The sequence below is a fragment of the Hirundo rustica genome, chromosome 2 (genome assembly GCF_015227805.2).
Source record: "Hirundo rustica isolate bHirRus1 chromosome 2, bHirRus1.pri.v3, whole genome shotgun sequence".
In the NCBI taxonomy this organism is placed as follows: domain Eukaryota; kingdom Metazoa; phylum Chordata; class Aves; order Passeriformes; family Hirundinidae; genus Hirundo; species Hirundo rustica.
Window position 1 is genome coordinate 44,985,664 of NC_053451.1, and position 253,486 is coordinate 45,239,149.

The 253,486-nt window shown below is 40.1% G+C and overlaps 5 protein-coding genes and 1 long non-coding RNA gene across 10 annotated transcripts; 2 read left to right on the forward strand and 4 right to left on the reverse strand.

Moving 5' to 3' along the window:
* Positions 1–21,170: 21,170 nt before the first annotated feature.
* On the reverse strand, positions 21,171–70,719 carry CRYL1 (crystallin lambda 1). The gene is made up of 8 exons (XM_040056808.1): positions 70,618–70,719; positions 67,908–68,015; positions 60,832–60,958; positions 48,740–48,901; positions 44,556–44,750; positions 35,808–35,913; positions 25,121–25,227; positions 21,171–23,380 (listed from the first exon to the last, which is right to left on the reverse strand). The coding sequence occupies exons 1-8, from the start codon at positions 70,647–70,649 to the stop codon at positions 23,267–23,269; spliced, it is 951 nt and encodes a 316-aa protein (XP_039912742.1). The 5' UTR covers positions 70,650–70,719; the 3' UTR covers positions 21,171–23,266.
* A 6,054-nt stretch (positions 70,720–76,773) lies between these two features.
* On the forward strand, positions 76,774–119,012 carry IFT88 (intraflagellar transport 88). 3 transcript variants are annotated; one of them, XM_040056458.1, is made up of 26 exons: positions 76,774–76,930; positions 77,539–77,632; positions 78,602–78,664; positions 78,790–78,846; positions 79,688–79,735; positions 80,116–80,179; positions 80,256–80,325; positions 81,301–81,391; positions 82,448–82,552; positions 83,360–83,462; positions 84,122–84,236; positions 84,335–84,566; positions 86,080–86,150; positions 86,856–86,942; positions 89,502–89,601; positions 93,817–93,903; positions 94,537–94,723; positions 95,318–95,426; positions 96,915–97,065; positions 98,207–98,322; positions 101,172–101,224; positions 101,752–101,817; positions 103,574–103,680; positions 109,464–109,518; positions 117,926–118,021; positions 118,699–119,012. In XM_040056458.1, the coding sequence occupies exons 1-26, from the start codon at positions 76,896–76,898 to the stop codon at positions 118,818–118,820; spliced, it is 2,484 nt and encodes an 827-aa protein (XP_039912392.1). In that variant the 5' UTR covers positions 76,774–76,895; the 3' UTR covers positions 118,821–119,012. The 3 variants fall into 3 exon arrangements, with proteins under 3 accessions (XP_039912392.1, XP_039912393.1, XP_039912394.1); XM_040056459.1 differs by having other exon boundaries at positions 76,793–77,004; XM_040056460.1 differs by lacking the exons at positions 76,774–76,930; positions 77,539–77,632 and having other exon boundaries at positions 78,620–78,664; positions 78,790–78,850.
* A 1,666-nt stretch (positions 119,013–120,678) lies between these two features.
* LOC120749171 (uncharacterized) lies at positions 120,679–126,514 on the reverse strand. The gene is made up of 2 exons (XR_005699565.2): positions 126,083–126,514; positions 120,679–122,233 (listed from the first exon to the last, which is right to left on the reverse strand). It is a non-coding gene; the product is annotated as an uncharacterized LOC120749171 (long non-coding RNA).
* Positions 126,515–126,905: 391 nt separating this feature from the next.
* IL17D (interleukin 17D) lies at positions 126,906–137,277 on the forward strand. The gene is made up of 3 exons (XM_040055230.1): positions 126,906–126,920; positions 127,003–127,313; positions 135,314–137,277. The coding sequence occupies exons 1-3, from the start codon at positions 126,906–126,908 to the stop codon at positions 135,627–135,629; spliced, it is 642 nt and encodes a 213-aa protein (XP_039911164.1). The 3' UTR covers positions 135,630–137,277.
* A 2,126-nt stretch (positions 137,278–139,403) lies between these two features.
* EEF1AKMT1 (EEF1A lysine methyltransferase 1) lies at positions 139,404–149,902 on the reverse strand. Of its 2 annotated transcripts, XM_040056211.2 has the most exons (6): positions 149,854–149,902; positions 145,577–145,617; positions 144,982–145,131; positions 144,017–144,099; positions 143,079–143,359; positions 139,404–141,913 (listed from the first exon to the last, which is right to left on the reverse strand). In XM_040056211.2, the coding sequence occupies exons 3-6, from the start codon at positions 145,126–145,128 to the stop codon at positions 141,786–141,788; spliced, it is 639 nt and encodes a 212-aa protein (XP_039912145.1). In that variant the 5' UTR covers positions 145,129–145,131; positions 145,577–145,617; positions 149,854–149,902; the 3' UTR covers positions 139,404–141,785. The 2 variants fall into 2 exon arrangements, with proteins under 2 accessions (XP_039912145.1, XP_039912144.1); XM_040056210.2 differs by lacking the exon at positions 145,577–145,617 and having other exon boundaries at positions 149,854–149,897.
* Positions 149,903–161,161: 11,259 nt separating this feature from the next.
* XPO4 (exportin 4) lies at positions 161,162–235,258 on the reverse strand. Of its 2 annotated transcripts, XM_040054927.1 has the most exons (24): positions 235,051–235,160; positions 214,063–214,168; positions 210,430–210,571; positions 210,049–210,187; positions 198,252–198,368; positions 197,320–197,473; positions 187,966–188,078; positions 185,405–185,562; positions 184,966–185,140; positions 180,689–180,865; positions 178,653–178,795; positions 178,391–178,536; positions 176,882–177,059; positions 175,275–175,434; positions 173,496–173,665; positions 172,342–172,516; positions 170,949–171,242; positions 169,852–170,032; positions 168,243–168,361; positions 167,849–167,890; positions 167,208–167,338; positions 166,307–166,424; positions 164,882–164,974; positions 161,162–161,834 (listed from the first exon to the last, which is right to left on the reverse strand). In XM_040054927.1, exons 1-24 carry the CDS (start codon positions 235,129–235,131, stop codon positions 161,637–161,639), a joined length of 3,510 nt encoding a protein of 1,169 aa, XP_039910861.1. In that variant the 5' UTR covers positions 235,132–235,160; the 3' UTR covers positions 161,162–161,636. The 2 variants fall into 2 exon arrangements, with proteins under 2 accessions (XP_039910861.1, XP_039910862.1); XM_040054928.2 differs by lacking the exon at positions 167,849–167,890 and having other exon boundaries at positions 235,051–235,258.
* Positions 235,259–253,486: the final 18,228 nt, after the last annotated feature.

Here is a 253,486-nt window from a genome sequence, read left to right on the forward strand (position 1 = left end):
CTTTCTGTGTTTCACTGTCTCCATTCAGCAGAAACATGAGATATAGGTACATCTTATCCTCTTTTCTCTGCTGTTCTGCTCCACATTCCATCTGATGTCAGTCTGGGAGTAGGCACACGCTTGTTCAAGCAGAGAATTACTGTTCTCCAAAGTAATTGTGTCAAGGTGTAAGTCTGAATTTTTATTAATGAGCAGCATGAGCCCAGAGTTCTCCATGGCCAGTTCAGTGCATACAGGTGAGGTCAGCTGTGCCCATGCTGTCAGTCCAGTATGCACAACATCTTGTGTGTGCAGATATCCCACCTGGCTTTGCATTGTCCAGGCCTTGATGGTCATGACATACTTCCTGTTCATTTTCACTCTCTCTATCAATTTTTCATTCTCATGTATTGGAAGACAGTCCAGGAATGAGTGCTTGTCTCTCCAGTGTAAGCACCATCATTCAGTTGCCAGCTGACATCTGGTTTCTGTATTCTGGGAACACATACAGGGTGTGTTTCCCCTCCTTCTTCTGGCTCTCTCTTGTTCAATGGTGTGTTGACGTTTTCTTCAATGAAGAGAATTTCATTGTCTACAAAGACAACCCTCTCCCCCCTCAAGTCTTTAAGGAACCTTCATTCATAGAATCACAGAATCATTTAGGTTGGAAAAGACCTCCAAGGCTGAGTCCAACCTTTGACTGAACACCACTTTGTCAACTAAACCATAGCACTATGTGCCATGTCCTGCTGTTTCTTGAGCACTTCCAGGGATGGCAACTCCACCACCTCCTTGGGCAGCCTGTTCTAGTGCCTGACCACCCTTTCGGTGAAGAAACCCTGCATGGCTGAGGGTCTCCCATGTCACTTGCAGTGAGTTAATCTGTCTCTGCTTTTTTTCATGCATGTAAATGCCACTGTATTCTAGGGCATTTTTGTTCAGACCCTTCTGGGTTTCATATGGCAGATTCCATTGATTTCAAATACCTAAAATCCTTGGAAGATGCATGAGGAGAGCTCAGTCTTTGGGTTTTGTGCCTTGTTTTTTTGTGGGTGTGTTATAGGTTCTTTCTTGGTATTTTTTGTTTAATTCAGTCACATTTCAGTTTATTTCTTTTTCTTACAGTCTCCTAAAACTGAGTCCAGTTCTCTTAAGTTTCTCCCAGCATGGTGTGCAGAATAATCAGCTTTTTGTAGCCTAGTTAATGCAACGCAGCCATATTTCTGCTGCTCTCACATCCATTCTCTCCCCTCTATAGGCAATTCCCTTTGGATTCATCTTTGCAGTTCCTTTCCTGTTGTTGGCTTCTGCACATTTGCTAATTTAGAGAGGCCATCAGATTTTGCAGATGATGCTGATACTGTCAATCCCTCTCATATTACTAGGATATGTAGGTATGACGCCCAGTCCTGTTCCCATGAAAGCTGGTGCCAAACCTCCCATAAAATGTTATGAGAACAGGACTGGGCCTCAGAATCTTCATTCCATTCTCTGTGATGGCAATTAAAATAACCTTAAAATTAGAAACAGAATTAGCAGGTGCCAGACTCTTCTTGTTATCTTCCATCTTCTGCTTGGTAAGACATTTTTCTGATAGCGATTGCATCCATGGAGCTGATATATACAAAATATGGATGCTCCAGGCTTTTCGTAGTACAATGTACAGTCTGCCTTTCCATTTGTAATTGCAAAGCACTCCCGTGGCAAAACCAGTGCTGCATAGACGGTTAAACACTATCTGTGTCCTTTTACCTTTGTTTGGTGTGAAGCATTTTGTCTTTTTCTAAAATGTTAATGACTGTCTGAAGTTGTTCCCTTTTTCAGCCCCACCCTGCACTTCAGATAATACTGCCCTTTGGGAAAACACTGATATCAAGCACACTTCCTTCAGAAATGAAGTTGAATCTGTGCACGTTGTTTCATCAGAACTTTCAATTGGTATCATTGCAGTGATATAATCATCAATATTGTGGTGTCAGTATGCTCTAATAAATACAAGAGATAAAAACCCCAGAAGTTTTACAAGATTATTTATGCAAGTGACTTTATCTCAAACTGAGAAATAAAGACAAAATCATATGTGTCGCCATTTTGATGCACTTGCACACAGGGAAGAATTGCAGTGCATCGTGAGATGCTCGTCATGATGCAGTCATGAAAGGCAGAACTGGTTAGGCAATGGGAGGTAGCTGAGGTGTCTTTACCCACATTTGGAAATCTGAGGAATTTTCTGTCTTCCTCCATTTTAATCCTGTAGTTCTGCTTCCTCTGCATTTCAAATTACAGAGTTGTGGTGAAGGATAAGACGTTCCTCTGGATTGTCCTGATGGGAGTCAGGATCACTGGGTCAGCGTGTGGCTTCACCCCATATCTCCAGAGCTGTGGGGGCTCCCCTCACGCTAAGCAGTGTCAGCAACAACAGTTTTAGCCAAGAACTTCCTTTTCTGCTACAGCATCCTTCTGGCTTTCCTTCCTAGTGTCTTTGCCATATGATTTTTATAAACACAGGACTACTTCTAACATGCCAACCCATAGCTAACATTAGTACAGGGAGCTGAAAAGTCCATATCCTACACACATAACCTTAGAGATACATGTTAAGAAAAAGCCTTGTCCCTCCCATGCATGCTAAGAATACCATCAGCAAATGTCACCAAAGTATGTTTAAGAGCTGAAAATTCTCCAGATAAATCATGTTGGTAATTATGTTCTGTGACTCTGGGCAGGGGTGGCTGAATAGCCCTAATTTGGAAAGTATTTGTTAGACTCTTCTGAAAGAAGGTCAACTTCCAAGAAGCAAGAGGGGCCTCATGAGGGGCATCTTGTAGAGGCCACATTTCAGGGGCTAGGTCAGGGGGTTCTGTGCAGGTCATAGAAAATTAATGAATATAGATAACAGCAGAATTTGGACAAAGGTGTTTAACCATTTGTACCTGCTTCTGTTTCACAGCCGGTAAGAGACATGAATTTGGGAAAGAATATATGTAAAAGCTGTGTAAATACACAAGTTGTCCATTTTCCTTACTGGCTCAGTCAGGCAGAGTAAATACATATAGCTCTCTAGTTCAGCTACTTCACTGTCACAGGATCCAGACTCATCACTAAAAAAATAGTCTTCCTCTAAGATTTGCCTTTTATTTTCTACTCCAACATTTTTTGCTAAAAAGCATTTACGTTTTATGCACCTGTGCAAAGAACAATGAACCATGTTCTGCAGGACAGAGGCTCTGTAAATTAACTCTTAAGTGGGAGCTTGATAAGGGCCTACAGGATTTAGCCTTAAAAACACAATGTGTGTGGGAACTTAATAAATGCAGCACGAGTCAAAATGAATTAGCTCCCAAGTTCTCAAATAACTTGTCTCCTTCAAAAGTTTTGCTCTCTTCTTCCATGATTGTTCAGAACCTGCATAATTCCACAGTGTCACAGTTTTCATATATTCTTTATGCTTTTTTATACACTTCAGCTGTGCAAGGCCATGGTTTCTCTTAGCAAAAAGATGATTATGGTTAAAGTGTATTTATGGGCCATTGACTTTACCCCATCACTTGGTAACTGCAGCTGCATATTCACTTTCAGAGGTACAATTAGTCATGAAAAAATACCTTCAAGTATTATTGGTTACATTGGCATTTTCACTTAGTAAATGATCATGTCTGAGAAATGCTGCCATTTACCTTCCTATTGGAAGTGTCACAACTAATGTCCAGGTGTACATTTTCCTTGCTGTCTCTGAGGCTGTGAGGGTCTGACATGGTTGTTTCCATAAATCCACAAAATCATTCACAGGTGCCATTGAATAAGCAGGTACCTTACCTATATGTTTGCAGAAACAAGCCTTAATGGGTAAATGGCATCAACCTCAAGCCTGTGTGATAGAAATACATAGTGTCAGTGCTGTCCTCATGTGCCAAATACCCCTTAACATCTTTGGCCAGAGTGGAGAAATGGCTTCCTGCTAGTACAGAATAGCCACCTCAGCAGTAATTCACATTTTCCCTCATGACTTAAAGGAAACATTCTCCATTGATTTGCTGCTCACACCCAGAGTTCCAAGTTGAAAAAGGAGCAAGTTCTCCCAGAGCTTCCCACGTTTCCCCAGACAACTGGGCCAAGTATCCTGTATTGTCTCTAACTTAGGGAATGCTGGGCTTCCAAAACATGGCAAGTGCTTTTCCCTTACTGGCTGCTTAAAAGAACTAATTCACATTACCTTCCTCCTTACCCCCCTTGCACCTTAGCAATGAAATGAGAGAGCCTGCCTTGAAGGCATTATGTGATGATGTCCACACAACTCTAGGGGGTCTCATGGCTCATGCCCTCACGAGTCCTCTTTCTCTGCTCCCACACATCCTGCTGCTTCTCACTTGGGGTGTGTCACTGCTCCTTGCACCTTCTAGGCCAAGAGCGGGATTTTTTTCCCTGTTCTCACAAGCATTTTGATTATCTAAGCAGTTCAGCAAGCAGTGGCAAAATAATAATGAGTTTCCATGAGTTACTCCAAATGGATTGTGACTTTGATTTAATGATTTGCAACAATGGAGTGCAAGATTTTGCTGTGTAAGCTGCTGGATTAGAACAGGAGTCATTCCCAGCACGTGCCCACAGGAGCATCTCAAATGTGAAATGCTTTAATCACTCCTCGTGCAAGCTGAGTAAACTGGACTCTGCAACATGAGCAGAAAGCTGGCAGCATTTTCCTGCTCAAGCACCATTGTCCCAGCCCCAGCACTTCCCCAGCTTTTGAAAGAATTAAGTTATAGAGACAGAGTGACTAAAGAAAGTCTTGACAAACCTCCCCTCTTCCTTTCAGGAGAGAATCACTAAATTAGGCTGCCAGTCCCTGCAGAAAGAGAAAGGAGGAAGGCATCTTTCCAGCTTTCATCCCTCCTGTGATAACTCTCAGTTCCCATCAGTTGAAGCCACTGAGATAATCTTTCCTCTAGGGCCAGGATCCCCAGATGGGTAGGTGAAGGTAGTCAAGCCAGTTTTGTGAGAATAGTTCCAGTTCAAATCGCAGCCTTTCCTTAATTTGGTCCAGTACAACTGAAACCTCATGGCCTGTATGGGATCCTGCCTGAAGGAGTAAGAAATATATCCTTTGCTCCACAGGACATCATTACAGTAATCCCATGGGGTATCCTCTATCCCCTGAAGCATGTGAGAGACATGGCGCTGAGATCACACAGCGACTATTTGCACCCTTCTGGGCTGTCTGCTGAGCCCAATAGGATTACCTAAGAGCTTTCATTCAGCCAACACTATTGGCTTTCAGTGGCCAGTGAGTGCCTCTCATCTAACTCCTGCTCAGCAGAATGGGATGGCCTCTGCTTAGCCAGCATCTACCATCAGACACTGCAGTTAGGATTACACCCAGGGACAGCCTATCCCATCAAAAACCACCCCAGGCCACAGTTGTTCCTAGGTAACCATGGGTTAATATACCCACCCGCTCCCCCTGTCCAGGTGCCCATCCAGTGTCTCCTCTCTTCTTCAACAGCGTCAGCTGAGGAGATGGCCAGGGAGACCTCAGCTGAGTGGGCAGAGGTTGGGCAATGCAGGGCAGTCCCACCCTCTGCTTTGCCTGGTTTGGCATGATGATGTTATTTTCTGGGGCAGCAGGAAGGTCTGGGGAGCACCTGTGGTTCATGAGGGACGCAATCTCCACTTTTTTCTGCTGCTTTGGATACATGTCTGTGTCGTAATCTGCAGTGAGGGGATTACCAAACTGACTCAGGTCGTGGGAGGCCTTGTCCCATGACCCTTAAAGGTCCCTACTGAGTCTGTGCTAGACACGTTTAGGTTACAGAACCTCTTTCTTCACTATCCAGCAAACCAGTTTTTCTCCTAAGGAAGGACTCTTCCCATTTATCCCAACCTTCTGCCAAGTGATGAATGGACTCCTGCTTACTTTGTCCTGACAGTCATCCCCTTTGTCGTGTGCACTGGCTAACATCTCTGAAATTCTGATGCTCAGCAGTTTGGATGTTTTGGATTGCTTTTTTGGATGAGATAACACAGCCTGGCTATGATCTCTTATGGCTGCAAACCTCCAGCCTCACGTGTGTCCTCCCACTGTGGGATCTTCCTGCCTTGCTGTGTAGAGCAAAGAAGGGAGGTCACCCTTTGGAAACTACCTTCTGTTCTTCCTTCCCTCACCACACAGAGCAAAATTGTTGTCCTTCCACCATGGCCAAGATGTCCTGTGGCTGCAGGGGGGGAAAGATTTGCCTCTTAGCCATGAAACCAGATTTGCTTTGGTTGCAGATTATTCTCCACCTAGTGAAAACAGCCAGAAAAATTGTTTTGGACTATGAAGTTCAGCTTCTCTGTACAACATTTTCAGCCACTTATCGTGGCTGGGACTGGAGAGATAGGAGAGAGGGGAATCAACTGAATGGAATCACAAAGTGCTCCTGACATAAAACATGAGACAAAATCCAAATGAAAGCCAAGTGAAAGGCAGACACAAAAATACGTTATACTGTGCTCTGGTTATCTATGTGGTCTTCTGCCGGCAGGATAGGAAGACTAGATAAAAGGGACAGGCAGGTATGAAATTGAATTGGCAACCATCAACAGCATAACCAAAATGGACACTTAATAATGTGTAGAAGAGCTGACTCAGAATTTGATGCTCGCTTTTAATTTAGGATCGATGCCTGTGTAGATTACGTGGCACATTTGCAGGGGTTCTCACAAAATAGAGATGTTAATAGAGCAGGATAATTATTTCTATTTTCTGCCAAGCCAAAAGCCGCACTATGGAAAGGTTTTAAATGCAAGCTTAACAAAATTATTCAAATGTAGAAATGAGAACAGGAAGATTGATTGGTGTGTAAAGGATGATTCACATCTAACTCAGACTGCTTCCTTTTTTATGTGAATTGCCTTAAATTTAACAAAGAAAATTCTCTAACAGTAGTTTTCAACCTGGGCAGCTGAAGGCTTCAGCTGTTGAAAAACCAGTGGTCTCCTGCACAGAAAGAATATGTAAATAGTCCCCACTGGGAATTTTGGAGGGCAAGATGTGCTGACACTTAGCCACATCCCTGTTCTGGTGTTTCCTTAGTCTCCCTGCAGGAGATGGGGCTGCTGAAAGAAAGCTCTTTTTTGGGCTGTTTCCCTGTGCCACAGGGCTGATGCATTGCCCTGAGGTGCTCAGGATATGAGGGGGAAGCAGGGTGCCTATGAAACCTTTTAACTCTTCACAAGCATAAACATTTCTGTTTAATTTCCAGAATCCCTCTTCCCTCAGGGGAAACTGCTGCTTGTTTCTCTTTTTCCAGTGGATGTGAGAGCAGGCCTGTTATTACTGGCACTCCCTTCCCATAGATGCATTTTTCTTGGTTTAAGAGACTCTGAATTTTTAAAAGGGAAATATGAGACTTTTTTGTTAAAGCCTTCTGTATTTTGTATAAGCAGAGGAGTTTTCTGCGTATGTTTTATATCATCAGGGCCTTGAACATGAGGGGCTTCTTTACCCAGTACTTCATATACAGCTCTGCTCTTTCTTCAGCCATGAAATAACCACACCAGTGAGAAAATAAAAGTCATTGCCTACCTATAAAACTAACAGTAAATTTGCAAAACCAGAATATAAGGCAGAGCTAAGTACCAGCTCTTTCCCTGTTTTTATGAGAGGTGAGTCTTGCACATAAAATCCACGTCCCAACTGTAAGCAGGAAGGAGACCTGCAAGGCACAGACATCCAGAGGATTTTGTGTTGTCAGGTGTTTCTGTGGTGTTTCCTAGTGTGGCCCATACCCTACCAGGACCATCCTTACCCAGCAGCCCAAGACCCATCTGCTGCAACCTCTTGAGAGTCTCACCTCCAGGACAGACTCTGCCTTCTTCTGGGGTGCAGAGCCATGGCTGACACAGGCAGTTGCTGGGTCAGCAAAAGGACTGAAATTTGTGCCTTCAAAACCTGTGCCATGGACCATGCCACAAACTACGCCAGAGTAGAAAATATTTTCTCACCTTGATGGTTTGCTACCTAGAGTCTTGCTCTGTCAAATAGTGCCAAGACCTACCTTTCCACTTCTGCTATTCCTTCAAGGAGCCTATTTTATTTTCCTTTTCTTCTATTAAAAAAAAAAAAAAAAAAAAAAAAAAAAAAAAAAAAAAGTCCTGAAAACAGCTTTACTGAAGTGGATACAATCCAACTCAAGCTCTGAAAAGTCAGAATTTTTCCCCATCTTTTGAGGGCATTCAGGTCCTCCCTATGCTAAGCACTGGGGCTCTGAGTTCCTCTCATCAGCATATAGTAGAGCTTTGAGAGGGAATCAGACCAGCTTTTGTTTCACGTGTCTCCGTGGCTTTGTTGTGACACAGATCACCTCCCATGTATCAGTCCCATTGGGAATGCAGGGGTCTTCCAAACCCTTTTGGGAAATCACACATCCACTTGGCTTTCCTGCTCCGATTCCCAGCCTAACCCTAGAGAACAAGTGTTCCCTGAGACTTTTCCTTGGAGGACCCTGTGGCATGAGGAAGGAGTTTTAGGAAAGAAAACTTTACATGAGCTACTTACGTGTGACCTTCATCTGTCCTCGTTCCCCTTTCCAAAGTGAGGGTGGTACTTCAACCTTGGCATTGGCTGGCTGGGCGCTGGTGGTGCCACTCAGCTTGTACCTACAGGCTTCCAGACTGCTCTGGAGCACTCCAAGTTCTCATCCACAGCTCTTGTGCTGCAGGTCACAATCTCCCAAGGTAAAACCTTGGCACAGAGCACCCTGATCCCTCTGGGCCTGGTGGAAAGTTTGCACTAATTGTAAGAATAATGGCACACATCAGACATAATGCAGAGTGAGGAGGGAGCAAAGGAACTTACTGAAGAAAACAGGTCCTAACAAGTATGGGATACTAATTGTAAATAGTAATTCACACATTACTTAGTGCTCAAGGGGAAAATTCATGCTGCCCAAGCTACTTTCCTAAGTTTGCAAAGCATGTCATTTGCAACAGATTAAATAGGTACATTTTAACACTTTTCATGTCCACAAAGATGTCTCTGTAATCCATACCACATCAGATATTCACAAGGCAACAGCGTGACATGAGAATTCATTTTCATGTTGGAAAGGAGATCCCAGAGGAGACCCATTCCTGCTCTTCCTCCCTCAAGGGTCCAGGCTGCCACTACAACCACATTGAGAAACAAACAGCAGAAGGTGTCCATTAACCCCTTAATTAAGTGCTGAGATGGCAGTCAGGGTGTGTCCAGAAGAGCCAGATGAACAACTGCAAAGATCAGAAATCCCATTTCAGCCTCACAGGGCTGTGGACAGTACCTGTTGGACAGCACTGAGTTTAGATGCATCTTTCCATTTTTGGAACTTAAAGAAGCTGATGGTGATTAACCAGCTAAATCTGTCATCAGGAGGCAGAAATTTCTGTTTTGTAGCATGGAGGAGGCAACCTGAGTGCCCTAACGTCAAGCAGCTGTCAGCAAAGAACAAGGAGGCATAAGGGCACCTTTGCCACAAGACCACCCTGGTTTTATCACAATTCCTTTTCTTTGTTTCCCAGTTACAAGCAAAATGTAATTATAAATTCTGCCATTGTCTGTCCTGCCAGAGCTGTGTGTTGCAGGAAACCACAGTGGGGTTTATCCCACCTGATTTCCTCGCCAATGCTCACACGCAGAGATGGCAGTAGATGGTGATGATCTACGAAGCTGTTGTTTTTATCATTTTCTCCATAGCCTCCCCCCAGGACATCGGGGGGCAAATGACATTGCCAGCCATCCCCAAAGAGTTTGGTAGAAGAACACAAGGTCACTGGGCTGCTCTGCCCAGTCATGGCCTCTGGAGTTGCCAAAGTTATTCTCTCATACTTCAGTCCCTTGGGACTGAAGAGTCCCAAGGCAGGAGGTGTTCCTTGACCCAATGGGTTGCTTTGGCAGGTGAATGGTACTTGGGTTGGTCACCTCCGACACCTCAGCGCAGCAATCTGTACCCAGATCTCAGCCATCCCCTGTTGATCATAGCTACGACACCAACCCATAAGAGGAAACTGGGAAAAAATTAATGGACGTACAGAAGAACAGCAGAAATGTAGAAACATTATCTGGACCTGGACTTTAAATATCCCTGGCTCATCACAATCCAAGTTCTCTTGAGATCCTCGCTAACAACCTCTCTCAGCATTAGCAGGAGTGTGGGAAAGAAAAAACCCAAACATCTCAAAAATCAAATTGCCATGCAAACTAGAAGGCAAAGATGATCTTGCATGAGATAAATCTCCTTGTATAGAACTGCCAGTGTGCAAAAGTGAAACCGATTAATTTTCTAACAAACTTCAGTGCAAATTTCAAACTACACTGAGTTTTCAACACCTTAGTTCTTTTCCCTTTATTCTTTCTTCCCCATTTTCCCATCTAAATTTCATTTTGTTAAATATTTCTCCCTGTTGCTCAGATAATCGTATCTGATTGCAGAGATTTGAAGCGTAACTGATGATGAAAGACGACCTGAGGGATATCGGAGTGCACACACCACAGGGGTGTGGACATAAACCCCTAAAATATGCTGGCAGTATGACCAGAGTCGTTCTACCTGTAGGTTAAGTCAAGATAAGAGCTTGCCTGATGGTTGCACACAACAGGATTAGACAAAACCAATCCTTCATGCTTGTTAAAAATCCACCAGGACTGTTGGCTTGAGATGGGGCTAGTCTGCAGGTTGGGGGGTGAAGGGGGGGTCTGAGCCTCACGTGTCTTGACATAAAGTTTGATGGTGACCCTGTATCCCAGTGGTGCGCTCCCAGCTGGGAGAGTGGGAACAGAGGTTTAGCCCTACCAGCCAGGACCAGGGGCTTTGCCCCAGCTGGGCTTTTCAGCTGCGGGCTGGCACTGTTGCAGCAGGTCCTCCTGCACCTGGCTCACGGGCACCTCTGCCTCTTTATGGCAGGCTTCAGTGTCACCCACAGCACAAGGTCACTGCTGGGTGCTGGTGGCAGTGGCGGTGGTGGCTGCCCTCTGGGGGGTTACATAAAGGCAGTGGAACACTTCTGCTCCGGGCACAGGCAGCGAGGCATGCAGTGAGTGATGACTAATGGCTCCACACTGGCCTACTTACAGCTAGGGTGGCTTCGCTACCTGCTGCTCTGGTGGGTCCCCACAGCACTGATGGGCAGGGGAGAAGGATGACCTCTTCCTGGAGTGGAGGGCAGGTGAAAAAGCCTCCCCTCACTCAAAGATGCTGAGCAGGGTTTGCTCGTTCATACGTGAGGAGGTGTTAGATTTCACGAGAAAGAGAGAATCAGAAAACTCTGCTGCAGCATGCAATCCAGCACTTCTTACACTTTTTCCTCAGCACCTTAATACAGAACCTGCTTAAAAATTATTTACAAATACCAAGCAAAGTTGAAGGCACAGCCATACAATTGCTGATCATGGGTTTGCAGGATTTTATGAGTGTTGACTTGATGATAGATACCCTCTTTGAAAAGTTGGGGCTTCTTGTGTCACCTGGAGAGTGCGAAGATCTCTGTAAACAGCACAGGCAAGCAGAAGAGGTCAAATCAAAACCAGCTCCCACAGTGCATTATTAATCCTGCAGATTGTGTATAGTGGAAATAAAAAGTCATCTTAAAGTAGCCAAACGCTCTAATATAAAGAACTAATTAAAACCCCCTCCCAAACTATTAACAACAAATAGAAAATGTTCTTGACAATGAAAGCACGCATGATTTTTACCCCATACCTCTGACTCTCAGATGCTGACAATACTGGAGCAGTGCTATGTGTGTACACCCTCTTTCCCATCACATGGCTCCTCCAGCCTAGCTCAGGCAGGGTCTATCCTGCCCCACCACCGCTGGAGTGTGGACAGGCCCTGATGGAGAGCATCTCTCCATTGATATCTTGTGAGTCTGAGAGGCTCAGGTGTCAAAGTGGGAAGCTATGGCCATAGACATGTTATTTTTAACAGCTGAAAGCTATTTAATATTTAGCCCCTCAGTTCACCTCTCCCTTCTGGTCTATACCTCTGGCATTAATGCAGCTATTTCTCAAGTGTTTAAACTTTCCTTGCTATCAATCAGCTCAGAAACTGTAAACACTCACATTGTGGATCCATAATATCTCGCTCTCCATCAGGTGTTAAGATGTCATGGGACAACTGGTGGGTTTTTTCAGGCTTCTGGACCCATTTTTATGCTGAAATTCTTCATGGTGAGGCCATTGATTGGGCTGTGCAGCAAAACATCTGGCATCTGCTGCAGTGACACAGAGGAATGCAGGGCCCATCCACCAGAGCAAAGGGAAGGAAGTGCTGCTGTAAATGGGGCCATGTTTGTGGCACAGCAGTGGATATGCACAGGGAGGAATGATTTTTTTCCTTACAAACGTGGGGCCAGGGCCTTGGCCATATCTTGCAGCTGGCAGGGAATATGCAGCTCCTGGCATAGGAAGAGAGCAGGGGAGTGGACGATGACTCACAGCCCAGCCCAGTCCAGTCCTCCCTCCCTGCCAGTCACAAGTGCTGGGCAGCAGATTTCAGGGAGGAAGAGAAGGACAAAGCCACTCATCCACTTCTGTGTTCTCTCTGATTCACTCTTTGCTCATCTAGACAGGGCTGAAAATAACAGCGTGCAAAAGGAAGGGCAAGAGGTGCAGGCAGCCCAGGTGGGAGATCTGAGCGTGCCAGTTTGGCTGGGATCACTGCTGAGCATGGTGTGGGCTGGCATGGCAGCAAATCAGTCTGAGGATTGGGAAAAGACATGCATTATCTTCACTCCTCTTAAAACAGAAGTGAGCATTGATATGGTGTGGTTTAATAGAGGGTGAAGATGTTTGCATGAATTAACTGGAATGTGGGGTTCTGGTCTGGACATGGTACTTGCAGACCTGGACAAAGTGAGAAGCATTCAAGGAGCACAAGAATCAAGAGAATTGTACACCAAGGGATTCAAAACAAAAAACATGGCTCATTTAGTCCAAGGAAAGAATATTAGGAAGAGAGAATGGAAACAATCCTCTAATACATAAGGCCTTCTTGAGGAGATGATTGTTTTATATTATCTGTGTAGACAAAGATATGAAGAAATCAATTTTCCTTCTGCAACAAAGAGTGCTTTGACAACCTACTAGGGAACATTTCCAAGATGTACAAGGCGTGGAGTCTGGGGCGAGGCTGGAGAATCCTTTTCCAGAAAGATTTTTCAGGAGTCCTTAGACAGAGCTCACTGTGATGTTTCCCTGCACTGAGTGCCTGTGGCAGGGGTCCGGCAGGGCTCCCTGGACATGGGGTGTCTTGGTGCAGAGAGGGAACCCAGCAATCCTGCCAGGTCTCCTCCTGGTTTACGTTTTGTTGCCTCAAACATGGCATTAAGTATTCTTGGCAGGAGTTGTGACTTGGCTTGAACTAGCATTTGATAAAATCCATAAAGCTAAACACAGATTACTGCTCTATAAGAAAGTGTTGAACAGCAAATATGCCCCACTTTCTATGATGTAAACCATGTTAATTCTCTAAGCTCAATTCATAACACATCTGGAGCCAACTACTTCCATCTACTTATAGACAGTGTTAAGTGAGCTACTGTTTTAATTTTGCTGAGCCAGACAGAGATAATATCCCCAGGAAACACAGTCTGTAAAAAGTAAAAATGACAGTGTAGGTTGCTAAGTGATAATGATTTGCAAAATATAAATACTTTCACAAAGGAAGTGATTAATTCAGAATATTCTTTATATATCACTACTATAATCTTTTCAGCTGCAGCCCAGTATGTACCTTTATCTCATAGCATACTCACTTTGTTTTACAACCAATCCTTTTAATCTGCCCTTTTTTTTCAAATTTAAATCTTTAATTTACCCGGAGTTTTGCTTGCTGTAGCCATCCTCCCTCCGTGGAATGACACCCATACACCCATCACACACAGGATCAGAGACATTTGCCCTTGGACACCAAAGAGAGGTTCAAAGAATGGTTCCAGTAGCAGTGTACTGACCAACACGGGTGGCTGAGCAAATCTCTGTTTGTCATCACCCATGGAAGAGTTAGTGGTGCAGAGTCCATCTCCTGCAAACATAGCACCTATCTGTTATTTATTAATTCCTGCATGGTAACATTCTGCCCTTTGCCTTAGCTAAAGACACTGGAGATGAGTGGCTGTAAATCTAAGGTGGAAGGATTGATGCTTGCAGGACAATGGAGAGTGTTGTCACTAATTTAAATATGTCTGCTATTTACACTCTCTGACATGCAGTGATCAAGAAACAGCATTCAAATCTTCCACGGGAATATCTCTCCCAGCCCCTAAGTGCCAAATTGCTTCTCATGGAAAATGAGAAGCACAGGAGCTCAACAACTCCTTGGCTCCATTAAAACTTACCTCAGACAATGGCCTGAAGGTTTTCTAATTCTTGAAAAACTGCAATCTTGTTGAAACCTTCATTTTTTTAAATTACAGTGTTGTCGTTTTATGTCTGCATGACATTGTTCACTCTTTAAAATGCTGCCTTCTGAAGCAGATGCCTCTTGCAAGGAATGAGCATGACCAGCCCATGGTATCCCCAGCTCCCTGCTCAATTGTTTGGGTTGACTGGCTCCTCCTTGCTCACTGCTGCCTTTAAAGTGATGTGAATCCACTGACAGCAACTTTCACCAAGGCTGCTTCAAATACTGACTCCCATCATATATCGAAGAAAGCATTGAGGTGACCTTCCATAAAATCAGGAAAGGGCAGTAAACCTGCTAGTTGGTACCTAATTACAAACTCAATTTTTCAGATTTTTTTCTGATGTTCCAGCAGCCTTTTCCCACTAGTTACATGTCCATGCTGTGTTTCCCTCTTCTGTTTCTATCATCTGTCATTGCCTCAGTGTTGACAGTGATTCATCCCTCCCTGGTTGTATTTCAACATGCCTGTGTCTTGACTTTATTTCCTATTTCCTTCACAGCTTCCCCTTTCTAAAAGTTATGAGTGTCTTCTCTTGTGATTTCTTCATTTCTTTGTGCAATGGGGATGCCCCAGCAGCCCTGGCTTGCTCATACCCTTTGGGAAGTCATCATATTATGTATTGTTTGCGTAGCTTTACCGTGTTTCCAAAATGCCCACCACCACTCTGTCTTGGATTGCTTCCTTGCATATTTGTCTTGTTGCTTACAGTAAGTTTGGGTTTGGACTTTTTTTTTTGTGTGTGGGGTTTTGTTTTTCTTCTTTGTACAATGACCTAAAATGCTCCCAAAATATCACTTTGGAAACCACGTTCTCAGAGCTAAACTTTACTTATTGTGATTGTGTGTCGCCCCACCTTTTTCTTCATCTTCCTCTTGGTCTCTTTAGATAAACTAATTTGTGGCTGCATGAGCATTGGGTGTATGCTTATATTAAGTATTAGGCCATGTTGTATATTTTAATTGTTTCTAATTTGCATGTTCATAGGGATCAAGGATCTCTGGTTTGTACTGACTATATCTACATCATCTTCAAGAGATATGTATCAATTCTTTCCTGAAAGAACTCAAAGACCTCTGCAACTGCTCTAAATAACTTGTTCAGTTGCTTAACATACACGTAGGAAGACTTTAAAAAAATCTAAGCTGTGGATCGCACTCTCTTGATATTTGTATTTGCAGCTAGGGTGAGCTTTGTACAACCTTGTAAAAGCTTGAGAAATATTACTTAATCTATTTCATAAGCAGTGAGCTCAAGAGTGTAGATAACTATGTGAAGATGGTCTGAATGCCCACACAAAGGAACAAAGCTCAAGACCAAGCAAACAGTTGAAATAGTTGTCAGCCAAAATCATGGGCATCAGAAGGAGAAGGTGTGGAAGGCTGAGCAGGAGGTGATAAATCTCCTTGGTCTTTGGCTGACAGGGGATCAGACATCAGTCAAGATTTTTTAACTTGCCGTGCTCAGGGCTGAGAGAATTAATTCTCTCTGCCATCTTCAATCCTCTTCCCCTGGGAGGGTGCATGACCCAGAGCACTGCTGGCCTCCACCAAGGGAAAAAATGGAACGCAAACATGCAGTTGAGCATCAAGTAGGCAACTAGAAAATGAGGGAGACTGTAAGGGACCTCCAAACAGCATGGATTAACAAAATTAGAAATATGGGGTAGTAGGGAGGAACTGTATAAGGTACAAATACAAATACAAACACAAATACAAATACCAAAAAAAAAAAAAAAAAAAAAAAAAAAAAGGCACAAAGCAAAAAGAAACTGAGTGGGCCAGGACCATCAGGACCATTGCCTGTCTTCCTGTCTTCCTGGGCAGTGAAGGAAGATGCTGACACAGATCTGAGGATCCCCCAGCGCAGCCTGCCTCAGTCTGGGCTGTGCTCAGGGTGTTGTTCAGCCCTGTGCTATATGGTGTGCTGTATAAGAGATTATTGCCAAAGGTGAAAATATACTGTCATAAAATTCTCCCCTAATAAATTTCCCTTCATTAAGTCAGCTTGCATTTTAATTGTGGAGACTAAACTTTCTCCACCCTCCCCAGTAAGTTACTGTGGTTTTACCAGGTATGTAAACGGGATTTTAGCCAAGGGTGGAATTGTATGAACTGTAGCTGGTTCCATTCCAAACCTTCACAAAAGCAGAACCATGTATTAGGCATTTCATAATTTTCTCACAAAAGGAATTAAAAAAAGAGGAAGAGGTGTTGCAGGTTTGCCATAAGAGCTTCTCCAGGTAAAATTGTTGGATATACCACTAAAAACGTGAAAATAATAGTTCAAGTAACAAAAATATTAAGGTCTCCTTGAGAAAACCATAACTGGAAGGACAATATTTGCCAAATAGGCCTGGAAACAAGCAAAAATATATCCCATTGCTGGAGAATAGAAAGAAAGAATATGAAGTGAGAGCTGGAGGGAATGAGGACTCAGAAAAGCTACATCAGTGGGCACTGGTACATCCAACACACATAACCCGTGTGGGATCTCTGCTTCTTAGTGAGGATGCAAGGAGTCGAAAAGGCAACAGGCAGGAGCTAGGGGTTGAAAGAGCTGCCCTGTGAGGCTAAAAAAGGAATATAATATCCCATATTACAGGGACTGTGCTGACCACAAGGGTCCTGCTTCTACTGCCCTGTGCCAAACATAAAATCCCTGTGGTCTAAAAAGGCCAATAACTTTGTTTTAAGGCTCACAGAGCTGTTGATACCAATGATCTCAGCAAGCACCAAGCTGACAGATAAATAGAGTCAGGCATAAAATAGGGAGCAGCTTCATCTTGGAACCTATAATGAGATTAAATTGGAGAAATCAAACATTGCTGTCAACAGAGAGGATTAGGAAGAGGCTGTGTTTGGCACTCCAGCAGCACACAGCACTGTCCTGGGAGGAATGTGAGTCAGAGGAGTTTCTGCCAATGGGCAGATGGGCTGTGCCTGGGGAACTGCAATGGGAATGACCAAAACACACTCTTGAGAGATAATCCTCTCAGCAGCTGAGAAACATCAGTAATAAAGGGTCACTAGAAGAAACTAATGCAGAAAGAGAGGTGGATGGCTAATGGACAATTCAAAGCAAAGCTAAAAAAAAAAAAAAGAAAGAGAATAGTATAGAATATAGAAAGAGAAAGTATAGAATATAGAATATAGCTACATGACCTTGGAAATCATGCAGAGGATCTTTTTTTTTTTTAAAGTGGCTGGTAAATACAAGGGTTTGCTTCCCTCAGAGAAACTTCTTGAGGAACTGCACACTAAAAGAATCAGAAGCAACCAGAATAACACTGCTCCAGTGCCACTATTGAAAATAAACTCACTGAGTGTTGCCAAAAGTAAGGGACAGCTGCGGTGTTAATGCTAAACAAACCAGTCGTCCCATGGTAGCTGGGTTTTATTCAGTTCTGGTCTTTGTGCTTTCCTGCTATAAAAAAGGTGATCATGGGTTGTTCTAGAAGTGTCTCAACATTGTTTTTATTAGGCAGCTTAAAAATTATCTAGTTTTTAAATTACTTCTAAATAATGAGCATGGTCATGTTAAAGCCCTCCTTGTAGGCTCTAACATCCAGTGGTGATCACCTCTACCTTTTAACACAAATTTCAGAACCTTTGACATGACCACCAGAGGAAGGTCCTGCAATTACATACATCTTGGCAAAAGAGCCCCCATGCTGCTGACAGATGAATATTTACCTCATGGAACATTCTCCAGCTTTCCTCAGACTGAAGTAATGCCATCAGGTAGATGGCAGCTGGCAGTAACCCACATCGGCAAAAATCAGAAAAGCTGCAGCCGGGATCACAGAAGAGAGCTTGCACCAGCACAGCACCAGGGCAGATGGATATCAGCTATCACAGGTAAATAACTTTGGAAGGAAAAAAAATTATTTTATCAGTGAATAGTGCAAGTTTGTTAGCCTGAAAAATGGGTAAATGAGTACTGTTTACGTAGTGCAACAAACATGCACCTACCTCACTTTTACTGATGATTAAATATGTTTGCATTAATCCCTACCTACTGGTTTTCCCTTACAATAAAGTGTTAGGACACTAAGATCAGATTGAATCTGATTTTATTTGTTATAATATAAATAATACTGCATCTTCATAAGAAAAATTGTATTCTCTATTTTTCTCTGCAGTTGTATCCTTATTTTTAATAGCTTTTGTTTTGTAAACAACACACTGGAATAGTATGAGATGTCTCAGCATTTGAAACTATATTCAGACTTCTGTAATCACCCTTTACTATGCACTGATACAGATACTGATAGAGGGGAGATAATGTTTGTAGTTAACTTTTCTTTCTAAAGAAGGAAAATCAAAGGCGAATGGAAACATTTCTGGTTTGTAGAAGTACAAAAATGTGCCTTCATGCTACTCCATAAACTTCAGTACAACATGGACAACAGGCACTGCTAAATCTATGAAATCACCTGGCTATGCAATTTACTGTCTCCAGTAGCCTGTGTGTTTGAAATGGCACCATTACGTCTTTCCATTACTGCACGGCTTTGAAATGGCATTGCTGAGTAATATCAGGCAATCTGGTTTCGTGGTTATGGTTAAGGTGCTCTGGAATGTGGAAAACTACACACTTCTGTGACTGCTGCCTTTGTATTAAACTGGCAGTTCCAGAAATATGTTTTTAACTGCATAGAAATACTTTCTATATTACTACTAAGGACTTAGTATGTAGATTTCACCCCATCAAGCAGGGCTTATAAAAAAAATGAAAACAAGCTCCACATCAACAGAGCTTGCAGTAAAGCTGACTCATAAACAACAACCTCAGCAGTAAAGCTGACTCATAAACAACAACCTCATTTTTTCAGTAATATCAGAGTCACAGTGAGGATTTTCCAGCCTCATTACTCTCTCCTTGGGCTGCCAAAAAATGCCTCCATTGAATTACCTGTTTAAGCAGACCAAGAACAAGCAATCATAACTGGATGTGGAAAGTAGGTACCGTTATGGTATTGGAAAAATTAGTGCAAGACCTGATGTTAAAATTCAAACATATTGTGAATGGAAAGAAGGTTTTATATAGTGTTTTAAATTACAGAGCCTTTTTAATGTTTTCGACTGGAAAACACCTCTATTGTGACGACACAGAGGTGTTGGGCCTTGTGGAGGCCTTGGGCAGTCTGTTAAAACTGTGTGATCATCTAGTCTTAAGCTAAACAGATCAAAAATCCAATTTAGGGCAAATTTACAGCTCTTGTTGTATAGAATCTTCTTAAAAAAGTAAGTTCAGCATAAAGCGATCCTGTATCCACATGAAATTATGGATTCTTAAGTTAACTTTGCCATGTTAGACTATATTCTACCCATAGATAAAAGGAAACGAGTTTCTGGATGTTTCTGCTTCTTGTGAAAACAGATATGAAATCCAAGTAGCTGGAAGGAGTCTACCAAGCTGCATGTTAAAATCTCCATTTAACACCCACATGCAAGAAGAAATCTCATGCCCGCTGAGTGCTGTTTTATTCCAAGCATCTCTCTGTTTATACGTCTGGTGAAGAGCAATCCATCCTCGCAACCCCATGGAGCATTTCTTTGAATCTGTTAAGAAAATACCTTATACTGCTCTGTAGAAAACTAGAACATTGCTAGTTTCTTATGACCTCCCATTTTTATACAAGCACCATAAACACTACTCCTGCTTCCCTAACGAAGCACAGTTCACTCTTTGCCTAAAAGAGGGATAACACAGTTTAATACCATTCCAATTAGATAACAGTGCAATCAGAAAAATGCTCACATTTTAACTTTCAGTCTTACCATGACTTAACAAAAGAATAGGGAAACAACTACAGAATAGGGAAAGTAAATTAATACAGCTGCTTTGCAAGCTGCAAACTACTCCATTACATTCAGAGATTTAGGAAACAGAGGTATTGGAGACTTCCCTCAGTGAAGCAATTGATTATTTCCCTGCATCTGTCCTTTCTTCCTATCTCACACATCATAGATGGTTTCTTTTTAATGGCATTAAATCAAAAGCTTTGGTATGAACATACTGGACACTCCTTCCAATAAGCAGCAGTAACTTACAGTAAAATACATGCAATAAGGAAAACAATAAATATCAAATTGGTGAAACAGAGAAAAACACAGTACAGCAAAGATGGCCTTAGAAAATTCTATAGGTGTAACCTGAATAAAAAAATACAGGATTTTAAAATATGCAGTTGTGTAAAAGAGAAACCACGAGATAAATTATTCCAAAATATCTCATATATTGCCATAAAATAGTTACTTGAACATTTAACTATTGCTCATTCTGTTGACAATCAAACAAAATAAATATTTGACTGTGTCTGGAGCAACATTTCTGATGCAAAATTATCCAGAATCAAATAAAACTTGAAATCAGGGAATGCAAACCAGGAGGCAGCTTAGGAGGTCTCTGCTGTAAGCTCGTGCTCACAGCAAGTCAGCTCTGAGGTCAGACCAGGCTGCTCAGGGCTTCATCCAGTCAGGATTTGAAAACCTCCAGGTTGGGAGACTACACCAGCTCTGTAGACAACCTGTGCCTCTGCCTGACTAATCATCATGGGGCAAAAAGTGTCTCCTGGAGGCTGGAACTCCTACACAAATGCCAGCTAAAATACACTTTTTGTCAAGAAACTTCCCCCTCCTCAACTTATAGCTGTAAACCTCTGTGGGAACTGATGCTCTGAGGTGATATCTGCTCTAACACTGTGGAGCAGCTGATCATGGTACAGAAGTGCTCTGTCTCTAAAGCATCAATTACACTGGAGCACACAATACCTTCTTCATTAAAATATTTTATTAATAAGCAAATAATAAAGCAGCAAATATTTCATGGCACAATCAAGTTTTAAAAAATCTCAGAGTAAACAGAAGCACTGCAAGCTAATTAGTTATGACAATGTCATATGCCCCAAGAAAAACAGGTCAAATCTTGAAAGTAATCAGAACCTTCTTCAGCCTTGTCTGAAGTGCAAAACCATACACAAAAAGAGGAAATCAACCTCATAATTAATTTACTATTGCCTAGTAAGGCCTCAGGAGTGAGGACTGACTTCTCAGATACCTAAATGCAGGTTGAGCCAGTCACTTTGGCAATAAAAAACAAGAGAAGAAACATGAATATTTTAAGTCTGTATTGGGATAAAGTAATAATTTGCTCTTACAAATTTCCTGTTCACTCCACTGATTATGAAGAAGCACAGGACAACCTCTGCACTATGCCTCCCATCCTATGTTTTACATCCAGAGATGTGTTCTTGGCCCACCACTTGTATTGAGCAATACAGATTACCTTACGTCTCTTTTACTGTGACCTAAGCACAAATAAGTGGGTTTGGTATGTTCATGCAGACACTTCTGCTAGGCCCAAATGGTAACTAGTAAAGTTACCGTTTACAGCTTTACTAAACAACAGCTTGTTTGTGTACTGCATCCTCTATAAAAAGCACATGAGAATTAGCAGAAGGACAGCTTAAAACTCCTGAATCTGTACAATACAGATTCAGTTACAGTTAGCACAATTCTGAACTGCCTAACTCAAGGAGGGTGGGTGCAATGCAGTGCTTTGAGTTATTCCTACTATTTGCATTAACAGTAATGCCCCAAGGGTCCAGCTAAGATCAAAGTCTACATTACAGAGTACAGATGTTCATAATAACACTTTGCAGTGGACCAAAACATGCCACTGCAGCACCTGAGGTTGATCCTAATTCCAGGTGCATCCAGGTGCTTTCCTATGTGGAGATGTTTTATCTGCTGAGGGAAGAGCAGCAGTAAAGCAAAAATGCTACATCTAAGCCACTGCATCTTTCCGTCTGTAGGCAACCAGACGAGCAGATCATAGAATCATCAAACGGCTTGGGTTGGAAAGGACCTTAAAGATTATCTAGTTCCAACTCAGATATCTGGGTTCCTTCAGCTACAGCTGTTGCATTCACTACAGCTGAGTCCTAAAGAAGCAGATCTTGCTTCAACCAATGTATAAAACAGATGTGTCTGCAGAGAGGTGACCTGGTTTCCCAAGCTCATTCGGAAGGTCATGGAGAAAGTCTGGACAGATGCACTGCACCATACTGTCTCCCAAACCAGCTACTAAATCCAGATCTCCTATTTCTCATAGACAAGTCATAAAATTGGGCACATACTTATGCAGCAATGCCAACAGCCAGCATCAAACATCAGTGAGCAAAGCCATGGGCTCTCAAGTGCATGGTCATGAAAACCAAGTAGGTCTCTGGTAAGCCTTAAAGAACCAGGGGGAGGGGATGAAGGCGGAATTCTGCTCTATTTACTCACATTTAGATCACCATACAGGTACAGAAGTGCCAAGGGGAGGGAAAGGAGGAGCAGTTCTTTTCTCTACATTGTGAAACAGTAACAGATATGAACTGAAGTGACCCTTAACTGCTGCTGAGGTCTCAGCTCACCCTGGGGTGAATCCACGCTTTGCTCAATACAAACTTCTCCTATCTGCAGTCACTGCTTTACAAATGAACCTCCCTGTTTGTCTGTTTCAGATCCCTGTGTTAGCAAATATTGTTCAAGTGCTGAATTCCTAAGCCAGTTGAAAAATGCATTCTTTAAAACATGATTGTGTTCCTACATTGCACAATATTAATGTTGCTAAAACTACTTAATGCTTACACATCTAATGCATTTGTATAGTAATTTGATAAATTTTAACTGAACTTTTTAAAAACTGTTTCTACTAATTCATGAATTTGGTAAATTTGGACCAAATGTTTCATTGGTCTCCATGTGCATTTATCATTGGTTGCCCATGCAGTCTCCTCTTCCGCATGACCAAAAATTTCCGCTTTTTTATGAAGATCCGCTCTTCATTTGGTCTCTCCTGTTAGACAAGGAGCACCTCAGTTAGATTTCATTTGTGTTTTCAGTTTGGCAAGACCAGTGAGACATTCATCTCTCCATTTTCTCCTGGCATCCAGGACTTTTGGAACAACTGGAATTTTTTCAGACAGTGCCTGGAAGAGAAGATTTAAGATGACTAAATTTCACGTTCTGAGTGAAAAGTTTTTCATCAGCATTCTTTTTCCTGCTTTCCCTGTGTCAGACCAAGTCACCATCCACACAAATGATAATTTAACCTATCACAAGAAATAGGTCACAAGAAATAGGTTCTTTACATGAGTGACTGGAATGGAACCAACCTGTATGGGAATAAAAATGCTCCCACTTGGATAAGGTTATCCTGACTGTGGCAATGAAGATGACTACAGAAACAAAGCATCAGCTCCATACAGTCACTGTCTAGTCTCTGTGATGATCTTTTATTAAGCAGAAAGGAGACAACCTGTCCATTTATGTTGCTTAAAATGTGTTCTGAACCAGATTCCTGTGTGTGGTTCCCCATAAATGCAGTGAGGGATAAAAACATTTTGTCTTAAGAATACCAGTTATAATAATAATGAAAGGGGAAGACACATAGCAAACTCAGGGGGAAAAAGTATTTCTGAGTGCACGATCAAAGTTGTCTTAGAAGTGCCGAGGAAAAAAAAAGTTGTTTTTAGAGTGCAGATAGAGACCACAAGGTCATTTTTGCCAAAACAGGACCTGAGGTCTTAGGCTTAAAAGGCAAGTGTTGAGAAATTGGGTAAAACCTGGACCTGCCACCAATGACTGGCAAGCTGCAGTCATTCCAGAAAAGTATCAGAGGGAGGGATGGAGGAGTAAGATAAGAAATGTTTAATGATTTACTCTAACAGAGCATCCCTGCAAGCCCATCTTTGGCACTGAAGACTGAAGATAATAAAGAGACACAGAAGCAGATATTGAAGTGGAATCCAGCCTTCTATAAAGAAAGCCAAACTGTTTCATACCAATTAAAAGCTTCTGATTGTGAATGATGCCTAAATTATTATTGATCACTATTATAAGCAGTCTATGTTATTTAAGCATAAAATAATCTCTTTCCTCAAAATGCATTAACATAAATAGGAAAACAAAATGCTGTCTTCCTGACAGGCTGCCTCTGTATTTGGAATTAATTTCTGACAGCTGATCAGAAATGATTCAACCCCTACACATGTTCTTTAGTTAATCATTAAAAAAGGCACCTTTGAAAAGGCAGAGCTAGGAAATGACTATACTTCAGCTGATTCCTGTGGTCATTCAAATTGACTACGTAGTGAATATAAACAAATTGTGGGCTTAGAAACGTTAATAAATAAACTAGATCCCAACCCAGAACAGCACTTAAACACATTTTATCTTTAAACATCAGTAACTGTACCAGACTGCTCACATGCTTATCTTAAATGTGTATTTACACAAATTACAAACTGGAACTCTGGTGCGTAAAGTATAAAAAGAACACCCAGAAGAAAAGAAGCTACAGGTTTATGCAGGAAGATGAAGTAGGAGGAAGACAGGATGAATATTCATGTAGGAAAGGATGAATATTTTATGTAGAAGAGGAGGAAGTGGTAAGGAATACATTGGAGGATTAAATGCCAGTCACGCACAGCTGTTAGCAGCTGATTCCTCTGTCTAATAATAATGTTACTGGTAATAATGTGAATGCTAGGTCACTTTCCTATGATGTACTGTCCAAGTGCTTTCAAAAGGGACTCACAGGCATGCTGTACTGATCTTTTCCCAGACTACAAATACCTCCAGCAGTAAACTGAAATAGTACAAATGTTAAAATAAAACCTAATATTCTTTGTTCTGAATGTCGCTGTTTTTATCAATTTCTTATTTACCTGATTGACTTTCTGCACAGTTTCACCTGAAAATTCTGGAACTGGCCCAAAGGTGTTCAGAACAAGTCTCATTCCTTCAGCATATCTTTCACAATAACTTGAAACACCTGAAAATAAGAGTGAAATGTTACATTTCAACAGAAATTCCTACTTAGTCAGCAAAGCTGCGTGTCCTTAAGCATTGTCTTAAATCAGAGACTCAAAAAATGGTCTGATCTTATGATTAAAACACCTAATCGTCATCAAGAAAAAACCCATTCCATCCACTCCATTTCCATTAAGGTTCATGGAAAAATTATTTAGGACACGGCTGTATTGCAAAACCAATGAATGTCACACACCAGCAGGCAGTGCTGTGTGAGGGTGGCAGTGCACGACCATGGATATACCCGTGCTTTGTTACTTGTGACCAGAAAGCTTCCCTCACCAGGGTCCACAAGGAGAAGTGCTCTCACCTCTCTTCCTGGTCAGTGTGTGTTGTATCTTGAAGCATTCCTGTCATTTTTTATTAACCTGGAGTGTATTGAGAACATGGCTCAGGGGAAAAGCATCAAAGGCATGGAGAAAAGGTGGCCTCCAGTGAAGGAAAAAGGCTAAAGGAGGAACAGATGGATCTGGCGGATCAGTGTTTTGCAACACCTAACTGGGGTTAGGGACAGAGATTTGGCTTTCATAACCCTCTCTGATAGCTGAGCACTTCTAGGGGGAGACAGGATTCACCTGACAAGCAAAAGCAGAAAAAAGGTATCTTTGCCAAAACCGTGGCCCATCTGGTGAGAAAAACTTTATATCAGGAGCAACTGAGGTGTGTGGGGTGGCTCACACAACAGGAGAGATGCACACTGCAGGAAAGACAAGGAGCGGGTGTGCTATCTCTGTAACGGGGCAGCTCAGGCTGGGGGATCTGGGTTTCAGCCTGCAGGAGAGATGGGTTTGGGGAATCTACCAGCAGCTCCCCAGTGCTGCAGCAGAGCCTGTGGGGAGGTCAGTGAGCACACAGAGCCAGGCTCTTTATGGTTGTTGGACAGCAGAAGGACAAGGGACAACAGGTACAATTTGATATGAGGGGTTCAGTCTGGCCACTCAAGCACTGGCGCAGGTTGGCCACAGAGGTTGTGCAGTCTCCTCCACTGGGGTTTTTCAAGACTGTATGAAACCCTGAGAGCTTGGTGTGACCTGAGGACCTTCACACAGGATTTGTAAAGCTCTTAAACACATGATCAGAGAACCTGAGAACGAACTAACTGGTAATAACAGGTATAAGGGCAGTCAAGTAGACCTTGGCTGAATTACAGAGAGACCCAGCTTCCATCAGCTCTAGTGGGAATCTCCAAACAATTATTGCTGAGGCACTAGAGTATGAAATCATATATGCACCAAAAAGAGAAATCAGTCACTTAGCCAGACACACATATCTAGTAGACATTTTAGTGCTATTAACTACCACATAATCAAGAAAGGATAAGGCAGCCTTTCCCAATGAGACGTCAGGAACTGCACCACAACAGTAAATGAGCTTACTGCTTACCTGGCAGTAAGCAAGCTGACACTGATAAAATCACAGAAGCACGGAATTAACTAGGTTGGAAAAGACTTCAAGATCGAGTCCAGCCTATCACACCTATGTGGTGTGATGATCGCCCTATCCTGATGATCACCCCAGATCCGAGAAGTTCTGGACATCCACTAAAGGCTTCTGAGAACCATAGGGACTGAAGAATGTGCATATACTTAATTCTATTTTCATTAGCTAGTTATCAAAGCAAAGAGGAGAAACATGCAAAAGACAAAGGCAAGCAGTTACGGTTACCAACTCTTCCATGAAGACTCAGGACATTGTACAGACTGAGAAATATGAACAAGAACTGCTCATGGTCTTATCAAACCACAAAACACAGGAAATATAAGTGGGTAGGCCTGACTATCACACAAAAGAATGCAAATCAAGTCAAGAGTCATTAACTGATCTCTTTCCTCAACAGTTTCCTGGAATGCAATACTGTATGATATCAATACCTTAGAAGTCACACCTGTCTAGCCCTAAAATGGCTGACGCTGGAATGAATGAATGCAAACCTCTGACTACTGCCAACTACGTATCATAAACTACACCACTCAGACTGCTCAACACGCCTGAATTTGCTGAAGTACGGGGTTTCTGAAAGGCCTCAGAGGTCAGTAGGAGGATGGAGAACACTCTCATTTCTGGACCAATGAAGAACTTTCAAAGGACAAAGCCTCAAGGAAGTATTAAATTTCCTTCAGCACTCTGAAGTCATGATGACCATCAGCTAAACAACTCAAAGGACAGAAGAGGAGAATATGTCCATTGCACTGTGGGGAGATTTGAGAGTATTCCACTCAGTTATAAATGGATTAGAAACATTCTCCAGTATCTGAAGGAAGGAGGAGGCTCTGAGAAAAACAGCGGCCTTGTTAAATAGCTTGAACCTATATTTGGTGCCAAGAGTGTGACCATCAGCATTCAGTTAGTCTGTTTCCTTGTGTTTTCTACCCATGGAGCATATGCATTCCTAGAATACAACCTGGCACGTTCTGGCTTTCCCCAGCTCAAGAAGGAATGCCAGCTAGTCATACAGGTATATCGGTTTTCTAATTATACAGAAAATTAGTATTTTGCTCAATTTTCTTGATTGACATACAGCCAGAAACCTCCAGATTAACTAGTGGGCTTTAAAACATCCCTGGCAGGAAGTGAGATTCAGGAAGAGAAGCATTACTGTGGGATGTGGAACCAGCTGTGATACCATCCTATCTCTTCATTGGGGGAAGAAGCAGACACCACCACCCACTTCCATAATCACTCTGGAAAGGACCACTGGTTATCAGGGTTTTCTGACCATACCCTGCCATTAGCATAAGTGTTTACCTATTACCTTTTAAGAGCTGAGCTCACAGACTTTGGCACCTGAAGCCAACCCAGACTGATCTACTGGGGGTATGCTAGCCACATGAGCAATCCTGGGAACCCAAGACAATGCTGTACAAGACTCATACACCAGGCACCAGATAAAGATAGTTAGATGCAACTTGCTCATGTGAGCTTTGTCTTCTAACAATGAGGAATCTGAACAAAAACGTTCCCACATTATGCAACATCACAGAATGTCCCCAGATGCAGAAGTAGAAATGACTGAGGCAGAAGAGTGCAGATTTATTCTGCCAGCAGCTGTTGCCAGCTGGACAATGACAAAATAAAAAAGGCAACTCAGTCAAATATAGCAATTCAAGCAAATCGCCATGAGCAACTGGCAGCAGAAGGAATGATAAACTGAGTAGTATCAGTTACCAGTCATTCTGGTGTTTACCCAGCTGACACAGATCTTAGACCAAATAGTTTAGATTTGGTACTTTTCCAAAAGTCAGCGGGAACCTTTCAAACATCTGGCAAGCTTGTTCAATAATACCACAGATCTGAGTAGCTTTGATTGCAGTAGTAATGAGAAGGTAGAAGACTGTGCACCAGAAATCTTTTTCACAAGCCTCAAGCACATTAGTATCTTGGGAAAACTGAATGCTTGGATATGGCTGAAGCATTTACCTGTTGAGTATGAACTCCTGAGCTGGACATGGCCTTTAAAGCTCACTCAGCCAGCTAGACCTGGAAATCAAGCTCCTACTGTCAGTTCACCTACTGCTTGAATGAATCAGAACAATTTCTGGGTGGGTGTAGCTCATCAATGCAGCAGAGACATGCCAAATGCAGGCTGGGTAACACAACTCACCCAATGTGTGTAGTGTATGAATGAAAAGAAGCCTTACGCAATGTCAGCAAAAGAGGAAAAAAGTGGAAAAAAAAAAGAGTCTAGAGAAGAGCAGCAGCATTAGCACAGCTGATCTCAACATTGTGGCTGACACGGTAACACGCAGGCACACATGCTGCATACCAAGCAAAGGGTGGGCACTGCAAAATCTTCCAAGTCTCAAGTGAAGTCAATAGACCAAAAGTTAGAATGCACACACAATCTCACTCAAGGGTTAAAAAATTTAATAGTTCAAAATTAATAACTCAGGATTGTTCTCCCAGCATGAAATCCAATTTTAATTTGATTCCAGTAATCAGGATCAACTGGATGCAGGATCAACTGGATGCCTTTTTCAAGCTGGCACTTGAGCAATGGGGAATATTGCTGAAAAACTCACTTTGCTTTTCAACTGCAAACTCATAGCAAATATTTGACTCCAGGCCTTTAGACTTAGGAGGCCTTTAGTTCAAGGGTCAGGGCTATTGCAAAGATGGATGAGAAGAGTCCTTGGCTGGAGTATAGGGACAAGAAGGAAAACAAATATGACAGGATCTCTTTAATCCTTGTTGATGCCACCCAAGGAGCAGCTTAAGCTGGAAGAATTAGCATTAGCAAACGATGTGAAACAGACAGGAGCACCTGGGAGATGGAAAAACAGCAAGATGGTAAATGGGGTTGATAAAAACAACCACCTCTCTTTGTGTGTCACTGCTGTGCCCATGCTGTGCCTCACTGTCTCCAACTGGAGAAAAAGGATGACACAAGATGCATCTGGGACAGAGGAAGAGGATGATAGCTTCCTCTTGACTGTGTGGTTTGCGGGCTCCCTGTCTAAACCTTTACCTTTCTTGCACACACTCACTTCATCAATGTTGGTGGAAAGAGGCCACGGGAGGAGGCCGATGTTGCAGCAGGCAGCTGAGAACTATGAACACAAACCAGAAACACCTCCAGGGAAGGCAGGAGTTTCCAGAATCTTCCTTCCACCACTTAGTCACAGCTATGGCAGGGAGTGAAAGAAGAGGAATGAATTTCAAAAAGTTCTAAGGGGGCAGTATATGCGGGATTATAGAGATGAAAAGGGGAATACGCTATATTCCTTGAAAATCCCAAACTCTCTCAGCATTTCTGACTTCAACAGTCTAGTAACAAGAAGGTGTTACCACAAGCTAGACAAAGGCATTGATTCAAGACTCTCCAGCTGCCCATATGTATCTAGGACACACAAGGCTCCAATAATGGAATAAGCTGCTGCATATTCAGTTTCGATGAGAGTCCAGGCAGTTTCCAAAATGGCTAATGAACTGCCCCACAAGAATTTGTTCTAATAACCACACTTAAGGTCTGCAGATCCTTACCTGCGAACTTACACTCGTGTGGTGCAAACATGATTACTGCTGCAGTGCCTCTAGCTGCATCACCAAGATGAACACAGTATTGATGAAGGAAAAGGAACTCAGGACAGATAATTAGCTAAGAAACATGCACAAAATGCTTTACTGCCCTTAGAGAAGACACAAGTGAAGTTCATAAAGAGGACAATGACTGTAGTAGCAGGAAAAGAGAAGTGAAAACACAACAGTATAAAATGTAGTATATTCATGCATTCTAGTTTGTAAGCATCTTAAAGGATCAGCTTCTTCTATGCTGTCTCATCTCTTTCTCTGCACAAGAAAGACAACAGGCATAAGGGCTGAAGGATACAAGCAAGCAAACTTGGTAAACCAGCCTGGCAAGGCACTGAGACACTTGTGAGAGAGGAGGAGAGTCAGGAGCAAGTGTCACGAGCATGGACAGGGAACATGCCAAAGAGAGGGTGCTCCACCATACTGAGTATTACCTTGATGACTTTCAACCTGATGGGCAGCATATTAAGATCCTGTAATGACTCAAAGAAAGGAGGCATGATGGTCAAGCCACTGATGCAATAGCATCAACAATTTGAAAAGACTGGGGTGGGGTTGACTTTACCACATAAAATCTAAGGAGAAGCTGCAGTGAAAGACAAATATGAATGACAACAGAAAAAAAAAAAGCATATTTTAACAGAAAAAAAGGAACATCATGGTTAGATTATGTTCAGAGAAACAAAAGTCCCAAACTTTTTTAATGGTAGAGGGATTACATTTCTAGACATTACAGCTCCAAGGGCAACTTTCTAAATGTAATCCTATCTTCATCAAGGGTGTGTCTGAACACAGATGCATGCTCTGAGTTAGGGTGTGCATTCACAGGACTTTTTGTACACTATATTAATTGCCATATGAATTCACTTATGGCTCTGGTCACACAAATACTTGGAACTACACTGAAACAGTGGTAGCATCAAAAAAAGTTTTATTCTCATTGTGCCAGTGTTACCATCTCAATAGAAATACCTAAGTATTTCTACAGGCCTGTGTGAGCTGGATCAAGGAATTAAACTGAGTCATTATGAACTGCTTGTGTTAGATCAGTTTCAAACTTGGGATGAATTCCTCAATCTGAGCCACTTGGTGATCATACACATTCTTTCATTAATGCATCAAGATGCCTTCTTTGGGAACTATCTATAATGACTTGAGGAATAAAGCATAAAGAATTCCTGTGCAAAGCCATGTGTTCCTTTCAGAAAGCAGAGGGAACTACTTTATACCTAAGAGCCCACAGAAGGAAACTGGTGCATAGCGGCCAGTAACCTGAAGAATTCACATCTTGACTTAGTGCATATAAACTCTTTCATCCAGAAAAGCCCTGCAGCTCCACAGAGGCAAACAACAGTTCTAGAAGAGCTATAAACTGCTGTCTTCAGCCTGTTGGGAAGGGTATTGAATGCATGTAAACACATATGAAAGATATGGTGGGTTTATGAAAATTAAAAGGGTTTGTGTGATTACATACCACTGTGATACTTCATCTCAGTAGTACCCTCTTATAAGTATCCTGAATTGGGTTATTTTATTATCCTAAAACATAACACCTAGACTGGACAGAAAAGAAGGCAATCTTCCTTTTCTTAGATGTTACTACCTTAGAGGTTCTCACACCTGCTGACCAGCTTGCAGTTCAAAAGTTCCTGAACTGGGTTAAAGCTTGGTTTGCTCCCTGTACAGCAGCATTGAAGTGGTCATAGCAATGGGAATAATCTCTGCGCTTGAACCAGCCAGCATATCTGCTTGGATTAATTCTTAGAAACCACGGTTATGTCTCACCCAACAAAACAAGTAAGATTTCCTCCCTTTGAACTATGATTTATGATTCTCCATTCTTTCCTTCTCATATTTTGTGCTTTTCACATAGCATAATCATTCTGCTCCTATCATCCAAAACCAATTCCCCTGGCAGGTGCTTCTAAGATGAGTAAGTACTCCCATGTTCTGTAAGAGAAACACAGTTTTGATCATGAAGACTCACTTCTAGTTTACTGGATATTTGTACTTACTTTATGGGGACCATACATCAGCCCCAGTTTCCACATAACTCTTATAGACACCTGTATGGATACCTCAGTGAATGACAGGTAGAATATAATCCTGGAATGGTGTTTATATAAATGTGGGAGAGAAAACAACAAAGATCCTTCAGCCTCCCCCATCCAGCTCTTCTGACTATACTGGCAGTTTAGATCAAGTTCCAATTATAACTCACTAAATAACCTACTAATAAAATAACTGATCTAAGCCAGTTGTGAAATATATATGAAGAGTTTTGATGCAAACCTGTAAAACACAGGATATGACAGTCTAGCCTCTGCTTCTACAAATGATTACTTGCAAGGGCTTAAAAAAAAAGAAATGAGATTTCCCAAGAAACAAGAGATTAGGAGATACAAACTCACTGAGACTGGACTGTCTTCACTATATTCGCACTGCCCAGTACAAGTACAGGTGGGATGCTGTGTCTGCTAACATAATCCCACAACAGTAAACAGGCAAACTGACTGTAGTGCAATCTATTGATCCTCCTTCTAAAAGACTTAATAGCATTTGCTGTGACTCTGGTATGTGAAATCATAAGATGACAAACTCAAAATCTGAAACAGATATCAACATTAATTTTATTTTCTGAAATCAACAATCAACTTTATATTATTATGCAATTTGAGTATGCTTTTTTCCTCCCCAAAGCAATTCCTCAAACTGTTGTTGTCTCTGCTCCTTTTAATGACTTGACACTGTCATTTTATTCCATGTTCAAGGCTGTTGGCTCACTGCCATATAGTCAGCATTCCTAATATTCATGCATTGATTAAATGGTAACCTAAAGTGGCCTAGATAATAGGCTTGATAGGATCATTTATGAATATGGAGGAAAGGATGTAAGAACTAACAGAGGCAACAAGTGACATTAGCCCATAGGAAGTTCATGGGAAGATCTTGATGTATGCATCCCACAGGGAAAGAAGAAACACTGATCTCAGAAAAAATAATTGGAATAAATTTATTCAAATCCAACCAAAACAAACCAAAGGGATTCTCCCATAAATAACACTATTTTCTCTCACATGCTTCCTTCATCCTTCCTCACTGATTAACAAAGAGTTTAAGACTGTGAGCAGCTAGTATCTTATAGCTGTAAAAACAGGCAGCTGCTGTGAAGCTGGTGAAGCTGATAGGCTAATGAAAAGGACAGAGGCAGTTTCTTGTATCTACTTCCACTTCCTCCCACTAATAAAAAAAAAGACAGTATTAGTACAATGCATCAGAGAAGGCTGTCATAGAATCATAAACTTGTGTAGGTTGGAAAAGACTTCTAAAATCAATTCAAACTGTTAACCCAACACTGTCAAGTTCACCAGCAAACCGTGTCCCTGACTGGCACATCTGCATGTCTTTTCAAAACCTCCAGGGATGGTGACACAACCACTTCCCTGGGCAGCCTATTCCAATGCTTAACAACCCTTTCCATGAAGAATTTTTCCCTAATATCCAATTTAAACCTTCCCTGGTGCAACTTTAAGCCATTTCCTCTTGTCCTATCACTTATTACCTGGCAGAAGAGGCCAATCCCCACCTGGCTGCACCTTCCTTTCAGGAACTTACAGAGAGCAGTGAGGTTCCCCCTGAGCCTCCTTTTCTCCAGGCTGAACACCCCCAGCTCCCTCAGCTGCTCCTCACAGCACTTGTGCTCCAGACCCTTCCCCAGCTCCGCTGCCCTTCTCTGGACACGCTGCAGCCCCTCAATGTCTTTCTTGCAGTGAGGGGCCCAGAACTGAACACAGGATTTGAGGTGTGGCCTCAGCAGTGCCCAGGGCAGGGGGACGGTCACTGCCCTGCTCCTGCTGGCCACACCACGGCTGATCCAGGCCAGGATGCCATCGGCCTTCTTGGCCCCCTGGGCACGGCTGGATCATGTTCAGCTGCTGCTCACCAGCACCCCCAGGTCCTTTTCCAGCAGGCAGCTTCCCAGGCACTGCCCCCAGCCTGTAGTGCTGCCTGGGGCTGTTGTGACCCCAGTGCAGGACCCGGCACCTGGCCTTGTTGAACCTCATACAGTTGGTCTTGAGCCATCAATCCAGCCTGTCCAGATCTCTCTGCAGAGCCTTCCAGCAAATCAATACTCCCACCCAACTTGATGTCATCCACAAGTTTACTAAGGGCACACTTGATCCCTTCATCCAGATCATCAATAAAGATATTAAACAGGACTGGGCCCAACACTGAACCCTGGGCAACACCACTAGTGACCAGCCCCCAGCTGAATGTAATTGCATTCCCCACCACTCTCTGGGCCCAGCCATCCAGACAGTCTTTTACCCAGTGAGCAGCCAGCTTCTCCAGGAGAATACTGTGAAAAATGGTGTCAAAGGCTTAAGTAAAATCCAAGTAAACAATATCTTTTTCTTTATCCACTAAGGAGATCATCTTGCTTTAGAAGGAGATCAGGTTAGTCAAGCAAATCCTTGGCAATGAAGAGGAGGTTCCACGTTATTCCACATTATGTGAAGCAATACTGGGCAACCAAAGAGAAGTTGGCACTGGCATGGAGCTATGAACATAAGCCATCAAATGTCCTGACATCAGCAATTTTGATTTAAACTGTCTCTGATACAGAGACAATGTATCTGCAAGTGCAGGAGTGAAGCAATACTTGTCATAATCCAAGTTACTGAACCAGCTGACAAGGTGCTGTTGTGGAAGTGTACTGCCTAAAGGATCCAGCAGCAGAGCAGGGGCCAACCATGTCAGGGATCACACAAAAGCAAAATAAAGACACAGCCTGTAACATAAAGAGCTAGTATTAAGTTGATTTTAACTTTTTGAATTTTTTGCGGTTTGTTAAAGTCTTTGCTCAAACCTTTGTTACACTGATCCATAATTTTTATTTCGTTTTATGCAATCCACTTTCTATTTACCCGGGATTCACATATACTATTCCAAAAACATCTAAAAATCTGTATTAATCATGCAAGACAAATCTCAAACTGTTACTTGACTGCTTTGTCAAGTTAGCTTTGTATGTACAGGATTTTGCTAACAAAAGCAATTTTCTTTCACTCAGGATATAAGCTTAAAGCCCAGCAGCTCCAGGGATATTTACACTGAAACTTTGCTATAAATTCAGCAGCAGGGGGTACTCATCTATGGAAACTGATTTGCTGTTGACACTGGATTATCAGCTAAACTTTTTCAATAGTTTTTTCACCTGACACTCAGACAGTTCTGAACTATGGCTACAGCAGTGTTATCCGACTATGATGGGATGAGTCCTGGAAAAATTTTATTACATAGCTAGTGTTTTAATAGTTTGTCATCTTTCATCTGATCATTTGTAACACCATTTCCCTCCATTGACCTCACGTTTTAAATAAGTTTTCCTTGCCATTACATTAAAAAAAGAGACATGTCATAGTTGCAGCAATCCTAACCTGGTTTGTTACATAACGTTCCCAGAGTCTTGTGCAAAGCAAGCCTTCCCTTCATACATTTCGCACTACCTACCTTCCGCATTAAGATGCATGGTTTCCAGAGGTCCAATAAATGCGTATCGCATTCCCAATCCATCAGACATCACAAGGTCTAGATCAGTAGGAGATATTACTCCTTCCTAAGCAGCAAAAGTACAACAGGAAGGAAGACTGGTGAATGTTTGCTTTTAATGCAAAATTTCCCATTTTCTGTATATAATTAAAAATTTGGGAAGTAATAAAAACTAAGGCTAGAAATAGCAGGTAAGATTGTAATGAGAAAAACACAATTGTTTGCCAGAAATGTCCATCTATTATGAAAGTCTTCCTATGGCTCATCATAAGCAGTCATTCATGTCTCTAGGACTATACTTCATCGTCCCAGAAACTGAGAATTGGAGAAGCAAGCAAGCATGACACTCTTAAGCAAGCATGACATGGCCAAAAGAGTTGATATCAAATCCAAGTACTATAACAACCCTTTTAAATACAGGAATTTTAGCAAAATGTTACATCTCCCTTCATATTCTCTTAGTTATGGATTTTTGGGTAGCATCCCAATTAGCAGAACAGCAGTGCACCAGTGGGTACTGCTGCTGAAGCCACCGGCAAAAAAGGGCTGGGTCCAGACACGCAGGCAATGCAGTTGCCACTCCCTTCCACAAAACTAACCGAAGATTCAACCTACCCAGCCTGAACCTGCCCAGGGTTCTTGCGTTCTTTGCCAGCCTCACATTTCAAGAGCTGGCAGGACATGGAGCATACAAAATGAAGCATTTCTCATGTTAAAAGTTGATCATTGCTATTCCACCCACGTGTAGCACTTACAAGAAAGCCAATGCTTCCATCAGGCTGGGGCAAGCACAGAAAGGCTTGTAAAAAATGATTCACAGTTCTTTACCTGAACAGATTTACTTTAGAAGAATACTGCTTATTACATGAGGTTGTTTTCTACCTACTGGAAAGATAAGAATTAATGAAGATTTGTTCTAACCTCTTTGATCAGACAAAGCTTGGTTTCAAGAACTTGTCCTCTTTATTCCCAGAGACATGAAAACATTTCCTTCTGGGTAGGAAGGTGGAAGAGATGCTGAACTGCTTCTAATTTATCTTTTCACCCTACCCTGAGGTGCTCGGCCTGTTCAGGGCCTCTTCCTTAACAAGTGCCTTTAAGCTTCAGAATACTCATGAACTCATACTGCTTGGACAAAACAACATAATTTTCTGCTAAATTTCTCTCTTGCAGGGCCCTGTCTGAATGCCCCTTTGTATCACGCAGTCATGGGCTAGAGTTACGAGCACACAGGCAGCTCTTCTGATCTGTAGTAGACATTGACATCTGAGCCAGACATCTAGACTCTCTATAATCACCAGGGAGAAAAAGGAAATCAGCATCCTAAAGCAGGAATCTAGAGTAGGTAAGATGAGTTGTGTCCTAAAAGGGCCTAATTCTCCTCACCAATTGAAAGATGAGTAAGAAGCTTAGATATCACTGTCTACATTTTCGATATCCCATCTTAAATGAGCTGAATCTCACACCCAGTGTCTTCCTGTGTCCATCACTTACATCACCTACTGCTACTTTAAAAGAAACTTAAAAGCCACAAATCAACATAACTTCTACAGCTGGCCACAGACATCGAGTTTCATCATCTCATGCTTAAACCAAGACTTTTATAAGACAACCTCAAGACTCAACCTGTTAATATGCATTGTTCCTATCAGAACCAAGCCTGTCTGAATCCCTGTTGTAGACTTAAGATCAATGTACCACATATGGAACACACAGTTCTCCTAACAATTAGCCATAAAATAGCTGGGATAAGAAAGCATTATTTTCTTCAAATTAAAGGTAAGGCATGGACATGGTAAAGTAACTCGTTTAGAGGCAGATAGAAAAGTCTACATAAAGACAGAACTAAACAAAAACCTCAGACAGAAATCAGATTACAGACCAGCATCAGGGTAACTAACACAGGCACCATATGTTCTGTGAAAGCTTTTTCCCCTGACATGGCAACACAACTTCTCTGAACAACATCAGCAAAGTCAACAAAAGTGTTCCTCTGTTGGGAGCGCTTCAGCCAAACAATGAGTTGTGCTGGTAAAGCTGTGCTTGATGAGTGGTTCCCCCCTGCCCCCCTGGGTGACATGGATTTGTGGACAAAAGACTAACCACAAATTCCAGACAAGCATTTGAACCACAGCAGCAGTTAAAAACTGTAAACATAATGTTAGAAGATTTAACAGGCTCTTGAAATACTTCAGAGTCATTGCAAATTAATTTCCAAATTAATAACTTACTTTCTTTGGATACCATAGTCCTCAGCTATTATACTGTTATTGAAGACCAGAGGCCCTCAGAATCATGAGATGAGTGCTTTGCTCTTGGCCTTTTGGCTATAGCTGCAATTTGATGTTTACAGCTGCTAAAAGGCAACAATTATTGCTACCAGAAGGAAACTATGACAGATCCCTTCAGTTGAGGGATACATTCTATTCTATTCAGCTTCTTCTTGTTAAAAACACCCTCCTAAAGAAAAACTTTTTACTTCTCTTCATAAATTAAGAACACATAAATGATAAACAAGTTAGACTTTCCTACCCTAGGGAATAACCCTACTCTCATTTACGATAAAGAGATCATAAGTTGGTGGAATGTTCAGCAAGGTGTCTTCCACAAGGATTGGTGTTTATGCTAAGAACTAAACAAGAAAGAGTTCCTATCTGGATTACCGTTCTGGTAAACCTCTGCCTCCAGCACTTGTCAGAGGGAAGAGGAAGTATGTTAAGAGTTCACTAGAACCTCTGACAGCTACAGAATTAAGATTTAAAATAAATTCCACCAAAATCCTCATTGATCCCAATAGCCAATCAAATTTCAAAATCTAGACAATCTCAGAATCCTCCACACTTCTTACAGCAACATTTATGTACCACAATCTCATTTTCCTAGTTTTAACCTCCAGTGATACCATAGGATTATCCTAATGAGCCTCTGGTACTTTATTAGTTCTTCTCCCTATGCAGGGACCCTTTTTACCTTTCCAGAGACCTGTGATGGTTCTGCCAGTGTCCAGCATTAGGCTCTGACCCAACCTGCTTGGTTTTAATCAGCAGTCTTTCTTTCCATCTCTGGGTCACACCCACATTGCAACTTCTGTCACAGACTTGGTTTGTAATCACACCAACTGTAATGGCCAAAACACAGCACAATCCTTCTGATTCCACCAATTTATGTTCTCCTACTCACTCCAGTCTGTTAGGGAGTTATTTTGGACTTCACTGCCTCCTGGACCACATACTTTCTGTTTCCAAATATGCTGCTTCATCCTTGTATTTCCCAAATCCAGTGTTCTTTTTCTTTTCTGATTGTCACTAATAAATGCATTCTGTCTCAGCAGTACTTGTTACACCCTCCTCTTGACTATCACTTTAATCAAGTCCTTCCATCCACACCCTGATGAGATCTTTTTCTAGTCCTGTCATTTTGAGCATATGACTTTTCTCCTATATCCCTCTACATCTCTCCATTTCATAATGTTTAAGAAACTTGTTGTCCTACACATTTCACACCTCCTTGCTTTGCTGGCCTGTTATCTTCCTTCTTCCATGGCACCCTCATTCACCTCATCCTGTAAGAAACACTTAGAATCAACACTATTTTTCTTCCTGTCCCTTTAAAATTCCTTTTTATGATATTCCCCTGTTTATGGGGCACTGTAACTAAATGTTTAATCCTATACCTCATCTTCAAGCTTTTGGAAAAGTCCTCTGAATAACACTGTAATATAATTAATTGCAAGGAATTTGGATTTAAAAGTCTTGTCAGCATTTAAAGTCTGCTAAGCTAGTCACTTGAGAAAGGAGAGGTATATAAAGGTAAATTAATGACTGAAGCCAATGCATCTGATTGCCACAAAAACAAACTAAAATGAACATATAGCCAAACCATGACTTTATTTTCCGAAAGATTAACAAAAATTGAAGAGCTGCCCGTTCGTCTCATGTTTTACAATAACTACAACATAAGAGAAAATCTACTTTTAAAGAAAAAAACCCCACACATTAAGACAGTATTAAAATCTTATATAGAGGTAAATAGAGTACTTACACAATCCATCCTATAACAGTTTTAACATGTTCCTAAAAGCAGCTGAAACTTCTAAATTATATCAAGGTTAAAAAACTGTCATGCTCCACTTGCTATCTCTGCTGCTGTATTTTATGATCTCCTTGCAAATTCCAGGTGATGCTTAGGAAAATACTGCAAAAAGGTAAGATTTCACTCAGTGATCTACAGTTAAATGACAATCATAGCTACTTAGAGTAAGGCTCGAGGCTTCTGAACTGAAGGGTTGGTGAAACTGTTTGGTTGTTATTTTCTAGATTATGTTAACCAAAATTTTACCTTCAGAACAAGATAAAGTCAAGCTATTTAATGAATACCATTTGCAACATAATCCTAAACTACTCTAAAATGTACTGGTACTGGTAAAAGTACAAAAATAATGGTATCTACAGTGCACGGTGTGCTTCCCAGGCAAACAAAGGCAGTAAGCTTCTGCTCCAAAAGTTATGAACAAATCAGACACACCAGCGATCACTGTCAGTGGAGATGTGAGAAAGTAAATAAATTGTACCAGAGAATAACAGAGAAAGCAGATTGAGGTATTTTTCCTGTTACTGGCTAAAGGTTATTCTAAGGGTTCCAAACTGGTAATATAAACATTTAGGGTTGATAAGAGAGGAATAAGGATCTTCAACCTCAACATCTCACAGCAGTTCTTTTACTGTCATCATTATCAGCTTTGCAACAGTTCTACCAGAGCCCTAACAACTGTATACATAAATAAGAAACCTACATGAATGCCAGCCTCAGCCTATGAGGTCCTACAGAAAGTCCTCAGATACATGATCTTAAAGACACAGACAGGAGTGCTCCCAGTATCTGCTTTATTATGGAATAAATGTGGAGCATGAGGAGACAGATAACTGATACAAAAATTTCCTGCCACAAACACCTGCACTACCCAAATGCTTGTGACTTGCAAGTCAAAGCAATCTTTGAGGAGACATCTTGTCACAAAAAGACTAACTCAGACCCAAAATGAAACATCTCTTTGTAGCACTCTTGCCTCAAAGAGAAGCACTTGCTCGAATTACATCTTTTCGACTGCTAAATGGATCCATGGCCTTTGCTTCTAAGTTCTTGTAAAGTCAAACTTCTGCATTCTGTAATCTACATTCCTAATTATGCACACAAGCAAAGTTCTCGGCATTCAGTTGTACATCTCCAAATGAGTTTTCTTTCTTCTACTGTCCTAAAAAGCTGATCTCAACTTGCAAGCCTATTAATTTTTTACACTTTACCACCACAATTCTCACTCCCACGTTCAGTCCAGTCTTGCATTCACAGCACTCGTTTTGTGCCCAGCTGTAAAATCCCAGTTTCCCTGTGTGTGCAGCTGGGAGCCCCAGCACCTTTGGCAAAGACAAACTGTACTCAGGTTTCTCGTTGCTACTTTAATCTCTTTGCAGTGAATTATGCTTCTCTCTGTGCTCTGGCATCCATGCCACATGCAATTTGAGCACCATGTAGAGTCTTGAGCCTGCACCCAATGTGCTGGCAGAGCCTTTACCTCAGATTTCTGGCTGTGCTAAAAGTGTGCCCTACTCTGGGACCCACATGGCAGGGTCAGTGAGCCCCACACAACTTTCAGCAAGCAGATATCTTTACCACATTTCTTTCTACACAGCTGCATCTTTACTTCCATGCTCTGTATCAGAGCCTTTCTCCCATCACGATTCCTTGCCCATGTCTCATCCAATCCAACACAGCACTGCTAAAGAAAAGAGAAAGACTGGCAGGCTGTCAGTTTCCCAGATAGATTTGGGAACTCAAACATATTCTGCAAGCTACTCAGCCTATTTATAATAAAGTTTTCATGACAAACGTTGTAAGTACAGCTGTACTCCATGTCTGTCCTACCACCAATGACTGTAACAGGTTCTACCTGTTCTACCGGAAAAACTTCCACTAGTTTCTTTATTGAAATAAGCTCAAATGACTGAAAAAACCCCAACAATAAAACCCCAACCAACCAACAAAAAATCCCAACAAAACAACATAACAACCCACCAGTGCTTCTCAGAGTAATGAAAACATTTGTTCAAGATGTTACCATTGTGAGTAGAACTTGATTTTTAGGAGTCTCTCAAAGACTGAGAGTTGGGGAGATTGATGTTTTCAACAGTAAGAACTGGAAAGTAACTTCACAATCAGAAGAATCAAGAATTGTATTTCCCCATTTGGAAAGTGGAATGCACCAGAAGAACATGACTTGCAATAAAAATTACTAAGTTGGCAGCACAACAGTAGAAACACACTGCCCCAGGCCTGCAGTTCTCACCTAACTGCAGTGTTTCTCCTCCCATCAAAGGCACTGTACAGCCCGAAGTCACACAGCTGAAACTACACACCTTTGACAGCTGTTATTGTTCAGACTTCTGGAGTGGAAATACGGCCACCAAAGTTGTTACTGTTTAAATGTGCATTTGGCTGAAAGGCAGTAAAATTATACAAGAACAGAACTACTTGGAAACTTTGATTTACAACAAAATCAACTTTCTTTACTTGTCAGTCCTTCAAGCACTGTTTTATTACTATTCACATAACCACCGCTGCCACAAAAGCATCCATACAACAGGTTTAAACTAAAGGTTTGCCACAACTCAGTACTTCCTTTCCAACAGCAGCCAGTGAATTGTTCTTACACTCCTTCCACAGCAAGAGCAGAGAATACCTTCAGGGATATGTACGGTACTGCCCCAGCTCCCAGCAGTTCAGTCTTTGAGACTTTGAAGCTGGAGGGTGCTTCTGCACAGTCCAACATGAATCTGTCTAAATGATCCCTGGATCCATTCAAATTTTCATCATCCTAGTGTACTACGGCAGTGGCTTCCACCATTGAGTTTATGCTCTCAGACATGAAAGAATCCTGTTAGATTTCTGAGGCATTACCTGAATGCCTGTGCTGACCAAGGGTGACTGGTCCACAGTTTCCCAACAACTCTTTGAATTCTTACAAAAGAGATAAGGTGTGCTAACTTCCATTTTTGCAGTATTATGCTAGATAGTGTATAAAAGGTGCTTAAATTAGCATTTAATCAACTTCACATTTCAGTTTTGTGATCCTCAGGTAAGTTCAATTTCTCTTCCACAGCCTGTCATTGTTCATTTTCCCTTTCCTCCTTCAAAAATCTTGTTCTTAGCATGACTTATTTTATATCAGATCTCTTTCTTTCAAGGAAAGGTTACACTGTGGGAGCCTCTTTTAATAGTGAATGTTGCAGTTGAGCTAGCTTTTGCCTTATTAACTTAACCTTCCTTGCTCACAATTTTTAGCAGTTGGTTTTTTTTTTTCCTCAAAGATATTTTTTCACCACTGTTCTTATGGTTTCAAAAATAATGTAGAGGCTAATTTGGACAGGGTGGTGCCCAGAAACAGGACAAGGGGCAACAGGCACAAACTACAAACTCAGAAAGTCACATTTGAATAGGAAGAAAAAATTCTTTACTTTGAGGGTGACAGAGAACTGGAGCAGGCTGCCCAATGAGAATGAATATTCTCCTCTGAAGTTATTCAAAACCCACCTAGACATGACCCTGTGCAACCTGCTGTAGTAAGGGGGTTGGACTAGATGATCTCCAGAGGTCCCTTCCAACCCAAACTGTTCTGTGATTGTGTGTTACTGTCTTTTCTATCCTGTGTTTTCCAACATGACTACAGCTTTCTGAAGGTGTTTTTCTTATCATAAACCTGAAACTTTGTATTAAAAGTTTAACATTTTTAAAATTTAAATAAACATCTCCAGTAGTAGATCAGTTCCTCCCTCACAACATTGTTTTACTTACTGTTATTCACCACCTCATTTATATTGTTGTATTATGTTGCAGGTGAAAGCCAGCTACAGGTAAGCAAAATCAGTTCAGCAACTATGCTTAAACACTTCTTTGGACAAAGAGCTGCTTTGTTTACAGTAATATTACCTTAGTTTTAAGATCTTTACCTGTATTTGTGTGCATGGTTGTTTTAAACAGCTTGAAAAATCAAAACAACAGAAAGGTAAGTCCTGCTAAAGCCCAGTTGAAACTCTTCTCAAGAGAACAGCAACAGACTCCTAACTCAGCTCCCGCTGATGAAAGATCAGGCTTTTCAGCACAGAACGGCTAACTGTGGGAAAAGCTGAAGCCACACAAACAGATGATTCTCAGCTAGAAGTCTGAATGGGCAGGAGGAGGAGAAATCTGTCTTTACCTACACGTATTAAGTGACAGTTAAACCTCTGAGCGCAGTTCCTGAAAGGCCAAAGAGAAAACCATTTAAAATATTTTTATGACCACTGTACACCAGGCCAAGAACACTAGAAAAAAAAGAACAGGAAATTATGAGAAGCCTACAAAAAGAAAAATGGGTATTTTGATTCCTGTGCTTTTAAAATTATTCTTTTGATTGCCCTGAAAATAACAGTATTCTGAAAAAAAGAAAGTAGGAAAAATAATTTTTACCATCACATATCACCTTGTTTTTGCCAGTCTTTGCTTTTTATAACTGACATCACTTCTTACTGGGCTTAATTTACACTTAAATATACATTTTATTTCATAAGGGACAGCTGAACAAAGATGACACAAATTTAAAGGATGTTTAAATATACAATCTCACTTATCACATCTACAGAACTGACCAAGTACTGAAAAAAAAAAATATATACATACACCCACAAGTCTCCAAGCTTCACTTATCACTGCATACTGTAGTCGATTCAGAACAAAGCCCTCGATTTCTCTGTTTAGTTTGACAGGAGACTGACCAATCTTCTTCATCAGGGCATACGTTCTCTCTGTTGTAGAAGGATCTGTTTCTGGATGAGGGACAATTTCAACCAATGGCACAAAGTAAGGTGGATTTACCTCAGGAAGAAACAGAAAAGAAGAACATCAGCCACCAACAGGACAAGTTAATAAAAATCATCATTATAGCTGGCACTAGCTTGGATAATTTCAAGTGAACACAGCAAGCCTGACATTCAGACCTTGGAAGACTTCATCAATCCAATAAAAGTGGGTGCATTAATTCAAATTAAAAGAAATAATTAAACTTGCATAAATCAAACTCTGTTTAACTCCAGCAAAATTCATGGAGCTATGCCAGAGATGACAGCACTCAAACAATACTAGAAGACTTTATTCTGACTTGTGGAACTGCTCAATATTCAGGCTGCTTCTTGCTGTAAGACATATGGTCGCCACCTGTCTTTCCAAATTAAGCAAGGCATTTCCTTTTAGACAGTCAGGAACTTTATAAGAAAAGTATTGCTAAACACCACCTGTAAGATGCAACACTTAACAGATAAGCAACTACTGGCCCAAGCCTGTAAATATATGCTAAATACAGTAACAGATATCACATAAAACATACTTTGAAAATGTTGCAGAACAGGTTACCTTCAAACACTGTACTTAGAAAAAAATAAATTACCTCACCCTGACTCTTCCCAAATGTAATTTCTCATCAAGTCCTTTGTGCTATGTATTTTTGAAGTAAAAAACAAAAAATCCTAAAGAACATCCTGGAAACAGCTAAAGTTCTTCAGGTCATAGTGTTACTGACAGTAATGCTGCATGCCTGCTCTTTCCAAAACAGCAGTCCTTCAGCTGAACTCTTATAAGTGTTAAATTCAGCTCTCCATCTAGTTCCAGGCAATAGAAGGAGCTAATATATAATAAATTACTGACATTTAAATAATTAAATTTAAAATTAAATACTGACTCTTTCATCATGCTCCCTAATCGTCAACTACTCTTAACTGTGCTGCTGTAAAATGCAAGTACGGGATTTAGTCACAGGAACGTGTAAGCAGCCTTTCCTCCATGCATGTTCCTTCTTTTCAGTATTTACACAGTTCCCTTTCCTGCACGGTTGGACATTTGCTCTAACTACTGATGTGACACACTTCATTCCTTTTAGAGGGCCTTGTGTCCCAACACAGCCTCTCTCACATCAGGATCTTTGGCAGTGCCACCACCGGCGCTGAGAGCAGTGTGGTGGATGGACCCAAAGCAGTGCAAGCACTAAGACATTCTCCGAGGCTGTTCCGACCCTTAGGTATACCACAGGTTCCAATCAGAAAGAGGGCAAGTTAAGTGTTGAGAGAGACTAAGGCTATTAAAAATTTCTTCGAAGATTAGTGGTGACAATGATCTTATTGAAGTGTTCTATTTCATGAACTTGGACAGGGAGCATATGGGTGTGTTCATGAGCACACTGAGGAGACACAGGAAGACAATTTTTCAGGAATGAGATAATAGATACTGGTAAAAGCTGACAGTATCTATTATCTCATTCCTGAAAAATAGGGAACATAGATGAAATAGGGAATAGGGAAAGTTTCTAAAAATGAGAAGTACTTCAGGGAACAGAAGGTCACCTTACTCTAACAAAGTGACAGCTAAGAAAGGAGATGACAAAGAAAACACCGAAAATAATTAAGTTAGGCAAAAGCTGTCAACAAACATAAATATTAATTTTAATGGACCAGTAATAAGATTGGAACAAAAATTAGAAGACACAAACAATTTCTAACAGGAGTAGTGGAGTTAAAAAAAGTAATCTGAGCGAGTTTAATGCAGTTTTAAAGTTATTTGACTGCAGGGATTCCTGTCCACCAGGGGACTTCACTCAGTGGCACAGTCTCCTCTAGCTCCAGATTTCTAGTTGTGCGAGCTAGCAGGCATACACAGTATATGAGAAAAGAACCACCCTGCAGCAGACCTCTACTGATCCACTGCCTGAAACTGCTTTCAGAGAACAGCTGTGGCTGTTTTGTATTGTAATGTAAGCATTGTGTGCATTTTTACATTTTTATCATACAGCTGTGCTGTGGGACTGCTTTTTTTTTTTTTTTTTTGGTTGTTTTGGTGGTTTTTTTTTTTTTTTTTTTTTTTTTTTTTTTTTTTTTTTTTTTTTTTTTTTTTTTTTTTTCCCCTGTAATTAATGAACCATGTTAAGCAAAGGGATGAGCTGCTTCTGCACTTTGGGAATTTCATTTCATTTAACCTCAACACCCTCACCCATGCCAGAGGCCCTACAACTTTAGCTTTTAATTTTTCTGGTATATCAAATTCCACACTGGTTTTCAGTGTCTTGCAGAGCTGCTTGCTTCCTGTACCCACCAAATCCTACTATTGTGTTCAAGATCTTAATAAAAAATAAAATGAAAAAACCACCCAAAGCAAACAACTGCTACAAAGCAAGCATGTTTCCTAATGCAGATGCAGAAAGGCCCCTGGAAGAGTACACTGGTTTACAGCTTCTTTGGTACACTCAGAACAGCTGAGTGAAGCTGAGATTACTAAGAAAACAGTCTCATTTGGACTGCAAAGCCCTTTTGGAACAATTATACATTTTAAGGTACTCCAGAGCATTCGCTTTGACAAAATACATATCCTTACAACAGAAACGTAGAAAATGTTTATGCAGAGACTAACTGCCTTTCCAGATCTGATAAAATCTGGTTTCAGGAGCGGCTCCTATGAAGACTGCACTTCAGACTAAACAAAATCAACTGGTACAGACCAACTTGGGAAGACATTAAAAAAGAGTACAGTAAAACCAAAGACTGACAAACAATCAGGCAGCCACAAATATGTTAAAAAAAAAGAAATTGTATAGTTACTTAATATAGAAATGTTAAAAAGACATTAACTCTTCCCTTGCACTAGAGAAAATTACAACCCTGGAAATAAGAGATAAGGAACTATTGAATTTTAGACTGGAAAAGGCTAGATCTAGGCACAGACTTATTTTGAAATGTGACTTCTTTAATAATTAAAATGGACTGAAAACTTATTATACAGAAACAAACCAAACCAAGCCTTTTGTTCCCCTTGCCACCCAAGCACCCCAAGCCACAATGGTGGTGGCGGAGAGGTGTCAGAAAGGCACTGACCAAATGCTTTCACACTACAGCATTAGGCTACAGGTAGCTGTAGAGACACTACAGTAAAGTAGGGCTGTATTTTTGTATTCCTGAGCATTCCCAGGGAATTGACATTTACTTTACACTCTGAGGGATGCCCTGGAGAGACATCATGTAGTTACCAAATGGCAGAGACCAGGGCAGCACCTTTCCTCATGATAACAGTTCTCTTAACTGATCAGCTGACCACCAGACTAACATTGGCTTAAGAAATTCATTGGCTTCTTGAATAGTGGGAAATAGAAGCAGTAAGAATCCCAGTGATGATCAAATTAAAATGCTCTTCCATGCCAAGGAGAGATGTGATAAACTGCTGTCTGGCAGTTCCAAACAGACCTCTACAGAAGCTCACAAGTGCCTTTGACCATTTTGAGGTTCTCCTGCAAGCTCTAGTCATTCCATTTTTGCATCACGGCCCTGTCGCCATTGGTCATGAAGCATGCAAATTCAGCTCCAAGTCCAATTCGTTCCATTTCATAATTGCTTAATTCCTCTTTCAGGAACCTGAAGCAACTGGAGTCTAAATTTCCCATCTTTTATCAATATAGCCTGACAAGCACATGCAGCTCTGTGTTTGGATTCTTACTGTTACTGAACAGAAGAAAGTAGCAATGTTACAAGTTAGTACCCAAAACACAGAATTCCTACATTTTGAAAGCCAGTAGTTTGAGAAACAACAATATAAGCACAACAGCTCACACAGAACATATCTTGAACCAACAGTATGCAACATGCTACATCCTCTCAATTTTGTAGATTAGTGCTGCTGCTTACAGAATAACCAAACTACAGCTTTTTTGAAGAGCTGGCCCTGCACACTAATAATGGCACACAAGAGCCCCAAATACCCTTCTAAGTCTTTCAGTCTGCAGGAAGGAGTTTGGGATGCAGTTTACACAAAAAGTATGCCATCATACTTACAGGATGTGACACGATGCACTGCTTAACATGTTTAAGGCCAGTGAACAATTTGCTGGGTAGGAGACAAGAGGTCGAGCTGCTCAAGATAACATTGTCACCCACAATAAGATCCAACTGATTGAAAATCTTCTTTTTCAGTTCCAGATTCTCTGGAGTACATTCCTTGAATAAAACAAACAAAAAAACCCCCAAAACAGTATTAGAAGTCATGTAGTTGAATAGTATCTATCCATACATCTCAGATTTCACTGATCCCATCCTAAATTGCTACCTAAGAATTCAGCACAAACCATCTATTTTAATCAGCCTAGATATGCCAGTGAGCCATTAACACAAAAATATCTTCCCACAGTTAAAGAAATGCAAAGGCCAAGAGTTTATGTACAGCAGGAGATGGACCACCACATCCTACAGGACACTTAACCCAAAAGAAAATATTCTGCTTTGTCTAAAATACAGACTTTCATTCACACAGGGAGATAACAAAATACAAAGGCATAAGACCTGGTTTCCACTTTTTAAGAGAATCTCACATGATAGAAGTCAATATTCTCTCTCAGACAAGATGGAAATGAACAGGTGTATCTCAAAAGAAGACAAACTTACAATTTCCTATGAGAACTAGGAGATTCCAAGGTACAGCACTGCAACCTAGAGTTGAAATTAATGAAGATACTTAAGCATTTTAAGTGTCAGGGTCACTGAGAAAGACTTATGAAGACCATCTGAAGAAGGATTAATGCTATCAAAACTTCTTCCAAAGCTACTGAGAACATTCAGCTCTGCATCACTGAGTGAAATTTCACGTGTGGGCCAAGAGCCACAACCTACAGTCACTAGATTTCCAAAGTTATCTCCAGGAGATGCCTGAAGGAGAGCATGCAAAGATCCACTAGTCTGGGAGGAGAAGGACATGGGATAATAACTACAGTGAATCCCTATCCCAAGGGCAACAGAAAAATCTTCAGCCTGCGAGAAGAAAGTGAAGGAAGAAGGCCAGCCTGTTTTTGAGGGTTTTCAGAAGAGTTTAAAAAAATACAAACAGGATCCCAAAGATGCAAAACCGCAGCCCTTAAAACAAACAGAAAATACCTGCTCTTTTCCAACTCTAACCTTCTCTCACCTGTCAGTACTTCATTCTGTCCTTTCAACAGAAAGCTGAATTACACATAGCAAGGTTAGGGGAAAAGGCTACACATTCGACGTAATCCAAAATTTACATTTAACATCTGCTGCTTCAGACAGACTCTGTGGCAAGAATGCCCAGAGCCAAAATTTTTAAACCAAAAAATGTGTTAAAAGTAATTTGAAGTCTTAAAAAATAAGTTGCATGGAACAGTACTAAAGGTTCCATGATGCAGAAGAGATAAACAGGGTCATTTAAGAACTCCAGATAGAGCCCGAAGTATTAGATGGCCTTATCAAAACAAAATGATACTCTGCTCACAGTTCCAGAATCCTGGCTTGTTGGTTACGTTTAAATAGTTTCTTTTAGCGAAGCCAAAGATGACGAGAACTCTGCAGATACTGTTCAAGCTAATAAAAGAGCTCCTCTGAATAGGTTTGTGAACTTGAAACTCTAAGCTTGCTCTCACATCAGATGATAATCAAAAAGGCAAACTCAAATCTGCTGGAAACTCAAACCTGCCATGGTTACGTAAGGTTTCTGAATGGGCCATTCGCTTGGGGTTTCTTGTATAGTGTCACAATTGTATTCAGGTTGTTGGACCACTGCAATAAAGTTTCTGTTCTCAAGCATGCAATTATTTTCTCAGAGACACCAATTCCCTGAAGAACAGGGGGAAAATTAATCTCTAAACAATCCATTAAACACAAACCTCACTTGCTGTCAATTATGGAGCCTGGAGAGGTCTGAAGCTATTCTGTTTACCATGAGAAAGAGAAGATCAAACAGAGAGCAGATAAGATATGGGTTTAAAGCTACCACAGTTTCTCTCAAAGAATCAGTGCAAAAAGGTTAGCATGCACCACTATGCATTTTAAGTGACACTGTATATTCCTGTGCCCTTTTCTTAGGGAAGATCATACAGTGAACAGTAAACCTTTATTCAAAGGCCTGGTCACCTAATCAAGGTTGCTAGAAATCTGGCTTCCAATTTAAACTTTATTAGACATCTCCTAAGAGCCTGATCAGAACATGACAGCTGTTAATTTTTAAAACCCATTTCCTGGAAGTGTTGTATTGAATTAAATGCTTAGATGTAATAGGAATTACACTACTCAAATACATGTTCGGAGAACACACAGCAGCTACTTGAACCAGTTTATGAACTCTTAAAGAACCACACAAAGATAAACACGTGCTAGACTCCCTCCATAGCTAACTGATACACCACATGGTGACTGAGGTCTAGTTGCCCCTAATTAAGAAGCTGCACTCACATGACACAACCCCTGAAATACCAGTATATGGAAAGCCAGCGAGATTTATCTGTTTAAACCCAGTGTCTCTGTGTTTTGTATAGCCTTTCTCACCATGCCATCCACCATCTGTGCTCCCACACGCATCCACACTCATCTAAATGCACAACTTCATTTTCCCATATTTAAATGCTGGCATCTCCCCAGGTTCATCCCATCCATTCTAAAATATGCAAAGGTAGCAATTCCTCTGTAAATTCTAGAAAAACACCGCCCAAAACATTATCTTGCAAAATACCTTTTCCTTATACTATCAATGAGAATTGCTGCTGAGTAATTTATTAATACTGGGAGGCAAAAGAAACAAAATATAGCCTGAAGCAAAGCCCTGCAACACAGTGGTATGGTCCTAGAATAAGTAAATATCCTACACAAGCAGTATAAGATGAAAGCCAGATATTCAGCATGCAGAAGGTCAAAGATTAGCAACCACTCAGCAACAAGCAAGCCACTTTCTGTAACATCATCTGAAGGTGCTGTCACAGGGAGCAGCATCAAGCCTTCACAATAACAAGTATGGAGTCTGATGGTAGTCACCTGCATTAAGAACTGATGAATGAAGAAGTCTGAAAGCTACAGCTGCACAACAATGAATTCCTACCTCCTGACTAGATGCTGTCTGCTGCAAATTCAAAACATAAACAAGAAAGTGTTTCTGCCCTGGCAATCTTAATATGAAGGTTTATGATAAAATGTACATTCCTCCCATTGAAGATCTGTCTTGAGCTCTCCTCGACCCATCTTCATTGCAGGAGTGTATCCTATACCATTGGATTCTTCCAAGTAGATTTTGGCCCAACAGGCCAAAGTTGTCCCGCCTGAAGTCTAGGGCTATAATCCCAGTTTTTGTCTTGCTTCTCCTCTTAGGATCCTCAGCTTCACCATTACATAGTCACTATAGCCAAGATTTCCCCCAGACCTTCTCATCTCTAACCAGTTCTTGTTTGTGAGGTCCAGCACATGTCCTCTATTCTAGTCCTCAACCACCTGTGTTAAAGTTGCCATGAATGCATTCCGCAATCCTTCTGAATTCTCTGTGCTGTCCCGCCAGCAGATATTGATGTGGTTGAAACCCAGCCATGAAGACATGGGCCTGTGAATGTGAGGCTTCTGAAGAAGGCCTTTTTTCCCTGATCAGTGGTCCATAGCAGACATCTACCACAAAGTCTCCCATACTGGTGGTCCTGCTAATCTTGAGCCATAAGTTCTCAACTGGCTCCTCAAACAAACCAAGGAAGAGCAAGAAACACCCTACTCCCCTCCCACAGCTTTTCACCTTTGTCTTGTACCACCTAACCAACCCCCAAGAGTTGCACTTCACTGTCATGCCGCAGCTGCTACAGCAAGGGCATCCTGTGCCCTTGCCCAACCATAACTAAGGCAGAAAATTATTTTCTAGAGTTCTGCAAAACCCCTTTTCCCAGTAAATTCAGTAAGGTTTTAAGCAGCAGGCAAATTGTTTAGAAGCCATGACCACTTTGACTGCAACAAGCATGCTCCTCATCTGCAGTTTAAGTGAGGATCTCCAAATGTGCCACAAGCCTCTGCTCTGTTTACACACACATAAAACTTACAGCATTTTACGGAGCCTCAGCTTGTTAGTGCTGTGATTTAGCTGACATTTTTAAGGCACTCCTTTAAAACAGTTCCCAGAGTCAAGTGACAGCAATCCTCTCTCAAAGAATGAGGCCATAGCTGAAGTTTTCAAAGCACCAAACTATTCCACAAGCTGGACCCAGACTGTCAGCACTCCTGCAACAGGAACCACATTATGTCCATTCTTTTGTGGGAACATAAAGAACTTCACAGGATTAAGCAACAAAGAGTTCTGCATGTCAGAAAAGAAGCTTTTCTGAAAGCTTGGTGCCTAATACATTTCTACAAATACTTCCATTATCTTCTATAGTTATAATTCACTAGAAAAAGAACTTCACAGAAAAGACAGGCATAATTGTTTTACTTTCAATCTAGCAAGTCACTTGAGAGTGTTTTATTTCTAAAACAAAGCCTGAATAATATAAAACTACACAAAGCTTTGGCCTGTGGATTTTTATACACATAACCTGAATGATGTTTAAGACAGACATTAAAAATACCTGAAAAGGAGACCTGCAAATTTAATGAAATTAAATAGAGATTTCATATCATTATCTATAGAAAGCAACTGTACAGTCAAATACAATCATTCCATAGATTTTTACCACATCTAAATAATATAATACAAGATTCTTGTAAAAGCCTCTTTGAAAAAAGTTCACATGCTAAAATAAGCTCTCTGCAAATTAAACCCTGCCATTTGACAACCAGTTCTGTCTCCCTCAACATCACTGGCAAAGTTGAGGTTACTGAAGTTACCAAAGCAAAATTCCATCTATTTGCTGCATCTTGCATATAGACTGTGTTTCAGTCACCATTTTATTGAATCAACATCAAATTACGTTTTGAGCCAAAGAGTGTTTAAAATACTATCATCAGTATTTCAGTCCTAATTATTCTAATTTTTATTTAGGCTTTTGCATTGACATCCTGGTTTGTTCTGTTCCGGCAGGGTTTAGGTGTGTATTCTGGAAGAGTGAAGATGTACCTTTTATTAAGGAAACTTGAGTTTTTTTCTATTGTATTCCCTGTCAGACACTAAAGTGCACTCTAGTCAGTAAACAAGAGTCACACACATGAATCAGGGGAACTACACCACCTGCAATTAAAAAAACATGACATCTGGACTGCAGAAGCTGGGAGTTCAGCTAGTGAAACAAGCGGAGACAGAGAACTGTATTTTTAATATTAGAACAAATTATTAAATCAGAGTATCAATTTTGCTTTTGATATTATTGTCAACCAATAGAACTTAGCTCAAATATCTGCTTTCTTCATATATTGAATAGGTTTGATAATTGCATAAAATTCAAAATCATTACATATTTCAAATGCAAATACTTGACTTCAAGTATTTTGGACTTTTCCATCATGCTCCCCCCAAAAATAGTTTTAGATGCATATTTTGAGGAAATTTAGAGATGGATGGTATGTGCATCTAACAATATACCAAGACAATATTAAGACAAGGTGACTCAAAGATGGTAAGAAGGAAACATATTTACTTCAGTCTCTTTTCGTAAAGTGTTGCTACTCTCCTTGAAGTTAAAGGCAGGGCCAGCACCTGGGTTGGAGGCACATACACTTCTGCATGGCTTTGGGATGAGACACACACACTGTATGGAAGGAGACCCCAGGCTGTTGCACACCTTTCAGTGCATTGTCAGGATTTTGATCAGTAAAAATGAGGTAAAAGGAGGAAAAACAACAGCAACAACAACAAAACCCAAAACAAACCACCACAAAACCCCTGAAACACTTGGATGTGAGGCAAAAACCCAACCCAGTGGGATACACAGAGGGGAACAGGAGCTGATCAGGCTGTCTGCCCCTTTCCCACAACAGATACTCATTCCACTAAGTGGGTACACAACTTCCACCCAGACGGTTTCAAGCTCATGAACAAAAACTAAATCATTAACAAAAATATCACTTGCAACAAAAGCCCCCTTAGGTGTAAACCAACTCTAGTTAGTCCAAAACAAGCCACACAACCTTGGCAACCAAGACTTCTATTTTGAACCTGAACTACCTTACTAACTACTGCTATCCTGTAAGCCAAGGGTAAAAAGGCATAACAAGAGCCGCAGCTCCTTTAAGTGAAAAGCAGACTGGCCATTTGTTAGGAATGGGAGGGCCACATTATCAGCATGTGACAATTATAAAAAGTATGAACAAAGTACAGGCATGCACACATCCCAGGACTTCAGTTATAGACTTTCTATGGGTTATGTATGCACTAGAGCAAAATGCTAAACGTGGGAGGAGAAGGAATCACACCACAAGAGAATTTTAAGACTAAGTTACCGCATTTTTGACAGACAGTTGTCTAGGTATGAGTGATCCTGCCTCCCTTTGGTCTCATCACTAGATGAAGAAGCTTATTGTAAAAGCAGTCATAAAAGATCAGGTAAAGCACCAGCACTTTCAGGCTAATCTAATTTTGAAAATAATTTAGGGCTATAAATCACTTTAGATCTAGAGCGATTATTTCTTATTTGTCTTGAACGTATGAGCTCATAGGAGCACGAAATCAGATGCTTCATAAATCACTACCTCTTGAACGACATAAAAGACTGTTGACTGCAAGATACTGTGCTGAGGTGAAATCCAGCACTTGGATGGAAACATTTTGTACTTTCCTATGTTTCATAAACATACTCTGTTAAAGAATCTGACCAATAAAAATATCAAGTTACTGCCATTTTATACTGTTCAGAATAAATGACTGAATTACAAGTGTCCTTTCAACCTTTAGCAGAAAAAACCAGGATCTGCAGAGGTACTAGTTTTCAGAACTACATTTTCTAAAATAAAACTTGCAAATCTAGGAGGGTTTGACGGGTTCTGTGAGGGGCTTTTTGGTCTTTTTTTGTTTAAAACAAATACAGGAAATGAAGATGTTTGCTTCTTCTCCTGTTAGTATCTCGGCATGAAAAGATCCATCATTTTCTATGATCTTCACATGTCATATGAAACTTTCAAGAGAGACAAGTCGATCAGGCTGCTAGAGATGAAGATCCTTTTTGTTCCCTCAGGAAAGGGCAAAAAGATCTCAAACTAGTTGACTGACATCCTCCTCCCTACATCTTCTCTCAAAGTACGAGATTTTCCCTGTTTTCCTCTACCTTGATCTCATCCACCCTGATAAATAGGGAAAGTGATCTAGGAAAGGCAATGGAAACACAATACCACCCAGCAAAGGGACCATGGAGCAATGGAAGAGAACCTGAAGAGCAAGATTAGTTGTCAGGCAGGATGACAGTTTTGGCAATCACAACCTCCTGAAACAGGGACCAAAACCATATTCAAGACTGTAATGGTAGATGACACCAGCTGTTAAATGCACAGAATAGATGGGAAATAAATGTTGGAAAGTTTGGAAGGATGTAAATCCATTCAGCGGCAGCACCACTGCAGTGACACGGGCAAGCTGTTTACCTAAACACCATGTTTCAGTTCAACTCAGACACTGACTTCATAAAATGTTTTACAGCAATTCTTTAAGATCTGATCATTTTAATATTTAAAATTAGAAAGAATTTTCTCAAAACTTCTACAAAGACAGCAAGCCAGGTCCCATGCCTAAAACCTGCTCCCTCAAAAGCCAAAACACAACTTCTGGTGCCTCAGGCCAGTGTTTAAGCTCTGTAGGGTAAAATCAGGCCTAAGGTTATATTCGCTCAGCTGAGAACAAACAGACCCATGTTTGTCCATCCAGGGCTCAGTGGAGAAGAAACCACGTTACTGCAATGCTTGCACACTCTGCCTGCCAGCAGTTTTATTTTTACAGCAGTCTGTGACTAACAGAGCCTCCAAAGCAGTATGGTCTTCCAGCCTTTGAGCTCAGGGCAGCTGAAATGATATCTTCACCCACTGTCTGCAGACATTCCCTCACCCCCAGAAGTAAAAGGGCTCTTGAAAGCTGTCAGGAAAGTCAAACAAAAGCTTCGAGTAGAAACTGGTAGACAGTCAAAACCTAATTTTTATGACCAGAGACAGAAAACACCTGTTGTCAAAGCTCCAAAGTCAATGCTGGTTTTGCACCCTGAAGGCACCACCAGGCTTTTTGAAAGCTGTCAACACTGTTTTCTAAAAATATGTCTAACTGGAAAAGATGAAAGAGCCAGCAAGATCTGAAAGATACCAGGTTGAAAATCTATTAGTGTCGCTATCACCAGCTCAACAGTATGTGCAGGTGTAATGAGGGGAGAAGAAGGGGGAGAACATCCTCTCTTTTTAAAGGGGTGTGCAGGAAATTAAGATACTCTTCTAAGGCTTTTAGGTAGAGTTCTTTTAAAGGTAAAAACGATAAATATGTCAAGAACACAAGGTATAAGTTAAAAGCTTAATGTCATCCCCTTGCTCAGTCTGCTGTGTTCAATGCCACAGCACAACAGAAGGGTTCAGAGATCACCTCCCAGTCACCTTTTGTGTCCATCTTCAACCAGCCCAGACAGCCCTCACAACTCACCAAAATGCACAGCAACTCAGGTTTCAAGAGTAAGATCTTAGCAATAGTTAGACATTTATCTTTCTCTGACAGATAGTAAACTTTACAGTTTAGTAAATTGTTGAATTTAAAACCTTTAATTTTGTTTTACTAGCGTTGTGGTAAGAGATCATACAAGTGCTGCACTGACTTCTGTTTCAATTTATATTATTTATGAACTAGACATATATACACTAAAATCTGGTTTTAATATTCAAAAGAGTACTAACATGTTCAATACCCAATAGCCACAAAAGTCATCACATATTTATGCAGGTAAGCTAAGAGCACAAAAGTAAGAAACATTTAAGTCACCCATGATAGTCCCATGCCAGGAACATTACTGTACAAACATATCCATTAATTTATCTGCATGGAGTTTTCAGTTAATGGAAAAGTTATTTCAGAATTAAAGCTTTTAGTGATATAAAAACTTGCAGTGTACATTCACCTACATGCTATAGGTTATGCACTTATTCCAAGTAGCATAGGAAAGTTCTGAGAAGTGAATGTGTGTGAATGCTCAGATTGAGAGCAAAACACCGACTGACCTCCTTCTGAAGTTGCCCTAAAGCACACTAATCAAGACAAGCTACTTCATGAAAATGCTCAGGAGAGAGAATATATAACCTTCTAAAAGGTTTAAGACATTACTGTTACTGTTTTCTTCTCAGTCATCCTAATTATCTCTTGCACCTTTTCCCCTTTTGTATCTTCACTGACTTAGGAAGTTCCATTTTTTACTACTTTATCCCATCTGTTTTGTTATGTCCTATGAAAACTACATAGAAGGCAATTAAAGAATTTACTCATGAAGGGCAAACATCAAGAAGTTTTTTAAAGCTTTAAGTGGACTTCTTCAACAAAGGCCAGATTTGAAAAGAAGTTAAGATTTAACCAACTGAAATCCAGGGTAAAGAAATGCACGTCTCATGAAAATCTTGAAATAAGCTAATCAGTAGCTTATATCATTAACCATGAAAATTGAGTCCTCTATATTAGACTAAGATTAATGCAAACAATATTTTATTTTTTAAGTAACAGAAAGTCAGAACACCCGTGCTCCTAAATTACAGTTAGTACATTTTGTCCTTCCATGTTCATAGCTGCACTAAGCAGCATTTCTTAAATTTAATATGGTTCAGTCATAAAGTAGTCTGCTCACTGCTGAAATAAGGCTGTGAGCCTAGATTGTTTCATTCTATTCCACCACCGTCCTCCAAGACAAAATTAAAGTCTATTTCAAATAAGTTGCCTGCCCACTTCCACTGTGCATTTGTTAACACTTTGAATCAAACTACACTTTAACGCTATAGTTTGGAGAGCTGATACAAATAGTGCCAACCATGTTTCACACGTATGACTTGTTATCCATGGGCATACTGCAGCTATTTTGTTTATTTTTATTGATATACTAAACAACTACATGTTTAGAGACATCAAGAGGGCTAAGGGAACATAAAATAGTGCCAGAAAGCTGGAGTACACTGCTGCTGCTTGGAGACTACCAACACAACACTGCTGTCATCAGCTATGTGAAAGGAACACACAGGTTCTCGGAGGCGCAGGCTGGTAGGACAGGAGGCAAGAGACTGAAGCTGCAAGAGGGGACTTCCAATCAGATATTAGGAAAAAGTTGCACAATGACAGTAATGAAATATTGTAACAAGTTACCCAGAGACCAGAAGTATTTATCCAAAACTCCACTGCACAATTTCTGTGCAGGTTGATGCAAGTTGGTCCTGCAATGGGTTGGGCCAGATGACTTCCACAGATTCCTTCTAACAAAAAAAGACTTTGATTTTGCAATATTTGGCCAAAGCCCATTTTGTAAATTAACTGATAGTGGTGGGGAAGGATGCAGCCCTTGATTTAATCTGACATGGCATGCAAGACCTTGTTCAAAAATCTTAAGATTTTGCCAAAGATCCGCTCGCATGGGACCAACAGCATACCAACAGCAAACTCAACATCCCTGCCAGAGCAACAAGATCCAAGAACTCCATCACAGCTATGTTCAGCTTCAAAAGAAGATGGTAAAACAGAAGTCAAAATGCTAAAGAGATACAAAGTTGGCATCAAGGAAGATCAATCAGATCCTCACAGGTAGCATATGGAGAAAGTAAGGACATTATAAGGATATACCAGGTAGTAAGAAATGCTTGAAACAGCAAAAGAAAACAAGAACTATGAGAATACTGGAAACAAGAAGGCAGCCCTCACAAGCAGAAGACAGGAAGAACAGTCAGCTCTAACTCACTGGAACAGGCTGGCCAGTGCTGTTTCACAGATAGCTGTGCCCTTTATCCATTCATAAATGACCTGAAAGCTCATGAAATTTAAGTTGGCCATCATTATAACCGCCACAAACATTTGCAGAAGGACTTTACAAGACTGAGTGATTAGACAATAAATTTGTAAATTAAACTCAGTAGAATTAGGCAATACATGCATGAACATAATACTATGAGCTCAGAACTAACAAGTTCCGAGCTCTTTAGTGAGGGAAGATTAAGATACTGGGGGTGACAATAGATAGTTTCATGCTATGAAGAAAAGGAGTGAACACAAAACGGTGTACCACTGTGAAAAACTAGAGTATATTCACATGTTGACTTCTGTGTGAGGCTTTGCCCTGCCTCCCATTCTCTCCTCCTCACTTCAACAAATTGGAAGGAATAAAAGGTGCTCTTTCAGTGGAATTGTTATTAGGAAGTCTGTGCTCTTTCAGTTCAATTTGTTATCAGGGTTGTGTCGCAGCTGATCAGACTGGGAATTTGCAGCCCTCAACGGTGTAAGTTGTAAACTCGATTACAGCACAAATACATGTAGAGACAGCTAATAGTACAACACTGGAATAATACTGGGAGCCATATAGGGTAAAAGATGCCAATCCTAATGAAAACTCATTCATACTTTATCCCAGAAACGGTCCCAGATAAGCCCATTCTGTGCACTATGTCCAATCCAGTGAGCATATTAATAGTTAAGCAGCCACAAACTATCAGGTCTAGCAGTTCAGCTTGTTCTCCATTCCAATTTTAATTTGCAGCACAGATTTCAAACATATATATCAACCCTTGTTTTAATACCCTAACACTCTAGGATAGCTGTGCTTGGCTACAGCACTCCCTCACAGAACAGTCACCCCATATGTCATACTCCCTGCCTTCATTAGGTACCTGGAGAGGAAAAAACACATTTTAGACCCAGTTCTAGAATGTGTGGCACTCCCTAGGAGATAATCTGTCCCCCAAAATCTCCTGCCAACCTTCACTTTACATTCATCTTTCTACATGGAGGTTAGCAATTCCCTCTCAGCTCAGCTGCCAGCCTCTCCCCTCATAACTCAGAATAAACTTGCAAGGACTCTAGTGTAGGAAATTCAGCAAAGAGGCATGCTCTCCCAGGTCAGGATACCAGGCTAGAAAGAACTTTAAAAAGCATGACTATATCCTTATGGGGTCAGGACGTCGAACTCTCCAGTGCCTACCTACTGCGTAGCACAGCTTTTAATCATCTTTCTGAACCATTTGCTAGGAGTAGGCAAATCTTTGCTTACCTGAATGAAAGTAGCACCCTCTACTGCTGCCTTCAGGTCTGTACAAACGCTAATGAGAGCCAACTGCTGTTCCGCACTCAAAGCTCCTTTCAGGACTCCCGACTTCTCCATCTCTTTCATTTGTTTGCTGACAGAAACAACATAGACTCATTTATACACTTTATCATTGTTAAGCCACCATCAATTTTAAAAAACCAACTTCTTAACAAACCATGTACTATACTATTTGTCGTACCACTGCACACATCTATATTCAAAAATATAGAAGTTAATTTCAGTCATTTCTCTTTCCTCCCCCATCTTATCAAAGGTTTTTCTTCTCTTCAAGCACAGACAGCTCCAAGATCTACATCTAGATGCAAGACTGTCACCGCTTCAAATTTGTTTTAATTGGTGCACAATCAGCAAGAGGGGGTTTTTTTGCTCATATTTAATGGGAAGCAAGGTCCTTTTAATATACTTCATCTACTTTTATACAGTTCTTTTGCTACAAAGCCTCACTGAAGGAACACCTGTTTACCAGTACAGAAATAAATAAATACATTCAATACAGTCAAGAGTCCTTCCTAAAAACCATGCCACTAGTTTGGGTTTTTTTAATGACTACAGAACAAGTGTTGAAAAATTCAAATAGTTACTAAACTTGAAAGGAATGTTCAAGTACACACCACAGCTGGGACTGGACATGTCACTTCTTCAGAGAAGGTCCTTGCAGTTCAAAGCCCTCAAACATCCAGAACAAGCAAGCCATTTTTCAAAACCATTATAAGCAAGTTAGAGGAACAATGGCCACAGAAATTAGGTGGGATTAAACTGTCTGATCACAATCAACCTTAAGCTCTTTGATGTAGTCCTTATCATGGTTAAATCGGTTCCATTTTCATCAAGACAGAACTCCTCTGAGCCTTTGGTTATTATTCAGCAAAGACTGCTCATCCTCATGAAGACATGAGGAAAAGAAATTTATTCTTCCTACCAACCTATTTAAGGACACGGCAAATGGATGGCTGAAAACAGACTTCTACTTCTTAAGCAATTTATGGCAAAGAATAGGAAACAGGGATCTTCAGCTCCCTTTCCCAAGGTCACAGGGAATATACAGCATCCTGGGCAGAAACTTCATCCAACACTTAAGTTTTCTAACACTAAAGGTGCCAGTGCTTCAACTGGAAAGAAACAGCTGCCCTAAGCTAGAGAATCCAAACTTCTGGCTCCCTCACACCTTCTGAGGCAAGATGAATAATTGAAAAGGTCTTTACTATCTGTTCATTAGAAATTCATTTCCCTGGTGTTCTTGCCCAAATCCAGCATACTCTTGCTCACATGCTTAAAAAAAACCCAAAACAAACTAAAAACACCCACAAAAGAAAACAAAACAAAAGTTACATTTGAAGAGATTATATCAGAATTACTTCCTTCTTTGAAGAAGAGAGTGAAGTTCTTGCTCACTCTCATGGCAATAGTACATTTGCCTCATTCGCCCAGCTTCTCCAAAATTACAGTATGTGACTGGTGACTGAGGGATTCAAAAAAGCTAGAGTCATAGACTAAGAGATCTAGCTTCTCTTTTTCTTCCCCAATCTCTTACAGAAGCTTGCAGCATCCATCTCCTGTTTCATATCTTTCCTTCTCTGCCAGTGATAACCATCCTGCATTTCTATTTTTCTGTCATAAACCTCTAACAATACACTGTGCACTCAGAATACCATTTCTTAGTTAACCTTCAAAACTACCATCTTCACCTCTTGAATCTGAGGCTGGATTGATTTTTTTTTAAAACTCCTTAACAAAAAACATTCTTTCTAACATAACCAATCTTCACATTAGCCATGCATTTAAGTCAGTTAAAACATGGAGTGGGAAACATGTGCTTTACTTGAATTTTTGCTTTTCTTCCTGGGAAATTTTAATTTTTTGCACCTATTGCCATTCTGCTTGTTTTGTTCCACAAAAAAATTTTAGTCTTCGAAACACTAAACCATCTTTATAGTTCCGTGGGGTATTAGACACAAAGGTTTGTACATACAGCAGTGCACCACTGACCTCTACTGGATGACTTTCTAATGAAGACAGCCTAAATTTTTAGGGGATCATCCCTACGATGACCCTAGATTGAGACCATTGCAGCCATGTCCATAGCTTCACTCTGCAGCTGTACTGCGTGTGCAGCTCAGAGAGTTTCACTCAATACCTGTAAGGTCTTTGAAGAATGAAGAACTCACACCCATAAGAAAATACTACTTCCTTTTTGAGCTTATGCTTCATCTACCTCCAGAGTTTTACTGTTGTATCTGTCTGCCCACCGCAGCACTATTCTGAGAACTGGGCTAGTATTTGCATCAGGATAAGGCATCCAATCTATGGGAACACTCCCAATCACATAAAATGCCAGGAATGCTTCTGGTTACAAATCCTGCTCTAAAAGTCTTTATAGTAGGACCCCGAAAACAATGTTAACACTTATCTTGTTCACACCCCACCTGCCTCACCTTTATCCACAGTCACTACTGGGCAGTTGTATTCAGCACACACTATTGCGACCAGCAAATACTTAACAGAATTAAGACCGCTTAATCACAACCATATTGCCCACACTAACAAGAAGGGAAGGAAGAGAACACCAGCCCTGTTCTTCACAAGTCAAGCCAGCTGCTGCTGCCCGAAGACTAGAACTATTCACCAGTCAAAGCACTGCCATCTAGTGCTGTCTGATAAATGAGGGTAGTTGGCATGGTGAAAACAAACCAACAAACCAAAACATCACCGGTCCCATATACTTAGCCTGAGACAGAACAGACCAAGTAGGTTTTCTGTAGCCAAGCTTGAAAGCTTTCATGAAAGGAGATTTCACGGACTCCATGGACAACCTGTTACTCTGCATACCAGGCAAATATGACCACTATCACTGTTCTCAAAACTCAACTTTAGTAATTATACAAATCACCGTTACTGAAATCATATGTTCCAGCTGCCCAAGAGACTGGCTACCAAGCAGAAACGAGGTAAAAAGACATTTCCTTTTGGAGGTGTTTTCAACTCAGTCAGACAGAACAGTCATACAGAACCTTTGCAAAGGTGGAATCTATCCCCATCCAAAGCCTGCCAATTGTGTTCTCTAGTTAGTTCTTCAAGTGAAGCAGTTTTGCCAGCCAGTTAATTGCACTTCTGGGCGTGGTGGGTGGGCAGAGATAAAATCAAAAGGTAGAATCAAGCCTATGATTTAGCGCAAGTTTGTTATCCCAGGATCAGGCACTCAATATCAAACTGTGTTCTAAAAAGAATCATGCAGTTAGAAGTTTTCCCCTCAAAGGAGATACACAAAACCATCAAAGAAGACCGAAGCCAATCTGCATTTTGCCCTTGATATATACAGTACCAGTACAACAAAGCAAGACATAAGACAGACTGGAAGACTAAGCCAATAAGCCTGGTAATTAATCAATCTTTATCAGCAGAATAATTATGTCTAAAACAATAGCACAGTAACTACTTGGAAAAGTTTACATATTATAAGAATTGTAAATTTATTTTTGGCAGAGGGGCATGCACTGAGGCATTTCTGTATCCTATGTTTTAGGACAACTTTCTGGAATAGGATACTACTTTTTGTTCTCATTACTTCAAAATTTAGCAATCTTGCATTCAAACCAGAATCACACCTATGCAGAAAAAAGCATGCTGGATATGAAAAATTACATTTCCCAAGGCAGGCTACAAGAGCATGTATTCAGTAGGTCCAGTGTGGTGTAAGGGTGTACATTAGTTTGGTTTCTTCAAAAGGTTGTTTCATTAGAGAAAACCCTGAGATGTTCTGTATTTATATAAAGGCAATCACTTACGGGTCAATACACTAAAAGGCAACAACATAAAATAATTATCACTTCTGCCATCAAGGAAGTATCATCTTCTTTTAGAAGTGAGTGTTGCTTACTACTCAAATCCCAGTTTTATTTGGAAAAGGGAAACTATAAATAGTCATCTGTACACTTCAGTTTCTAACTAATAAGTAGTACCTCCATACACTAGAAGTCTGAGCTGATACAGTGGAATATATATGTTCCAATACTAAAACAAAATAAACCACAAAATCCCTAAGTCTAAAAACTTCCCTAAAAGTATTTGCCATTTGGAGGGAAAAAGGAAAGCAAATTACATCAAGTTCAGAGAACCAGTCACCAGCTGGCTCTATCAGACAGACATTCCCCAGCTGCTCTCCTGTGAGCAAACATTACCTGCTCAAGCTCCAACTCTTACAGAAATATCACATCAGTAACTCATTGTGATTTACTGCACGTTGCGTGCTATGAAATGAGTGCAAAGAAGTTTGACCATATTTTGATAGATACAATCATTAAAATAGTGGTTGAAGAAACTGTGTAGCTTGTATTCTTGTCACAATGACTATGTTTTCCTGAAATTGGCTTTTTAACTGGAGTGTTACAATAGCCAAAATATGTAAGTTAATTCTAAGTTTTATAAGTTAAGAACAACTTCAAAACCTGCCTTGAACTCAACTGAACTTGCCTTGAACTTATCATAACTTGGATCAACGGGCAGGTGCCTCCTCAGCAAGTTCACTCATGACACCAAACTGGGGAGTGGCCAATACCCCAGAGGTCTGTGCAGCCCTTCAGAAGGACCTCGACAGGTTGGAGAGATGGGCAGAGAGGACCCTTCTGAAATTCAACAAAGGCAAATGAAGGGTCCTGCACCTGGGGAGCAATAACCCTGAGCACCAGCACAGGCTGGGGGTGACCTGCTGGAAAGCAGCTCTGTGCAGAAGGACCTGAGGTGGACAACAAGCTGTCCTTGAGCCAGCAGTGCCCTCGTGGCCAAGAAGGCCACAGGGATCCTGGTATGCATTAGGAAGAGCAGTGCCAGCAGGTCAAAGGAGGAGATCCTGCTCCTCTGCTCGGCCCTGGTGAGGCACATCTGGAGCGCTGTGTCCAGCTCTGGGCCCCTCAGTACACAGACAAAGACACAGAGCTCCTGGATGGGGTCCAGCAGAGGGTTATGAAGATGATCAAGGTGCCAGAGCATCTCTCCTACAAGGAAAAGCTGATGGAGTTGAATGTGTTCAGCCTTGAGAAGAGACAACACAGGGGACCTCAACAATGTCTGTAAGCATCTGAAAGAGTGGTGTCAAGAAATGGATCCAGGCTCTTCTCAGTGGTGCCAAGCAATAGGAGAAGAGGCAAGAGGAAGAAACTGGAATACAGGAAGTTCCACCTGAACAAGAGGAAGAGCTTCTTTACTGTGAGGGTAACTAAACACTGCAACAGCTTGCCCAGAAAGACTGTAAGGTCTCTTTCATGGAGCTATTCAAAAGCTGTCTGCATACTAGGAGCTTTAGAATACCCTGCTTAGCAGGGAAGTTGGACCAGATGACCTCCACAGCTCCCTTCCAACACTACCCATTTGGTGCTTCTGTGAACTCCTACAGGAAAACACATGCAGGCACAGGCACACGACAGTACAGACCCACTCAAATAGCATTCTAGCCTATTACACATGACATTCTATGCTTCAAGTTTTCAAGCTGAAAACCTTGGAATGCTAACATCCTCATCTTGCTATTAGAAAAAGGAAAAATTTGGGCAAGTGCTGGCTTTAGTAATGAACACCACAAAACTGCCAGTTAATAATCCAGAATCTCATCATGGCTACCACTATGACAGAAAAAAACCCAAAAGTTTGTGTCATCTAGGTGATGCAAAGAGATGTTTGGCCTAACATCTACCTGGAAAGTAAAAAAAGGGGATGGATTTTCCCACCCTCAATTAAAAAATCGAGGCTTTTTTAGCAGATCTCACTAGACATGGACATACTGTTTAACTTCTGAACTCTAACAACTGAACTGATTTACAAGGTGTTCCTGAAGTCACTCCTGTTTGCTTTAAGGCTTGTAACAGAAAGCAATCAGGATGCAACACACCACAACCTCTTTTCAGGTGCACCTTACACCCCATACAGCTGACACACAAGCTGATATGTCACTCCAAGCATCATGAAGTGAGAGCTGATGCATTTAGGTTGATGCTAATTGTGAAGTAATCTGAAGTCCAGCATTAAATGCTGATACAGCAACATAAGATTGCGCACAGAATCACTTTATAAATGTACTTTCATCCTCTCTCACAGGCAGATAAAAGCTGTATTTTCATGCCCAGCAAGAAGGGGGGTGCATAGGACCAAGCAGACATGTTCCTTCTAACACAAGAACTAGGGGTCAATCAAAGGAACTTAGGAGCCAGGTTCAAAACAAACACAAGGGAATGGCTCCTCACGCAGCGAGCAGTAAATAATCTGCAGAACACAAAGTCCCTTGGTAAGGAGGCCACAGAAGGATTTGTATCAGTTCAAGGGAAGGTTAGAGAAATACTTGGAAGAAATCCAGTTAAGAGTGACTGAATAGGTAATTAACTTGTTGGCATTTAAGGCTGGGGGAGGGGAGCAGACAGGCAAAGACTTGAACTTGTAGCTCTTGTAGGAACAAAAGCACGAGGCTTTATCCACAGTGCCGCGGGCAACAGAAGAGGGCTGGACTCAACTGGTGCCAGTGATGTCACCTTCACACCCTCAAATTGGCACTCCTTCTATAGATGCTTCCTACTTCAGCTATAACTGATCAATGACACTAGCAACTTGTTCTCCTAGGATGTAAAAAGACCAGTTGGAGAGTTTAAAAACTAGTTATAAAATGCTAATTGTAGCAGCAATCCATCTTAACCTACCTCCACTTTGAAAGGGTCTTTGTTGCCTTTCTGTGCAAAAACTCTTATGTTCACATATTTTAAACCTAGCCTATAAATAAACTAATGGTGGTAAGCATTATTTTAAAAAAACTAATTTAAACTTAAAGTTTTAATAACTTAAAAATTAAATTTCTCTTCAGAAGTGTCAGTGATACTTGGAAGCACAGATCTTCTGATTTTAACTTGTACTTCTAAGTTAAAGCCTTCTTGAAAACCTAAAATCTACGCTTCCTGAAATACCAAGATATGGCTACTTATTCCTAATTACAAAAATCCCACAGTTTCATTCCAACCCCAGTTATTTCAAGTCAGGTTACCTACCAAATATTTTCCAGTGCACTTGTTAGCTGCTGCTGTGCAATATCATAAAGTTTCACTTTGAAGCCTCCAGCAGCAAACACCATGGCCCAGCTGCGACCAATGAGTCCACTGGAAAAAAAAAATATTAGCCAATTAATAAACCAGCATTTAATAGGGGGAAGGAGATCTCGAAAGTGTTGAAAAAAATCAAACCAGAGCTTGGACTTTTCGATATTTGATGAAAAAATCAGTTACATACTGATGAGAAACAAATATCTCTCTAACAGAGAAATACCCTTTGCTGGCTGTGTATAGCAGCTTCTCTGAAAGCTGGTACGAAAATAATGGGGAAGAAAAAACTCAAAGCAAAACAGAAAAAGGAGACCAGAATACAAATAGGAGGAACTACTACTTTGGGATACTGGAGTCAATCACCAACAGTTTTGTCAGCCACAATCTCAGCCTGGAGTTGGCTAATGCATTTATATTACAGAGATTTGTTCGGTTCATAGACTGAAGAAGGCAGCAGTCCACTGATCCCAGAGTGCAGGATCCTGCTTCTGAGGTCATCAGAAAACCCAGGGCCCAGTTATTAAGTCACAGGTCCTCAGCAATTCAGAAAGTACCACAAGCACATGAAAAGGGAAAAAAAAAAATCTCAACTGAGCATGGTTCTGCTACTATTTTTCCACCTAGCTACCTCTAGCACTACCTTTATTTTTAGATTAAGTACTTAGTCATGCTGGATACACACAGAAACAGTCTGCCTACATCTTTTGGTGAAATCATATTACTGAGCAATACATGGAGGAAATCTGTAGCAACTGACAATTTTATAATCTCTCTTAAAGCAATGCAGGTTTCAACTTCATTAGATGTGTAGCAGGCAGCAGTCTTTTCAAATGGAAGCACCAAGGCACAGTGTCACAAGCTTAAGTAACCTGAAATCACAAAAAAATTAGGAAAAAAATCCATAACAGAGAAAAGATCCATATCCATGACTGTTACAGTGGGGGTTTTGATAATTACATGCATTTCATCTCACTTCCAAGTTCACTGTATTTACAGCATTAAACCTTAGTGATCTTTGGCAACTGAAAAATTCAAGGCCATTAGGGTATCAATAAAAGATTAAAGGGGAGCAAAAGTCAGAGATAAAGTAATAGGGTAGATGAGAAAAGAAGGAAGAAAAAAACAGGAACATGCTCAGCCTTTGGTTTAACCATATATTTTTAAAAAGGATCAAAACAGGAAGTTTCAGGAAATAGCAGGAATCAGTGGAAATAACTGGGACAAAAATAAAAAGTGAAGCTTCACATTTAGTGCTGTTAAGCAGACAGTAAGGTTTCATTCAAAACCTACCATTTAAAAGTAAAAATAAACAGCTTCTCAGTAGTAAGCCCAGAGTTCATCAATTCTGAGACAAGCAAGAGAACAAATTTATAGAATGGCATGGTCAAGGTTTGTTAGCTTCTGTAGCCTACTGGCTAACTGTATTTATAAAATAAAAGCATTTGAATCACTTCAACCTGACATAAGCATATCTGAGCTACCAGTATCTTGACAAAGTAGCATAACCTCTCTATATTGCACTTTTAAAATAGATTTCCTTAAAAGGAAAATTCTTTCATTTTAATACAGGTTTTTAGGACTGTGGGGTTTCTTCTTTTGAACCACAGAACACACAAAGTAATACCTATGATGGTGGGTACCAGGCCTGCACCATTACTGCATTGTACATGACAGCATCATTACAACCTGATGTTAGTATATTTGACCCCAAGACTGTGCTTCTTGCAATTTAAGCGCTGTCGTTTTGGGCCCAGTGATAGATAAAGTATTAACAGCCAGATCTGCTCACACAGCTTCTGAGGTGCTACCAAAACCTGCAGTAGTGCCACAGGAGCCACAGCAGGCAAGTTTCCGTGAGTACCAGCAGTAGGAGCCAGTTTGCTCAGTGTCACACAGCAGCACGGAAACTCCCATCCTGAAGCTTCAAGTACTCTTGCTAATAAAGTTTGCTGCAGCCCACACTTGTAGCGCCAAGGTACCGTGGTGCACAGGGGATGTATTTTCTCTCCCCTCCAGACTCTTGTTCAAATAAAGAACTTTAGCTTCAGCTCAATGGGAGGATGAAATAATGCATTTCCTCACAAGCCAGAAATACTGCTGTCTTTTGTGGCAAGTCGATATTACTTCAGGAGTGCCTAAGACTAACTTAGGAGTCTCCCGACACAGCTGACAAACAGGACGTTAAGCAGTGCTTGGATCTCTCCCCTCCTCTTGTACTTGCACACACGCGAGGCGTCACAATGAAAAGGGACAGCAGCCTTCCGGACCTAAAGGGTGACTTACTTCGGTAAAGATGTTTATTTGCTGTTTGTTTTAAAGTAGCGCAGAGCTGTCAGGGGCTTAAACAAAGAGCACTCTAAGTAGAGGCAAGCAGGTGCATCCCCCCCACTTCGGAGATCCAGCAGCAGCGCGCCCCCGCAGCTGGGCAAACCCCACCGCCTTCCCCGAGCCGGCACCTCGCTGGCACACCCGACGGCTGCAGCAGGGGAGACAGCTGAGGCACGGCCGTACCCGGCACCGAGTCCCCAAACCCCCTCCCCGCAGGCCGGGCCGAGCCGGGAGACGGCGCCCAAGCCGCTTCGCACGCCGCGAGCATCCGTCCTACGGGCTCCTCTTCCCCGGGCCGCTGCCCCCGCCCTCGGGAGACGAGAGGCTTTACCTGCCGATGACGGCAACCTGCGAGGGCTCCATGGCTGCGGGGACCGCCACCGGCAGACGCGGGATGGGCAGCGGGAGCGGCCGCCTCTGCCCCGTGCGGGCCCGCCCCGCCCGCGCCTCCCGCCATGTCACGGCCGGCCATTGGCTGCGCGGCCGTCACCGCCCCGGGGCCGGGCCTGCCCGGGGCCGGAGTGGCTCCCACGGCCGCAGCCCCCGGGTCCGCCCCCGCCGCTCCCCGGGCACGGAGAGAAAACGTTTTAAATGCTTAATTCAGAGCAAAGATTATGTCAATGTACTCTTAATATATCCAGAAATGCTTTTAAGTTTTATTGTCTTTCTGAAAAAAAAAAAAAAAAATCCCCAAGCGGTCGTAAAGTAATACATTTGATCCCAGAATAAAGGTTTGATAGTTTCTGATTAAGTTCAGTGAACCTTTGTTTGACTATCATTTGAAACTTTGTTCAGCCTATCATTTCTTCTACTTTCCAAGAAAAACAAAAAATAATAAAAAAAAAGGCCAACATAATAATTTGGTACATCTGTCCGTTCACTGGCATTTTGCTAATTCCAATCACATTCAACAATGAGATGGAGAAGTCAAAATTATATATTCCTAAGGGTTTCGTGAAGACTGCAGATAGCAGTTCGGAAAACCAAATTATTATCTCCCTGGCCTCCTGACGTTAACACCACCGATGTAACCTGAGATACGCCAGTAGCTGGGAATTGTTAGTGGAGCAAAACGGCAGTAAACGGAGCCATGGGCTCGATTTAAGGCAGTGGGACAGAAGAGTGTAGGATGCTGTGCCACTTCGGCTGCTCAGGGTTTATGTAGGCTGGTGCAGAAAGCAGCATTTTAAGGTTTTATCAATTTTGCTCCTTTGCAAACTAATTCAAAATGTCACGACTTGGCACATGTTCTAAACACAAAGATCTTTGTATAGCCAGAACATAACTGAAGCAAACAATGTACACTTACTTTGTGAACTCAGGTTTTTACTCCAAAGAAAAAAATTGTGAATTCCTAGAACATAAAAGTAATGTCACCTGGGATTGAGAAAAATGGTCTTCAGAACAACTTTACTATCACTTCCATTTAGAAGTACTTATTAGTTATTTCAATGCTCTTTGACCTCCTGAGATGGGTATTTATACCTTACTTGTCGTCAGCAATAGACTAAGAGACAAAAGCCAGTGCAGATCTACAAATGGATTCAGAGAATTAAAAGCTTAGTTTGGGAGAGTTACTGCAAGGGTTTGAGAGCTAATCACAGCTGTGATAAAAACAATTACAGGGCTTTTTAGTTCTGAGGGCGAACAAAACAAATCTATGGCAATGAAATCTGAACTATATTATCGTTGTTGTTGTTGTTATCATCCATATATTAGTGACAAAGCCCCATAGCTCTGCATTACTTAATCAAAATTAAGGAATGACCACAGCCACATTTCCCAGCATCTGCAGTGATAAGACACACTGATAAGTTCAAACTAGATCAAAAGAGAAGAGAGAAGTTTTCAGGAAAGGAAAATATAGATAAATAAATTCTCAGAAGTTGTCTTGGTTTGAAAAGACAGGTATCTGCTAGGGAGAGACAGGGCCTCTCTAGGAATGGGGAATTCCAATCCCTTCCCTCCAAGTTATTATAATTTAGAAGATTTTAAAAAAACCAAAAACTTTTCAGTCAGAGCTATGGGGAAAGGAATAACAGTCCTTTACTAGTAACTATAACAGGACAGACAAACAACAACAGCAATTATAATAATGATAAACAGAACCAAGAACCCCAAGGGGCTTTGTCTCACAAGCCCCGGGCAGTCTGATCCCTTGGGACCCCGAGAGCACCAAACCGAAACGGTGGAAACCCGGCGCTGATGGCTGGAAGCGGTGGGGTGTCCCGGCAGGCAGGGGGGGTGTCCCGGCAGGCAGGGGGGGTGTCCCGGCAGGCAGGGGGTGTCCCGGCAGGCAGGGGGTGTCCCGGCAGGCAAAGTGAGCAGTGCTGGAGGAGCCGCCACGGCTGGACCCAGGCTGGCCCAGATCCAGCAGGGCAGGTGAGGGGCTCCGAATTCCTGGGCGCTCCAGCAGATGATGGATGGTGGTAGAATCCCCAGGACCAGACCCTCCATTAACAGTGGACTCCTCATGCAGCCAGCAGTCGCCCCACCGTCCTCTCCGAAACCGAGAGCAGAAGAAATCACCCTCAGCTCCCGGAGCCCCTGAGCCTTTTCCTCCCCCCTAAACTAAGTGATCTACTTTTTTTGTGTGGGTCAAGTACCCTTTAAGCATCAGTATTTAGTCTATTAGCAACTTATGGGGGAGAAAAATTCTATAGGAAAACTTAACCCCCAACAGAAGTGTTAAGTCAAGGGAAGAAAATATGATTTAAAAAACAAACTACAAGTTTAATTTTTGGGCAGTAGCATAAGAATTTTGGGCCAAATTCTTGCAGCCTCCACAAGTTAGGGACAGCGATTCTCCTCCCTCTTCTGCAATTCACATGGGAAGCACAGAAGGTACTGTAAGCCCAGAAACATCAAAAACCATAATCAACCAATAACACAGTGAAAGGACTTGGGCTCCATTATAGAATGAAAAGTAGAGCTTGTACTAGCAGCAGGAGAGGCCCAGATATGCACTCACCAGCCTATGTATTCTTTCTTCAAAGCCGAAGAGGCAGATTTGGTTTGTTTTGGGAGCTGCACAGTTGATCCCTCTATGTTTTTAATCTCTTTCTATGGAGCGTGCTCCTTTGCTGCCCTATGGGCAGGGCTGAAATCTGCTACTGACCACAGAGGGGTGGATTTACTGCAGGGGAGAAGCAGGATGGTGTAAAAGGGTGGTGTAATAAGCAGAGGAAAATAACTCTCGCTAGTTCTGAGCCATGGGGATGTGGAATATGAAGAAGATGTGAATTCCCCTTTGGAGAAAATAAAGGAATGGTATGCTTTTAAAATACAGAGAGTTTGAGCCTGAGCTTTGAGCATGGAATAAAAACAGAGGCATAGTTCACATTTGTTAAGTATTAGATCTGTTTAATACATCACTTGTTCACCAGAGCAACCAGAAAGTACATTTATTTTGTAATGGACTACAATCTGTTGTTACTATGTTCCTAATGGTTCATGAAGTATAATACCTTAAAAAGATGTCTTTAATTAATAACTTTATTGCTGTTCTGTAGAGTTCTAACCAATGGTTTGTATACTGTGTTATAACTAGTGGTTATACTGAAATTATGTTACAATTAAAACTATCATTTTAATTATTTTAGTAGTTTGTGCTGTTAATTTGGGTGGTCTTTCAATGTGCAGATGGTCTGATGCAAATACTACCAGTATTGTTAAAATGCTGATTCTTAAAGGAGCAATCTGAAGGAATAAAAAAGTAAATAGCAGTAAAGTAGATACTACTAAAGCACAATTCACCAAAATTAGATATAATTATATAGTCCAATAGTAAAAATACCTGTTAAGAACATAATTTTCCTGCTGCAAATGCATTTTAAACCCAATCTACAACATATGGTACCACATAGAAAGGCACATGATGTGATCCTTGGGGTGTCCTGAGCAGGGCCAGGAGCTGGACTTTGATCATCCTTGTGGATCCCTTCCAATTCACATATTCTATGGGCTTATATCCATTATTTGTAACATATGTATCATTCATAATGAGGTTCTTCCATTTATTTTGTTTTCAAACTGTATGCTGGCTAGACGCATTAGTTCCCAAAGAGCAGTTAAATGCAGCTTCACTGTTTGTGTCAAACAAGCTACTTGAATGGTTTCTGCATGACAGTAGGAAATCCCGAAGACCTGATCAGTCCAGAATTCAGTACTAAAAAATTACTTTTTTTAACTATTACAGTAGGAGAATTACATTTTCAATTCAGGAAAACCCCAATCAGTGTTTCATCAGATGAACAGTTCAACTGGCAGAGCAAGGGTAGGGTACACACTAACAGCGATTACAAAAGGTACACGCTAACAGCAATTATAACAGGAAGACTGTGGCCAGTAATCCCTGAACCCAAATCAGTAGGTCCTGGAACAGTTTGTCTGAGTCCTTATTTGCAAAGTTACCACTAGAAAAGGCAGATACACCATGTATTGAAAGGCAAAGAAATCCCTATTTAAGAATATAGCTTCATGGTCTCTTTAATCCGTGCTAAATTTTCACTGAATTCACTGGATCAGGTACTGGTCTTGAATAATGACTGAAGGAAAACCTCATCAGATTAGCAGTTTGCTTCAACTGCACGAGTATGAAACTTGATGCTAGTCAGAGAACTGATGTGGAGCATTTAGTGAGAGTTGTGGTTTAATCCAACTTAAAATGATCAGGAATTTAAAGCATACAATGCTACTTGGACAATATACAAAATTTACTTTACTTTTTTTTTCTTTTTGGGCAATTTCACTTTCTAGGTTGGCCTCTTGATTTAGCCAATAATGACAATTACATCATCTTACACCATTACAGGGTTTCTTACGGCAGCATCCTCTTGTTAGATTATGTTTTATGATCACAACCCATGAGTCCTTACTCATGGACAAGCCCTGTGTTGCCACAAAGGATCCTGAGATATTGAGGGTTTGTGTGAAATCTTCATGTATTAAGGTGTATTTACGCTTCATAACACCAGAAAAAAAAGAAACTAACCCTGTTGATTGACACAGCTTTTAGAAACATGAACAAAGTCATTTGATAGTCTCATATTGAGAATATGTCAGAAGTAGCAGCTGGAATGCAAGGTCTCAGGACCTGGGCCAGGGCATGTTCCCAGTAGGGTCAGAGTCCATGCAGGCCAGGGGCCACAGTCTGAGTGTATATACCCAATTTTGGAGGGTAAGCAAGTTTAACAATAGGAACATGGTCAGATTCCAGGGTTGCCTTGGCACTGCCTCTTTGACACAGCGCCTTCTTTTCACATTCCTGGGTATTTGGGCTGAAATGTCAGAATAGTGCTGGGCACCAGCACGTCCAGGTCCCCAGTATGGAGAACCTGGATAGCAGAGCTACGTCTCTTACCACACATTTGTTCACAATTGTCATCTACCACAGTTGTTCAGGTACATATGAATGCATCTGGGGACAATGAGAAAAATCTAAAAAACATAGGTTTAATTATATATGAGGTGTCACAGGCAGAAAAAGAGAGGCTATAAATCTCTATATATTTCTTATGCTGAAGTTTATGATCTGTGGCAAGTAATGCAGCTGAAAACTTTTCCCACCATAAGTCTATTATTCTGCAAACTACTTGTACTCCAGAAAATTCAGGTATAAATATTCTCATATCTCAAGTTTCTGTGTGAAAAGTGGTTCATGCGTCGACCGTGAACAGGAATGCAGGAAGTGATAATGTCTTAATAATTCTTTATGTTATCTTTGTTTCCCTCCTTGGAGCCAGAGTAGAAAGGCCTTTCGCTCATGTCTTCTGCACTTATCTCTTCAGAAAGGACTTTGAGGCTGAAATGTGAGCAGCAGAAGACCCTGACATCGCATAATGCGCACAAACCCTGACCATAAAAAGGGCGTTCTCAGTGTACTGTATATATTGTCTTTGCACCTTTCTTGTGCTATTGGCACAAGGCAGTAGGGGTTACAACTGGCCTCACGTTTTCTCTCTCAAAAATACTGTAGGGGCGTATTCAGAGATCCCTTCTCTGATGCCGTTTTCCATTTAGGCAATAGGAAAATTTCTCCTGAGTAAAATTATTTGCCGTGGGCAAATCAGCCGAGACTTTTCAGGGTTTCCAAAATACCAAGAGAAAGTAGGAAAGATGGCAGGGAGAACCGTCTGCGTTTCACGGAGCTTTCCTGCCGTTTACTTTGCAGCACCGAGGCGAGGGCACGCTCCCCGCGGCCCCGAGCGCAAGGCCGCGCCCGCCCCTCACGGCAGCACCGCCCGCCCGGGGCAGCGGCTCCGGCGGCGCCCGGCCCCGCCCGCGGCTCGCCCCGCCCGGCCGGGCCGCGGTGTGCATGCGGGGAGCGCCGCCGTGTCCCGGGCAACGCCGCCCGGCCCCGAGCGCCGAGCGGGCCGCGGCCGCGGGCGAGCCCGGGGCGAGAGTCCCGCCCGTGCGCCGAGCCGCCCCCGCTGCGCGGCGCATCGCCGCGGCCCTGCTGAAGGAACCCGCGCCGGGAGCGGCTGGGCCGCGGGGCACCGCGCACGGCGGGGAAGCGACGGGGAACGTCCTCCTCATCCTCCCTGCCGCCGCGGAGGAACCGTGCGCTTCGTCCTGGCTGAGGCTTGCTTGCTGAAGGGCGTGTACTTCATGTTATCGACGAAAGCAAACGTTGCCTTCTTGAGGTTTTTATGAAAACCGGTAGCCGGGCAAAGTGAGACGCCTTAGTGTCTGCCCTCCGTGAGGGAGAGGCCACCAGGTGAACGCACCGTGTTACGCAGAGAAATATTGGTGGAGAAAGACTTTGGAACCCGGGATTCTTTAATGCTAGCTTTTAAAACCCGTTTTAATTGAAATGGCTTACAGCAAATAACTGTAGCTATGTTGATGTTAGAATGCAGGAGGAAAGGAAAGGAAAGGCTAGGTTCAAAGCAAGATAAAATAGCTTTTATTAGACTTACATGGTTTGGTCTATAAAGACTATAGAATATGAGTTGTCTTAAACATGAGTTAGCGGACGGTGGAAAGATACCGTTCTAGAAGTAGAAGTGTGGTTACTTATTATTATAATTTAGTTTTAATGATAAATATCTTTAAAACAATTTTAAATCATAATCATAACTGGTATAAGTATAAACAAACACATCAATCCATGAAATGGTGCCATTTAATATTGTTTATAGGCGAGTCCTAGTTTTTATATCTAATCAAACTTCAACTGTTTATGTTTTGCGCATTTAAATGTTTATATAAACCCACTGAGATAACATTTGGCATGTTAAATGTTTCACAGAAAAATGATGCAAAATGTGCATCTGGCTCCTGAGAATAATGAAGATGATCTCTATTCTGGCTACAATGATTATAATCCCATGTTTGACACTGAGGTAAAATATTTGCTGTTTCCCACCTTTCCCATACACAGAATTTTAACTTAGAAGTATAAGATAAGTATTTATGGGCACAGTACCATACAAGTTTACAACTGCTTTGGATTGAAATTTACTTTATTTAGCAAGAAACCTTTGAAGTTTCTCAGGGATCTTCAAGAACAGTTAATCCTTTGATAGCTGTCTATTCCAACTACACACTTGTGCACATCTCAACAGATCTAAGATGCTGTAATGGTTCGAATTTTTGAAATATGAAATCATAATTATTTGTAGGCACATTCAATGTGTTATTTCCCAGGCTGTGTGCAGCAGCAGGTTTTTTGACAAAAGAGGCTCCTTGGTGGTCAGTAGGTCATTGGTTTCCTACTGGCTGCTGCTGGAGGAGCTTACAATTGAATGGCATCCTGCAGGTCTCTGTGCAATTGGGTAGAGCATCTGGGATGTCTTAAAGTAGCCCTGCAGACCACTTTTGGGTAACTGCAGGGTGTGGAGGAGTTGGGACAACAGTGATGTCATTTGGTCCAAACCCACTGGCAAGAGTTGGCATCCTGTGTGAAATCCCAGAACCCAATTCATGGGAGTTGCTGCAGGACCTGAGAGACATGAGATGTTTTAATGTCTTGCATTGCAGTTGTTAATGTCAAAATTCAGAAACAGCATAGGTAGTAAGAATTTGGATGGAAAAAGAAATTCATGTTATATTTTATGCCTTCAGCTCGGTTTCATCTGTGTTTTTAGAAAATAACAAGTTTTTACATTTCCTAATCTAAAATACCAAAAAAGATAGACAAGTAATATAATGGTGATTTTTTTGTCAGTAAATCCTGTAGTTCAGTTATCTTTAAGTATTTTGTGAAGAATTTTTTATTTTTTTATCAATCTACTTTCAGTTGTCTGAAGCTTGTGGAATTATGAGTTTGGGTGTTGTAGTTTTAAAAGAGTTAATGTTTTTATCTTTTCTAGGATTTAGAAAATGATGTAGCTTTTCAACAGGCAGCAAGAACAAGTCATGGAAGAAGACCCCCTGTAAGTACGTTTTAAAACACTTTGCATGAATGTAGATCTTACTATGTAGAAACACTAGTAATTGACACATACAGGTTTTAATTGGTGGGGTTTTTTGTTTGGTTCTTTTTTTTTTTCCCACCCAGGTGACAGCCAAAATTCCTGGTACATCAAGTCCAAGACCTCTAGCTACTGGATTTGGGGCAGGTTTTTGTTCTGTTGTACCCTTAATGAAAATGTCATTTACAAAATATAAATGTACCATTTAATTCCACACACAATGTGAATCAGTAATTTCATTCCAGTGAACTGCATCTACGCGTTAGTTTTAATTCACAATGTTGCACTCGGCCAAGGCATGGTTACTGGTTGTTTTTCTTTTCTCCTGAACCATGCTGCAAATCTTCTGTACTGCATAATGCATTAGAGTCCAAGGTATTAATTGGGATCACTTGCAGGGGGAACTGTAGAGGTTGTTATTTGGGCTTGGGAAAGCTTTCTGGAAGTTAAGGTGAAATCAAGTCTTGAAGAATATGGGCTCTGAAATATCTCTAGTTGAATCAGAAAAAGTTGGTTGTGTTCTTTGGTGTATTTAGATGTATTGATAAAATAAATCTGCATGAAAATATAACTTAAGAGATTAATACAGTGACAGATTTCATTAGCTCTACACAGAATTTTACGGAAGTATTTTGTGTAAATTACTTGTTCAAGTATGAGGTGGCAATTTCAGTAATTTAATAATGGAAAGTACGCTGCCTCAGATAATTTTCTATGTATTTCTTTTTAAAAGAGCTGACGGAAATATCCAAAAACATAAAAACCCTTTATTGTGAATTTGTGCTAACTGAAGTATTCAACTTGAAGTGTTTAAGTTCTGCCAGGCCCTGGCAGTATATTGCATATGAGTAACATAAATGGGAACTTTGCTATGGACTTATGTGAGAGTTAGCTCAACTTTTAAAATTTAGTGTTGAGAAGACCGTACATGGGCTTCTTACGCTTTGTGAATGACAATTTCAAACAACTTACTTATTTTTGTAGTCAAAGGCAACTTCATCTATGGGAAGACCCATGACAGGAACTATACAGGTAAAAGTTCCAATATTTTACATTTTATATTCATTTGAAACAGTGAATTTTTCTGGTAAGTGTTAAGTACAAGTATTTAGAAGTTCATTGAATTAATACAAATGATAAATTTTAATTTGTCCTTTTTTGAACGTAGTAATGTCAGAAACCATGGGGATAGTGATGTGTGTTTTATTTGAGCACAGATTTGGAAGCAATAACTACTTTCTGTAGTACTTTCTAACACTTACTGACATGCAGTGAACAATTTGTCATTAAAACAATATGTATAGAATATACATAGAATATATGTAGAATATATAAAATGTGTAATTATGTCTGTATTGTCTACAGCATATTTTTTAGTGAGATTATTTAATATATCTTCTTCTTTATTTGAGGATGGGGTTTCTCGACCAATGACGGCAGTGCAAGCTGCAGGTTACACTAAAGCAGCTGTGAGAGGTATGGTTTGTAGAAATTGCCAGCTGCTGCAGGGAGATGTTATTTTACAGTTTTCAGTACTTTGATAATTTTTCAGGTTCTTCATTTGATCCTCTTGGCCAAGCAAGAGGTCCTGCTTCACCTCTGGAAAAGAAAACTTCAGACAGGTTTGTTCAGTTCTGCATTTCGTTGTTTCAAAGCATTAACAGCAACAGAAAACCAACCATGCGTAGAGTTTAAAAACATCCAGGCAGTTACAAAAACCTTGAGGGGTCAGACTCTGAACTTGGTGGAATAATGCCACAAACATTTTGTGCCTGTGGTTGGCTGACTTTCAGGAACATCTGATTTCAGTGATCTCTGGTTCTGACTAGCTCAGCAGCCTGCCTGTAGCTGTTGCCACACAAATGCTGTGATACTTATACAGAATTGTGCAGGACCATGGACGTGTGTGTGACAGGCAGGGAGCACCATGACTCTTGCAGCTCTTTGGGAAGAATTTGGGGGAAGTTGCCTGCTCTTTCTCCCTGTTTGCTCTGAGCTCAGCACTTGAGCTGAAACTTGCAGGCTGGTGTGAATGTTGGGGAGTTTGCTCAGAAAATCATTGGGCTTTCCAATACCAAAGTTCCATTTCCCAAATGTAGCTCTATAGGAATGTACTGAAATGGGTGGTTATTTAGCAGCAGAAAAAGTCAAGAACCACAACTTTTTGTGGTTTTTTTTTTTTTTTTTTGCAAGCATTTTTGCTTTAGAGTTATGTATGCAAATAAAGGTTTAATTAATTGTTTTTAATGTGCTATTTCATTTTATTAGTGATATGAAAGCTCATCTATTCTTTTTTAGTTACTTCTCCTGAACAAATTTAGTTTCTGGAATTTGCCTGTCTGTACTCTTCTTGTAAGAGGATTCATGTTTTCTTAGGTCTCCGTTCTCAAATTAAGAGTGTGAATGTGATATCTTTGGACAATCTTCTCCAGGCATAGTTTCACACAATACTTCCTTAGATGGGAAAACCAGTTAGTTGTCACGTGTGATATGTCATTGTATTGTTTTATTAAGAATATAATGTGTAAAAGCTTAGTGTTTGCAGTTACATTACTTTAATTTTAGTGTTAATCCTTTTGTTTTTATTTTTATTTTAGTTTAGAAGAGAAGATGAAGCAGTTGGAAAAAAAAGTGAATGAACTGGTTGAAGAAAGCTGTGTTGCTCATAACTGTGGAGACTTGAAATTGGTAGTTTTTCTGAATTTCAGTTAATTTCTGCTGTAATTTGTGTAGATGTTTCAAAATGACTTGCAGTCAAATGTTTAAAATCATTAAAATAATTAAATTCTAAATTTATTATGACTCTTCTAGTCTAGTGATAGCCTTGCTTTGCTTTAAAAATGATGTAGGAGCTTTATTTCTGGCATATATATTTTTTAAGATTTCAGTGTTACAAAAATTCCTTCCTGCTGTGTCTGTTGACCTCTTCAGACGGGTGTGATGAATTAGTTGTGCTGGCACAGTTCTGGCCCAGGCTAGCTACCATTTAACAGTTCCTGGGTATGATCAGAGGTTCCCATGGATAAGGAACTATTTCCAATAAACATTTGAATGTATTTATTCTGTTACAGGGTGTACTACAGCATTGTTGTGCCACTGAGAAGTGGCTATTTTTTAGTTTTTCCTGGGCCTCTTGCACGTATGGTCAGGAATGCTCTTGATGTGAAAGGGTTGTTTCTTATTTAGATTGTATCAGATGACTTCGAGGATCCTATAGGATGTTCGTTTTTGCCAAGTCCAGCAGAATATCCATTTTTCTGCAAAAGTCATCAAAATTGTGAACTCCTCTGTAAAGTAGCCAAGTTGGATTTGCCTTCTAGCCTAAGGACTATGAATCAAACTATATCATGAGGTACTTCTTTCACCACTGGCTTCCAGATAGCCACCTTGAGTAGTAACCATTACTTTGTTAACCATTGCACCCTTGTGGTGGCACACAGGACTGCTAATGGCACTTGCTAGACCCAAAGCGTTACTTGTAAAGGATATTGACACCAATCTGCAGAGAATTATAATTGGGTACATAATTACACAGCTAAGCAGACTTAGATAATTGTATGTCTGCTTATTGCTAATTAAAACCTTTTGGTGAGTTTTTGGTGCTGTTTTCAGGCTTTTGGTGCAATCTATAAACCGAAGAAAATAGACATGAGTATATTCTCTTCATACTTGTTTTGAATGTGTTTTCATCATCTTGAGTCAGTAAGATTCAAGGCACTGTTAAATTGTAGTGTTTTGTTTAAGGCTCTGGAAAAAGCAAAAGAGGCTGGAAGACAGGAACGAGAATTGTTGAGACAGCGTGAACAAATCGCTCCTCCAGAAAGCATCAACTTAGACCTCACTTACACAGTAAGTGCTTAGAAATCTTCAGTGACTGAAATATTGCTAAAAAAACCTCCTGAGCAGAAATGTCAGTATTTCCTGAAGTGTGTATCTGTGTTGTAATGGTCCTGGCAGTGTATAGAGGAGATCTATTCGTGTCATCAAGTGCATTCCCATGCAGTCTGAAATACCAGAGAAACCACATAGTCTACCTTAAGTGGAGAAGAATTTCGATGGATATGCATTCCAGATATTTACTCACATGTCAAACCTGCATGTCAAAATATAGCAGATGCAGACCCTGTATTTCAGAAATAAATAGCTTAAAGAATGTAATATGCCAAGAGGAGAAAACAAAGCAGGAAAGATCTGGTGCTGTCTTTAAATTGAACCATAAAGTGACCAAGAATGTGTTACATGAAATAGGATATAGTAATATTCCTGAATCTTAAAACAAGTATCTAGATTTACCTTCTGGTTTTCAAATAGTAAACTTTTTTATTTTTTTAAAGGGTACAGCATGCAAAAAATTACTTGAGGGATATTTAAATTCATATTCCAGGTAGTGCTGTAGAGATACTTATTAACAATTAATATCTTGAATTAGGCAGACCTGGTAATTTTTTTTTACCATGAAGGTCAGAATAAGGCTATGGAAAAAATGCAGCGCTATTTTACCTGACACCAACAGAGAATATTAAAGACAGGAAGCTTACAAGTGGTAAAGACAATAGTTCCAAGAAATTAACTTGAAATTATCTACTATGAATTCAAGTTTATTACTGTTGAGAAGACAATATATTTTCTTGTACCTGTAATTCCAATTTTTTCTAGGTTCTCCTCAATCTGGCCAGTCAGTATGTTGCCAATGAAATGTATGCTGAAGCGCTGACTACTTACCAAGTTATAGTGAAGAATAAGATGTTCAGCAATGGAGGTAGGTTGTATCCCAAAGTGGATTAAAACTGGTAGTCAGGCATTCAAAGTGAGGATTGCATCTGCATGGTGTTGATACTCAGAGAAGTGCTCAGCCCTCATGTCTGCCACTCAGAGTGGGTGACAGATATTCATACTCTCTGACTCGGAGAGCCAAACCACATTAAATTATACTGACTCATGGAGTCTTTTCTTTCCACAGACTAAGCTAAACATAAAGACAAATACATGATTTTCTCATGCTGCACACGCTATGTGGTCTTCTCTAGTACTAACTTTTTCTCTTTTGACTTGTCCTTTCCCTCTTGAAAGCTTCTTTTAGTATTTTACATATATCTGAGACTCCTACAGTGTGTTTTTTTCTGAAATGCTTATTTGCAGCTGTCTTCCTGGAGAGCACTATAAATAATTTCCATTTCGTCCCTCAATTCAAAATCAAAATCAGGATACATCTTACCTGATAGGTCTATTCTAGGTTTCATCACTACTTCATCTCCTCTCTCATCCTCTCTTGAGTTAAATTCACAGAAGGCAGTTCTGTGCAGTGATGCTTTAAAGGGACGTTGCTATCCCATAATGAAGACAGATTTATTAAGAAGTTGTTCTACTCTGTCACTTTGAAACACTTTTAAAATGTAACTCATTGACTCCTTTTGATAGGTATACTGAAGGTAAATATGGGAAATATATATTTAAAACAACGGAACTATTCCAAAGCGATCAAATTCTACCGTATGGCTCTAGACCAGATTACTAGTTGCCACAAGCACATGAGGTGAGTTTCTTCTAGGAGGCATGGTTATGAAATACAAGGTTTGGATACAGTATGATTTAGTAGTTAAAAATCCAACCTAAACCTGATTTCTTACTTAGGATAAAAGTAATGGAGAATATTGGCGTTGCGTTTATTAAAACTGGCCAGTACGTTGATGCCATTTCTTCATTTGAGGAAATCATGAGCATATCCCCAAACCTGAAGGCAGGCTTCAACCTGATCCTGTGTTACTTTGCTATTGGAAATGGTGAGCAAATGAAGAAAGCCTTCAAAAACCTCATTGAAGTTCCCTTGGAAGTGGATTATGACGACAAATACATTTCATTAAATGTAAGTTTGAAAAAAATAAACTCTGTCTTTACATAGTAAATCAGGAGAAAGAGGGAAAGCGACTGAATACTTGGACTGTACTGAATATGGAAATTGATGTGTATTTAAGTATCTGAAATAACTTTTTTGCCAGCATGCCTTTAGTTTGGCAGTACTGCTCAGATGTGTAAAATAATGAGAGAACATTTATATCTTTTTTTCCTCAAAAACTATGATGTACATAAAACCCATACCACAAGATTGTCTTTTGAATGATATTGTTGAAATTCATTTGGGCTTACTTACATAGCTCACTTACTGCTTTACCATCTTCATTTATATAAAATTTTAATAAAATATTTATAAGGTAAAATAAAGGGAGCTAAACAATGAGTGGGTTAATGCAAGTTTCCTTGAGTGAGTGCTAATAAAACTTGTAATATTGTTGTGGTACTTTACAGAAGAAAACTATAGTGACATTTACAGATGCTTATTTTAGTTTATTAGACTTTGTTGGAAACTGGACTTCCTTTGACTTTCCATGATGCTAAAGAGAGGAAAAAATAGTTAATAGGTTTAGGGTCTCTCATAAAAAAATCCTTTGTAGAAAGATCAAGCCTTTTATCTTCTCCTAGCGGTCTTCTTTTCAGTGACACAAATCTTTCGGTCCTAAAGCTCAAATATATAACTAATCTTCAAACTGTTTGCAGCTTAAGAGTAGCTGTTTTCCTATTGTCATAGCATAAGGAAATAAAATTTAACATATGAAGCATACAGATATAGTTAATGATAGAGATGTATATATTTTGATACATTTTATATAATTTCTAATATAAAAAATTAGGATCATTAAGCCTTTGAATTGAGGGCTGTGTCAGATTATTCACTGGAAGAAAGCCTTGAGACTGCAGAAGTTATTTCTAAGGGGAGGCAAGCCATAATTTTAACAGGTATTCTAAGTTTTCTATTTTTTTATGAAGAGGTCAGAGAAAAGATCACGGTTTCCTTCTGGTCTTTTTTTTGCATAAATCTATGATCTGTGCCCAGTAAATGGGGAAAGGCTACCCAGCATACTCTGCATAACTTCTTTTAGAGCTGACAGAGATGTGTGACAGAAACCATAGGATGATCCTGCAAGTTATTGTAATGAGGGGGCAGCGCAAGTCCTCATCTGCTGAATACCACAGCGGTTCAGCAAATGCTTATTTTTAAGCGTGAGAATATTCTCACTGTGATCTGCAGTCGTCCTGGTCTGATACACATCACATGAACTGCGTCTGTTAACAACCTTAATGTGAGCTGTGACAGCACACATGAGCAGAAAAACAGTATTGAAGTATTGTAATGCCAAATTTCAGAGTATATGGTTAGAAAACTACTTTAAACTGAAGGTTGCTTTTTCAAATGTGGAAAGTAAGTGTCATTATAGACTATATATATGTGACATCAGTTTATGGTTGCAGTCATATTGTCTATAAAATAAATAAGATGTTTGAATGCTGGTATAATTTGCAGTTGTTTTGTCCCCCTCCAGGATGATCTACATACGAATCTACTGATTGAAGCCATTAAAATTGACAGTTTAAGTCAAATAGAACGTGAGAGGTAATGGTGGACTCTGTTCTTTCATGACTGTGGTGCCTTGAATTTTATCTTCTGGAAGGATTATCAGTCTTGTCCTCCTACCTGGCCTCAGCTCTTGTTACAAAAGTGTCCTCCCTCCTTTTTCTATATTCTTAGGAAAGAATATGCTCAGAAGAACCAGTTGGATCACTCAATTTAGTGTACTGCCCTAGAGTATCTATCCCAAATGTTACAGGATGCACTGCTTAAAACTTGCAGCATTTGAGTTTTTTAAAAAAATACAACTAGTGTGCAGTGAAAGGAAACCAGAAAACCCAACTAAGACCTTAATCGAGATACAGAAGAATAGTAGTAACAGGTAACTGGTTACATTACTTCTGAGATTTGTACTGAGTGCAGGAATAAGCCAGAACACATTTTGTTTGGATTGTTTTTCTGTATGTGTTTTTGAAATGGTGACATAGGATTGTATGCAAATATAGGATGGTTTTGTTTGGAAGGGACTTTAGAGAGGATCTGGTTCCAGCCCCCCTGCCATGGGCAGGGACACCTCCCACTAGTCCAGGTTGCTTAAAGCCCCATCCAACCTGGCCTTGAACACTTCCAAGGACGGAGCATGCACAGCTTCTCTGAGCAACCTGTTCCAGTGCCTCACTGCACTGACAGTGAAGAATTTCTTTCATATTCTTGTGTTGTGTTTTTCTGTTTTGTTTTTTTTCCCTCTAGGAAGTCCTTGGCAGAGGAATACATCATGACAGCTGCTAAACTCATTGCGCCAGCAATCGAGACATCTTTTGCAGTAGGCTATGACTGGTAAGAGTCAAGTGGGGCTTCTTTTTGTCCAAACCATGTCCACTCTTGTGCTGGTTATGAAACCAGTTAAGAGATGGAAGCAGCCTGGAAACAGGGTTCTCTGTGCATCTCAAACACAGCCAGGCAATTTTCAGTTTGCCCCCTAACGAAACAAAGCATTAGAACGTGTTTTGTCTTAAAAAGTAATTTAACATCAAAAGCCAACTCTTAATTATACGTTTTGTTGTGTTCTGAATTTACAAAAGTTCAATGAAACAAAAGTTCAATTGAATTTGAAAATTGAGTTTCAAAATTGAAAAGATTTTAAAAGTCTCAGCAGACAAATGCTGTATGGAAGGCAGTGATTGCTAGTCTTTAAGGTTGAAGATAGCATAATGAAGACTTGGGGTGCTTAAGAAGTTTTGATCACTCCATTGAGTAATTTTATAAAACACTGGAATCTAAATTTTAAGAAAGGTTTGTTTGAATTTCGTTTATGAGCTTAATGTTTATAAATATAAACTTTATCTACCATTTCTTAAAACATTTATACAAGTGCACACGGTGATAAGCTGCTGACTCAGTTCATCATTTGGACTTCATTTTTCAATGTACAGCTTAGCTTTTGCTTTCTGTGGTATTTTCTACAGCAGAATAATCTTATCTTTAAAACAAATTCAATTAGACACACTTCCTATAATGACAGTATAAAAATTAATAGGATAACTTTTCCAAATTTTTTTTTAATTATGAGAGCTTACTTTGATATTTTTTGTTATATTTTAATAGCTTTGGAAAATAGTATGTATTCAAATGAACATTGTGTATTGTAGGCACAATATTACTGTATTGCACTAAAATATATGGTAGTGTTTGGGTAATGATTAATGTTTGAAGGGAAAAGAGGACTGTTCTTTACCTGAGGTTTATGACCTGTTAGGATTATTCTCAAATTTTGCAGGTCCTATAATTATAATTTGCTAGGAATGCTGTTTATCCTGACAGGAAACAATCTCTCACACAGACATGTATTGTCTGCTGGAGTCCACAAGGTGGTGTTTGATGGTTTAATAATAATTATAATCTTATAATTTCCCCACTTCTGCCATTCTGAATTATCAGGACTTAAATAATATGTCTTGTGAAAAGTTATGTTGTTGTTTTCTAATTTGTTAGCATGAGCAAGTCAGATTTGTTTGCTGTGTGTCTTGTTTTTTGTTTGGAAAAACTTGAAAAGGTTGTCAGATACTCAGTTTTCTTAGTGCTATCCACAGAATGCTTGTCATGGAGTAACATGCTCTCAAACCTGTTCTGGCAAATTGAACAACTTTCGCTGAGATCTGTGAGATTGCTTTTGGTGTATCAGGACAGATTTACTCTTGGTTATTTTAAGCTGAGGTATTCAAGCCAAATGAAGAAGTTTACCCAGCAGCTTGAGCTTAGTTTTCCTAATTATAAACTTTATTATGGGTCCTCTAAATATTAAACGTACTTTCAATCAAATTCATTTTATTTAGAGAATATTCTTCAGCGTTCATAACTTCTCACTTAAAATGTGACATAATATTGGGACTGTTCTGTCATATTTCATGAAGAACAGTTGGATAGTTAGATTTCATTGCATTTTATGGTTAAAGGATGTTAACTAACTGTTGAAAATGCTTTTTTGATGTTGCAAAGACATCTGTAATAAAAAAAGAAATTACCAAGTTTTATTACAACTTTTCCTCTAACATAAAAGGCATTTGTCTAACGACTGTCCACATGCCAAACCAATTATAACAGCAGGCAGTTTGTTGAATTAAACTTCTGTTGGCAAAATAGCCAGCTATTAAAAGGAAAGAAGGCGGCTTTCCACCAGTTAAAAAATAGTGGAAGGGATTAAGGAAGCATCCTACAAGTTGTTCATTTACTGTGCCTGTTTTCCAAGTGTTTGAGAGAACAGAATGTGCATACAATAAATAAAGATCTTACTTCAAATGATCAGGCAGCTGAAAGTAGATCACACCAAACCGTGGAAGACGGTGGCTGTGAGTGAACATGCAAATTGTCTGCTGCCTTCTGTTCTGCACTCTTTTTGCAGAAGACCTAAGCCACAAATAACTGGGGGATGACCAGAAAGAGACTTCTTATTATGACTCTATTATTATGATGATGTAGCTCAGGGACACAGTCTGTAGTCTCTGGCTTCATTCACTAATATTTTTTATGGGTTTGGTAATGTGTGCATCAGGAGATGAAATTTGTAAAACCACATTATAGAAGGCAGCCAAAGAAAATAGCTTGAAAAAATTATTTTAGTTTTTGACATCAAGTGTTGCTCAGTGATAGAAAATAAAGTGATCTTTAGGCAGCTGGCTTAAAAGAAACAAGAGTCAGCAGAGATACTGTAATCAGGATAGGTTAGACGACTGAAATATTCTTACAAGTATTTTTAATCAGAGTGCTCTTTGCCACTGTGAAGAAAGATAAGCTAAGAAAATTCAGTTCAGAAAGCAAATTAGCTGAAAAAAATATGTAACTTGGAAGCATTTGCACAGATGCATTTTGTTTATCTTCATGGCTTGCTTTCTGTTGCAGGTGTGTTGATGCAGTGAAAGCTTCCCACTATGTAGAGTTAGCCAATGATCTGGAAATAAATAAAGCCACTACTTACTTGAGGCAACAGAATTTTAACCAGGTATAGTAACTTTTCACATTAGTACTTTTTAATACTGTAATTGAAAAGATACCTTTGTTAGCCACAGCATATTTTTTGGCAAGGGAAAGTGTGATTTATTCAAACGGTAATTATTTTGATGCTGATCAGTAAAACAACTTTATAAAAACACTGGCAAGAGACAAGTTTTATTTGAATGAAATTTCTTCCACAGAAGTTAGAGTGAATGCAGTGCATTTCAAAATCAAAACACATTAAGTGTGGTTTTCTTCACTGGGTGCCCAAGCTGTCATTGCAGTTAATGGAACTGAGGACAGTACAGTCAGTAGAGCCTAGAAAGCCTGTTGCTAATCATCCTGGGGCTGTTTTCATTAATATGAGCTGAATCTTTCTCTCAATTAGGTTGACTATAGTACCAGAATACATGCAGGTGCACCTCCTATATATAGTTGCTCTTTATGCTCTAGTGTTCTTGGTATTCCCCATGTACTACAGCATTCCCTAAAATACTATAAATTATCCTTATACTTTAATTGGCTCTTCTGTCATTCCATTACATACAAGGCTTGGTTTGGAATGTGAGTAGTTAGAAAAAAGCTTCACCTGAACAAAAACAAACTCAGATATCTGACAGGATCTGATGGGTGTTCTTCTAACATGCACTGGCTAGTACATTCAGTGAGAGGAATGCTTGATAAATAAGAAGGAATAGAGCAATCCCCAGCTGTGCATGAGTGGCAAGAATTACAGGAGATCATATACAGCAAAATTAGAGCTGAAGCTGTGGATACCTGTCACCTTTTAAGGTCATTCACATTCCCACATCTTGGAGGGATGCACACAGGACCACATGCTTAACTTCAGCCTGCTTTACTCCTCATATCTAAGCTTTTCTGGTTTTCTGAGCAGCACTCACTCATCCTGTCTGTCTCATCCTCTTCTTCCCTGTAGATACAGCAAGAGAGTTATCCTGTATTATCCTGCATGTCTCATTTGTGGTTTAACTCCAGCTGGCAACTAAGCACCACACAGTCACTCACTCACTTCCTGCCCTGTTGGGATGGGGGATAGAATCAGAACAGTGAATGGGGGAAAATTCATGGGCTAGAATAAAGACAGTGTAATAGATGAAGCAAAAGCTGTGCACCCAAGCCAAGTGAAACCAAGGAATTTATTCACCACTTCCTATAGGCAGGCAAGTGTGTTCAGCCATCCCCAGGAGAGCAGGGCTCCACTGTGCATAATGGTGACTTGGAGAGACAAACAGCATCTTTCCAAACATCCCCTCTTCCTCCTTCTTCCTCCAGCTTTCTATGTTGAAAATGACACCTTATGGTCTGGGACATCCCTTTGATCAGCTGGGGTCAGCTGTCATGGCTTTGTCCTGTCCCAATTCCTTGTGCACTCCCAGTCCACTCGCTGGTGGGGTGGGGGTGAGGGGCAGAAAAGGCCTTGGCTTTGTGAGAGCCCTGCTTAGCTAAAACTGTATTATCAACAGTTCCCAGCAGAAACCCAAAACAGACCCCCACACAAGTTTTTATGAAAAGAATTAACTAGCCCAGCCAAAACCAGCACACCGAAACATTTTTGGAGAGCAGGAAGCATTTTGAGAGTTTGCAAAGTTTTGTGCAAATCTGGTAGCTTTACTGATGATAGCTTTTGAAGGGTGAGAGTGTTACAGGTAGGTAAAAAGTCTTATGATCTCAGGAATTTATTGTTTCAATGGTAATTTTTTGTGATTTCCAGTTAGTGTTCAGTATAGGTTAAAAAAACTGAAATCAGTTCCCAGAGGTAAAATGAGATACTGAGATTGTTAGTGATTTTTTTGGAGTACTTCAATGGAGGGAGAGAGAAGTGTGTTGGAAGTTAGGAGCAAGGGGAGAAGAACCTTTTTACTTGGATTATGTGACAGAAGACCTTTAACCTGCACTGGAACCACTTAACAGCAGTGGGACTGCAGAATAGTGATTGCAGAGTTTCTTTCTATTTGTTTTGTTCTAATAAAACTGCAGCTGACATTTACATTCATCCTGTCTGTCTGTTGTTCATATACTTCCTAACTCACCAACTGCTCAACACACCTTTGGCTGAATAACAAGAATGGATAATTTTTGAGATACTCAATTCCAAGGCTGAAGTTTTATTGTGTCTTTTTTTTAAAAAAACCCAACAAACTAAAATAGATTGCTCCTGTTAGAACAATGGGCTTGAGTATGGGTTCATCACAATGAATATATTATTTTAAAACAGTCTGTGTATATAAAATAAAATTCAAGGGAAAATTGCCATGTTATGTTTAGTTGTGTGTAAAATATTTTGATTTTTTTTGACATCAAAGAAAAACTTTGAAATTTAATTTTAAAATAAAATTCTGCAGGTTAACCATGCGTCTTCTTAACATCTCTGGTGCACCCTCCTAGAGTCAAACTGCTTTGAAATTTAACTTCTGTAAGCAAAGAATATAGATACACTGGAAGCAAGTCACAAAGAATAGTTTGGATAGTCTATTTTGATTGTTGAACTTAAGTCATTGTTATTGTTGGGATTAAAAAGTTAGAAGTTCCTTAGAAATCTTTAAATGTAACTGATGATGCAGTGCTACTTTACAAGGACAAAAGGAATACTGCCTATGGATTTTTCTTCTAGGGCTCATAATTGCTGAAATGGTTCAAGAGACCCACAAGATAATTTACCATGTGAACTTTTCGTTATACTTGAAAAGGGCATTTCTGTCCAGTCTATATCATCCAAGGTCCATTTAGCAGTAAAAGCAAAGGTAAATAAATCAGATACAATTCGAAATGGCTTTTCAGAAAGTAACTTTGAACTGTAAAGCTCTAAATTCACCCAAAGTTAATTCCATGAGGAAGCAAATCTTTCCTTAAGAGTAGAGTACCTTAGATGTAGTAATGTTACATCTGGAAATATTTGGGATCATTCTGGTTTTGGAGAAAGTCACAAATATATATATAAAAAGTTTTAAAGTATCATAGTTAATATTCATACATTTCTGAGACCACAAAATCTAGAGCCTAACTTTTGAAATGCTTTTCTTGATTGAAATTAGTGTATTTTTAAAGAATTTTCTATTAGAAGAATATTAGGATCATTATTAGTTCATAGTTCTTGGGTAGAATGTAGTTGACTAAATCTATGACCTACATGTAGCTGTATATATTTTATCATTTTGCACATCATTAATACAGTTGTGGTTTTTGTGTAGAGTAACTGTGAAAACTATGTATGACAGACAATTAAAGTTTTCTTTATGTTTGTTTTGGCATCTGACATATAGTGTCGTGCCTTTGCTTTGATATGTAAACAGCAGCCTAAAGACTTCATGGAAAGGAGGAAGGAAACTTTTGAATTGCTAATGTTGATGGTTAAATTGTGGTTGCCACATCTGTGTTGTAATCGATGATGGAGCTGGGCTCATTGTGATGTTCTAACAGTTTGTGTTGTTAGAATAAACATTTAGCATAACTGAGACAGATTTATTTAATAATTTAGTCTGCATTTACAAATGTTATTCCATAGTCAATGAAAAGAAAAAGCTGCCTTTTATATCAAAGGGATTTTTGTAGTGTACTTGCTATAAATAGGCTGGGGTTTTTGTCTATAAGCATCTTTATTTTGAAGTTTAGGAAATTTAGTTTTCATGTTAAAGTTTGAAAATAAATCTTCTGGCCTCAAGCTTCACATTTGAGTACTTCCTAAACTTAGACAATTGTCATCATCTTATTACACAAAACAAAGGAACATCAAAATCCAGTCCTACACTATGGTGTATATTTTTTTATATAATGTGTTCTTTTTCAGGTTTTTAATTAGGGTTTTATGTCAATTCATTTGTGTTCACTTAAAGAAGTAGAAGAATAAGTGTGAGAATTTTTATTAGTTCACTAGATTAAAAACAAATAGTCTAACATTGTGTTTTGTATATGCAAAATTGTCAGATATCTAGTTCACAGTAGCCTTATCTAATCTAAATTTTGGATAGGTAATAAATCGCCAATATTATTGAAATTTTGTGATGAAAATTAATATTGTATAAATACAGATATAGTTTTGTGTGGACATGCTCACAAAGTGTGTGTTACAAGCTCCAGTAATTATCATGTATGTGAGTTGATAATTTCAGCTGTTTGTTACTGTGAAGTTTATCAATGCTTTCTGAAAGGATTTTGGAGTAAGTTCACTTCAGTGTGAAGTAAGTTGTTTCCAAATTATTTCTAGGCACTGGAGACTTTGAAAATGTTTGAAAAAAGGGATACCAGAGTAAAGAGTGCAGCTGCAACAAACCTTTCATTCCTTTATTATTTGGTAAGTGTTCACTTCAACAAAACCACTTAAGAGCTGCAGTTTATGTAGCAACCTCTGTGTTTTTATAGCAATTTTTGTGTCTGCCTAAATAATCTCTGTAAACAAGAAGAAACTACACCCTAGAGTAGTTATTCTGGAACACCAGTTGAAATTTGGATCAGGTCCCTTTGTACACTGTTGATGGGAAGAAGAGTGAGATTGAGCCCCAGGCCACTGAAACATGCCTGCAGTTGGATTTGTGCAGAAGCTCAGCGGCTGCATTTAAAACACTGGCCTTGGGGACCCTGGCTGAACTTCAGGAACACATTATATATGTAGCTTAGGTAGGTGTGTTTGTGTATGAAGTTTGTAGGGTATAGATTTTTTAATTTTTTATTTATTTTTAATAAATGCTGCTTTATTACAATGAAGAAAGCTTGCAGACTGAATGGGACAGAGTGGCAAGACATGTCTTAAGTGATAGCTGAAATCTGAAAGAGATTATCTACTTTATGTAAATACGTAAGAAATATTTTAGGACTGAATAATGGGGTTGTTTTTCATCCTCAATCCCCTGAAATTCCTGTAAGAAGCCACAGCTGCAAGGAAATTACCTGACAAATGACTAATACAATGTTTGTTTTGTTCATGTAGGGGAATGAATTGGAACAAGCAACTAACTACGCAGATTTAGCTGTGAATTCTGATAGGTACAATCCAGCAGCTCTAACTAACAAAGGAAATACTGTTTTTGCAAATGGAGACTCTGAAAAAGCAGCAGAATTTTATAAGGAAGCTCTCAGGAATGATTCCTTATGCACTGAAGCACTTTATAATCTTGGTAAGTCACAGGTGCTATTGTGATTTAGCTTTTGACTGAAGGCAGCACTAGTGTTTCTGAGAATCTGTCTTTGAAAGTTCTCTTATAGAAATATGTGTGAATTATTATTACTTTATTGAGTAATTTATGTCATGGCAAGGTATTAACTTGTACTACCTGTCTGTTCTGCAAAAAGAATATTCCCAGTGTTAACAACATCAATTAGTAATCACAGATGAATAAATTACTTTGAAGATTAAGGAATTCATACTGTCTACTAAAAGGATGCCAGTTTCAGCATTATTAAACTATGAGAGTCATTCTCCTCTAAAAGCCTTGCCTTTCCCTCATTCATCTTGTTCAAAAAATGAGATTACATAGGTTCTTGGTCTTTGATTTGGTTCACATTCCTTGTGTTCCTCAGTTTGGTAGGTCATGCTGGCTCATAAGAATTCTGTGCATGGCTCTCACAAATAGAGAGTCCTTTAAAATCAAGGCAGGTACACTGCCTCCAAGTACTGTGTTCCCATTTAGCTTTTCTTGGTTATTCTTTCAGTTAATATGCTGAAGTTATCTGTTTCTCATTATATTAATACTGTAACCTTTATTTTTTAGGTTTAGCTTACAAGAAGTTAAACAGGATAGACGAAGCTTTGGATTGCTTTCTGAAACTCCATGCAATCCTTCCAAATAGTGCTCAAGTCCTTTACCAGCTAGCAAGCATGTATCTTTTTCTGGGTTATGATAAGGAATGGTGGTTTTAGTAAACTCATTTAATTGTATTTCAATCATGTCAAGGTGATTTAGAAATTTACTATGTCCATTATAGTAACAATGATTTATTAGCTGATGTTTGTGAGAAAGATGAGACCAGAACTTAACCCTTACTGAATATTTCCAGTGAAGTGAGTGAAGAACATTAAGACTGTTCACATTGCAGGGATTAGATTTACACTCAGTATTAAATTGTGTCATGGAATATTTAAAATGCTGCTGGTTTTATTATGAAAATAATGTGACAAATGTAAGCAAAATTAAGTAAAATATTTAAGAAAAAAAATTACATAGCTAATAAATGTGAAGTTCTGTTCTGAAAGCTGGTTTCAGATTAGTTAGTGTATTTTTAAGGAAATAATTGTCTCCCAGCGCTGCAAAACCTCAACAGATTGAAATGCTGAGGGAAGAGATTGGCTTTGCACATCACCAGTGATATTCTAAACTATGAACTTCTTTAATAATGCTCCTGAGGATGTCCAGTCTGTAATAAAATCCTCCCCAAGGCAGAACAGATTCCAGTTGATGTACTACATTTTAAGAATAGTGTAGGTAATAAAAATGTATTCTAGTCAGTAAAATAAGTAACCTCCAAAAATCCGAAAGGGCTCTGATCTCTATTCCACATATATATATATATATATATATATATATATATAGCCACGTATGTATAGCCCCTTTACAGCGGCATAAATGGCCCGACAGCTCTGAGTGTCCATCTGGGGAAGGGCTGTTCTGCTTCACTGCTATGTAAAAGTGCTTTCCACCAATTCTCAGAAGCTTCTTCTGTGTCAGGTAGGATGCAGCAGAAACTGAAAAACAGGCTGGGCAGTAGGGCCAGCTGACACCGCTGCAGAACTCTGAGCCATTGTGCCATTCAGGTGGGAAGAGCACACTGCGGGCTCTTACAGCTAAAATTGCTCTCCTCTGGACCAGAACAGTCTGGGCTGTGCTCCTTAGACATACAGCAGGAAACCTCTCTGCTGGCAAAAGGCTGTTCTGGCAAAAGGGAATAGCAGTTTTACCTAATCACTCTAGAACAAAATGCTTTTAGTGCAGAAACTAGCCAGGTTGTAAAGGCTGCAGATAAATGGCCTGGATCTCACGCTTCATTCTTATAAATGAGGACGTCAAAGTAAGATTCCTGTCAGAGAGAGAGAGAAAGGACAACTGAGCCCAAGGTTCTGTTGAGTCCAACGTTGTTCTAAGGTGAAAGAGCAGACAAAGTCTCTGAATACTTTTCTTTTTCTAGCATAACAAAAATACTTTCTGATACAAATGAAATTATGAAAACAGCGTGGAAAAAAAAAGTCATTGTATCTCCACACTACAGTGACTGGTGTAGTGTTCAGCATATGGATTGCATTAGGTACAGTAGTAGGGATTCTGAGTAAATCAAACTATTACTGGCACCATTCCTTGACTGGGGAAAACTCAGATACCAGATCATGGAAGATCACAATCAAGCCATAGAGTGGCTGCTGCAGTTGATCAGTGTAGTACCAACTGATCCACATGTACTTTCAAAGCTAGGGAATTTATATGATACTGAAGGTGATAAATCCCAAGCTTTTCATTATTACTGTGAGGTACTTGCTCTTATATTGCTTTTTCAATGCACTTTGTCCTTAGTAAAGAAAATTTTGCCATAGGTTCCTATATCAAATGAACAACTGGTTAATTTAAACCTTATAAAATGTCATCCAGAAAGAGGATAAAGAAATACTGGGAGAGAGTTAACAAAGTCTGATTTTTTTAGTCAGATCCTAAGGAAATACATAGGTTATGTTTCCATGCGGATATTGGTCTCAGACTTTCCATTTTTTTTTAATGTAGTCGTTGTTTACACTGACCTGTAATAATGTTAATTTAAAATACAGCCTGGGACAAAATAAAATTGGGATATAACAGAAGTAATTTTAGGGGTGTGTAATGTGACTGAGTTGTTTGGAAACTGTAATAGGTATGGAGATACATATATATTGTGTTTTGTTTATGTTTTGAAGTTTTTAAATATATTTTAACAGTATAGCTATACGTTATGTATACACAGTTGTCTAAAGACAGACAACTTCTTTCATTTCAAATTACTGCCCGTAGTTCATAGAGATTCTTCTGTGTTAGAAACAAGAACAAGACAGGAAGTGTCTGGTGCAATCTGAGACTTCTCTTTCATCTGTGCAAAGTGAGGGTGACCAAAGGCTGTGTTGCAACCTGAATTACCAGTTGAGTTGTGCTTGATGATAATTTTGCTGCCTGTTTCAGAGGGAATGTCTAAAAAGCGGAAAATGCTATTCATGTAGTTATGTATGTATAGAAGGGAATGCTTTGGGGTGAGTTTTCCAGCAGACTGATGTGAATGTGGGATTGTACACTTACTAGTTAGCATTGTTTAATGTTTTAGGTACGTTATTTGTACATAGATGTGATTTAAGTAAATGTCTTTGCTATTTGAAATAGTATTTCAAATAAGGCTAGGTGGAAAATGTGATAAACTCATCTTGGGTAACTTCTAAAAAGCATTCTGCAATTAGAAAACTTGGCATGCTGGTTTGGTTTTTTTTTTTTCCCCCCACCAGGATCACTTAGTGTAGCACACTATTTCCATTCATTTATATTACATGTTTTGGGCATCTGGAGAATTAAACACTTGAGTAAGATATTCCAGAAGCAACATAAAGATGTTTATCACTGAAGTTGTGCCGTTTTTCACCTTTCCTATTTTGTCAGTCCTACCGGTATTTCCCTTCCAACATTGAGGTCATTGAATGGCTTGGAGCGTATTACATTGACACCCAGTTCTGTGAAAAAGCCATTGAGTACTTTGAAAGGGCAGCACTTATCCTGTAAGTAGTTATTATTTTATGCCTACTCAGATTTCTGACTAGACATCCATCAGTACACCTAGAGATAAATCAGCTGGATAACTTTAATACTATAAACTAACAGCAGGGTTAAGGATATTTGTTATATTTTTTAATTTTCTCAACTTTCTGTTCATTTACAGCGTGTTTTTGCTCTTACTCTACATTTTCAGTGTTAAATAAGATAGTGTTAGGTATTAGAACCTATTTTTCTTTATTATCTGCTGTTAAACACAACTACGAAGTGGAGAACAGTTCTCCAAAGCCACCAAAACCTCTTTCTCTGTGGCTTTATGTGAAATATTTCCTTTCTATTGTTTTGTTATGTGGTGAGGATTTGGTGGTTTAGATAAGTGCATGTTTTAGCTGATCTTGCTGCATTTTCTCTTTTCACATAACTTCTACTTCCATCAAATAAGGCATATAAGTAAGCAAAAACATGCAGTGCTGTACTACCAGTAGTCAGTGAAAAGAAATTGACAGGCTATACTGATCTTGATAAAGATGTTTGAATTATACTGAGTTCAGTTCAACAACTTAATTGCTGAAATTGTTCTTTAGCAGAATATGATGCACTTACTTAAGTATATAGGCCATATACTTTATTTTAGTTCAGAAAGGGACCTTACTGGAAAATGGTTTATAAAAAAAATTTGGTCAAATTTAAATTTGTAATCCAGAGTTCAAAGAGAATTCTAAAAATACACACACACAGTCTTTTTATGTGGAAACAAATATTTGTCTATAGGTTCATGAAGAATTTCTTGTTAATAGATGAACTAAAATTCACTCCTAGCAAGTGTGAATTTCTTACTTTGTGTTTTAGGAAAACTATGAAAAATTAGACTAAGTAAAGCCTTTATTGCTTCTCTTGTGATGATCTAAAATTTGACATTCCTTTTGTTTTGTGCATCTGAATGACGTGTAGGTACAAGATAGCATGTGAACAAAAAATTTGTACAGTATAATTCAAGGAAAAAATCATACTGTAAAAAGGTTGTAAAAATTCTAATTCTGGCTTTGAGATGCTTGGGCTAGAGTAGACATTAATTACAGATGAGAAAATCTAAGGTTTAATTAAGGATAAAAATTAAAAAAAAAATAGAGGAAAATAGACTTCACTCAAATAGTGGTATATTTATAAAGAAATAGAGAAGTACATTAGGCAAAAATACACAGGAGAGAGATCACAGAAATCACAGTTCACGGTTTGTCAGTATTCTTTTCCCTACAAATACTGGCCACCTTAAAAAATCCTATTTTGGTCAAGCTATGAGATTGCACATGCTGGCATTCACGGCCTTCTTAGAAAATTTGGAAAGAAACAGCTGAGAATAAAAAGAATTATTTCATAATCTTGTTTTGGCAAGGATTTAAATATTTTGTGCTTCATGTCTCAATCACTCCATGCATGAAGTATGTGGATTGTAAAGTACTTATGAAGAACTGGCATATTAAATTCTTCAGTATTACTTGTAATCTATCTGTAATACAGAAAAAAATATTTCTCTGTGGGAGGAGATTTTTAATAGTAGATAACAGCATAAATATTTTGTTGTTTATTTGGTATTAAAAATAGAGACTAGGTATGCTAATTGGTAAATATGACTAAATAAAAATAGCTACTAACTTTAAATAAAGTTGCATTTTAAAATCATATCCTTATTTTAACTGTGAACAGCATTTTTTAATTTGTTTATTGCATTCAGTGTTTTAATCACAATAACTACTTTTTAAATTGCATTCTAAGAGAACATGTTAGACAATGAATTGGGAAACAGTTCTTCCCTATTTTATGTTTCCTAGCATGCTCAAATCTATCATTAATAAAAGGAGTTAGTGCAGTTAGTGCTTGCTGCTGACAATTTATTCTCTCTAGAATTTTCATACTGTAGTAAACTCTATTATGGTGTGTGTTTGGCTGCCTTTCTTTGCAGGAGACACATTCAGCTGAAACTAAAAAGCTGCAGCATTTGTATTTCATGAACTTGCTTGGCAACTACCAGGCAAACAGATTGCTTAGAGTTAAAAATGGCCTGTGCTATGATTAGAGAAAAAACTGAAGAGGATAAGTACAAAATTATTCTGAAAATGTTAACTTACAGTACCTTTTCAGATATGCTACTATTCAGTTTTAAGCTATATGTGCAAAGTGCTTTGGCTTACAGAGGATGCTTACGCTGTTGACATGAAAATTTCCTAGTTTTCACATTGTCTTGGTAAAAATGAGAAAAGAGCCCAACAGTGTTATTGTATGTGCTCAAGCATCTCAAATATTTTCTCTGAACATAGTGTCACCATTATGTGCTAAAAAGAGAAGGAGAGGCAGCAGCAAGGACATCGAGGCGATAGCACAGAGGAGGAGCTAGGGTTCAAAGCTGTACTGGGGACTGTGCTTCCTGGCAGGGATCCCTTGGGCGTGCCATCCCTAGCGGTGGGATCTCCTCAGAATACAATCTAGCGAATTGTTCCTCCCCCATTGCATGGTTGTGTATCTCTGACAAAGGGAAGTGGTTCACGTGTCAGTGGTTCACTGGTGGTTCATGTGGTTCACATGTCACATCAACAGTGGTTCACTAATTGTGTCTGGGCACAGAATCGTGAGCCCAAGAAAAACTCTAACGTAGGGCTGAAAATGAGTGACCGCGAGTCCTGGCAACAGGCGCGTGATGCAGCAGTGAATTGTCTGTGAGCTGAGCAGGCTGCATTCTTTCCTGGAAGGCAACATGCTAGGTGAAAAATCGATTAGGAGGTCTTTACCAGCACTATGCAGGTTATTTTGCTCATTCATTGTTTGGCAGTGTACATGATTTTGTTTTATTTGTATGCAGGCCGACACAAGTGAAGTGGCCGCTGATGGTTGCCAGTTGCTACAGGAGAAGTGGTAAGTTCTGTAACTCTTTTGTAATTGCTTGCAGGTTTGTAACTTTTTTTTTCTTTTTTTGTAATTCATTGGGGTTGTTCAGCTTGGAGAATAATGAGAAGGTTTTATAGGAAAGATGGAGACAGACTGAGGTCTGCAGTGCCAGGTCACGGAGCAACAGTTTTAAACTGAAAAAGGGTAGACTTAGACTGGGCATAGGGGAGAAATTCTTTATTGAGAGCATGGTGAGAAACTGGAACAATGGTGTCATAGAAGAACGTAAAAAAAAAAAAAAAAGGCAAAAATCAGGAACCTCCTCCTTAATTCTGTTGTTTACAGAGTAATTTGGACTGTTTTCAGATGCTCCTAATTTTTACTATCCATTAATAAAGAATGTTAAGTTTGGTCTTATCAAATTTGGTCCTACAATATTAAATCATTTACTCTAACTAAAAAGATGAATTGATGTTAAGGTGTTCCAATTTCTCATCAGATATTCTTTTTTTATGTTTGAATATGTGGATAGGAGATGTTTGTTTTGTTTGCAGGCAACTACCAGAAAGCTCTGGAGAAATACAAAGTCATTCACAGAAAATTCCCAGAGAATGTTGAATGTAAGTTGTTTCATTCCGTGGTGCAGCTATCAAAGGAAACTTTGTACATTGCATCGGTGTGTTAGTAATCACATGATGTATTTTTCATATGAAAATACTTCCATTAACTAACATTTTTACTCATGCTAATGCTGTGTGGTTTTTTGTGACAACACTGACGGGTAATTTAAGAAATATGAGGGTAATGTTAAGAAGAGCAATGAAAATAAACTTTAACTGAGTTGCATTGGATGAGTTCTTTCTCATACATACATCCTAGATTTTATAACTATGTTACTTTTTTAATATTTCTTATGAAAAATATGTGTTTGTACTTCTAGTTCCCACTAGTTGAAACTCCTGCTGTAAATTTCTAGATACGAGAAAAATTTATTGCTAAGTTTTATCCAAGTCGGGGTTTCCAAAAAAACATAGAGGATGAGATTTTGCTGCTGAGTTTTTTCTATAGTTGGTCACCCAGCCTCTGGAAAATCCGTAGAGGATTTCAAACTAAACTGTGGGAAACACAACATTGAAGGGTAAGACATTTTGCAAAATCAGTCATACCTGTGACCTCTAAATAAAAAAGCCCTGTAGAAAATAAGGGTTGTCAGTGGTTGTGTAAACGTTCTCCTTCATCCCACACTGTGCCTCACAAATTCCAAAATACAAGGTCTGTGCTTTCAGATGCGATATGGGAAGAACATTCATTTTATTTTAAAATTGTATCATTCTGCTTTAACGAATTTATTGCTTTTTTTAAAGAGGAATCACAGCTCTGTTGTACAAGTGAAATTCAGTACTGTAACTCCTCAAAGTTATAAGCAAAATACTATGTTTGTGTTAGTCACACATATTTCAGAGGGGCATTTAGTAAACCTTTTAGAATGCAAAACAACAACAACAACCACCACCAAAAAAAACCCAAACAAAAAACAAACAACCAACCAACCAAACCGCACCTGAATGTAGTTACTACAAATTTCACAAATGGAGGCAGGAGTTAGGCAAGACAATTTAACTGATTTAAGTTTTCTACTGCTGAAACAATGGTTCTTCCCTCATCCCTCCCTGATCAAGGGCTTCCTAAACCAGCAGAAAACTAACTTAGCACAAAATGAAATAACATGTTTGTGAAAGCAGTCTGGAGAGAATGGATCATGTCCTGCTTGTTTCTGCTTCAGTTCTTTGAAAGGAATGTTGACAAACACATAGGAATACCAACAGTGTTTTCAGAGTTTGGTAGAATGTCTCAGAAAAATGATTTTTAGGGATTCTTTTAGTTCAATCATAGAATTACAGTCAATTTTCATGTCAGCTTTGTTGGTTTTTTTTAATTCTATAAATATTACCTTTTAGAAAGTCAACCAGAGGCAGAGGAAAAAAACATTTTGATTCACTTGGCATTTGCAAAATTGTTTTCAACAAAATTCTCTTGATAGCAGCTCCTCAGTAATATCTTAGTATCATTTCTATGCTTTCCAGCTTCCAAAATATTTTGCAAATGTCAGGAGTTCTGAGCCAAATTAGTTAGTATGCCTTTTGCCTTCCACATATACCAATGGTATTTGTGCTGTTCATGGATACAGACACAGAGAAAATGTTCAATTACTTGCAAAATATCACAACTCGTATAGTGATATTGGACTGGAGCCACCTTGTTTGCAGTTATTTTCACCCACTGTTTGCCATTCTGTGTGTCCAGTTCTGTCAGGGTGCACTTGTAGCTTGATCTGCTTGTAAGTCTTTTTTTAACCATGCTTTGCTTTCCAATTAGGCCTCCGATTTTTAGTTCGTCTCTGCACAGACATGGGGCTGAAAGAAGTCCAGGAATATATAACAAAGCTCAAGAAAGCAGAAAAATTAAAAGAAATTAGAGAGCAGGTAAGTTTGTTTCTCTGTGTGTTATACAGTATTGCTACAGATGTCAATGAAGCTAAAGTAGTGTTTATGATACTTCAAGATAAAATGTGTTCTTAACTTCCTGGTTTACAGAGGCTTATGTTTTGAGTGTTTGGGAGGTTTAGTTTTGTATTACTGATCATTCTTACATCTGTCTGAATAGTTTCTGAGCACCACATTTTCTGTGATTTTAAAATACTAGTGAAAGATGGACTGTGGACATGATGGGAATGCTGGAGCCACTCACACAATTCAATGTCTGTGGAATGTCGTCTTTCCTACTTACTTGCCAGATTTTATTTAATACTTTTGTGTATCTATGAGCCAAGTAATAATGCAACTATAGGGAGAGATGGGAAGCCTAAGAATTTGGCCATGTAGAAGAACTCCATTTTAGTGTTATAGATTTATATTTATATATATATATTTTTATATATATATTTTAATATATTTATATATGTGTGTGTGTGTGTGTGTGCTACAAAACTGCAGCATTGACATAATATATAGGTAGAAGTAAACTATTCATGTGAGTGCCAATTTTTAAACTAAAAAAAATTCCGTGGAAAAGTAACAGGCTGTGAAAGGTATGAGATCATAACTTGTGTTCTGTTCAGGAGAGTGAGCTCACGTTTGTGTGTGTGTGCACTCATGCATTGTTTTCTTGCTATTCTGGTGATAAAATAAGATTTTAAAATTAAAAACAGCTGCTTGTTTGAAAAGCATTATCCATCTTGTTGAGCTGCAAAGTATTCAGGCTTGCCTTGCCTATCCAGGGAATTGCCTCAAAGCTACATAGACACATTAGGGTGCATTAAGTCTTAACTAATTTTCTCTGTTCTCAGTAACACTTACTGGTCCCTTTTGATGCCAGATGATATGAACAAGCACCCTTAGCTACTTCAGCTGAAGTTCCAGGGAGCCTGAGTATGCACATGAACACTAGGACACTTCAAAAATGAAACTCACAAGGGGAAACACTGACTGAAGGATTCCAGCCTCATGCTACAACCATACTTTGAGGGGCTAGCTGAAGTGTGCTGACTGGGTTTCTCAGTAAATGTAAAATTCAAAGCACTTGGGAAAATGGACAAAAGAAAGCAGTCCACAGCCATAGTGGGATTGATATTCCTCCATGTCCCCATAATTGTATCAGTAAGCAAAACAGATGATCAGGTATAATGTTCCTATTCTGCAAAACTCACTCTTAAAGAGATTCACTGAAGTGTGTTCAGCAGGCTTTGCTTGGTTTCTGGTCACTTCAGTGCCAGTGATACCCATCATTCATTGCAGTAACTTTCAATACCTCAGTGCTTTACTTGAACCTCGGTGCTTTACTTGAGAAAGCTCACCAACAAAACCAGTTAAAACTGGATTATTTTATAGTTGATTAGAGAGAGAGAGAGGTCCCTGGAGAAGGAAAGGCTGTTTCTTTGCATATAATTCTGGCCTTTTTTTTACACTGAAGGCATTAATTATAGATGGACAAATGTCAAGGACTTTAAAGAAAGCACCTTTTTTTCTTTAATATTGGAATACAATTTTAAAAACCCTAAAAATTGTCATATCTCTTTCTGTTTATTTCATATGGCAAGCAAGAGCTTTCCCAAACACATTTCTGTACTTTCCAGTGAGGAAAAAGCTACTGATAGAATATTTAAAAGTTTAAATCCTCTAAATAACTTAAGATTTTAGTAACAGAAAAATTATTAAATTTAAAAAATTAAATTATGTGGGTTTTTTTCATTCTGACTTCATTGTGTAAAGGAATTCATTAAGTCATACCTGAATGACAGATGTATCCATGGGATCCAACACAGACTCGTGGTTGCACAAGTTACTGCACAGTTGGTTTAGACTGTTCAGGCTTTTAGAGTGATCATGATTCAGCCATGATGTGGGAAGCTCCCTCTGTGTCCTGCATTTCAGTATTCCTGTTTAGGAGTGTGTTGCCTCTATCGTGTCACAACACTAACCTTGCAGAGCAGGATCACGGAATGGTTTAGGTTAAAAGGAATACTTACAGACTATCTAGTTTCAGTCCCCTGCTGTGGGCAGGGACACCTTCTACTACTATCAGGTTGCTCAAAGCCCTATCGAACCTGACTTTGAGCATTTCCAGGAATGGACATCCACAGCTTCTCTGGCAACTGGGCAACCTGTTCCAGTGTCCCACCATCTTCTACGTATTTTTTTCTCCTTCTCTACCCTTTCTCAGTTTAAAGCCATTACTCTTTGTCCTATCACCACAGGCCTTAGTAAAAAGTCTGTTTCCATCTTTCTTTTAAGACCCCTTTAAGTATTGAAAGGCCACAACAGTATTTCCCCAGAGTCTTCTCTTCTCCCAGCTGAACAGCTTCAACCCTCTCAGATTGTCTTCACTGGAGAAGTGCTTCAGATCTCTTTTCATCTTCATGGCCCTCCACTGGGCCCTCTCCAACAGCTCCATGTCCTTACACTGGATGCCCCAGAACTGGACACACAACTCTGGAGTCTCAGGAGAACAGAGCAGAGCAGATCTGTCTAGAACAGATAAGGTGTTTAAGACGGCACTTTTAATAAGTCAAAGCTTTAAGGTAGATGTGCTTAAATATTTCTTCTAGTGTTACCCAGAAAAGAAAAAAGGAAATTAATTCAACCTTTTGAATAAGAACAATTGTATTGTAGTTTAAACTAAACCAAGTTTCATTTAAGCAGATAAAGTGAAGTGTAGTAAGTTAAAAAAAACCAAACAAACCCCAGGCAAACACTCCTCTTGCCTTTGTGGCCCCTAAAAACCACCAACAATAATAAAAATAAAACAGGTTCCATCAACTTCATTTCTGGATCCAGGCCAGTCTTTCCAGCCTGAGTAAGCTCTGAATGGGAGCAAAATTCTGCCCCTGTGGTTCACAGGTATACACTCTTCAGAACTTCGAGGTCTGATGAGTTGCTTTCCTCTCCTTCGTGAGGTTCCTTGTCTTGGCAGGACATGTTCCCATCTCCTTCTGGCTTTCTGCTCTGCCACACTCTGGAAACTTTCCAAGTTCCTCCCAAAGGAAAGGAACAACTTCTTATGCTCCCAAGGAACCCACTGACACAGTTTTCTTAAAAATTAACACCATTGTAGTTGGTAAAGGAGCAAAGACTAAGAAAAGATGTTTCAGGACACGCTGTGATTCAGTAGCAGCTGTCCTGCATTAGTAGTGGAGTATCTTTTTGTGACAATCTCTGCATCAGTGCTGTCTTGCTAACAATAGCCCTGCAGTTCCTTCTTTTGCTGTTGATGTTACAGCTGGGTTCCCATCCTCTGGTTTTTGGGTTTGGGAAGGGGTTTTTTTGTTCGTTTCTTGTATGTGTATGTGTGTGTGTGTGATTTTTTAGTCTTCTCTCTGTCATCTGGCTTTGGAAATTACTAGGGGATTTTTTCTAAGTTCCTTCTGTCATTCATGACCATATAGTCATAAACTATACTTTCTAGTTCTAAAACTACCAAATTTTAACATTTTACCACCTAAGTTTCCAATAGGAATACTGGTTTCAGTTAGCAGTACCAGATACAGTTCAGTTCCTGCTCCCAATTTTAGCCTAACCCTTGACTTCTCAACTGCACTCAGTAAAGACAAAATAGGTAGAATGCTAGTGTAGTATACCTGCATTTCATAGTCTGCATACAGACTTTGTCTTCCTGAAGAAATCTATCAAAATTTTCTATTTCGGCATTGTTTTTCCACAATAAGTATATTCACACAGAGTGTATACCAAAATAAATATTCTGGAGTATTTATTTCCCTCAGTTCTCAAATATGGACAAGTTGTTAAATACTTCCAGCCAAGAATCTGGGAACATCTGTGGAGTTCATTCCTTGCAGAAATTTTTCTCCCTGCTTCTCACAGCATTTAATTTTTACTGCACCCTTCATATGTTGGAACGTTTTGGGTGGGGGTTGGAGCGGGGCTGGGTTTTTGGGGGTTGAAGGGGGGCTGGGTTTTTGGTTTTGTTTGTTTGATTTTTTTTTTTACGGAATTTGTTTTCCTTTTTCATGTTTCACTCTAAAAAAGACAGGTAAAAGTTCACAGAGCCTCCTTGGCACTGCTGTGTACACACATTACTATTTATTTCCGTTAAGTGAGCTTGATGACTGAGAACGGGGCTGATGGGGTGTGGTGAGAAGCAGTGATGAGAGGTGCAAATGCTGGAGGGGCCTTACTGCCTTTGCCTTCAGGCATCCACATCTGGGCTAACCATCCCAAATGTCTTTTGCAGTCGTGGGAGAAATAGGCATTTTTAGGGTGGAAACCTATTTTCAATGTCTGCTTTTAGTGTGGGATTACTTACAAACTACTCACTTGGAATTTTACAGGAGTTAATAATATGTTTAAGCTGTAGTTCTTAGGTTATATTTTGGGAGGAAAGTCCTAGGATGCAAATGCCAAGAGGGCACTATCACTTAGGGACTGCTTCCCTTGGGCAGACAGAAGGTGAGCTTCTGCTGTCAGACTTGCTGTCAGTCATTCAGCAGTTGAAGAGTCTGGACAGGCTTCCTGAAGGGTTGATGTATGCTACTTCACTGGGCTGTGAAAAGGATATTTAATCCAAAATTCAGAGAACATATTTTAGACTTGAGGGTTTCCCAAAACAAATAAAAAAGTGTGAGAAATTCTGGTCCCAGACTGAATTGCTCCAAGACCAGTCCTGGTTTCACACTAGGCTCAATGCTTTCCTGTCTGACTCCTGTGGGTTTTGATTTAAGAGTTCTTCCTTTTTCTGTTGGCATGAATCTTGAAAGTTCTTTCACTTCTTTGGTATCATTCCAAATTTTCCAGACTTCATGATATTCTACTGGTAAAAAATGAGTGAAGAAGTTATAGTAATTGACCTGAAGACATGACGTGTGTTCTAATCAGATCCTGAATTCATATTTTGGAATAAGATGCAAAGATACTTTATCAATAGCTGAGTGCTTTAAACATCAAGTTTTTGTACCTACCTATCAAAAAGTCCCTCACTGAGGTGTCCCTTCTTATAATTGACAAGATGTATGCATAAGAAATTTGGTGTTTTGCCAGAAGATCTAAGTCTTCCATGTCATACAAAGGTATTGCTTTGATAAACTGTTAAAGTTTTCAAATAACACTCAAAAAAACACAGCTGGGAGATGTTTATGGTACCTTCCCCTGTGCAAGAGAGCTGACTGTTTAAACACAGCTTTTAAAGTATTTACCTTCACTTTTATCTTGCATTTAACACTCAACAGCCGATTAAATTTTGCTGTGAAATACGGTTCTGTTCCAAAAATTCAAAATCCAAGATCCATAGGGTGAATAGGGTTCTTTTTATAGATTTCCCCACTTCTCCCTTCTTTACAATAATAAAATGCTTGTGAGATTTACAAGACATTAATAGGAGAGGCTACTTTGAACTCATGCAAAGAGGGCTGTGTTGCCTGTTTTTTCAGCTGTACTTCACAAAGGAACATCTGAACTATTTTTATGCACATTCCTTGTATAAATTTTATCTGAAGAAAAATAATTTATTGAGATATTCTACTTGAATTTCACAGAACTCTTGCTTTATATAAACATTGGATTTAACCCTGATTTTAAGGACAACTTCGTGTGTTGAAAAACAAGCTTTAGTAGTTACAATATAGTAAAACTAGTTTAACATTCTTCTACTGTTTTATTAATAAGCTGAGTTGAATTTTCAATAATTATCTCTAATATATATTACTAAATGAGATTTTGTGATCTGTTCTTTTCAAACCTTTTCCCCCGTTCTGCAGCGCGTTAAATCTGGCAGAGATGGCAGCGCACGTAGCCGCAAAGAAGGAAGTGGTGGTAAGTAGTCAAGGCCTCTGCCTAAATATCAGTTTTGACAGGATCCTGAAGAAAATAGATTTTCTGGAAGTGTTTGTAAAGCCTCCTTTCATCCTGAAACGTGCACAGATATGCACTGAGTAATATGTAAGTACTTCACAAATTTTGTGTCATACTTTTTGATTTTCCCATTGCTGTATGAAACCACAGCTGGTAAGTAGCATGGATTTAGTCTATCATTTGTGTTTTATATACAGATCTTAGGGTATTCCTAAAGCTAAATTTCTGATTGTTTTCACTACTGTGGACTTGAATGTTTTTATCCCATTAACTTAGCATTTGAACATTTTTAACTTTGGAATATTTACTGTAAGGAATCAATTATTATAGCCAAACAGAACACATAAGCCACAGAAAATAGGAATGGATTGTTTCTATATTTAGCATGAAGAAAAGGGAATTTTGTGCCCACCATGTTTGTTACAAGGTTTTTGTAACAACTTTGTTACAAGTGTTTGTTACAAGTTCAGCAGATTGTTCTGTGCAGCCAATTCTGTGATACGGATAACACTCCCTTTACTATCTTTGAGCTCATCCTTCCCCTTTTCTCTGTCTAACAGAACTGAAGTTCTGGAGTCTTTCCTAGAAGAAAGCTTCCACTCTGGCTACTCAGTCTCCCTGCTTCTCGAGATTTGCAGTGTTGATTTCCATAAATATAAAACTTTTGCAATGCAAGTCAGGAAACTGCCCTGTTTTGTCTTTTCTGCACTAGGTAGCCTCCATATTGCAGAGCCAATGATTTTTCACTCCCATTATTAAATCCATGAAATAAGTAATGTAAACCTAATAGTCCCCCACTGCTGGTCTGAGGAAACTAGCAGACTTCAGGCTATTTTAGCCATCTGGAAAAAAAAAAAATCCATATTTTGACCCAAAGAGGAAATGGTTGCTTTGTGTTCTGCTTTTGGTTTTTCTTGATATCAGTGGGTCTCATTAGAGGATATCCCCTGTAAATTCTTGCCTCTCTTCCCTTCCTTTTACAGATAAATAATTTATGATTTTTTTTCTTATTTGGAGAATTTTTATTTCTCCACCTACATAGCAGATATTTTACTACACTTATCAAATTCTACAGGGTCACTAAAAGTCACAGCAATTACTAATGTGATCTGAAGATGACCTTAGAATGCTGTTACATTTATGAAGACTGCTTCCCTGGATTTTTTGAGGGTTAAGAGTGAGTATTAGGTGGTTGAGAGAGATCTCATTCCTTTTTCAGCTCAGTAGTTGTCACCAGAGAAGCTTTTAAATAATTTCTTGATGTGTGGAAGAAACAACCATTCACCTACGATTGAATTCTACCTGTTCTGGGCCTCAGGCCAAAGTAATTCTTTATTTAAGTAACAGAGCAGGATGGATGAGGATGGAGAGTTTCTGGGCTCTCCTTTGTTACATAAACCCTGTGATCAGGCAGCCAGCTGGAGGTGCCAACAAAAGAGCAGTGTGAGACAGGATTGGGCCCTGTTCTCTGTCACAAAGTGGAATCCACTTTGGTATACAGCAAGGAGAAATAAAGAGCAGGGAACAGTATTTACAGCTGTGCAAAACTTTGCATCAGGTGTGTAGGGAAATGGCACAAAGGGTCTCTTTTCTTCCAGCTCTGTTTTGTAATTATCCCCACCCTCATTAGTGAGAAAGGGGTATGCTTCAGGAGGGAGAGAGTCAGTAATTTAGCAAAAGATGTACCTAAGGCTCATACTGAAAGGATGATAAGACAACATAAATCCCCCAAACTGCCAGTTTGTCAGTATTTCTTTTAAAGATAGAATTATCTATGGAAAGTTGTCTTCTTTCATCTTTTTTAATTTTAAAGAAATAAGAAAGAGGATGAGAGGTTAAGAAGTATCAGCATTGCCCTAGAATTTGCCCTATCAGTAATTCTTAGATTGTGGAGTTCAAGATATTATGTCAAATATATGAAAGGGTGGAAAAAACCAGAATTTGGGACCAAGTTTGTATAAGCATGTTTGAGAAGTCTCCATATTCAGTGCCAAAGATCCAGCCTTGCTGGAAATTACTCTGCAAACAAGCAGAGGTACAAAGAAGGTCCTGTACTGAGTCTAGAGCTAACTTCCTGCTGGGATTCTTAATTAAAAGTTGTGGTGAGCTGTACTACTTATATGTATTTTTAGAATGAGTCAAAGGTGCTGGGCACATTTTAACTGGTAATGTTGGCTCTGGGGAGCCTTATCAGTGAAGAAACTGGACACTCACAGCATCAGATGTTAAGGACTGTTGTATTTTGTCCACATTGTACTGAGGATGACTAAGAGAAACCTGAACACCCAAGCATTTTATTTGTCCAACGCTTGACTTTGTTCACCTGGGTTATGAGCTGTAATTTGTGGTTTCATAAATTTCTGTGCATGGCCTGTGTGAAGACACGTATGGAATATAAACATGGGTTATTTTATTTCATAATATTAGTATGCTTTTGATAAATTAATGACTTCAAAAGGAGAGGAAAAAAAATTGTATACATTTTAAAGTTAGTCTTTTCCAGTGGTGTTGCCAAGATCAAAAGGGATCATTTTCCTACACTCTGTGAGGGATTTGCCATCAATACTGAACCCAGCGAAGTGTGGAATCCTCCTTAGCCTAGTACTTACCAGCTAAATTAAAGTACTTACTAGCTTACTTATGCATTCCAAATATTTTAGGTATGATGCCCGTTTTCTTTCTTTCCTCTTACCAGCTCACTGTCCCCATACTTGTTAGCATTCCTAAAAGATTTTTTTCCCCCAAGTTATTCTGTCCCTATATAGTTATTTACATTAAGAGTATTAATTATTCAGGTTTCCTTGTTTTACAAATATGATCTAAATTTGCTTTTAAAGAGGAAGCTAAGAAGAAAGAGAACTAAGCCAGCCAGGTTTTTACTTCATAGGGCATCCAGTACTTTGCCAATATAAATTAAAACAGAAGGTGTATGAGATGCACCAAAGCACAGTTCCAGCAATGTGATTGGTATGTGCATGAATGGTAGACAGGATGGAAACAGAGAGACCAAGAAAACTGACATCTAGATCAATGCCAGTTAAAGTCTGCTCTCGTCTTAGGAGAAAGATAAGCATTAAATCTAAAATCCCTACCCAAAACTGAACACATTTGTCACTCACTATAAAAAATGAGATTTTCTTCTCCTCACAGTTACCAGATTTATGGTTTTCAGTCTTACTGGGTTATGTTGGAAGCATATGACATTGATACAGTCCTGTTAAAATTAATATTTTTAATTTTAAAAAGGAGAAAAAAGAACTCCAAACCACAATAACCACAAAACCTTGAAGGGAGCTAACAGTACAGCTGAGTTTGGGCAGTTCTCAAAGACTTTCCTTCCAATAATCATTTCTTGTTTTCATACTCACTTTTTTGTGTCTTGCAGATATACGATTGTAGCATCCAGAACTTAGCAGTTGGTACACTGTGTTTTTTACTGCCATAAGGGGGTTTTCCTGTTCAAAATAGCATAATGTGTGTAGATAATGCAAAGTATGACATTAAGGAATCCATTCCCGTGGCAGTGTTTACTTGGTCTCTGCATTTGCCCAGCTCTCTGAATGGGGAGTTTTGTGCTGCATGAGGAGCCGTGCAGTCTCGGACAGGAGCCCAGAGGAGCAGTGTTGAATTCACAAAGGAAAGGCTGAGTACTTTGCATTCTCCTTGTTACCTAGGCCTGTCAGGATGAATTTGGAAAATAAACCACAAGGGAGTAATTCAGGTGTCTTTCCCCTTTTTCATTTCACTGGTGGTGACTGTGTCCAGTTTGTCCATCCCCAAAGATTTCCCATATTCAAACTCCCTTTACCATCCCAGAGGGATCTCCTTATATATTATGGAAGTATGTTTTAGATGTTAGAGCTGTAGGCATCCCAGGTAATCCTAACTATAATAAAGATAAGAGATTTTCTTGTTATCCTGCAGCTAGGACATGACAATCATTTATATTTGCTAGGCTTTGTGTGCCTGTTGATGCCTCATTAGTTACAAGTCTTTCTGATGGCTCCATTGGCTATGTGTGCAAAATAGAAAAAAGGTTTCTTAATTAATGGAGAAGGGAAGATCTCTTGAAATGAAGAGAACATCTTAATCTGTTTTCTGCTCTGAACTCACCTAAAGAGTTAGCTGTACTGACACACTACAAACAATTTTCATTCAACAGAATTTCAAATCAAAATGAGCAGCAGTGAAGTTAAAAATTGCATCTGCTTGCCATGCTGTTTCACAGTTTTAATATATTATTCTGCCTTCTGCACGGGACTTACTCTTCTTTTTGGTCAAAGTCATGCTCATTCTTCTCCAAAGATGGTGTCTTCATCCCAAATATGAAAGATACACAGAGCTGCACTTACAACACATTCTGGATTTAGTGGAGCGTTAGCCCACTGTGCTGTTTGTTACATAAACATTTTACAGAGGAAGTAGATTACCAAACAATCTTACCCTTTGATGTCTTTTCTTGGTGAGTAAAATAGTACTAAAAATTCTGATTTACTTATTTTGTGATACTGGAGGAATTTCCAGTGCAGAAGTCTCATCACTGTAATTGCAACTAGTTAGAGTCCTCTAAAAAATAAATACAAATACAATGGATTTTTTTGTTTGAAATACACACAGGTATCATGTGACACAGAAAGTACAGAAACACTTAAAAAAATTGAGAATCTTTTTTTGCTAGGTATCACTACTTAAAATAGGACTATTACAAAATGGGATTACTTTTGCAGGATGTTGCATTATTCACTGTTCTGCCATATAAAATTGGCCATTTTTAAAAATTAGGGGGGGTTTTTGGTTCTTTTTTATTCCCATCCAAATTCTATGTGAAGGAATTAATTAAAATCAGTTTTAGTAAGACATTGAACAAATCTAAATGAATGAAACAATTCTAATAGAATAATTTAAACATCCTAAATATAATAATATGGCCATGACCTTTAAACAGATGAGAGGAAGGAATGCACTGTAAAAGATATCAGCATGCAGAGTGTATTATTTATGTCTTTGTATGCATAGTCCTCAGTTAAGGCTGTTGAGCACAGGCTATGAGGGGAAGGTAATGTCAGCATGATAATCCAGGTCTCAAGTATAATGATTTTACACAGTAAGTGTATTTATAAATCAGATTTTAAAAATATATTGACCAGCTCTGCTTAATTGATTCCTGTTGCTTTTTCAACTGAAATCTGGAGCTGTGTTCCTGCAGTCACTTCATGTGTAGGTGGCCACATTGTCACCCCAAAGTGAGTACAGTCAGGATGGCCTCCACATGAACTACGGTAAAAACTTATTGAATAAAAGCCCAATAAGTTAATAAATAAGGGCTGGGTATTCCTTGCAGTGAAGGTTTCCTTAGATAGAGAGTGATTCAGTTCAGCAGTGGTCTTCTATTAGTCAAAAGCTGCTTTGAATTAGGAGCAGGTGTTTGTAGAGTTAATACAGTAATAGAAATAATCTGCATCAGAAATACCTACCTGTAGTCCTCTGATTGTAGGTGCAATCAGACAGATGTTAACACTCAAAGCTGTGCTCTTAGTAGAGAAAAACTAATAAAACTTTTCATCCAGAGTCACACTCTTAGCTTTGTTTTCTTCTGGGTATTACTTTAGTGAAAGTTAGTTTCATTCAAATTAATTCAAAACGTATATAAATGTATATAAAATATTTTTCCTAGATGGGGTGAGAGCAGCAGGGAGTGATAAGTAGAAATTGTAGAATTTGCCTCCCAAAAGTATGCATGTCTGTGATAAAATGCTTTAAAAACAACTCCTTCCCTGAAGTTCTCTTCACTGCAAGATACCAAAATCCTGAAGTCTATGTTGCAAGCTTGTATTCCTTAACATTGCCAAATTATGTGTGAATGTATACTGAATAAAAACATGTAGATGGTTCTGCAAACAGAACTACAAAAAGTAATACTGAGATGAGATTTAGACTTCTGGCAGATCATGTTATATGGTCAACAGAATTTTTAATAGCTGCTATATTGGCAGCCAAATCCTGTATCCCACGGCGAGAGCGTCAAGAAAATCTTACCCCAAATGGCTTAACAGCTAGGACATTCCTTCTGAAACTGGAGCTGTGGGTTTGCACTCCCTCAGGTGAAAGAAAGCATTGAAGCCAGACCTCTCACTTCCTGAGCTGCTGTCTGACATCTCCATGTATGGCAGATGGTGTCAAGCGCCTCTTACTTTCCTCTGGATGTATTTTAAAGTGAAAGGTGCTCCTCTTCCTCATCTTAAGTATTCTCAGAGCATACTACAGTCCACAGAGATTTGATGTGGTTTTGCATATTAGCCTAATTGAAACTAAATGTGAAGGACTAACCAGAAGGGTTGTTAACCTTCCCTTCACTCTTGGTAGATACAATGCTCACACAGAAGTAAGGTGAGCAGTGTTACTTTGCTGATCTACCTGAGAAAGAGTTTTCATTAAGTTACTTTTAAATGTACCTAGTAAAACTCAAGGATCCTAGAACATCTAAAGAAGCCTCTGCTTTCAGCTGTATTTTTTAAGGTAGTAAGATAGGCAGGTAACTAGTGTGTGTTAATGCTGATCCCACCCAGTTTAGTTTGTCTATCGTATTTTTCTTCCTTCTTTCACCTTCCTCTGGTAGTATCACTAACACCCATGTGTCTTCCCCCTTCACAGCTGAAAACATTTGTTATGCCATTTTCCTCCTCTTTTATTTTCATTACATGCAGTTCTTCCTTTCTGGGACCAACCAATTAAACATGTGGAGTTTCTTCGACTAGTTCAGTCTTCCCCTTGTGTAGTCTGCTCATTGTTCCTGTCTTTGCATCTCTTTACTGCTCCTTACAGCTTTATTTATCATCTTAAAAATTACTTGTTTTCCATTATGCAAGACTGTGCCTACTTCTGTCCTACTCTTTTTCTCATTGATAATTTGTATTTTCCTCAAAACATTTTCATCCACACCATCTTTGAAGCCCAGCTCTCACCTCCTTGTTGCACAGGTCTGTCCAGAGCCCAGTGAAATCAAGGGAAGGCCCTTTTGTAATTTCGCAGCCCTTCAGCTGAACTCCTCTCCAGGCAAACCCATTGTTTTCTCCCTGTTTCTTCAAATCCTTTACGTATTCACTTCTTTCATGAACCCTGTCAGTGAGAATTGGTCCAAGGGAAGTGGATGTACATTAAAATAGGTATTCCTTGCATTGAAATTTCAGCTGTAATCTGTGTCTTGTGAACTGATTAACTGTTTGACATGTGACTATGTATTAGATCTTTCTTGGAGCAGAGACATCATCTTCCAATTTAGGGCTGAGCAAATAGAAGGTAGTACTTATAGAGAGATAAAGGTTTGTTATCTTTGTAGAAGTTGGGGGGCTGGTTTGTTTGGGGTTTTTTTGCTTTTAATTATAGCAATAGCTATTAAAATAACATTTGTAGTAAATAAGACAGTGGAAATGTGTTGCCAAATCCAGACTTTGTAATTAACGTTTGCTGAATGAAACCCATTTTTCCTCCTTACAGATGGAAGACTTTTAACACCCACATTGTTTGGTGTTGTAAATGAACATGTCTCTATTTGGCTGTACATCCTGCCTTGTATATATACCAAGTCAAACTCAAAATGTTTTCTCCCAGGAGAAAAAAATATTGCACAAAAATTTGTTGTAGCAGATGAGAGTGAAAGCTTGCCATGAATGTGAAAAAGAGATTCAGAGGTGAACAGAATATTTAAAGTGTCTGGAACACTGCTGTGGCAGGAGAATGTTAATCTGATGTTGTCTGGGCAGGAGGCAGCCCTTGGAGCCGACACATTCCTTGGGGCCCTGCTGCAAAGTGAGCTGCCAGCAGAGTGTTTACAGCGAGGTGCAGGGCCAGCATGGTCTGTACACATGAGCTGTGCCTGCCTGCCACGCAGACAGCGCATGGCAAACACACTCCTCTAATTAAAAGCAAACTTCATGTTGCATTTAACCTTGACAGTGCTCAGCAGGTGGATCACATGGATGCATTAGTAAGCACACAAACCTAGGAAATGTCCTGTGTACATTGTGACGGCATTTGCATTTGTCATGCTTATTTTAACTCCAAAATGTGACTGTAATTTATAAACAACTGAAATGTCAGCATTCAAAGCAGAAATGTTTTCTTATGTTTACTCCAAAGTCATAAGGCTGTATATATATTTTAAAAAAACATTAACACAGATGTGTGTGGACACAGTGTCCGCTGTGTTTTAAAGACCACTGTTACAAATGACTGCTGTGTCTGTCATGAAAAGCTGGTTTCATCCAAGTAGAGTTTGACAGTAGTAGCAGAATTGATGTTATTCTTGTATCATGGTTTCACAGAACATAACAGCATGTTATTTGTCTTTCTTTTTTTTTTTTTCCCCCAGATAGTGGTGGTACCAAAGGGGAGAGACTGAGTGCCAAACTAAAAGCTCTGCCTGGAACAAGTGAACCCTATGAAAGTAGCAGCAGTAAAGAAATAGGCAAGTGGACATCTTATACCTTTTTTATCTTCATGGTCCTCGGGGAGAGGGAAAATAAGGAGAGAGGAAAAAAAATAACAGTATGTTGGAAGAGTATGTAAAATTAGGTAACTGGGGCAACATTTTCCCATGAAAATGAGGCTTTCACTTCATTGTTCAGAGCTCACTATAAAGTAATTGTAAATATTAAGAAATGTGGCCCATGTTAATATTACTTTTGACATCTGCCTGCTGCATCCTTTAAGTCAGTCCTTGCCATTCTGCAGCCATAGGTTCTTCAATAAGACTGAATTTTCAAAGGGGTTTAAAAACCCAAATCCATGTGGAATGTGATTCTGCCTAAAAAGCCATTCCTCAAACAAGTCATCAGTCTTGCTGTTGCTTGCACATTTCCAAAGTCTTTTTCTCACTGTACTATAAGAGAAATTTATTTTTAAAAGATCCAAAAGGCTTCCATTAGTAGAACTCAGGAACTTTGCTCTTGTGCTCTGCTTCAGTTCCTGAATGCAGTGTTTTGTTCTCCTTCAGCGTTCACATGCTCTTTCTGGTCTGCATTTCAAAGACACAGATGTGTAGTGCTAAATCCTGATCTTGTATTTGATTTTGTATGTTTAAAACCAGCTAAAGTTAAAGCTAAAATAGTTTGTAACTTTCACATGTACTTATTTAAACCCTAGATGCCTCCTACACAGATCCACTTGGCCCACAACCAGAAAGACCAAAAACAGCAGCAAGAAAAAGAACGGAGGAAGATGATTTTGCTGATGAAGAACTAGGAGAGGATCTGCTTCCAGAGTAGCATATGGGCCAATCATTTTTTTAATCCTTGTAAAAGTTTTAGCTGAAAAACTTTTCATCTTTTCATTCATAATGATTTTGTAGTGGATTTTTATAAACTATTTGTGAAATACTTTGAACATGTGGTACCTTATGTTAAAAACATGGATTTGTAATTGCAGTGTCTTCTGTGATTGATTAAAAAAAAATATTGGTGAGGTTATTTTACTCATGCATAAGCTCTACACAGGTACTCAAATACATTGCAAGCTGTATCAAATGTGTAAAGCTTTTGCTTTCAAAGATAAATACGATGATAATATGAAACAGAGAAGCCTCTAAAATTTCATCTTTCAATGCAGAATACCTCGAAGCAATGCTTGTAAGGTTGAAAATCCCGTATCCTTCATCCAAAGCCAGAATTTATTTAAGTCCTGTGAATTAACCTGAAAATGCTGGATATGACCTTGGTTTTCCTTAAGGTCCCAGTTCAGCAGATCACTTTGCACTGATACCAAAGAAAGCATCTTAATTTTAGTCTACGCTTAGATGAACTCGGACCATTTTGCAGTCTCTTGGCAAAATGTCCTTACTTTTGGGTTTTTATTTTGAGTGGTCAGAGTCGTCAGGATTTCAGCCTAGTTTATTCAGAATTGCTAATTAGATTGCAGCTTTTGAGTATTATGTTACTGTTATGAGACTGTGGCACCAACCACACAGTTGTTTTCTACAGCCTAAGCTGAGTATGAGCAAAGAAGTTAGTTACTGAAATCACCATTTTGCTTGTGAACTGAACAAGTTTGATCTAAAGTTAGTGAGACATGTTAAATACCTGTAGTAGGAATTACTTTGGGGAGATTGAAAAATATTTTTCAGGTGTCCAGAATTTCCTAATAAATACTTGCAAAACTAGTCCACTGAGATGGCTTGTTTTTGGAATCCTGGCATGAGTTTAATAGTTCAGCTTTAGTTACTGCACTTTGAAATGCAAGAATTCATGTCTTCTAAATGCAAGTCTTCTAAAATAATCAGTGCTCCTTCTCACTGTTGGTGCTCAGACTGTTTCCCAGTGACTAGAGAAGTCTCTTCGTATCTTCATAAAATGTTTTTTTCAGGTTTTTAAAACACTGACAAGTTTCATAGGATGTCTGCAAGTGGTCAGAAGTGTCCTGTGGGGTTTATGAGCTACTTTGTGTGTAGCATGCTTCCCATGGGACTGGAGCAGCATTCCATCTGGGATTGCACCGCTTCTGCCTGATGGCATGAGCAGAGCATGTTCAGTCTGGTTATGGAACAGCCCAGGGGGCTCACCAAAGAAGAAAGACACAGTAAGCTCTGGGCCCTGATCCTTCTAAGGGGTGGAAAAGAGCATGAGAAGGAAGTGGATGGCAGCTGCCTTACTCCTGCAAGTCTCTCTGGCCTGTTCCTCAGCCCTGCTGTATCTACTTCTGTGGTTGTGGAATGACATATTCCTGGATGTCATGATAGTTCTTTGTCAGGCTTAGTCTTGGAAGATCTAGACCACCAGGATGCAATGTGCCACGCAGGAGCGGGCATTTTCAGCTACAGTCTGCAGTAGCATGAGGTATCTAAGTTAATCACAGAAAGAGGAAATATCTGGGACCATGGCAGGGAGCGTAGAAAAACCTGTGGAACTGTGCAGAAGAGAAGGCAGGCGAGATACTGCCGTGGTCTTCTAACACAAAGACATTTGAGTAGACTCCAGTGGGTTGACCCTGGCTGGATGCCTGGCACCCACTGAAGCTTATCACTCCCCTCTGCAGCTGGGCAGGGGGAGGAGAAAATACAACAAAGGGTTCCTGGGTTGAGATAAGGACTGAGAGAGATCACTCACTAAATACCATAACAAGCAAAACAGATTTAAATTAGAGATACTAATTGATTTTATTGTTAACAAAATCAGAGCAGGATAATGAGTAGTAAAATAAACCTTCGAACCACCTTCCCACCAGCCCTCCTTTCCTCCCAGCTCTGCTTCCTCCCACAGTGCCTCAGAGAGACCGGGGAACTGGGGTCATGGTCAGTTCTGCTGCTCAGGGAGAGGACTTATTCCCCTTCTGCACCATGGGGTCTCTCCCAAGGGAGACAGTTCTCCATGAACTTCTCCAGTGTGATTCCATCTCGTGAGCACCAGTCCCCCTCAAACTGCTGCAGTCTGGGTCACTCTTCCTTGGGGTGCAGCCCTCCAAGTACAGGCTGCTCCAGCACGGCTCCTCTCCCCAGGGGCCTCCCTTGGGGTCACAGCCTCCTCTCAGACATCCACCTGCTCCAGTGTGGGCTCTTCCAAGGGCCCCAGGTGGATCTCTGCACCCCTGTGGATGCCCATGGGCTGCAGGGTCACAGCTGCTCCACCACAGTCTGCACCAGGGGCCGCAGGGGAATCTCAGCTGCGATGCCTGGAGCACCTCCTGCCCGCCCTTCTGCACTGACCTGGGATCTGCAGGGCTGTCCCTCTCACGTGTACTCACCCTGCCCTTCTCTGGCTGCAATTACATCTGTGCAGTAACTTTAAAAAAATTTCTTCTTAAGTATGTTATCTCAGAGGCTTTACCACCATTTCTAATAGGTCCAGCCTTAATCAGCAGCACATCTGTCCTGGAGCTGCCTGGCATTGGCTCCACTGGACATGGGGGGAGCTTCTGGCCGCTTCTCACAGAAGCCACCCCTGTAGCCCCCCACTACCAAAGTCTGGCCACACAAACCCAGTACAGCATCTGATCAAACATTGCAATCACACAGGCATGTCCATGATAGTGGCAGGAAGTACCAATAACTTGGGATACAGTTCACGACTTCGTCTGTAGAAACACTCATGCGGACATCAGAGAGATTTGGATCAGCAGCAGCCTCTCGATTCGGTTTGCCCAGATGCATAACTGTACATTGGGTAAAATTCTGTGGATTACAAACAATTGCACTTTTGTTCCAGCCCTGCACAAACTCACAGGCAGTTCTGGAACGTGTTGTTTCCTATGTACAGACTCCCAGGGACTTCTGGAACATGCTGTTTCCTATAGCATGAGGATCTGATTATATAATGCTTTGGGTTATGATGAATTTGCATGTTATTTTTCAAGCACAGTTGAGCTTGTTCTGAACTGACAGAAAGCCATGTGATCCAGCTCCAACACTGGAATAACGAGTCCTGCTGACAGTCAAAATGATGCAGCCCAGGTTCATCCACTTCAAAACCGTGTTCACTATGGCTGCATCTCTCCTAGAAGTGCAGAGGAGGGGATGTGTACCCAGCTGTTCTGTAAGACCAGTAGCACAGCAGTGCACAGTAGCACAGTTTTGGACCATGACAATTCATCTCCCAGACAACTGCCTTGCATGATCCAAAGGTAAGCCTGCGCCAGGAGCCATTCTTTGGAAGCAGCTTCAGCGCATTGTCCTTCTTTGGTGTAAGATGTCCTGTATGAGGGAACACAAGACTCAAGGACTGGACTCAAGGCTGAAGAGTGATCCTTGATGGAGATTAATATGACCGGAATCTGTTGAGAAAGAAGCTACCTGCACATCCGAAGTGCTGTGTCACCGTGTTGTTGGAATGCCTCAGGCAGTCACGCAGGTGAACACTCCTGCGTGGTTCAGGCAGCTTAGCTCTCCAAGGAAATGCGGCCAGGCCAGTGGAGTGCTTGTTTCAAATAATTACCTGGGTTATGTGGGATTATTGTGCTATGCTGATGTGATGTCCCTGACCCTGTCTTTGGTTGGCATTTAGCTTGGGTGCAGTGAGTTGTGCTCCCTGCTGCCATGTAGGATGTCCTCGGTCCTGCAGTAGGTCTTGGAAACCACAGGAGTGGAAACCTGAATGAGCTAAATAATTCTGTTTTCATCCAAGAAATTCAAGCAGAAACTTTTTGTCAGGCTTGGTTGCACAAAACTACATCTCCAGAAGCCACACACTACAGGTATGTGTTTCCAGCAGCATTCCCCCATCATGTGTTTATCATTTTGGAATTAGTAGATCAATCGCTTAAGATCCCTGCTATTATATTAGTTTATTATTTTGTGTTAGAACAGCAGCAACATTAAACCTAAGAAAATGCTGACCCCCTCGAGAAACTGACTCATGGGATATTTTAGCTTCTATTGTCACGAAAAGATCTATTATACAATATTAAACAATCCTCAGTTGACCTCTTAGACTTGATATCTTCCTCAGGATAGGAACTTTACATACCAAGTTACCTTTCTCTTTACAGGTATGAAAAACCTACTGTACTGATTGTACAGTAGCCAAATATAAATGACTGCTTAAGCAGTATTTTATTTATTTCTGAACAAGCCTAGCTCTACAGGATCAAAACATTCTTGATCACATATTTCATGGTTTTCTCTAAACATCTTTCACCACAGATTACATGACTTCTTACTTCTAAAACAAAGTTATTCCAGAGTAAAATAGGAATTAAAAATTGTACAAAGACATAGTTCATAGAATCATAGAATGGTTTGGGTTGGAAGAGACTTTAAAGATCATCCAGCTCCAACCCCCATCTTGTGGGCAGGGACACCTTCCACTAGACCAGGTTGCTTCAAGCTCCATCCAAACTGGTCTTGAACACTTCCAGGGATGAGGCATCCAACATTGCCGAGAAATAGTTTGATGATAGAATTTTATTATAAAGAGCTGTTTCTCTTTGTTCTTTTGCAAGAGCAGTATGAGATCATAAGAAATTAATCTAATTTGCTACATTTTGATTACTCTTGATGTCAAGGACACGGATGATGAACCTTATGGTAAAAAGGTTATTTTTAACAGGTTTGCTCCTCAGTTTCCCCCTTGGGAAAATAAAATCTTTTGAAGATTCTGCACTTCTCAAGAATTCACCTTTGCAAAGTTAAATTGCCTAACAACTGCAAAATATGCTGAGATGCTGCCGCAGAAGATGCTGCACCATCGACACTGCAAAGTGGTAACAAAATGCTTACAGCTGCAGGGAAGATAAATGGGAACAGAAGAGTTTGGGTGACAGGTTATCTGCAGACAGAAGGACATCTTCAGGAAGTAATATAATTCTCTCTCTGAAGATTTATACCTGCTGGGGATGTCAGCTGAATGTTTGTTCCACCCAACAACATGAGTTGTTCAAATTGAAGGTCAGTATGATGATTTTTAAAACCTTTTTCACATAATTATTTTAGATAGAGATAGGATCTCATTAATGCTGTAGCAGGATGGGAAAGAATATCTGGAATATGCCAGTGTAGGGCAATTCTGCCATTTTTGTGACAAGCATATTACTGTGCTATCATTAATGTTTGCAACAATAATGTGATTTATTTATGTGTGAAGCACAGTATCTGACACTAGCTGCCGTGTGCCAGAGCAGCCATGGAAGACAACAACCCCAACCAGAAAATGACCTGACAATGCTGCTCTTTAGGGATTAACGTGTCTGGGAAGGGCTACATTCTTACATTAACTGTCAGGTTTTCACCATCATTCCAACCGTTCTGAAACAATTTCCCAAATTAACATAGTGGTCTGATGATAATGTATTTGAAAAGGATTTTTTTCTCCTGCTATGACACATTTTTCTTCAGCTGTTGGTAACAAAGTAAGGTTGAAGACACAAACCTGGTGTATCTTTCATTAAACACATTTTAGTGTTTAATGTGAGATGAAATGTTCTCTGATGGAATCAGGTGCAGAAAATTCCTCTGATTTATATGAACTCACTAAATACGTCTGTCTTATTCTTGCAGAGCTCAGTTTTCTTTGGAACATCCTGACTTTTCTCATAGCAGGAATTTGTGGAACTGAGCTTATTATCTGACACTGATCACTGCGGTGATAATCTCAGGAGAGAGGTAGATACCACTCCCAAATATAAATACTGAATGACAATCTCCAGAAAGAACATTTCGAATATTACATAAAAGTGAAAGACATAGTTCTGAATTCATTGAAATATCCTGTATTACATCAAATTCAAGACAGATTTCTTATTACTAAATATTTCTAATTTTTTTTTCAATATTTCATTTGTATAGATACTTTGAATCCCCCTCAAATTCTAAGAAAATTATAAATTAACACCAGTGACAAAGATACTGGTTAGTAATTTCTTAAAGTCATGGAAGAACCCAAGTTGCCAAAGTGTATAAGGGAATATTTTGTGACTCAGAAGTCTCTAGGGTAGACTATGCCACAAGAACAGGCACAGCACTCTTAGTTCCTCTGTAATGGAATCTCAATTGCTGCTCTTCTGTGGTTCTTATTATTTGAATCAATGCGATTTTTCATAAGACAATACAATGTAACTATCATACAGAACTAGAATATTGCCTAGATAAGACACAAAGCCTTAAATTCAATGGGAATTTAATGCCTGTGCCATTGTTTTCCTTCCATCTGCTCTAATTTTTTGAGGCAGACCTCTCCCAGAAGTGTCGATGCATATAAAGGAAGTACACAAAACTCACATTTTGCAAAGCCAAGTGTGACATGCTCATCCCACTCAGAAATCTGAAATGTCTCAAGATGCTGGTTTGTCTTAGAAAGAGTAAGATGAAAAGACCTACGGTGATAAATATTTGCCACATTGCCACGCATACCACCCAAAGGCAGTGAAGTAACACAGGGCCAGGTGCACGGTCAGGGGTTAGACTGGACTGGGCTGAATGGCCACACACCTTGTCCCAGTCTTTTGCCTGAGGATACGACTGCAAAGGAGAGTTTGGAATTCTCTGTCAAACTGTCCTTCCTCAGAGCTGAAATCTGATTCAAATCCCACACAGTTAAAGGTCAAGATTCTGCTAATAAGTGATACTGACCTGTGATGCATATGGCACCAAAATCACTAAAAATCATAGTTAGACTGAACTGTAAAGCTTTTCAAAAACCACAAAATCGAGTCACTTCATTACATTACGAATGCCAGACCGTTTTGCCTCAACTCCAGCCAGTTTGGTGAAGTTGATTTCTGTGGTACCAAGCTGGGGCTCCTTGTATGATTTATGGTCCCATTTTTCCTTATTCCTAACTAATATTTTCATATTTAACTAGCCCTATCCTTAATGCCTCAAGAGATGATGTGCAGGACTTAATCAGAGCACATGAAATACTTGATTCAAGAGATGAATTCTTAAGTCTGTTTTTAATGCCCACCATTTCAGTGGGCTACATCTTTTATGAACCAGAGTACTGTTTATATGCTTGTTTTTGTGGGTTGTGCCAGAGACCATTAATATATTGCATCGTGTGTTTTTAAAAACAGAATAGATGGAGAAGCCATTAGAGGTGAGACTTACCTCAGCCTCCTTTAGGTATGCAAATTTCTCTTCTCTTGCAGTCAGCAGAGTGACCCTGCCGTGAGCGTCTGCCCCAGGCCGCCTCGGCAGGAGGAACGGGATGATCAGGCCTCACGGTCGCCAGCCCCAGTCTTCTTGCTTGGACACCAACCACCTCGGTGCCTGCTGGAGAAACGACACAGCTGGGATGGAGAAACACGCCAGAGGTGGTACCTGGAGTCGGGCAAGTCGGAAAGCCCAAGCCCCTACGCGGGACAGTGCCAATTGCCCTAAAGAGGCTGGGAGAGTCTCGGCTAGAGCAGTCCCTTCCCCAGCTGTAAATCGCCACATTTTTTCACATCGGCCTTGACGCTCCTGCTCCTACTGGGCCAAATTCCCCTGGCTCTGTCTCATTCTCGGGCCCTGGCTCAGAGGATGCCACTGGATGCCGAGCGTCCCTGCGGGGCTGGGGACAGCCCGGCTCCTGCCCGTGCCGCCGGTGCGGTCAAAGGGAGAGCGGGGCTCCCGACGGCACCCCCGGGCGGGCCGGTGGCTCAGCGCGGTGGCCGCGGCGGGTTCCCGGGCCGGGATCCGTCCGTGCCCGGGAGTGTCCCCGGGGCCGCGGGCAGCGCTGAGACGCGGGACCGGCCCGCGCCCGGCGCCGAGCGCTCGCCGCCTCCGTGAGCGCGGCCGAACATGTTCCTGGCAGGCGAGGCCAGGGGAGATGCAGTGAGGCGCGGGGCACTTTTCCAACAGCTCCTCCGCCGGGAGAGCCAGTGGCACGGCGCGGCGCCGCAGCCCGCCGCTCTCCCCGGCTCCCTGGAGGAGAAGCAGCCCGGCCGTCATGCAGCGAGGCAGGGTAAGGGGCCGCGGGCCCGGGGGCGGTGGCGGGCGCGGTGTCCCCGGTGTCCCCATCCCCGCTGACGGCCGCGTCGTTGCAGGTGCGGGCGGCGCCGGCGGCGCTGCTGGCGCTGCTCTGCGCCGCGCTGCTCCCGCTCCGCCCGGAGGCCGCCAGGGCGCACAAGCAGCGGCCGGCGCGGACCCGGAGCTGCGGCGAGCGGCCCGAGGAGCTGCTGGAGCAGCTGTACGGGCGGCTGGCGGCGGGCATGCTCAGCGCCTTCCACCACACCCTGCAGCCCGAGCCGCCGGGCCGCCAGCACAACGCCAGCTGCCCCGCCGGGGCGCGGCCGCCCGCGGACAAGAGGGTCCGGCTCCCCGTCAACCTGCGCAGCGCATCGCCCTGGGCGTACAGGTGACTCCGGGGAACGGGGGTGCGGCCGCCTCAGGGGGGCCCGGCGGGCCGAGGGGAGCCCGGGCGGGGTCCCCGTGGGCACCGGCAGCGCCGCGCTCCGCCCGGGGGCGAGGGGGGCGAGGGGCGGCGCGGCACCGGGCAGCGGCCTGCAGGGAAGGCGCTAAAGCACACGGCCGAGTAGGCGATATACGGTAATTACCCAAAAACGGCGCGTGTGAGGGATGTGTCTAATGGGCAAAAAGAGAAACGAATGAGGTGGAGCGAGCCGTGAGATGGAGCTCACACTCACGTCCACACCCACCCGGGAGCACAGACCACCCTCAAAAAGTCACTTGGGCAAATTGTCATATGTGACAATCAGAGGACCCTCAGCAAAGGATCACCACCAAAGAAACACCTCTTGACTCTGCAGCAGCCATAGAGGGGCTCAGATGCTTTCCCCAAAATGTGACTCCAGACGCTCCGCTGTTTCTAAAATACATCAGGGCACAGGCTGTGTTCTGGTCACCCACCAAACACTCCCAAGGGCTCGATGCCCCCCTTTGCTGTAGGAGTGTAGGCAAGGAATGAGTACGGCAATATTCTACACCTGTGTTTTCAGCCTGTGCTCTGCAAGCCTTCTCCTGAGGTGGAAACAGGGGCTGACAGACTATTTTTAGGGGGCATAAAAACAACTAAGTAGAATAGATTTGTTGTGAGGCTGGTTAATACATGAAACAAGGGCCTACACTTCTATTGGAAGCTCTGGAAAAGCTTGGAAACCACTGATCTAGCATGCTAAGCCCAGTGTGTGATCACATTCTCAGAGGACTATGAAGTCTTCTGGTGGTTTGAATAAGACTTAGTTCTGTTCACAGCTTCCTATAAAGGACTACAGACAACAGAAGCTAAAATGTGCAAATTTAAAAGGATCTCACTTTCTTGCTACTTTTTTTATATTATCCCTGGTATATACTTTGATTTGCTGAATACTGTTTTTTCAGCAAACAGTTATCTCCTTGTTAGGCTTTCCAATAAATGTTTATTTTATGGCAGGGGTTTTGCTTGCTTTTAGTGTAAGAAGTAATCCTACTGAGAGAAAGATGGTTTATTTGCTCAGTAAGCCTTTCATAAGTGAAGTATTTTTAGCAATACATTTTCTCTAGGAAGACTCAGAATTTTTAAGCTACCTGAGTACACAAAGCAAATGCCATGAACAAAACACCTACCATTCGCTCAGGTATTTTTTTAGAGTGGTTTTGCAAAATACTAGTGCTATCAGAAAATTGTTCCACTGCTTTGAAAACTGTGCCTTCTATCCTTACATCTTGTTGGGCCGGTATTTATTTTCAGTTGGAGCTCTGTATAGACTTACTTCTTAATGGAGCTGCTTTTGGGGCTTGGCTTACAGAAGTAAAACTGTACTTTTGTACACTGTACTTTTCATCAAAGTGTTTTCAGACACTAACCACTCACATACAAGTAACTTGATGACATCTCCAAGCTAGGAATTTTAAAAGATAGTGGGGAAGAAGTATTACACCATTAAAAGCAGAATCTAAAATTATATTCAGAGGGAAAAATGATTCTCTAGGGTAAAGAGGCCTGAGTACTCTGTCTAGTTAACTCTGTCTAGATCTCATTTACAGCTTTTTTTGGTGCTTTTTTTTTTTTTTTTTTTTTTTTTTTTTTGCTTTTTTTTTGGATTGCATATGCAATGAGACAGCAACAGATATCTCAAGATATGTAATTAAAGTGTAAAATTTAAGATTGCTAATGTGCATTAGCTATTACCACCTGCTCATAGATTTTGAAGCTAGATGTGAAAATTTGTTTTGTTCAGCTGGGTACCCTGGAAGCTCCTTAATCCCAACAGAGTTACTCCATATCTTTGAGAGGGACACACAGCTCTCCATTAAAGACTGCAACTAATGTCCCATTATGCTTTGTTAACCAATTTCACTTATACAATCCCAACAATTTCTTGTCCATGGCAGGAGTGTTAATCTGAAAAGCTGCACACAGCTCTCTTCCATATTACAGCACTTTCTTGACTTTCTAGCACAAGCCTATTTGCATTTAATTCTTTTCCCTCATAAATTGCTCCCTTTCACAGATTCATTGCTGTCCCCTGAACTGCCTTCTGAATCACCCAAGTTGTTCTCGTGATGAACGCTCATAAATTCACCGTAGGCAGACCCCTCTTGTATGCCCTGGTAGGACACTGCTCAGAGGCTGAATTTGCCTACTTGAAATTTGCATCAAGATGCCTGTCCCGTTCCAGCTTCTCACAGACATCCTGCTCTCCGGCTTCTTTTCTGCACCTGAAGACTTACAATGCAATTCATTTCTGCTCTGGGCATAAAGGCTCTTTTTTTCTTTTTGACGTGCATTTTCATGCCTGAGATACCTCTGCCTTCATTGGTGCTGCAGCAGTTCCCATTGTTACCAGCTGCAGATTTCATTAACATACTGTTTATACTCCCTATTCCAGGTCATTAATAATAAAGATATTAAGTCTTGCTCTACTTACCTTCCCCTGAATATCTCCCCAGGCACCTGCTCCCAGCTGTTTAATGCTGCTGCTTGTAATTCTTCTGTTCACGTGACTGTTCAGTCCAAGTCAACTAAAATTTTTTCATATCAGCATTTATGAGAAAGAATCAAATATATGACTTAGAGAACCGTGTATAATGTTGACTCTACTGCATCATCGGTATCCAAGCCCGTCATTCTGTTTAAGAGTGGAAAAATTAGGTCTGAATGGCTCAAAGCTCAGCTAATACTTGTGTGGCTTCTTTGCTTGTCTTTGTTCTGTGCTTACTGTTTATTTTCCATTACTTGGTCTTTTAATTTGGTTACATAAAAATCAAGACTTACATCATTTTTTGCTTGCTGCAACCCAGAGATACAGAAGTTGTACATGGATTGCACCAGGGATCCATCTGGCCCTCGACCCTGCTGCTACCATCCACCAACAGGTGGTGTTTAAGGCAAAAGTTACAAGAAAAATACTAGTTTGTGTGTCTGATACTGAAATTCCATCCTGGTGGCCACAGGAGATCAGTACCTAACTCAGGGCACAGAGTTTAATCACACGAAGCACTCTTTGCTCTGCAGAGCTATAAAGAGACAGCAGAGTTCCCTGAAGTCAGTTGAGCATGCTGGATTTGCTCAGCAGTTCAGGAAGCTGGGCTACAAATTTCCCAGCTTTTGTAAAAAATGGAGCCAGCAGCAGCAGTTCTGCCATGAAACCGTCCTTCCATGAAATCATCAGGCTGACTGTGTGCCAGCTTGTGATATCTATCCAGGGGCTGATTGTCCTTTTTAGCACTAATACACGGACAGTCAATGAAATCCAGAAAGCCTGCTTGTACTAGGATGTTCTGGCATGGGCCACTTGGCTACTGCTATGGTTCAGAGTTGCTTAACAAGAATTAATTAATTAATTAATTAATGTAATGATTTAATATTTAACACTGTTTTAATAATAATAATAAAACAAAAAGTTATAATACTTGATGATAAATTTAATATTTAATATTGATAATTTAATTAATTTTTTAAAATCCTTTTTACTTTTAGCGTTTCCCACATGGGTGGACCTGCAGACCGTGCTGACAGCACAGGACGGGTGCTCTTGTTAACATTTACAGAAGTCACAATCATGGTGAATCATTAGCAGTGCAAGCACAGCTCCAGAGATGCACAGAAAAGTTGCCCATGGACAAAAGCCATTATAAAAATGATTAATTTTAAATGTCTGCCTAAACATTTGTGGGGGTCTGATCATAAAGCTCAGAGCAAACATTGAAAAATCTGATCCTGCTGAAGTCAGCAGCATTTTTACAGGTAGGGCTGATTTGTGATTCCATTCATGGTGCTGCAGAACACAGATGACATTCATTAACCAGCTGTAGATATCAGTTCTATTTTTATTTTCTGATGTCTTAAGGCTATAATAACAATCACAGCTAGTTTGCAAACACACTTCTACATGAGTTTAGCAAAATTTCTTTATGTGTATTCAAGAAGTCATTCATGTTTCTGAATTTCCAAATCCCGTGGCTTTTTTTTTTCTGCCTCTGGGGCCTAATTCTGCATCTACTAATGGTTAATTTACAAAGATGTAACTTTTATTGTCAGTGTTGCTCTGATGGTGTTAGCCAAGTTAGCCAGTCCCTCTCTCAAACATCACCCAGCTTGTTTTTTCTGTTTTTCAAAAATCAGTTTCAGTTTATAAGCATCCTTGGTTTAGCACTCATTTACATAAAATCTTAATAAAAGTAACACAGGTAAGTAATTTTTCACTGGTAAAAGCCAAGCTTGTTGGCAGTGTGTTTGAGCAAAGTCATACAGGAGGGCTTTCCTTCAAATAATGCTCCAGTGATTTTCGAGAAGCTCATCCAAGGCATTTTCCAGAATTTATCATTACCATGTGGCACGGTGTGCATGTCCCAAAGATGCAGCCAAGGGAAAGAATACAAAGGGGATGCAGAGCTGCCATCCTTTTTAGTTGAGCACGTTTGTACAACTCTTCAGAAAATCAGTTAGCGCTGTGCTACCTATAGTAGTAATACCTCTGTTGCTGCCTGTATATAAAATAAACTAAGCATAATATGAACAAAAGAACACCTGCCATAGGGAAATAAATGTCTTGGCAAGGGGGGGAAAAGGCTGTTAGCTCTTAATCCTCTAAGTATTTCAGAGTGTGAAAGAAGGGGATGACGATCTGCTTATTAGACTTGTGATAACATCCAGCTGTTAGCCCAGTGCTAACAGTGATTTTCTGAAGAGTCGGCTCCCTGGCCCAGCACAGCGTCTAACCCTGTGGAATCAGAAGCTTGGAAATTATGAAGTGACAACATTATTAAAAATACTACATATAAAAGTAGCGGTACAAGAGAAGGCAGGTTAAGTCTCTGCAAGAGTTTTACTTCTGACAGAAATTTTCTCTTGAGTTTCCAGGCTTAGTACGTAAAGGGCAGGAAGTTTGTTTTCACTGGGAGCTCTCAAAGCACTCGTAGGGTCATAAGGAAAAGCAGCCGAGTCACACTTCATTAGCAGTTCCAGTTCAGCACAAACCTGCTTCTTGTTCCAGCAGATGGGAATAAAGCAGCGCAGCTCAGTGCTCTGTCACTTGTGAGCCAGGAGTGCTGGCGAGGCAGACTCACCTTACATACACAGTGGTGACCTGAGTTCACAGGACAAGGGCAATCCTCGTGAAAGTGTCTGGGCTGTCTGGTTTGCAGCAGTGGCCGCAGCGAGCAACACAAGGCTGCAGGGGTCACTTGAGTACCAGTGGAAAGTTGCACTTCTCTGGTTTTACACCACTTTTCCCAGCTCCATCCATCTCTTGGCTGTAGGAAAGAAGTAGCAGGAACTTGGAGCATGCATTTTTACCTGGTTAATTAACCTGATCAAAAATGTTTATCCTCTTCCAGGAGAAGACGTTAAAACATGACTTGCAGTGGTTGGAGTAAGGGAATCCAACTACAGCAGCTGAGGCCGTGGTCATTCTCTGCACAGCGTGATTATGCTCAGCTCATGCAAACAGAAGGAAGCAGGTCCAGCTGCATTTATTCAGCTAAATGCTGGATGTTACTGGTGTTTGTTAGTGGCTCTGACCCAAGTAGGTCTGGGTTGCCTAGAAAGACACAAACGAGCTTTTATTTATATGGCTTCTCTGAGCAGGTTTGAGCTGAAGACGCAGAACCTTATATATGGCTCCAAATTTTAGTGACACTTGAGTTAAGGTATTAATTTCAGGAGGTATTACTTAAAGGCTTTAGCCTTGAAGTTCTGGTCTGGATGCAAAACCACATCTGTATTTTGAATCCACCATCAAGTTTGGATTCTCTCTGATTCCTTCCAGTCCTCACATGTATTGACATCAAACTTAGTAATGTAAGAGATTTCTTTCTCTTGGAAAGTAGAAAACCATGCCAACAACCATGCCATCTTTGAAAAAACCCACATGGGAATTTGGAGGAGAAAGATGGTTATAGACCATGATTCCAGTGACAGTGTTCTCCTGTTTTGAGTGAAACCTCTCATGTTTGCATGCAGAAGCATGTTCATGCTTTCCAGTAACATCACAAACCAGGTGCTAGAGATAAAACAGTAGAGGAAATACCAGTAACTTGACACAAGGTGTGTTTAACCATCCACCACTGAAATTACTAACACTTGAGTTTGAAATGGGAATGTATCACAGTAGAAAGACCTGTGTTCCCCTTTCTCCCCTTCTGCTGGCTACCAGACATTTTATTTCACGCTGGTGTGAGATCTTGTAACATGAAGGTATTTCCTGGGGAAAGTAAGCCAGTATAAATGGGACAGAGGAGCATTGCAAAAAATATCTGCAACATCACAGATGTCTGGCTATAAGAGAACTTGTCAGATATTTTTTGTGAGGAAAACAAATTCTTTAAATTTTATTTTTATATATATGTGCATGTGTAATACATAATGGTCATTATATATATATTAAAAAGTCTCTTTTCCTTGATGACAGGAAAATCAAGCTTGTGTTTGGCAAAAGCTGTGATTCCAGCTTTCTTTTAACTGGATAAACTGGCAATACTTCTGAAAAGGGCAGCTGCCTTCTGTCCCTGCCTAAAGGTGCTTGTTCACTCTGGCTGGTTGGTGCAGAGCTCTGTGTACATGTGTGGCAAGACAGCGGACAGACCAAACCCCAGCTTTTACTCCTCAGCTGAATGAGTTCCTTGATCAATCCTGTGGCCAGAAAAACATCAGTGTCAACCCAGGGGTGGGTGTGAGAGGGAGAGCCAGACTGCCTGTTCTCACAAGGACGGATTTTGTGGACTAGCAGTGACTGCAGTCCACAAAATCTCTGCAGTCTCTACAGCTTGAGACAGACTTAGGGTTCTGCCTCTTCCAAACCTGAAAGCTCTTCTCATCTCAGAGACAGCCTGAAGAGATAAAAGGTGAACACTTTGATACCAAGGAAGTGCTGTCAACCTTGGGAAACACAATTTAGAAATCACTTTAAATCTATTTAGATTTAAGATCACTTTAAGATCTATTAAGGGATCCCACCTGGAGGACTGCATTCAGCTCTGGGACTACAACACAAGAAGGATGTGGACCTGTTAGAGTCCAGAGAAGGGCATGAAAATGCTCAAAGAGATGGAGAACCTCTTCTTTAAAGACAGGCTGAGCCTTCCAGTATCTAAAGGGGGCCTACAAGAGAGCTGGAGGACGCTTCACAAGGGCATGGAGTGATAGGACAAGGAATAATGGCTTTAAACCAGAAGAGGAGAGGTTTTGATCAGATACTGGGAAGAATTAAGAAGTGAGGGTAGTGAGACACTGGCACAGGTTTCCCAGAGAAGCTGTGGATGTCCCATCCCAGTAAGCTGCAGTTTATCTCAGTGTGGGCATGAAAATGCTGCTCTCCTCCGGTTAGAGGAAGATACAGTAGACATGAATTAGAAAAAGCAATACAGAGTTCTGCTTTCAAGGGGAATGCACATTTATGACCCCAAGTATACTAGGGAGAAAAACCTATTGCAGAAATAATAGTACAATTCAATTCTATTTAAATTACTAAATTTAAAAAGATCATGTCATGGCTATAACAATAACAATGTTAACCAGGATTCATACCAGTTTTTGAAGAACTCAAGACAGACAAAAAATTTAGAAATGCCCAAGTGTGCTTTTTAATGTCCTGTTTACCCATTCAGTCCAAAATGCAAAACTCATTCTGTTTAAACCCTTGAATGTCACAATTCAGAAAGCCAGACACTTCATACTTCCATGTGTGCTGTAGGATCTTATCAGTTTTGTAAGCTGTTCGTGTTTTTTGCTTTACACTTTACGAATCAGAAGCCAGACAGCAACCGCTACAGCTATTTTTCCTGGTGAAGACAACAAAAACATGATATAATTTTTATAATTATATAATAATTATAATAATATATACTATTATATAATTCCAGATGACGATACCTGGTTTTAGAGGTACTAAGGAATCTTTATCTGCTTCCCTCTAGAATCTCCTACGATCCCACGAGATACCCTAAGTACATTCCCGAAGCCTACTGCCTGTGCAAAGGCTGCCTGATGGGGATCTTCGGCGAGGAGAGCCCGCATTTCCGCAGCACCCCGGTGTTCATGCCCACGGTCATCCTGCGCCGCACGCCCGCCTGCGCCGGCGGCCGCTACGTCTACACCGAGGATTACATCACCATCCCCGTGGGCTGCACCTGCGTCCCGGAGCAGGAAAAGGAGGCGGAGAGCGTCAATTCCAGCATAGATAAGCAAGAAGTGAAGTTGCTGGTGGGCCAGAACAAGCCCTCATCGGAATGAAGAATGTATTAAAAGTCATGTTTCAGTACTGGCCTCACATCATCATCTCACCACTCCAGGAAATCACGCTGCAGCAGCAAACGCACTCACTTGCCCTCTTTTTTGCTTATTTCAGATATAAGATGGAAAGTCCAGTCACTCAGATCATCAGAGATGGCGATTCATTCTACTTCTTTAGCTCATGTAAACTTGTTTAGCTCATTATCGCAAATTCCAAAGTAGCCTTTGTTTTTCCTTAGAGGAGAACATTTTATCTTTGCTTATTCACAGTAAATTTTAGAAGATGCAACTGTAAGACATGGTAGCTATTACTATAGCAAGCTACTGGTTGTAGATGTTTTTAAGGAATCTCTTATATTCTACTTTTAAGTACCCTTATATAAAAATCACATAGTTGCTGTACATGTGACAAATCAGCAGTTAAAGGATAATTTCTCAGACTGGGAGAGCCTCCCTTTATACTGCATAAACTCCAAACTTTGCCTCTGAGCTGTTACCTCTTTGGCTAATTTGTACATTACAGTGAGGAAACCTTTGCTGAGTTGGACTGCAATCATGAAGCAATATTCCATGTGCTTGCTATTTTTAAATGCCAAATTGCTAAGGGTACAAAGGTGTTGAGAAAAAACTTGCTAGGATATTGTAAAAATGCAGCGGACTTTCTTGATGAGGACTAAGTCTAATTACACAGAAAATATCAAATAGAAAAAACAGTTTGGGTCCCAAGAATTCTGTATTCAATTTCATCCATCACTGACTGCTTAACTTCCTTGTGATAAAACCGTGTTCCATGCAGCTGAAAGGTCAAAACCTTTTTGTTTTAGTAGGGATTCCCTATTAAAAAGTAAGTACCAAGGATCAGCTTCACCTCAGGTGCACTGCAGGTGAGTAAGCAGGCTAGGTCTTAACTTCCAGATCCTACAAGAAGTCATTGAGTTGAGTCCCAGCCAACACAAACTTGTTAAACCCAACTGATTTTACAATTACTGTTACTCATTTCTGCTTATGCTAGATCACCTGCAAAAGCTGATGCTCTGCAGAATGGCAGCCTTCCATCTGTGCAGCCTGCTGCTGCTGGAATCTGATGGCAGGCCCTCACCAGAAACCCTGCAGACACAAAACCTTGCATTTTCAGAACAAGAGACTGAAGCTGACTCAGCCTAGTGAATGAAAATCAGGAAATGACCAGGCATTCTTTGCACGAGCATAATTCCTCAGAGGGCCACACTCGCCCAAACGGATAAACCTCTGAATGCACAGCAGAGAATCTCTCTTACAGCTGAAGGATCATGACTGCAATATCTTTACAGAATAAACATCATATGCAGCAATGTATCTGCTGCATCATGAATCTCGAAATTTGCCTTAATTCATAGCAGAGAAAGCCCCTACACTACATAAACACACTCTTCTTTGGAGCGTTGTTGGATGAAGAATGGAAAGACCATGAGCTAATCACAACTAACAAGTTGAAGACAGAATGAAAATCATGACAACTCCATGTCTTGGTGCGTAATTATTAACTGTGCTCTCTCTGACTCAGTCTAGCATAACATTATTTTTACAGTGCAACCTGTGAATCTTTTTACAAAGCCTAAAATAAATTTAAGAACTCCAGAAATGAATAAAGATTCCCATCACGATGTCATATTGAAGTTTATAGCTGTGTTTTTTGTGAAGATGCTTTTCCTCAATTCTCCTTGTCTTTAGATCTGTGTTTCCTCAGATTCTGATGTTTCTATCTCAAGGGGATCCTCAAAGGTGAGTTCAAAGATGGTCATGAAATGTTTATACTACTCAGAGAACAGCTAATTGCCTGGCTGCTGCTGGCAGTTATAGGTAGTTACCTTTTCCCCAGAGAATGTAAATACTTGGAGCAGTTACAACCTCTTTTCCTTCCTCCTCATGGGAGGAACTTCTCACCCTCTGAGCAGAAGGAAATGGTAATCAGAGAAGATCAAAAGGGAGGCTGACCCACAAAACTGGAGAGACTGCACTAGGTGATGTTTCAGTAGCCTGATGCCTTCCAGTTTCACCATCACATTGTGAGGTTTTTCTTCACATGTACCCTTAAGGCAGCATGAAGTTGAACCTTCAGACTCCATGGCATAGAAAAGAAAGTCTTCACCCTAACAGGCAATAAAATTACCCCAAACAACAACAGCAAAATGTCCAACCATGCAGCAGTTAACTTATTTAGTAAATAGCCAGAGGAGCTACCAAGTTTGGCCAAACACTGCCCTCTAGCAGAACTCATGGTCTGCCCATACACTTTTGTTATACAAATTAGTTATTAGAGCACATGGATATATTTGCACGATGTGGAGAAAAAAAACCCTCTTTTGTTGGTCCTCTTGTCATAGACATAAATTAGCATCCTCCAGACATAAATTATGGAGTCATTTTGAGGTTTTCAAGTAACTAGCGCATGTTCAGGGAATTACGGGGAGGTGCAACCCAAATCAGGTAAACGGAGTATTATCAGTTTCTCCAATCCAGGAAAGTAGATGCTTTAGCTTATAGAAAGCTTCAAAAACCGGATGACTGAAAGTACTTGAGAACTGCAAAACCTACATGGATCAACGGAGCGCTTGTGTTGGTGACCTCCTTCTCGTCACACTGCAACAAGTGCAGAAAGCTTCCCATGGTTCAGGCATCTTTATGTTACTTTGTTCAGAAGCCCATCTTCCCTTCTTAATCTTCCTTTTCCTCTGTCACAGGCGTTTTAGCTGAGCCAATTTCCTTCCTGGTCCAGCTTTCCAGTTAGGTGTCTCTTAAAAGCTGTTTATGTTTTAGCAAGAGCAACTGTTTGATATTTTGTTAGTGAACAACTATTTGTTAATACTTAACATCAAGAGCTATTAGCTACACAAACACTTCCTGGCCTTCAAAATATCCTTCCTTATATCCTTTCTCTCCACATTACTCATGTGGGAAAGGCTGAGTGTTAAATGTAGTTTGCATTTGTTTGGAATTGTGGTTTGTTTTTTTTTTTTTTTAACAAGGTCATCACATCATGGATTTATATCAGTTTCACTACAAATGTGGTGTGACATTTTCCAGCTTCCCCCCCTCTGGTCACAGCTGCCACAGCCTTGCCTTTAATTTGCACGGAGAAGGGAGATCATTGGAGTTGCTTCAAGGCTCCACAAACTGTTGACAGAAGGCAGACATGAAATGCCTCTCAACCAACTCCAGCCCCAATAAATGCAAACAATTCAAAGCTAGAACTATCTGGCAGCTGCAGCTGATTTGAGAACATTTTTTGTTGTGCCAGGAAAATCTTTTCCTTCAACAAGGTTGTCCCTGGAATACATTAGGAGCCACAAAACACAGAACAATACCCTTGGTAAAGAGATTATTTTCTTGTCTGTAGCATCACTTAAGGTACTTCGGAAAATTCCTATCATTCAGGATGGCTGAGGGAAGCCCGAGATGCTAGTTTGGGTTTGCTTGCCAGTCATCACCTGAAGATGTCTGTCTGAACAGATGAAGACCTACAGCTACAGGTAAACATGGAATTGCATGGGGGAACATGAACATGAAAGCAGCAGGAGGAAAAGGGAAAAAAGGCTGTGATGTGCTCAGAAAGTATAAACACCCATTAATCTCGCTGGGACCAGGGGGCAGCCATAACTGCCAGGACCAGGGTAGTTAAAGAGGCAATAGCACGTATGACTGCTGCCATAAATGTCCCTGGAAAGTAGCACGGTGCTGACACTTCACCACAGTCTGCTCCAGCAGAAAATCCATCCATGAGACACCGTGAGGTAAAGTCAGTCACTACTTGACACTGATATTTCTATTTCCAATCCTATTACAGCAGAAGAGAGGGTTTTGCTGTCACATACTATTTCTTAAAGTTACCAGGCTGGCACAAACCACAAATTTGCCATGAATTTTTGTGAATTGTACTCGTCTCAGAAAAAGCTACTTGGAATCAAGTGTGACGAAAATAGCTTACCTCCCATCACTGATGAAGGCTGTAAATGCCACTAGTCAAGCTCTGCTTGGGTAGCTGCCTACGCTCCCTAGGCTTTTAAGAGGGAAGCTGGTGGACAACAGGCTGCTGTGTTGAGTGCTGCATCTGCACAGATTTTCATGTACCCACAGGTCCATAACTCTGCATCTTCACAGTGCCCCTTTTCAAAGCTGTCTGACCTACATGTGAGAAGCAGTAATGATTTCCTTGGAAGTGAACCTCTAGGTACTACTGAATGGTGCACTTTTATCTTTTTAAGAAGTATCTCTGATGAAGTGAGCAAAGTTGACTTTTAACTTTGCTATGGAGAGTGCAATAATACACATTCGCCAAAATGAAGCGAGAACAGCAGAAAAATGGGTGAAGCTTTGATTTGAACAGCACATTCTAATTTGGGTGGGTGGCAGGGGAACAGTATCGTCCCTTCTGGCAATCATACCTGTCCCACTTGAAGCCTCTATGTAGTCAAGAACAAAGTTGCATGAGTTATCTCATTTTCTCCATCTGCTTGGTGTGCAAGACGCTGAGGTAATAAACCAGTCTAAAGTACAGATTAGTGCCAACAGCTATGCAGTTACCATTCTGGTTTGCTTTATTTTCAAACTGGCCACATAAAAGCAATGGTGTAGCCTCCCAAAAACCAACTAAACCCAGCTGTATTTCATGTGTGGACAGTCATTTTCAGGGGAATTTTGGCTAAACTGTAAGGATGACATCTGCTTTGAAAGGCAAGACTGTATGGGCCCTGGGCTCACAGAGCAGAAAGGAGAGGCTGGTTCCTGTTCTCCCTGCGAGCCCTTCCCCTGCTGCACTTCCCTCGTCTTAACAACACCTGTGACCAGTCTGACAGAGACCAAGGTGTGTGGAAGAGAAAGAAAACTGTTCCATGGAACCCAAGAACACTACATGCAGGGAGGAAGCAGCAGGTACAAAATGTGAGGAGGGAAAAGCCTTAGGTAGCAAGCAGATCTCTTGGAAAATGAGGAGGAGAGCTACAGTGTCTTGGATGGGTATTTATGAACCACTGTTGTGTCCAGCTCAGACAACACCATTCTCTGAGCACCTCTCTGAGAGGATTATAATCCATCTGTATTATTCCTGCTCAGCTCTTTAGTCCACCAGATGGGAAAATCTGCATCCAAACAGCAGAAACATGAGTATTATCACTGCCTTACAAAAAGTCTCGTCTCACAAGCTTAATTAGGTTTATTCCCACCACAAAATAAATTTATGTGATCTTACATGATTGTAGATGCAGCATTTCTGTTAACCTTTACACAGTATGACATGCAAAGACAAGTGCATGTGTTTTGTAGAGTGATTTTAGAAATTATAAAAGTGTTGAGCACCTTGAAATTTATGAACTTTCACCCAAAACTGCTTCAATAGTGTAGTCAAAAGGTTAGTCAAAACTGGCTTTACAAGTCCCAGTTATCAAAAATCTCTACTTATGCTAAGTTATTCCAATGTGTCATCTATTTTGACTGAAATAAAGTACAAGCCTTGAATATAAAATCTAACATTTTTCTCTTTGAATCAGTGGGAGTTTATCAATATGTTATTCCTCAGTGGCCTTGTAAGATTCAATGATTTTTAAGATGCTTCCATTCTACTGCTTTGTTGCTGTCTGTGGAATAGGAGAAAAAGATAAAACCAGGCAACTGGAACAAAACCATAACCATTCTCGTAACTATAAACTTGACATATCTGTAGAACCCCTTTAGTTTGATATTGAAATTATTAAAAAGCAGGCACTATATTTAATCAGAGCCATTATGATTCAAGATTTAAGGGACATGTATGGGTCACATTATTACAGAAGTATCAAGTTCTTTGGCAATGATGATTCTAATGCCAGCAAGGCAAACACCTATGCAATGTTATGATGTGTCTTCAAATGGTAAAAGCTACCAGTTAAAATGAAACTAACAGAGAAGTTCCCATTATCCAGCACTTGCATTGCTTGGTCTGCATTTACCTAATATGAAACACAGCAACTGCAAAGGCTTACTCATTTAAATGAGAGAGATTATCACACCCTGTTGATACCAGCTATCCCAGAAAACAAGACTTGGAGCCAAATATTTCAGCCCTGAGAAATGTGGCGTAACTGATAAAAAACAGAAAGAAGCTTGACTGAAAAAGTTGTAGATTTGTAGATGATCTTAGGAGATTCAGTCCAGTCCAGAAGCATAGTTCACGTAACATCGAAATTCATTGGCTAAATTTCGTGAGTGTTTTGGAATAAACTTGCACATCTTCACACCAAGATGCTTTGCTGCCTGTTCCTCCATGACTGCACCTGCGGCAAAAGTAATTGGTATTCAATAAATAAAAACAGTAGCAGAATGTTTGAACTTTTTAAAAAGCTCCTCCCAAATGCATACGTAGAGAGCCTGTTTTTTTTAAGGAAGGCAGGCTTAAAGCAGCTACACTCTCAGCCTTCCTTAACAACAGAATCTGTTGGGAAACTTAAATCTAGAAGAATGGAAGACATCCCAAGAAATTTCATACAAATAAGTGGAGGGCATCACTGCCCTTTTTACAGAAAGCAAATTTGAACTCAGCCTTCTTGTTACATTCCGAGGAAGTTAAGTGGTAGGGAGCCATGGGAAATGCAAACAGATTACATCAACTCTTTCACTTACATAAACCATGGTGTGATTTTTGCAGCCACACACTGAGAAATCACTGCTTTGAGCAGTAAACTGAAGGGCCACCTATCCATTCTAGGGAAAAACTTCTGAGAGCCATCCCTGTGTGAGACTGCCATGTGCACTAACCAAGGAGCAGATTTTCTAGGGCCACATTATTTTAATTTCTCATTATTCTGCCTGCTTGGTTTCCTTCCCTCAAACTGTACATATAGAGGGGTTTTGTCCTTGGCTTTTTGGAAAGGTTTCTTGGTTGTCTTCAGATAACAATACAGTAATAACAATACAGTTTAAGAAAAGCCATGACTTGGGTAGACACACATCACTTCTCAAACCAGCAAGTGCATCTTCCTAAAGAAGGACTCACAAGTACAGATATCTAGATATCTGGTTTCTGCTTTCATCACTGTTTTTTAATTCCTCCTGCTGTAATTCAGTGCCTAAGACATAAACAGTAACTTGCACCTATGCTTACCATTCCCAGATTTCAATCACTGCAATTATACAGAGGGGCCCTTCTACAAGAAAAATGGTATTTCTGGAATTTTGCTGGATGATCCTGTAATTCTTCAAAAATTCAGTAAAATTCATAATGCCATAGGAAGAACATACTGACTTGAACCATTAAAACCAACTTGCCTTCTGTTTAAAATAAAGGTTGAACTCAAGTACTCAAATAAAAAGCTTAGGATACATATTCCTCCTTAAAATAATGATAATTCAGCATTTTGAGTTAGTATTTCTCATTTAAGTTTGTCATTAGAAAGAGAGAAAACAGTACTTAAGGGGACCTAATGTTTTTATTAGTTATACCTGTGCAAAGCAGAATCTTTCCTTTTGTTAGATATTTGACGGTCTCTGCAGTCTTTTGAAGACATTCCTCAGACAGATAGGGTGGATCTGCTATTACAATGTCAAAACTGTGTGGCAGGAGATTTTCAGATAAGTCCAAAGGGTGGTTGTAATCATAGAAGATAAATTCTTCTCCATACACAGAAAACCTTCTGTCATACTCCAGTAAACACACGGAAAAATCTTCACCATTCAGTTCTTTCAGTTTCTGGTACACACTCGGTGCACTAATGCATGCTATCCTGAAAAAAAACAAACAGTAACTTAAAATTGTGATTTTAAAAGACAAACAATAGCAATAAAACTTTACAGCAGTCCTCAGAGCAGCTTTGGGAGAACATTTTAAACATTAGTCCCAAAAATGTAAGGTATTCTTCGTCCATTTTAACAATTAATTATTTCAGTAACAAAGTCTTAAGTGTGAAAGTCATTACCTGTTTAACCCCATGATACATAAAGACCTCAAGCTTAACTACAGAGAAAGTCTTGTTTCAGAAATGCAAGGAAGTACAATCAAAAACTGAAAAACAACTGTCTACAGAAGTAGGAAGAAAACCAAGTTTTTTCCATCTGTTCTACGGAAACATCATATAAAAACTAAGAAAATAATATCCAGGTCAATAATATGCTCTGAAGCACTTCGTATTTCTCAAAAAATTAAAAAGATTCATAGTAAACTTCTACAAGGCAGAGCTTACAACATTCAATGAAATGATAAACAGGAAGATCAGTATAAACTATAAACTAAGTAACAACAAAGCAGTTCTGCAGTATCTCAGTTTAATTCATCACTCATTGTATTTCAGTCTTGTTCAGCTGTGTGCTCTTGTCTACACATCAGAAACAAAATATTTGCAGAAAAGACATGTTAAATCTACAACACAATTATTAAAACCTACCTGCCACCTTTTCCAGCTGCCAGAACTGCTTCCTTAGCCAGGCTCAATGCAGTTTCATCGCTGTACCAAAACTGGCTCAGTTGCTGAGAAAGATAATGCACAATTACAAACATCAAATCTTCTGGCTGTGCTATGCAGAGTTATGTGTGGTGAGTCATAACTGAAGAAAACCACAATCCCTAGCAACTTCTCAGTTCACAAACCGTAAAGCTGGAAAGGTGACTGTTTTCCTGACAGTCTTCCTGCTTCTGTAACCTAGTGATAACGCAGCAGGTACCTTACGCCCTGCGTTTCCAAAGCATGAACTGCAGCATCAGGAAAACCAGGTAATCCAAACTACTGACAAGGTATTTCAAAGCCAATGTGCAGATGCTCATTATTTATGTGCCTTTAAACTGAGTTACTTCAGCAGATGAGGAAAAAGGACCTTCAAAAGTGACAGTATAGGAAGAAAAAACCAATTAAAAAAACTAAATCGGAATGGATCAGAAAAAGGAAGGCCAAAAAACCCAACCCAGAGACAAATCAGAAATCAGTTTGCCACAAAAACAAGCAGCAAAACAGCCATCCACAAAATTAAATACATAAACCACAAAAAAATAAAGATGTGAAAGTAGAGACCACTTGGTCTTGTTACACTGTTTGTCTCAGACTCAGGGAAGAGTCTTTACTACTATTACATGCCAGGCTGGAGTTAAAATTTCCATAAGGGACAGATGCTTCTGTTAGCAGCTTTATTCCCTCTCCATGTATTTTCAGTTTGTACCCCCCATGCACATGTGGAGCAAACAACTACACCCAGATTTAATACTAAAGCAAATCTCCCTACAGGGTTGCCATCCATTAATAGGAACATCTTGAGTGTTCCCCTCTTTAATTTCATTTCTTTATCCAGCCACAAAAGAAACTTGGTCAGGCCTACTCCTCTATCTGTGCTCCATTCACTGAAATTTATAGTTTCTTACCCAGTCTTCTTCTATTGAGCCAATGGAATATTGATTAAACCCTTGGGAGGTCTTCATGCCCTCTCTCTGCTGCTGTTCCAAATAGAACTCCTGGAGGGCAGCCAATGTATGGGATGAAAGCTGGGGAACGTCATCATCCTCATCCATTTTCTTAGATGTCAACAAGAAAAAAAACTAATTAAATTAACCCTTTTCAGTGGTGAATGTATTTTATAACAGCATAGTCTTGCGAGTTAAAACAACTTCCACCAAGAATGCAGCTAACGAGGAAAACCTCCTAACAAAAGAAAACTAATTCCCTCTACTTAAGCGCTCTTAAATCAGTGAGAGGCCACTTGGAAATAACAAGTCTCCACAGAGAATTCAGGAAGAGTAGCAACACTGTTCCCTTTGTACACAACTTGGATTTGGCTTGTGTTCTTACAGGGAAGTTGACATTACAGCTCTTGGTTTCCTGTCGATCTGGAAAATCCTATAGAAATTATTCCCCTCCTTCCTAGAAAAAATGATAGCTATTGGTCACTCCTTCCCATGTTCAAAAGCCACATAATTTTGACTCCAAATTAAATAAGCCAGCATTCTAGCTCAGCATTACCTGGTTTTAACTTCCATGCCATTTCTCTAAATGCCACAAACCTACAATAAACAAAAAACAAGCAGTCAAGAAGCTCCAAAAAGACACGGGATGTTCCAACGGAAAAGCAGAGCCATTTTCAGAAAGCTCCTGCAGGGGGTTCTCCCTCGCAGCAGCGCATCCCCGACCCTCTGACCCCAGGCACAGAGCAGCTGCTCCCAGGGAACGGTGCCACCTCGTGGAACGGAGGTGCTGGAAAGGACTCAGCACGTGAAAACTCGGAAAGATTCTTCTCTCAAGAAAGCCATTGTCCCTGCACCCGGCCTAAGAACCGAGCGATGTCTTTAACAGAGCCTGGAGACAGGGAGACGCCTGCAGCATGCAGAGGTCACCGAGATCCGCTGGCCACCTTGTTGGAGTCCAGAGCATTCCTTTGGCTGCCCTGGAGGGTCAGGGACCTGGGCAGGGGGGTCTGGGACCCCAGCCCAGAGCCCAGAGGGACACTGGCTTTCATCTCAGTCCATGGGAAAAACTTCCTACACTGCAGGAAGCATTGCAGGCCACAAGAGTGTGAAAGATTGTAGTTTAGTATATCACAGGGTGAAAAAACAGTATATTTAGGTTTCTAGCATTGAAGTGAATGGGGGCAAGATGGGAGAATTTGGGGCGTTGTCTCCTTCTTCTTCATCCTTCTTGCCTCACTCCATTTCGGCAGTGACGTTGGCACAAAGTACTTTGTGAGGATTGGGTCAGAGTAGAGATGACCTTTTTAGTATTAGTGATAGGCATTGGTAAGAAATAATAAATAAAGAATACGTAGCAATTAGTATAAAAGACAACGACAGCTCCAGTTCGGGGGGAGTCGTCAGAAGTCCAAGCCACGGCAAACATCTTGTTGGACACTGAGAAAATTGTAAGATAAGAAACAATAAACGAAGTATGCAACCTTGAAAAATCTAAACCTGAAGACTCCATCTCTTCCTTTGGTTTGGCACAGAGCTGTGCAGAGGACAAAGGACTCTAAAGCCACCTGAATGCCGGGGTAAGCCCCCGACACCACCTGAACAGTGAGTGAACGTTCTCAGTAATTTCAAGCGGAGCTGCTCATGGTTTTTCTTCTCCTCATTCCCTGCATTACAAGGGAAGCTCCAGAGCGGGACTCTCCTCCCCTCCCACCCTTCCTTCTGCTCTAGCAGAGCTTTCAAGACTAAGTTTCCTAAAACAGCTTCTTCTTGCTTGCTGGAAAAATGGTCCCTTATGGTGGTACTGTGAGGTAACTCTGCCATTCCTCTGACACAGCACACACCTAAGGAAAGCTCTTACCTGCAAAACCCGGCTGTTCCAGAGTATCACTTATTGACTTGCTGCCTTCTCAGGCCAGGCTGGCCAAACAGGGAATTGCTCACAGCCCAAAGACCCACCTACGGCATTACCCTCACACAAGAGAATTCCAGAGTCAAGCTACCTAGTAAAACCAAAATCATTGTTTTTCCCCTAGTTTTTCATTGAACAAAACATTGAACAAAATGGTTTAAGAATATTTACATTATTCAATTATGCACTATTTAAATTTATTTAATGATTATAAATTATTATGCAAATATATTTACATATTATTTATTATAGAAACGACTGTATGTCCAGACAGATAACATAGTTTCTAGCCACAATGCTTTAACAATATAGAACATTATGACCCATTTTATGTCCTGTAGGACAATTTATTTTTGTTAGGACATGGTAGAAATTTACAATCTCTCCTTAACTCACATTTCTTTTTTTACTAACTGAATGTTACATACAGTAATCTGGGTTGCTATTACCCCCTAAGCAAGAACAAGTCTATGCTTTGACACTAAGAAACTGAAACAGGTGCAAAGTTTTGGGTTTTAAGTCAAAAGTTGAAAATTTTTGATTTTCTGTTCAGTGAGCCCATACTGGCATTTGCAAGGACTAAATCCATGCCTGTGAAATGAAACGTTCACAGAAAAAAGTTGCTGATGAAGAATCTGCCATTGTTTCAGAAGATAAAAGGCATACTGCCATAGACATCTTTTATCTATTAATAATATTTTAGTTTATTTTTTTTATAGCTCTCCTTTTGATTTGTAAATTGAAGCCTCAGGATCCAAGAAGTAATTAATTAACTGCGAGGTTTTGCAAGGAGAGGTAACTCAGAACATATGGTAGAAATATTACGCCCATCTATTACAAATGCCTCCGAAATTCAATGTATTTTTCTGAACACATATACTGACTCAGGTTATTAGAATGAAGACATTCTCGTGCTTAAGAACTACATCAGAAAACTCTTAGAGTGAGTTTATAAATACAAGACTTGTAAATTCCGTCAAGGGAGACCGTTCTACTGTTTGAAATCCCTTCATTATCCCTTCCAGAAAGTTCACTGCTTTCAAGTCTAGAAGCAACCCTGAAAGTTGTGTGGGAGGGTGGGAAGAAGCACAGAAACCCACAGTGCCTCTGGCACTTAGGAAATCTTTACACTCTTAATTCCCAAGGCCCCCGAGGCTCCAGCTGACCAGTCCCTGCTTGCTGCAGGCCCCGGGTCCCTCCACACGCAGACCACGCTCTGTCCTCACAGACACTCTCTGAAAGCCACACAGGGGGAAACCAGATCTCCAAGAACAGCTCCAGAACACTGCGTGAGGTTTAGGAAAATAAGACTCACGCTGAAGTCAAAGTTCACCTAAAGGAAAACAGCACAAAAGGAGGTAAGCTCCCTCAGAGTGGAACAGGAACAGTGTTCATAGGGTAAAATGGAAAATTTGAACTCTGCTGGGGCCTATAGGGCCAGATCTACTCATAAAACAGGAAAAAAACCGAGGTGACAAATTACACCATGTGGCCTGCAGTGCAGCAGGTAGGATGAAGGGGGTGGAGGTCCCTGCAGACTCCTTAGTCCCTTCCCCACAGCTCAATCTCTCTTATTCGCTGCTGCACTGTTCAGGCAAATGTCATCACTACAGAGTGAACGCTCTCAAAAAACCCTCAAAATATAAATTATGAGAGATAAGAGCAGCAGAGGAGACTTCAAGGCCTTGTCCACACAACAATGTTGTGTGTATTTAACAATTGTTTCTGGTGGTCATGTGTGAAAAGTCTATTTTTACATAGCTAAATTCTAAGACAGAGGAAAAAGTACTCAGAAGAAACACTACGGAAAAATTAACAGTCTTTGGCCCCAGTACATTTATTTCACCTGTAGTTATGTCCATGTGGAGAACAGGTGATAAGAGAACAGTAGGAAAGACTGCTAAAAGGCCATGAAATAGAAATACAACTGGAAAGCCATGCTGTTCATTGCTGGGAAGGAGGAAGAAGAGGACAGTGCTAGCCCTTTAGATCTTTTATCGAGAATATAAACAGCACATGTGCAACTTCAGAAAAGATCTTAGAATAAGAGTAACCTTGATCAAAAGACAGAGAGAACAAAACTGAGTTAAATCTAGTTGTCTGCGTTTTTTCCAAGCTGCCCAACTCAGTCTTTAAGACAAGCAGCTCATCATCCGTAGTGTTCATAGCACACATCGAGAAAAGCTGGCCAGTGGCGTGACACAGTAATGAATATAACTTGCAAGGGGCTGCAACCACCTGCCTAGAGGTAGAGAAGTTCTGATCTGATAGACTGGAAAACTACTAAATGTCTGGACTTATACCTCAAAAGATGGAATTTCGTAGTGACACAGAAAGTTCATAGAAGAGAAGCTCTCAAAGGATTACTAAATACGGAGAAACTGCACTGCACTAGCAAAGTCAAGTCAGGAGGCCTGGTGGCTACTTCAAGCAAAAGGAAAGTATGATTTGTCCCAGCTCCATCCCCATCCTTTTCAGTAAGCACGGCGGGCGCGCAGGCAGAGCTCGGCACCGCCCTACACGTGCCTGACGGGACACGGACGGCTCCCGGCGGAGGCCCTTTCCTGCTGTTCCCTCCCGCCTATATCGCTTCGAGGGCGCCCTGCAGCCACACAGAACCCCCGGGGGGGGCACCGGATGGCCCTGTCCAGCCCGTCCGCGCTTCGGCCGCCATGGCCCGCGGGCGCAGCGGGGTCGGGCAGCGAGGGTCGGTAAGGGGTCGCTGATGGGGGGGATGAGGGTCGGTGACGGGTCGGTGATGGGGGAATGAGGGTCGGTGATGGGGGGAACGAAGGGGCTCCGCGCCGCCCCGGCCCGCACGCCCCAGGGCGCGAGCGCCGCCGCCCTCACGGCGGCCACGGGCGGGCGCGCGCGGGGCCCCTGGGCCGCGCCCCCGCTCCGCGCGCGCCCCTCGCGCCACTCACCGCCCGCCGGCTCCCTCCGCGCGCGCGCCGCTCGCCCCAGGCTCCGCCCCAGCGGCGCGCGCGCTGCGCCGGCCGGGGGCCGCGCGCCTCCTGCTGGTGGCGGCGGGAAGGGGCGGGGCCTGGAACGCCTGCAGGCCCCGCCCTCTCCGGCCCCGCCCGCGAGCGCGGCGGGGAATTCCGTGTGTGCTGCCGTGTCCCACAGGTACGGGAGTGTGAGCTGGGGGAAACACAGCCACGGGCACCCGGCCTGTCAGACCGGGAGAGCACGGGCATCTCCCGAGTTAGGTGTCAAGTGCTCAAAAGCCACGAGCTTCTGCCTTGCGCCGCAGCCCAGCGCCCTAAAGTGTTTTTTCTACTTCCGGCTCTCCTGTCCGGACTTTCCGTTTCTATGAAGCATTAGCAGGCTGGCACAAGCTCCCTTTCTTGCATACGAGCAGAAGTCGAGCCGATTCTTAGATGCTTTCAGAAGACAGCAAGTTTTAAAATACCTTCCTTGCTTAACTTCATAAAATCATAGAATGGCTTGGGTTGGAAGGAACCTTAAAGACCATCTAGTTTCAACCCCACTGCCATGGGCAGGAACATCTGCTCTCCCGGGCTGCTTCAAGCCCCATCCAGTCTGGCTTTGAACACTTTCAGGGATGATCCACAGCTTCTCTGGGCAACCTGTTACAGCGTCTCACCACTGTCACAGCAAAGGATTTCTAATTTCTCATCTAAACCTACTTGCTTTCAGTTTGAAGCCATTCCCCCTTATCCTGTCAACTTTATACCTGGGTAAAAAGTTTTATCTCCATCGTTTTTGTAGGTGCCCTTCATGTACTGAAAGACCACAATTAGGTCACCCCAAATCCTTCTCTTTTCTGGGCTGAACAATCCCAATTCTCTTAACCTTCCCTCATGTGAGAGGTGTTCCCTGCCTCTAAGCATCTTCCCAGACTTGCTCCAATGGGGCAGGTGTGCTGGGGACTTCAGAGCTGGAAGCAGTATTCCAGGCGGGGTCTCACAAGGGCAAAGGGGGAGAATTTAATTCATTATATCTTTCCCTTTGGTCATAAAAACTTCTCATTTCCCTGTTTCTCATGTGTAGTCACAACATGCTTATCTGGCACCTCTCATGATCTCACTGCCCCAAGACAAAAAGCTCACTTATTTTTCTCATTCCTTCTTTATAAAGTCTGGTGTTTGTAAAAATCATGTGCATAGTGTTGTCTTTCTATCACTCAATGACTCTCCTTATAAACCAACTCATAGGAGGTTGCCCATCTGATTATTGAACCCAACAGCAGACTTTCCTCATGTTCTCCAGAGCAAGAAGCTTTATCAGCAGTAAGCCAAGTAAGAAACTTGTTTTACCTACAACCTGCTCAATCTTCTGCCACATTTCACTGTGGCTGAACAGAAGTCACATGCTCAGCACTGGGCATTAATGAACAGAGAAGAACTATTGCTTTGGAAGACAGAAATACTTAATTAATGATAAAATATTTTTGCAGCACAGTTTACATGAGCAGCAGACAGTCAAATTTTCTTGCCACCAGAGGATATGGGCATAGGATGATTTCTCTTCAGATCTCCATATTTTTAACCTCCCTCATGTGGAAACAAGGCTTTTATTGAGAAAGTAACTTTACTAACAGTAGACAACTGTGGACATTTTCATTTGGTTTAAAAGACTATTTTGCAGTCTGGATGTGGCATTCAGTGCGTTATCCACTTTGTCTGTGAAAGTTCTTGCCAAAAAAAATCTTCATCCCAGCATGAAAGACTGTCACATAGGGAGGGCATCCATATCTATTCATGCTACCACCACTGCTGTAGTTTAAAACGAACAAACCAACCCCTTTTCCCTGCATTGTGCAAAGTCACAATTGTCTTGATAGGGATACCTGCATAGCATTACTGAGTGCAGGAAGAAATGTGGTTTAGGTACTACAGTGAAGTGACACTTCAGTAATTTTCCTATTTCATGCATGTTTGTAAGGCATTTTACATGAAAAACATTCTGCAAGGGCTGAAAATGGAAGTAGAAATGAGACTGGGATGATACACACTCTCAATCCAGATTTCCTAGAGCAGCAGACTGCCCCTTGGCAAGCAATTCCTCCTCGCCAGAAAGGTTAGACAGATCACATAAGGACACATGGCTGTGTGGGGGCTTGGGGGTAGGCAGGGTGACATTATTTAGGTTATGATATCAGATACTACTTGGCAGCAAGCACAGCTCAGGGCCTCGCTTGAATCCTATTACAAGACAGTTCTAGAAGCAAAGCTCCAAAGGAGCTCCAAGGGACCCTGTAGGAAGGAAAAAATACAGGTTATCTCTTGCAATTTCTTTGGATGCGAGGACAAATGAATCACAAACACAGGAATATCTGTAAAGTGCACCCTGAAAGAAATTTCTTATTAATAATCGGGTTTTATTGTTCCCTAGTATTTTTTTGCAGACAGGTATTTCCAATTAACTCCCCTGTCCTTTCACCGACAGACCCATGTCACATAGTAGTGATACCAGTGTCCTTGACACAAACCTGATGACATTGATCACTGCCTCTTTACTGATACATTTGCTAGATCAGAAACAGTGTTTAAAAACACAGTTCTACCCTGGAAAGCAATAGCAACTTGCTACTCACAAGGCTTTTCTGTTTTGGGGCTTGAATTTTTATCTTTACTCTGTTGTATTTTATGAACTTCTAGTTTTGTTTTCACTGTAGCACAAGCCATAGCCATATGAAAAAGTATAATCAGCTTTAATTAATCTGAAAATAGACTACTAAATTCTAATTGTACAATCTTTCCTGTTGCCATCAAGTCTAAAAAACTTCTAAAATAACTATTTTCCACAAAAAAAACCCCAACAAAACAAACCTCAACATGTTTAGGGCTGGCAAACCAACCACACACTGATTTGGAAGGCAGCGAAGCACACAATGCTTTACAACCATACAAGGATTATTTCTAGTTAATGACAACATAATCCTACTTCTGATGATGGAAAACAGCAAAGTGGAAATATTCTACTTGGAAAACAATCTGCAACAGCTCTTCTTTGTAAGCAGAGCTTGCTACACTTTTACTTTCACTCCCAAGCTGTTCCAGCTACGGATGGAGAATCAAATGCGTTGGAGCCCCATGGGGTAGCTGTGTGGGCCAGGTGCACCACAGCTTCCCGAGACCCTGTGGCACAACGGGAAGACAGACTGTCAGTCAGCCTCTGAAAAGCTTGCTTCACTCCATGAATTCAAGTACAGTAGTAAGCTTTTGCCTTTAAGCAGTTCATGGAGTCCCAGCTCTTTCTGTATGGAGATAGAAATCTTAGAAACATGGCAGTGATACAGGATCCCTGTGACTTCTTTCAATTTTGCCAGGCTTTTTGCATCCCTTGGAAGTGATGCAGGATCCTCAGAGGGCCACAGCTTTCAGACAGAAAAACGCTCTACATAAGTGACCAGTAGTCACTTAATACCACCTACTGGTATTGACATTTTAAATAGACTTTACAAGTATTTGGGAAAAAAACCCCAAACAAACCCACCCAACCCTTCAACAGAATTACCAGTATCTATACTTCTGTGCATTTTCACATCCCCATAGATTTTACCATGGCTTCTGACTTACATAGTTTTCTCAAAAAATGTCCAAAGATACATGGTAACATCCAACCTTCATGGCATTTTCTGGCCCCAAAGCCTTGTCATGGTTGTTTTTGCTTTTTTCCCCCCCAAAGATGTAATCACTCTGTCATCACAAGAAGCAGAAAGGAAAATATATAAAATATATTTAGCAAAACCAGTAAAATAAAAGTGAAACAGAAAATGCAGTCAAGTAGCAAACATGTACAGCAGCAGATTTTACAGTTTTTCCTACACATACCTCTGCACTTATTTCACACACGCTCTTTAAGGAAAAGAAAGAAAATAGAAATCAGATAGTGAGTGTTATGAAAGAAAACATTTCTTTTCCTGAACAGCAAATGGGGTTTATTACTGCTTCCTGCTTTTGAAACTCCAATTCAGACTATATATATACACCTCTAAGAAAAATAAGAGAAGGACACCCTTTTCTCTGTCCCTAAAGCAAAATGACACTGTCCTCTTTTTACAGACGATACTGGTATCTTAAATAGTTACACTCGCAGGATCTAGACATTATCCGGCCGTCTTAAGGGATGCAGGTAACAAACATTTTAATCAAGATACAAAACAGGTATCCAATTTTTCCAGCTTTCCTGAGGCTGAGTGAATTGTTTAAATACATGTGCGCTTATCAAAACCCATGTTACAGTACATTTTAACAGTAGTTTGTTAAGAAATCATGAAAGTGCATAACAGCCTAAAAGCAGGCAAAAAGTACTTCAGAAGAACAGTCTTTCCTTAAAGTGGCAGAAGAATATAAGCCTCCCCCAATGTAGTGTTGATCTTGTGTGAGGACATCAGTGATCTTCCTAGAGATTCCACAGTGTGGTGGTGGGCTTTGGGGTTATCTGTGAGTTACAACAATCATTTCAATTAACAAAAGACCATTAGTAGTATTGGTGCAGTTCCAAAACTAAAGCAAATGTCCTGACCGCTTATTAAACCAAGTTACCAAGTGAGGCTTTCAAATCAATACTTGTGTTGGAGTCTAGCGATGACATTCATTCAGGGAACACCAAACAGAGATGGGAAGCAGTTTGAATATGCCACAAACCTAAGCTGCAGCATCCAAAACAATAAGTTAAAGCAAATCAAACATATTTATCTTTACAACCATTAACAGCAGGCCAGACAGAGAAGAAAGAAAAAGGGAAGTATACCACACCTACAGCTTTGCTTTACTCTAACTTGCAAAGGCAACAGCATGTCAGGAAAATCAAATCTGATACCATCTAATAGATGCTAAAATAAAAACAGCTGTTCCACAAGATTCAAATATAGACAGCAGAAAAATTAGTAATGAATTATGTATCCGTCACAGTGGGTAGCTTCTTTGTTCTCTTTGGATATACAGATTTGTCTGGAATGGTTTCCAATATAAAGAAGAATTTATTATTTAATTAACAAAACTTACACTGATAGTATCACATTTCATTTCAGAATTCCAACACAGTGCTCTCTCCCCCAACAAACTTGTGGATAAAATGGCAGGCTTTTACTAATCCCTTTCAAGATGTCATGGGTTAAATGTTATGGGATAACTTTTATCTTGTAGATTGATCTATTTTTCTTTTTTTGGATAAGATTGCAAAGTTATCACTTCCTTCTCCTCCTCCTTCCCTCTTTCAGTTCATGTACAACCTGCTCCTCAGCTGGCTGTCCAAATTCCACTTAGAGGGTCGTGCTTTCCTACTTTTCTGCTTGTAAGACGTGGCAAATCACGGAAGGAAAAAATCCACCACCAACTCCACCACTCACAACTGAAGCCAATACAAGTTTCAAAAAGGCAGAACTGATGGGGTTTGTGTATACCTAGACAAACAAGTGTGAATAAAGGCTTTGTACCCAAATGGTTCAAGTTTATTCCAGAACTCATATTTAAGGTAAAGCAGAATAGTTCCATTTTCTACATGAAAGGCTCTTGGATATGCTGCTGTTAGTCTTACCAATTGTTTTCAGGAAGTTCCTCAAAATTACCTTAAATGTTTCTGTCCTTCCCCAAAATATTCACTGAACTAAACCATGCTAATATAAATATGTAACTGCATAATCTTACTTTTGAAACCAGTAAAATTCTAGTGATACATACAGCCAAGATATAGAGCAAGCTGGCACCAACACAGTTGTTGCGTAGTTTTACTTTCAGGATTTGTGGGGTTTTTTTCCTACTCTTACATGATGTGGGTACATGGAAGTAAGAGGGGAACAACAGAAAATAGCTGTAGTTTATCTAAATGTAATTGTATTGCACATTAGGAACTGCTGCCTGTAACTGAACTTCTCTGATATCCATGAAGTAACATGCTGTTAGATGTTCTTCACATAGGAACAGATTATGAGCTTGGAAAATGTTTCTGTGCCAGACACCATCATAAAAACTGTTTACATTAAATACACACACATACAAATTAAAGACCCAGAAATCAGTATTCCTTTTGAGTAGACAAATGCCACCAATAATCATGACCTGAAAAGTCACTGTTAAAACTTCATTTGGGAGATAGGGGGAAAAGATTAATCTGATTATATATTCACAGCAATTTCTGGTAATTGCAGTCTAGTGTGAGATACTGCTGTTGTACCCCTAATCACACTTTTTTTCTGTTGATGGACAAACTCATGCCTTAAGTGCTGATGTAAACTAACGTTACTCCACCAACTTTTAACCTAATTAGTCTGCATTCACTGTAGTCAAAGAGCAAAACGTGTAGCCTAAGGTTTCATAATGTTGCTATTTATGTTTCCACTGCAAGGAAGAATAACAAATGCTTTTTCATGGATTCAACACAGGTGAGATTTGAGAAAAATATTAAAACAAGAATACACACAAATCACACATGGCCAAAACAAAATAAAAAAAGTCTTTAGTGGAAAACAATTTTATCTCTTCCTGCTTATGGACCTTAAAAATACACAAAGTGATCATTTCAAAATTGAAAATTCAGTCATGATAAGGCTTGATTAAACAGCCATTTCCCAAGTCTTATTGCAATAAACTGTGAAATATTTTTATGCAACTTCATATCTTCAGCTGTACAGATAAAACAATACTTGAAATCAACTAGCAGTTCAATCCCTGTGTTTTTAATATATAAACTCAACACAGTATTGAATGACACATTTAACATATTTACACACTTGACCAACAGCAGTACTAGCATTTATTGCCTTAAAACTGCATGTTCACTGCATGGAGGTTTCTTATTTTGCACAAACAGAACAAATAATATAGTTGTTTGGGTTTATCCCCCACCTCCCCCCCTAATTAAAAACTCCAGAATGGTTTTATGAGAGATTGAAATGTGTGGCAAATGCTGCTAGAGAGGTTTTTATCAATTTCAAGTATCAAGCTGTACCAGATTGGAAAATTACATGGGTAGTAGTATCTTCCTCTTGAGGCTGGAAGGGTCTTCCAATTCTGCTCAAGAACAGCTTAAAAGGACAGGAAAAGCAGGGTAGGGAACAGGAAGAAATGAAAAAGCAGAATCAATTTTAACTCACTGAAGAGAAGGGAAAGGCAGAGGTAACTTCTCAGTTTCTAGGGCCCCAAGAAATCTCATACTGAAAAGAGTTTTATAAGATAGCTGAGAGTTTGAGGCTCTAGAGCAAAACACACTTCATTATTTGCTTCATGATCAGTGCTAGAAAACATTAATCTAATTCACTGAAAACAGAGCACAATCTACTCAAATGCAAATTTATGGGGGGCAGGGGAGCAGGGCTGGCTCTTTAAATTTTAATTGTTATCATTAGGCTTTGGTTATACTTAGTGACTGGAAGAGACATGGGAGAAATGAGTGGTGTTTGTTCCTTGCAGAAAAATGTAAAAAACCCAAAAGTAAACCAAAGAAAAAACCTTACCACCACAAGCAGCACTTGTCACGAGCAGAGGCACCAAAGCCTGAATAACCACTAACTGCCCTCTCCTTCTGCAGATCAGAACTGAGGCACACTGGTGGGGAATCTCACCTTATTTACGAAGAAGCCGCCATTTCGATCGGCTGTAATTGAAATAATGATAACTGACAGCAAGCGTTACTGTACTGCAGTGGATCAATCCTGGGAAGACTGCACCACTGCTGCCTCTACTGGGCTTTACAAATGACGAAAATCTTCTTTCCATTACAGTAAATCTTACACCTCACAAAACTAAAAGTATATAATATTTACATAGCATCTCACATCCTCAATGCATTTTATAGGCATAAGCTAATCCTCACAACATCCCTGTGAGGTAGGTAGGTGTTAATGCAATTTTAACAACAACACAGTTGTAGTGACTTGCCAATGGCCACAGAGGATCCTGTGGAAAAACATTACAAAATTAGAGGAGCCTGGCTCCTACTCCTGTGCTTATATTCATCAAGCTACTTCCATTAAAAAAAAAAAACAAAACCACTCCTTCTTATGTAATTACTTAACCAAACCTGAAATTACTTGAAGTGTTTTACAAGCAAAATGCTGCAAATTTGTATTTTTAATAGTTTTACAGATCACAAATTAGAATTTGCTTTCCCTTTTAAAGAACTAGATTTTAAATGGACAACTGACTGCTCTGAGCAAGCTTATTTTCTAGAACTACATGGCTTAGATATAAAGGGATTTGCCCCGGTAAACACTGGGGCTTTAGTGAGTTCTACTCACTATGAAACCGATGACTCCAATTTAAACCCCTCTCTTTCAACTAGTAGGATTTGGACATGCTGAGAAAACAAGTTTCTCATTCCTGAGAAAAAAGGTGAGCCCTTTACCATTAAATAGTGAAACACAAATCTCTGGGCAAATAGTAGCAGATTCTGGTGGTAATTCAGTGAAGCTAATTAAGGCATAAATGCACGTGAAAGTGGAAGTTTCGTGTATCCAGTCCACTTCTCCCTGTCCCTATGTATCTGTGCTTTCAACAAGGTTTTGAATTTTGTGATTGAACCCAATGGGCATGCTTGTCAGTGTTGAAAACTATAGATTGAACAAAATTATTATGCCAGCATTAGAACTAACTATTACAACGGGGAAGGAGCTGGCAAAATGGAAAAGAAGTTAGTCTTAGAATGAAAACACCGGTCCAATAATCTGTTTCAGCAAGAAAAGTCAAGACAAGTGTATTTGTTACAATCATTTCATGCAGCATTTATCACTTGGTTTGAATTGCCTTTTTTCTTTCTTTAAAAAACAGGTGCATTTTTAGAACCATTATTCACTTTCCACCATGAATGGAAAATGGATGCAATGATGCTATAAAACTTTCAGAACACTTATACCGAATCAGCTCTCAGTGTTCACTACAAACAGTCTTGAGTCTTTCCTGTGGACCTCAGTGTGCTTTCAAATCCCAATTTACAGCAACTGGATGTGTAGAAGATCGCAGATTATTTTTTTCTATTTTTTTGTAGGAATACTGAAGTCAAATAGCTCAGGTAGAAGTAGTCACCAAGCCAGCAGGAGTATGAATGAACAGGACTTATTTCCAGAAGCCTTTGCAACCATTTCATGGATGTCACTAAGCAGAGACATCTTAGCGTTGCTCTAAAAGAAAATAAAATGTCATGGAAAGATCCCTGTTGAATATATGAGAACAAGAGGAAAATTAAAAAACAGGAAAGTGTAACATCAAGCAGGAAATGACAAAAAACCCCAAAGCCTCACTAGGACATTTTCTTTTAACATATAATATTATTTTTAAATTAAGGGCAATGGAAATTTTTAAGCCACCCTTAAAACTAGTCTTTAAAAGTGGGTGTTCATACTTTAGCTAAAGTCCTCATACTCAAAAATGCTGTGTGTGTCTGCTTGTTACAACAAGAAGGGGACCAACAAGAAAAATAATTTGTGCTCCTGTTCATCACAATCTGCAAGAGGATTTCAAAACTTTAAAGTTAATAAATATTTTTAAATAGTGAGCCAGCTTTAGGATTAACAAAACAATAGTAACAGAACTAGTTATAAAAGAAAGGATGACTGAGTGTATCAGTTACTCAGTCAGACCCCAAACATGGAATATTTGCTATGATCTCTTTGAAGACTTCGGTCTGGACACCTGACATCGAGCACATCACAACAAACCAGCAGCTCCTACTGCTGCTGATGTTCCCAGGCTTCAATGTACTTCATCTGAAAAAAATGAGGTTTCAGAGCTTCGTCCCCATCCAATGTACAAACTCAGAAAAACTCCAGAAGCAGTTTCAAAACCAGTAAACCCCAATTTAAAAATAAAAACTCAGCCATCACAACAGTTTGAAACAGAATGATCTGCCAGGATCATTGTATTTTGTGCAAATGCACAGTCAAGAAACCCTTTAAAGAAAAGCACTAGAGTTTCAGGAAAAAATTGAGAGCAATACCCCTGTTCTAAAATATTATGCAGGTTATCTTAAAAATAAAACACTATCTGGGAAGGTACACTATTATCTAAGAAGTTTTATGGTCACTTTTTAATGTGTAACTATGCCCTTGCCCAGTTTTCACATCAATTAAAAGAGAAAAGTATAATAAAGAGATGGCATTTTTGGCCTTGTGGATCCATGCTTGAGACACTTACAGATTTAACTTTAAAAAAACTCAAAAACAAAACAAAACAAAACTTTAGATCACTTACAGCACAGTATTAGAGATTTGTGTCTGTTGTGAGATTCTGGCTATTGTGACTAATTTTGAGATGAACAGCTGAAGAATGGCACAGAATTGCAAACATGAAGCTATAAATAGCCATATAAAGGTGTATACCAGACTTTTTATATAAATTGTAAAAACACATTGGAAATACTTAACAGCATGATCTAGCAGAGGTCTTAAACAGAAGGGCCCACTTCTGCCTCTGTGCATTTCCACAAAAATAATTTTACTAGACATGCAGCATTTGTGTTTGCTTCAGTTTCCTCTGGCTCATGACAGAGGACAAAGCAGGCCTTGCTTTCATATTCATGTGCTGCTCTCCCTTGTTGGTTCTATATACTCAGGACACTATCTTCTGCTATGATAAAAGCTAAAGTGCTGATATAAAAAACCAAACAAGAGCAGAGCAGCTGGGAGAGCTCTGCAGAAGTGGGACTGGATTCAGCAAAACCAAAAATTTCCTACAGCACAGACTTCCCAATTACCCTTCCCCACTGGAATCACACAGACATGCTTGAGTAAAAGGGTTTGATGCCCCTGTGCTAGCATAATTGTTTTAGCTAATGCCCCAACTTTACAAAGTTTGCCAGTAATTCACACCTTTTGGGTTGTTATTGCTTAAGCAAACAGTTCGGTAAGAAATACATTGCAGTTGCATGCAACCCAGGTGAGAATCAAAACAGATACTGAAAGTAAAACTACACATGAACCTTGCATTAGACACTCATTCCAAAACAACACATCAACATGAAGGGCTGCAACAGGTACACAGCAGCTCAGTGCCAACATCCTAAATCAACTCTCAAGAGTCAAACCTTGCCTTATATTTTTTACCTAAAGTATATGAGCTTCTTTTTTTTTTTTTCTTTTAAATTAAGGCAATGAAATGGCTACAGTTCCTAAAGTTCATTTTAGGGGAACAAAAATATACACCTTTTTTTTTTTTTTTCTCTGAACTTTAGGCAGCAGTACGTAATGTAAAAACCTGCATTGCATTAAACCTGCAACGTCAGGTTGATGTAGAAAAACAGAACTAAATTAAAACACCATTTGGTTTTTCTTCCCCACTGGAACACAAACTCAAACTTTAAGAGAGGAAAAATAAAGCTTAAAATCAGCTAAACTGTTTAGAGCTTTCTATGTATCTGCATCACACTCTAACATGATTTTGGGTAGAAAAGAAATCCGTATGCTTACATGACCACTCATATTTTAAACCAGTGCAGGGGGAAAGGCACTGCATTTATTTCATTGTGCCCGTATCTGTTTGCGCATAAATGGGAAAAAATTCAGTTCAGATTTTCCGTTCATTCTCTTCTACACCCAAGTATGACAGATTGCAGCTAACACATAATAGCAGAAGCTGATTCAAAGTTGACCTCTCCTACTCCATGATGTTATGTTCAAACTTCCAGGCTCTCTAGAATCTGAGATGGCTGCAAAGAACCCAGAGACAGGTACAAGATTTAGTCAGCATTCAGCATTTCTCAGTGCATTTTGCAGAAAGGGTCTAAATTAGGCATAGAGTTTTGTTGTTTATTTTACACAGAGAAGTCCACCAACGTTTGCCATAAATTCTTCTAAACTCTTTAAGAAGGCCATCTTCTGCTTACGGTCCAGTGTAGGAGGAGTGCTGCTTGCAGTAAGCTTGTTGAAGGCATCTGCTAACCGCTGGTAAATTACTGGATCTTGCTGAGTTGATAGCAACGTTTCAACTAACTCTGAATATTCAGCCTGTTAAACAAACATAAAAATAAAAATAGAGATATACAGTATATACAATTTCTCTCATCAGGACAAGATCCAGAATAAAGGCTGTGACAGAAAGCCACGAGTACCTCTTCACTTGTCCTCAAAGCCTTACACTTACCTCTAAACCAGATAAAATCCTTCATGCAGGCTGGGTATTTTAGTAAGGCTAAAGAAGTCTTCAAAGCAAGGTACAATGCTTTGCAGTGCAGAGTAAGATGACAATTTTAAGGCAAAGGGCCTTCTGGCACTTCCTTAGCATAGGCTTATTCCTGCCCACTGGACTGTTTTTCCTTGAGGCCTGTCCCATGTTCCATACCAATCATCTCCTCCCACCACAGGTTCTCCATTTTCTAGAGTTCCTTCCCTGGGACAGAGAGCTTAGATTCCTTTCTAAGAGTTTCCTACTTAGTCTCACGGTTATTTAGACAGAAACATGTCAAACATGACCAGAAGGACCCTGCCAAGGGGCACACAGCTGAAGCAAGCCCAAAGGAGCACAGGAGAAGGACAGAGGAGTCAGAATGGCAGTTCCCTGCATTTTGCCTATGAGGGGTTGGGTGAGGGTAGACACAGCAAGAATTTGCCACCCGTGGGTGGCATCACAGGGTCCTTTTCTCTTACATGTTCATGAGTCTTTCTTTGAGGGATAAAGGCTGCTAACAAAAGAGAGGATCCATAGGACAAAGGGGCTTAGCATGGTCTTTGCCAAAGGCTTGCCAACCTGGCAGGAAGGGCTTTAAAGGGCATGCTGAGGGATGGTGGTTAACAACTTGTAGATAAGCAGAGACAGAGACCAAGAGTATTAAGAACACAAAGAAATGTGATGGGTTTAAAAGTGCTCCTCAGAAAGGATGAAATAGGCTGAAAGGAGGCCATCCTGAAATGCCTGTGTAGAAGTATGTTCAGCTTTGGAAACAGCATGAGCTAGAGCTCCACGTGCAGGTTCAGAGCTGCAACATAACTGCAGGCACTGATACGTGGTAGGACAGGTGGCACGATTGGAGTGTTCCAAGAGACAGGTGGAAGCTTGTTAGAGATTTTCAGGGCAGAAGATGACAGAAGATTGACACTTCTGTGAAAAGGCAGCTCAAATTAAAGATGGTTTTCTACAGCCTGGGCAGCAATCTAGTTGAGTGCTTACAGGTCATGATCAGAGGAAAAGCAGTAGAAATTACATCACCTTTTGGGGTGAGATCTCATTACAAATCCCCAGAACAGGGCTTTTAGTCATCTTAAAGCAACTTGAGGAAGTTTCCAGATCAGACTTACAAGAGATTATCTCCCTGACATTTGCGCACACACCAGATGGGCTACCCAGGGGTGTGACTTTGCATCTGCTATTCACAGCTAGTAAGAGCTGGTCAGGGATGTGGTAAATAATGCCAGCCTTTCAGTCATCATTAAATAGTGGAGTTAAGGATTCCCAGGAAAGCAAGGAAAGAGGGCAGCCTGGGAATCAGAGAACCTGGACATCATGACAGCAGCTGTCACCTTCAAGACTGGTGGGTGGGATCCTGTGGGACTGAGCTCTGAAGACAATAAGAGCTCCAGACAGCTGATGGGTCTTTAAGGATGACCTCTTCCAAGCACAAGAATGGTCTGTCCAGATACAGAGGAAAACAATAAGGACACTGATTCACCTAAGCAGGGACTTAATGACTGAACTCCAGCACAAGGGCAACACATGCAGGAAATAGAAGCAGGAACAGCTAGAAAGGAGGAAAGCAGAATCATAATCTGTACAAGAACAATGACAGAAAAATGAAGTTCAGTTAAAGCTGAATTTAGCAAAGGCCATCAAAGACAACAAAAGCAGCTTTCACCAGTACTTTAAGAGTAAAAGAAGGGAAAATATGGGTTCTATTGCTGAATGGAATAGATGATATAATGATAGTAGACAAGAAGTAAGGCTAAAATAATCAATGCTTTATTTTGCCTTGGTCTTCACTGACAAGTTTTTCCAGACTTTTGTGACTGGAGACAGGGTTCAAGGAGGAGACAAAGTATGCAGAGTAAAGAGGATCAGCCCAGGGATCTCTTGAGAAATGCTGATGCATGCAAGCTCGTAAGACCTGACAAAATCTATCCAAGTGTTCAGAAAGCTGGCTCATGTTGTTCATTACTGGCTGTTGTCTATCATCTTTGAATGACTAAGAAAAGCATGAAGCAAGTTCTCCTGAAACTTAGTTCTGGGCATGTGAAAGCCAAAGGACCCAAGGGAATGGCCTGAAGTTGTGCCAGAGGAAGTTTACACTGATTATTAGGAAAAGGTTCTTCACCCAGAGGGTGTTTGGGCACTGGAACAGGCTCCCAGGGAAGCTGTCACAGCACCAGCCTGACAGAGTTCAAGAAGTGTTTGGAGAGTGTGGTCAGGCACATGGTGTGACTCTTGGGGATGGTGTGGTGCAGGGCCAGGAGTTGGACTCGATGATCCTCATGGGTCCCCTTCCAACTCAGCATATTCTGTGATTCTGTGGCTTACATCTACGGCTAAGATGAGTGCAGTGGATGCCTAGAGTAAGCAGGTCTTTAGCACCTGTGTACTGCACCCTTGCAACCAAGCTTGGATTTTATTGTCTAAATGGGTGAACTGCTACATGTGTAAAAACACACCTGTAACATCAGCCTACAAAGGATTGAAGCTAATGGCTCATGTTCCAGCTGGAAGCTGGTTCCAAATGGCACTGAGAGCTTTCATCTGGACCTTGTCCTGTTAAATATTTTAGTCAGTGACGTGGAAGAGGAGGGGAAATACACTGTTCTCAAGTCTGGGGATGAAACCAAACTGGGGAGTGCAGCCATTGCATTCAAAGGCAGGACTGAAGTGTAGAGACACTCACTCAAGCCGGAGTAATGAGCTGACTGGAGAGTCAGCAAAGACAAATGCAAAGACATGAAACTGAAACTGGCAGACCTCCTGAGGATGCCCTTTTCCAACCCAAATGATTCCATGATTTGTCAGGTGCACAAGAAATAACCACTCTCCCTTAACAAATGACTTTTTTTCAGGATGTGTCTGAATGCCATACCTGATGCAAACACACTAATGTGTAGAATGCTTCACCTGCTGCAGTTGTCATTTCTGTATTGTGCTTCTGAAGTACCAGCATATCAAAAACCATCTGAAATCATAAAACAGAAGTAGTTGTGTAAGTGCAAACTTAACTTTCTACTTTATCAACATTTGCTGCTGAAGTTCATCTTCACTTCTGATGATAACAATGAACATGTATTACAAACATCCAAGGTTTCTGTCTGTTTTGTTGCCCTCCTTTTTTTTTTTTTAATTTTTTTTTTTATTATTTTATTTTTGAATTAAGGTACCAGAAATTTAGAAGCCAAATTCTTTTAGGACTCAAGTCTTGGCTTAACAGCCTAAATTCACACATCTCAAAGCCCTGGATCCTGTTGTTGATTTCTATCAACTGTTCTTCAGAGAAACATGACATCACTTGTATTTTTCTCCAAAACCTGCAGATAGGCCAGAGAAATAATGAAAAAAGCCTTTGCTCTTCCAGAATAAAACACAGAACTTTTCCTCAAGTTTTGGAGACTCCTATAGCTCACAGAAAGTCAAACAGGGAACAGAACAGTAAAGACTAATATTAGAATTTTAAGTGGAAATCCAGAAATAAGGAATGAAACCATGTTAAATTAGAGGATACATAAAGACAAAATTATGCAAGTTTCTCTTTCTCTCATCTTGTCTGATGGAAGCATTTAATGAGCAATCCTCAGAAATCCCAATGTCAGTTTGGTAAGAAAAAGATGTCTTAAGTAAAACTGAAGCCTATACAAAACCAGAAGATAAGCATAGAGATTCCACAATTCCTTTGTTGCCAGTTAGTGGAAACCTGGTGGCTACCAGGTCACTCCAAAATTCTTTAAACTGGATGGTCCTAGAAGTTAAGTACTGAATGTCATATTGAATTAAGAAAATGTGTAATTCATTAGATACATTGAATAAATGAGAGCATTTCCTTTCTAGTCCCCAGCTATGTTCTTTTTCATGCCTTTTCTTTCAGTACTCAGCCTCCAGTTCACAGAATTCTGGAAGCTTTCTGTTCACAGCTTCACCAGTAACTTGCTAAAGCTGTCAATCTCAAGTGCAGAGCATGGATATAAAAATTGCATTCTGAGAGGCTCAGGTCTTTCTTTTGTTTACAGACCATAATGGATCGGTTCCTTCTACACCTCGATCCTCTTTTGTACTCTAGTCTGATATCTTCAGTTCTTCACGCTCTCTTTCTTCGTAAGTTGCCACTGTTGGGGTTGTTTGTTTGTTTGTTTGTTTTTTGGTTTTTTTGTGGTTTTTTGTTTGTTTGTTTTTAGAAGGCAACAGGCTGTTTCTTACTGTATGTATTACCCTGATTAATCTGGATATGACCACTGTTTGGCCTCTGGATGCTACCTTTATGCAAAAAAACCAAAGTAACAAGAAACAGATGCCTTACCTTAAGAAAGTGCCTCGTTGCTAGAAAAAGGGTTGAATCTGTTTCTTGTGCTTTTGCACACTGTTCTGCTAATGGTGTTACAGCCTCCAGACAGAGCTGGCAAACCTCTGAGCTCATTCTGATAATGGTTGTTAAAGAATTGAAGTCAGATTTCAATTAAATTGTGGTCAAACTACCCAGCTGTGACACTAGAAAATATCTGAAATGCTTGTATGTCTCTTCTCACTACAAAGTTGCTAATTAAAAAAACCAAATTAAAAAACCGCTAGAAAAAAAAGGGGGGGGGAAAGGATTCCAACTTCATTATCTTCTTTTATTAGCTACATGCCCTAAGGTAACATAACCCTCTCTGACATAACGTTTTCAGAAAGAGTCCCTTATGGTCAAGCTCATCTGTTTCTGACACGTGCCACAGATTAGTGAAAATGGTACTCCCATTATGAGAGGGAGAGCCCATTGGCACCCTGACAGGAAATGCTCTGGAGCCAGCCCAGTAGAACAGCAGCAATGTTTTGTGTTACCAGCTGAGAGACTAATTCAGGAATGGCTATGGGATACCAGCTGAAGGCTTATGAAGTTACACACTCTGAAATGAAGTAATGGAGGAGGCAGGAATGGCTGCCAGAAAAAACTTACATGCTAAGCTACTTAAAGGCTGCACCCAAGCACCACAAGTCAGAAGCACTTCAGCTGATGCTGGAATCTCAATGGACACTGCAGTGAAACTCTCAATCCCCAGAGAGCAGAGTAAGAGTCAATTACTGATATATAATTATACATGCATTTGATAGATAGATATTGATAAATAGATATTGATTGAAAAAAAAGTATTTTTAACAGGTCCTTATAAAAGCAACTTAGATTTTTTAAAAAAACCATTTCCAAGCTCTATAAAGGATACGATGACATCCCTAACTCCAGTGAGTACATTAAGCTCTTAAAGAGGTCCTCTGGAAGTTGTGGAATTTTCTCAGGGAATATCTCACATATGAAAGTGATTAATTTGTAATATTGATTACACAGGGATGGAAACTGTCAAAAGAAAAACATGGTATTTTGAGATTCAATCACACAACTACTTTGGCATATTTTTCAACCGTACAAAGAGATAGGACTGATGATTTGCAACGAAGAAAAGACTTTTAGTAGGAAACTTGAGTCATTAGAACGGCTACAACTTTATATAAGTACAACCACCGTGGTACAACAAAAGAAGACTACTAAAGCTAAACAGTAGATGGTGGCAGTCTGGTATCTGCTGGATACAAATACAGGAGTTTTATTTCAGACAGACAAATCTAGTCCCGGGGGGTGAAAGCCTGGCGAGCATTTGGAGCACAATGAGGTGCTCCCATGGTACATCCCTCGCCTTGGTTTGAGCTGTAATGGACACAGCCCTCGCGCTCAGCACGCGCGACCGGCGACGAGGCACGTGGAGAGGGGACAGCTGAGACACCCTCTGGAAGTGCTCCCCTGCTTCCAACTAACACATGAACACAGTGCAACGGTGAAATGCTGCCGTCCCATTGGTTTGGATTTTACCGTTCTACCGACAAACTGCCGACGCCTTCGATCGACAGCCATCTGTATTATGGAAATAAATTGGTACTTTTAACTCATATCACTATTTATGCTTCTCGTCACATTTCTGGCACTATCAGAAAAAGGACTCTGGGAGCCACATTTCAGATTTGGCTGTTGATCTGCACAGACTTGCTTTTAGAAGAAAAGTTTTGTTTACGACCCTCAGATATACATTTTCTCAGCTTGCAGTATTTCTTTTCAAAACGAATTTAGAACTATGGAACAGTTATTTACATTTATGAGATCTAGAAAATTCAGCTTATGGAGGCGGAATACATATAGGAACGAATTCAAGGAATTCATTACTATAAAGCTTTCATATTCTAGCAGCTCCTTGTAAAAATATACTTACCTTCAGCAGATCTTGTGACATTAGAGGCAGAACTAGATTAACCCCATATAAGACAACATCTGCTGCTGATACAGATCTATTTGTAACTTGCCCAGGCTCATGTCCTCTAAATACCTCATCTGCAGAAAGAAAAAAATATTTTGTATAAAAGGAAGATTAAACATCTTGAAGGAACAGTCCCATTTCTTTATAATACAGACATTTTTAAAAATAGGACGAGTTCCCTCTCTCCAAACAAAACCATGAGGCACTGTATTAAAATAGAAACTTAGTGAGTGGAGGCTGTCACATCACTCTATATTTATATTCATTAGGATTAAGCATTTCATAATCACTTGTACCAGATGGCATGCTAAACCAGAACGCTTCAGATACTGAGGGCTCCCTTCCATTACAGAACAGTGCATTTGTTTCTAGTGATAGCTGCTTCATGCCTGCACACATAGTGAGTAAAATATTACTGCATTTTTATACTTTTAAAATATATATTATATATTTACATATGCTTTAATATCTTTTATGAACAGAAAGAGAAAAAATGGGAGAGCTAACAGAGAGAGTTCCTCAGTTTGGATGTTGCCAAGTTTTCTCCAGTTACAGGTCAAGGCCTACATTTCCCATCAACTGGCAGTGACCTTACTTCTATAAATCCTGCATTGAGTCAGCAGCAGTACTTAGAAAATTCACAACAGATTTGATCTCTGGGCATTGCACCTAAGTTTTATTCACATTACTTTGTTTCATGGTAAGTGTTTTCCACGCAACTAACATCCAGATCTTAAAGCAAATACTTTACAAAGCCCTGGGTTGTCCATCCAATGGACAAAGTCTAAATCTGGTTCTGTACTCATGTTGTGCATGCATGATAAAAAAATAAAATTATGTACTGCATTTCAGAGTACAAGGTTCTCTCTTGCAAGATGTACCTCAGAAAAGCAATGAATATCAAAACATGTTTGGTATAAAACTGAATCTGCCCGGGTTATTATCTGTGCAAAGTGCTTAGAACATGGTGAGATAAGAACCATGCAAATGTGTTTTGGCTTATTCCAAAGCAATGCACCACAGCTATCTGCCAGAACATACTCAGGACAACTGCATTTTTAAGTGGCAAATACATGTAAGAAAGTAACAGGCTGGGATACAAGAAGGAACCCTTAACTACACCCACAAACCATAAAGCATGTTCTGTGAAAGAGGACTACAGAAGACCCTCACATGATGGAATTTTAATGACTCAACAGTTCACAAAAGTTGAATCCTATACTAAGAAGACAACCCATCTGCTCTCTTGCACTGCTTTACTACTCCAACTTCTCTATGTGCTTTTGTTATAAAACTGCTGGTACAACATATTCAGACATGCAACATTCAGATTTCAAGCTGTTTCATAAATCCATAACTTATTTTATGACAGCAATATTAATTTCAGATGTTAGAATATTGTGAAAAGTCCTTCTTTGCTACTTTAAATAGTAATTTCCATAGTCTGACCTAGACAAGCCTAAACTTCAGCTTTTACTTTACATGGACTGAACACAAGTCCCAAAATGGTTCTTACAGTTTAGAAAGCCACACGTCAGTTCATCAATGACCAATTCCTTAATACCTGTATCACTGAAATCTATGAACTCTTTTGATAGAAGATTAGTGAGAAGCTCCATAATAAGTAGGAGATCCTGGTACTGGTCTTCTTCTGCTGTAACATCTATCCGTTGTCGACCTAGATTATTCTTGGAATACACCTGGAGCAGAGTTAGGCAGGCCTCATACAAGTTCATGGCTTTGGCCTATAAAACAATGTTACATAATAAGAAAACTTCCATATGCTAAAAGTGAAACTTTGTCTTCAGATGGAATTACTTGGTAGACAATACTTGAAGATTTTTATTTCGGTGTATGATCACTTTTGTACCAACTGTACACAGAATCGTCACGGAAACAGCCACCCTAGACAATAAGAACACTTACAGCCATATACTGATGTGATACTGGTTGAAAGAGCAAAACAGTAATTTTCTTGATTCCTCAGTCTTAACAAAAATCCAGACGAGAGTGGTTTGAGACAGACTGACATATCTCACTAATCTCACAAACTAGATTACCAACAAAACCCCTTGGAGACACACTTTACTAATAGAAGTTTGGAACCACCATACACTGTTTGGGCATACTCAGTTTGGAATATGCAGGAACTTTTCCAGATGCGAAAACAAAATGAGTCAACAGTGCAAAGATGCAAGTGCCCTGCACAAACTCAAAATTTGAACTGTTAATTTGTTGGGATCTATTAATGCCGTGTCTAGGACTAAGGTGGTGTCTCTATGGCATGTATTTGTCACATAGAACAGTGCTGCAATTCTCCTAGACTAGACTTCAGACAAGTTTGATATTGTTATAAAAGAAGTACCCAACACAGTCTGTCTTCTTCTGTCAATCATGCATAAGAGTTAGACTAGTGATGAACTGTGGTTAAATTTACTGGTAAAAAACCCCCCACAAGTCTAAATGTCCCGCTTTTAATCTTTGCAAGCATATGTTTTAAGAAGAAGGAATTCCTCAACATGTGTCCACATAGCCTTTCTTTCTCCCTGTAAAAGTCACTACATTTTATTTTGTTTAAGGAATAGCACTATATACAGATTTACACACATGCACGTGCACACACACACACTCTGACCCCTCCTTCCCTTTCTGGTTATTTACCTCTCCAAGATAGCAAATTTGTTTATGTGCAACTTCAACAAAGACTTCGATTATGAGATTAACAGTCTCTGGTGTGTTTTTATATACTTCCATTAATCCAATGCAATTATTAAGGAAGTCCATTAGGAAATTGAAGAGAATCGCTACGTTATCAATCTGGGTAGCCTCAGCAATGCCACAGAGTGCTTCTAATGTAGCAGTGATTTCCTGTTTCACTTCCTCTTCCTGACAGATCTGCTGAAAGTTTTCTTGGTTTATCACATTCAAGAATCGCTGCTGAAGTGGCTGAAGAACCTTGAAATTTTTCAAAAAAGTCATATTAAGATAAGCATACCATTATATGAGATGTTTGCTAAAAGCAAACTCATTGCTTTTAGCATGCTTTTAGCATACAAGAATCAATCACTTTCAGTTTCCAATGGCTCAGTTATGTCATTATCTGTCACATTAATGCAAGCAGAAGTGGTAGTGAGTAGTGCTTCTCATTGTCCATCATGGCCTGCAGGCAGGTGTCAAAATGAGCACCTCCATAAATATTTTAGGTAATTTTGTAGTGTTTAAACAAACGACAATGACTTTCTCTGGCTCAAAGCATTTGATTCCCTTCAGATTCAGCATTAGGGAAAAAATTGTTACAGCTTACAAATGAAACCATTAAGATTAATGCTCAAAGTTATCTTTGCCACATTATGATCCTCAATAGTGAAATCACTTTTATCATCATCTATATTCAGAAACAATTGAGAAACTTCCACAAAAATAGGTGGGTTTTTTTTCCAATTAATTCCACTGCATTACACTCTTACCTTAAATCACTAATTTTCTAGCTCTGCCAATAAAAACACACTTTTCTGAGAAGGTCAATGCTTCATCAAGTCACATTGTGCTTCCTGATACCATTTCAGCTACCTTCTAGCATCAACCTTCTTGGTATTACATATCTGAGCTTTAATGGAGCCAGGGCACAAAAGAGTCTGGTCAAGACTCTTTATGATGTTCCACATTAGCTTTTTGCTTACTGTCATTATCATTAAGTGATAACAGAATAATTCGTAATACCATAAAATTAAAAGGAAAGGAAGAAATGTCCCAATGCAAGGGAAATTTTTAATGTTCTCTAATAGTCTCTTTCAAACATACTGCTCTACTGTCTGCTTCACAAATCCTCCAATTAATTATTAGTGGTTTCTCTTGGGTTGAGATATTTTAGGTACAATTTAGATACAAGAGATACAAGTAATGACCATCAAAGCAAGAATAATTTTAAAAATCATCAGTATTAAATATCAAAACATGTTACACAAATTGATTTTGTTTCACTATGAAGTTCCCTAAACTAATTTATTGTACTGTTTGCTTATATGGAGGTAACAGAAGTATCAAAATAGCTTACCTCTGTCCAGTATTGTTGCTTTGTTTCTGTATCCATATGAGCAAAACCTCCTAGAACTAAAGCCTTCATTAGCGTCCTCTGCACAGAACTAGACAGATAGTGAAGAGGAGGGCTTCGCCTTGCAAACTGTTTGGCTAAATTCCACCAGTTTTCACACTGAATAACTAAGTTTGCCCTAAAAGAGGGGAAGAAATTTTATTAAAGACTTCACAAATTGTATGAACAGAGCACATCAGGTTTCCAGCAGTTGCCAGAAGTTTTTTTGTTGCTATTTTTTTTTTTTTAATTCCTTTATTCTAAGGCTAAATTGCCTTTTGATTTTCATCTTACTAATGCCTCAGCTCTCAGATTTTTAAAGTATATACTCTGAAAATAGATCAATTCATACAGGAGAAAAGCAGGAAAAGTGCTTTAGTTTTACACACATACACACACACAAGAGTTAATGGACATACTGCATGGATTAAAAGCTTAGTCTCATTACATCATAATAAAATAAGCAATTTATTCCAAAACGAGCTCCCGTGGGGTTTAATTTTTTTAAAAGAAAAATCCTCATAGCATTTAAATCCTCAAGCATTTAAAATCCTCATACTTCAGAAGAGCTTTTCAGTAGACTGTGAATGCATGATTGAATGTATAATTGCATGTCAATTGGCAAAAATAAAGCATTCAAGAACTTCCTGCTTCACAGTTTGCAATATCAAAGAAAACTTATTGAAATTTGATTGAATCCACAAAATCCTGTATTTTAAAAAAAAAAAATTTAGGCTTACAAAACATATTTCATACTGGCTTAGCCAGTATGAAACTCCTAATCAACAAAAATTAACAGCAGCACAAAAATCCTTGCAATAAGAGTGGAGACCAGGAGTTTTCCTTTCTCACTGTTTTAAGAGTGAGACACAAAAGTAGGGAAGGAGAGTGCACTTCTAAACAGTAATAAAAATTACATGATGCTTTGTAAAATACAGGTCTCACTCCTCATCTTGTCAGACAAGTTTGTGGTGTTTTTTGCAGTTACGGTGCGTTACTAAAGTAATTTGACTTACAGAGACATGAATATGAAGCGCCCTATATCTGGATTACTGTGGCCAAAAAACTTTAAAGGAAGCAAAAGAAACTTTTTGACTTCCAGAGGTATAGCAACTTACCGCTCTCTCCTTTCCACTAATGTTACTAGCAGTTGTACAGTATCATTTGCAAGGTCCTGCTCTGAACTCCACACTGCCAGGTTACTGATCACTTTTTCTAAAAGGTAACCCACAATCCACTGGGAACCCTCTGTATCAGCACCAAATGCTGTACTAAATGGCAGACTTATCTATAAGAAAAGCATTAAAATGAGTGAGTTTTACAGAAGCCAGAACCCAAAAGTGTATGGCAATCATTGTCAGCAAATTCTTTTCAGGCTGTCACTTCTTTCCTACTTAAATTACACAAATGTTACATAGACAAAGGCAAAGAATATCTGCAATAGAAAAATCTTTGCCAAATTTATCTTGCAATTTTAAGCACAACATCTAAAACAAAGAAAAGTTTCAACCTCGTTATGAAAAAGGTTTGAGTATGTCTAGATTTTAAGGCCAATGAAAGTTCAAAAAGAAAGTTCTTAAAAGAAAGAGCCCCAAATCACCTCCCGAAGTGTTTCCATGAATTTAAGACATAATTCCTCCAAATTCGTGGTAAAAAATATTAGAAACAAACTTAGTTCTTCATCTATATAGAAACTTGTAAAAATTAATTTTCACCTCAATATTTCTGGATCTGCTTTCTGCAGATGGTTCCTTCAATCTACACATTTTTTAGGAAACATGTCACACTCTGGTCCTGGCACATTAAAATATGCTTCCTTGAAATTGCCTGTTCTCCTACCTTTAAAGAAAGTTTTTCAAGAGTGAAACCAAAAACTTTGTAGTAATTGTGCAGGGGCTTCCTGTCAGCACACCACTAACACTTCTGCCTTTAAGAACTCATGATATATACATGACCGAGCATAAGGTTTAAATAGAGGTTTCAATCACTTTCAGGTGTCAACACAAACTAAATGTGTGCATTTCCTGGACAATCTGTTTTGTTTCTTCACATTGTTTTTCACATGGATCTCCTTCTAACATGATCTCAAATTCTTGCCCAACTGGTACCTTTATGAATTCTTAGCTGTGCTATGTGTATGAGCTGGATAATATGACTCCAAATATTTACAAGTCCGTGTGATACATATTATTGTTAAGGAGAGGCCTCCTGAAGCGTTAGTATTCTTAGTTGCTTCAATAGTGGAAATAAAGGGGAGGAGGAGGAGACTTCTCAAAAATTAGAGCCAACAGGACCTCCTCAGGATGGGTGGCCTCTGTGAGCTAGCTGGATTACAGTTAGTTCGATAAGCAAAATCAGGATCAAGGTCTAATCACGATTAGTGCTGTCCAAGCACGGTAAGAAGTTGCCCTTTGCAAAGAACACACTGTTGAAATTATGATATATGCAATGAGAATGAGGAGAGAAAGTAGCATGACGTTAGCTAATGTATACTACCTTGTGATGGTGTTAAATATCTAACTCAGAATCATGATCAAGAGCACTGTATTAGAGATGAAATGTAAAATCTGATGGACAGTCACAATTTATAACATCACTGCAGTCAGTGAGTTTCACTCACTATGCAGCCCAGGAGCACTATATTATTCTGATATGGCAATGGCTACCAAAAAAAAAAAATCATATTTACAGCAAAATGTGCAAGAATCCCCATAAAACTTATTTCTAATTAGCAAATGGAAGAAAACTTTCAAACAAATTCCAAAATAAATCACCACCCATGTAACATTAAAAGTACTTTAGCATTGCACTTTTAAACAGCTACACTGACATCTACATTCACAGGATAGTATTACTGCTAATACTCATAAATAAATTCAGAAAAATTACATCCTTACCTGATCATACAACTTTTCATCTACTAGGAGGTAAGTCTTTGCCCAGCGCTTGAGGAACCATACAATATCTTTGCCCATCTGGGGGCTCAGGAGGTGTGTGAGATTTGCCCTTATTGCTCTAGATTCTACTTCTGACACTCTTAAAATAGCAGATAACAACCTGCAGATTTAAAATACAATGAGGATGCTGAGAGCAGTTTTTGGAGAAGCAATGCAACTACCAAAGCCACTTTCATTTTTCACAAAATATGACAGAAGGATCAGGATAATACAAAGCATTTCAACTTTAACCAAGTAAAAAGCACCTGAATTTATTGTTTTCGAAATGCAAGGTGAGAGAAAATAGAGCAAATATCCTCCAAAATGTAAGAATTATGCTTTAAAAGATAAGATTTAACAGTAACTTTGACATCAAAGTTACTGCAACAAAGAATCCCCACAAGCATCATGACAAATTGACTGCTTGGGAGTGCCTGAAAAGCTGTTTTGAAAAACTGGTCTTTCCTTCCTTGCACCATAAAGTTTAGTGACCAAATACATTCTAATGGTGCAGCATTTGCAGCGTAACACATACCAAAAAACAAATACAGGAATGACCATCTATTTTTCTCTTGTTCATTACTGCTGAGAAATAGTCAAAAATAGCAAATCACGAGGTGATTGCATTAATACAATTAGCCCATATAACTGCATTAAATACTAGCTTTTGCAGTACATCAACTGAATTTTGTAAGAATGTGATTGTACACAAGAAATTTAGGAGCTGACAGTGGCCTATTTCCTGAAGAGAATTCAGAGTTCTTGCCAAAGGGCCTCAGATCTCTCCTTATTTTGATCTGGTTTATTCCCTCCACTGAGACACTGCATCATGAAATCCTGTTCGGTGGCCACTTCTTGAAGTGGCCAGTAGTGTAAGTGAGCAGTATTCAACCTTCTAAACACTAGGCACATACACCATTGCTAATCGAGGTCCATTTTTTCTACCTTCTTCCCAGAAGAAAACATTCGAAGAACACAACAACTAATCAGCTAATCACGTCAACTAAGAGTGGAATGCAATCTTCTGAAGTGTGAGGATTCAAACTGAGAGTCCTTTGTGAGCACCAGCCCTCTTGCAAAAAGAGAAGGGAAATCTCTCCTGCTTCTTTTATAGGCTGAGAGTGATGTGTGGACATAACTGACAACAATTCCTCACGCTCTGAGGATCAATTTTGCTGCTACTGTCAAGCTTGGGCAGTAACCCATAATCAAAGTAGAGAAGCTCACTGATGCTCTGGAAAGCACTTGCTTAAGCTGTGTATGTGCTGAATGAATGTTAGAGTATATATTCTGAAAAGATTTTGATCTGCCAACTATTTTTACTTCAGTAGTTTTAAGGATTTTCAGTAAAAAATAGATCAAAGAGAGGTTTTCAGTAGAAGTATAAAAACCATTTCTGTATATTTCCAAGTCTTTGGCTCACGATGTCTGTTAAGACTATCAGGTCAATCTTTCCTTTTTCGATGTTCAGTGTTTACATATTGCTTTTCACATTCAAAGAAGTCTATTCACATTTTTTTCTGTGAAAAAGCATTTAACACACTTAATAGTACGAGATGCATCCTTACCTAATTACAGAATCAGTTCTGTTGTACCCTGGGATGGAAGAGGCCTTTTCTCCTGGAGATCCCAGAATCTGAAGTGTTGTATTGATGTCAACCTCAGCTGAATGTTTAATGGAATATTCCATTACTTCTGGAGGTATTAGCGGAGTCTCTCCCTGAGTATCATTAGCCAAGAGGTAGCCTTACATTAAAAAAAGAAAGAGTGATCACAACTTTCTACCCTAGGTTAACTTATGGCTTTGTGATTAAAGAATCCATAGGCTTAACTGCAGACAGTACACCAGAATCAAATGTTTATACAGACCTTGACTAACACTGCTTAATTGCATACAAGTTAATTAGAATCCTTAAAGCCATTCAGTAGGAAAAAAACTAAAGTGAGAAGAAACCAAGACTGGAAAAAAACCCCACCAATTAAAAAAAAAAAAAAAAACAATAAAAAGAGATAAGTTTTGCATCATGTAAAAGTGCTACAGTCAATACATCTTTTTGGGGGAGGGACAAAACAACATTTTGCTGTCACTTTTTTTTCTTCTTCTGCTATGTGGTAAAAAAGCCTTGTTTTACAGCTTCCCCACTGAGTCCATATCATCTGGGACTTCTGTGCTGCTAACATCTCAAATCTGTCAGGGTCCTTCAGGCCTCAAGTACATGTGCTGTAACAGTTTTCCTTGCCTAGCAACTGCAGATCAGATGAAGCATGGGTTTTCATACAATACTCTGCTATCTAGAGAATATTAATTCCAGCTTTAGTTGTAGTTTTCAATATCTGATCTCATAACCATTTGCGAGCTACAAACTCCATCTCAGTGTTACAAATACATTATATACACATTTGTATCAACATCTGAGAGCAACTAAAACACCAGATCTTCAAAAAAGTCCCACAAATATTTCATGCATTATACATTTCTCCAAGCAAACTACAGACTTAGCTGTTATTAGGTTTGCAAATATAAGTAAAATGTTGCCATCTAAAAATCAAACCCAAAGAAGCCCTAAATTCAAGAGGCTCTAAATTTAGACCAAAAAGGTTCTAAATTCCCCAAAATATAACAAAATAGCAGGTCATGGATCATCAGCACTGAGAAGGTCTAGAACTTACATGATTCTGTGTCACCACTACCCTGATCTCACGTTGGTTCCCTTATTAAGTCATGTGCACCCAGCCAACACCACCACCACCACCATGAACAAACTAATTTCTTGAATCGGTTGACTGATAACACAATTCAAAAAATCTGTAACAAAATTAGTTGCAGGAATTTCCAATGGATGTTGATGAAACCATGATGTAATCATTAGAGATAAAATTCCTGTTACTCAAGGCAGATGATAGTAAGACAAGGACTTTGCAAGTCCTGTATGTAAGATGAAATCTTTGTAAGGGATAAAATGTAGCATCAATCAAGAGTAGTTGATATACAGGGATTTTTTTTTTTTTTTCCCCCTGAGGTGTTCCAGCTGCAATAGGACTACCAGAACAAGTACTATTTAAAGCTGTTCACTAACCTGTGACTAAAATAAGCCAATGAATATCCTCATACAGGTCATCAAGCACTTTATTGTCAATTGAACCTGATGCTGGTGAGGCAAGTAACTGCTGCTGATGTCTTTGCAATTGTCCATGAAGCCTTGTCACTCGGTCTTCTAACAAACTGTGGACAAATAAAGAAGTAGCTTCAGTGCTTTTAAATTGTTTTGGCAAAGTTAAGTTTTTCTATGTGACAACTTTATTGATCTGCATAGATGATTATTTTTTTTTTGTACTTACCTTGTGAGAAGAGGTATGCAGTGTTCTGCAGCAATCCTCCCCAGCATGCCTACGCTGGCTAACTGGTCACAGAACTGGTCTCTGTCATCTTCCTGCAGCTCACTTATTTCTTCCTCTTCCCGAGAGGCCACACCATTGGCAGTCTTTGGTTATTTCAACAAAATTAGAAGCAACCAGTTAGGGTCATGCTTGTTAAATTCATCATCACCACAATTTTGTGCATTATTTTGGCTCTTTCTTGCAAGGTAATTTGCATGTATGAACAACACACTTGTACTAAATTAGGCAGAGAAGAGTTAAACCGGTGGAAAAAAAAAACCCCAAACCAACATGGGTTCATATTGTTTTAAAATCAGCATTTCATAAACTCACTACCAAAATGCCATATTCAGTTCAACAGCTAACATTTTGATAGCTCTCCGTTTTCTGGGATCTTGCATAAATCATGTAATAGGCAGTATTTTTCATGATGAATTAATGCTAGCCCTTTCATTAGAAGTTTTCCCTAACCTACTGTTTGAGGGGAAATAGTAGTTTAAAAATTGCTACTAAATTTTAAAAAGTACATTAAAAGTAAATGCTATAAACTCAGAAAAGAGCAGACTAATAGTTTTGATGATCTCAGTTGTATTTCTTGCTGATGCAGTAGTTGCGCTGTTCAATTTCTCAAAGCTTATCTTGGTTGCATTATAAAACTATTTAAATGATAATCATCTCTTATTCCTTGAAGAGATGAACTGTGATATGCAGAAACCAAGTACAAATATTAAAAGTGTTTCTTTCTTATCTCTTAATCATAAAATTTATGCAAGTAACAAAGTAAAATGCAAGAGGTGGAGAAAGCTATCAGTCTGCTTTGTTTCCATTGAAGCCCTGGAAAACTGAATCCACACACAACTCCTCATGCAAAGTGCTCTTAACTCATCTTTTCTTTATGTAACCCAGCAAATCATTCTCTTTTGGCAACTTCAAAGTTGCAGCTGTTTACTGAAGGGTGAGCCTCTGCTCTCAAAGCAGAGACTGAAAGTTCCTGTTACTGCTTTGATATAGAACAAGAAGCATTCTAAAATGCCAGCTGTGGCTTTTAAAGGTTACCCATGGGATAAATGACTTATCCCACAGAATGACATGAATCAACCTGTGTACATAAGTTATGTCAAGACTGCCTGATATGAATTCAAAGCTCTCTTGTGAAATATTTCCCTCCGTTTCGGCACTGTTATTGCCATCTGTTACATATTGAGATAGCAGAATTATGTTTTACATAGTGCTTTCCAGGATGAGGTATCTCTTGAGATCTTTGCACAGCATCAAATTAAAGAGAGATTTTATACAGTTATTGAATTGAAGCTATGCAATAACTAATTCATCCAACATTTACATCCAACTTTTTGTATAAGAATCTATTTTAGTACGATCCAGATTCCTGGCAAATAGAGTAATCATCTTTCTTTCTCAACGACTCAAAAGATACTTGATGTACTTTTAAGTTTTCTCTAGACAGTCAATGGTTCAAAAACTCAACTGGGAATTTATTTTATCCAAAAGGACCACATGATATTCCGAGGTTCTTCTACTTTGAGCACAGTCAGTCTACATTTTTTCAGATATTTAAGCATGTCTGTTATATTCTGAAGACAGTGCATGGAAGGCAACAATCATAAAAAAGGCCCCCCATTTTACTGAGAATTTTAACTAGAATTCTAATCCAGAAGAAAGGCCAGAATATTAGTCACTGTATCCATGGAAAGAATAAGATACACACTGATTTGAGTTACAGGGTTTTTTGTGGTTTGTTTGTTTGTTTTTGTTTTGAAAGTGATTTCCAACCTTCCATTCTTTTAGTTCCTCTCCAGAATGAGAGAAATGGACGGGGAAATCACAACTGAGTAACAAGTTCAGTGATTTTTTTCATTTCCAAAGTCACAAATGGCAATTCTATACAAGCTGCCTTGAGCTACATAATACATACACACCAAAAGACATGGGCTAGTTACTGTATGTTATCATCCAAAACTACTACAATGGAGGCTTACCAAATTCCTTGTGCCATCAGGAGCAGCTAGATGGCACTGAATGTAGGAATTAAAGACTTGAACAGCATGTTGGGTAAAGAAACCTTTATGGAAATGTTTGTCATCCTGGACCAAAGTAAGCCAAGATTCCAGCAACTTATCATATGCCTCCATATATACCATGTCATCTTTGTCAAGCTGCAAGAGATGAAAAAAAAAAAAAAAACCCAAATAAAAAATCTTACTACTAAATGAAACCAGAGGAACATACTTATATTATCATTATTTTACTGATGTTCTTCTACTGCTGAAACAAACAAAAAAACAAAGGATCTAAGGATAGCTAAGAAAATATCAGAATGAACTGAAGCAATGCATTGAAAAGGTCACAGCAGCTTTCATGTCTGCTAGGCTTTAAAAACCTGTCAATGTGTTTAGCTATTTCTCTTCATCTGATATTACATATAGATTTATAGGTATCCCACTATCTCTGAAATAAAGAGAGAGAAAAAACAATGATTCCAGAAGAAATTACTGCAAAATTGCAATTGTTCAAGAAACCTTATTACAGGTAGCCAGTTTTGATGATGAATCACAACTTCTCATTCTATAAACAAACAAAACCCCATTTAATTAGAACAGAATAAGCCTGCAGCTATAATTACTCAGTGCACTTCAACTGATGCCTCTCGTTTTTCATTTTTCATGTGCTTCTATAGAGTACGTAAGTTGCAAAAGGAAATAACTTCTCTGAAAAACAAAGTCTTGAGTTGCAGGCAAACTAAAAAATCCAAGCAGCAAAGTGGCTATTTCTTTTAAAAAGTATTTTTAATGTAACTAACAACTTTTTGTTTTGATGCAAGAATTGAACCTTTGTAAGTACATCCAACTTCAAAAACTGTGTGAGTGTACAGATAAACAGCCTACTAAGATGTTGTCTTCTCAAGTTTTAACCAACAGGATAGGATAGCTCACAGAAGTTACTCTGAGATAGCAGAGGTTTGTAAAATGGTTCAATGATGAAATAGAGATATTAAGGCCTTAATCATCGTCCAGACACAAGAATTTCTGACTTCCAGTGAAGTTACAAACACGGTTGCATGAACAGACAAGGAAAAGAAAACACTGGCTGGGTGACTGATTAAGAGGAAAAACTGATATCACATTGGGAGCATTCCAAGATAGCTTCACAGCATCCTTTTGTAACTGCAAAGTTGTCCTATTTCCAGAAATTAAAATATGGGACATACTGATGCAATTGTGAAAACAAAACCTGAAGACGACAAGGAGAGAGGCAAAATTGTATTCCATGCTAATGGAAGTCATAAATTTAGGAAGGACACCACAAGATGCCTTTTTAAAACTTAGTTAAAGGACATATGAATTTATAGACACTTGTTCAGTCCTAAAGTATTTTGACATGTATGTAATATATTTACATCTATAACTTTATATATATGACTTTAATAATTTTTAATAATGGAGAGCATAAACAAATAGACATGTTTTTATGAACAACAAAATACTTTTAAATATAGCCAATCCATTTATTTGAAAAGGTAATGAAGAAGTTAATGCCATAAAGAAAAATTATTTCACCACTTAGAGATATTCTCATAAGCAATCTAGGACTAATAAGTGCCTCCATTAAAAAAATGCCCAAATAGTAGAAAGATTTTATCCATATTGAACTAATCTGGTCCCAAATAAACCCTCCTAAAACATCCCAATCCTTATTTCAGATTAGCTACTGCTGGACTACCAAAGATGTCATACAGGCAAAGTGCCATGCTGTGGACTGGGAGCTGAGTCATTCTGATGGATCAAAACTCAGATCTTCAGGAGAGGCAAGATAAACCAAGCAAATTTAAAGCAAAGATGCTTAATTCCTTTTAATTTCCTCTATGGGAAATAAAAGGAAATTTGGTCCTCCTTCCTAGTTTGCTGACCCTTTAAAAAAAAGAACACTGAAAGTCTGTCAAGCAGCAACAAGCTGCAAGGAGTTGGAAGCCCAGCAGATGGGACCAAATTCAGAATGATCTTTGCTATCGCATGATATTGGAAAAAATATCATGAAACAGGAACAGGACATTAATATTAGTTTTAAGAAAAATAAGCCTTTGATATAATTTTTATTGGTATTTTCATCCAACATCCTGTTCATACTCTTCACTAATTCAGGTGGAATATTTGATTCCACTTCTGCCTAAGCATTAAGCGTTGAGCAAGGCAGAACACAGCTGTGGATGAGCATCCTCTCTCACAACCACTGCCATTAAGGGAAGAGATTGCTGGTCCACCTTGCCCCAAAAACTAACCCTCAGCACTGCTGAAGCTTACTGTCCTCCCTCCAGCACTGCAGCTGGTTGAGGCAAATGTTTCAACTTCCTTCAGCCGATCTCCCCAGCCTAAACTAGCAGGTTAATGTGAAACAGCATTCAAACATAATGCTTGGATTGTGGGGTTTTCCCTGTGGTTGAAAATCAGTATTAGATGCTTTGAAGTGGTTTGCAGATTTTGATTCAGGATCTCCATATTTTGACAGTTTTCACTGCAGGTCTTCAGCTAAGTAGATTCCTTGTGCCTGATGGGGTTTCTGCCATGTTCATGTGGTATGTTCTGCTGGCATATGAAGTAGCAGAAATATGGGGAAAAGAGTTTTACCAACCAGCTAAGCTTAAGGAGTACACCTGCCTGCATTCTGCTGCATTTTGTACTTCTGAAAAGCTCCAGGAATATTATCTGAGGATTCTACTGAGCCCAACATACATGGTATTTTATCTGTCAGAAAGCTCTTAACTACAGCACAGGAGCCCGCAGAAAGTATCACTGTGTGCATTCTGAAAGAAACTTGGGGAACACATTAGCCATGGCCAGGACGTTCCTAAGGCAAAAGATCATTTTCAGGGATGCAAAGCAGTACTTCTATAGGCACAGCATGTACTATCATTGCACCAGGCAGTGGTACAAGGTACTGTAAGCTCCTGCTGAGAGATTGTTTTAAATGGCATAAAGCTGAGCACTCTTTTTGTTAAATGTGACTGCATATTCCAGTTCTCAAGTAACAAAATGGTAACTGAGGAAACAACATCCCTTTAGATCCTTTGAATTTGAATGATAGCTACCTATGGTTTTGATGAATTATATGAAGGCTTCAGGAGCATTTCTAAATTTCCATTAGTGAATGCCAGAATATATATTCAATATTCTACTAGAAAATCTCAAAAGCACAAAAATTTTGACCAATGAAGTTTGGAAAGGAGCTTTATTTTAGATTCTAAATTTAAACACAATTTTTTTTCGATTAAGACATTAAAAAAAAAAGAAGTTTAAGTGAGCACTGGGCCAAATATAATACATTTTAACCTTGCAGAGAAGACAATCTAATGTTCTGCAATGAATACTTAATACATCTGTGCTCTCTAGTAAGGAACACATCCGTAAACTTTGTGACAAAATACTTCTATAATTAATTTCAAACTCACTCTGTCACTACACCAAATTTTCAAAACAAAGAAAATCATCCTTTCTCATGATAGTGGGGAAATACTTATTAGTATCTTGATAGTCTCATTTTAAATCTACCGCCAGTGCACATAAATAGCTGAAGTGCAAGATTATTCACCTTAATTCTTACGTAATTTTCCTTAAACTATGTGTCCTTGGTAGTTTTTATTTTTAATGCAGCTTTTAGGAGCAGAACACTTGGGCTATGCCAACTGCTCTTTAATGTTACAACCAACGTTTGAAAGAAAAAAATCCTCTTAATTCCTGTGCTAGATTTGTACGCACAATTACCATTTGAACTGTGCCAGCAATAAAGGTATCATCTGCACAGCTTAGATGTATGATGCTAACAACAGATCTTAATGGCTACACTCACTTAAAACAGAAACTCCTGACTCAGAACTCTAGGCAGCAGTTAAGTTTCAGTCTGTCCATATGTTCATGCAGTCATTTTAAACTTTCACGACTGCAGCTTGTTCATTATCTATGACAGCAAGTCAGCAATACTTCAAGACTTTAATATTTTTAATTAATCCGTTCACTTAAAAAATTAAGACGCACTTTAAAACAAAAGAAAGTCTGAAAAATGCACACCGTGTGTAATCAATTATGTGCATTACATTGTGTGAAATAAAAAGAAAATCCTCTCATATGTGATTTCAGAAATATCTAGGACAAAATCACTGAATTCACAACAGTTATTAACAAAACAGCCAAATTCTCATGTCGCTCATGCTTATCACAAATAGAAGTGAAAAAGGCTACCCACTTTTTTGAGAGCAGCTACTTACCACTTCTTCCAAGGCAGCACTTCTTCCAAAAGAACAGGTGAGGTGTGCGAGGCAGTTAACAAATGAAGAGAAAAGTTCATTTGGAATGGCCGTTAAAATATTGCGAGGAAATACAGTTATCAGATTGCTGATAATACTGGAAATTCCCACTGCTTCAGAGTCTTCTATTTCAATTCTAAAGATAGAAATAGCAGGTTTTTGCCATTAAGAAAATTGCTAAAAGGGAATTGGTTCTGTTGATACATTTTAAATCGATAAATCTATTTCATAAGAAGCATCACCTACTTTAATCTGCCCTTTTTCAATTTGAGCAATCCAACAGTAAGCACAAATTATATCCAGAAATAAGCAAGCCATACCACTTCTCCACACAGATATGCTAGAGTCCAAACTAAAGATTAAAAGATGCCATCTAAATTTAGAGAGCAGGCATACATACCCATTGATAGTATTCAGTAATCCCTCAATGAAGTGTGCCAGGTAATCAACTTGTGACCCTTCATCAGGAAAGACTGGCCCGTGCAAAGATGCCAGCTGTGCCAGGCACTGTAATGAATCTTGGGCCATATCTGTATCTTCTCTGATTTTTCGATGTACCTTTCAGGAAGTGAGGTAGTTAATAATACATGAAAACAGGGTGTTCTTATAACAGTCACATGGCTCTCAATCCAAAAGAGCACACACCAAAAAAAGCTTACTATAACTTCCACTCAGTCTGAAATGCAAGTGTTTCTGCAACTCCCTAAACCGTGGCAAACGTCAAGATTGTGACTTGCTCACACAATCTCAAGCCTTGAATTAACTCGTTGAAACTAACATTTAGATAAGGCTCACCTACATGCTGAAAACTGAACTGTCTATTGAATGTTATGTCTTAAAGAGAGAAACAGATGCCAGCCAGTCAGACATGCTGCTCCTTCTAAAAACAGCAATAATGACAGTCATCTCTATTATGCTAACTATGCCTAGGCTATAGAGTCTTGCTAAAGTTAGTCAACAAGTTCAATCAAGATTATATAGCTGCTTCTTTAGCAGAAGTAAACACTGAAGACATATACAAAAATGAATGCATCACTTCCTTGGCAACACCCTTATATTATACAAGGCCAAAAGTAATCTTCCCGCATTCGTGCAAACCGTTACGTCATTATTTCTGTTGCTGAGATTTTCTAGGCTTGAATCTTACCACTTCAGTAAACATATTCTCACATGCTTATTTTAATCAGTCAAGTATAGATTTCAAGAATTTTTTAGGCTCATGGCTATTTTTTCACAGATTTATCGAGCAAATGAAACAAACGAATATAGAGTAGCTTTTTCACCCAGAAGTGAAATTTAGCTAAATTATTTCAGCAATATTATACGAAAAAGTACAGGTAAAATGCTAACCATTTTTCTGTGGTGTTACAGTTGCAAGTTCACCCAACTCATAACTAGTTGGGTTAGCTGCACAGTTGATCCCTGAAAGATCAAACTAGCAGGAGAAACAAACCCTGCAACAGAAATACGCCTCCTAATATACGTTCCACATGAGGCTGGGATTAGAAATGAAGGCTCTCTCTCTAACACAGGAGTCCTGCCAACTTTTGCAAGGTTATTAAAATTTCTCAGATCAGATAAATGAATAAAAATTACTACAATTTACTTACATTAACTCAGACAGCAAACTACTACTGCAAGCCTCAACCATTGCAAATCAGGAATCTAAAACCAGAACTGACGGCATACTGCCCTGGCTAGCATTCATTCAAAAATATAAAATACAAGTGAGCCTTGGTTACTAGTAAGTAAAATGCAAATGTATTAAAACAAATCTGCATATTATTAAAAATATTTTTATCACAAATAAGAAATTGTAAACCAATCAAGGGAACAGATATGCAACTCTGACAAATTCATACTATTAAATGAAGAAGGGTTAACATGTAAGCCAAAAAGTTATTTGCATGTAGAGTTTCACAGCTGACGGTAGCAACTGTCTGGATAGTCTAGACAGCTGTTCAGATTGTGTGTAGCTGCTGAGAGTTCTGCCACTGATTTTTTTCACCTTTTCAAAACTACTGGATAAACTTGCAGTTTAAAAAAAAAGAAAAAAAAAAATTCCTCCTATCAAGTAAGGACATATATCCAAACACGTACTGTCAAGGAGCACTGGAAAGTTACATTTACTTTGTCTTACAACAACTTTGTCCAAGTTTTGAGCACATTTCTCCGCTTTGCAAAAGTGAAAAAAAGCCTGAGAACGCTGAATTCTCAGATCCCAAGAGATGCAACTTAAGTCAAATTGCATAGCAAATGAATTTATAAGCCAATATATATTGCTGCTGCAGTAAGTCCTAGCTGAGCCATGATTACAAACTTCTCCCCAACAGTTGTAAAAACAAAACAACACAAGCTCTATCCATTTTTAACACTGCGGGGCTTTTAAGTTACAGAAATGGAGTACTACATTCCCCTCCCAACACTGCCTCTTCCTTAGCCCTTCTAACTTAATTTACTATAACTTCTGTGGATTTCCTTTGTGCTGAGGAAAGAGATGCAGAATTCTGTATGCTTTAAGTGGCTAGAAAACTACAACTACATTACTTATTTTCAGCTGTTCTGTCGAGCAAATGCTTTAATATCAGCAAACACACACTGCTTGTTTGATCTTTTGTGAGAGCTGTTACACCTTATCTGAAAGATTCACTACACTACTACCGCTCACCGTGCCTACTTTTGTCTGATGAGTACATGCCCAGAAGTATTAAACATATAAAAGTCAACTATAAACTTTCTTCTGTTGCTAGTAATCATCAATTTCAAGCAATTAAAAGGCAAAATACAAATTCAGTACCCTCGGAAAAAGACAATAATTCTGTCTGCTTCGATAAGCAAGCTGAAGTGAACAGAATCAGTCCTACCTGATGCAAAAGGAAGAGTCCGACAAAACAGTTTTAGAACAGGAAGGAGCTGCTTTCCCTGTGGTCTGGACTATGAAAGTTGAAGAAAGAAACTTACTGTAAAGAAAAGCTCCATAACTCTGCTGTCCAGGAGGGTCTCGCGCCAGGATTCTGTTGGCTTTAGCATCACATTTTGTGAGGATTCAAACATAGCTATATAATGTCTGCCCAGTTATCTGGTGTCAAGGTCAACAATAACATTCCTACTTGGCTTTAAAAAAATCCTAGATACAACAGGATCCATTCACAAAGAATGTAATGGAAACAAACTTTAAGCCTCTTCACATACACAGCATAATTCATGCATGAGGCCAAGGAATAAAAGGTATTAAGTATTGAAAAAAAGAATGCTCCAGGAATGTTAGATAACGGTTTGATCATAATTATGAGACATACCATAGCGATACGATCACTTTGATAACCAGGGTGTCTAATGTGACACAGCGAGAAGGGAAAAAAGCAACCGCAATTAACAGGTGTTAAAATTTATGCAAAATAGGAAATAATTTTCTAAAAAATTTTCCTGGCAGCTTTTAAAAAGGCCTTACCATAGCTAAAGATAGCTCATTGAAATCTATATCCTATTTTTCTGAATAGCCAGATATGTGTCACAGAGTGCAGATATGTTAGCCCTGCCTTAATCTACATTTTCTAATCACACTGAGAAGAACAAAAGCACAAGTCAGCACAAGGCATCATCGTATTCAACACGTTTGTGAGAGACGCTCATGAAAAACGTGCACGCTGTAAAGACAAAATTTTGCTGCACTCATTTCAGCTCTCACCATGTATTTTGGCATAATTCAATTTACAAAAATCTGCAAATGTTCTAGTACAGAAAAAACAGAGACATGAGCAAAAACATTTAAACAAACAGGTTCAATTATTTGTCAGTCTGATCACACAACAGTTTTTATCAAAAATTTTTGGATGTACTTCCCTTTGTGGCACCACCCCTTTCAAGTAGTAGTTGCTAAGTTAAAGCAGTTTTACTAATGTTTTATTAGTCTTACTTAAACCCTACATTATCCTCTTTGATCCCTTTCTAACCCAACCGTCAGACTAAGTAACAGCACGTTGAGCTGCACATAATTTACTTACTGGTAATGAACGGCATTACCTTTTGTAGTGTAAGTAATCCGGTACTAAAAAACGTGTATAAGAAACTGTTTCTATGTCTAGAATAAAATAAATTTTACAATGGTATCACTCAAAACAGTAGACTGCTTAACTTATGATTTTTTTTTTTTTTAAGGGAACAATATTTAAAGCAAGCAAGTAGTTTAATATGAAAAATTGTGTCACAAAGCAGGACGCGCAATTTCAGTTTATTTATACTTGTCTTCTGAGTTCTGCCACAAAACAAAATTCCTAACGACACGGTGCAAAAGCACATTCCAAAAAAAGGGACTTTTTCCACAGTACAGTGCCAAGTGGACCTTCACCAGTGGTATGTGTCCAGGACTGTTGTCAGCATGTTATACTGCCTAAGAACAATCAGGGATTTTCACACTAGTGCAAAATAAAAGCAGTTTCACAATTTTCAAGATTATTAATCTAAGTAGAACTATACCAGATCTGCATTATTTCAGATGGGGGAAAAAACTAGAAGTCACAGAATTTTCTACTTCACTTTCATCTGAAACACTGATATAATTTAACTGATCAAATATGCTTTGGTTCTACACATACACACACACAAAAAAAAAAGGTGAAAATGTGCATGAAATTATCACATGCAAGCACCCTTTATCAGGAGTAATATTCTAAGTTAAAACTAATTTTATCTGGCAAATCAAGCTATACCTTTTCTCCTTTCCATTTAGAATGTTTTAGTCAAAATGGTATTTTAAAATTGCTTACTGACAAGAATGTCCTTTGCTGTGATTCGCCAATAAGCTACTGACTTGTACATATTATTAGAAGACAATCATAAATACATTACTAATCTGTGAAAAATTTAGTCTTTGCGAGGTTGAGTCTACAGAGGGGACCAGCTACAAAATGCTTTTCACGTGGAATGAAAGAAGCACTAGTTTGCTGTCACTATTTTAACAAGACTCATTATTTAGCAGCCTTATCCTGTTATTTTTAGTCTTGTTTCTCATGCTAACGGACTGATGACACATCTGACAATAGGAGATTTGTGGATAAAATATCTGTTCACTGAACTTTACTAATGATGACTCCTCCTATCATGGAGATCTTGCAGCCATTTTCCAGCGTGTACTACATGTATGCAAGCATTAGCAGAAACTGACTGTGGAGATGCTTACTGCCACAAAGTACTCCAGCTTATGTTGTGCCACGGTCTGGTCTTAGTAACAGCAGTCTAGTTATGCCAAACCTGAAAAAAAATGGCACTGAATTACCTTGTACATGGACGTATACAGGACAAATACACTCTTCATCATCCAAAGTTAACTTGCTTGTCAAGACTTACAAAGAAACAAAAAGTACAGAATGATCAAAACTCTTTCTTTACCTAAGCACTCAAGCTTATGATTTAGACTTACAACACAGATAAATGATAAGCATAGATTAGTCTATTATGACATCTTAGAGAGTTTGGGGGCTTTTTTCGTTTCCAGAATGAAAAACAATTGTAAACCACTTCTGGTAATAATACAAATGTTTCTAACATTCCCAGGTCTGCTGAGGAATTACTAACTTTTAATAAAATACACTTTGAATGATATGTAAATCCAGGCTAACAAACAGCTACCAGAAGCATGTCAATGTTTCACCCATTTTGCAACACTTAGGACACTGATTCCTTCCAAGACTTGAATCTTCTGCATGAATCAGGTTACTCAGTGATTGTGAACCAAACTCTATTAAAAATCATAAGAACATAATTAGATGCCTAATGTATGATAAGGTCCATATGCTGGCTATTACTGCCTAGAGAGGAAGATGAGAAGACCATAATGTTAAAGGAGATTTTCTTTTATCTTTGACTCAATTTATGCATGTAGACATTAGCTCCATGTTTGGTTTTGTGTCATGAGCTGGAGAAATAAGAGCAGTTTTTTCAAAGTTATAAATTTTTTATTAAAAAAAAAAAAAAAGTTTGAGGTTTTATGTGCTTCTTGGAGGAACATGAAAGCAACGAAAACAAAAACCAACGAATGCATCATCTTCCTCTCACTCACAGCCTCTCAGGAAGGGAATGATAGGTGAAGATGAATATCAAAATATTTAAAATATTGTCCTGAAGTAGTCATGAGGGATTAGAATATTTTACTTCAATACTTCAACAAATTCCAGTATCTGAGAATAAATCCCACAATCTTTTTCCCAAGAGAGGTAAGCCTTGTTCTTCCACAAAACAGTAAGTTTGGAACTCAAAAATCAAAGCTGAGATTTCTTCTACTAGAACCCCATTCATAAGTTTGTGCACAGAAGTCAAATCTCCCTCTGTCTCAGAGATGGATGGAAAACTCCTGGAGTGTTAAGGTTTGAATACTTTTCTTAAAAGTTATTTTAATCACTTTACTCTTTTTTAAATATTTCTGGACTTTGTGCCAGTCACAGACTTGCATTTTAAAGATAAAAAAACTGCATTAGAAAGGTACCAGCCCTCCATTGTTATATCAAAACTGATTTTATTTGGATTTTTAAGACCTCCTCTGGCTTTCTAGCTAGTGAGCCAAGCACATGGGATGAGTCTAAGGAGCAACTGCCTAAAACTGCTGCAGAGGCTTGCTGCCCCCTATGGAGAAATCCTCCACAGACCTTTCCATACCTCACACTCTCGGTAAATACATCCAGCAACCAGGACAAAGAACACATGCTTAAATATTATTAAAGACAAGTATTCCTAACAGTCACGAGAATGAAACAATACTTTGTGTTGGAGACACTGGACTCAGATTGCAGGAACAGGAGTAGGAAGTGCAGGAACACCCAAGCTAATTTTAAACCTGGCCAATTCCAGAGTCATGCCAGTTCCAAGGTTATGACCACCCATGTGGATTCTGCAGTTCTTGGTACATTCTGCTGCTATAGTTATGCAGCTTATGATATGCAAGCTGTTCACTTCCAGCCTAACTGGCACTTAAAGCACCCATGCACAAGGGCTGCCACACAGATGTGGCCCAGGAGTCACACCTTTCCCCCACGCACCAGCTACCAGCCACGGCGCTGTAACCATCACTGCAAAACTGGAAATTTAAAAACCACTGGGGCAAGAAAGCAGAGTATCAACTCCCCTTCACAAGAAGTGTGTTTCCTGGTCTCTTTTCCTCTTCTAATATTAATGATGTTAAGATGTTCCTACATTGCAAACTGATTAGAGAATTCATTCAAGAAAACATAAATGATGAAAGATTAATTGTTAAAAAGTTGAACATCAGTACAAATATGTTTAGTGCAATTATGACAGAATTCAGGGAATCTTCCAATCTTCTTGAGTTTGCCCAAAATTGCTAGAAAGGACTGACAAGAAAACACATAGTGTCCTAGAAATAATTTCTAAAAATCAGGGATTTCCAAGCCAGGTCAGATTTCACTTAAAAGCGGTAGGTGATTAAGTCTGATAAAAGTAAAATGCAACTCTCTTAAATACAGCTGTTTCAATTACATTGAGTTTTGCTCTATATCCCAAACAATAGACAGGAGAGTGTCCAAATGCTTCATTTTTCAGATAAGAACAGACTGTGTCAGTAAATTCAGGATAATTCTAGGCTGCTAAGGAACACAAGGCCTATGGAAAGCAGCTGAAGAAATCTATGTTGTCACTCCTTGGTACAGGTAGAATTATTTCTACCTGTAGCTGTGCAACAAATCCAACCAGGGGCTAAAACCTGCTTAAAAAAAACCCCACCATATTTTCAGCCAGGTGGTTCCCTGCTCAGAATCATGCTCTTGGGATATGATAAGGCAGGATGCTTTTTCAGCAGCAATGCCAACTGGAACCATTCCTCAAAACCAACCTTGAGTTTTCTGTGTGGTTTTCATGCACTTCCATTATCCACAACAGATGCTACCAATCTGGGTTGGACTGAGTTCAAATCTTAAAAGTCTGCAGAACTGTATGGTTCACAGAACCTCTGAGACAGGTGTCTCATTCTGGCTCGAGGTTTAAAAGACATTTTCAAAACAGAGATATGAAGAGCTGTCTTCCTTTAACTGTGTGGCCAAGGAACACAAAAATGTTCAGATCAGACAAAAGCTTCAGTCAGCTCATACAACTGGCACCAACAATTCCAATGGAACAGCAATGATGTGTATTAGTAGAATTCAAACCACTAAGTCTACATAATCTGCATTTTAAATCCCCTGTTCTACATGCACTTGAAAATTTGCCTGCTTGCCTCCGAGCAAGTGCAGGCACTAAACCCAAAACAAGAACTAAAGCTCAAGTATCTCTTTGTTCATGTATTGTAATCCATACATTGAAGAATAAGGGATAAGTACTTCTATGACAGCTCCTAATGACAGATAATAAGACACCTTTCTGTAGATGGGAGACAGCTGCACACAATTCTTATGCTCTGTTAAAGAACTTCTACATTTGAGGACATTCAGCCAAAGTGCATTAGAATATGGCTGCCAGGAACAGAAAAAATGCCAAAGTCAATGAGAGAAACATCTCTGGAAGTAAAATGATAGAAATTATAATTACATCCTGACTTCACAGGACCTGTATGTCTATGCCAAGGTGTATTAAAGCCCAACAACATTCAGTTTCTTAACTGGAGACTTTGGATACTTGCAATGTACTAGAAATCAGATTCTTGAAGGAACTTTTGTAAAGGAGAGGGCTGTATTTTTTAGTACTGATCAACTGTACTTCCTTAATTGGTTGAAACATTCTTTTAAGAAAAGATAAATCTAGTTCCATCTGAGTAAATAACATTTAACAATACTATAACACCACTCAAAAAAGAAACTGTGCAGAAGCCAACATGCCACAAGATACTATCTCTGAAGCCTCCACAAACACCGGGTAAACTAATATCTCAAGGTGGCAGATAAAAATAACAATAGATGATTGCTGGAAAATGAAACGGGAGAAACTGGACATGACTGAAGGGTGGCTTCCTAGGTCACTGTGCTGTGTCCTTCCTACTGCAGGCACAATGAAAAATAATGAGTGCCAGTTTGAAATTAGGTAGGTTCCAGAGTTTCTTCCTTTGTTGCTCCAATGAGGTGCGTATTCCAGAATACATCTTTCATGGTAACAATTGACAATGCAGACTTAATACAACTTTTCTTACAGTTGGTGGCAACACAGTCTAAAACTGCATTTAACAACGCAACACTTATAAAGTTGTCCTATAACAGCACAGAACTCCTGAGAAGTGGTATGTTTTGATTCAATTCTAACAATCTGAGGATTTGAATAATGTGTCACTTTGCAATAGCCACCATATAGTAAATGCACATTTATGCTACTTCCCTTTTTTGGAGTTACAAGAATCTTGCTAAATATTACATAAATACACTGCAGATTATTGTGATGCTGCAGGGAATACCAAGAATCAATACTATCTTGCCAGGGGAAATACCAACTAAAGGAAAAAAGATATATCTGAGAATACAAAGGATCATTTTACTCCATGCTTCCAGTATTAAATTTATGCCCGTTGCTGTCAAGATTTGGAAAGAGGACAACAAAAGGACTCTAACCAACCCATCAACACAGCAATTCTTACATTCTTATGTAATATGCTATCTATTTAGAAACTAGCCAAGCTAAGTTTCACTGCCCATGAGCTAACAATCAACAGTTAAAGAGGTCATCTTAACAAAAAGAGATATATGCCATAATACAATCAATGTGGCACTGTAAACTCCAAGAGTTACTGAATTTTTGGCAGCTAAGACCAACTTTTCTCAAGGATGACTGAAGATGTTCCAACTTCCTTGAAAACAGGTTGATGCATAAATAAAGACCCAAGCTGGTGCTGTAATTCTTAGCAAAATGAAACATCCAATGGTAGAAAACAAAAAGATAGTATCAGGTGGATCAGAAAGTACAAAAATATTTGAAATCGATCCATTAAGAGCACTTAGGTCCATCCAATCTCCAGAAATAGTCAGAACTTGTTTAACAGCTGTAGTATCTAAAGTAGGCCAAATAGCAGAAACTATTATTAACCTTAAGCAGTAGTATGGCTTGCTTAGGTATTACTAGTAACATTTATATACTAGCACCTAAATCACTTCATATTATATAGATGTATAAAGGAAAGCTGGAATTCCAAGGCTCCACATCTGGCATGCATCCATCTATCTCTCTATCTGGCTCCACCAGTGCAAACCTTAGCCAAGGACAAAGAGCTCGTGAAGAACTATAGCCCTCACTTCTGAACTATACCAAGATCCCAGACACACCAACAGGTTAGCAGTGATTAGGAGCAGCCCTGCAGAGAAGGAGTTAGGGGTGATGGCTGATGAAAAAACTCAACATGAGCCAACCATGTGCACTTACAGCCCAGAAAGACAACTGCATCCTGGGCTGCATCAGAAGGTTGAAGGAGGAGATTTCTTCCTCTACTATGCTCTTGTGAGACCCCTCCCTGGAGTTCTGACTACAGTTCTGGTCTCCCCAACATAAGGACATGGAATTGATGGAGAAAGTCCAGAGGAGGCCACGTAGTTGACAACAGACTGAAGCACCTGCTCTATAAAGACAATCTGAGAAGGTTGGGGCTCCAGAGCCCACAGAGAGAAGGTTGTGTGGAAAGTTGCTAGGAGCAACCCTCCAGTGTCTGAAGGGGGCCTGCAGGGAAGGTGGAGAGGGATTCCTTCTCAGGAACTGCAGCGATATGAGACACAGAGTAATGGGCACAGACTGAGGGGAAATTAAGGTTAGATAGTACGAAGAAATTCCTTCCTGTGAGGATGGTGAGGCACTGGAACAGGCTGACCAGAGAGGCTGTGGATGCCCTAAACCTGGAAGTGTTCAAGGCCAGGTTGGATGGCAGCCTGGTCCAGTGGGAGGCGTCCCTGCCCATGGCAGGGGGTTTGGAAATCAATAAGGTCCTTTCCAACCCCTTAACATTCTGTGATTCTGTATTTAGGACTACATCGAAGGTTTGTGCAGAGCCACACTAAAATTCAGAGGGAACCACCTCTGCACAATACAAGAGCATTTCCTTTCTATTTGAAATCCCAAATCCACTTCCAAAGACTTTTATAAGGTGCAATAATTTGACTACAGTCTCCATTTTATAGGCACATACGCTAAATTCCTCCCCGAACCCCTGCCAAATCACTTCAGGGACAAATAGAAGTGGGATATTTACTTTTAATCCATGGAACCTTTTTTAAAGCCAATATAACTGGCATTCTGCTTTACAGATGTGAACCAAGGAATATCCAGTTTCAAATAAATTTACTTTTGCTGCCTGCTGCATAATGAACAGACTAAAAGAAAACAAAAACACACAGGTATCACCTTCTGACTGTCACACGAGGAAAGCAAATGAAATCGTTCACAGTGGATTTGAAAGCAACATCAAGATTCCTGCAGTATGTATAGCTTGGTAGCAATTTCAGAAGTTTTAAGAAAAAAGCTTATAAACCAGCTTAGAAATTTGGCTCTTGGATAGTTTGCTGAGTTTTTTTAAGGCAGTCTGGCTATTAGAAAGGTACTATAATGATTTACTACACATGCTGTCTAAAACCTCTATTAAATACAGAGTGTGATTGGGTATTTCTACAATATTTGTCTAGCCTCTTTTTTGGACTGAACGTATTTATATTCTTTTTTTCTTCTCTCCTTTACCAAGAGCCTTTCTCTTTCTGATTCCCATTTCCTCCTCTACTTTCCAACTCCACCTTTTTCTGGATTAATGATCAGATATCACAAAAATATCAAAATGAAAGAAATAGCACCTGTGTAAAAGAAGTTGACTTTTCTTTTCTCAGCTACCAAACACTTTTTCAGGCTGAAGAGATTCCATGTTCTAGTATATACCATGTTCTTTCATGGGGAGCTGGTTCATCTGCATGCATATTCCTACAAAATGGGGCATTTGCCTTTCTCTACCTCCTCTCTGAGGGAGAAAAGCAGAACAGATCAGATCTCTGCATAAAAATTGAACAGGGCTTAGACTCTTCACCATATGGTTCTACACTGAAGTAGCATATTGCACATTTTCTGTTCCCTGCACCAACCAGACAGACCATAAACCTGTAAAAGGTGGGTGCTCTGTATGCTTTCCCTTTTATGTAAAATAGTTTTAAACTTTAATGAAGACAAACAGCAGTTTCTGTATGTGAGCATCTCTTAGCAAGCATGGTGGAGACAAAAAGCACTAACAGAAGAAAACATAAATCAAGGTCTAAACACAAAGCTTCTAAGGTTTTTGTTTTACTCTCCTTGCAAAGACTTTACTCCTCACGCAAGAAGTAACCCAAGTCAAGGGAAACAAAGGGCCTGGCGTGAAAAGGATATAATTTGGAGGAAGGAAGTTCCAGCTTAAGACCTGATTGGCTAGTGCAAGATAACGCTGAAACACTGAAGACATCTGAGCATTGAGGTTTTCACGTCTGCTGAATTCCTGAAGTACCTCTACCGTGAGCATGAAGATCTGCCGCAGATCGTCCTCCTACAGTCAGGACGAACACAATACATTCAGTATCTCAGTCATTAATGAAATGCTGATCAACAAGAAATACTTTTCCAGAGAGAAGAAAAATTTCCAGTTTCACCCTATTTTCATTAAAATACAGGAAATACTCTGAAATTGCCAGTGAGAACCCCCCCTTTAGTCAGAATTGATTACATTTCCAAAGACTATGAAAAAAATTCTCACATAAATACTGGTTGTTAAAAGATAAAAAACCAGTATGTTTTTAATAAGTGGTGGAGAAAAGAGTTGGTCTTTGGCATGAAAAAAAGTTGGTAAGCTCTTCCACAACAGTCGGTTTAAAGCAATGCCTTCACATAAACATTTCTGACTGGCCAAACAATACATCTGAGACAACCAGGCTACACCATCTGCAATAATATTTTTAAATACATACATAGCTCTCCTTGGCTTTAAACCAAAGCTATATTTAAGACTATCATTGTTCCACAGAGTATTCGTTTTGTTTGCAATTGGTAGCCAAGGAATTAAAGAGTCCGATGGCATAAAGATCTGTAGCTCTATATTCATAAAACGGGCACAAAGGGGTCGCACCCTTTTGATACAAGTTTCTAAAAAATACGTTATCAATTTTCCTGAAGTAGCCAGTATCTGCATTATTTGCAGTATTTCCCCTATTAAATGCTTTTAGGCACACAGTGTACCTGATTGCATCTGGCACAACAAAGTATTTTTGCTTCTCAATGTTTAAATTTTAGAAAGAGAGGTAGCATATGTCAATACAGAACTAGTTTACCTGAAATATACGTTTACAGTTACCATGGAACTCCATGCTTAGTCCAATGTTGCTGGTTTTACTTGAACTTGAGAACTCGCTCAACAACGCCGTTAGAATGGAACAGGCCAATGTTTGCTATAAAAAAAATAAGGGGGAATAATATAACTAAAAGATGTCCAATAATGCAATAGCACCTACAGCGTCCTTTTTTTATTAGCATTTTTAATACAACTACTACTTCAGTTCCTTCTAACACAAACTAGAACAAGTCAAACTTTCAGGAAAATAGATCTTTGGATGAACTGTTTCTAGAATCACCAGGGCTCCATCCTTAAAAAAGAAATTTGAGCATTCGAGCAATATAAAAGCTGGCATTTGTGTGATCATTATTACAAATGAAACCAACTTATTTGCAAACCATTTCCTAGCCTTGCCATTTACTTTGTCTCCCTGTGCACAGGCCTTTACATTAGTTTCAGGGAAGATTCCCTGTCCACTTATCTCTATTGAAATAGTGAGTGTTCAGGTCACTCTGAAATTTGTTTTGCCCCTTCTTCGCATTTGCTACACTTACCATGTTGGTATTTGATGGTGATTAACTTTATAGCACCAAAAGTGATACAAGTTTGTCAAAAATAACACCTGCAATAACACAGTCTACTACATCTTTTCCCCTCTCCCCACATTGGGAAAAAAAAAAAAAAAAGAGAAGAATTCACAGAAAGCTTGAAATGTCTTGGACACCTCCCTCCAAAGCAGCACATCAACAAGCCTCAGAAACAACCCTTAAAACTACTCTATTAAAATTATGTCTCAGAAGTTATATAAAAATTGGTGAGAAAAAGGCATGTTAATTTTAGAGAGACAGATTCACAAAGACTAAAGGTTTAAGTATCTTCTTAATTCTCAAAATTTAAGATAAGGTAAATTAAATGCATATCTAAAACATTTAAAAGCCAACTTCCTGTATGAAACACATGGCTCCAGCCTTTGTTGCTGTTTTTGAAATACAAAAAAAAGCTTTTTTTCCTGATGCCAAAGTCCAGAAATCACCATCACCAGTTTAAATATCTTTTAACTGATCCTTGCACACAAAGGGGAGCAAGTATTGCACAGTGGAGTTGCAAGCAGTAATTCAGACTTGTGCCGTACACCACCGTAACAAGCACAATAGAAAGCGTATACCGCTGAAATGAAAGGACTTTTTGTTCAAGAGATGTTCTTTACAAAAAGCTCCAAAATTACTGGCTATCCTCCCAGACTGTTTGGAGCCAAGGTGCCAGGGATGGACAGAGGGATAGGAATTGTTAAAGGGTCATGCATGCCAGCAAGTGTCCAGGGGTTAAACAGAAATATGCACACTACCTCTGAACACCCGAAAGATTAAAGTGGAGATGATACTATTTATGCAAGCTCATACAACAGCTGAGACCAGTGCCATCCACCCACCAACTGCAACATCTTTGTTCAGAAATGCCTCTGAAGTCAGTACCTTGACCCCCCCAGACAACTAGTTATCTTAGTCAGTAAACACTAAATTAACATTCTTACTTGCTAAAAAAAGTTCCAGACAGATCAAACATAGTGGCTTTGTAATAACACACACAGGTTTTCTCTTCCACTATGCAATAAAGCTGCATAAGTACAGCAGACCTGCATATTGCTGATCAGTTGCTAAGTAAAAGCTTTCCCATTTTAAAGAAATCATTTATTTCAAGTGGACTATTTCTCATGTACATTCCGCTCTGTCAAACAACACATATTATGAAAGAAACATTTAACCAGTGAAAACTAGCATCACAATTTAAACTACTCCAGTAAAAGCATAACTTTGTCACTTCTATACTAGAAATATTTCTAATTCACTCAAATATTTCACTATTATATTTCCAAATTTCTGCGCAAGGTATTCACACAATAAATATTTTTTTAGTTAAAGGAAATACAGATTTGATCTAATATTAAAAAAAACCAAACCAGTATATACTAGTATTCAGTATTAAATCCAACATTAAAAGTTCCATATGAAAAGAATTAACCTGGGTAAAAAAATCCAAACAAACAACTAAGAAAAACCCCTCAAGTCTGACTTTAGAACAATGCTTCAGATCAGAATACAAGTAAAGTTATCTCACATGACTCTTTAAATAGTTTAAAATACAAGTTTTAATTTGATGCTTAAAAATTTCTGACTCACTCACATTTTTCAGCTCAAAGCAGCCACGACATAAGGACATCACGAGCTGCAATGACAAATCTGTACACTTGGATGCTCTGTAGCATACCCTGATGACCAAGTGGCCTCAGTGGCTCCAGTAATACAACAACCAGGCTAAAACTACACAGCTTCTGCTTTAGCATGCTAAGATCTTGACACCAAGCCACCATCCAGACCACCAAAGAACGAGCAGGGCACGGAGGCAGACTACCCACCATTTGCAGTTGGTTGCCAATTACTGGAAAATCAATCACCAAGTTCAAATGGGCAGGAACAATAGGAAGCGTTTGTTCCCACTGTGATTATAAATACTTGATATTAGCTGAAATAACACCTTCCTTTTTCTCCAGTTTGTTTATATGTATATAATAATTTATCCTTTCTCTTTGCAGAGTAATGCATTACTGCATGGTAAAAAGCATGTTACAGATTTTTTGTGAGCTTTTCTCCTGATTTCAAGGAGAAATTTAAAAGGAAGGTTAAATTTTATGACTGATGGTAAAGACGTAAAGTGTAAAGAGCCATGGGTACAGGTGGGCTGACTGAATCTCCTAAGAGCCCAGTAAAGCAGCTTGAACAGTGACCTATCCCTCTGATTTCAATGAGAGCTATTTCAGATAGTTCTGGGACATCAGGACCTGCTTTGAGCATGACAGGAGAAGAATGATGTTACTAGATTTACACACCTTACTCCATCCGGCAGGCTAGCTCACAGCAAATACCAGGGCATTCCCTCTGCTCTACTCCCTCCCACTGAATTCCCAGCGTCCCATCAACTTCCTTAACTTGGTATTTCAATACATGGGGTGCAAACCCCGCCCCATTCCCTCATCATCCCAAGGGCCTCATGTGCAGTATTTGCACATCCCTACGCTTCTTTTGCCATCTGCGCCTGCACCTACCCCTTGCACACGTAAGGAATGTAAGCACTTCCATATAGCCAGGTCACCAGGGCAGGAGAAGACCAGGAGAATTACTGGTCTTCTCCTGGTAAATCTAAAACTTACTGCAACAACAGGCTGAAGTGAGATGGCTTGAGACTGGTTTCCCAAAAGGCAGGTGCCAGCCTCCCATGAGTTTAGCTTTCAGACAAGAGCAGAGGAAAAGATCAAGACTGTAGCCTGTCCTTGCAATGTCTAGTATTTAAACAGAGTGTTGCAAAACCACCACTGCTTCCCAGAACTGCCATAAGGCTATAGGAATTTATACAAACTGCTGTGCACAGCTGTAAGGTGGCTATTTTTATAAGTATTAACAAATTATTAGCTTAAAAGAATAATTCCCCTGCCATCTATTTCCTGAATAGACTTCAGAAACTCTGTAAATTTTCAGAACTCAAGTAAAGGTTACTAAAAATAAAATTTTATTTTCATAAATTAATTTTACTGACGGTAATTACATTTCTTTAAATATACAGATATATTTGGTATGAAGACACTAAGCACCTCAACACAAATATTATCAGAAGAAAGATTTCAAAAATCTGAAAACAAACTATTTCAGAAAGCAATACTAGTATGCTATATGAACTAAAATTTCTTCCTCTTATGTGTAAGAAAACTGAATCCACCTAACAAATATAAAATTCTAGGGTGGAGGGTTCTGGGGGTTTTTGTGTTTTGCTTTTTTTGTTGTTGTTGTTTGGTTGGTTTGTTCTTTTTTTTCTGGTTGGGGTTTTTTGGTTCTTTTTTAAAGGGTTTTTTTAAAAGGTTTTTGCCACACCACAGAAGAGATTAACAATGCAAGTTAGTAATACCACACTGTAATAAGTAGAAAATGCACGTGACTCTGGGCATTATATTAAAAGCCAGATCTGAATGTCTATTGTGCAGCAATGCCATTAACTTCATACCAGTAAGAGTACACCTCTGAACCTAGTTTGACTCACTCCCTAGCAATTTCACTAGTTCTGCCACCAGTACATACCCAAACAATAAGCCCATCTAACAAAATAAAATCCTTCTCTTGTTGAGCGAGAGGATTGCCTCTGAGAATAGCTTGGCACTCACCCCAGTTAGCTTTATTACCAGGAATAAACTTTATGAAAGATCGCTATACATAAAATAGACTCTCAGCTGCTCAAACAGAAGATCAATGCGACTTGTGATAAGAGATTAACTTGGCAATCAGACACCCAGTAGTAACATCGTTTTAGTGGTTTTCTTTTTAAGTGACTTTAATAAAACACACACACTACAGAAAGACTGTGTGTCATTTTACCAGTAAACAACATTTACGTATCATTCATAAAACTCAGATGGAAAAGGGAAATACAACTTGTTCCTCCAAATGGAATGTCCCCTATAAAAGAAGCTAAAGCCATAATGTTTGAAGGGATTTCACACTTGTGCCTGGGCTGTCCGTGGAATAAATGAAGTGCTTCATTTGAGGGTAGTTAGGTTACAAAGCATCTGAAAGGAAGAAGAGTTCAAATACAGCCTAGGAAAAAATGGACATGTGGTACACCAGCTCTGCAGCAATAAAGCCAACAGACAAAGCAGAATGAACTCCAATACCAAAACTGTTTCCTCTTTTTGAATTCAGAGCAGAGATACAGAGGTTTGACTAAAGAATTCACTTCACTACAAAACCCAAACTATCATTCAGTGCCTTCTGCAAGTATAATTTATACCTACAGAAAAAGCAGTAAGCATATTTAAAAGAACTAAGGTCTTGCCTGAATAGAGTAAATCATAACATCTGCCCTGTTACATTAGATCACTGCCAGCCTGAATATGCTGTTTAGAGGACTTTTCGTCTCCACATGTATAATGTAAACTCTGTTACTGAAACCAAAGGGAAGACATACTAAGATTTAATAGTATCCCCAAACTATCTAAATTTAACTTGCACAAGAGCAGGAAGAATCAAAGAGTAAATGTATCGGAAGCAGAATTTGCTGTGCTGCTCTTAGGTGATAGAATTCTGTAATGAGAATACCAAAAGCAGTTTTACTAAATAAATTGTTTAAAGCAAGGCTTTCTTTATAAAGGCAATAATAGACTTCTTCTCCAATTTCCTTGAATAAGCACAGCTGTTTTTGCTAACATTTTCAGAGTATCTAAATCTCCAGAACATAAGCTGCAACTCCAAACTGAAAGGTTAACAGGATGGACACAGGGCCAAAAGAAATATCTTTACACAGAATAACTGGGGCCACTCCAACTTTTCAACTTGGGATTATTGCAAGGTTGGTGGGGGACCCAGTGGCTGAAGTAGTGGTTCCCACCCAAAGAAAACCAGAACATATTCTGAAGAAACGTAAGCAAGCACCAGGAAGGACCCATTGATTTTTGTCTGTTCCTTCCCAAATGAGCCAACTGGTGGAAAAAAGCTAAAGAGCAGGGAGAGGATGATAGGAATAGGACCCACAGCTGCAGTTCTGTGCTGTCAGCAGTAAGGGACTGGCTGGGCAGTGCACTCCTTTCCTCTCATTCTCTTTCTGCCACTGCAAAGACCGGTGAGCAGCACCAGGTTAACACATCAGAGCTACAGCACCACAATAGGCGAGACCTTGCTTCCCCTCCTTTGGGGGAACCAGCTAAAGCAAGGGAAACCCCCAGGGGTGAGCTAAGAAAGAGAAAATCAATTCCCCTGTGAGTCACCATGGGCCAGAGGAAGATGATCTTGCGGCATGTGAAGCATGCAGGCTTTGGACAAAGAGAGAAGGGAAGTAGCAGCCTCTCCTAGTAATGGAAGAGGTCCAGGCACTTTGCTGGAGCACAGGGTGCAAAACATGCTTTTCTTTGTTCCTCTGGAGACAAGCAAAATTGTGAAGCAGAAATCAGGAGAAAAAAAAAGTAATCTTATAAAAGAAACTGAAGGCCTGAAAACCATTTATAAAGGTAACATATGCTTCTTGAGGTTCTTGTCTGAATGCCACCAGTTGGATCTTCACTCCTACCACAGCTGCATGAACAAATACAGGACTTTCAATTAAGCTCAAAATAATGAATACTTAGGCTAGCCATGCAGTTTGCCATCAGCAGCACACAGCTTTAAATATGCTGACAAGTGCCCTTTGGTGGGTAGGGGTCCTCCCTCCCCCCACTTTCCCCAGTACTCATTCCTGGTCTTTCTTGCCTGCCGCACTGCCAGCTATGTCAAATGAGCTGCATTACACGGCTGTGCTCCGCAGATCTGCCCAGAGGAAAAAATGAGAGCCTGTGAGGGAGAAGGGGCTGTTCCTAAGCAGACTAACACAAAGATCCAAGGTATTACTGAACACATTTACTCTGAAGGGCGGTACCTTTGAGAGGAAGAATTACGAAACACCAAGCAGCTAAGGTCAATAAATGTCTTAAAGAGGCTTTTCCCCTCAAGCCTGTTTATTTGTGTGACACCATTTTAATAAAAAATACATGGTGTAGCACATGGAAAAAGCATAATTTCTCCTTTCCCAGTGAATGTCTGAGGGATTCCACAGGTGTAAATCTCATGAGATGGCAAAATTGAGGAAAGAAAGGGTTTGGCATGACATACATAGAACAGGGGATGCACATCTCACCACTTGGAACACATCTGCTCACTTCTCAGCCCTATGTTTGAAACTGTGGCTCTAGTGTAAATGTAACTGGGGAGTTATCAATTTTTAGTAGTTATTAAGCAACTAAGCTGGAGATCTGCCGTACTGCATCTCTGGTAAAGCCAGCTCCCTTTCAACAGAAAAATCTGAAAACTGCAAAAGCACCCTGATTAAATCAACTACTAAAAAACCACTTACGTTTTAAAGTTTTCTTACATTTCTATCACTGAGTTTTAACTTCACATGTGCAGTAGTTTCTGGATTCCTAAAATTCCCAAACCAATCTTTAACACACTAACTTAGGCCTTTATAGAGGACTCATCAGCTTAAATATCCTGGTTCACCCTGTTTTTTATATTCAACATGTCTCAAGGGCAATGAGGTTCACAGGATAAAGTAACAACTTTATTAGACCAGAAGACAACTTCGGGTGGATAATACATATGTTTTTGTCAAAATGTGAAAGTTGGGAAAGCCTCTCCAACTCCTACCCTACTACATGAAACAGAAACATGTTTCCAGAAGTAAAATTCCCTTTAAAGAATAGAAACAAGATCTGTAAATGCTAAATAAATACAACTAGTTATCCAGGAAGCCATTATAATGAATAGATTAACCTCAATGAAGATGAATGCCTAGAGTTTTGCTTATTAATATTTCCCACTGCTCACATGAAATCCATTCACAGCACATCCCTCAGAAGCTTCAAGTAATCTAAAGTAGCTGGATCTTCCCTCTAGCTCAACTAGGAACATCGAGAACCAGAACAACAGATTTACAAATTTTGCAAAAGAAGGAACTGTTAGGATTCCAGAGCTTTTCCAGTGAGTCTTGACAAAAAAATATGCAGGCTTTAGATATGGCGCTTGATGTTAAAATACATTCTACTGTATGCACTGTAGGTCTTAAAAACACAGCTTCTGTTGCTTCCCAGTCCCATGTCAAGTCTACAGCAGCTGGACTCCTCTGCATTTGCCTACACATATACTAGAAGAAATTGCCATGTGATCCATATCTCTGTCTGGTTTTAAACAAAATCTATCTGATTGTGTTCACATGCAGACCAGATCCTCCTCCTGGGAGTCAGTCACTTAGCTGCCAGGATTCCTGTCCTTCTGGCAGGGATGAAGGACAAATGAAATCCTTCAGCTGTGCAAAAGCAGAATATTTTAACACAAGAAGAAAAGGCCAAGAAATTGAAGGCATTTATAGTTGAGAAGAATTTGGCCCACACAATTCTCCAAAATCTTGAAATCGGTGATAGAAAACATGTATTTAAGAATTTTAAGGCTCATGATACTGTGTCTGCTGCCAGAAGCTCTCTCCCCCAGAGAGATGAAGATTTCGAGAAAAGATCCTGAAATTGCTATCAGAGGGAGATTACAGATTCTCCTTCACAAGTGGAGGAATGGCTTGTATTGATAATACAGGAGGAGTCAGGAAAAACAAAACCAAGAACTCCAAAGCTAATCTTCATCCTTTCAGAGGATTACTACCTAAACTCAGTTATAAATAAATAGGCAGTCAGACAAGAAGTTTGCTTTTCCTTCTCAGACAAAGGTTTCTTCTGTGAGATTCATAAAGCATCAAATGGCAGAGAACCAGCAGCAGATGCCAATACTCCAGTTCTAAACCTGGCTCTAACCATGCATCCTTCCCATCCCTGAAGTATTAAGCCTCCTTAGTGTCGTGTTATTTCCCTAACGCGTACACTGTGTTCCACTATTAAGATTACTCAATACTAAAGCCATTTTATTACTCTCATCGTAATTCCTCTCCTTATCTTCCTTCCAACCCCCTTATTTTTTCATTCTCAACAGTTCATCCATCAGTCTCGCTCACATACCACTACATACCTTCAAGTCCTAGCCATCTCTGAAGATCTTTTTAACTAGTACTCGAGAAATTGAGGTATTAAGCACATCAAATCCTGCAAAAGGACACACACAACAGAGACTACCATCTACATTCACTGCCCTCCTTATTACCCCAGCTATCAAGACTTGATCCCGACAAGATATTACTCAAAAGTCCCAAAGATTTCATAGAGCAGGGCTGTCTGATGATCACAAAGTTAGTAAAGATGTCTTACAGAAACTGGGTGGAGGCCTGCAGGGAATGGAAAAGATGAAGTATCTACATTATTCTTGTAAGGTAAAGATGGATCAAGAAGCTTCACAGCCAACAGGGAGGAAAAAATAAGCAAGAAGCAAACAAGAGAACGCTTTGCTTTTTAAAAATGTATTTTCTCTCAATTACAAACTGCTGTAGAAAGCCATTACCTCAGAAGACTGAGTTGGAAGAGACCCATAAGATCATGTCCAACTCTTAAGTGAATGGCCCATATGGAGATCCAACCCACAACCTGGGTGTTATTAGTACCATGCTCTAACCAATTATCAGCAGCTAAGAGCTGCTGATAGCTCTTGTTTGAGAGCTTTCAACATTTTTAAATATGAAGTGATCTACTGCTGACTTCATGTGTAGCGAACCTCAAGCACAACAACACAAATGGGAGGGCAGAAGGTCAGAACAGAAGGCTGAGAAGGATACAGAAAGGACAAAGAGACTGGAAAAAGAATTAGGAGTCAAAAAGGTATGACAGGGTTCTGCAACTTGAGTGCACAAGTAGGCAAGAGTGCGTATCACACCATTGGAAAGCTGGTCAAAAAGGTGGAATGATTCCATCCACAGGGAAGCACAGAGGACTGGAAAATATCTGCTGATCTCTTTCAATACCTACACCCCAGCCTCCTCCCTGATTTGAATGGAGGCCTGTATTTACAAGTAACTAATATAAACAAATCTCCAGAAACACTTGTGACAGTGCATGGCACCATTCTGACAGCACATCTTGGATCTAGAATGCACCACTCTCTTCAGGATGTGGGCTTCACAAAATACCCTGAAGCACCCTTAGCTGAGACTCCCCGCAGCAGCAAGGCAACTGCACCACTGCAGTCCCACAGGCATGGCTGAATGATACAGGGAAACTAGTAAAGAAAAAAAACCACCACCCAGCCATATTTGAAAAGATAAATAATAATAATTCATTGTATGAATTCCTTCATACAACCTTTCAAAGTTGTTACATATTTATATATTACATATTTACACAACAGGCATGCCCTAACTCGCTTCAGATAGCACTTTTGGCCAGTACCATGCCAAAACACCATTTTATTACTGCTTATTATTGCACATGCCAGTCCTGGGTGCCAGTATCAGAGTCTCTCTAGCAGCTAAGTCTCAAAAGATTACAAGAACATTTTCGTGAATGAGAACTGGTTTATAATATAAAGTGTCATATATATATGGGAGCACGTGCTTATAACCAGTTTGCCAAAGACTAACAACCATAAACCGTGCCGTATAGAAAAGACATTTCAGCACCACCACGTGCTTTTTTTTTTTTTTTGCTAGTAGGTTATTAGCACACCAGAATAGAAAACATCATTATATATTCTAGACATTTTCAATACCATTCTTACAGCTTGAGAAGAACTATGGAGAAATTCATACTTATGAAGAGTGAGAAATAAAGGGAAAATGAAATAAAGGGAAATGAAAGACTGAGCCCAATTTGGCAGTGAGCTGAACTTGGAGCAGAGTAGCCCTTCCCCCAGCCAGAGCTCCTCTGCACCGTGCTCTGCCCCGCAGCATGTCCAGGATGATATGCTTGGAGCAGGCAGTCTTAGCTTGCTGTATGCTGTGGTCAGAGCACGGTGTCTGTGGACAGTGCATGCACAGAATGTAAGTGCACAAGCTGGACTGAGCATTACTTAGTTCAAAGTCCACGTTTCTATCTATGCCACTTCTGTATCTTTAGGCAAAGATCCTACAAACTACATGAGCATACACAGTGTTGTGCATAAAACTTGAAAACCTCAGCTGTAACTCCATTTTAATAACTGGACTATGTTTCCAGGAAAAAAGCATTAACTCAGTTCTTCCTAACAAATACCCATTTCTATCCAAATTATGCAGAATCAAAAGGCTAAAACGGCTTCCTTAAGGTAAATAACTGTGAAATTCGGTTTTACAAGACTAAATGAAATTTCCATACCCTGGAGCAATATTACTTGTTCCTCAGAGGTGACACACTATTTTTAGGACCATGACATGAGTGGGATTACTTCTAGTACACTTTGATTGAATTTTCAGAGTTAAACATTTGCCACTCCCATCTATCTAGTACAACTGCTGCTCTAAACGCGCAGCAGCGTCGTGAGCCAGCTCTCTCAAGGCTTTTTTTTTTGAGAAAAGGGTCAGTTAAAGTTTCAGCATGGAATCTATATACTCTTTGATTTTCATTTGGTAGGAGAAAAAATCACCTCTCTTTAAGCTCTAGTTACATGCCTCTATTATGACCTATTCTAAACTTATCCCCTGGCATAGCAAACGGAATTTCACTAAATGCATAGATAGATATTGGACACCTTGTTTCCACTTTGAGCTCAGTATCGAAGGTAACACTTACCCCTAGTAGTATGACATTAAATCAAGAATAAGTTTTGTATTTCCATTCCATGTTTTACTTCCTCACACCCCTTTCTCTCCACCTACTCGTCTCCCAAAGAACAGCAGAGGCCTATGCCTCCTGCTCACAGTCCATTTCGACAGCTGAGCCGCAGCAGAGAGCAGCACTGCACAGATGGAAGGGGAACAGAGTGTGCAAAGAACCTCTCAGCTAACAGAGTATCTGTCTTAGATCTTACTATTAGATTAAAGAAAACCAGTGGGAAAAAGAAAACAAACAAATAATAATTTTAAAGCAACACACCAAAAAACCCCCAAACAAACCACCAACCCACAACTATGGCACTTAAAGCAGCTATTCAGAAAAACATTCCCTAAAAATATGGTGTCCTTGTATACCAAAGAACTACACATACTACCCCTAGCCCCAAAACATCAAAAGATCTCCAATTTGGCAAATGAGTGAACAGTTACTAACTTAATGACTAATCGGATAAGCGAAGTATAAAATATTTTCTAGTCACTAAGTATATAATGTAAGCTGCTGATACAGACTGCTTAACTTTTGAAGCAAAAAAACCCAAAGCACTCACCACAGTGGGGTTTCCGCTGCTGATCAGCTGGCTGACTTCATGAAAAATGCTTTTGCAGTCGATTGATTTGTCTAATGATCCCCGTTTCACTATCACCGCTACCGCTAATAGAATCTGCTCCCGGACATACTTTTGAAGGCTGTAAACAACATTGCACAAACGTATTTGCAGGTAATTCTGGACATCGATGTTCAATGAAATTTTCAACACATTTCCTTTTCAAACGTTTTGTGTGAATTCGTAAGGGAAAGTTGACAGAAGTTAACTAAGACTAGAAGATAAATTATTCTTAAAATGATCGCGCACTGCTCCCCAGGGAAAATGAAAACCCCGACTTCATGCAGAATCCTACGTGTTCAGAAGTGGGTTTTCTGTACTTACTTAGGCCTTTGTAAGACATAGGTTAGAAGGAATGTTCGCAGTGACTCAATGCTAGCTTTTTCCAAGAGAATCCATTCTCTTACAACTGCTTCCATTATCGCTGTAGCAGCTTGGAAAAGGACATAGTCCACTTTACTAGTTTCTGTGGGAAAAAACAAACGCAACTTGAGTGTTAGAAGACATATATTCAGCTTGAACGTGTTTCCAACCAAAAAAAACCCATTTACTATAATTTATTATTACACAGAATAATGTTGCTATGAAAACAGAGACGGAATTTACAACTCAAAAGGGAGAGAAATAATCAATAACCCAATGATCAAATTGTCCAGTATAATTCAAGTCAATGACCTAGGAGAAAAGTCTGCACTAGGAGGTTGGTTCAAATAACAGGAATAAGAATGCTAACACAATGGAGGAATAAAATAAACAAGATGACAGATTTCATTTCAATACGTTAATTAATAAAAGTGATTAATCTCACAGGCATGTCAAAGTTGGATATTTCTGTGCTTGCCTTTGAAACCAATAGTGCATAAAAGCACATGTATTTAATGGGTAATAGAAAAGAAGCAAATCTACTTACACTTAAAGATAACATTTATGCTTAATTATCCAAGGAAAAATTTTACACCGTGGTGTATTTAAAGTGTTCTACATCATGTTCAAGTTCCTAGATTTATTTTGAGTTAATCAAAATGTAATTTCTGACCACAGTGTAAGAATCATTTGCCATTATTATCTGAATATGGGATTACTAGGTATACAGATGCACTAAGGAAAGTATAAAAGTATATTACAGAGAAAGGTAACTGTTTGGGTGACTACAAAGTATAATGTAAAGAGAAATGCTAGAATATTAATATTATTTCTATGATACTAGAGAGCTACATAGACATTTTTGTTGTTGTTATTTTGCTTTTAAAAATTTTAATTTGGAAATAGCAGGTAGTACCTCAGAAGTCAGTTTCAAAACACTCTGAGCTCTACAGAAAGAACTTTCAGAAAGGGTACAGCCTTTGGCAAAAGCATAAAATATGAAATGATGAAATAAAATTCCCGAACAAGAAGCAGAGTTTGAGTTATAGTGGTTGTCCTGCCAGGAGTACAAAAATTGTGTTTGTTTGAAAAACCTCAGTCATGAGATTAAGGGCGTTAAATTACTACAAAACAAACTTTCTTCCCTCAATTACATACACACAAATTTATATTATATAAATTTCCTTTATACGCAAGTTCTAGATCAAATATAGCAGCTAGTACGCTAACCTATTTTAAAGTAATTTGATCAGGCTCCAAATCTAAACCCATGCAGGTAAACATGCTTAAATCAAAATAAACCACCTTTAAATTTACTTAGCTTAATTTGGAAAACTAAGTAACTGCTTAAGTAAAAGAGAACTGTGTATGTCTAACACATGTGAAAACAAATTGAATTATCCCAACATGGGAATTTTAATTCTGGCACTTGTTACCTTGGGTCTTCAGCTTTTCTAACTGTGCAAAGCTCAAACGCACACACACACACAAACACACACACAAAAGAGAAGGTGATTAAAAAAGGACGGAGTTTCCCCTTTGCGCCAAGTCCCGCAGCCGCACAACTGCGATCGCTGGCAGCAGACGTGCAGCCCCAGCACAAGGCTGCCATCAGCCAGAGCTCCACAGGAACCCACTAAGGAAAGGAAGGACAAGGTTTGCCAGTGCACTGAACAGCTGTAAGCCTACAGCAGAACGCAGAGCCTCGTGCTCCCTGGGTTCAACTCTGGGTTTCTAAAGAACAACACAGTAGTAGCTGCTCCCTCTTTCCATATGCTCACCTTCTTCGTTATTCTCCCTGTGTTATTCAGACACTCTTCTTTCCACAAATGACATCCTTATTATCTCTCTACCTCCATTCCAGTTCCTGTCCAGACCACTCTTTTTCCTGTTTCTTTTTAAAGCCATCTACTTGGTCCTCTGGTTCCAGCCCATCCTTGCTGCACACATCCCCCTTCAGTACACTTCAGCTCTTTTATTCTTCCTCATGAACAGCTTGTTTCCCTTTCCTGGCTCCTGATATCACAATCCCCACCTCTTTTTCCTCAACTCCCAAATCTTAATTACCTGTTCTTTTTGTCCAGATTGTACAGATACTTACTAAGGAAGCACTAAGTTTTGAAAAAGCCTCTAAGTTCCAGGCCTCAGCATCACAACTGCCTACATTCCCCCCAGGTGGAAACACACTGTCTTCTCAATGGTGGTAACACATGAACAGTTTAAGGATGTAATATTTCTAGACATCCAAAAGGTATTAAAATCAATCAGCATCATATTCCTTCCAGCCAGCCACATTTAGGATTTCATTAAATTTCACTATTTATTTCTGATTGATGACGAATGTATCACTTAGATCCAAACTGTCTGCAAAGGTACTTAAGGGTGGTTTTGCCCACTTAATTTTCTCTAAAATTCAATGTGATAACAAGAAGCATCAATTTTTCTGACCCACCAAGCAAAAAGTGTGATTGCAGTCTTCCAAACCAGATGGAGTACTACTATAATACATTAAACCCACAAAGAAATTCATTTGCAGAGAAGAATTTTGGTTGCAGAGTGTAGGAAAGGAAGCACATCCCGGTCTATATATAACAGTATAACATAGGAGTAGATCTGCAATACTGATATCATAATATCCATGAATTGTAAGTCTCCAGTAAATTTAGAAATAACTGTTAAAAAATACTGCAGAATGAATTAAATATGAAAATAATATTTTCAACATAATTCTAATATTTCTCTGTTCATTCTGGCAAATTCCTTAAAAGAAAACTTGCTTTTTGTGGTTTTGGCACGTGTTCTTTTGTGCAAACTTTGAGGTTTCCCCCGTCAGGTTCCAGAGTCAGTTTTCACTGAAATTCCCCCTCATCTGTCCCCAGCACTCACATCTGGTCAATACCACAGGGCTGAGCGGCAATCTTACATCTTTAGTGCTCCTGTAATTTTCTGATTTAGCTAACCAACTCTAATAAATCTCTTTAGCACCTATAAAAACATTTATCTTTTATAACTTGCTACACAACCACATTTAGAGCATTACCATTAAAATCAAAGAAATCTCTCATGAAGGGTGGTATCTGCCTCTTTCCTTTCTCCACAGGTATAAGCACACAAAATTTCAAACCAATACTGTCTTGCTTCTACCAGGTGGACAGAAACTTTTCCAGCTTTTTCCTCCAGCTGGGCTGTCAACAGCAACTAAGTTCTTCAACTGGAAATAAACTCTCATTTCAGCACCAATGCAAAATTCGGTAGAAGTGCATAAAATTGCATCATAGGCTGATTTAATGGGAAGCAAGCACAAGCAACCACACTACTGGCAGCTGCATAAGCTGCACAGATTAGACAGTATTAAAATAATCATGTTGCAGAGGAAATCTATTAAACCAGCTCAGGAATTTAGCTGAACATGAAGTTACACTTTACAGCTTTGAAACGGAGAAATAAAACAAGAAAGGACAGCAATAGGCTTCACCCTCCATCAAAAAGTACCCCTCATTAAAATCAAAGCTGATGGTCATAGTCCTAGCTGCAAAAAACCAGCACAGTTCCAGTTATAAATGTACATGCCCACCTTAATTTATTGAAACTTACCCAAAATATGTTTGCAAACAGCAAATGGTGATTTTGATTTTCTAAATGATAAGAATATGTGCTCAGCATGTTGACGTTGTTCATTGTTGACCATGGAAGGTGGTGCCTGAAAGAAAACAAAAATTATTCAAGCACCGATCAAAAACATACTAAGAGCATTGTCATGAAGTTATAAATGTTTGCCTTGTTAAACACCAAAACCAAGTATCTCTTGGCAAAACAGCTTGCTCTCAGGCATTGTCTCTTCTTACATATCACTCTGTACTTACACTGCATGCACATAGGTGTGAATATCGAGATATCAGGCTGAGAGTGAGTAATTTAATATAGTTTCCAAATGATGTTTCTGAAGAAAGTTAGAAATCAGATATAAATTCAAACCAATCCTTTTTCTACTCAGACCAAAAACACCACTGTACATCCCTAAATGCTGCTAAGCATGCTCACAGTCCTGGAAGCAAAGCACTATTTTTTCTTTAGTTCTACATTTGTTTTAAAATATTTAGTTGTATAATAAATTCAGAGGATTTAAAAATTACTACAGATACATTTTAAAATGAAGTATTATCAGGAGCATACTACCCTCTAGTGTTTAATATTAAAGTTGACATCCTGAGGATTGGGTGTGATTGAAGAGACATGTAAGCCCATTTGGGAATGCCTGTGGTAGTTCCTCAGGTTACACCCATCCCTATATACATCCAGCCCGTTACATCCTGGGCACCTTGGCTGCCCAGGTAACACCTGCTGCTCTCCTGCTGAAAGACAGCTCCAGGGTGGTTTCTACCTGAATATCAACTAAAGGTAAAGCATGAAACCATGCAATAATCTGAACCCCTGTGAGGTGCCTACAGAGCCCAGAGGAGCTGCCTGCACTGCAGCCTCACCTCACTGAGCAACCTCAACACCCCCCACTGCCCTACAAGGTAAAAACAGCAATGCAGAAAGCATCAGCAGCTCACAGCGTCATGCTGCTCTCCACTTGTGCCACTAATATTCTCTGACTTCTGCTGTTTGGGATTTATCTGAACACACACACGGCACGAGATACTCTTGCAGGGGATTGATACCACAAACACAGTAAGCAAAACCGATGCTAACCTTTGAGAAAGGAACATACACACGTGTAGGAAGATCACAGCCCAACTGCAGAGCAGGATCAAGGTGACAGCATAGGTTATTGAACTGCAGGTGAACTTCCAAACTCCACATTCCAGCCCTGTCCCTAGCAGTTTGAGAAGAATATGTGTGCCACCTCTCTTTCAGTCATGATTTAGATCCAATGCTTTGGGAATAAAAGCATCAAGACCAACTCTTTTAACATAAGTGAAATATTTTCCAGTAAATAAACCACAAGAAATCTGATTTAACAGACATTTCTGTTAAAAAACAATTGAGGTTACAACTCAAATCTCAACTCTCCTGCATGCAGCAGGAACTGTTCCTAATGGGATCAGTTATTCATGTTTTCTGCAATGTGAAGGACTGTCCTCCTCTGGATGGACATCCACTGCAATAGAACCAGCTGTACAGAATGCCAGAAAAATATTTGAAGGTTATCAAACATGCAGGAATGACCTGCACAGCAACAGCTTGATACACACTTCAGCCAGAGCTGTGGCAAATAAACCAAACCAGCTGAAAAACAGGCAGTTCCCATCCCCCCCCAGTTGTATGGGAAAGCATTTGTGCAAATGCACAGAGAACCAGACTGGGGAAGTCATTACTAAAAACCATCCCAGATTTTTTCATCTGGATCAGTTTCCCAGTCCAGTTCACCATAACCCAACACAAAAGCCTAAACCAATACAGTATGGGACATACTGGGTGGTGACAGGCTGCTTTTTTCCAGCACCTGTTATCATTTAACATGCATTTAATCTACAGCCTCTGTTGCTGTGCAATGCCTGTGAAGAGTTTTAAGTCTCAAGGAACACACAGCTCTGCCAACAATATTTCTAATATTTCTGAACTAAGAATCTTTCTTGAGACAAGTGACTTATTTTAGTAACTTTCTGCTACCAAAAGGACAGGTCCTTCTCCTTTCTTTGTTCCACCTACATGGTGTCATTACCTCTTTGCATGAAAGTTTCTATCAACTAGTCCACAAAAGAAAGACGATAGAGGGGAAATCCAGGGGCAAGGGGAGAGAACATTTGTCACTCTAATAAGCACCAAAAAGCCAGAAAAGTGCCAGAGCAATGATGGGGAGAAAAGGAGGGGAGTGACATTTCCCTTTCAACACTACTGACCTTGCAGTTCACAGCTCTGGAGTCTCATGAAGCCTCACTAACTATAGCCATGTCAGAACAAATCCTTTGGGTGTGACAAAGCATTACTTTTTGCAAGCCCAGGGTCATTTATACTCACATCCTGAGAACAAGAAGACCAAATCAGGGCTACCTGATCCAAAACAAATTTTGCATTAACAGATTATGTTTAAATTTGCCGTACAGAGATCCTATCTATTTTCCATTATCTTTAAGAGCATTTTCAGGGACATCAGGGGCAAACTATGGCATCACTAAAAAAACAACTAGAGAAGTTTTATGGGAAATATCTCCTTTATGCTTATAATAACTAGAAAGTAGATCTCTTTACATTATTTTAGCTCTTCTACTTCTCTGAAGTCCAGTTACAGAAGACCTTTGACACCTTGGAAAGGCATACGGTACATCATATTCGTATATTAATTTTTTAAATGACAATACCTTAATAATACATTACAAGCTTTGACTCTCAAAACTGTCCAGAGCAGACAAGTGCAACAGTTAAGGTTTGAACTGTACTGTAAAGCCACCAGAGGGAGCTTAAAGCTCACAATCTACTGCCTTCACTGCACTCAGACAGTATTTATCCGTACAAGGCAAGTAAGTCCAGCTAGTTCTTACTTCAAAGAAAAGGCCAGAATATACATATTCTGTGCAAATTTCACATCATAAGAACACTGGCTTAGTGAGCCCAAGAGCCCTGTGCCCTGGTGCCCAGCACCTCCTTGGCACAATAGGGTTAGAAAGATACCCGAAGTATTCATTCATGTTTAGAAGGTCCCCTAAAGCACATGTGCCTATTTGCTGTGTTCTTTCTAATTGTCTCCTCCAAACTCTCCTCTACTATCCAACTTACAAGGAATTAAAACACAGTAAGGTAATGAGCAATTCTTCTGGCATATTGAAACCATTTTCAGCTATATCACTTTCCTTTCTGTACTGGCTGACATTACCTTTAACCATCTTGTTCCCTCTTTTGTCCTGCAAGTTACCTATAAAAACTTCTCCAGGACAATGATCATCTTTCTGATTTCAGTGTAACAAGCTATTGCCCCATAAGAGAGTTCCTATATGACACAGCATTATAAATAAAATTACAACCTTTCAACTACCAAAGCTGTCTGGATACAGAAAAAGACCCGAAGCAGCAGTGGCCAGGAATAGGCAGGATGACTGTTTCAAATGGCAGCTATCCACTCAAATAGGGAAACTGAAAAAAGACAAGACTTCTAGAAACACTGTAGCAGACTTGCACTAACACTTGCAGGACCACAAAACTCACCCGAAAGCCTGGACAACTCCTAAGAAAGTAATGTAACTTCAGAAGATGGGAGACCAACTATCATGGAAGGCAGACACATGACTACATGGAAAGAATAAGGGCTTTGGGATTTTCTTTTATTTTCAGAAGGAGTAGTTAGGTGTACGCAGAATAACTAAACCCACACATATGTACTCAGAAACACCTGCTTTATACAAGCATTTCCTACTTCAGTAACATACCTTTTAAAAGTGCAATGTAATTATGACTGACTTTGCCAGGATGTAAAGTGCCAAGAAGTTAAAGTAATAGATATAAAAACCAGATACAAATAGATACTAAGGAAGCAAACAGGTTGCAAATACAAAATGTTCATTAAGACTAAAGTTGAAGTCACGATGTATTTGCCACTCACTGACTGAAGAAGTCACCATATCCACATTTGAAGTCTGCTTTTTTAGCTCCTCTTATCTGAAAACACTTTAAAAAAATAAAAATTTAAAAAAAAAAAAAAAGGCATCATATTCCACCTTCCCGAGTGATTTTGTTCAGGCAGTTTCATGTCAATTATTACAGATACACAAAATAACAACTTTTTTTGATCATATGTTAGAAGTTACATTATTTTCCTAATGGTTTTAGATCACAGAACAGAATTGCAGAATCATACCACAGCCAGAGACACTTTCACCTTCCACCCAACCAAGGTGCTCAGAGCCCCATCCAATTTGGCCTTGGACATTTCCAGGGATGGGGCATCCACAACTTCTCTGGGCAACCTGTGCCAACGCTTCACCACACTCACTGTAAAAAATTTCTATCTTCTTATAAGGCCAATAAAAAGACTGAATTGGCTTCTGACTATGAATCTCAACCTCTTCAATACCTTCAACACCTTGTTGATTGTTCAGTAGTTTCTTCTAATATCAATGTGGATTCCAGAGACTAGTACTTATTACTTACTTAAGACACTGATAGTATCTTAAAACTAACAACTTCTACATTCAAGTGACAACATTATTGTTAAAATCAATAATGGAGTAGCTTTTTATCTTAATATTTAGCTAACCATCTTGCATTGGTACTTCTGCATCATAATTTTGCTAAGAAAAATCCTGGCCATGATCAAATATAAACCTAACTAAGGATGGGGTGAGCAGCATTCATTCCTTGCAGGAAAGAACTTGCTAAGATAAATTTTGATTTTTCACTTTTGCTATGGCAAGACAGCACTGAATACAACGAAAGTCAGCATCTTCCTACAATTACGCTGGGGGAAATCTGCAAATTAGCACGTCACAAAGAACAGTCACGCACTCCTCCAGGCTTCACTGCCTGGGAGAACACAGAGAGAATACACTGGAGTGTTTTAAGCTGACACCCACAGTATTCCCACCTACAAAAAGGTCCCCTATGAACAGCACAGCCTAAACACTAGCAGGATTATGGAGAGGCAAACATGCCTACTAAGAGAATTTTCTTGGTTTAAAAAAAAAAAAAAGAAAAAAGGATCAAATTGCTTGTACCTGCTAGCACTAAAGCCAAGTAGGAGCCCTTCTTGCCAAAGGCAATCTTTATGTCTGCAAGTGAAGTACATTACAAACTTGACAAGGGCAGAAACAAAAATCCGATACTTCTACCGAAGTGTGACTTCATAAAATTCACCACAAACTCTCCAAACCGAACTTCCCAGTATGCAGAGGAATTATGCCTTCCTTGCAGTCAAAAGGTACAATAGAACTGTTCCCCAACTCTGTTCTGTGGGCCGCTCCTGGTTTATGAAAACCCAAGACATTCTTGCTCCTCAGAATGGTGTCTAGACTCTGTGCTGTGGAGAGCCTGGAAACCCAACGGGGAAGAGCTCAGGAAACAGATCTCTACCAACATACATGGAAAAGCAAGAGCCACCACAGATGGCAGCGGCACTGCTGTGTCTGGACTTCGCTGACAGCCACCATCAGGCAAGACACGCTCAGAGAAGCAGGGAATAAAGGAAGCCCAGATGGTTTGCCAACATGTTCCAGCAGGCAGGGAAGCCAAGCAATCGTGAGGCATATGCAAAGGAGACAGATCATGAGTGAACTTGAGAAGCACATGCAGGGGAACACCATGTGATGGTGATAACACAGCTGAGGAGTACAGGCAAAAATAGAAGGAGAAAGAGAAAAACGGAGAGAAAATAACACAAGGGCAAGCAATAATTTTTAACTAGTGCACATACTGCATTTAGGACAGCTAAATATATTACTCCGCCCACGGAAGCAATTGTTACAGCTGCAACATAACTAAATAACCAAAAGTCATTCAATTTTAAATTAGTGTTCCTCTACTAAGATGATCAAAATCCACTAAAAACAGATTTCTATATCTCAAATAACACAAATACCTTGAAAGAATTACTCCCCAAAACAGTTCTCCTGTATAAACAATTTATACAGAATCAGACTCTCAGATTAGGGAGATTTCCAAGTTTAACTCTACCAAAGTAATATCATGCAGCATGCCCCAAGACTGAATTACCTGACTTCTGTGGAGTCAAGCCATAACAACTTTCCATTCCAGTTTTAGCAGTAACACTTTTCAAGTGCTTCAAATAAGCTTTCTCCCTACAGCACATCACAGCACACTCAAAAACTGTCACTTATCTTATTACAGTAGCTAAGAGATTAAATATAGTGGTCAGGCACAGAGAACTGGATAATAGCCACACTTTCGTTCTTACATATTCACCCTGCTTCTCTAGCAGACACTGATACCTAATGATGCAAGGATGTCTTGTCCTCTCATGAAGCAGATGCCACAAGCTAACAATTCAGACTAGATGAAGATGCTCAGCTCTGCAACTGCTTTACAGGCAGATCAGACACTCCAGCCTTGGGCACAAGGCCAGAAGGAATTTAGACAACTGGTATCAACAGCAGCTTCTGCTGTCCCAGTCAGATCTGTCATGACATGACTGCCTAGCTTTGAGTAATAGTTACTACAGAAAACTTAGCTAGCACAAAAGACATCTCCAACTACGGTCCAATGACTTCCTTTACACTTACTTTTTGAGCAATCATTTAAATTACAGCAGTAACTCATCCTCCAATTTAAAAGATACTCAAGATTATTTGTAAAGATTGGTAAGAAAGATGCAATAAATAACTTCCAACCAGACCTGCACTAGAGACAACATGGTGGAGATTTAAGATTTTCTGAACAAAAACCTCCTTTGATTTTAAAAAAAATCATCTTCTCCAAAAGTAATTATGACTTGAATTACTTAAACCCCAGGGTGCCCAGCATTTTGCAGTATATATCTGGAACAAATGTGTGACTGTTGGAGGAATTGCCTCCTACACACTTACATCTTGCTTTCATGCAGAAACTTAACAATAGGGGAAAAAAGACTATCTTTTTCTTATCAACTTTTGCTTTGTATTTTGAAGCTGAAATATGTTATTAAGTCTTTTGCAAGTAAAACAGGAGACAAATTGTGGTTTGTAATAAGAGTTATTCTCAGTTTAGTAATGTTCTTGTATAAGATACTATATATAGATACATTAATTGACTAATGAGCCAAAGTAAATCATTACCATCAATAACAAAACATTTTTGGAGATAAGACTTTTCTCCAAGGCAAGCAACAAACACTATTGAGCTTTTACTTCTCTGCTAACAATCTGATCCACAAATATAGACCATTACAGGCTCTCCACTGAAATTACCCTTCAATTATGCACACCACACAGCTAAATCTGAGAAATATCCCATAATGGATATTTAGCCAACAGCAGTCTGGCTGTGGACAGTGAGAAGATGAATGCTGACACGAGGCTACGGTTCTAACACTGTTCTAACATTTCAAAGCACAAATGAGGTCTGACCTGCAGTTCTGTTTGGCAAGATAACTTTTCTAAAACATCTGACTGATAGCAATGGGAAAATTCACATGGTCCCTTGAAGTCTATAAGATCCAACAAAGAAACAAGAGTCAATCCATGCATGCCAGAGAAAAGTTCAATCAAGACAGAAGGTGTAACTATGTAAGAGAAGGACAAAGATAAGAAAAACACCATAACTACACAAAACAGTTACAGAAAACCTCATTGTTCCAAATCCAAACCTTTTCAAAGCACTTAATGTTAAATAAAATCAATCCACTTAGACTTCAGTAAAAATGGCATATCACTACTGTAGTAGTACAGGAACCCTAAAAATATGTTACTAAAGGATACAAAAAGTCAAAGTGGCTCTATAACAACTGCACTCACACTAGCTTCAAGTCCTGCTCTCCTGTTTCTTCTCATTGTGTAAAGGCAAAATCTTCCTATGAAGAGATGGGAGATTTAGCAGAAGAATAACCCCCCATGCATTCTAGCTACTCCTCAGGTGTCACAGGGCTGGTGGTGGCTGGCCTTAAATTCTGACAGCCAACTTGGCAACACCATCCTCTGACCATCCCCTAGAGCTGGAGTGAGCTTGGCCTCCTTATCCTGAAGCAAGAAAGAGAAGAGTTGGTGGAAATGAATCAAACTTCTCCCTCAGCTCCCACGAACTCCTGCTGCTTCTCTCTTTCCCCACAAGGAGGCATAGAAGATTCATGAGTAATAGGTGGAAAGGAGCCTCACAACCTCATTGCAGGGTTGACTATCCCCATGACAGGTCCTGGCTCTCCACCAAGAGATAGTATCCTAGCCTACCCACAGCCTCTGAAATCTTGATTGCAACTCCGTTATAAGATTCAAGTAGCTCACTTCTGTATTGCTCATTTCTGTGCCTATAAGACAGCACAGACGCCACTTAAAAAAATGTGCCAGGATAGTGACGGTGAATTTCAATACAAAGTTTAAAGTAAAGAAAGAATCATTGTGATCCCTCTTCTACTAGACAGGACATAATAATAATGCTGGTAATGGCAATACTAATTTTCCAAAGTTTGTAACTTGAGATGTACATAATATACGACCCATTTATCACACTGACTATACATCAAATAAAGTCAGCATCTGCCCTCCTCCTGCAAAATAAAGTTTCATATAGGTCTTATACTACCTGTTTTTTCCTATTGTCCAATTTCAGATTATACTTGCTGAAAGAACAGCTATAACCACCCATTGCTGTAAGGGTGGCATTACTTTTACTTGCATGTAGCTTTCTACAGTAAGCATGTGCAGTGGAGTGAGACACCACAGGGGTAACCGCCATGCACCTCAGATCCCAAAACACAAGTCAAAAGCCATCACTACATGAAATATTTAAACTGAGATAGTGATAATTTTTGACTTCTGAGCCTTTTAAGCTTTGACTCTTATCAACAAGGTAATTCCTCCCACCAAGCTAATGAAGGAAGGCAGGCACACAGGGCAGCCAGTTCTCCTGCCAAAATTCAGAGTTTAGCACTTCCTCCACAATCAATCTTGTTAAAATGTCAAAACCATTTTGTGCTATCATAGTTATTTAGGAAGAGTTGATTAAAAGCAAGATAAGGAACTTTTTAAAGTTTATCTAAATTTCATGTGTAAAACTCCTCTGGTTTACTGTACTTTCAAAATGGCATGGCCTAAAAGACCTACCTTTATTAACAGCTCTTGACTGTTAGGGCATTCATGAAAACTTACAGACACAAGTCAAACACACACGAAATACAATATCTGAATCATGTAAGAAAATAGATAAGATACAGACAGATACAAGGTACAGACAAGAAAGATTTAGCAAAAGAGAGGAGTAGGACAGAGGCCAGAGGAAGAAGTTCATAACCTTTATTAGGTGAAAGAAAGCCAAGAGAAATTGTGAAATTGAAATTGATTTTGTGAAGAGAATAACATCTTTCACTCAAACCCAGGAAAAATTATGAACTTTCATTGAACACACCTTGAAAAAGGTGCTTCCCCAGTTTGCCCATATTGGGAAAGAGCAAAAATCCATCTAGAACTGTACATAACTTGAGACAGTGAGATGTCTTCTGCTTTTACCTTATTTCACCACTTTGTTCCGCTCTTGCTAATACAGCCTGAACCACGATACTGAAGTTACGTCTGTCTTCATCCTCTGATATACAGGAGAGCAGACACATGACACATCTTTTGAGAAAACTTCTTTTAAACATGAGTTTTCATGACAAAGTTGGGGATTTTTTTAATTCCATACAGAAACGTTTTGGGATTCCATTTAGAAGATGAATTTTTTAGGACTTCCTTTAAAGTGAGCGCATGAGTTCACTCTAAGAAATCTGCACAAATTAGCCAAGTCTCAAGTTCTGAACAGTCACAGGGCTCCACATATTCAGGCTCCACTGAAAAATATTACTGTAAAATGAACAGGACACTAGCTCCAGAAACAATACTGTCATTTCTCTTGATATTAGAATTTAATATTTATATATTCCCCACTAAACAATTCATTATTCTGAAGCTATCCAACATCTGTTCCTAATCCCACTTAAAACAACCTCACAAAATAAAGGGTTTGCAGCTTACTCTCCCTAATTCTCTCAGGAAGCAGCACATTTGTTTTTGTGCTTGGGCTTTGGTGGCTGTTGTTGACAGGTGAGGAAAGCACTATTCCTACTCTCGTCACCAGAGAAGAGTGTGCCTGTTTTGTAAACTTATTTGCACATTTCCTCAATAACAATGCATGACATAGACATCTGGGAAGCTACCAAGAATATGGCTGAAAGAGAAGTCAAATAGCAGCAACATTATTAGCAAAATAAACAATAGAAGCGGGTGGCCCAAGACATGAAAAAGCTAAACTAAATGTGAACAGTTAAGACATTGATGAAAAGCAAAACAAAAACTAAAACAAAATGATGATGCAGAAAAAATGCAGAGCTCTCTTTGTACTTAAGATCAGTGAAGGTTAATGTAAGGCTCATCAGCTACGGCTTCAACAACACACAATTCAGCTTTAAGGTACCTAGTACCAAATCAGCAGCTAGCTGCACAGGGGGAACACATTTCTTCTCCCCCACCAGGGCTGCAGTCCTGTGCGACACAAATACAGGCTCGCACTTGGGGATCTGCAGTTCCTCTATACACATACACACAGAGATGCTGTGGAGACATCCTCATGAAATCTACCAGTGACAAATGTGTAAAATGTGGCTTTTAGATGACGGGTGTGACATAAGAGGAAACCAACGGAGCTGTAAGGTGAAACCCAGAGCAGGCAGGCAGGGTCTGCCAGCACCAACAGCAACTGTGTCAAGTCACGGCAGGATGAGCGAGCAACTGACTTAAGGGACCACGTGAATGCCAGGACCACCAATACAAGACAAAGCTATGGCAGATCAGTTTTGGGGAAGTTCATAACAAAACCTTGAAGACCACCTCTTTGCAGAACCAAACTAAATAATCAAAAGAAGAACCTTTGTCGCTTGCCCAAGGCAGAGAAGTGACACATGTAAATACAGGCCAGAGAGGCCACTTAACCAGCTTGGATATCTTCCACCTGTCCCCAGGCAGGCAGAGCATAGAGATATGACTTCCCTTGTGCCGCCACAAAACACAGGTGGCAGTTCTGCTGTAACTCAAGGAGCCAGTGGTTTGTGCTCGTACAATTGTTTCTGCTGCTTATTAGTTCTGATACTGCTTGCACGTCACCACTAATGCAATCATTAATGATAGTTGGAACATTGCTTCACAGTAAGACAGGAAGGTATAACTCAGTGTCAGCTGTCATCCAATTGCACTACTGATCTTTGTGCAAACCAATGCTTAAGTCCCAGAGCCACAGATGCTCTGTGGCACAGGTCAATGCACCAGCCTCTGGAGTACGCTACAGCTACTGAATTTTCACACTCCGTGTTAACGATGCCACATCACATGTTTTGAATTCTGCAAACTGCCCCTGCCCTCCTTCACGCACTGTTGGAGCAAAAACCTATGCAGCCAGGATACTGACCTGTGATGTGAAAGAGTCAAATTCAAGGTCCTTCCAAAGCAGTCTGAAGAAGTGATAGAACACGGCTCAATCATTTCTCGTGTCTTAGAAACTATCAAATTACCCATTTCCTAAAAGCTTGAAATACAAAGTTGAGGAACATACCACTCACTCCAATGCAATACCACATATCTTTTCTGCAGTCCTTCAAATGAACAGATTTCAAAACACGTTTGTGAAGGATGCTGGTATTATTACTTTCCATCATTATGACAGGATCCTAGTCTAAGTTGACAGTAAGGAGGAGGGGCTGCCTCTCCAGAACTCCAAGGCTGTGGCGCTCGGAGATCTTCCATTCCTTCCAGCCACGTTAATTCCTCTCCACTCCTAGACACACATTATTATCCTGTGCTAGCTTTGGCAACTGGCAAGTCCTTCTGACAGCCAGCCCAGCTCACTAACCTAGCAGATAATCAATCCAGCAAAAAGACAAGTAATGCTTTTTCTCTGCCACTCTGTGTTAGGCTGGTATATGCTCCTGTGAAAATACATCCTATGTCACACTTACAAGCCTGGGACTGCAGATGTTCTTCACCTTAGCCAAAGCTTTTGAAATTCCAGGGAATGCCATCACAAACTGTAAAATTCCATGGCAAAACACCTTTCTGCACTTCATTGACTTCATAGCCACAGATTAATTATACAAAGCCTTCAAGAGACCCTGGCATAAGGCGTATTTTCAACACTACCACAGCTGTGCCTCTAGCATTCTGCACAGCTGCACATAACACAGCTGGCCTAAATGACAACAGAGTGAAATTCAATTTCAGCACAAATTATAATATACCTTTAGCCCTTCTTTATATTCACTTTTGTAGTTTCGTAAATTTTGAATTTAGTAGGCACCACTAAACCAACTTATCTGACTTACAACGTAACAAAAGCAAAAACTATTATTCACTTGCTCCTACACTAATTTAAATAACTTTTAATGTATTTTCTACTAAAAAAAAAAAGAAAAAAAATCGTTGATTTGTAAAGAAAGAGAATTGTATATGCTACTTCCTGAGTAGTTTGACAACATAATTTTACCAAATTTCTTCCAGAAGCATAGGCAATCTCTCTCATCTCAGTCAAGGTATTAAAATTCTCTAATTCTACACAGTAAAATTAGAGAATTTCACACAGTGAAAATGACTTTAATTAAAAGACTCTTTTCTTCCTGAATTCACTATCCAATCTAGTTCACTATGCAACCACTCACTATGCAAACCACTATGTTTTGGCAGAGCCAAAGACAGCACTGTACAGCAGCCACTCATTGGTACGTCTCTGAAGTAGGAAGGTTTGGGGTTTTCCTTTTAGGGAGACAGGAAAGAGGAAGAAGAGGGACTATTTAAAGCTTATCCTCCTGTCAGTTTTCCTTCATTCCCTAAAATCCCTACCTTAACAACTACTCCCTTCAACAAGATGTTTTGGACTTCGAAGTCCAAAGGACCAACGTCTCCTACAGCTGATATCTGACATCCTCCCTTGTACACCACATCTCCCAGCACATGAGTGGGTTTATGCCACTCATACACCCCACTACGCATCAAAATTGCAGAGATCTTATGTACACCTAATTCAGACAGATTTTTTAGAAGCAAAACACTGTCAGAAAACGATGAAAAGGAATATTTTACTTATCTGCTTGTGACAGGATCAGCTCAACTTAATAATCAAGAAGATTTCTTCCACCTCTCCATAGGGAAAGCTGTTAATTAACTAATGAACACAGATTAGCATAACAACCATAAGACTCTTAGGAAGCAAGTTAAAGGGAAAACAGCAGTAGGCAGTACCTGAAGAAGAATAATCCAGATGGAGTTACGGACTAATGAAGCTCTCCAGCAGATGAGTGTAGAAACAAGCATACAGAATTTACACTGATTACTCAGAACAAAATATAGAAATATGCCAATGCAATGGTGCAAAGGTGACACGTCAAATGGATGCAAAACATATTGATTCAAAAAGACAAATATTCCCCCTGTGAAACAGTCAGGAGAAATAAACCCTAAGCATGCATAATCCCATTTCACTAGATTTTAATTTCATCAAGCACGATGTTTACTTTTCAACAATATCAGAATCTCTATCAGTTCTCACTTCTCTTATCTCAACTCTTCACTCTAGTACAGATAAGCTCCTTTCACATTTGCTCTCAGCTCCTAGGTAAGAGTTCCACTAGCATGGTGCACACTGCATGTGCAGTGTGCGGTAATCTGAAATGTGTGCCTGTGAAATGCACCAACCATACCAGCTCTTAAGCAAAAGAAAAAATTATACATATATACAATGGACTCCTAAGTTACTCAGTACTGCTCCAAAAAATAATCTGGTCAGCTCAGGTATGGTTCTCTGAACACATCACCTTGCTGCTCTGAAGCAATAAAGAAAAGTACAATGTTAAGTATTATTAGGAAAGGAATATAGAAGAATAAAAAAATCTACAACCGTCTAAAATCCTCAAGTTCTTTCATCACAGAATTCTGGTCAGTTCATGTAAAAAAGACTATCAAATCTAAAAAATTACAGAGGGATGATTTGATGTATGGGGGAACATCCCATATGAAAAAAAGGCAAGACCCTTCAGTTTAGCTAAGAGATGACTGGAGGATGCAATATGATAGAGAATTATAAAAATCACAAAGGATACTGTAGAAGAAAAATCAAAACACTTTATAGTTATTTCTCATAATTTAAGAATGAATTAAATTATCAAACAGCAGCCGTCACTCAAAAAACTATTTTTTTTTTCCAAAAACACTTGTAAACCTCATTACATTCAGACAAGCATGCAATATGTGTGTGCACATATATATATAAAGACTAAATAATATATATTAAAAAAAAAGGAAGGAAAAAAAAGCATTCCAAAAACAACTGGACACATTTGCGGGAGAAAAACACTGATAACACCTCAAGCTTTTGAAACTGCTAATTCAAATAACGAAGTGTCCACTAGTGGATCATCCTTACTTTTCAGACCTCTCTAAATCAGCAGCTAGAAGTGAGCACTAGAAAAAAAACCATCTGAGCAGAAGTTTTGTCTATTCTAGCCACAATATAGCACACATCCTGCTTGTTTTATGGGTGACAACTTGGAGAACTTTAACGAACCTTCTCAGCATCGGAATGATTCATTTGTCTGATTTCTTCCAACAGGCAACCTGCCATAACAAAAGCAGAGCTAGTCCATCTCTCCCTTTCACCCTTACCATGAGCCATGCTTCACAGTCTGAAAAACTGCCTCGCAATGAAGACATGCTGCAACAAGGAACCGAACTTCCTTGTGGAATAAGGATTGCCACGGCCTTTGTGGAGAACAGACTGCCTGGTTATGTCAAGATGTGAGACAGTGGACGATTGATGAGGCTGATTGAGCAAAACCACAAGCTAGGCCACTTGCTCCTCCTGCACCTGGGCTTGAGCAAGTACAGAATATTGCCTGGGCTGAAGCAGAGGCCCCACGGCCCGACGTTGTCTCAGCGATGCGCAGCAGAGCACCCACCTCTGTGCCAGCCCTCAGCCTCGCTGTCCCTCACTGTGCACAAGCAGCCCTGGTGTGGATCTGTTCCTCGCTGTCCCCTCACTGTGCACAAGCAGCCCTGGTGTGGATCTGCTCCTCGCTGTCCCTCACTGTGCACAAGTAGCCCTGCTGTGGATCTGCTCCTCGCTGTCCCTCACTGTGCACAAGCAGCCCTGCTGTGGATCTGCTCCTCGCTGTCCCCTCACTGTGCACAAGCAGCCCTGGTGTGGATCTGCTCCTCGCTGTCCCCTCACTGTGCACAAGCAGCCCTGCTGTGGATCTGCTCCTCGCTGTCCCTCACTGTGCACAAGCAGCCCTGCTGTGGATCTGCTCCTCGCTGTCCCTCACTGTGCACAAGCAGCCCTGCTGTGGATCTGCTCCTCGCTGTCCCTCACTGTGCACAAGCAGCCCTGCTGTGGATCTGTTCCTCGCTGTCCCTCACTGTGCACAAGCAGCCCTGCTGTGGATCTGCTCCTCTCAGGAGACGATGATGGGAGTAAGGACCTGGCGAAGGCCCGATGGCCACCGCCGCTGCCTCAGCCGTGGGGAGGAGCACACTGAGGTACCACAGGACTGTGCTTTTTTAGCCACAAGATAGGCAGCTTGGTTTGATGAAGGTAACCAAAGGCTTACCTCAAATGAGGTAAACCTCATTAACCCCTTGTTTATATATTAAAAACCACACAGACCAATATGAAAATGAGAAAACTGATGTTCTCCCAACCTGCATCTATGATGGCAGCAACAGGCAGCCAATGATTTTTAACTACAGTCATTCATCCATTTGTCCAAGAAGTATAAAATTGATATTTGAAATCCTCCACTGTGGAAGGACAAGAATACAACTCCACTCTACAGAAAAGTCAATGGGCTTGCTCCTCTCCTCTCCCCAAAGCAGGGACAACACTGTGGGTAAGATTTGCATCTCTGGCTGTATTGGAACTTACCTGGGAACACTTGTACACAGAGCTATGCACTTATATTTTGTAGGTCTAGTGCAGTTATCAGCAATCTAACAAGAACCTATAATCTGCTGCTTCGATGAAACAGATTATTCATGATTCCACAGCCATGAAAGTTCTTATTCAAAGTGACCAGACTTTAATGCCTGACTGGTTATAAATGAGACATTAAGCCTATCTGCACCCAGCCCCTCTAATCTCGGAGGACTAGCTAGAAGGCAAGGGGGTTTATTTCCTGACAATTTCATACACTTCCAGGCTTGATCTCCAAGAAAGGTAGGTCAAAAAGAGCCAACCATACAAACTGTCATGGTTGATGGTAAAAACAATCTGGTCTTACTAATGTGCTCCCTTATGCTCTTATTCTGTAAGCTTATTTGAACATCTGAAAGTGAAGTTTGTAGGACTACTGTCAGACTCCCCAATTTTAGCCTGGAGTTGCCCTCAGAATAGCAGGATACATCACAAACTAAGTGGTACGTTGAGAAGGTGGTGATGTGAGAATCCACATCACCCACTCCACACATACAACACCCACCCCTTGAAAGAGAGCACAGTCAAAACAGAACACTTACAAACTTTTAAAGAATGGAATTCTGCAAAAGCCTTTGCTCAAATGTTCTTTGAACTTTCTAAGAGCTATGCCACATTGAATAGCCTAACATGGACCTCTGAACCTACTTTGCTCAATCCCCTGCCCAAAAAAGAACTTGTTTCAAAGTTAGATCAGGTTGTTCAGGGACCTGTTCAGTCAAGTATTAAATATCTCCAATGATGGCAGAACCCATAGCCTCTCTACACAGTCTGCTCCACTGCCTTCACCAATCACACTTACTGTGGGTTGTTTTGGGTTTTTTTTTGTCTCCTCTCCAGCTGGAATGTTCCCTTCTGAAAATGGTAACCTTTTCTCTTTTCAGTGTGCAGCTCTAAGTGAAGTCTGGCATTTCCAATATCAGGAGAGTCTGAGTTAACAAGTAAATTGTACAGTGAAGGTATATTATACACTTGAGCCGACCTGACAGCACAGCACTAGCAGGGGCAGACCAGCTCTGTACGTGTCCAACAATCTAATTTCAGTGCCCCTGTGCTAGCTCTGCAACCTAAATGGCTGCACAGATAGCCAATACATCTTGCTAACCTGACAGAAATCCATTCCCTTGTTTAATTCCTGTGTCATCTCAGCAATATTAATATCTTCTGCAGAGGGTCACAAGGGAGAAAGTAGAGCTGCAGGTAAGAATGGAGCACCTCTTTTTGGAGGGAGGTGAGGTGAAAAAGCAATAACCTGTGAATTTACATTTAGGTGTCACAGAATATCATATGCTAGAAAATTTCAACCTGCTTTAATAAACTCTCAGCACTAATTAGACGGTGTTAGGCATGCTTCCTACTTCATCCTCTCACTTTTGAGATGAAAATTACATTTCTTTCCTTAATAATACAACCAATGTTTTCTCTAATCCATGCAGACAGCTATTAAAACAGTGCTTAACTAGTACTAATTATATTTGGCAATAATTTCCACCTGAGGTAAACAGAACATAATAGATAGGAGATACATGGTCAGGGGATACCATGCCAGTAGGAAATGGAGGAGCAGTAAATTAATTCAGTTCATACAGATGTTGGTGTACGGTCTTTACCAAGCCAAAGTCACACAGGCCAAATGTGGATATGAGCCTGTGGCACCGAGAAACTTCACAGCAAAGCACTAATGGGGATCTTACTTCAGGTAAACACCATGTGGCTTTACTAGAAAGGAATTACGTAGCCAATTTTTATACTGCAAATATTTTTACACACGTTAAAGAAAATTTTCACAGCACCAGCCTTCAAAGTCATATTTGGCAGCTAATGACAACATAAATTTCATCTTTTATAACAATTTGTTGATTTATATCAAATTCCAATCCTTTCTCATATTAAGCCTTTTGAATGTGAGCTACCTAGAACTTGTTGAAAGGCATTACTGGTACCAAAGGAAAAGCATTTCCATGCAGCTTTAGAAGAGGCTGGTGAGAGAAAAGATTGAATGTTTCCAGTTTTTCAAACATGGCACACCATGGTGTGTAAGGTCCATAAAGATCAGCAATTTAGGAAATCAGGACTTGGGCATACTTTATCTGATATCTAAAAAGTGATTTTCCAACGGCAAACTCAACTAACCCAGAGCAATGAAAAAAAATTATGAAAATACTTATCAAAGATTTAGAGAGCTCACAGTAATCCATGCTTATCCTCAAGGAAAGTTAATTAAACACATTTTTAATAGCACACCATTATTCTCCTCAAGGCTCAGTAATTCAATTTGAAATCAAGACAAGTATCAAGTAAACCATGACCACTCCCGGCTCTGTGTTTTGAAATGCTGAAACACCTCTGATGAATCCCTAGCCATCTTTATTTTGCAAGGATTGACACTGTTTCAGCTGCAACAGACTGTCACAAAAAAACCTTGCTGAATCCCTGCACAGCTCCCTGCCCAGCTAAAACCTTCTGCCATCTACTGTCAGACCATTCAGAGCTCTGCCCCTTCCCATTGCCTCAGGTATGGCTCCACTGCAAGGTGCCGACCTTGACTCGTGACCTCAACACTAGCACCAGGTTCATCACCCTTCACCCCACAAGTCCTCAGATTTTTACATAAATACCTTTCTAAGTGATTCCAGCAGTTTGCCTGATCAGTTCTCCCCTCCCATCTGCCACACAGAGATAACTTCCTGCCCTCATCCCCAAGCAGACCCTTAACCAAACAGTGCAGCCCTCTGGCTAAATGAAATTCAGACCATCACTGTCCAGGTGCAGTCCCAAAACACAATCAGGTCCCTCTTTTTGCACAGTTGCTAGTGAGACAGAACAGAGCAGAGCTCATAACTCTTTCAGTCTCTGGGGTCTCACATCCACCTTTGTGAAGCACCTGCTGAGCTGTACTCCTCTCCTGCATCCCTCCAAAGACTCGAGGATTTCTGAGAAGTAACACAGGGCAATAACCCTAAAAAGTTCTCACAGCCTTTCCACAGCCAACTGTGCCTAAAGCCTGATTCTGGGTCCTCACCCTCAGGGATAGCTTTAGTAAATATCTCTGTTCCATGCATCTTCCTTGGTAAGAGCCATCTAACTAGTTCTTCTCAGTTTAGTGTTTATGAAAGTTCCAAAATCAGCTGTGGGGAAAAAAAATAAAATAAGCAAAAGCTAAATACCACAAGTCAGGTTTCATGCTGTCAGAGGCTGTAGGGAGGAGGGTAGAAATTCAGCAAGGATCTTAGCATCCATGTGCTTGCAGATCCAAGATGTATTTTCACTAGCAAGTTCAGTAACTATTCTTCAACAGAAGAACAAACACTACCACAAGAGGCCTGCGCCTTTTCATTGTGTGAAGGTTTTTATTTAATTCAACTCCACAGTAAGTTGCTTTTCCCTCTCTGTGCTAGCAGGGCTATGCTAGGGAAACAATGCCCACACAACTTACATTTAGTCTTCAAGCACAGGTGCAAGACTTTGGAGAGGCCAATGCACATGCTACTGGTTTGATGCTGAAAACTACTTACACACCAGCTTTGTTCCACTCACGTGTTCTGTTACACAGTAACGCTCACTGCTGATTTTCCTTACACAGTCAAACTCTCCTAGTAATTACTGCATTTGTGTTACTTTTAAAACACAGCTACACAGACCTTACCAGAACATCTAGCAATCTACACAGACATGTTTTGTAAAGCATTCACAAATCAAAAGCAGCTTAAAGCCTGAAACTCATCACTGGTGCCATACTTTGTGCAACTCTTGCGCAGCTTTGTGCAAACGACTCCTTTTTCTAAAAGGACTAGTACTTGCTGCCAAGCTATTTACCTTTACTGTCCTGCTTGGAAACACAGTCAGCGTTTTTCAGGCTTTGACTTGAGTAACATGCATATTTTGATGGGACACCCACAAGTAAAGCTGATCACCTCTCACTTTACAGTCAGACTACTTCAGCGAGTCATTAAAACAATCATTCAGGCTCTGGCCATTGATTAATCATTGATACCAGAAAAACTTTGCTACTATTTCTTTCGTTCTTTTGAAATCCCATTAATAGCAACACCTTACTAACTTTATTTCTGCCAGAATCACTTTCTGGTAAGATAAATTCTGTGGGGAAGCTAGATGTGTACTGAAGATCTGCAATAAAGACCTGTAAACGATACCAGACAACACAGAGCTTTTCATTCAAACAAGTCTTTTACAAGGATGCAAACCCAGGATGTTTGAACACTAACGGTCACTACCGGTACCCAGCTGCATCGTATTTCTGATCTTTGCCATATGGGCTTTCTTTTCCACACAATTATGAAAACAAGGTAACACAGAATCATCAGGGACAGTTAATTGATAATTAAACAGATCAAGTGCGAAGCACCACGGACGGCTTTGCTTCAAGGCGGCAGCACCGTGAGCCTCTGGCTCCTCGGTGCCCCTCCGCTTACAGGAAAACTCTGGAACGGGATCGCGCCACTCCCGAGGCAGCTCCACGCTGCCCAGGGTGCCTCACCGCCCCCGCTGGGCTGGGGACGGGCGCGACCCCCCGCCGTTCCTCCACCGCCACGGGAGGTGCCCGGGGCTCCGGCCCCGGGAGAGAGGGAGGGAGAGAGAGTTGCCTACTGGCAACTTCGGCGAGGGTCTGGGCGGTGGCGGTCCGGGGGCTCGGGCACGGACACTCCGCAGCCGGGGAGGGCAGCGCGGGGGGCGGGCAGCCGGCAGAGCCTGCCCGGGGCGACGGGGAGCGGGCGGCACATGGAGGAGCGGCGCGGCGTGGCCGGCCCCGGCTGCGGGGCCACAGGGACGAGCCGGCGCGGCGGCGGAGGGACGGGAAGGGAGGGAGGGAGCCCGGCCGAAAAGGGAGCGGGACGGGGCGGCGGAGACGGCGCGCCCCGCCGGGCTGCGCCCAGAGCCCCGCACCCGAGGGGCGAGGGCAGCGGCAACGGAGGCGGGGAGGGGAGAGGGGTCCCGCGCGGGGGCCCCTTCGGGGGCGAGGCGGCGCTCCGGGCGCGGCGGTGCCGCCGCCCGCCTCACCATGAGCACTTTGGCCGCGTTCTCCAGTTGGGCGATCACCTCGGGGGCGCCCCCCGCCGCCGCGGCCGCCGCCGCCATCATGGTCTCTCTTCAATGACGCGCCATGCGCTGCATTCTGGGGCGAGGCGGCCGCGCGGCCAATCCCGGCCCGGCCCGGCCCCGCCGCGGAAGCGAAGCGGCGGCGCCGCCGCAGCTCCGCGAGCGCCGGGCGTGGACAGCGCCCGCCCCGCGCGCGGACAGCGCCCGCCCCGCGCGCCTCCCTCCCTCCGCCCTCCCGGCCCGGCCCCTCAGGGCCCGGCCCGGCCCGGCCCGGCCCCTCAGCGCCCGCCCGGCCCGGCCGCCTCCGGGGCGGGCCTGCCCGGCCTGCAGCACGCCGCGGGACCCCCGAGCCGCGAGGCGGGGCCGCCGCCGCTCCCCGCCGGCCCCCGGTCACCTCACTTGCCCGGCCCGCGGGTTGTTAGGGGTGCAAGGGGCCTCCGGAGCTCATGCGGTCCAACCCCTTGCCAAGCCGCGGTCACCTAGAGCAGGCTGCACAGGAAGGCATCCGGGTTGTTTTGGAATGTCTCCAGAGAGGAAGGCTATACAGCCACCCTGAGCAGCCTGCTCCAGTTCTCTGCCACCCTCCACGGAAAGAAGTTCTTCCTCGTGTTGAGGTGGAACCCGTTGTGTTCACGTGTGGCCATTGCTCCTCGTGCTGTCGCTGGGCACCACTGAAAAGAGCCTGGCACCATTCCCTTGGCACCCTCCCTGGAGACTTACGTGCACTTCCTTGTGCTTCCCAATGAGCTCAGGTGCCAGCGCGGCTGCAGGCAGTCTAAAATATCGCTTAGAAAGTGCTGGCGAGGGGAGAGAGTGGTCAGCGTCTTTACAAATGAACTGGTTTACAGCAGACAAAAAAACCCAAAACCAAAATAAAAATAATAAAAAGCCGAAACAAACACAACAAAAAAAACCCAGTCCAACAATGTTTAAAACTGTGCTAAAATGCACTTTCCCCCACATAAATCCCCCTGGAGCTCCTTTCATGTTATTGGTTGTGAGTCACAAGACAGTGTCAACGCTGAAAGATCTGCTGAAGTGAACTCTGCTATGCACGTATGAGAGCAAATGGACTCTCGGATTATACCTTCACTTGCATTTCATTTTGGTTAAAGAGTTAGCATTGTAAACAAATCAGATGGTTTCCACTTCGGTTTGCACACTGGAGCAGACTTAGAGCTTTGATACTTTCAGATGAAGCCAAAATGGAAGATCTGCAATTGTCAAGGTGTGTTCAGTGCATCGGTCCAGGCCAGATCCCCTTCAGAGCCCTTCCCTCACAATGCAGAGCGCTGAGCACTGTCACCTGTTGTGTTCCCCTCAACCCACTGGGCCTCTCTGCTCTTAACAGAGTCAGGTGTTTCCAGCCATAGTTCTCTCAGCCTTGGGCAGGCGTTAGCTGACCTCAAGTGCTGAATTTATGCAAGGTTTGGGATTTATCAGCTAACTGAGCCGGCTGATAGCAGTGTTGAATGCTCATAGACCGTTCACATAATCTGAGTGCCAATGGACAACGTTTAGGTGCAGATGATACAATGTAATTGCCAAAGGTGGAAGAAGGAATCAAGGAAACTAGTGACAGCAAGAAATCCATCTTTCCTATTCCAAAGAAAAATGCAAGTACTTTTCTCCAAAGAAATTACACCTTTCAGTGTTGAAGAGGGCATGGCAGTGGTTATTACTAGACAAGTTTAAAAGTAGCGATAGAACCATGTAAATTGTTGCTTTTGGGATTTACCTAGGATGTAGAACTAGAACACGCATTTCAGAGTAAAATTCAACTTCAAAGTTGAAGAATGTGGGGAGATCAGCAGGGCAGCACTGAAAGCAAGGCTCAATATACAGAAAACTGAACAACAGTCGGAGATGGAGCAGTTTGAAGGTAGTGAGTGTGACAACACACTTAAGTCCCGGAGTGTGTTTATTGGGCAAACAGCGCAATGTACAATGAGTCTCACTCTAAAGAACAGACACAAGAGCTAAAGACTTAGAAGTTTGTGTACAAAGAGGTAAAATGTAAGAAAATCCCTGAAAAGTATGAAAAAGTCCCTATTTTAAAGAATTCCTTGTTCAGTAAAGGACTACTTCAATTGAGTATTTCTGTACTTGTAAATTTTATTCAAAATGAGATTCTTCAACAACTTTTTCAGCATGCTCAAAGGTCCTGCATTCTCTTGTGGATTTGCGTGTTTAGCAGCACCCTTGAATAGCCAAGAAAACAATAGAAATAGAATAGTATTTTTCAGGTTGGGAGGACTCAAGCGGTCTCTACACACACCATCTGTTTCTTCAGCCTTCTGATCAAGTTGATTAAGGCTTTGTTCAGCAGGGTCTTGAAAACCTCCAAGAACTGAGAGTGCACAGCTCTCTGGGCAACAATGTCAGTGCTTGATTGGTGACTTCTTTTTTCCCCTTAAATCAGAATGTCCACATGTGTCTGTTACTTCTCATTCTGCTGGCTGTGCACCTCAGTAGAGAGTGTTGCTGCATTGATAATCCCAGGTACTGGCAGAAAACTCTTGAGTTCCCTTTCAAGCCTTCTGACTGAATGCAGTTCCCTCAGCCATTCCTCACAGGGCATGTGCTCCCACCCCCACACCAACTTGACTGCTCTCAGCTGTGCTCACTGCAATTTGTCAAATTCTTTCTCATAGTGCAGGCCCCAGAGTTCAATGTGGTTTTCCAGACGTGATGTAACAAGTGCTGAGTAAAGGGGACTGGTACTTCTTTTGATCTACTGGCTGCATGCCTGTAAAAACAACCTAATATGTCTCTATAAAGGTAGCCTTGCTCACTGTTGTGGTGTTCTGCTCACTTATGTTTAACTTGGTTCCTGTCAGGCCAAGTAAAGTGCATGGCTGGGCCTTAACTGCCCTGACACGCTCACCTGGGACTTTAGCACGTGCAGTGCTGTAGGTTTTCCTGTGCCAAATCCAGTCTCCTCTCATTGTGGCTCATCAGTTGTCCTGCCTCAATGGTCCTGTGTAATATATAGCCTTGTCTCCAACCCTTTCTCCTGCATGGATCTTTACTCTGACTCTGTCTTCTACTGATTCTGGCTTCACTTTCTGTCTGGACTCTGGACATGACTGATTATCTTGCCTTGTCTTGGACTCTCAAGAAGACCTGTCACCACTCCAGCCCTACCCAAGTCCTATGGAACTGCACCCTGATTGGTGAGGGCACTGCCCTGCCCATCCTGTGGTCAACCTCAGCTTATTCATGCTCATGGAGTGGCACTGCTCAAGCTGTCCATGTCACAGTCCACCAGGACCTCCAGATTCCTACTTCAGTCAGACTTCAGTGGTCATTCCATTTTTGGTAAGGTATGACAGGATCCATCTGCCAGTTCCCCGAACAGGCTTAGCAGTTTGATCAATCTGTACCTATTGAAGTTGTCTATTTGGGCACACTTTAGCATGATCCTTAAATCCACTCCTCTTTCACAAGTGGTATGATTTGTGCAGACAAAATCATGCATTTTGCCATATCATCATCAGGTATATCTTGTCCTTATTTTGAGTGGGTGGACTGAGTGGAGTAATCTTCAGTAAAAATTACATGTTCAAGCAGTCACATTTTCTCTCAGCTATAGTACAATCTCACTGTTCTCTTGGCTAGGCTTAGAAAAGCTGATTGTTCATTTATCTTGTCAGAATGAATGCTGAAACTATTTCTGCTGTTGGCTAAAAAAGATGTATCACATTGTTCCTTCATGCTTTCCTCTTATGTGGTGCTAATCCTCTTAAAATAGTTCAAAATTTAGGACTCATTGCCAGGAAGAGTGTTGATGGTATGGAGCCTGGGCTTCCTGCTTCAGCAGTCCTTCTCTACCTTGTTTTCTCCCACAGCCGAAAACAGCCAACTACTGCCAGTTTAGGCTAAAGATTAACAAGTTAAGGAAAATGAAACAACAATTGGCTGTTCGAACCAGTCATTTTGGGTTTGTTTTGAATGTGTTAATCAGTCCTATGCACACATACAATAAAACTAGTAAAGATCTGCTCTAGTCAGGAGCATCTGACAAAGTCTAGTGTAAGGACGCAGAAGTGACTGAGCAGTGAGCCAGATGAGGTAAGGAAATCACAGTCAGTAGGGAAGTAGATTACAAGTACAAAAGCTCAGTGACAATTGCAAACATGCAAGAGGCAAGCTTGGTAGGGAAATAATCTTTCATCACTGGTTACGTAGAAGCTTTAGAAACTATCCTCTCCTATCAAGACACATCTTGACTTATTTTCTGTGCTTGATCTATGAAGATGTTCCTAAGGTTGATTTCCAGCTTTGTTCAAGAGATCTCTTCCTACATAGCCTGAACATTTTTTCTCAGTAGACCTCATTTCTCTGGCTGGAACAACCAGTTTGCTCCCTTTCCCAGGCTCATTTTTCCTAACACCTACCTTGACTGCATGGATTTCTGCAACAATTCCTGCAATAAATTCTGTAAATAAATTGCAAGTAAATTCTGCAACGAATTCCTGCAATTGTTCCTGATCTATCTCTGTCTTTTCATCAGCACCTAGGAGAAGTCTGTTCAGAGTACTGGTTCCAGTACTTGCTATTCCACTTGTCTGTGATGCTCATCTCCAGTGACACAGAAGATCTCCCACCAGACACTTCAAAACAATTTAGATTAATTCCTTCAGACAACGTGGCTAGATTTCCATACAAATGGCCTCGTCAAGTTACCTGGACACAGTAAGTCACTATTCCCCTCTGGAGGAAAAGCTTCTACCAAAATTACTGTAAGTTAGTTTGATAGCACTGCCCAATGCTGTTGGTCACTTGCTCTCAGTTTATTTCTTACGAAACAACAGTAAGCAGTGCTGCAAATCTGGATTAGTCATTCAAGTAATTAATTTCAAGTTCTCAGTTTTGTTAACAATGAAATTTGACAAGGAATGCAATGTGTTGTAGATGAATTTAACTGGGAAGAGGCAAAATATTAGGTATTTATGTGAGCAACCTCCACATTGCAAGACTGGGTCTTACTGGAAGCAAGATTCAAACTAATTATTAACCGTATTTCACAGGAAAAGATACAGGGACTAAGGATAAAGTTATGGAGAAATTGTATGCAGTGTAGCTGTGTGTGTGCAGAACTTGTGATACTGTCAGTGAACAGTCACAGTGACCAGGGGCAGCCACAGTATACACCAAGTATCAGTTGAGCTGCCACAGCAGCAGCTTGCAGAAGGGGAATTCAGGAGAATGTTAGATGCACAAATGACCGAGTCACACTCAATATTTGCTAAACTAATATTCTGCCCAAGAACGGAGGCACACACCTTGCACTTAAACTGGATTTTCGCAAGCAAGGCCTTGCATTGGAATAGGTTGATACTGGATGGCAAAATGTCAGTAGAGTTAAAAAATGTAGGCTAGGTGACCAGTTCTACTAGATACAGACTTTTGGCATCTTGTGATACCCATTCCTGTATTTGAAGCTGTAACAGTAAGAGCTTAAGCATTGTTTAAAGCAAGTGAGTGCATTAATTGTTTCACAGGAAACCCTCTGTATTTGGGGTTGTATCTGCTTACATTCTGTTTCTTCCTGACTCCACTTGTCTGGCAACCACCCTGCCAGGGTTAGCACTGCAGTGTGCTGAGAAAGGGGGAGCTCAACAGTCACTAAGTTTAGCTATTTTGACCTTCCGAGTTATCTTTAGGATTTATGACTGGTTGATCAGAATATGTTGCTTATGATTCACACTTGGAAGTTTATCAGTGATAGCTTACACTAAGTATTCAGAAAATATGTATGCTTTCCTCCACACAGCCTCCTTGCTGCCTCTGCCATGGACTTCTGGAGTATTTGGGAATATTTTCCTAGTGTACTAGAGGGTAGGGTGATAACTTAAGCTAGCCTGTTTCAACTTGTCTGTAACAAACACTTGAAAATCTTCATGCAGCAGGTATCTATGTTGAAGGACTCAAATGCCAGCTCAGACAGCCAGCTTACTGCCTCTTTCATCTCAAGGCTGTTGTCAAGGCAGACTTACCAACCCAAAAGGGATCGATGCAACACCAGTGTATTTTAGGCTACTGTCTCTAGACATTTGTTTCATGTAAGTGTCATTCACTTAAGATTGAATCATTTTTGATTAGTCTCTCCTCTGAAATGGTTCTATTTTGACCCTGCTCTAAAGATGCCCGAAAAGGGCTTTGTTGTAGTGCAGTAATTAGCTTATTCCTAAAGTCATCTGCTTAGCAGATGACCTTTCCTTCCTTTCAGTAACTTACACATCACAGCCCAATTGCCACTGATCCTGCATAAAAAGCAAGGACTTAAGTGGAAATCATCAGTAAGATCCTTAGGTAAGACCTAGTACTAAGAGCTTCATGGGCCCAATTTGGATGTGTGACTCTCCCTGTGTGTTGTAGAGGTACAAAACATTGGGGTCAGGAGAAGATGACAGCTGATACCTGTGGTAGTTCACAGAAGGTGCCAATGAAGCCTTTATAGCTTAACATAAACACACACCCACAAGCTTGTTTCACTTGTGTTTGGAAATGCTGCCATAGTACTTTGGAGGTTTTCCCTTAAGGACATATGACACAAACTTTTGCTCAAAAATTTTCCTCCTGGATGCAGAAATACCATGAAGTACTCACAAGTTGGTTAATCATCTAGCCGTTTCCTATTTTGAAGGCAGTCCATGGAAAGCAAGCTAACTGCTCAGCTGACCAATCCTCTGTACAATCACCATAAGTGTGTGCCACGTAAGGAAATCAGTTGCAATAGAGAAAGCAAGGTCCAGTAATTAGCTGTACATAGGCTATCTGAAGGTGGCTAACTTCTGAAGTTGCAGCAGAAATATGCAACAGGACTCATTTAGTTTCTCTTTATTTTTGTCCCATATACAGAAGAAGCAAGGAGTAGAAATACCTACCAGCAGATTCTCCAGTAGCTGAGGGTCTGTGGACAGAGTGATCATTGCATGGAACCATTTTACTGCTGCAGTTTGGGTCTGTGGTTTGCACCAGCTCCCTGAAAAGCTCATCCTAAGAATGAGGAGATTTTTCAGCTTTGGCAGTTCCAGAATAAACTTGGATTTTCAAAGAATTTCTTTCTTCCCTTGAGTTGTAGGGATAGAACATGGCAGTGTACCTTAGAAGGAGATCCTGGGTGACTAGTATGAGCTGTGGCCATCACTCTTACCTGCCAACTTTGCTGTGAGGATTAACTACTGGTACTCTGGTTTTAAACCACTGAAAGTCCTGCCTGGATTTTGCACATCGCTGCTGCCTCCTGCAATACATCACAGCACTGCACTCTTAAAAATAAACCCTTTTTGTTAGCCCCACAATTCGACTGTTTTATTGAAAAAACTAGTGTTAATTTTCATGGTGTGTTGCGACATTAGAAAGATCCTTTAGCAGGTCCAATTATACCAGATAGTCCAAATATTTGGTAGCCTTATCAGAATTAGTAGTAGATTAGTGTCCATGTGTATAGTTGTTATGACCAAAACTATGACAGCTTAACAAAGTCAAACAGGGGAAAAAAAAAAAAAAAAGTTGTCTATCACCTGTAAGGTGAAGCTTACTGCCTAAAATAATCATGTAACTCTGATAAATCAGATAGTGATAAATCAGAAGTGAATAACAGTTCTAAATTTAAGCTACTCACTTTACAGATTCACGTGCAGCCTTGCACAAGGTGATAGTGTCTAAGGTGAGTTAATTTTCTTGTCCTCACATCTCTTGTTGAACAGCTGTTCCAGAGTTTGGCTTGGAGAGTTGTAAATCCTTCTGACTTCCAGCTTATTTACTTTCACTATATTTGCTGGCACATGGATAGACATTATTCTTTATCCCAATTAGATTTTCTTACTTGCTTCCTCATGTTTATCCTAGGTATATTCAGAATATTATGTTGCCCTTATTATTAATTTTGTGAGTCCATATAGAATTAGAAGAGATTTTTCCCATAAATAAGTTCCTGTCCATAATTAATGCTTCCTCAATTCTGACATGTATTGATCTTTCTCAAAATATGACCACCAGAATGGTGATACTCCAGATGATATTTTACAAGGGCATTGCTTTTCCTGTAGCTGGTGGAAATGCATAGATCAAGGTGGTAAAATTGTCTCCATTAGTTTCACATTTGTACCATTTTAGCGGCTTAGGCGTCCTGCAATTAGCTGATGCACATACACCCATAGGAATACACATATGTCAGGAATTTTGGAGGGCTAACCCCAGAAGTCATACAGTAAAAAACTTCATGGCATTTTTATTATCCCATGTATCACCATTTAGTTTTTCCTTTTACAGTGCTGTTAATATTCTCTTACTGAATGTGCCTGAATACTATTTGCAGATTTCATTAGGGTGCTCTACTTTTCGTTCTCAAGCCATTTATAAAAGTATTAAAATTGCATCTATTTATAGGCTCTCCAGTCCTCAGCACGTCCCTTTGCAATGCAGTCTGTATGGCAGAAATACCATCTCTGTTCTTCAGCAGCAGCCCCTCAGGGACTTCACCATGGATTTTCTTAGTACTAGAATCAACTCTGCATAGGGCAATTAATTTAGACAACTATAAAGAATTGCCTAATCCTTATCATAAATAAGGAACAGGAATTCTCCATCTTGCAGGTGGACCTGGAGGTCTCAGGCAGCTGTATAAAAATTTTAGATTATATCCTCATGCCATGTATGTGCCCACCTGTTCCTTATTTAGCCAGCCCTTCCTAGCAGGAGTTCTAGACATGCCGAGCCAGTCCCCCTTTCAGCACCTGAGATTCCTGACCTTGCTTTGTCTTCTCTGTTTTGAGGTTTGAGATGGTAGCAAATGGGTACCCTGGTGGCCAACCCTGTAACCTTAGCTGAAGAACATGGTCAGCAAATCCTTTTACTACCACTCCGTTTCTAGTATGAGCATGGGGAAACTAGGAGATCATTATTTAAAGCTGCTTTTCCTAGTTAAGTTTCCCTTTGTTCCCCAGATGCAGTGTTATATGTGGTTGATGGATAAGTCTCTCGATTTGTCCCTTGTTTTCAAGGAGGGGTTTAGCAAGATCACAGTTTTTCCCATCGATATCTCACCTTGGTTAAGAGTTTTTGCCTGGAAGTGGCCAGAGAAGCCCAGGTGACTGTTGCTGCTTGCTTGCCACTTATGTGCACTCAGTTTTGAACTGCCCAGCTCGGGTTCCCTGACTGCACTGCTGAGACACTGGATCTACTGCACGGCAGCTGTAAGCTGCCACTGACAGGAACATGTGAGGAAAGTTGTCAATGGATTGATCTTCATGGCTCTAGATGCTCCCCTAGATAATCCTCTCATCCCATTTTCCTTCCAGTAGAATCCATTCTAGTTCTCTCTTTGATAATTTCTATTCTAATTAACTTAAGCGTCTTTAGTTTAACTAATAATTTCTGTGCAACTATGGAGCAACTGCATTTGAACTCCAGAAAATTTAATCTGGAATAAAATAATGGTTTGACTCCGTAGTTTTTTGTTTCTGTAAAACAAATGAATAGCTATGTAGGCTTTCCCATTCTGGATCAGACTTCATACAGATCTAATGACTCTCTTGTCTTGTACAGCAAGCATATTAGTTAAACATTAGCATAGCATTGCACAATTTTCTATGCATTTTTGTGTCCTCTTTTTAAGTATCAATTCAACAAATTTGTCAGATACACATAAAAGCCTTAGTGACCTATGCATTTCAGCATGGGGTTATTTTACAAAGCAAGAACACCATGGCCAGCCCTTTAACCCTTTAGCACTGCAGCTGATTTAGGAGATGGATTCACATAATGGCTGGGGTTGAAGACGAGTACTTTGAGCAGTATGAAGATTTTATGAGCCAATGCACTGTCAGAATGTGCTTCAACACCTTGAAGTCATCAGAGCTTTCTCATGTCACGATTTTCCTGTCTTCTTTCCCAGTTAGCAGAGTATTAAAGGAATGAGTAGTAAAAAGGATTCCAACAATGATTTCATTATCAGTTGTGCATGTGTAATGTTGTCAGTGAAGTTACATTCACATGATTATGCAGATGAATTCAGGTAAAGTTGCATCTGTTTCTTCAGATAAAGGTTTTGATTTATTTAACCACACAGCAGTTTTATTTTGTAATTACATTTGCGTTGGCCAGAAAAGCAAATACATAATAATCTGGTTAGCCATAAAGTAATTGAAATATTACATTATGATATAAAATATTATACCTCACAGATAAAGAGCCTTGACCTGTCAAAGGCATATTTGTAGTAAACAGATGAAATTTCCTGGGAACATAGCTTCCTAAACTAGGCCTGTTAAGATTTCCATTGCTTGCAAATATTTTTGTGAATTAAGGAAAACATAATGTTGAATTGATGAAATAATCTTTTTTTCTTGATGAGTTCCTGGTCTCATAGGTGCAAAACCTTGAGACCTGTTCTGAGTGTAATTCCCATTGCATACAGAGAAGTATTAGAGGTGAAAGCTGATGCCCTGAAATCAATGTGTGATCTGTTCCAAAAGAAAAACAGAAATGTGGAGACTGATGACTTGTGTACTAATGGATTTTCCTGCAGTGACTGACCTACTTTCAATAGGATTACACTGGCATTTTGCAGCAAGAGTAGCACTTATGACAGTCCCCACCCTGCCCACCCTGCCACTATCATTCCATTCTCTGCACTTCCTTGTGCTCCTCGGCTGCGCTGGCATGACTGTCTGTGTCACTGTGCTCTGAAGTGGTTCAGAAAATCAATCCAGCTAAAATTAGCAGCCAGTGTTTCACTGGGTTGTTTTTTGGCCTAAGCTCTCTGCTCTCAGTGTACTGACCAGTGAGTGGCTCAGTTATGCCAGAACAATGAGGGGACATGGCAGGGGCAGCGGGCAGCAGCAAATCCAACAGGCAACATTTGGATCCTGCCATTGCCTCATCTCCATCGCCTCCAGCACTGCTCTGGCACAAGCATTTGTGAGGCTGCACACTGATCCTTGCCACGCAGCTTTCTTAACCAAAAAAACCCAAAAAACAAAACAACTAAACAAAAGTCATCCCGCCATGTTTACTTCTCAGCAAGATTCACTCCCTAATCTGGAAGGTTTCATGGTCACAAAAATTTCTGTCCCAGGAAGAGAATGACATGGGGCTGAAAAGTCAATGGAAAGAGAGAGCACGTATGTATTTAGATAGAGCAGTTCCTGAAGCCCATCATTACATCTTTGGGAGCCCAGCAGCCTTATTAGTAGCCTAGTCTGCCCCCTGAAACAATACCCAATGAGGAAAGAACAATAACAATCTTATAACAGAGACACTTTTTATATCTTACATATTTTAAAAAATTTGCTTCATAAATACCATGGGTTTGACAGAATCACTCTTACACCTCAGGGACTGAATTTGGTTTGGCTTGGGGATTTGGGGTCATTGGTAGCCTGCTTCATTATTAATATACTGTATGAAAAAAAATCAAGTTTAAGGCCAGCTTAAGCTAAAAAACCCCCAACAAAACTTAGTGAACGAACAACCAATATCATATTTAAATATTGAGAATAACTGTCCTCTACAATCAAAAACAGTGGGTAAGGGTCCTGCTTTGGTGAATGGAAGGTAGCAATCCTAATTTATAACCAGTATCTACACATGATTTCTTCATGCTGTGACAGTTTACCTTAAAACTTAAAATTTCAAAAGCAAATTGATAATGTACTGATAATGTGCCATAAGCAAAATATTCCCAATTAGGAGTTTAATGGGAGAAGACAAGATCATTTGTTGCATTATTCATCTTCTTAAGCAAAAGTTCTCCCCCTGCAAATCACCTGCTTCACATTGTTCTTATCTGGAGTGTCTGCCAGCACATTTCTCAGTAATTTTATATAATGTGTCACTTGAAAGTGAGCATCTGAGTAAACAGTCTTGCCTAAATGACTAGAGCAATGGAGATAAACAGTTCTGTTAGCCTTGAGGAGAGTAGTATTGATTTACTCAGAGGAAGGTTTTCCTCAGGCTCTAATTATTAAATGAGCCAGAGGGGTCAAGTTTTCAGGGTGTTACAGTTAAATGCAGTGAAACAAGACAATTCTAAGGCTTGGATGTGACATTTTGTGTGCAGAAATACTGACTAAAAATTGGGCTCTAACTTGCCTTAGAAAAAATGTTGTCATCCAAATGAACTTTTGATACAGATAAAGGAGGGAGAAATGCCACATGTGTAAAAAGGTTTCATGCTGAGCTAGATTTGGTTAGTTTATGTTGGGCATTCAAAGGACTTTTGCATTGAAAAAAATGCCGAAGGAAGTTTCTGTTGGGATGTTGGGCCAGGAAGTATGACAGGAGTCAGGTTAAAATTGTGTTTACTATTTCTATGGCTGCTGTTTTGAATCTCTCCATCTTTAAAGCTGTTAGTACAGAATTTGTTTTATTGGCTACATCAGTATAACTGTCAGCAACTGCATTTAGAATTAACCCCTCCAGAATAATCTAAGTAAGATAGGCATTAGTGCTCGTATGTTGGAAAGTGAGAAGAAACACAACAGGCAATAGCAGGTCTGCGGTACCCAACAAAGAGACATTACAACAGTTCGAACAATGTAATGTCCCCTGTTCTGTTCCTTTGCTAGCTGTAGTTACGACATCAGGATGTGTCTGAAAAATAAAACAAACAAAGAAAGAAAAAAAGCAAGAGCATTGTTTTGGACTGGATGAACTCTGAAGCGGAAGGCCAAGGTGATTAAGGCAAATAAACTACGGGACTGTGTTTATTAGCCAGGAAATGGTCATTACTAAATTGTCAGGAAATGCGCTGGAGGCTGATGTACCAACTCCAACATAGCTGTATGTATCAGTCATATTTTCTCAGAGTTGTTGAAATCATGGAATAATCATGGCATCTGCATTAACTTTTGCTTGGGAACAAGCAATTTCATTTCTTTTCAGCCACTCTTGCAACTGCATCCACCTTTATTTAGAAGTGGTGAACCTGGTTTCTCTGTTGTAAATATTTTGGTGAAGATGGTGCTCATGAAAGAGGACTGGCCACCGCTGTCACAGGGGGTGTTTGGACAGATGGCAGCTGCACTGCGTCATGATGTGAAATGGCAAGAGCAAGCAGGAGAGGTTTGAGGAACACCCGAGAGACCCCTTCAACATCTGTCACTGCTGGAGGCAGCTTCTTAAGAAATGCCATGACACTGTTTGGAGGGAAGTCCCAGAGGCACCCACCTCCTCTCTATTTCGTGAAGCAATTTTGGCAAAATGCTCCCTTCTGTGCTGGGAGCAGCCATGTAGCTTCCCAGGTGGTCAATATCACCCTCAACTGAAGGAATCTCCTGGAAACAGCACGTTCGGCCTCCATGACCTGTTGAAGTCAGGACTGTATCCAGACACTGCTAGTAAACTTCTCCATGGACTACCCGAGGCTGCGTAAGAGAACATCAGCTGCCTACGTTTGGATCCCATTCCTCCTTTCCTCATATCTTCTTTCCAAGTAAGACACTGTTGCACTTATTCCAGGGGTGTTGTATATTTGCAATGGAGGCAGAACAGCTGGCCTAGCACAACTAAAGGCAAAAGAAAAATAGTCTCTTCTGTCCGACTTGAGCAGTGGTCCTCTGCACACTCCTCCTCACCTGATGCAGTTGAGGTTCTCCCCATCATCAATCTGTTCTTTATATAACCACAGATGGAAAGGTTGTTGGATGGGGACAATGACCCCTAAACTGAGATCCAGACTGGAAAAGAGCAGGGTAGGTCTGGCCCATCAAGCAATAGTAGTCCCCAGAGTAACATAGGGATTCATCCAATTTCTCTGGCATGAAGAGATGACCTTTCTGTGCAATGCTTTTTTTCTTTTTTTTTTTTTTCTTTTTCTTTTCTTTTTTTTTTTTTTTTTAATATATCTATACTGGAACAACTTTTCAGATATTTTGCTGTCACTTGGTATTTGAAGCAGAGTTGACCTTATAGCCAACTCTATGAATAAATGCTTTTTTGAAAACTGAGTATTAAAAATCCGATAGGTAAGTGCCCCTTGTTAGACATTGATATTAAACCTGCAGTGAGAACAGTATACAAGTATATACAATATACATCATGTAGTTCAAATTCAAGGCTCTGTAAGTATAAAGCAAGATATTAAAGTGAAATAAGAACTCTTCTTATTTGGTTTCATATTTGGAAAATTTCAAAAGACCATCAGTTTGTTGTTGGCTACAACACGGTGTAACTTTGTATAACCTTGTGAGGTGACAGCTATCTTGGCTTTCCTTCAGAGAACACTGAATATGTGCACATGTCTGCACTTTGGCCAAAATACGCAGCAATGGAGCACCTCCATTACATTTTCCAAAGCTATTGAGATCTGGCAGCACCCTGTTCACTTCCATGACTTGCTGAACAGCAGCCTGCTGTGCTCTGCTCCAGTGTGAAGATGATGACCTGATTGTGGCAGCCTGTGTCTAGCAAATTTGTTAGTCTTGTTTTAGCATATCTGTGGAGTTCTCATAACTATGGCATTTATTTTAAAAAGCATTCTTGGACACAATTTTTAAAACTGCCAGGGAATTAAATTTAAAATGAGAGAAGTTTCTAAAATCTACATCAAAAAGAAAAAAAAATCCATTTTTCTTTGCAGCCTGACTCACCCTGTGACTGAGGCCAGAATGTTGTCATGCCCTTGCCCAGTATGTGCCTACTGGAAAATGTCATCTTCACATTTGGGTCCCTAAAATACAATCAGTAATGCAGAAAAGTTGGGGGTGGCTCAAGTTATTTCTTTCAACGGAAGGGCATCTCCTGATGGACTGTTTTAAAATGACAACACAAGTGCCTTACCACGAGATGGCCTTTACCAACCACAGCTTTTGCTTCCATCTCCCATAGCATTATTATTATCATCACTGCATTTTACTCCACAAAATGGTTTTCCAATGTAGCAGGCCTGTGGGATGTGTGTTGGGCTCCACAGATACTAAACAATGAGTCCTCCTCTCTGCCCAGTTCATGAGGGTGTAGACACCATGAACATAAATTTTTGCACAGTGAACTTGGTTGTAGTTATAAAATGTAGTAAAGCCAAATAACACCTAAAAAACTCCTAAAGGGATCGCATTTCAACACAGATTTCAACACGGAATCAGCAGGTCCCTCAAAGTTGGTGACTGAAGCATTCTGTGAGAAGACAGTCCAGCAGCAGGGATGAGCCCCATGCAGGACACTCATGCTGAGAGATTAAATTAAATTTCCAGAACATTTTTCCTGTCCTTGGCTGCTGGTGTGGGAACATTTAGATCAGCAGTTATTAAGGTTAGCACTTAATCTAGTGAGTTCACGGGATGCTCTCAGCTCTCGTTAGCAGATGCTGAAGACATCCAGACCTCAGCCTTAAAAATCACCAAGAGTATATCAATAAAAGCGACATCAGTGCCTGAACTCGTGGTGTCACCTCAAAGTACACAGCCAGGTCCCATAAATAATTCTTAGGGTGAGCTGGATATCTAATTAGAAGCTTATAATAAATGCAACCTTTTGTTGAAAGAACCACCAGAGACAACCAATTTTAGTCTAGAGAAAAAACCCACCTGTGTCAACTATTTGGCACCTCCGACCAGAGCTCTGCATCTGTTTGTGGGCAAGAGACACCCAGGTCCCAGCTTTCTCATCTGTGAACAAATCAGAGGCTGCTTTGGCTTGAGCATAGTCAGTGGCCTCGTGGCTGGAGGTAGGAGAGGGGCTCAGGATCTTGGACCTCAGATCTCCTGGAGCTAAAAGTTTCTCTTAAGTCTCTTGTGACAGTGCATTTCATCAGAGCACTGGCTCTCATATAGTGGAAGCTCTCTTGATTTCACTAGGCACTCCTTTAACAGATGAATATATGCACTTGCCAAAAAAATCTCTTGCAGAAAACTCATATAAAATCATAGAAGTTATACAGTGGCATTTACCTTCAGACATGGAATAAAAAAACCTGAAAAATCACATTCTGAAGCAGGAACTTCACCCTACACCACACTCCAGTCCCCAGTGAGACACAATTAGCCACTCTTTTCCTTAGAGATACCAGAACATGTTTAACAAAATATTCTGTCCTGGTCAGGTAAGCACTCCTTTGTCTATAGCGAGGATCTTCTTTCGTGCCAACCTGGCACAGCTTGAAGAAGGATCCTCAGCAACCTGTAAGGAATGGAGCAAAGTTTGGTGTTTGAGCATCTTTGCACCATGAATTCAGAGACTCCATGGGATTTAGACTTAGGATGGGGGGGGACAGTTTACGATGTGCAGCAACCAGAGAGTTGCCACAGCTGCCTAAATGGAGGAGAGGGAACTAAGGAATCAAATGCTTTCAAAAGTGTTTTAAAAATGCTTTTAAAACACCTAAAAAATCACACCTTTTAGGAATTGTGTTTCAGCTTCTTTCATACATTTGACATGTGATACATTCATCTTTCAAGCCACTGCTCAAGAGTCTGCTAGGGAGAGGGAAGGTAATCCTAGTGACAATCCTTTGCACCCCTCTGCTTAGGTACTACAAGTGAAGCCAAAGGCAACGGCAGGCTGGAGGGACCACAGAACAACACGTTTTCTGAACCTGCATCTCCCTTATTTCACTCTTCGTCCACTGAAAGGAAGAGTGGTGGAGGAAGGAAAGTTGCTACCCAGGCATTTCCCCCACCAAAATCTCCACTGATTCCATACTGGTCACCTCTTGCTTCTCACTGATCAGCTGTAGCTGCCTGTGCAGACTTAAAGGGAAATGTTTCACCTTTGACTCATATCCCAGGATTTAAAAATAAACTAGAAGCTGATTTGAAAAGGCACAGGTGTCCTTTAATGTCTTTTTCCTGAGCTTTAAAGATCCTTTCCTGCCTCTACATTTCTACTGCTTTTGTCTTGGGACATTTACCAGTATCTTCTCTGAGAGATTCTGGTTATCCCCCTTGTGACCACTTAACTGCTGTTACTCATTTTAAAAATAAATACAGACACTAGGGGAAGGAATCTTAATAGAACCACAATATGTTCATGTTAATATAAGTACACATTAACTCTGGGCTTCCCAGCACCAGAGAAAACCATCTGAAAATCAGGCCACAGAGACTGGATAATCCACACTATTCTCCTTGGTATTCCACAAGCAATTAAAACTCATTTAAAACTCAGCCTGAAATCTGAGTTTGTGATCCACAGTGTCCTGCAGCACAGAGTTGTTCAGTACCCACAGGAACTGTAGAAGAACAGAGGGAAAAATAAACTACCACTGATGGCATAAATCCTTCAAAGGCAAGCCACTGTTGATTGTAAAGTACAAACAGCATGTGGAATTTGGGGTATTCGAGGATATTATGCTGAGTACAGAACCATTCCACCGCTGTGCTCCTGACGCAGAGTTAATTCCGTGCCTGTTGGTGGTAGAGCATCCCGACAGACATAAGCAATAATTATCCTACCCAAAAGAGGGCAGCAGTTAAACTTCTACAGCGCAGTTCGTGTTATTTTCAGAAATGACAAATGTTGTTTCAAGTAGCTCAATGACTGGGAATTGTGCCAGAGCCTGACAGTAGAAGCTGTTATTTTATTGATATTTCTCAAAAGGAAGTCAAGCCTGATTATGCATGTTGACACTCAGAAAATGCAAAGTAACATTTAAATTCATAATAAAGGGATGAGGATGCTTTCTGTAAAAGTGAGGATGTTAATCATTTAATTTAAGTCAGTCATTGAGCTGCAAAGTGAATTTCAATGTATCAGAAAAGAGCAGACAGAACCAGAGATCTGCAGTCTGTTTTGGAAAGTTTCCTCCCTGCCCCCTGAGTTCCAGCTGCTGTTGCTGGGGTTGTCCAGCTGCTGTCTGTGCCACACCATGACTTGTCCTTACAACAAAGTGACTCCTAAGCTCACTGAACAGCACTGTTTTCTTCTTCTTGCTACTCACAGAAATGCTTTATGGTAAAGCTTTTCCCCACTGCTACTCAGCTGCTAGAAAATAGTTTTTCTTCCAGATAAACTGCTTTCCATCTCATTAATAGGTTGTTGTTTTTTTCTGCTGCTGCTGAGGCTTCCACCTTCTGGCCAGGGGAGCCTCCAGAAGCTCCTTGCCATCCTTGGCGCAGAACCCCAGAGGCTGGAAGGGATCCTGCAGGTTCAACCTCCTGTGCTGAACTCAGAGCAGGCAGCATAAGGTCATCTCAAGGTGTCTTACAGGAATCAAAGCAGGAATGTGCTGGAAGCAATTTACTCTGCTTTGGGAAAACCACGTATTATATCAGCTGTTATAAAACCCTCCAAGCTATTGCCACACTGAGCAATTAGAATTTTTGCAGCTTGCTACCAGGTTTCTCACCCTCTGAAGGAGATCTTGAAGTGGGCTGAATTTAATAGAAACCAAACACAAGAGTAAAGCGCTGCAGAGAGAGGTGCTGCTGTCACAGCTGCTCAGCAG

Excerpts from the sequence above, each read along its gene's own strand:
- XPO4 (XM_040054927.1), bottom strand. The coding sequence starts at position 235,131 with ATGATGGCGGCGGCGGCCGCGGCGGCGGGGGGCGCCCCCGAGGTGATC. Across the intron at positions 198,369-210,048 it reads GCAGCGGAAACCCCACTGTG|CAAACATTGGCCTGTTCCAT; the intron begins GTGAGTGCTTTG and ends TTTTTTTTATAG. Across the intron at positions 166,425-167,207 it reads CTGGAGTTAGGGATGTCATC|AATGAGCTCAGAGGTTTGCC; the intron begins GTATCCTTTATA and ends AACCATTATCAG.
- IL17D (XM_040055230.1), top strand. Across the intron at positions 127,314-135,313 it reads GCATCGCCCTGGGCGTACAG|AATCTCCTACGATCCCACGA; the intron begins GTGACTCCGGGG and ends GCTTCCCTCTAG.
- EEF1AKMT1 (XM_040056211.2), bottom strand. The coding sequence starts at position 145,128 with ATGGATGAGGATGATGACGTTCCCCAGCTTTCATCCCATACATTGGCT. Across the intron at positions 143,360-144,016 it reads GCAGCTGGAAAAGGTGGCAG|GATAGCATGCATTAGTGCAC; the intron begins GTAGGTTTTAAT and ends GTTTTTTTTCAG. Across the intron at positions 141,914-143,078 it reads AAAGATTCTGCTTTGCACAG|GTGCAGTCATGGAGGAACAG; the intron begins GTATAACTAATA and ends CTTTTGCCGCAG.
- CRYL1 (XM_040056808.1), bottom strand. The coding sequence starts at position 70,649 with ATGGAGCCCTCGCAGGTTGCCGTCATCGGCAG. Across the intron at positions 35,914-44,555 it reads AAGCTTGGAGACTTGTGGGT|GAAGGAGTAATATCTCCTAC; the intron begins GTATGTATATAT and ends TTTGCTGCTTAG. Across the intron at positions 25,228-35,807 it reads CATGCATCTTAATGCGGAAG|GTGTTTCAAGTTATTGTGAA; the intron begins GTAGGTAGTGCG and ends TCTTATTTTCAG.
- IFT88 (XM_040056458.1), top strand. The coding sequence starts at position 76,896 with ATGTTATCGACGAAAGCAAACGTTGCCTTCTTGAG. Across the intron at positions 82,553-83,359 it reads ACTTAGACCTCACTTACACA|GTTCTCCTCAATCTGGCCAG; the intron begins GTAAGTGCTTAG and ends AATTTTTTCTAG. Across the intron at positions 109,519-117,925 it reads CCGCAAAGAAGGAAGTGGTG|ATAGTGGTGGTACCAAAGGG; the intron begins GTAAGTAGTCAA and ends TTTTTCCCCCAG.